This window comes from Armigeres subalbatus, chromosome 1, assembly GCF_024139115.2.
Source record: "Armigeres subalbatus isolate Guangzhou_Male chromosome 1, GZ_Asu_2, whole genome shotgun sequence".
In the NCBI taxonomy this organism is placed as follows: domain Eukaryota; kingdom Metazoa; phylum Arthropoda; class Insecta; order Diptera; family Culicidae; genus Armigeres; species Armigeres subalbatus.
Genome location: NC_085139.1, coordinates 300000111 through 300276664, shown reverse-complemented (window position 1 = coordinate 300276664; position 276554 = coordinate 300000111). Strand labels below are relative to the sequence as shown.

The window sequence follows — 276554 nt, the reverse complement described above, 5'->3', positions numbered from 1 at the left end:
GTGATGACAAATTCGCTATAAGCACTTTGTTCGCACTCCACAAAGGCACTTATTGTCCGGCACTAGTGTCCTTTCTTCCGCGTAGCGCGGTTGATCCGGCTCCAAGGACCAAATATGTTCACGCACAAAGAACGAACTGCCACTTAATCAACCCGGTCGAAGGTGCGCGGTGATATACACAATACGGAATACACTTGGTTTAGTCACAATCATCAAACTGCGCTTTATTACCGTACAAAAAAAAACTTTATTTGGGAGCAACGAGAACTATATATTTTGTAGGATTGTAACCGATCGCGACGGAGGTTTATTGCTAACTATCTATCAGCTGTTTGCTGTTCTGCTGCCTCTACGCAGTAGAGGTGGTGTCGAGCAAAGCAACAACTGATCGTGAGGCGATCGGCACATACCTAGCAATAGTGCGGTTAAGGCGACCGACGGAGGTAAACTGCGAGAGTGAGTGGCCACACGCTGGGGTGGTTCTCGCAACATAATTTCAAAATATAATTTAATTTACTTTCGGCACAACCAGCAGAATTCTCCAGGCAAGTTTGAAAGAAGGTTCCTAATAAATTCAGAAGAGTTTCTTGGTTGAATTCTGAAAATTTCGCGTTGAAATTTCGAAACGGAAATTTAAAAGATTTTTCTAAAAATAAACGCTCAAATTTCCTTAGGAAATTCAAAAGAATTTTCTGAAAATTCAGGATTTGTTTTTTTCTGTTAGATTCAGAAGAATATTCCCGGAAAATTTGTTAGATGTTTTTGGCAAATAATCATACAATATTTGTTCTTGAAAAGTTGTAAAAAGTCTGAAAATCCCTGAGAATAAAAAACTTGCCAATTAACGCTGCCTTCGCTGACAATTTTCATACTTGCGCTTTTACTATTTCGTATATATCTTGGAACTAAAAAAAAAATCTGCTGCTATGGGCAGAAAATAAATTAATGTTCGTTACAAAGCGAAAATAAAAAAAGAAAAAAATCTGCTTCGATTAGTAGAAAGTAGATCATGACATCGATCAAACTGAACGCTACACCCGACATATCGCTTAGCAAAACCCCAAATTTCTTCTCCGTCCCGTATAGCATCCGTTACCTAATCTACATCCTAGCGATTTCTCGTGGAAGTGCAGATATTTTGTTGTCTGTCATCAAAGTGAGTATATACACCAGTAGGTAAATATCCATTGAGGATGATGTTAATAGTCAACTGCCACTGCACTTACAGCTGACCTGGCAATAAAGAAGCAGCAACCAAGGGCAGTCAACCATGCTCTGCTTATGCTCTAAGTCAGAACAAAAACGCCAGCAGGAACATCAAGGCCACAATGGAGTACACCCGATTCTGTTTTTACACGGATTTTTTTTACACGGCCGTGTAAAAAAAATCCCACACAAAATTTTTGCAAAGTTGCTCCATTTTGCATGATTCGTCGAGAAATCATAAAACTTTTTTTACACGGATTTTCAAATTTTGAACTGAAAACTTTTTTTACACGGAACGCATCCCCCGTGTAAAAAAAAGAATCGGGTGTACATACATTTATACCCCACGAAAATGCTAAAGAGCGACTATATATTGCGAAAGTCAGAATGAACAATAATACGTATGTACTGATAAGGGAGTAGAAATCGAAATTTATTTCAACTGAGAAACAGAAAAATTAATAAGTCAACTATCTGTTGATAAGCATTCTTCGTGAAAAATCCTTTGAACGGCTCAAATTGTGTAAGAAAGTTTACTTATTGCGCTAATACCTGATCCCTTTTAAATTAGAATCTATGATGCATTAATTATTAACACTTAAATTAGTTTACCGACCTCAGCAAAATTTTCGCCGAGATTTCAACAGCCGAGATCTCGGTAATTTTTTTTTATCAAAATCCGGCGATTTTTTTCCATCGGCTCACTTGCTCAATTATCTGAATAGTTAACGATGTATCACTGATTCAATAGGAACAAATATATTATAGTAATGCGTTTTTATTGATATTGTAATTAAAATGAACGAATGATTCATAATAATCTGCGAATTGTAGGACAAAATAAATGCATATGATTCGCATTATCTAATCTATTATCCGATTTCCTGTTTTATAAATGACACATTCTGACACGAATACCAAGCGTGTTAGATTATAGAAAGGTGATTGGATTTAAACCTATGCACATTGTATCAAACTAACAGGGTATGTTTGCACGCAACCGTTTTATTGCGTCCCGCTTACGATTCCATTAGCCGTGGTTGCATTATCTCGTCATTTTTCCATTTCCAGGCACAATGAATTGCATTATCCCGTTCCCGTCAATCTTCCATTTCTGCTTCTACTCCACCATGAAATCAAAAATCCTCCCTAGCAACGGGACCCTTTTCGCCAGAAGCTCCATCACGAACACCGAACCGGCCAGCCCCAGCAACACGGCCAGCGTTTCGTAGCACCCCATCAGGTGTCCATTGGTGAGCACCTCCGGTGTGTGCGGGTGCGTTTTCGTCCGCCGGAAGAACCGATACCCGATGTACTCGTGCAGCCAGTGGTCGATCAAGCCGGCGCGCTGAATGTTGCCGATTTCTTCATCGAACCGGCCCGCCAGGCAGGACTTTTTCGGATAGTAGAAACAGATCGGTGCCCGCATCAGGACGTCCCTGGCGGCGTGCACGATGCCCTGTTTGTAGAATTTCTCGTTGTAGGCCGCCAGATGGTCGAAGGCCGTCACCACGGCCACCTGCAGCTCGTTCCGACTTTGCTGTCGGAACACCTCGAAGCGGTTCTCGGTGTCGTCCGGCATCACTGTGGTTCTGTTGAATAATCGATAGCTTGTTAATAGTGTTGACGGTGGGTATTTGTTGCAAAGAGCGCTGATATAGTTTTGAGGTTGTGATATCGGGTAAACTAAAAACTAATAATACCAAAGAAAAAGGGCTAAGTGATTGTTTGGTCAGCAGAGTTGCCCTACACTTTTGGCAAAAAAAACATGTTTTTTTTATTTTCCACAATGCTTAACAATTGACGAATGAAGGGTGAAAAAGAAGAAGTCGAAGAATGAAGCATACGGGAAGTTTTTTAAAACTCTTCTATTTTATACTCTGCTCTTCTCGAGCAATTTAACAATTAGTAGTACGGAGTTGAGAAGAAGAAGAGTTTTAATTTTTTTTATGTGGTATGCTTCCCCGTGCAATTTTATTCAAATATCATCCTTCGACTTCTTCTTCATGCAACCTTAAATCGCCCATTAAATATATAATAAGATCCATTAATAATTAAGCGCATGTTAGAGGTCTTTATGGCTCATGAATTAAAATATTTTAACGATTATTAGGTCGATAGTTATTATTATATTAGATCGATAGTTTCCATCAGCCATGAATATTTTATAAAAGCACTTGATATTCATATTTTATTCATTGTAACTACTGAAATACTGAATGATTTTATTCTACCGTAAAAATTGTCTCAAATTCCGAACACTATGGTTCAAATTCCGAACATCACTGAAATGCAAAATTACAACGATATCTTTTTTTTGTTAATTATTTGTTTATTAAGGCTCAGACGTTTCTTAAAACTTTACGGTGCCGAATACAATTAAAATGTTTTTTATTAATCTTGCGTGAACTCTTCCTTGGCGGAGCACGCTCGGTGGATCCTGATGAAGCGGATTGAGCTCGACGCTGGCTTCCCAACAAACATTATAAGCCGATAAAGCGCTTATTCAACTTAAAATAGCCTTCTTCAGCTAAAAAACTAGCTTCTTCTTCTTCTTCTTATTGGCATTACGTCCCCACACTGGGACAGAGCCGCCTCGCAGCTTAGTGTTCATTAAGCACTTCCACAGTTATTAACTGCGAGGTTTCTAAGCCAGGTTACCATTTTTGCATTCGTATATCATGAGGCTAACACGATGATACTTTTATGCCAGGGAAGTCGAGACAATTTCCAATCCGAAAATTGCCTAGACCGGCACCGGGAATCGAACCCAGCCACCCTCAGCATGGTCTTGCTTTGTAGCCGCGCGTCTTACCACACGGCTAAGGAAGGCCCCTAGCTTATACAGCCTAAATTGTTTGTTCGGTTGCCTCTAGCTTCCGTGTCGTTCCTTTCATAACTACCTTGAAGTCGCTTACCAACTACGAACAGTTGGGAATTCCGAATGTCCTTTGGATGTGTTCATCATCGATATCCGGTGTCTGCTTTTCTGGCATCTCTTCTTCCTTCTGACTTTTTTCCTCTACTTGATGATCTCCAATAATTTCTTCCTCAAATTCCACGATTTCGTCTTCCGCCAAATCCACTTCCACAGTTTCTGACTTTTTTTCAGGTGCGATGCTCATTCCGTGTGCCGGGTTCCGGTTTTTCCTCAAAGGGCAGATGTTTTGACGATGTCCTGTCGCTTGGCATAAGAAGCACGTGTTCTTTAAACCGTCGTGGAAAACTTTTACGCTTCGGCAGTTAACTTCGATTGACGGAGGCACTTCCTTCTCCATTTCCATGTACACGTCTCTAACATCAGTGCAGACATGGTCCAATCCCAGGTTCGCGAATGGTACGATGCACTTTTCCGTACTGGTTGAGAACCGCTGATAGTGCGTTGTCTGATACCTCTGGTGGCAGATCAAACACTCGAAGGTAACGAGTATTACCTCCCGCTACCATCATACACACCTCCACAGTTCTACCACTAACGTATTTGAATTTCCGAGGCTCCGCATTTTTTCGAAGAGATTCTAACATCACAGCCTCCGAAGTAAACTTCATGCAAATGCTTCGGTTTACTGTCAGCTTGTACATAGCTTCCACATGCGACACATCACATTCCAATTGCTTTACGAACTCAGCAATCTCTACCCATGAGGGTCTAGGTGAATCGTTCGAGAAACGTGTGTGGTATGACCTTAACGTATGACGATGCTACATGGGCTTTCCCGATATTAGGTGTCGATATCGACTATCATAGCGCAGTCGATATAGCAACAGCGGCAACACTGCTGCACAAGAGACGATCAACCGAGACCTTTCGAGCACACTTGGTATCTACAACGCGGAAGAGGTAAGACGTGCGGTTCCATCTTTGTCGTGGCGGACTTTGGCTGATTTTTCTAATGGCGTTGGTCACCACAAAACGGAATTCGACCGTATTAATAAACACCTCACTCATGACGATTCGTTTTACTTTTGCTTGTGCACAGTAGAAAAGCAAACGACCCGACATTGCGCCTACTGACCAGGTGGGTGTCATCCAAATCTCGCCCAATGGGCTTGTTTTGCAGCCATCATTGCGCTACTGGTCCCTACTGACATTTCTGGATCCCAATGGGAATCAAATCAGATGTTGGTAAACAACACAAATACTACCATAAATTGATGTTGGCTGCAAAAACATGGCGTCGTACCCGGTGGCTGCTACTGACTGGTGCAAAACAAAGATATCAGGCAATCGCGTGCATCGTGTACATACGACCAATGCCGAGTAACTCGATCAACGATATCTTATTGATATCGCAAGTATGTCCTAACTATCATGTCCTTTATCTCTACGCCTGCCAAGAAAATACAATGTGGTGGAATTAAATGGAAAGTATTGCCCGTTGCATCAATTTTTAAACTCTGGCGCAACTTCATTTTGCTTCGAATTTTTAGCGTGCACACCAATACATTCAAACTATCTTCGTAATTGTTTTTTTTTTACTCAAATAAACAATAAACAGTGTCAATTCATTTGTGTGTGTGACACGGGAAAAATATTCACGCAAATAATTTTCGCGCAGGAGTCTAATAAGGCGGAATCTGCGCAATACTGAACTCGTTTTAGGGTGAAATCAGGAGTGATTCAGTTTCATTCTAAATTTTCGACCACTATTCTAGTTTGAATCTGGAGCAAAATAGAACAAACTCGCTGGTTTCCCCAGCAGTGTTCTATTCATGTTTTTCAAATTTTCAATTAATTGAAATCATTATGCTACTGCAAAGAAAGGCGCCGGAATTGCAAAGTGGATTGATCCGTAGATAAAATGACGTATCCATACACCAAAACAATTGAAAAATATTTGATTCAATCGTAGTTCAACTCTGCAGAAAATAGAACGGAGCGTTATACCAGTTTTATTTTTTGACAGTTGACCGGTATAAAAACTGAATCTAGACTTGCTGCTGGGAAAATTAATGTTTCAGATTCATATTCAAACTGACAGCCCCGAACGATTTGAATCACTGCTGATTTTACTCTTAGACAGTTCAAGACATTCCACTAAAAGAGCTTAAAAACAATCACAAAATTTCCAGGATGAATTCTTCAAGATATTATTGGGGGTTCCTGAAGTAATTTAACGGAAAATCCATAGAAGAGTTCTCCGGGTGATTTCTTGGTGAACTCTTGGGGATAGCAACGGAAAATTTGTTAGAGGAATTTCGGCACTAATTTCTGTAGAAGTTATATGGGAGTTGACGACTGAAGTTATACTTTTGAGATTGAAAACATTCGGCGAATGCAGTTTAATAAGTATCAAATACGTTTTTTGCTACGACATTTCAATTAGTTAGACGTAGGGGCGAAAACCGCTACTTATTATGAAGGCTGCTATCGCCAAATGAATTAAATCGTTTTCGGAGAAGTTCCCATGGAAATTCTCGGGAATATTTCTTTAAATAATTTGTAGTGAAGATTCCGGGTGGATTATCAAAGGATTTTTCCGGATATGTTCTCTGAGAAATTTTTCGGAAGAATCTTTGTAGCAATTTCTGAAGTAATTCTTTTAGGTATTTGCAGAAGAAATCCTGGAGGAACTTCTAAGAATTTCTAAACGAGTAGATTTTTTGGGGAAAATACCTGGAAGAATTTGCGGTGGAATTCTCATGAGGAATTTCTTCCAAATTTCATACGGAATTGACCTTTCCCGTCAAATATTGTATCTCGTTTTGATGTCTGAGTCGATTCATTGCCTTATTAAAGGTCAACTTTCCCGAAGAACCCATATTTTTTGAAGCCTCTAACTATTTTAAAAATCGAAATTAAAAACCGAAAAAGTGCTGCACGTGTGAACCGGTCTGAAAAATTCACCAGATGTTCATTACAAATCCGGCAAACTTCAGGCCAATCTTGAAAAGCAGCACTTTTTTGTTTTATTTTTTTTTAATACTTAAAGGCTTAAAAAGTAGGTTCCTTAGGAAAGTTTACCTTAAATTATATAAAAAATCGATTGAACGAATAAAAATTTTTGACAGAAAAGGTTTATTCAAAGGGAATTTTAGGAGAGTTCTCGAAGTAATTTGTATGTCATGTGAATTTCAGGAGTAGCTACTAGTGGAATTCCTGGTGAAGCTTCTGAAAGATTTCCCGGAGGAAATTCCGACGCAAACTTCTAAACGAACTCTCTAGGGAATTTGGGAATGACCCTTCGGGAAAGTTTTTAAACAAACTTTCGGTGGAAAACCTGGAGGAATTTCGGGGGGAATTCCTGAAGGAATTTCCGAAAAAAAACTCCTGGAGGAAATTCCGGAGGAATTCCTGGCGAAATTTCCAGAGAAATTCCTGGTGGAACTTACGAAGGAATATTAGGAGGTAACAAAATAATAAAGAAAAAAAGCCTGGAGGAACTTCCGGAGAAATTCCTGGAGGAACTTCCGGAGGAATTCTTGGTGGAACTGCTGGAGGTAATGCAAATAATGAAGAAAAAGAATCCTAGAGGAATTTCCGGAGGAATTCCTGGAGGAACTTCCGGAGGAATTCCTGGAGGAACTTCCGGAGGAGTTCCTGGAGGAATTCCTGGAGGAACTTCCGGAGGAATTCCTGGAGGAACTTCCGGAGGAATTCCTGGAGGAACCTCCGGAGGAATTCCTGGTGGAACTTCCGGAGGAATTCCTGGAGGAACTTCCGGAGGAATTCCTGGAGGAACTTCCGGAGGAATTCCTGGAGGAACTTCTGGAGGAACTTCTGGAGGAATTCCTGGAGAAACTTCCGGAGGAATTCCTGGAGGAACTTCCGGAGGAATTCCTGGAAGAAGTTCCGGAGGAATTCCTGGAGGAACTTCCGGAGGAATTCCTGGAGGAACCTCCGGAGGAATTCCTGGTGGAACTTCCGGAGGAATTCCTGGTGGAACTTCCGGAGGAATTCCTGGTGGAACTTCCGGAGGAATTCCTGGAGGAACTTCCGGAGGAATTCCTGGAGGAACTTCCGGAGGAATTCCTGGAGGAACTTCCGGAGGAATTCCTGGAGAAACTTCCGGAGCAATTCCTGGAGGAAGTTCCGGAGGAATTCCTGGAGGAACTTCCGGGGGACTTCCTGGAGGAACTTCCGGAGGAACTTCCGGAGGAACTTCCGGAGGAACTTCCGGAGGAACTTCCGGAGGAACTTCCGGAGGAATTCCTGGAGAAACTTCCGGAGCAATTCCTGGAGGAAGTTCCGGAGGAATTCCTGGAGGAACTTCCGGAGGAATTCCTGGAGGAACTTCCGGAGGACTTCCTGGAGGAACTTCCGGGGGACTTCCTGGAGGAACTTCCGGAGGAACTTCCGGAGGAACTTCCGGAGGAACTTCCGCCAGGAACTTCCGGAGGAACTTCCGCCAGGAACTTCCGGAGGAACTTCCGGAGGAACTTCCGGAGGAACTTCCGGAGGAACTTCCGGAGGAACTTCCGGAGGAACTTCCGGAGGAACTTCCGGAGGAACTTCCGGAGGAACTTCCGGAGGAATTCCTGGAGGAACTTCCGGAGGAATTCCTGGAGGAACTTCCGGAGGAATTCCTGGAGGAACTTCCGGGGGACTTCCTGGAGGAACTTCCGGAGGAACTTCCGGAGGAATTCCTGGAGGAACTTCCGGAGGAATTCCTGGAGGAACTTCCGGAGGAATTCCTGGAGGAACTTCCGGAGGAATTCCTGGAGGAACTTCCGGAGGAATTCCTGGAGGAACTTCCGGAGGAATTCCTGGAGGAACTGCGGAGGAATTCCTGGAGGAACTTCCGGAGGAATTCCTGGAGGAACTTCCGGAGGAATTCCTGGAGGAACTTCCGGAGGAATTCCTGGAGGAACTTCCGGAGGAATTCCTGGAGGAACTTCCGGAGGAATTCCTGGAGGAACTTCCGGAGGAATTCCTTAAGGAACTTCCGGAGGAATTCCTGGAGGAACTTCCGGAGGAATTCCTGGAGGAACTTCCGGAGGAATTCCTGGAGGAACTTCCGGAGGAATTCCTGGAGGAACTTCCGGAGGAATTCCTGGAGGAACTTCCGGAGGAATTCCTGGAGGAACTTCCGGAGGAATTTTTCTGGAGGAATTCCTGGAGGAACTTCCGAGGAATTCCTAGAGGAACTTCCGGAGGAATTTCTGGAGGAACTTCCGGAGGAATTCCTGGAGGAACTTCCGGAGGAATTCCTGGAGGAACTTCCGGAGGAATTCCTGGAGGAACTTCCGGAGGAATTCCTGGAGGAACTTCCGGAGGAATTCCTGAAGGAACTTCCGGAGGAATTCCTGAAGGAACTTCCGGAGGAATTCCTGAAGGAACTTCCGGAGGAATTCCTGAAGGAACTTCCGGAGGAATTCCTGGAGGAATTCCTGGAGGAACTTCCGGAGGAATTCCTGGAGGAACTTCCGGAGAAATTCCTGGAGGAACTTCCGGAGGAATTCCTGGATGAACTTCCGGAGGAATTCCTGGAGGAACTTCCGGAGGAATTCCTGGACGAACTTCCTGAAAAACTTCTCAAGAAATTTCTGTAGGAACTTCCTGAAAAATTCCTGGAGGAGCTTCCTAAGGAATTTTTGGGGAAACTGCCGAAGTAATTCGTGGATGATCTTTGGAAAAAAAAATCCTGGGGGACTTCCGGAGAAATTCCTGGAGGAACTACTGAAGGAACTTCCGAAGAAACTTCTGGAGGAAATTACGAAGTAATTCTAGGAGGAACTCCCGAAGGAATTCCAGGAGATCCATCCCGAGGAATTCCTGAAAGAACTTCTGAAGTAACTCTTGAGAAAACTTCCTAAAGACGAGATTCTGAAGAATTTCTTGGAGAAAATTAGTACTTGGACGAAAGCTTTCAAATATATCTATCAGCTGAGGGTAATAAAACGAATATTGGTGTTAAAATCACTCCACACGACTTGATCAAAGTAAAATTACCCTGCGGCCCGCGGGCCGCATTTTTGTTTTGCTTTGATCGTTTCGTACTGAGTGAATTTAACACCAATATCCGTTTTATTACCCTCAGCAGATAGATATATTTGAAAGCCTTCGACGAAGTACTAATTTGTATGGTTAAAGCCCATTTTTATTGTATGAGAAGTAAATAAAGGAATAAAACGTCCAAAGTGCTGAGCACCACTGCTCTAGAAGGTACTTTTGAAAGAATTCCAGAATGAACATCCAAAAGAAATTCCGAAGGTATTTTCGGATGAAATTCTGAAGGAATTGCTAGAGAAACTTGGAATTAAAGCGTAGGAGGAACTTCCGAACGCATTTCTAAATGGCCTGTCTACGGAATTCCTGTAAGTACTGCCGAAGGAACTCATGGAACTCAATTTTCCAACAGCGGAAGGTTTCCGAAATAATAACTCCGGGATAAAACGACCATTACTTGGGTTTTACAGTAAAAGGAGTTATTATTTTCCTGCAATTGTAGGGACTTGTTGTAGTGTACATAATTTGTTGTAATTTTTCCCATTATCAGTTTTTCCCATTACCAATTACTCATGTAGAAGATAAGATAACAAGTAATTGTGACTCACGTTGAGTCCCGTTTCTGTGTCCAGTCAATGTCAGTCCGTGAACCAGTCTAATGTATGTCGATTCGTATTCAAGTCTGCACTTCTAACGTACTATTTCTCCGTACAACTTAGTTCGTAGGATCCATATAGTATTTTAGGTTAAGGGTACGTAGATCTTTTGGTGCTTTTCTACCTGATAATCAGTTTAGATTAGGGGAATTCATATATCAAACAATTTACAATAATACCTTTAAAGTTTCACTTAATTAAATAGCTATAACGATAAATAATTCACTGATTATTTCAAAATTTCCTTGCTTCACGTTAGCATGCCTGCCGTAATAACAACGAGATATAACTTTTTTCTCTGCTCTACTCTAGTTTGCCTACATCCTCCATGCCAATACCTGACTCACAGCTGCGACAGTGTAGGTCCTGTCATCACAGTCCGGTCCTACCTGATTAACGTGAGGGGTACAGCTGCCGATCACATAAGGAGATCCAAAACGCAGAGGCTCGCCGGCGAGCGTTCGCCAACAGTCCCCCCAGGTACGATGGCCGCTATGCCAGCTTAATCCGTAACGCGCCATGTACGTCTAGCACGTCTAACTTAGCTACCGGTCGCTCGTAGATGCCGCAGGTTGTCCTCACCATCGCTGATCTAGGTTGGCCATCCCACCCAGAATGAATGCAGATCACACGGCCTTTTGGCCAACAGTTCCGGGGTAATCTAGAGGCGATAATTATCACCACATCGTCGTTTTCTATCGGCTTGGGATCGGTGAACAATTTCGTGAGGCGAGTTATTTCAGGCAAATAGTCGCTGACCCATCTCTGCCGAAACCGGTTTCCGCAGCACTTCATCCGTCAAGTTTCTTGTTTGGAGAATGGCCATCAAATTCTTTTTCACGCAGCCGATGAGGCGCTCCCAACTGCTACCCATATGCGGCGAGGAAGGAGGAAGAAAATGCCAACTGGTTTCTGCATCCACAAACTCCTTCATTATTTCTTCATGATCGACAGTACCCTCCGCTGTTTTGATTTCTCGGTTGGCCCCGACGAAATTTGTACCTCGATCGCTGTAGAAGGTTCTTGGCCTCCCTCTTCGCGAGATGAAGTTACGCAGTGACATAACGCATGAATCGGTGCTTAGTGAATGGACGACTTCAATATGAATTGCGCGGGTCGTAAGTCAAGTGGCCATCATACCCCAACACTTATCTGTTCGGCGACCGACGACAGTCTCGTATGGTCTGAAAAAATCCACGTCGACATGGGTGAAGGGGCGTGCGAAGGCATGTAGTCGAGCTGCTGGTAGATCTGCCACGATTGGCACTTTTGGATCGACTCGGTGGTTCTTACAGCGTTGGCAGTTAAATCGGACGTTGGTTAAGGCTGTGCGGAGCTTCGGAATACTGTATTTCTGTCGAATTTCGTTGATTACGGTCTCGTGGTTCTGATGGTGGAATATTTGGTGGAAATGTGCAATGATCAATTTGGTGGTTGGGTGGTCACGTGGAAGGATAATTGGATGTTTGGCGTCTTCGGTTGCGTAATCGCAGTTGGTGATGGTGTTTTAAGCGGCAGCGTCGGCTCATGCTGCGATCGTTGGAAAAGAGCCACTTAATCGGGATAACAGCTTATTATAGACTTCTTCAAGCGCTTCAATTTGCAATTATTGGAGAAACGTTGCACAAACGCAACGACTCGAACTAATCGACCCCAATTGGAGAAGTCGTTCACTTGTACGATGGGATCGTATGCGGTGAAGTGTGCACTAGGACGGAGTTCGAGGTCGGTGGTTCGTGAGCCTTTCGATGCGCGTGGCCAATGATCTTCTGCGAGATAGAGAAATTGTAGGCCGTTGAACCAGGCTTGAGGTTTCAGATTTGGAAGTCCTTTCCATTTTGTGCCATCATCCGCAACGTTCAAATCGGTGGGAACATACCACCATTCAGTCATATCCGTCAGCTCGAGAATTTCGCTAACCCGAAACGCTACCAATGGTGAGTAACGGCGGTGACCCGATCTGATCCAGCACAGGACATCTTGGGAGTCAGACCAGAAGACTCGATGGGTAATGTGGACCATGAGAGCTTCGGAGAGTGTTCGAGCCAGGCGAGATCCAATCAATGCCGCTTGAAGCTCCAGTCGGGCAATAGAGAGATATTTCAACGGCGCGACTTTGGTTTTTGCGGCAACTATATTGCATTCCACGACGTCCTCATGGTTGAACCGAAGGTAGCATGCGGCCGCTATACCGTTTTTACTAGCATCCACAAACGTGTGGAGCTGCACATCACCGTGGTGAATACTATTTCTGCTGACGTAGCACCGTGATATGCTTATCATTTCAATTGATGGAAGAACGTTGAGCCAGGTTTGCCATCTTTCGAAAATGGTTTCATCGACTTGATCATCCCAGCCGATGCCCGAACGCCAGACTTCTTGTAGCAGAATTTTCAGGTGCATTAAAAATTGGGCTCTAATCCCAAGCGGATCAAATACGGACATGAGTACACGCAGCATTTGTCGTTTTGTTGGGCGACGTTGGCCCTGCAGTAGCGCTCGCCCATATCGATCCCATCCAACCTTGTAGGTAAAGGTGTCTACGTTGGTGCACCACCACATACCGAGAACCTTCTCCGTTGCTAGTTCCGGTGAAAGGTCGAGGTTCTTTTCTTCGGTGTTTTTCTCTTCTAAAGCATCACCGACGCGTTTGGAGTTGCTGATCCAATTACGGATTTCAAAGCCGCCAGCAGCGTGTATCTCTTTTACTTGCTGTGCGTTGTTAGCATTGTTATCAACGTAGTGGCGTTTCTGGATCACTTCAACGGCCGCTGGGTAGTCCCCCTTGAAACGCTCGGCGTTTAGGTTTTTCACGAACTGGGCGCTGCTGCTAGGGGAGCAGACCGCCCCGAATGTCATCACCTGGAGAACGTATATTGAGAGGGTCCCATCTTCATCATATCAGAGGAATCTCTGGCATTGCTGGTCTTCCGAACGCATGAGCACTTATATATTTCAAATATTTCACGCACATCTCCAGTTATAGCGACCCGGCCTTCACGGAATTGTACCAGTATGGTAAACAGCTCCCTGAGTTGATCCTTTAAGTAGCGCGGAGTTTAGGGAGTTTTCCATGGGCTAATGCTGCGGCATCCCACACCATTCGGATCTTGTCTGGCTTATTAGCGTTCATTACCGGAAATATAGGTAGATACCACGTCCGAGGTAAATTATGGGAACGTTCTTCATCGGTGACCTTCCTCGCATAGCCCTTTTTGACGAAATCGATAATCTTCTTGTTGAGGGCGTCCGCTAGTTGGAAGTTTTTATCCATTCTCTTCTTGGGGCACTGCAGTCGCCGGAAGGGCCATGGGAAAACTGTCTGGCAGCCGAATATTGTCGTAGCGCCACAACAAGCCATTTTCGTAGCGATTCCCCTTCAGCATTGTGCGACTTTCGATCAGATTCTGCGCTCGTTCTTCTTCTGCCGAGACGAGATGATTCTTCGGCTAAACAACTCCCAGGCTGTCTACTGCGAAGTATTCCTTTAGCATTTTGTGTCGGTCTTCATGCACCAAATTAGCGGCGTTATCGTGATTCGCTCCACCACTAATTGTCCAGCGTAGCCGGGTTTTAACAGCGATCGCCTCGCGGCTCTTTTTTACAAGGCTAAGATGCTGATCCTTCATTCCGATGAGAATTCTTGGCCGGACGTCGTGGTAGGATGTGGCCGGAAGATGTTGATACAGCTCAGACAACTCTTTGACATTGGGAGACTAAGTTGGAAGAAGTTATTAAGCAACTGTGTATATACTCCTTGCATGGTGTACATCCCTGAGTCGTGTTTTGACCCCATCTCAAGCTTGACACTCTTTGAGTCGTCCTCTCGACGCTTTGCTCCTCCAGTCCAAAGCAAGCATAGCGGGGCCGCATCTGCTTGTCGAACAAGGTGAGCTCGGACCCGTCGTCTAGGAAGGCGAATGTTTCGATTGATTGATCTACAGGTAGGTAGCGGAACAACACTTGACTAGTGGTTATCCGATGAGCATGGCATCCGTGCTCGCCCGAGCTCGGAGCAGGTATAGAATCTTGACGCTGATTCGGTAATGATTTGCTTGTGTCAGTTGGAGAAGTATTCGATGGTAGCGGTAGGCTCTTCTGGTCGTTGTGCAGAAGTTCGTGGTGCTTCAACTCGCAGCCGTTCTTTCTACACAGTTTGGCTTGACAACCACCCTTATGCTGACAACCACCCTTACACCGTAGCCCAGCGAGAATCGCGAGAGAATTCCAGGAAACGTTTGCATTTGGTTATCAACTTGCAGCTTCTTTGCAAACTAGGCAGCTATCAGCTGCAGTTTTCGCGTTGGATGGCGCTGTAAAACGATGACCTTCTGTGGCTTCCTCGGTGTGAGCGTTGATGAAAGTGTTGCTCTTTTTGGCTGTACGTGAGTCGTTACGCATAGCTTTGAATTCGCATGTGGTGTTTGGGATACTAACAGCACTAGCAGCTTCTGCTAGAGTGTAGAGCCAGTTGCGTAGCCACGTGGGAGATTTTGGACATAGCCCCCCCCCTCAGAGTCAAATTTTTAGAAGAATTTTTTTCTAAAAAAAATGTTCAGAAACACAACCCGCCCCCCCCTCCGACCAATTTTCTGGCAACGTCACTGTGTAGAGCCACCTGCTGAAAAACGGTAATTTAACCGTGGGAAGCGATAGTCGATACTGCGCCCAATTCAACTTGATCGATGGTGCAAGCTTGTTGACGAGTTGTTGTAGGAAGATCATATTATAGAAGTATTCTTCCATTCCACATGCGTCTACGGTTCTAATTTGTCTTCTCTTAATGCTGGAAGGGAGTTAATTTTCGACATCATCGAATGAACGATCACCTCAGCATTTTGAGCGTTGGCATAACTCCGTTGACTTTTGATGGATGTAGCAGCCGGCTCTTGACTCCTTCATAAGCTCGACCCTTCAAGCTTCGCTGCAAGTGAACAATATTTTCCTCTTTGGTGAATCCGCACAGAGCAGTGGTGCTGTTGAAGGTGGATAGGAACAGAGGCCACTCTTCTTGCTTTCCATAGAAGGTTGGAAGATCTTTTGAAACTGCTGGGGGGAGATCAGGTATGGTTCGGGACATTCTTCTTGCTCTTGACCGTAGAATCGGTGGCCTCGCATCGTGGATGAATGGGGACGATTTTGCTGGTGAACCGAATGTCGGATCGAGTCTGAGACAAACTGTTGACACTCTGGAGTCGGTGGGTTACGTGAGAACCGATGCAACGGATCTACTTCCGAGCCGTGGATGACGACAGGTGCGGGTGAATGAGGCAACTGTGCCATGGAAACCCGTCGCAAAGGTTCAACCCTTGGGATCGGTTGATACTGTTCCTGTAACGGAGCTTGACTTGTTGTGCCGAGAGCTAACTGTTGCATTCCGGCACTTAAACCCGGTGGATCTACGTTGTAGCTCAGCATGGACTCCGGTGCTGGGAATGGATGGGGTTAGGCTCTGGTAGCGATGAGCGAGTGCTACCAATCCGTGCAACTGCTGGGTGCCACAGTTGCTTTTTACCTGCATGCATGGTCGATTCGACCTGGCTCTCAACATTAGAGGTGATGAGCCCACCACGGATCGCATTCGTAGATGCAATCCAGTTCTGCGTTCTGCTCATTGATCCATTCTTAGACGAGCCGTTTTCGCTCATAGCTTGCTCCAGCAGTTGATATTTCTGCTCCAGAAATGCCCTTTCCTTTTTTGCTTCCTCCGCTGCGATTGCTTGTTGCCGCTCTGCTTCACACCTCTCGACGTTCCGCAAATCCTCCAACATTTGAAGCTTTAGCCTAGCAAGAGCTTGCGAAGAACGACTCGAAGACAACGATGGCGCTTTTTATCCGTTTCGAGACGGATACACAATCCTTTGCAACGAAGTTGCGAACGGTGCCTGATCTGCTCCCTTGGATTGGTTTGACTCGTTCGCGGCCAGCGATAAACCTAGTTGATTAGCTGTTATCTCGGGTTGCTACGGCTGATGTTGTAGCTGTGGCTGCGGTCGGTACGATTTGGATGACTGTCTCGATGGACCACCTCTTGCTTGAAGCAAAGCCGCAGTAGAACTGGTTTCTTGGACACCTTTCGCAGACTCGCATTTTGGCACAACTCCATGGAAAATTCTCTATCTGCTGCGTGACTCCTACACACTGGAAGTAATGCCATTTGGAACACACGCCGCATTGCACCATTTCGGCTGAATCCAGTCCACGAAACACCTGGCATGTTCGTCCGGGATGAGACTCCTCCGGACCAGCAGTGGCACACCACCATTTGTACCGAGATTTTCACTTTTAGCCTCACCAACCACTCTTCCCGACCGTAATAAATTGTTGGAAATTGCCAACAGCGGAAGGTTTCCGAAATAATAACCCCAGAATAAAACGACCGTTACTTGGGTTTTACAGTAAAAGGAGTTATTATTTTCCTGCAATTGTAGGAATTCGTTGTAGTGTACACTGTACATAATTTGTTGTAATTTTTCCCATTACCAATTAAGACTCATGTAGAAGGTAAGATATTCAGTAATTGTAACTCACGTTTAGTCCCGTTTCTGTGTCTAGTCAATGTCAGTCCGTGAAATCTTAGACGACCTGTCGGAAGAAATCATGGAGAATCCTTCGGAGGAATCGGACAAATATTCCTGGACGAACTCGAGTGACGAACTAAACACCATCAAAACTCATATTTGAATGTACTCTGGAAGGATTTTTATCAGAAACTTCTGAACACTTACATAGGCCGTAACTGGTGATCTACCAAAAATTAACATCAATAAATCAGATCAAAAAAACCTGGAGGGACATCAAAGAGGATGATTTCTCGAAGCAATTCCTGTAGAATTTTGCAAAGAAAATTTTGGAAGAACTACCGAAGGTACTTCTGGAGAAACTTCTAGAAGAAATTTCTGAATGATGTTCCACTAAATTGCTTGGAGGTGCTTTCGAAAGCATTCCTTAAAATATTTCGAGGAACTATCAAAGATTACGAGGCCTTTCCGAAGCGAATTGCATACATATTCAACTTTATTCGGAATTGCTCATTCATCACAATTTCACAAACCTCATCAAATATTCCTTGCTTCAGAGTTATTGGAAGAGTTGTCTAGAGTGGAAACAGATTGTTGACATTGAAGCGACACTCGTGGTTTGATTTTAGTTAAATAGAAAATTTAGCAATGCTCTGAGTGAGGAGATTCAGAAATCAAAACATATGCAAATACTGAAATCAAAATATCGTACGTTTTGTAATATCATGTTAATATTACCTTTCGAGCATCCCAGGAATCTCCCTTATGAACAGCATGTTTCCCCGCGACGACCAGTACGGCATTTTCTCGGCTTCAATGCGCTTCACCGAATCCACGTGGCTGAAGTTCTTCGCCTGTTGCAGATACTCGAACAGCGACCCCTGATACAGCGAACGCATTACGAAGCAATGATACACCCACAAAAACAATAACGTTCGTGCGAAATTCCTCCCTGGAGTTCTACTCATTGCACCCCCGAACAACACATTCACCAGATTCATCAATGCCATTCCGGTACCGGGACCGAACACAAAACTGCGCACGTTCCACGGGTAAAACTTCAGCACTGAGATCACTCCGGCACCGACGGCCGTATACAGTATCACCATCATCCAAGTTCCCGCGCTGAAGGGTCGGAACAGTTTCTCGAACGCCGTGTAGGGTCTGCCCGGTGGAACAGCGACCATCACCTTGATCGTGTAGTAGCTGACGCTGGACTTCATCACCGACATGCGTTCGCCGCGCATCGAAAAACATCCGGACGTCATGTTGACTGCGCCGTCGACCACAAGCCCTATCGCCCCACTGAAGGACCCATTTTTGTAGATCTCTCCCCAAAGGTCGCCACCCGTCATCTCCACTACTTCGATGGTGAAGTTCAGCAGTGTCGAAATCATGGCCAGCATGTCACCTTCCATTCCGCGTAGTTGACGGCGACCGGCTACCGTTTCAATCATCGTGTACGGCGGATAGTTGATGGCCGCGATCCGAATTGGACACCCGTGGAAGTTGTCAAGCTTCGGTGAAAACAGATTTTCGGATGCTGCCAATTTCGTTGATGGGGTCAGGTGGTGCACTAGCACGGGATGCGCATGTTCGCAGTGATGTTCAACGTACGGGAAATATGTGAACAAGACGGTGTCTTGGGAGCTGCCTGTGCCTTCGATGTTGGCGGTAACGAGCACGACGTTGATTATGTTGAACGACCACAGGTCGAGGAATATCTGCTGAAGAGTTCTACCGTAGACGACACGCGGTGCCGTCAGGATCAGCAGATAGTATCCGGAGTAGTCGTACTTGTCCGGGTTCAGCTGCTGCAGAATGGTGCGGAATGCTAAATAGCTATCGAAGAGCAGCATGTTGAAGAATCGAGGTCGTCGGGGTCGGACCGGATTGCTGAAGATGTAGGCGATTTCATTCGATGTTCCAACCAGTATGCGATCGAGGATGTCCGACTGTAGCGATCCGGTATAGCTGTCAGTTTGGGACGATCGAGTGATCATCGTTGACGAATGGTTCGAAATAAAATGTCTTCTCAGGATGACAATAACGGCATCAGAAAAGTCGTCAAATGATGATTTTGTGGGTAACAGTAAGTGCAGCACTACGTGCGAAGTAAGGCTCAATGATAAAATTATGAGTAGGAGTGCCTTCATGGTGACAGTAACAAGTTGAAAACTGTGCACGACTCTCCGTATGGTAATACTTTTATTCAATACAGTTATCGAGTCATCGGAAATAATGCAGTCTGAGTCACATCGTTGATTGACACCTGTCAATCCACTTGGTAGCAATAGCCTCCAACAGAAACACAATGACACTTACAGCGAGTAGTACAACGTGGATTTCAAAGGCACCAATGAGATGTTCTATCGCAAGAGGTTTGATAAACTCCGTTTGTTCCATCATACGGTGGAAATTATAGTCGCCGTAGCGAGAAGCCCACAGTTCCAGCAATCCGCTTTGGCTTAGCTTTAGAACTTCCATATCGAACGCAAATTTCAGAAGAGAATTCTTCGGGTAGAATATTGTCATGTGGTAGCGAAACATCGTATCACGGATGATCTTAATGAACTGGTTTGCAGGATTAAACTTGTTGTAGTGGGCAACTCTGTCAACTGAGAGTAATATTGCAGCATTCACCAGTTTACGTTGCCCGAGCTGATCGACCATATGGCGAATCAACCGATCAGTGGTCAGAAATAGGATTTTATTGGATAGCTCTGGCGCTATTGTTATGTATTGCTTTGCAGAATCTCGCATGTACAGATCCAGATTTGCATCATAAATTCCATGTAACGTTGTTGGTGAAGTCACGTTCAACGTTGTCTGCAAGATCCTATACAACGAACCTTGATAAGCGGTTCGAAGAATCAGTGTGAACAAAATCCAAAACATCACCAAGGTTCGTGCGAAGTTTCTTCTTGGGCATCGGTTCACTCCGCCCACAAGCAATACACAAATCAAAGTCAACACCGGCGCACGGTTTCCCCTTCCATAAACGAAGTTCCGAACTGTCCAGTCCAGCTTATTCACGATGGCGATACACCCAACAGCACAAACCAGTGTTACACTTACTCCTATCCAAACGCACGACTGTAGTGGGAAAAATAGCTTTTCGAAAGCCGTGTACGGTCTTCCGTCTGACACGGCGAACGTGAAAGCTGAATCGAAGTGCATCACCCCCGGTACCATCAGCTGAAGCAATTCCGGGAACATCCCGAATGCTCCCAGGGCAAAATCTACTCTGTTTCCGTGCACCAGATCTACAATACCTTGCTTTATCCCAAATCTTAACAAGTCCTCACTCGGTGGTACAATGATCTTTGTAGTAAAATTCAGCTTTCTGGATATGATGCTCACCAAGTTCCCTTCGATGCCTTGCAGTTCGCCATGTTCTTCACCGATGCTCATAAACGGTGGATTGTCATACGTTCCAACCAATAGCGGACAGCCGTAGAAGTTATGCAGGCGGGAATCAATAAGCCCAACCCGTTTCCAGTCCAGTTCTGTAGCTCCATTTCCTTCACACCTACCGTTGGCATATGGATAATAGGAATACAGTCGAACGGCACCGTTGTCGACCACAAACACAAAGGCAAACATAATGTTTTCGAGCCACAACTGATACAAGGCTTCTTGAACCGTTTTCCGTTGACTTACATTGAACACGATCCAGAAACTTGCTGCCAACTCGTATCGCATTCTGATCTTGTCCAAGAAGGTTCCAAATGACTGCCAGCTATCTATGAACACCATATTGAATAGTCGATACTCTTTGGCGGACCGTAGCTCTGCCCGGAATGTGTTGACCATGACGGGTAGCTGATACCGGAAACGATGGAGAAATCGTTCCAACAAATCCCGCTGAAGGAGGTGGTTCGGGGCATTTTTGAAATACAAGTCAACGTGCAACGGAGATAAACCCCATTCTATGACGGATGGGACACAACCGGAAATGGCCGTTACTATGGCTGTTTCCAGCTCCGTAGTGTAGCTCGATGATGAACTGGTTTGACAGGAGATAGCGATAAGTAGAATCCGAACTAGTTTCATGTCTGGTTGAACGATGGAGTATCTTGATGACCGATTTATTACAAACCAGACATTTATAGTGCCGAGCAAAACTTTGAATGGGACGTGGAAACACGTGACAATCAATAATTCAAGACATGTGTAAGTAATAGCTTTTGCGAAAGGGGTTTTAATTAACGTATGGGTCAGAAGAATATGTAGTTTATGTTGTCTTCGTATGTGATATTCGAGTGTCAGACTGCTGTTTCCAAAACGAGAAAATAATTCTTTCCAATTTTGTTATCAACGTTTGGGACCATCATCTTAGTAAGATGCGCAGCTACAGAGCGAACAATATTTGGCTATCCGGTACAGGAGGGGTTTTCTCAACCTGGGGTACATGTACCCCTGGGGGAACCGTCGCTGGCGCTATGGGGTACCTTGGACAAAAATGCGTAATGGTGGATTTTTGAAAATTTCAATAAAACATTTTAAGTTTTGATAATTTTTGATTCTAAGACTTTGTATTTCGCATAATATGCATGACCCAAACAGTACAATGTATGAAGAGCAACAAAAGTGGGACAAAAGTTCTAAAGAACAAACATAAACAAATTTAAAAAATCTTCAACGTAATCTACCTGATCGAGACACAATGTTGAAAAATATGTTAAGAATATATTTTTAAGTTTAAATCAAGAATCTAACGACGAAAGCCTCAACTTGAGAGACATGAAGGCCTTTTTCTGGAAAGCCAAGAAGCCTCGTTGCAAGAGGTTTAGAAGCTTTTTTTCAAAAGACTTTGAAGCCTCCTTTCAAGGAGCTCGGGAGCCTCCTTTCAAGAGGCTCGGAAGCCTGCTTTCAAAAGGCTCGGAAGCCTCCTTTCAAGAGGCCCAGAATTCTTCTTTCAAGAGACTTGGAGACCTCTATGGACTTTTGGGGTTTTCGGATTTATATATTAACACACTGGTTAGACACTCAAAACTATACAGTACAACACGTCTATTCAAACCGCGTACCCAGACTCAACTGCCTTTTTCCACTTCCCATCATGTTTCCTATTCTCTGCCTTTACACTGATACAAATAATCGTTACCCAATCATAGGATACCACACTCCCCCTTACTTACTCGTCGACTCCACGTTAGTTATGTAATCTTGCAAATAGCCTGGTGCCTTCGGTTCTCTTCGCTCGCGTACCGTTGATTCGAACACTGTTGTTGGAGGATTCGGATGCTCCGTTGATTTCTCTTCAATTGACGTCCCGATTTCATGTGGTTCTGTTTCTTTACTAATTCGTTTGAGATGCGCCACATTTCTTTGATACGTCTTACCTGTTTCCATTGACTTGAGCTCCGCCTTTGTGCCAGTTCTTTTTGTTATTTCGAATTGTTCCCGGCCCAAGTTACTCGAGAGTTTGTTCTCTTTCAACATTTTCTTGGCCACTACAATATCCCCCTCGATTAACTCATTCGCTTTTGCTCGGCGTTTCTTGTCCTCTAATTCCGCGGCAACAACTTTTCTTTCCCAGTCACGATCCCTGATGTTAGTTTCTGTTAGTTTCTCTCTGGATTCTTGGACGCTCGGTAACTTATCACGTAGTACTCGCCCAAACATCAACGCCGATGGGGCTACTCCAGTGATCGAATGGGGCGTTGAGTTGTACATGAGCAGGAAGTTTCTTAAATCTTACTTCCAATCCGACGATCCCATTTCCTGGTTGATACTAAGTCGTTTGAGAATAGTGCTGTTCATCCTCTCGACCTCGCCATTGGCTTTAGGCCAGTAGGGCATGGTCTTTTGTTGCACAATGCCGTATTCCTTGCAGAAAGTTCTAAGAAATTCACTCGTGAATTGGGGACCGTTATCTGAACGCAGTACTTCTGGAATGCGACTGAATGTTTCTAACAAAGCTTGTATGGTGAGGTCTGCTGTGATCTGGTTCATGACTACTACTTCCGCGAAGCGACTGAAGTAGTCGGTCATTACTAGCAAGTTATGTCCACTTGGTAAGGGTCCTAGGAAATCTACTGCTACCTCCGACCACGCTCTAGTTGGCATCATTGATCGCTTCATGGACTCGAGAGGTCCTACTGTTGAAACTATTGTACAAGCATTGCAATTTTTTACACATTTTTCAACTTGTCCGTCGATTTTTGGCCACCCCACTTTTTGCCGAAGTCTTTTTTTTTCATCGCACTCATTCCAGGATGCCCATCGTGTGCACAGGTGACAGCTTGTTCCTGTAATCGTGCTGGAATTATAAGTCGATCGCCTCGCATAATAACACCATCTGAGACATGTAACTCGGCCTTGAACTGTTTGAACCCCTTAACTTCTTCGCCCCATATGTCCGTACTGAGTGCCTTGTGGAGTTTCTGTAGGATTGCATCTTCTCTTGCAGCCTCGATCACATCTGCCAACGTTACTGCCTCCGGCACAGAATGCACCAATAAATGATGAATGTAGGCGTCGCCGGATGAATCAAATGCTTGAGGCGTTCGCAGGGATAACCTGGAGAGGGCGTTCACAAGGTTATTAGCCCCTAGGTCATGTGTTATCTAATAGTCGAAAGATTACAAGCGAAGTACCCAACGTTCAATACGAGGACATGGTCGGGAACGGGAATTGAAAAGAAATTTCAACGCTTTACAGTCCGTTACAAGTTGGAAACGTCTACCGAGTAGGTACAAACTGAACTTTTCAACGTCCCACACTAACGCAAGCGCTTCACGTCCGGTTTGAAAATATTTTTCTTCGAGGACTGTGAGCGCTTTGCTTGCGAAAGCAATAATTCTAGTTTCTCCAACAGAATTCTCTTGCAACAAGACTGCCCCCAAGCCATCAGGACTGGAATCGGCGATCAACTTCGTTGTGTCTTTCTTGTAAAAGAACCCCAGATATCCAATATCAGAAATAGTTTATTTAACTCTCTGTGCGTTTCGAAGGGACTCGAGATTGCCCCTGAAACTCGAACTACGCACATCACCCGATCCATCGTCGCCTTGATCAACCGTATCAACCGTACTGTAGGGTCATGGGTTCGAGTCCCATCGAAGGGAAAGTGGTTACCTCCAATACATTTTCCAAATCAATATCTTCATTCCCAGTCCAACGCTCGAGCCAGTCGGATCGCTACATTTCTGCTCGCTCAACAAAGTGTTTTTCCCAGTGTTTTTCGCTAGAGTAATTAACGCCGGGTTTTTTCACCGCGTTCATTTGTGACCGGGAAGCACCGTGCCCTGGCCGAGCCCTTGGCACGGCTGTGAACAACCACTGTAGATTCATTGGCAGAATATACTAGTTGTCGGCGACGCCAATAAGCAGTCAACGAGTCAATCATCGACGACGCTTTGTTCGTTCCCACTCTGAACAGAAGGAAGCATACAAACAACAACGCTACTATTGAGTCGCGTGGAAGCTGCCGTGCCGGTGCGCACATACCTACATGCAGGAGGTAGTCGTCGGCAGTAATAGCAAGAATAGGTAGTATCGTTCAATTTTGTTTCTTTCTCTGCTGCTGTCTGTTGTATGGGCAATCCTACAGTGGGTCCGCAGTCTCATTGAACTCTTCATTTTTGTAAGCTTTTTTTTGCTTTGATTATACATTTGGCAAGTTTTTTTTTCGTACGATTATAAGTATCAAAGCTATTATTATCCCGTTTTCTGTAAATAATACATCGGAATCAATCCCCCTATAAGCATAAATTATATTTCCTTAACACTTTTTTTTTATTGTTATTGAAATTGATTTTATTATTATTATTATTATTATTGACTTTTTTGCCTTCTATTTTTTTTTCTTTCTATTCTCTTGAGTTTTTATTTCTCTCAACGTTCTACAAATTAGCATCTCTGATTTTCGATTTGTTGTCTGTACCATTAGCGGTGGATGACCCACCCAAGTAATGGATGCAATTGATTCAGGCGGGGAGAAAACGCAGTTTGTGATTTCCGATGACGATTCGATAGATTCACCATCGTTTGAACATTTGGTCGAGTCTCTCTTTACCTCACCGGAGACCAGTCAAAACAAACAAACATCTTCTTATTCGCCAAAAGTGAAACAAATCGATCATCCGACCCAATCTACATCACATGCAACTGGAACTCCTATTAGCACATTTCCAGAACTCATGGATACCAGCACTACTTTGATGGTGAATGAAACCAATTCCATTATCCCCCCCTCATCCGCTGGAAACATTTCCACAGCGTACCCCCGCCTGAAAACATACCCACCCGGATCGAAAGGACCCTTTCTGGTTTTCTTTCGGCCCAAAGGCAAACCGCTAAATAAATTGCAAATCGAAAAAGACCTGGCAAAGTCGTTTCGGGGCATTGAAGAAGTGAATGCACCGAGCCGTAACAAATTGCGAGTTACGGTTAGTGATCGGGAACAAGCAAATAAGATCGCTGCCTACGAGCTCTTTTTGAGGGAATAATCACGTATATATACCGAGTCGAGAAGTCGAAATTGCTGGAGTGGTCACCGAGCCGTATCTGTCATGCGCTGACATAAGAACTCTTGGCGCTGGTGGGTTCAAGAATAGAGCCATCCCAGCTGTCCAGGTGACCGATGTCAGGCAAATGAACCACGTGGCATCTGATGGCACGAAAAAACATTCAGACTCGTTTCGGGTGACCTTCTCCGGATCAGCTTTGCCGGACTATCTCGTGATCGGGAAGATTCGATTATCTGTTCGCCTCTATGTGCCGAGTGTAATGCATTGCCAGCAGATTGGACACACTGAAACTTACTGCTGCAACAAACCACGCTGCAGTAAGTGCGGTGACCAACATTCGGAGGGTCTCTGCAGCTCAGAACACAAATGTACTTGCTGTGGAGAAGCTCCACATGATCTGTCCGCATGCGGTCGATTCATAGAGCGGGGGAAACACCAGCTGCGATCAATTCAACAGCGATCACGGCGAACTTATGCAGAAATGCTAAAAAGTCGCCGCACCTGCTGTTCCATCGACCCGTCCCATTGTTAACAACAATCTCTACTCTTCCCTGCCCTCGATGACCAAGGTTCTGACTCTGGGGACGGTGAGGAATACGCTGTGATTGAAACAGGTACAAAGAGGAAACGAATAAGAACTAAGCCTCAAACCCAAAAGGCTACTCTTAAAGTCCCTGTCACTCAACAGGGTATCCGTCCTTCCCCTGCAAAATTAGTAAGTGTTGGAAAACCCCCAAAAGTTTCTTCATTGGGGTTCAAGTTTGTGGCTGGCGAATTTCCATCACTTCCAGGAACATCTAAAACCCCAGCTGTTCCAGTTTTTCGCCCAGAAATCTCAAAACAACAAAAAAGTCAGAGAACACCTCAACACAATCAAGTTGAGGTTTCAGACAAAATGACTCTTTCTGGGATTGTGGATTTCATCTTCAACACATTAGAAATCTCACCCGCAGTGAGAAACACTATCAATATGATAATCTCAATGGTGAAACCCTTATTGAAGCAACTGATTCCAAAATGGTGTGTTCTTGGTTCAATATTATCCCTGGATGGCTAATTTAATCAACGAGGTCGGGGATAAGATCGTAGTCCTGCAGTGGAACTGTAGAAGTATCTTGAAAAATTTAGCTGCGTTTGAATATTTAGTTTACACCTCGTGTTGTGACACATTTGCTCTCAGTGAAACATGGCTTACTTCAGATAAAAACCTTTCTTTCCATGATTTCAACATTATTCGTCTAGATCGTGGTGATGGATATGGAGGGGTGCTTTTGGGGATCAACAAACGCCACTCCTTCTACAGAATAGATCTTCCTTCGATGATAGGCACTGAAGTAGTTGCATGCCATGTCACCATACGAGGCAAAAGCTTAAGCATAGCCTCTGTGTATATACCGCCGAATGCCTCTGTTCGTTACAGAGATCTTACGGCTATCTGCTCAGTAATGCCTGAGCCCCGGTTGATTCTGGGAGATTTCAACTCACACGGTACAGCCTGGGGGGAACTGACCGATGACAACCGTTCATGCTTAATTTATGACATGTGTGACTACTTCAATTTGACATATTTGAATAACGGAGAAGCAACACGCGTGGCACCTTCAGGACTCGAAAGTAGAATTGACCTCTCGATCTGTTCGATTTCACTAACATTGGATTGTACGTGGAAAGTGATTCAGGATCCCCATGGTAGTGATCACCTGCCTATCGAAATCTCAATTACCAATGGATCGCGTCAAACTCATCGGATTGACAATGCATACGATCTCACAAAACACATTGACTGGGGAAAGTATGCTGAAGCGATCATCGATGGTGAGCAATCACTCGATGTACTTCCTCCGTTGGAAGAATACCGTTTTCTCGCCGGTTTGATTCACAACAGCGCGGTTCAGTCACAGCGTAGACCAATATCGGGATTGCAAGCGTGTCGACGTCCACCATCTCCCCTTTGGTGGGATGACGAGTGTACTAAAGTATACCGTGAAAAATCCGACGCGTTCAAGGATTATCGGAAGCGGGGTTCGCGGGTTAACTATGACCGGTATATCTCTTTTGAACGAAAATTCAAGAGCCTCGTAAATGCCAAGAAACGAAGTTACTGGCGCCATTTCGTTGATGGCCTATCGCGAGACACGTCGATGTCAACTCTGTGGGCCGTCGGAAGAAGAATGCGAAACGCGTCGTCGGTTAACGAAGACAGGGAAAACTCCTCTCGGTGGATCATTGCATTCGCTAAAAAGGTTTGCCCGGATTCCGTTCCAATACAAGGATTCGTGCGTGACGTAGCACCCGGTCGAAGTGAAATGGATAATCCCTTTCTGATGGTCGAGTTCTCGCTTGCCCTCCTTTCATGTAACAATTCTGCAGCAGGAATTGATGGAATTAAGTTTAACTTGCTTAAAAACCTCCCAGACGTCGCGAAGAGGCGCTTGTTAAACTTATTCAATCAATTCCTAGAAAGTAACATAGTTCCAGATGAATGGAGACAGGTGAGAGTAATCGCCATTAAAAAACCAGAGAAACCTGTGTCGGATCATAACTCGTATCGACCGATCGCGATGTTGTCGTGTATACGTAAGCTGTTTGAGAAGATGATCCTCAATCGGCTCGATAAATGGGTTGAATCGAACGGTTTTCTATCAGATACTCAATTTGGATTCCGCAGAGGCAAGGGAACGAACGACTGTCTTGCACTGCTTACTACAGAAATTCAACTGGCCTATTCTTTAAAAGAACAAATGGGTTCAGTTTTCTTGGACATTAAGGGGGCTTTTGACTCAGTTTGCGTTGGTGTCCTTTCAGACAAACTCCACGAGTGTGGGCTTTCACCAATATTAAACAACTACTTGTACAACTTGTTGTTTGAGAAACATATGAGCTTTTCTCATGGAAACTCAACATTTTCTCGAATTGGCTACATGGGTCTCCCCCAGGGCTCATGTTTAAGCCCTCTTCTTTATAATTTTTACGTTAGAGACATCGATCCATGTCTCATGGAAAATTGCATGCTTAGACAGCGGGCGGACGATCTGCAAGGACCATTGCAAGATACCTTAAACAATTTGTCTTCTTGGGCTATTCGGCTAGGTATCGAATTCTCTCCGGAGAGAACTGAGCTGATTGTATTTTCTAGGAAGCATAAGCCGGCAAAATTAAAGCTTCACCTTGAGGGGAAAGAAAATCGCTCAAGGCTTTTCACATAAATATTTGGGGGTCTGGTTCGACTCGAAAGGCACCTGGGGAATGCACATTAGACATCTGTATCAGAAATGCCAACAACGAATCAACTTCATGCGTACTATTACCGGAACATGGTGGGGAGCCCACCCGGAAGATCTGATAAAGCTTTATCGGACAACGATTCTGTCGGTCATCGAATACGGTAGTTTTTGTTTTCAATCCGCCGCGCAAACGCACATATTGAAGCTCCAACGTATCCAATATCGCTGTCTACGTATCGCGTTAGGCTCTATGAACTCGACTCATACAATGAGCTTGGAGGTACTTGCGGGAGTACTGCCTTTATCAGATCGTCTCGCGGAATTGTCGTCCAGGTTCCTCATTCGGTGTGAGGCTTTGAATCCATTGGTAATTAAAAATTTTGAGAAGCTAATCGAACGAAATTTCCAAACAAAATTTATGACACTGTACTACTGGTACATGAGCCTGGATGTTGGCCCTTCTTCGAATGTTCCCAATCGTGGTTGCTTCTTAAACTCCTCCAGTTCAACTGTAGTTTTTGATCTGACCATGAGACAAGAGATCCGTGGAATACCAGATTCGTACCGATCGGAGTGCATACCATCAATTTTTGCAAGCAAGTACAGCCATGTCAGTTGCGACAAAAGCTTTTTCACAGACGGGTAAAAACAAATGAATCCACTGGATTTGGTGTCTTCAATGAATTTCATAGCGCCGCTCATAAACTTCAGAATCCTTGCTCCGTATATGTTGCAGAGTTAGCGGCTATACACTATGCATTAGAGCGAATTGCCTCTCTTCCCTCTGATCAATACTTCATTTTTACGGATAGCCTCAGCTCCCTTGAGGCTATTCGTTCAATGAGGCCGGTACAGCACTCACCTTATTTCCTGAGTGAAATACGCACCATATTGAGTGCTCTATCGAATCGCTTTTACACTATCACCTTAGTATGGGTCCCCTCACATTGCTCGATTCCGGGTAATGAGAGAGCGGACTCTCTTGCCAAGGTGGGCGCTATGGAAGGCGATATTTATGAGCGCAAAATCGCCTTCAGTGAATTTTTCTCGATTGCTCGTCAACACGCCATGGCCAGTTGGCAACGAAAATGGGATGAAGGAGATTTGGGTAGATGGTTACATTCCATTCTCCCACAGGTATCGAGCAGCCATGATTCAAGGGTTTGAGCATTACCAGAGACTTTATTAAAGTAATGTGTAGGCTAATGTCCAATCACTACTCATTAAACGCGCATTCCTTCGGAATAAGGCTCGCCGACAGCAATCGATGCGGTTGCGGTGCAGGCTATCAAGACATCAATCACGTTGTCTGGGACTGTTCCGAATACGGTGTTGCCAGGTCCGATTTATGTGAATACCTCCGGGCCCGAGGAAAATCAGACAAGGAAAACATTCGAGATGTGCTGTGTAAGCTTGACCTAGAATACATATTTCTTATATCAAATTCTTGAAAAGGATCAATATTTTCGTTTAACCCTCTATCTGTTGTAAGTCATATCATCATCGTCTACGCACTCCACCACTCTCCGCTTGGAGAACAGTTTACAGTTATGTCCTGAATAATCTACGTCAAACAACAATAAGACCGCTACAGCGCTGCTCAGGTCAATGGAATACCCATTGGCCCTACTCCTTTTTTGTACACCCTAACCTTGACTAAGCCGCGAGTTTTTCGGCTCCCCAAAACTAACACTAAGAACTAAGGCCCACGTAGATTGTCAACAAAAATAAATAGCATAGCGGCTCCGTTATGCCTGATGGCAATTGAGCCTCTAAATAAAAACAAGTTAATAAAAAATCAATATCTTCCACATAACGTACATATTCACATATGAGTTTTCATAACATTGTAAATTAACGTCCAAGTCGGGTGGTTTAATCCCCGGAAATAGGCAATTACCTTTGATTGAACCCAACCGTATCAGTTTATCCGGAAATCCGTTTTCATGCATTAGCTGCCATATGGCGAACACCTGGTCTGAGGTAGAGCATTCACCCATAAATCATGCCTGGTACTGAACCACGAACTGTCTTGCAATTGATGTTAGTCAGCGGCATAAAATTTAGGAGAGTACCTTGTAGGCGGCGTTCAGCAATGTGATTGCGCGGTAGTTGCTACAATCCAGCTTATCGCCCTTTTTGTAGATGGGACACACAACACCTTCCATCAACTCCTGCGGCAGAACCTCATCCTCCCAAACCTTGGTAATTACCCAGTGCAGCACTCTAGCCAGTGCCTCACTACCGTGCTTAAACAGCTTTCCTGGTAGTTGGTCAACTACAGGGGCTTTGTTGTTTTTCAGCCGGCCGATCTCCTCCTGGATTTCCTGGAGATTCGGATCCGGAAGTCGCATGTCCTGCGCGTGTGCTCCTAGGTTCATTACCATATCGCCACCGTTGCCTGCCATATCGCCATTCAGGTGCTCATGATAGTGCTGCCGCCACCTTTGGTTAACCTCACGCTCGTTTGTAAGAAGGTTCCCGTTTATTTCCTTACACATATCGGGCTGTAGCACGTGGCCCTTACGTGAATTTGGATAAGAAATGCCTGAGATATTGTTAAGTCGAATCCGGGATATAACCCATATGTATGAGTTTTTTTACCAAGTTAACCTTAGTTAACCAAAATCATGCAACAAGGAATTCTACCACGGGCTTTACATCATAGAAAAAACAATTATAATTAAAAAGGCTATTTAAGTTAGCTGAATGAACAACCGTTCCCTATTTAAGTGGATATCAGTTACAATTGAACTCATATACCATTCCTTTGTCCCGAACTAAAAAGCGTAGATCTATTGTTCTACCAACCCATATTATAATTACAAGCCTTCACGATGATACGTATTCCGTATTCATACTAAAGCTTTGTTAAAGCTACTACTGAAGGTGTCCCTGAATTCTCTACAAAGTTGCATAATGATTGGCATCATATCCATTTTGACTTTATACATCGGATTGCTGTTGGGCAGCTTTGACGTAGCATCACAAAATTCGACGAATTCCGCAGCGACACTAATTGTGGAGATTATCGATGAGTATTACGTCTTACGTCAAACACCTCTCCTTATAGTAAGAGAACATGAAGTAACTCAGGCGGATCTAGTCGACCAAATCACAAGGGATCTCCGCCATCCAAGGCTTGTTCAACTGCACGCAACGATTCACGGCTACCAGTCCTGGTATTATGCACTATTTTTCTGTACGAATTATGGCTGCTTTCAACGTATCATCAGTCAACTGCGCTCCGAGAAGTTCGAAATTCTCGGCTATTACACGTTCGTCTTCAATGAGATCAGTGAGAAACAAATCTACGAAGCATTCAGCGCACTCTGGAGATTGAAGCTTCTCCGCTCGATACTAATTGTTGCAGACGAAGACCAATCACAGCTGTACAATTTTTCGCCGTATTCGAACAACACATGCGGAGAACTTACAGTGAACTCTATTGATGACCATTTATCGTCGGAGCTATTCCTGCACCGTCTGAACGATTTCTACGGCTGTTCGCTCAGACTTGGAACCTTCGAATCTCCACCGTTCGTGCATTTCCTCCCTGCCACTCAGAACCAAGAGTTCCCCATCAAAGGCTTCGAAGCCGAACTCGTCACCACACTTGCCGTCAAGTTGAACTTCCGGCTAGTCGTCATAACGCCACCGGACAATGCGCAGTCCGGAATGGCTCACCGACACGGTAGCACCGGCCTGGCAAAGATCCTACAGGATGAAGTCGTCCACTTCGGAATCGGCTGTTTGAACATCATGAGCCAATGGAATGAAATTCTGCTACCGGGCAGAGCTCACTACACTTCGCAGGTGTTGTTCGGGGTGCCGGATGGGCAGCTCTACAGTCCGATCGAGAAACTACTGCGACCTTACGATAGAACGGTTTGGATCATAATGGCCTGTTTATTGGGTTGTGTCGCTGTTGTGACGCTGATTTTGAAGTTTGCACCGGAAAAGGTCAAAAGCTTTGTCTACGGAAGAAGATATCATAGACCGTTTTTTAATTCACTAAGCGTTTTGTTCTCCGGGAGTGTGTACATTTTTCCAGATCGGAACTTTTCCCGGACGCTGCTAATATTGTGGATTGGGTATTGCTTTGTGATGCGAACGGTGTATCAAGGGTTGTTGTTCAGATACTTACAAGATGAGTCCAGCCGTAACCCCGTGGATACGATCGATGAAATCGAAAGGTCGGACTTACACTATTACATAACGTGGAACTCTGCAAGTTTCTTTGATTACAAGCCGGAACTGTTGGAGCGAGCTCGCTACATCGATCCGGGAAATGATAGCATCGGTGCAGCGCTGGACGCCGTATCGAGTCGGCGAGTTCAAGACGGAGTCGTTTTAGCCACCCTGGAGCACATCGCGTACCATAACAAACACCACTTGGATCAAGGATTCATCCAAAGCACCCGCGATAGCTTGCGGTCGTATCCCATGGTTATCTACTACCCGAAGAGGACGTTTCTGGTGCAGGTTTTCAATCGCCTAATCGGAGATATTGAAACTGCAGGACTGATGAACTACTGGGTACGGCTGTACGGAAACTACCACTTTTTCCCGAAGAAGATCATCATAGCACAGCCGACGCCCCTAACTTTGCATCACTTGGTAGGAAGCTTTGCAATTATTCTCGCACTGTGGATTTTGAGTTTTGTGACGTTTATTCTGGAAGTGCTATCGCTTAAAGTCAAACCACTTAGAAAGATATTAGAATTTCTCATTCATCGACATGCGTCAAAAAGCAAAACCTTATTTTTGGTAAATAAGCAACTACAAGATCGTATTCATTTGAAAGCATTGGAAGCAATCCAATCACAGTTAAGGTCAGATCTAGAATTGCCCACCAGAATACTTAGAACGAACGGTAAGAACACTTACACGATTATGTATGTAAACGCAGACGCATAGTTATCCAATGTTTTAATAGACTATTTTTAGTCTGTAGAAGCGGCACCCTTGCAGACATTACTTGATCTAGTCGAAGTGCAAATAAGCAAAATGAAAAAATCATTAAGAGATAAATAAAGCCTAACTTTGCTCACTCTTTGGATATCAACTCCTACTTGAAAATCGATCGAAAAGATCTGGAAAGCAACACGTTGTTCATTCACTTCCTTCATGTACCGTCTTCCATCTGCACCCCACCATAGTTGGAACGCAGCACTTTCTTTTCGAAAACTTCAAGAGCCTCTTGGATCTCCACATGCATTGTGCATGCCTCGTGTCTGAAGAGGACTACCGGTCTAAAGAACATTTTGTAGATAGTCATTTTGGTATGGTGAAGAACTACAGACTACACAGTGCATTGCCCCAGGCAGGAGCTCCATACCGCAGTATCGATGACGAGACACTAACTAGCAGACGCCTCGTGCTGCTTCTTGCCCCGCCAACGTTTGGCATGATCCTCGCTATTGCGTTCATTGCTTTCGCCGACTTTTCACAGGCGTAGTCAACGTGGCTGTTGAAATTTAGCCGATCGTCGATCATTACTCCCAGGTGCTTCAGTGATCGCTTCGAAGCAATCGCATGTCCGCCAACGACGATTTCCATCCGCTGGATCGCTTTGCAGTTGCTGACTAATAGCACCTCCGTTTTGTGGTGAGCTATTTGTAGCTTGACTCCATTCATCCAGCTCTCGATCGTGGCTGTCGCCTCTGTCACAGACGCCTCCACTTCTTCCCGTGTCTCGCCCATTACTGTTAATGACACGTCGTCTGCAAAACCCACGATTTTCACTTTCCTGGGCAGCCGCAATGTCAGGACTGTCAGGACTGTCGGACTCCATCATACATCCTGTTCCAGAGGGTTGGACCGAGTATAGAGCCCTGAGGAACACCCGCTGTACCACGCATCGACTTTTCCCTTCGTTCGTGTCGTACACCATGACTCTGCTCTCGAGGTAGCTCTTTAGGATGTGGCAAAGATATTCAGGAACCCGCATGCTGTACAGCACAGCGGCAATGGCTTCAAAGCTGGCACAAAGCTTTCACAGCCTGTTGGGGATGATCCTCTCCAGAAGTTTCCCAACTGTGTCTATCAGGCATATAGGCCTGTACGAAGCCGGATGTCCCGGCGGCTTCCCTGGCTTTGGCAGCTGTACGTTTCTAGAAAATTACCGTCGTCTAGGCACTTCTGGAGCACCGTTCTGAACTTTACGGATATGCCAAAATCGCAGCTTTCAGGGCCACGTTTGGTATTCCGTCTGGACCGGGTGCTTTCTTCATTTTCAGGCGCTTCGCAGCTTCTGCCAGCTCATCATTGGACACTTGGCGACCCTAGGAAATTGCATCTTCTTCTTCGCCGTACAGTATTGGTGGCCACGTAGTCAGATCGTGTTTCGGGAAGAGACCCTCCACGATTTCCTTCAGCATGACTGGGCATATTTCAGCTGGCGCCGACGGGCCTTGGGGTCCGTCGGGTATGCGTCACCCCAGGGATTGGCATCTGCTTCTCGGCATAGCTCTTTGTAGCAATCTGACTTGCTAATCTTGATTGCCTGTGTCAATGCGGTTCTAGCTTCCCGGAACGCCGCCTTGCGCTCCTCGCTCTCTCTCTCTGGTTCCGTCATCGCTCTCCGTGCCCGCCTCCTGGATCTGAGACAAGCAGCGCGTAGTGCACTGAGCCTTTCGTTTCACCAGTAGGCTGGACGCCGGTTGCTCCTAGGCTCCAGTTTTCGCGGCATTGCGACATCATAAGCCGCTACCATCCTTCTTATCAGTTCGGCCGCATCGTCATTCTCGAAACTGTTGTCCGGTAGAGTGCCTTAACAAAAAGGGTCTTGTCGAAGGCTTTCATCTTCCACTTCTGCTCAACGGTCACTTTTCTCCGTGTTGTTGCATGGTTTCGTTGCCCAATATAATAGCGAATCGCCTGGTGATTGCTATGGGTGTTATTTTCCCTAACTCTCCAGTTCATGTTCGCCATCAACGAAGGACTACAGAACATGACATCGTCTCTCCGAAATGTGCTTACGGAGCCTTCATGGCACAGTCGTACATCTAGCTTCGCCAGAGCTTCCTGGAGAATATACCCTCTCGTATTAGTGACTCTGCTGCCCCACTCCACAGCCCAGGCATTGAAGTCACCTCCCATAATTACCGGCCTTCATCCGATCAGGTTGTCGGCTAACCGCTCTAGCATCTGGCTAAACTGCTCCACTGTCCACATTGGAGGCACATAGCAACTGCATACGTAAACGCCGCTGATTTTGACGATCACGAATCCCTCACATGTGAACTCTCTACCACTTCTTGGATAGGAAAACTGCCCATAACTTGTACTGCAGCCATTCCCGTTCTATCAGCCACCCAATTTCCGCTATCAGAAGGAACTCAATATGGCTCTGTAATTATCGCTACGTCACACATCGTTTCTATTGTTAACTGCCATAACAGTTGCTGTGCGGTATCGCAATAATTCAGATTAATCTGGATTATTTCCACTACTGCTGGCCTGCGATCACCTTCTTATATGCAGAGCATTTGTAACCCCCCTTCTGATGGTCATTTCCGTCCTCTGGTGTGCAAAGCCTGCACTTGGGTCTTTGCGTGCAGTCTTTCGCAAAATGACTTGTTTCTCCGCATTTCCAACACTTGTTGGATCTGTTCGGACTTTTGCAAGCTCCTGCCCGGTGTCCATAGTTCAAACATTTGAAGCATCTCTCCATTTGTTTGTTCACTAGCGGGGCGGCTTTTAATGGGCATTTTGACCATCCAACAGTCAGTTAGCCTACCTCCAGAACTTTGTTAGCAGCGGTTACTGGCAGACAAATCATCGCTGTTTGTGTGCCTCCGTTTCCTACTTTGTATTTCCATCTATCTATCTTAGCTCTTTCTGTGTTTCACGTTCTACCAAAACGGTTCCTACTGTTATAACCACAATCCCAAAACCTCCTGTGGCACCTATGAGAGGTCGTACAGTTCTCTGCATCTTTCTTAAGTAGGTGTCCAAATAACCATCCTTCCCCTTCTTCAGCATTCGCAAGGACGTGGCCAGGACAGATCTCGACTATTGGAGACTATTGTATTGCTTTCATGTAAGAGGTAGTGATTAGTCCCAAATCATTATCTGAGGTAACGGATGACATTAATGCTACTCTCGTACAATAGTCTTGGCTTGTACCACCTACGAATATGTGCGAATTGCTCAATGCTAATGCTAATGCCAATACCAGCACCTTTCGGATCTTGTGAACCATGTCCTTAATCTCCTTATGGACGTTTTTCCTCCCATCCACGAAATTGTGGAGCTCTTCCTCCAATCTCTTTGCTGTCACTATTTTCGGCTTTTATGGGGGCTTGTCCAACTCGCTCTGCCCTGGCCGTTGCTCCTGCAGCTGCACTTGTTCCTGCTTCTTCTGCTCCTGCTTCTGCTGCTGTTGTTGCTGTAGCACTACTGCTACTGACGACGGTGATCTCACCAACCCACTACTGGCGAACGGGTTCGCCACTCCTGCGTCTGCTTCTGTGTGATTTGTTGAATTACTCATTCTATAGGGTCCCCCCTCCAAACCGTTATCTCCACCCATCGTACGTAGTCGCTAATGATCCATGGATTGTCTTTGCAAGCAGTGAGGTCTATGCGAGGGTTGACACGGAAGCACTTATATGGCCCTGTTCAGAGCCGATCGCGCAATCGGGAAAATCTCAACCGAGCCTAGTACTCAGCAAGAAAATTGTTGGACGTATATTGAACGTATTCGGAGGACTGCTAGTTTTTTACCGGGACGGAGGCGGCCGTACTGTTGGCCCACTCGCCATTTCAAGCCGGTGTCACCATTCATTACTCAGGGAGTAGAACAGCACGACCGTCAGCCCAAAATCTTCGTTTTCGATCCACTATCCAGATTCTGTCCGTTGTCATAAGCCGTGACCAGTATACCGTAATTAGGTCCTCACTGGTATCGATCCTAATGTACCGGTTGATAGGCTGAAGTGCTTTGGAAGCGGCACAAGTCTCTTGTACAGAGCTGCTTATAGACTTGGGGGTTTTTGTAGAGATTCAACATTGCTTACTGTCAAACCTCCGCCACGTTCCGTAGGCAGATTTCGGATTTCGGACCACGGGATGCTGCGACTGCTTGGGAGGGGGCTGTGCTCATGCACTTCTTCTAAAATTCCGGCCTCTAGCCAAGGCTAGTTCGCCGACTGGCTTGTTGAGATCCACTGATACGTTGTCTCGATCCCTCGGCGGCTGTGCCACAAACTTCCTCACTCGTATCCGCTGGATTACTTTGCAGTTGCTGACCAGCATCACTTCCATTTTGTGATGAGCCAGCTGCAGCTTGACTCCATTCATCCAAGTTTCTACTGCGTCAGTCGCTTCCGCCACCAGCATTTCCACCTCCTCCAGTGACTCACCGGTTATCGTTAGGACGACATCATCCGCGAATCCGTAAATCTTTACACCTATGGGCAACTTCAGCATCAGCACCCCGTTGTACATCACATTCCATAACGTCGGGCCTAGTATGGACCCTTGTGGAACGCCCGCCGTAACCCTGATCGATTTCTGCCCTGAGTTCATGTCGTAAACCAGAATCTGGTTCAGGAAGTAGCTCCTAAGGATCTTACACAGGAAGTCGGGGATTCGCATTCCATGCAGCGCTGCGGCGATGGCCTCCCAGCTGGCACTATTGAACGCGTTTTTGACGTCAATCGTCACTACCGCGCAGAACCGATTGCCGCTCCTCTTCTTCTTCCTCGTCTTATCTTCATCTTCAATGACTGTCCTGGTTGCATCCACAGTCGATCTGCCTTTACGGAATCCGAACTGTTTTTCCGATAAGCCAGTCTCACCCTCCGTGAACTGTGTAAGCCTATTAAGGATAATCCTTTCCAGAAGCTTCCCCAGTGTATCCAGCAGACATATGGGCCTATACGAAGCTGGATTTTCCGGCGGTTTTCCTGGTTTCGGCAGCAGCACCAAATTCTGGATCTCCCACGTATCCGGAAAATTACCATCTACTAAACACTTCTGCAGCACCATCCTGAACAGGTCCGGGAACGCCGGATTTCAGAGCCACAGGAGCTTTCTTCATCTTCAAACCTTTCGCCACTGATAATAGCTCGTCATTGGAGACTTGCATACCTACAGCGGTTACTCGGTCTTTATCTTCGTACGGCGTACGCGGCCACGTCGTAGAACCATGCTGCGGGAAAAGGCCGTCCACGATGATCTTCAGCTTGTCCGGACACATTTCGGCTGGCGTCGCAGGACCCCTGATCTTCTTTGTCACGACTCGATAAGCGTTACCCCAAGGATCAGCGTCAGCTTCCCGGCACAACTCATTGAAGCAGTTGGACTTGCTTTCGCTCCTCTCTGACCATTTCAGACCGTGCCCTCTGAAAGTGTCTCGCTTTGAGACAGGCAGCGCGAAGGTTGGCATGATTTTCATTCCACTAGTAACTTGGTTCGTTGGCTCCAGTTTCCTCGGCATCGTCGCATCGCAAGCCCTCGCTAGCGTTTCCGTCAGCTGGTCTGCGTCAAGGTTTGTAGCGTCGCTGTCCGCTCGAAGTGCTTCGATAAAAAGATCTTAATCGAAGTCCTTCGTCTTCCGTCTTCGCCAACTAGAGCTTATCTCCCGTCGTACCGTCGGCGTTCGTATTTCAACACTATATCGGATCGCATGGTGAGTGCTATGGGTATAGTCTTCACAAACTTTCCAGTTCATGTTCCTCGCCATCGACGGACTGCATAACGTGACGTCAATGATGAACTCCCTGCCACCTCTGCGAAATGTACTAACGGTACCTTCGTTGCCCAATCTTACTTCCAGCTTAGCCAGTGCCTCCAGCAAAATGTAACCTCTGACGTTAGTCAGTCTGCTTCCCCAATCCATTGAAATCGCCTCCGATGATCACCGGTTTTCGGCCGATCAGCTTCTCCGTGAGTGAGTCCAGCATCCGGTTATACTGCTCAGAAGTCCATCTTGGGGGTGCGTAGCAGCTACACACGAAGATCCCGTTGATTTTGGCGACAACAAAACCTACTCTAGGGCTTCTTGAATAGGGAATTTGCCCATGACTTGGATAGCCGCAATCCCCGATGAATCCGCTATCCAGTTGCCGTTGTCAGAAGGGATCCGATACGATTCAACAATAATTGGCACGCCACAAATTGCTTCTGATGTCGACTGCCACAACAGTTGCTGTGCAGTGTCGCAATGATTGAGGTTTAACTGGATAATCTCCATTAATACCGGCCCGCCATCGCCGTCTTGTATGCAGGGCGTTGGAAGCCACACGTCGTATGGTCGTTTCCATCCTCCGGTTTGCAGAGCAGGCATCTCGGTTACTTCGTACAGTCCCTAGCAACGTGTCGTTCTTCGCCACATTTTCTACATAGACCGGATCTGTCCAGGCCTTTGCAGTTTCGCGCCTGGTGGCCAAACGCCATGCATTTAAAGCATCGCTCCATCTGTTTGGTTACTCGTGGGGCGAATCTGAACGGGCACACCGACCATCCTACTTTCACCTTGCCCGCCTCCACCATTTTGTAGGCAGCCTCTGCGGGTAGTCGTATCGCTACTTGTGTGCCACCGTACGCTCTTCTCAGTCGAATCGTCATTTGCACTTCTCCCAGCTTGCATTTCGAGGCCAGTGCATCCCTCAGTTCGTCTTCCGTCGTGATCTCGTCCAGATCTCTGCACTCGGGCACTGCTTCCTGCGTTAGAGCTCTTACGTTACCGTCACTGCCCAATGAATTGGCAATGAGCTCCCGAAAGGCCGAGCTCTTGACCGTGGGATTCTTTTTCAGCTCGAACAGCAACTTCTGGGTACGCCTAGTTCTCACCACTTGCTCACCCAAGTCTTTCAGCTCCGGGTCCCTTCTCACCTTCTTCTGGATCGCTGCGTACGACGTTTTATCGCTCGCTTCTACGACCAGGGCATTCCCTTTAACTCTCTCCCGAGGAGAACGACGGTTTTTTTCTTCTGCTCCTTCCTCTTTCCCACATTCTCCTTCTACTTCTTTCTCGTTCTCCCGCTGGCTTTCAACGGTCTGCCAGTCACCATCCGTGACGCGTTCCTTTAGCACGCTGGCAAAGTCTTGCACGTTCCGTTGCTTTTTCGTGACTTCCTACTCTCCAGGCGAGTCCCTTCCTCGCTTTTCCGTGCGAGTGATTCGGGGACTTTTAGGTGCCTGCTGTGTCTCAACTGCTGTATGCTCCGCAGCTTCTTTCAGCACCTTTTCAGCTGCTTCGGCTCTCTTTTTCAGCGCGATCTGTTCGTGTTCGGCTAATTTTTAGGGCGGACTTGATGCTCGTCACTATGAGCTTAATCTTCGTGTGAACATTGTGCTTGTCCTTCACGAAGTCATAGAGCTCGTTGACTCGCTTCCGCACATCCATCAGGTTGGACCTCCCAAGTTGTAGCTCCTCCTGAGTAGCACTACTTTCCGATTTTTGGGTGAACACCCTATTCCCGGAACCTAGCTCTTGTTGGTCTGCCTGGTTCTCAGCAGTCTTGGCCGTACTACTGGTACTCGCTACTGCTGCCTGCGACATCACTGGAGATCGCTGCAGCTTCCCACTCTTTGCGAAAACATTCGCCCCGCCTGCTCCTTCGTTGTTTGTAGAATTTGTTTCCCTGTTAAAAGGCCCCCCCCCTCCGGGCCGTTATCTCTTGCTGTTTTATATAGTCGCCTCTTGTGATCCCATGGGTGCCTTTGTAAACAGTGAGGTCCATGCAAGGGTTGACTCCGGTGCCTTATAACACCGTGTTCAGAGCCGGATCGGCGTAAATCAGGAATGGTGCATCTGAACCTACTACCCACCGGTATAGGTGACATGTTTTTAGCGTTACTGGAGGCCGGCCAGGTTGTTTATCGGGACGGAGGCAGACGGACCATTAGCCTGCTTGCCATTTCAAAAAGATGTCACTCTTTTTTACCCAGGAAACAGAATAGCTCGACCATAGACAAACAAACATAACTCCTTGAACATTTTTCTGAAAAATCCATCGCTCAACTCCTCTACCACCATCTTCCGAGCATGTTACACGAAACGATGTTTCGTATGACATCGTCACCAGAGAGCGTTGGAGTGAAATGTCAAACCCGAAGGATTACGACACTAGCGCCTCTAGTTGTGAATTGCGTAATCAATCAAATTCAAATTGGTCGTTGAAGTCATGGTCGACGGTATTTTCTCTAGTGTTACGTCTGTTTTTCTGTAGCTCGACTGTCAGCCCATATACGCCTAGTCCTATTCATAAACCGAGAATCGTCCAATGTCGTTTGCCGTGACCAGTATACCATAATCAGGATCTTACTGGTGTGAATCGAACGATCACCTCTTCACCGCTAGCTGGATTATTCTGGTTTTTATGTATAAGTACTAAGCATTTTTGTCTGTTTGCAAAAGTTGTCCATCTCTTTCCGACCGTGAGAGCCACCATAAACTCAATTACAAAACAATACACCGTCCTCTAATTAATAAAGTGCTTTTGGAGTGACACTGATATTCAGAAACGTCGATAACGGCCTCTAGCATGGGTTGGAGTTATCTAATTCGTTTTTCCTTTTGTTCTTGAGCGCCATTTATGTCTACTGTTGCAACTATTAAGACTTGGTAATTAGCAGAAAGATGCACAACGGAATGAAGTATCCTATGCATGCGAAGGTTGAAATTAGTATCGAAAAGCATCACAGAAGGCATCATGTTCACTGCTATATTAGCTATCGCAATTTTGAGTTCTACAGCTTTTGTCGAAACTTCTATCGACAAAGCCAGCATTACCGCGGAACTCATTACGGACATAATTGATGAATACTACATCCTGCGCCAAATGCCTCTACTGATGGTGCGAGAGCATGACCAAGTTCAGACAGATCTCCTTAACCAAATAATCAAAAATCTAAAATTTTCGAGAGTTGTACAACTGCACCAAGCCGTCATCGGATACAAGACTTGGTTCTACGCCGTATTCTTCTGTAAAAATTTCACCAGTTTTCAACAAATCGTAGGGCTCTTTAGCTCAGAACGATTCGACATAGTCGGTTACTACACGTTCGTACTGGTCGAGGCTAGCGAACCAGAAGTCAACGAAGCATTCAACGCTATATGGGAACTCAATCTCCTTCGCAGCGTACTCGTCATTGTTAACGAAGATCGCCCGGAACTGTTCAACTACTCCCCGTACACCGAAAATACCTGCAGCGAGCCAACAATTCACCGAGTCCAGAACCACTCATCGACGCAACTGTTTATCACTTTCTTGAACAATTTCTACGGCTGTCCCGTGAAACTTGGGACGTTCGAAACTCCCCCGTTTATCCATTTTCACAATCCGGCGCAAATCCAAAACACTTCGATAAGTGGTTTCGAAGGAGACCTTGTCACTACACTCTCCGGTAAGCTCAACTTCCGGCTCGTTATACTGACTCCACCGGATGATGCACAGTGGGGAGTTCCGCTGGCCAACGGCAGTACCGGTTTGATGAAGATCCTTCAAGACGAAACCGTAGACTTCGGCATTGGTTGTCTGGGTATTATGGCGCAGCGTAATGCAATTCTACAACCCGGACGAGCACATTACACGTCACGAGTGCTGTTCGCCGTTCCGGAGGGGAGACCCTACAGCTCGTTGGAGAAACTGCTGCGGCCTTACGAACGTACCGTTTGGATGGTGGCTTGTGGTTTGCTGATTGGTGCCACGGTGTTGATACTGTTTATGAAGTTCGCTACAAGCGAGCTCCGGAAATTTATCTACGGAGAGAGGAATGAAACGCCACTGTTGAATTTGTTCATCGTTTTCTTTTCGGGGGGATTGCATATTTTCCCAAGGCGGAACTTTGCCAGGACTGTGCTGATGTTGTGGATTGTGCACTGCTTTGTGATGCGAACGGTGTATCAGGGACTGCTATTCAGATATTTGCAGGATGAGTCCACTCATAGGCCCGTGGATACGATAGATGGGATAGAGCGCTCGAATCTGCACTACCACATCAATAAGAACTCGGATCGATTCTTTGAGCACAATCCGGACTTGCTGAAGCGGGCTCGTTACATTGCTCCGGGGAACGATAGCATGGGAGCTGCACTGGACGCCGTTTCGAGTAGAAGACTTCGCGACGGAGTCGTGCTGGTCACGCTGGAGCACATCGCGTACCACAACAAGCATCGGCTGGAGAAGGGATTCCTCCGCAGTACGCGCGATAGTTTGAGCGGGTACCCCATGGTCATCTACTATCCGAAGAGGACATTTCTGGTGCGGGTGCTGAATCGGGTGATCGGAAATATTGAAACGGCGGGGCTGATGAACTACTGGGTGCGGCGATACGGGAACTACAACTTCTACCCGCGCAAGACGAACAAGGGTTCGCCGAAACCGTTGGAAGTGCATCATCTGATGGGGTGCTTCGGATTTATCTGCGCTCAATGGATAGTAAGTTCCGTGGTGTTTGGACTGGAGTTGCTGTCAATGAGGGTGGGGTTGTTGCAGAGGTTCTTGGAATTTATCGTTCATAGGTAAATGATGATAGCCTGCAGATGGCATTTCAATTTCAATTTGTAGCATATTTGAGTAATTATTGTTTATTGCACAGTCTTTGAAATGACATTATACCGATACGATACCAGCGTAGTAATTACTGTTAATTGAATATGACATTGAGACGATTGTTTTCATAAGTGAAAGATGCTTGAATGATTTAATTTATAGGTATTAGAAAAGTATTTGCTGAATAAGAATTTGTATCAGTCGGAATAGAGATCGAAAAGCAGATAGAACAATGTTACTCCTATCGTTAACCATTTCTGTATTAGGCATCAGTTCGCCAGTCTGCTGTCAAGGCTCTGTAGTCACATCGAACTTACTAGCTGAGGTAATCGATGAATGCTTCGTTTTTCGTCAAGTACCCCTTCTCATCATTTGCGACGAAGAGGACTCAGTTCATTTTGATCTGGTTGATCAGATCATCGGCAATCTACGATATTCCAGAGCAGTGCAGCTAGATCCCACAAACAGTGAGTACAAAACGTGGTTCTATTCCATGTTTCTCTTCGTAAGCTACGAAGACTTCGCCACGTTTATCTACCTAATGGATTGGGATCAGTACGATCTTTACGGGTACTACTTGTTCATTTTAAACGAAGCCACCAATCTGCAAGTCCTCAATGCTTTCGATATTATTTGGCAACTCAAACTGCTTCGTGTCCTTATTATCGTGTTTAACGGAGATCAACCAGAATTGTTTAACTACTCTCCTTACACGGCTCACACATGCGGAAAGCCCATGGTTCACCGTTTTGACCCGTACAATTCGTCGCAGTTATTCGTTGCTCGATTGGAAGATTTTTCCGGCTGTCAAATAATACTGGGAACCTTCGAAACTCCGCCGTTTATTCACTTTCAAGAAGACAATTCTATAAATGGATTCGAAGGTGACCTCGTTAATACGTTAGCGGAAAAGCTTAATTTCCGATTGGTTATCGTAACCCCTCCGGATGACGCCCAATGGGGTGATCCTCGGCCCAACGGTAGCACTGGACTGATGAAGCTTCTCCAGGATGAAACCGTGCACTTCGGCATCGGTTGTCTTGGCATTATGACCCAGAGAAACGAGATCCTGCAGCCTGGGAGGCCGCACTATAACTCACGAGTTCTGTTCGCCGTACCCGAAGGACGGCCTCTCAACTCTTTTGAAAAGCTGTTCCAACCTTTCGATCGAACTGTTTGGATGACGGAAGGAATGCTCATTGGTATCACCATCTCAGTCGTATTGATGCTGAAGTTCGCTCCAGACTCCGTCAGAGACTTCATCTACGGGGCGAACAACCGAACCCCGTTTCTGAATGCGATCAACATCTTCTACACTGGGGGTCTGTGTCGCACCCCGAAACGTAACTTTGCCCGAACTTTGTTGATCCTTTGGGTACTACATTGCTTCGTTATGCGAACCGTATATCAAGGTCTGTTGTTCAAATACTTGCAAGTGGCATCCAACCACAGACCGATCGATACAATTGACAACATCGAGCGATCGGCTCTGTTCTACCACATCAACAAGAATGCCGAGCGCTTCTTCACACACAACCCCAGTCTGTTCAAACGCATCCGCTACATTACACCGGGCAACGACAGCGTCAGTGTTGCTCTGGACGACGTATCAAGTCGCCGGGTCCGTGACGAAGTTGTCGTTTGCACTCTCGAACACATTGCGTACCACAACAAGAGACGCCTGCAGCAGGGGTTCCTTCGCAGTTCCCGCGACAGCATCAGCTCGTATCCCATGGCGATTTACTATCCGAAGCGCACGTTCCTGGTACGCATCCTGGATCGCATGATCGGCCGCATCGAAACCGCCGGGCTGGTGAACTTCTGGGTACGACGGTACGGAAATTATAACTTTTTCCCGAGGAAGATTGACCACACGCAGCCGACTGCAATCCGCATCGAACAGCTGCTGGGGTGCTTCGAGTGCATTTGTGTCCAGTGGATGATTAGCTTCGGAGTGTTTGTATTGGAATTGCTGTCGCTGAGGTTCCCCTGCATCCGAAGGATTTTGGAGTTTCTTACAAACAGATAGATCGTGAAATAAAGTCTTATATTAGTGTAGTGCCAAGCTTATATACCACTGTTCGGTAAAATAGTTTCGTTGAGGTTCTCTGAACATATATATGTTTGAATAAACAGTTGCTAGTAGATTGACCACGAATTCGGACTTTTTTGTAATAAATTTAAAGAAGACTCTTTCGATGGTCATGCGCGCGAAAATGCTCCACTTCGGACGCTCTACTTTACAGACGTTGAAGACCGTCCTTACATTCATTTCATTTATTTAGTTAACATCTAAACAGATAACACTGAATCAACAATTTGACGCCACAATGCACGGTTCGAGGCCGCATCTCTCCATCCTCGGATACGCCCCACGCTCGCCAAGTCGTTCTGCACCTGGTCTGCCCATCTCGCTCGCTGCGCTCCACGCCGTCTCGTACCTGCCGGATCGGAAGCGAACACCATCTTTGCAGGGTTGCTGTCCGGCATTCTTGCAACATGTCCTGCCCATCGTACCCTTCCGGCTTTAGCTACCTTCTGGATACTGGGTTCGCCGTAGAGTTGGGCGAGCTCATGGTTCATTCTTCGCCGCCACACACCGTCTTCTTGCACACCGCCAAAGATGGTCCTAAGCACCCGTCTCTCGAATACTCCGAGTGCTTGCAAGTCCTCCTCGAGCATTGTCCATGTTTCATGTCCGTAGAGGACTACCGGTCTTATTAACGTCTTGTACATGACACATTTGGTGCGGTGGCGAATCTTTTCGACCGCAGTTTCTTCTGGAGCCCGTAGTAGGCCCGACTTCCACAGATGATGCGCCTTCGTATTTCACGACTAACGTTGTTGTCAGCCGTTAGCAAGGATCCGAGGTAGACGAATTCCTCGACCACCTCGAAGGTATCCCCGTCTATCGTAACACTGCTTCCCAGGCGGGCCCTGTCGCGCTCGGTTCCGCCCACAAGCATGTACTTTGTCTTTGACGCATTCACCACCAGTCCAACTTTTGTTGCTTCACGTTTCAGGCGGGTGTACAGTTCTGCCACCTTTGCAAATGTTCGGCCGACAATGTCCATGTCATCCGCGAAACAAATAAATTGACTGGATCTGTTGAAAATCGTACCTCGGCTGTTACACCCGGCTCTCCGCATGACACCTTCTAGCGAGGGGCGGATCACTTTGAAATTTGACTGAATTGAAAATACGTATAGAGAAAAATGCACCAAAAATGTGCGAATTAAACCAATGCGTTAAAAAGTGCATAAAATAGCAAATGCGCTGAAAAATGCAAATAAAGGCTTAGTGCGTTCAAAAATGCGCTTAAATACTAAGTGCGTTGAAGAATGATCGCTGGTATAAAATACATATTGCATTACAAATGCATCAATTCGTTATAAAATGCGTTTTTGTACAAAGCGCGTATAACAGATTTGACAGATATAGACGCCATATTTTGAGAATGTTATTTTGACGAAGCGGTAGTCAACATTGACTTTTGCAACTAATTTCAGGAAAATAGCTTTTAGTGGGTATACTACTGATGGTGTTTCCAGTCATTTTGCATAAGGCGCTAAACTTTACCTCGGTGATAGCTGGCAGGGAGCATTCCAATTTAATGAGGAGATTGCGGAAGTATCCCGGAATATAGGTTCGTTGTCTTTGTTGCCCACCTTTAAAACAGTTTTGAAACCTGCGATGTGACGTGTCAAACTTCATGTTTTAGCAAAATGGCACGTATTCTAAGGGTATTTGATACATATGAACATATTCTGTAACATCCAAGTATATGAATGGCTTACCGATCGAAGTGGATACTTTTTAATCAAACCTAAAACCTGGCATATACAATCTGTAGCAGACCTTCTACAAGTTCCCGGTGATGATGAAATTGTGGGATAAGTCCAAGGATAAGTCAATATTTACATATGTCTATCCGACTTTTGATCTTTTTGTCTATCAATTGTCAATGTCTATCCATCATCAAAAAACCGCTATCTAAACTTTGCCATTCAGACAGCTAGAACGGAATGCAATGCAGCGGAACGGCAACGAAAATGGCAAAATTTGTTAGTCCATATATTTTCTGTCAAATTTGCTGTTTCCATCGCCGTTCTGCTGGCATTGCGTTGGGGGCTTGAGTGCGGGTGACTCTTGGGGCAATTTGTGAGATTTTTTCAATTACAGCAGATATTTGTATTTCAAGAAAAGAAAAATCATGTTTTCTATATGGGAAATAACCAAAGTTCCATCCGAAAGCACAACATTTATACGTCAAAACTGAAATATTTGATTATTAATGCATTGTAAAATATTCAAATGCGTACACCAGTGCATCAATGCACTGTAAAATGCACCAATGCGTGATCCATTGCATCAATACTCAAATGCATTAAAAAATGCTTAAAAATACGCAAATGTGTTCATCAATACTAGGGTGGTTTAACCGGTGGTAGTACCGAAACCGGTAATACCGGTATTACCGGCCAATTTTGGGTACCGAAAATACCGGTATTAGAAACGGAAAATACCGGTATTTTCGGTATTCTGAATTTTGTTGTCAGTATGATAAATCTCGAATAGTTTTCACCCAATGAGAATAGATAGAAGGTGAGGAAGAAGACCAAATGCAAGTGTATTAGTGGATGATAGAAAATGTAAACAGCAAATGGTGACGTACATATTTGCACGGCTTCTTATGGGAGCTCGTTCGAATGTAGTAGTGAAAGGTTTTTCGCCATACACGAAAGGCACACACACAGTATATGGATTTCCATACCTTAGTATTTATTTTCATTGGTTTTCACATACATTTATGAGCTAAACTGCATATAATTGCATATCTGCCCCATATAAATAGGAAATCCAGCATAGATGGGACAAATATTCGGTTGCAAGCAGTAAAGCATCGTGCAAAAAAACAACAATTAAATGCGCGCATTAGTAACTTTGCCCAAGTACGCATCATTGACGACGTTCACGATACAACCAAAATCGATCATCATTATCATTAATCATACGTGTCAAACTGCAAATGATTTTTTCTCAATGAGCATTGTTGACATCGTCGAAAATTTTCCCGTAATATATGAAATTGTGAATAAGGTACACAGAGAAAAAAAAAGTTGTGATTTCAACGTTTTCTAATTTTATTTTAAAAGTTTGGGAAAAGTTGTATTCTTGAGTGCTAAAATATTCAATTTAAAAGCAAAATGTTTGATTTGATTGTTTTTTTCTCAGTGTAAAATTGTTATTTTTACAGCGGGACTACTCAGAACAAAAGTTAAAAAACAGTCGAACCAATTTTAATATTTCGTACTTCTGGCAACACATGCAACAAAAAATAATGTAGCTGGCAGCCCCTGATGAGCTGTCATTATTAAAACTTGGAGAAAAATAAGAAAAAAGTCCTTGTCTACCATGTAAGTTTTATTTTCGGACTGATTTTAAAATAATATTTTAATGGAAATTTATGATTTTTCAGATCATCATTCAACAGGTATTTGCTGGGCATAAACCGTTAAAACGTATCCATAGAGTCGTCCGTACGAAAAAAAACCCTGGAATGCGACGAAAAAGTGCTATAGTGTATGTTCCTATCCAGCCACCGAAGCAGGTAAAACATCGCAATACTGACGAAGCGGAAAATCCAGAAGCACAACAACGATGACGGAATGATTAACTCCATGAAGAGCGACGCATAATATTTACACTGCTCCGATGCGATCGTTGGTATACGCGAAATGGTGGGTTTTGGAAAGAATTTACTGTGATTCAGACACCCTTGCGAACCGGCTGCCCACTAAGTGACGCGGATTTGGCCGGTCGGAGACACCTTCGGAGGCTCAAGAGCACACGACACGGCGACTGCTCCAGGAGGGCTTTACAAAGATCGACCCCTACATACGCTGCTAGATGGTTGGCCAAATCGTTGGAGCAGGTCGGAATCTACCTGTGCTGTTCGGTACATGTTGCGTTCGCCATCCGGTTCACCGAGACGCTTCCGATTCTGTCACTTCGGAAAATAGTTTAAAAGAACAAAATGATGAAAAACAAACAAGGCTATGGTCATTTTGTTTACGGTTGTAAATTGTTGGTAAGTTTTAATTGATAACTATGTTTAACAAATGATATTCATATTTCATATTACTATATTAATTTCAGCAACACACCGAAATTCACGGCGGAATGGAGGGTATACATTCGGTAGAGATTATAGGAGGCGAGATAGGAGGTAGCAGCCGTATTTTGAGCATCAACTGTTTCGTCCGGCACATTTTTAACAAGACGGCACGAATAGGTACTGACCGTCCAACTACGAGGACCATTGACTATAAGAATCGAATTTCGTTTTCATTCCGGATCCGGTCATCAAGATGTTATGTAAAGTAAAATTGATCAAAATGATGGAAAATAAAAACGAAATATTGCTTTTTAAAAACTAAACAAATCAATGCGACAATTGTATTTAAAAAATAATAACTTGAAATGAAAGTTTTAACATCCTGTTGTTTTGAAAGTATCTTGTTGATTTGAAAAGAAAAACACATTTTATTTTAAGACGAAAACTCTTGTTTTGACAATAAATTGGCTCTTGCCGAAGCACAGTTTTTGCATTGGTAAATTCAACAGTCCTATACTTTCTACTGAAAATCACTAACGAATTTTCTTAATTTTACCAACGATTCTTTTATTTCTACTAACGATTTTTTTTTGTGTACGTGCCGTAGTAGTTCTTTTCCGTAGATCATCTGTGAAAAACAATTTATTGCAAAAATATGTACGTTCTGAGTTCGGAAAAGAATTTGAATTAGTGACTGATGCCAAGGCACGCTCGAATAGCGTGTTATCTATGCTCAAACGGATTCATGAGCTGCAGCTTTAATCCAAATTCAACTTCAGTGATGATTGTTTGGCGGTTGGTGAAATAATTCAAGCCTTCGAGCCTGTTCAAACTCTGCTGTGAAAACTGCACTCTATATGAAGCTGACGTGGCGCTCTAATTTATGTTGGAACAATTATCAAATTGAGCTAAAGAAATTTCCGCCACTTATTCTATGCTTTGAAGGAATAAATCCAAGAGAGCCGATCAGAATACCCCAATTTTTTTGCTTTTTTGAATAATTCTGCCGTGAAGAAATTGATCATAAACGATTTTGTCATTTTCTTCAAGACATCCAGAGCTACTTTGATTAAACAAGCGGACGCGATCTTGAAGCGTCTAATCATTTCTGATGCGATCGTAGAAACTGAGACAACGACCATACCGTACGATCGGTACGAAGAAGATGCCCTTATGGATATTTTTTCTGGTCCATCGATTAAAGAACAACTTGTGAAGAGACTGTAGCAGAGGCAAATACGTTGACGCCAGGATCCTTGCATACAATCCGTAAGGAATTTTCCATCTATGAATCTGGAGGGAAGGGAAGTACTTGACACTGATTTTCGACGGTCTTGGCACCATTCGTCCAACTTCGGTTGAACCAGAGAGGGAATTTTCAGTGCCAACAAAATCCAATGCGGATTGGGAGATGAGTCGCTCAGTATGTTATGTCTACTTCAGTTTCGTTTTGTCAAGCTCAACAAGCAATGATTTTAACATTTGAAGTTTGTCAACAAATGTTGTTTTTCATCCAAAAGTCCAAATCAAAAGTCTTTCATTTAATACCTGAAATTTTCACAAAAACCGGTATTCTACCGGTATTCCGGTATTGACTCTATCAAATACCGAATACCGGTATTTGTTAAAAATGGCCAATACCGACCACCCTAATCAATACGTATGACTGCTTCGAAAATGCGTGAGTGATCCGCCCCTCGCCTTCTAGCGCAATGTTGAACAACAGGCACGAAAGTCCATCACCTTGTCTTAGTCCCCGGCGCGATTCGAACGAACTGGAGTGTTCGCCCGAAATCTTCACACAGTTTTGCACACCATCCACCGTTGCTTTGATCAGTCTGGTAAGCTTCCCAGGGAAGCTGTTCTCGTCCATAATTTTCCATAGCTCTACGCGGTCTATACTGTCGTATGCCGCCTTGAAATCAACGAACAGATGGTGCGTTGGGACCTGGTATTCACGGCATTTTTGAAGGATTTGCCATACAGTAAAGATCTGGTCCGTTGTCGAGCGGCCGTCAACGAAGCCGGCTTGATAACTTCCCACGAACTCGTTCACTAATGGTCACAGACGACGGAAGATGATCTGGGATATCACTTTGTAGGCGGCATTAAGGATGGTGATCGCTCGAAAGTTCTCACACTCCAGTTTGTCGCCTTTCTTGTAGATGGGGCATATAACCCCTTCCTTCCACTCCTCCGGTAGCTGTTCGGTTTCCCAGATTCTGACTATCAGTTTGTGCAGGCAAGTGGCCAGCTTTTCCGGGCCCATCTTGATGAGGTCAGCTCCAATACCATCCTTACCAGCTGCTTTATTGGTCTTTAGCTGTTGAATGGCATCCTTAACTTCCCTCAAGGTGGGGGCTGGTTGGCTTCCATCGTCCGCTGAACTGACGTAGTCATCTCCTCCGCTGCCTTGACTTTCACTGCCTGTACTCTCAGCGCCATTCAGATGTTCCTCGTAGTGCTGCTTCCACCTTTCGATCACCACACGTTCGTCCGTCAAGATGCTCCCATCCTTATCCCGGCACATTTCGGCTCGCGGCACGAAGCCTTTGCGGGATGCGTTGAGCTTCTGATAGAACTTGCGTGTATCTTGAGAACGGCACAGCTGTTCCATCTCCTCGCACTCCGCTTCTTCCAGGCGGCGTTTCTTCTCCTGAAAAAGGCGGGTCTGCTGTCTCCGCTTCCGTCTATAACGTTCCACGTTCTGCCGGGTACCTTGCTGCAGCGCGACCGCCCGCGAATCCAGAATCTGTCTGCACTCTTCGTCGAACAATCGTCCCGTCGACTTCGACCCATATACCCGACGTTGTTCTCCGCTGCGTCGTTAATGGCTGCTTTAACTGTACTCCAGCAGTCCTCAAGAAGGTCCCCATTGAGCTTACCCTCTTCCGGCAACGCTGCCTCGAGATGCTGCACGTATGCAGTGGCTACATCAGGTTGCTTCAGTCGCTCTAGGTCGTACCGCGGCGGTCGTCGGTACCGAACATTGTTGATGACGGATAGTTTTGGGCGCAGTTTAACCATCACCAGATAGTGGTCAGAGTCGATGTTAGCGCCACAATATGTCCTGACGTCGATAATGTGAAAGAAGTACCGCCCATCAATCAAAACGTGGTTGATTTGTGATTCTGTCTGCAGTAATGATCACCAGGTGCACCGATACGAATGGCCATATTCTTGGAAGCGGCAAAATAAATTAGTCGTAGGACGTTTTCGTTCGTCAGCCAGTTATTGCTGAACTTTCCAATAGTCGGTCTAAACTTCTCCTTTTGGCCAACCTAAGCGTTTAAATCTCCTATGATGATTTTGACGTCATGGCTTGGGCAGCTGCCGTACTCACGTTCTAGCTGCGCGTAGAATGCGTCCTCATCATCATCAGTGCTTCCGGAGTGTGGGCTATGGACGTTGATTATCCTGAAATTGAAAAACCGGCCTTTGATCCTCAACCTGCACATTCTCTCATTGATTGGCCATCACCCTATCACGAGCCTCTGCATATCGCCCATCACTATGAAAGCTGTTCCCAGCTCGTGTGTGTTGCCGCAGCTCTGGTAGATGGTATGATTACCTTTAAACGTTCGCACCATTGATGCCTTCCAACAAACCTCCTGCAGCGCTACGATGCCGAATCCACGGTCCTTGAGCACATCGGCGAGTATGCGTGTGCTCCCGATGAAGTTGAGAGATTTGCAGTTCCACGAGCCTAGTTTCCAATCGCTAGTCCCTTTTCGTCGCAGTGGTCTTCGCCGATGGTTCCGGTCCATACTCTCTTGTTGATTGTTTGCTGCGTATGTTTTTTTAAAGGCAGGCTTGCAGGGCCTGACCCAAAACCCCCTAAATTTCCCGAGAACCATTCCTCCTTATTCCCGGTGGACCATGGTGCATAGTTTCATTTAGAGTCCCTCGCTGGCACTCGGACGATCATCAGTTGCCCCTAACGTGGAGAACAGACACTGTTGTGAGCCGATCCTGACATGGAGAACAGACGCTCAGTAAGATTTACACCTCCAGAGAGGAGCAAACCCTCCTTCCCTGTCAGCATACGACCATAGGTCCCACCGGGGTTGGTTACCCGATCTTCCCTAACGTTGCTCGAATCCCGGCCAGCACCACGAGGAGGTAGGGATAGGAGTTGCTGGGTAAGAGGCTAAGGACCGCAAGATGGGTCTATTTTATTCCTTCAGGTACGCTTAGCACCAATGGTACGCTTTACCCAACATTTGCCGTGCCATGCGTGCAGAAACTAGACCTGTGCGCCGCCGCCGCCGCCGCCGACGATTTTGGGTCGGCGCGCCGCCGATCATAATTTTGCCACGCCGATGACTAATCGCAATAAAAAAAATCAATTAACTTAAGTCGAGTCGAGCCAACACGAGACACTGAAAACGGCCTAAAAATTGAGGTCGAAATACGTATCTGTGAAGAAATACAGCGTGGTGGAGTTAATTGGAATAGTACTAAACTAGTCTTATGACAGTTCATAAATGTTGTTAAGATGGCTCTCGTCATAATTCAATGTCAAATCTTAAATTAATTGGTTGGTTGATTAGTTTGAGAGTTTGAATTAGGCTTTATCTAGTATAGCTAATAATACATAAATTGTTTAATTGATCTTTGGAATGTGTTAAGCCAAGGCCTCATTCAGTCGGGCACCTAAACTTGCAGGTGACTCGCAAAATGGGTTTGTTGTGGTTCTTAAGCTTTTGTGGGGCCTTGATACATGCCCAAGACGTTCTCATTCTTAAAGGATCTGCCATTGGTGCAGGTAAATTATTGCAGTTTAGAAATTTTAAGTTAAGTTGCACATTAGTAATTTTGACAATATTTATTTTTTTATTTACTTAAATCAGTTTTCTTTGTTTTTAGATTTGTGCTATATCCTAATAGCTTATAAGGTTGGCTTATAAGGTAAACTGATTTAGCAAAATATTTAAATCCCAACTGTAAATGCTTTACCGATTTTTTTTTGTTCCGACCTCCGAGTAAGTAATTTATATTTTGAAATCAATTTCTGAATATTACAAAACCACTTGCTGAGCATCAGCAAAGCAAATATTGCTGTGCAAATATTACGAGCATCAGTTAAAAGCGGTTCTTTTTTCTTTATTCACAGCTATTGTAACCCAGAACTGGGGCGTTATCGCCTCGCTGCATAGTATTTAGTCGAATTATTTTGTTAAAACGTCAGGTATTTTCAAACATTACAAAAATTTAATTTTATTTTATTGTCTTGAAATTATATAATACTGTTTTGTAAAAGCCTTATTGTAAAATTCCTGAAATTTCTGAGAATATCGTTTAAACATTCATTTATGAATTCCTTCGAAAAATACTCCAGAAATTAGTTCGGAAAAAATCAAGAATTTTTTTTGATAATTCCTCCGAAAAGTTTCTTTTAAAAAACCTCATAAGATTATTTAGAAATTAGGAATTTGGGTATTCCTTTGAAGATTCCTTACAAAATTTCTCCGAAAATTCCTTAAGAATTTTCATTATGGATTTCTTCAGAAAATCCTTTACGCATTTCTTTCGGAAATTGCTAAAGGAATGCTTTCGGATTTTGTTCCACGAATTCCTACATTCTCCTTCGGAGACTCCTTGAAGAATTCCTTTGGAAGCTTCTTTAGCAATTCTTGCGGAAATTTCTTAAGGAATTCCTTAAAAAATTCCATTCGTTTTCTTTTTTGTTTTTGAGAATTTCTGCAGACATTTTTTGAGGATTTTTTCGGAAATTTTTCGTTTTGAAATTGTTTCGGCAATTAGGCCGATACAAATATTTAAAATCTATTTTGTCTCCCTCCTCCTCGGATTTTTTTTGCCAAAAAATAATATAACAAAATAAAATTCGGATAATTTTGAGGATTTTCAAAACTTTCTTTAACAAATCCGAGGAGTTTTTTGATTTTTTTCATTTTAATATTTATTTTTTAATATCCCCCCTTGACCTTTCGGAGACCAGTAGGACAAAATGTCAATTAAATATTTGTAACGGCCTTATTTCATGAATCGCTAGAAAAAAATCTTCTAGATTTCCATACGAAATTCATTCAAAATTTGCCTAAGGAATTTCTTCAGAACATCTTCCAGCAATTCCTTTAAAACATTCTCCGGGAATTCTTCCGGAACTTCCTGCAGGAATTTCTTCGAAAATACCTTCATCTTTCCGAAAGTCTTTTAGTGTTTGTTGTTTATTTTTAGATTTTTTTTCGATAATTCAATAAGTAACATCGCAAACAACTTTATTTTCAATAAATTTCAAAAGTTTTCCTGGGAGATCTACCGAAAAAAATCTGGAGAAATCTCCGAAGGAAATTTCGAAGGTTTTTCGAATAATCTTTGAAAGAAGTCCCTGGAGGAATATCCGGAAGTATTCTGAGCGGTATTTTTTTGATTATTTAAGAAATAAAATTCTGGAGGAGTTCCCAAAAAAATTTTTGGAGGCTATTTTGAAGAAATTTGTTTAGGGTTTAGTGCAGGAATTTCCAAATAAATTGTTGAAGGCATTCCCAAAAGAGAACCTGAATGGTTTTTCGTAAATTAATCCTAAAGGAACATAAAAAGAGTTTTTGAAGGTAAAATACTTCCCTAAAGAATTCCTGAAGGAATTTCCAGATAAATCCGCAAAGGTATTTTTGAAGGATTTTATGATGGAATTTCCGAAGGAATTCTTGAAAGAAATAACGAAGAAATTCCCATTAGAATCTCAGAGAAAATGCCTACTGGTATTTCTGATGTGATTCCTAGATTTCCTCAAGAATTCCTTTGGAATTTTTCCCAGTAATTTATTCGCAATTTCCTCCAGAGATTCCTTTGAAGATTCGTCCAGGAATTCCCTAGGAAATTGCCTCAAAAAGATCTACAAAAACACCTCCGGAAACGAATTCCAGAAAGTTCTTCGGAAATTCTTTCGGATATTCCTTAAAATTTACATCAGGAATTACGTCAGAATTTCCTACACGTATTCCTGTGTTTAAGAAAACCATAGGAAATTTGCTAAGGTTCGTTCTTTTGGAAATTCCTTTAAAAATGTCGTAGGAAATTGCTTTAGGAATTTCTTCATAAAATTATTTAGAAATTCTTTCGTAACTCCCTTAGAAATTCTTTCGGATGTATCTTCCGAAAATCATTCGCAAATCGCTTTTTTTCTTTTCTTTTTTTTCAAATTTCTCTAAAAATCTTTGAAAGTTTGCTTAGGAATTTCTTCGGAAATTAATATGGAGGATTATTTTAGGAATTCCTCCGGATAATTTATAAAAAAAACATTGGAAATTTTTAAGAAATTCCTCTATGGGTTCCTTAGCAAGTTCTTTGGCATATTTTCCTGAAATTCCCATAGGAATTCTTTCAGAACTACCTTAAGCAATTCCTTGGGAATTTCTACGGGTAATTCTTTGAAAATTCTTCGGTAACTTGAGGAAGAAGTTCTTGGTCATTTCCCTCAGTAATTCTGTCTCAAACCTAGTCACATTTTGTTTTAATGCAGGTTTTATAACACTCTTGAAGAGTACATTATCTTCAAGAGCGTTGTCAAACTTAAAATGTTACTTGGGGACATTCTCCATTTCTTTTGATTTTTTTTCGGGAATCTCTTCAGAAATTCATTCAAAGAAATTTCTTTGGAAATTGGTTTTGGGAACCATTCGGAAATTCTTCTAGGAATTTCCTAGAACATTTTTCCGAAATTTACTGAAAAGCTTATTTATTATTTTTCTGTGGGAATCCTTCGGTTCTCTAATGTGAACTATTTTTGAAGTCGGTGCTTCCGGGCAGTTATAAGATACCTATACATATAATAAGCAAGGCCTGCGTACCCAAACCTTTGTCCCTTATGACGAAAAACGAGTTTACTTTTAGCAAGGAAACAAGCTAGTTCGGTTTTGTATTTCCTTGGTGTGATTTGTGGGAAGTCCGTCGTGGGATCAATAGTGAAGTTCAGACGAAGTATTTTTACGTATTTACGTATTTTTAAGTTCTTTTGAAAATTACTTCAAAAATTTTGCCAGAAATGTCTTTATTCCCTCGGAGAGTCCTTTTTGAACCCCTTCGAAGATTTTTTCAGCAATTTCTTCGGAAATTGTTTTAGGATTTTTTTCGGAAACTATTTCATTCCTTAATAAATTTCCAAATGAAATCCTGAAAGAATATTCTATGGTTTTACCTGTGGTTTTACTAAAGAAATTTCCCAACGAGAGCCTTCATGGTTTTTGAAAAAATGCCTATATGAGTTTCCGCAGAATTTCTTATAAGGTTTTACAAAGGAACAACGTCAACAAAAATCGTACTTTCCTCGGAAAATCTCTTCAGGAACCCACCAAGAACTTTTTTTGTCATATTTAACCATCTTTTAAGGAAAATATTCATATTGGTAGGTCATCGTGCCCCAGTCTTACTCAGCGAGAGCTCATTTTAGTTATGTTGATCATCTATTGAGATTTGTGCATACAAGAACGCGAGGTGGGGAGTAAACTGTCCATTGTGGTTGTCATTAGTGGATTCCATCGTGAATGTCCTTCCGGGATCCAAGGGTCACAGCAGGTGAACGAACTGCAAATTCCCTAAATATACTAGATATGCAGCCGCTCAGACATTGCCCAATTGTATATGTAACTCAAATAATAGTAGTTAGAATTTTTCTGAAATTTAGAAATATTGAGAAGTAAATCGACTGGACTTTATCAAAATCCTGATTTAGGAAAGCTTTTGGAAAAAAATATTAACAAATTAGTCCTATGACACCGAAGTCTAATTCTCAATATTGCTCAAGGGTTACGAATAGTGTTCTGCTTCACTTCGTTGTTAAATTTTGATTAATCAAAATCAAAGAATAATAAAATAGTTTCAATTTAAATAACATTTTGAGGAACTTATTAGTGTCGCTGGTAATTTACTATGAAATGTGCTGTTTGATGATGATCAAATATTACAATTTAAATCCACTGAAGTCGATTTTTATACGTGCGATTCATACCGTGTGAATCAAAACCGCGTGAATTAAAAAAATCCGCGTTAAAATTTATTTTTTTAGCCATTGATTTTTCATCCACGCCGGTTCACGCCGCCGCCGATAAAAGCCAACGGCCCGCCGCCGGGGCAAAAGTGACCACTACGCCGCCGCCGCCGATTATACGACCGGCGCACAGGTCTAGCAGAAACTACCGAATCAGTGCTCGGGATGAAATGGATCACAGCCGAAGACGACGAAACGCGAACTCCTGAAAGTGGTCATGAGCCTTTTTAATCCCTTGGAATTACTGTTCTTTTTCCTAGTCCACGGCAAGGTATTGATGCAAGACATTTGGGCGTCTGGAATCGGTTGGGATGATCGAATCAGCGATCAGCTCTACACCCGTTGGCGTCTATGGACCAACTGCTATCCGCAATTGGACACTGTGCGGTTTCCTCGCTGCTATTTTTGTGCTCCATTTCCCAATAACTTTGACAGTACAGAGCTCCATGTTTTCGTCAACGCTAGTGATTCCGCTTATGCTTGCGTTGCATATTACCGTCTTGAAACAGAGAACGGAATTCATGTAACACTGATCTGCTCGAAAAACAAGGTAGCGCCACTCAAGGTACTATCAGTCTCTCGCTTGGAATTGAAAGCAGCTGTCAGCCGAACTCCCAGATGCTGGAATCAGTGCACAGTTATCATACTTACCCTATTCGTCGAAGGTTCCTCTGGAGCGATTCAAGTACCGTGCTGGCATGGTTTGGTCTGAACATCGTCGATACAATAAATTCGTCGCCGTCCGGATTGGCGAGATCCTTACCGCAACAGATGTCAGTGAATGGAGATGGGTTCCGGGTTAAATACAGCAGACCTCGCTACTAAGTGGAAGAATGGGCCAGATTTTTCGCCGGACACTCCTTGGTTCGACGGACCGTCGTTGCTTCACCAGCCGGAAGACTTCTGGCCACAACAAATGTAAACAACAACCATCAGCGAAGGACTGAAGACTATTCACACCCATTCTACGGCTGCTTCGTTAACCGACCCATCACGTTCCAGCAAGTGGTTCCGCCTGCAACGAACGATGGCGTTTGTACTCCGGTTCAACCTAAAATGTAGACGAAGTGGTTTTACACCACAACTTGGCATTATCTGCCAAGACGAGCTGAAACGTGCTGAGGAAGAACTCTGGAAGGTAGCCTTTCCGGAAGAAATGTCCATCCTCTAGGAAAGTCAAGGTTCACCTGATGCGCGTCACTGACGCGTAGCTAAATCCAGCCCGATTTATAAGAAATGGCAATTTATAGACGAACGTGGAGTACTACGTCTTCGTGGCCGAATTGGTGCCATAACATTCGCATCAACTGAAGCTAAGTACTCTGCGATTCTTCCCCGACAACACATAATCACCCTCCTAATTACAGACTGGTACCATCGTCGTTTCCGCCACGCCAATCGCGAAACCGTCGTCAACGAGATGAGACAACGCTTCGAAATCTCCAAGCTGCGCGCCTTGGTCGAAAATGTCTCGAAAAACTGCATGATATGCCGAATGAAGAAAGCCGCGCCACGTCCTCCCGCAATGGCTCCATTTCCAGCGACTCGTTTGCCACCATTCGTTCGGCCATTTAGCTTCGTTGGGGTGGACTATTTCGGGCAGGTATTGGTCAAAGTGGGAAGGAGCCAGGTGAAGCGGTGGAGGTAGTACACAGCCTGTCCTCTGAATCCTGCATCATGGCGGTACGACGCTTCGACGTTCGTCACGGGTACCCGGCCGAGTTCTATTCGGATAACGGAACATGCTTCCAAGGCACGAGTAAGGAATTGCAGAAGGAAGAGATAACGATACGGAATAACGCATTGGCCACTACGTTTACAACCACTCAAACTCGATGGTGCTTTATACCTCCTGCCGCCCCTCATATGGGAGGCGCATGGGAGCGCCTCGTTCGCTCTGTAAAGGAAGCTATTAGAACCATAGCACAGGCCCAGCGTACACCGGACGATGAAGTTCTCGAGACGGTGCTGATCGAAGTTGTGGCTCTCGTCAACTCAACAAATGCGACAAATGTCCAGCATATGATTCTGTGAGTAGCCCGGCCGTATTACGAAGCAGCTGGAGACTTTCTCAAGCCATAGCCCAACGTTTCTGGGCAAGATGGATCAAAGGGTACCTGCCAGTAATTACATACGGGTCAAGGTGGTTCGAAGAGGTTCGGGACATTCAACCGGGAGATTTGGTGTTGGTTGTTGGTGTAACGGCGAAAGACTCGACAGCAGTACTCGACCTTATAGATAGGAGTGAACCAATCGCATGTCTCGCAGAGCAACAGGAACGTGACTAGGGTTCGCGGGAGGGAGGTGTCACATCACCCTCTGCCAATCATCCACTGTGGCGAGTTTGTTCTGCGGTCATCATCATTCACTCAATCGTTGACCAATATAGCGATACACTGACCACCAGCGCAAAGAAAGATGGAATAGATGATGAACTATAACAAAAATAAATTGTTCCTCGTAAAGTTTCATGCTGCATTAAAAACTGTTACAATAAGTTAATTTCTATCTTAAACGTATACTTGAAACTATTGTGCTACTTATACCCCTAAGACTAAACTGCCGTAATCTGAAAAAGTGGCGTATGCGCCATTTTACAACATACATGTTTTCCATTTTTCTGTTAAAGAGTACGATGAGAACTACTCGTTAACACCATTTTTGGAAAATGGCGTATACGTCACTTTGCCAGATTACGACAGTAAAGTGCCAATAACTGGATACAGGTAACGAACGAAACAAATAATTATGTATAAAACATGCAATTATGATATATTAAAATTAACCTAAATTGATTGCAGACCTATGTAGATTCTACACCCGATCAGTGGCGACGGGAGTGGGTGGGACAAGTAGGACTTGTCCTACGCATGAACACACCTGGGTAGGACAGTCGAAGCATTGTCCTATCCATGATTATGGTAAGAACATTCATTTTTCATTTATTCAGACTAAGGCCGAAGTGGCCGGTGCTGTATATAAGAGTCTTCTCCATTCGGCTCGGTCCATGGCTACACGTCACCAACCACGCAGTCTACGGAGGGTCCGCAAGTCATCTTCCACCTGCTCGATCCACCTTGCCCGCTGCGCACCTCGCCTTCTTGTGCCCGTCGGATCGTTGTCGAGAACCATTTTCACCGGGTTATTGTCCGACATTCTGGCTACGTGCCCGGTCCACCGCAGTCGTCCGATTTTCGCGGTGTGAACGATGGATGGTTCTCCCAACAGCTGATGCAACTCGTGGTTTATTCGCCTCCTCCACGTACCGTCCGCCATCTGCACCCCACATAGATGGTACGCAGCACTTTCCTTCCGAAAACTTCAAGTGCGCGTTGGTCCTCCACGAGCATCGTCCAGGTCTCGTGTCCGTAGAGGACTACCGGTCTAATGAGCGTTTTGTAGATAGTCAGTTTGGTTCGGCGGCGAACTCTATTCGATCGGAGCGTCTTGCGGAGTCCAAAGTATGTACGATTTCCAGCCACTATGCGTCTCCGAATTTCTCTGCTGGTATCATTTTTGGCAGTGACCAGTGACCCCAAGTACACACATTCTTCAACCACCTCGATTTCGTCACCACCGATGCCAACTCGCGGTGGGTGGCTCACATTGTCTTCTCTTGAACCTTTTCCTATCATGTACTTCGTCTTCGACGTGTTGATGACTAGTCCCATCCGCTTGGCTTCCCTCTTCAGTCTGATGTAGGCTTCCTCCATCTTCTCAAAGTTACGTGCCATGATATGTAATGTCGTCGACGAAGCCAAATAGCTGGACTTATTGAAAATTGTACCACTCGTGTTAATCCCTGCTCTTCGTATTACCCCTTCCAAAGCGATGTTGAATAGCAGACACGACACGACACCTTGCCGTAACCCTCTGCGGGTTTCGAAGGGACTCGAGAATGTCCCTGAAACTCGAACTACGTACATCACCCGATCCATCGTCGCTTTGATCAATCGTGTCAGTTTATCCGGAAAACCGCGTTCGTGCATTAGCTGCCATAGCTGGTCCCGATCGATTGTATCATATGCGGCTTTGAAGTCGATGAATAGATGATGTGTGGGCACGTTGTATTCGCGGCATTTCTGCAGTACTTGGCGAATGGCGAACACCTGGTCCGTGGTGGAGTGTTCGCCCAAAATAACATGCCATATGGATAAGTATAAGATCTAGTACTGTTTCAATTTCTTGATCTAAAAACCCCAGATTAATCCACCTAGCGGTGATGGAGCCTTTCTCGTGTGTTATTAAAATAGTATTTTGGCCATAACTTCTGAGCCCATAGTCCGATCAGGTCAATTTTCAATAGGAAATAATGGGACAGGAGTGACACATTCGCCACATTTTTTTTGGGTGGGTGCGCACAGACACACACAAACATCACCTTAATTCGTCGATCGGTATATAACACTATGGGTCTCCGGGCCTTCTATAAAAAGTTTATTTTTGGAGCGATCATATAGCCTTTACGTTCACACTTAAACTAAATCGCAGATTTCAGTTAAACTTCATCGAAATCTCAACAGCAGAACTGCTCGGTAAATAATTTTACAGATTGTTGGTGGCTTTGACAGTTTGACAATCACAGAAAATTGGTGAAATAATTACCGAACAGTTCTGCTGATGAGATTTCTGTGAATTGAAGCAAAATTCACCGAAATCTGTGAAATGATTTAAGTGTGTAGGTACTTAGTGTACGAGAAAGGCAAAAATATTGTTTAAACGTTTCAAAGTCTCTCAGAGGGTTGAAAGTTTATCAGAGATTAAACTGACAATCGTGGAGGTTTCCGGGATTGTAAAAGACAAAACTATTCTGAGATTTTCCAAGAAGCCTTGAAGTTTCTTATATTTTTTGCTCTTCCATTAAATGGGAAGGTACAAACTCGTCTTATGACAAGTGGAGACATTCCACTAAAAAGCTCAAAATAATTTTCTTAACACTTGGTACAACTTGAGATTCATTCACTCGTCTGCGCCAATCTTAGATTTCTCTGAAAATTCCTTTGGACATTCCGTCAAGATTTGGTTCAGAAATTCGGATATACCTTCTGAACATCCTTCACAAATTCCTTTAGAAATATCTAAGGAATATGTTTTGAGAATTCATTCGAAAATTGTTTCAGAATTCCTCAAAAATTATCTAAAAACTTTTCAGAAATTCATTTACGGTCATATAGGAATGGAAGGATTGTAAGTCCGACTCTCGTTGCTACTAGAGACCGAGTATACCTCCTTCCCTTCATATATGACCGTAAGGACGTGACCGGCGCCGATATTCACTTAAATATTTGAGCTTGAGAATGGGTAGCTAATTCCAAGCCCCATTTATCGTGTTCTCTGTACAATTCCGCAAGTTTCAGTCAGTCTCGGAGTAGCAATTGCGAATTGTGCGGTCATAATGCTCATGCTCAATATTGAGCGCAGCCTTTCCGCTCAAACAGAGCTAGTTTTGTCGGTATCTGTAGGTAGCTTAGGAAAATTTGTCAAGAAACTTGCCAAGGAACCGTAAATGCATTTCTGAAGGAGTTTTTGAAAATTTTTGGAGGAATTCTGAAACAATTTTCGAAGGAACTTCTTAAACATTTTCCGTACACTCAGCGAACTGGACTATCGAAATTCATAACTGGCGCCTTATGAATCTTCGACAGATTATTCCACCATCAGTGCTTCTTATACGCTGTTACCTTCCCGAGTATTCAAGCGTCGATGGGCGTGTGGTCTACATATCGGCCTTTCGACCCCGACGTCCATGGTTCGAACCCAGTCTGCCGCAATCAACTTTTTTTAAATGAAAATCATCGTTCATAATGCAAAATATTGAAATTCATACCGATTCCTTGTGGCAAATTTTCATAAGGCGTTTGATTGAAAATCATACGTCCATTTTCCTCAGTGTAGATATTCCAAAAGTAATTTGCGAAGGATTTTCAGAAGGTATTTCAGAATTTCTGAACGAAGTCTTGACGGAATGTCCAGAGGAATTTTCGGAGAAATCTATGATTGCCGGAAATTCCTTCAGAAGTTACTTTGAAAAATAATTCAGGAATTTCTTCGGGTATTCCTTCAGGAACTTTTTGAAGAATTCTTAAGGTCACTCCTGACGGAATCCAAGTTTAAAAGTGCTCGCGTTTTCGGGGGCACACCACTCGATACGGAATCAACGCACAACTGTCATTTTTATTTTTCACGCATGCGGCGATGCAGCAAAACTAAATCAACAAAAATGACAGTTGTGCGTTGCTTCCGTATCGAGTGGTGCGCCCCCGAAAACGCGAGCACTTTGAAACTTGGATTCCGTCAGGAGTGACCTTAAGGAAATTTCGTGCTAGAGCTTTGCAAGAAATTCCTGAAGAAGAAGAATTTCTGAAGGAATTTTCGGAAGAATAGCTTAACGATTTGCCCAAAATTTTCCTAAACAAACTTCTGAATCCAGCCCAGGGCTAATAAAGACAAAAAAAAACTTATGAAGGAATGCATGGAGGAAATTCCGAACTAATTCCTTGGGGAAATTCCGAGGAATACCCGAAAGAATTTCCGAAAGACATTCTGGAATTCATTTCCGCAGGAGTTTTTGTAGAACTCCTTGATGAAATTATCAATTCCGGGAGATCGAAGTAGACAGCGCGTGTGGATGGCAGTTTTTCAATTTAGCTGCCAATTTTTTTTTGTGGGTTACTGTTCAAGAATTCATCAATTTCATCGCCTCAATCTGTTGGAACTTAAATAAAATCAAGACCTATAAGAAGTTCTATGAAGGATGTTCTTCGCTTGTAGCAGATGATGAAGGACAATAGATATTTCAACCTCCATTACCTCCAGTTTGAAGAAGAAATTCTTTCATAACCCAAATTCGGTGAGCCCTTTCCGATTTATACTTCTGTTCCACTCTGTTAGCTCTCGTCATATCTTTATCCCAATTTGATTTTCTTAAATTTATTAGTAGCATTCCCACGGAGTTGTGAAACTTGTACAACATTTGAACAAGACAATTTTTTAAAGCTTTTTAGTGGAATGTCTGCAATTGGCATAGGACAGGTTGGGTACTGTCTTATTTTGTTCCGCCACTTGATTGTAGTTTTGCGGATGCGTATTTCGGCCTCAGCGGTGGGGCCGTTTTCGAAGTCTCGCACTTGACTCAATTCTAGTGCGAGACAGTGGAGGCGGCCTTGCTGAGGTCAAAGTGCGTGTATGTAGAGTCGGAAGGTGGAATTGTGTTTTTTTTTGTGTTTTATTTAGCAGATAGATACCCACCCAACAATAGCAATATACAAAAGAGTTTGTTTGATTTGGTTTATTTTTGGCTTTTGATTTTTTCGCATGTCTTGTCTGGATCTTGGGTTATTTTTTCCCAAAAACAAAAAAAAAATAATCCGAAATTTATTGTAGACAATCTCATGAATGTAGGGTAAAATGCCCAATAGTGGACCCCCTAGTAGCGAAATTTTGCTCTTCCTGGCATAATGAGTGGAAATTTTCAAAATATTAATTTTGCGTGATATCTAATATCAAGCTCTGCATCTCCTCTTCACGATACATACATAAAACACTCAAATACTCGACGTTATACTTTGAAATTAACATTGTAAAGTCGGACTGAATTTGCCCTATAGTAGACCCCCTGGGGGTCCATAATAGGAAATTGCTTCCCTATAGTCGACACTTCATTTGATTTTCATGTTTCGTTTCGGGACGTTCTTCCCTATTATGGACCCCCCAAAATATTCCTATAATGGACACTCTCGTGTTTATTTTTTATAGAATTGTAAAAAATCATCTAATTTTACTTTCCATAGCATTTTCAATGTATGTAATCAAATCGTAGGATTGTAAGGTAGGTTCTCCCGATGGAATTTCATAGCAAAATGTTTCCATTGTGCTGTAATAATGAAAAAATGCCTGGAGGGTCCACTATTGGTTGAGGGTCCACTATTGGGCATTTTACCCTAAATATTTCAATATCCATCAAATACTTATGATAAATACATACACCTTAAGCTACATTTTAAGATAGCAAACTGTGTCGCTGTCCTGAAAAAAATGATAGAATTACTGTTCAAAACAAAAATATACTGAATTAGATGAAGCTTAACATCCTGATATGATTCGATATGTTTCATTTTCCCCAAATCTATTTCATTTCCCTCACGTTTTCGTAATATTACGATTAATAACATTACTTTATATTTACATACCTTTGCACACATCACCATACATTTTTAAATATTCCAAATACAGTCTGATTGATTTCTCCATACTGTATATCAAATATCCCTTCCTCTCTTTAACCCTCTCTTTCCCACAAAGATTTCAATAGGAAGGAATCACCTATGAAAAAGATGCTAGAACAAGAGTTATTTGGCATAGCTAAAATTAGTGGAAAACAAAAAAAAAAGTTTTTGATTGTAAATCAATTGTTACTTGATTGTTTTCAATATTTATTATATTTCAACTATTTTTACACTAAATTAATTATATTAGCAGTCTAATGCTACCATAAAGTTTTGCCAAATAATGCTTTTTGTTGTTGAAACAATTCGATAAATGTTGGAAGGTGCAAAATTTGATGGAGCTCTACACTGCTGTTATAGGCATAACTGTCCCATGCACATAGGAAATCCCAGCAAACATGGGAAGGAAAGGGTTAATGTTTCCATATATTTACAAATACAGATATTTACTTTTACTTCAATGTTTTCATATATTTACAAACCTTCAGGTTTTTACAGTTTTGAAAATATTTTCACTAATTTCTGTATATTCTTAAACATATTAATGTGTTTTAATTTTTTATAAAAGACAAATCTGAATATTACCAGCGGGTGACCTGAGATACATTCCGCTGTCTATACTATTGATATAAAAACAATAATTCAAGTTTATATTTCGAGTTAACAGATTAGTGCGCGTCGATTCGGTCTTTGTTTTCTCTTCGTCGCAGAATCATGAAGGTAAAGAGTGCAAGTTTATTCGTGTTTTGTGTTGGACGCAGTACGTCGCGCGGTTATCAAAATATCTGATTCTGCTGTGTGGGCGAGTAAATTGGAAAGTGAAACAATCAGTTCAGTGCAGATTTGATCGTGTTTTGTATTGAACGTGAAATTATCGGAGATCGCGTCCAAACGTGTTTTCTTCAGTAAGCAGAACAATCGGCTGGTCATCAAAATTTTGTTGTGCTTTGTGCGGTAAGCAGAACGATCGGCCGGTAACCGAAATTTTGTTCTGCTTTGTAAATTTTAAAAAAATTAGTTTTGTTTTCATCGATCAAACTACACGCTATACACGGCATACCGTTTACCAAAACGAACCCTGCCACACTCCCTACCCCATATATCCAACATCCCAGTGATTTCTCGTGGAAGTGCAGATGACTCGTCGGCTTCCATCAAAGCGAGTATCACGTCAACATTCTCCTACCCATTCCTTAATTGACCTGCATTCGGACACGGCCGGCGCTGGTATTGCTTATTTTTTGGGTCACCAGTTTTGACGTAGGACTTACGTCTCTCTTTACTATACCGGGTGTCATTTCAATTTTTTTTAAATCGACCGCGTTACGCTGTGTTGAAAGATTTCAAACGTTAATAGCTTTTGCCCTATTGAACAGTTTTCTGCGATTAACCACTCAATCAACAGCTTTCAAGTATGCCTTTCATATTCATGCTTGATAATATCCGAAAACTTGTTTCAATAGGCCCAAAACTGTTTTCAAAGCAAAATATTGAATTCACGAGAACCTATAAATATGAGTACCGCATCATTCTTGCATCATTCCATTGCCACGCTCTGATTGGTGCAGACGTCAGCGAATGAGCTCTCGCTAGGTCAGGAAGGCATAAAAAAGCGCAGCACGATTTTTTTCCTCTCAATCTGACCCTGAGATCTGACAAGAACAGGCAAAGCAACCACAGCATCGCCAGAACTTTTGAAGTGTTGCTCCATCGTCTCAGCCACGCTATCGCAAACTTAAGTTTTCTCAAGAGCAAGGCAGAATCGTCAGCATCATCGGCATTTTCGGTCTGGCATTGTCGACGTCGAGGCCACCGCACAAAGGAGAAGCCTACCGGACAGTAAGCGCGGCTCGGCGGTGTGACGATAGACTGTCAATGACAACACTGGTCAAGTCAAGCCAAAATTTTCAAAACGACTTATCTGCTTTTGTAAATATAGATTCAAACGACGATTTGACGAATCTGATAGCTCTCCCACGCAAACCAACACCATAAATAGGTAGGTGAAGGTTTCCGCTACCTATTGATGATGTTGGTTTGCGTGGGAGAGCTATCAGATTCGTCAAATTGTCGTTTGAATCTTTGTTTACAAAAGCAGATAAGTCGTTTTAAAAATTTTGGCTTGAAGTGATATGAATGAATTATTGACAGTGGCTGATTTTCTACCCGCCACTTCCACAGCCAGGCACTATCGTATATGCGCAAATAGGTGGCATGTGTTAACCTCCAGAAATGTATATGGCGAAAGACATCTAACGCGGGTTTTCTCAAAATTAGGAACTTTTCATGAAAAACTATATGGTACCGGTTATGATGGATGGTGTTCGCTAGTACGCCTACCAAATATTTTTTTCGATTAAGGTGCTTAAATTTGAAAAATCGAACCTTAGATGCCTTTCGCCACACTGATTTCAGAAAGTTAACTTCTAGTGTGCCCCTGTACGTTCAAAGTGGACGATTCATTGATCAAGTTTTCTCGGCCGATGGCGTTTGGTATTCCCGCAAACATCGATTCATAATGATATTTTTGAACAATCATAAACTCCCAGTTGAACATCTCAAATAGAAATTTACATCTTACATTGTTAATGGATCTACTAAAGAGTTTTGACGTAGGACTTACGTCTCTCTTTACTATACCGGGTGTCATTCCAAAATATTCAAATCGACCGCGTTACGCTGTGTTGAAAGATTTTAAACGTTAATAGCGTTCGTCTCAATGGACGAATGCATGAAACTGTTTTCAATGAAAAACATTGAGATCAAGGGAACCTATAAATATGGGTACCGCATAATTCTTGCATCATTCCATTACCTATAAAGCCATAAAAAAGGGCAACGCGATTTTTTCCTTTCATTCTGACCGGGACAAGCGAAGCAACCGCATCATCGATTGAACAGCTCTCACTCTTTTAGCAGGGAATGAAGTCTGCATCGACCGCTTTTTCGGCTCGACACCATCGAAGCCACCATCATCAGCCAAAACCTAGACAGTACAGCAGCAGTCCACCCTACAGACCCGACAAAGCAGCAATGCTGAGCAGATACCGGCAGCAGCAACAGAGTCGAGCCGAGACCGGCCGGCATCGATGATGAGCCGAGACAGGCTGAAAAAAGCCACATGATGCAGCATGTATGTCCAAAAAACAAACGGTTCTTCAGAGAGCCAATAATAGAGATCAATATCAAAGCTTTCAATACCCTTCGGGATAGAAATTGTACTTAGGTGCCAAATCCAATATTCTAGTGATAAAATTTTATGCGTGATTTTCATAAATAGCGTCTTTTTTATACCACCACTAGGAATTCACGGTTATTTGAAAAGATCGTTTTCTTACTTTTTGGACTTAGCCGAAGCAAACATCCTTTTCAAGGCTCTAAGAGTTAAAATAATGTTCTCTTCAGTCGCTATCGCATGGATTAGGAGGCCCTACATCCCTGCTGGGCCAACTTGTGGCTTATTTCAGGCAGTCCTTCAGCGGGAAGGTTGCCACTGTCGAGGCTAATATTCCGTGACCGGACAGATACTTCCTGAATTGTTTTTGATGATTCTTGTTCGAGGTAGATTTGGTTTCTGTGTCGGTTTGATGAGAAGATTTTGCCAATGAATGGTATGCAACGCCGATTATTTATCGAAAATAGTTAATGTGAGAAATTTGAACATATTATGTATCTTAAAGGCATAGTCAAGTCAAGTCCTACGTCCACTTAGCGGTTATGTCACAGACATTACCCACTGTTCGTTTTTACACATTGAAGATGATGTTAGTCCCAAACTTCATCTGTTGGTTCTCTGTGTAATTACAGCTGACCTGGCAATAACGGAGGAGCAACCGTGGGCGGTCAATCATGCTCATGCTCATGCTCATGCTCAACTCCTTGATGAAATTATCAATTCCAATTCCAATTTTCTAATTTCAATTTCTGGCCGAAACTCCACAGGAATTTCTGGAAGAAATTGCACATCAATTACTGGGAAAACTCTAGGAATTACTTCAGAAACACGTTATCTCCGAAATTCTATTAAGCATTTCTTCATAAATTCAGGGGGCAGCAGGGACTATGTCCAAGGGCTTGACGATCCCTCCCCAGGCCATCTGCGAGTTGTGGCGCCTGCCTAGGATGTGGTGGGGTTTGACAGTGGGCCCTGTTAAACCTCTATAAAAAGCTGCATGAATCCGCAAGTAGGCTCCGCCAAAGCGACCGTGTGCCGCTCAAAGCGCTGGGAACCGGCTTCATAGTGCTGAGAAACATGCGCCAACGCGTGATTGGGTGGCATCCAATCAACGCAAGGATGTGCAAGCTGAGGATAAAAGACCGTTTCTTCAACTATAGCATCATCAACGTGCACTTCCCACACAAGGGAGATCCGACGATGAGAAAGAAGCGTTCTATGCGCAGCTGGAGCAGACATACGATGGATGCCCACTGCGGGACGTCAAAGTCGTCATCGGTGACATGAACGCACAGGTAGGAAGGGAGGAAATGTATAGACCGGTCATCGGACTGCATACCGTATCGAATGACAACGGCCAACGATGCATAAACTTTGCAGCCTCCCGCGGAATGGTAGTCCGAAGCACTTTCTTCCCCCGCAAGAACATCCACAAGGCCACATGGAAATCACCTAATCAAGTAACGGAAAACCAAATCGACCACGTTCTAATCGACGGTAAATTCTTCTCCGACATCACGAACGTACGCACTTACCGCAGTGCGAATGTTGAAATCGACCACTACCTCGTTGCAGTATGTCTGCGCTCAAAACTCTCGACGGTGATCAACACGCGTCGGAGTCGTCCACCGCGGCTAAACATTGGGCGGCTACAAGACGGTAGACTAGGCCAAGACTACGCGCAGCAGCTGGAAGTGGCACTCCCAACGGAAGAGCAGCTAGGCGCAGCATCTCTTGAAGATGGCTGGAGAGATATTCGATCCGCCATTGGGAGCACCGCAACCGCTGCACTAGGCACGATGGCTCCGGATCAGAGAAACGACTGGTATGACGGCGAATGTGAGCAGTTAGTTGAGGAGAATGCAGCATGGGCGAGATTGCTGCAACACCGTGAAGAGACGGAGGAACTGTACCGCGCTAATAACGCACGAAAGTTCTATCAGAAGTTGAACCGTTCACGTAAGTGTGTCCCATCTACAAAAAGGGCGATAAGCTGGATTGTAGCAACTACCGCGCAATCACATTGCTGAACGCCGCCTACAAGGTACTCTCCCAAATTTTATGCCGTCGACTTGCACCAATTGCAAGGGAGTTCGTGGAGCAGTACCAGGTGGGTGTTAAGGGCGAACGCTCCACCACGGACTAGGTGTACGCCATACGCCAAGTACTGGAGAAATGCCGCGAATACAACGTGCAGCCGCATATGATTCAATCGATCGGGACCAGCTATGGCAGCTAATGCACGAAAACTGATTTCCGGATAAACTGACAAGGTTGATCAAAGCGACGATGGATCGGGTGATGTGCGTAGTTCGAGTTTCAGGGGCAACGCGAGTCCCTTCGAAACGCGCAGAGGGTTACGGCAAGGTTACGCAAGGGTTACGGCAAGGTCTTTCGTGTCTGCTATTCAACATCGCTTTGGAAGGGGTAATACGAAGAGCAGGGATTAGCACGAGTGGCACAATTTTCAATAAGTCCGTTCAGCTATTTGGCTTCGCCGATGACATAGGTATTATGGCACGTAACTATGAGAAGATGGATGAAGCCTACATCAGATTGAAGAGGGAAGCTAAGCGGATCGGACTAGTCATCAACACGTCGAAGACGAAATACATGATAGGAAAAGGTTCAAGAGTAGACAATGTGAGCCACCCACCGCGAGTTTGCATCGATGATGACGAAATCGAGGTTGTAGAAGAATTCATGTACTTGGGCTCCCTGGTGATTGCCGAAAATGATACCAGCAGAGATATTCGGAGACGCATCGTGGCTGGAAACCGTACATACTTTGGACTCCGCAAGACGCTCCGATTGAATAGAGTTCGCCGCCGCACTAAACTGACTATCTACAAAACGCTCATTAGACAGGTAGTTTTCTATGGACACAAGACCTGGACGATGCTCGTGGAGGACCAACGCGCATTGGGAGTTTTCGAAAGGAAAGTGCTACGTACCATCTATGGTGGTGTGCAGATGGCGGACGGTACGTGGAGGAGGCGAATAAACCACGAGTTGCATGAGTTGCTGGGAGAACCTTCCATCGTTCACACTGCGAAAATCGGACGACTGCACTGGGCCGGGCACGTAGCCAGAATGTCGGACAGTATCCCGGTTAAAATGGTTTTCGACAACGATCCGACGGGCACAAGAAGACGAGGTGCGCAGCGGGCAAGGTGGATCGATCAGGTGGAAGATGACTTGCGGACCCTCCGTAGACTGCGTGGTTGGCGACGTGCAGCCATGGACCGAGCCGAATGGAGAAGACTCTTATATACCGCACAGGCCACTTCGGCCTTAGTCTGAATAAATAATAATAATTGTCATACACTGCCAGACAATAAACTTAGGAGAAAAGGAGTTTTAGTGGCAAGCGTAGATGTGGTTCTCTGAGCACAGATATGTTTGAATAAACAGTTGTTAGTCGATTGACCACGAACTCGGACGTCTAAATTTATTTGAAAGATAGTGACACACAATTTCCAAACAAAACACTACACAACTCCAGCCTAAAGCTATCGCCCACAGCTGAAAGGCTCCCAACAGTTGCTGAACGGTCAGTTGTTTTCGTTCGTCCACAGGTTCTGGAACCGTGGCGTACTTTTTGTTCACGTACCGGTTGACCCACGCCCGCACGAATCCATGTGGAATTATTTCCAGTAGGGTGTCGTCGAACGGCTTCGTGAGACAGGAGTTCGGCCGCAGTCCCACGCAAATGGCGTAGTTGTACAGCCGTTCCTTCAGCATCCGCAGGTAACGCCCGTCGGCAAATCTCGCGTTGTCGTACAGGACCTTCTCGTAGTTGGAGATTCGTGCTCCGCGCAGCTGTCCGCGGCGAATGGCGTCATCGTAGTTTTGAATCTCTGCGCTGGGGACGACCCTTATCTGGGGTTGGAACTCGGGCATGTTGTTGAAAACGTACGCTTCGCTAGATATCAGATAGATTGGGTACCGGCCGTCGATGAGCTGCTTTAGGGTTGAGATCGTGGAATGATTGGGGGAGAGCTGGAGAAAATTGAATAGGGCTTGTTGGTAGACTGTTCGCATAATCAACCCGTGGAGCACCCACAGAATCAGCAGAAAACGGGCGAAGTTTCGTGTGGGTAGTACGGAAAGGGATCCCCCCAAGAGGATGTTCAGGAGGTTCACGCCAGGCGTTCGAATGCGGGTTCCAAATACGAAATTGCGGACTGTTGTGCTCATCTGACCGATGGCAGCAATCGCCAGTGAAGCGGTGGCTAGACAACCGAGAAATACGTACCACAGTTTGTTGGTGAACGGCAGCAGAAGCATTTCAAATGCTTCGTACGCCTCACCAGCCGAAACCACCACGACCAGCTCGGTGAAGTGGTAGTTATGAGTCAGTGACATGTATCGCATACGTAGTTGATTATATCCGAAGAATCCCAAAGTAAAGTTAACCTCTCCGTCGATGACCATCTTCATAGCTCCGGTTGATGTTCCGTTCTCGAAAATAAGTCCGAACCGCAAACCGTTGGGTACCTCCCGTGGAACGATCGAGGCGTTTAACTTTTTTGACATGTACCGCAGCACAACGGCATCTACGCCATCCAGTCCGGCAATAGTTTCCCCAGGTCCGTGCTGCAAACGCATGAAAGCACTGTATGTGTAGACGGCAGCGGTCAAAGGACAACCGTGAAAATTGTACAACTTTGGCGGAAAGTGTGATCTTGGGAGAAGAAATCGCCCATCGCGAAACGTGTTCCACGTTTCCGATTTGACCTTCTCGCAAGATCCGGGATTGAACGGGAAATACGTGTACATGCGGACTTCTTGCGGACACCCAAAAAGCACATCGACGTTTACTACGTAGTACTGCCACATCAATTGAAGGATACGCTCTGCTACGGAAGCTTCTTTGGCTTCTCTGCCCTCGATCAGTACAATGATGACAAACTTCCCGGCAAAGTTGTACTGCGTGGATCGAATGGTGCCGTGCAGTTCTTCGAAAGATTTCAGTCCATCCACGAAGAACACGTTGGTCACCCGAGGACGACGCGTCTGGATCGATTTGTGGTGGATGAGCTGCAGTACGATTTGTTCGTTTTCCAACGATCGCAGCACGTGATCGATGAGCTCCGGAAGCTGGCCAGCTGGACGATTGGACGATTCCCAGGATGCGTAGACCGTGTAGGGGACTTCGTCGTCGAAGTCCGAGCTTATGAAGATTGCCGTAGTGGCCTGCACGAGTAGCTGCAGCGTGGGATGAACCACTGGCAGAGGAGCTAACGGGTATTCGACGACTGCGGACATCTGGAAAGGCGAATATGGTTTTAAAACTTTGGTAAAGTTCTGCGAAAATGTTTCCCCTACCTTCTTTTATAAATCAGGTTGCTTGCAGAATGAAACAAAGAGTCATTCGCAACAGAATAAACTGCACATTAATCAGCCATCCGATGACACTGAATTACAGAGTGTGAACTAGAGGCGTGACATAGAAAGTAATTACCACTTACCATGCTCAATAAATCTGCCACGGTACATCGATTCTCATTCAGTTCCGTCGTCATGTTATTCGTGTTGCCTTTAATTGTGCTGGCTCACTGCTGGGATTTAGTTCCACCAACGAACCCGTCATCGGACCTGTTAGTCCACGCAACAGCTGAAATTTTGCTTGACAGTTTTATTCGAAATGCTGACACCGTGTTTGTGACTACGCTTCTGGAGCGAGAAGATTTGAATCTAATTGATGGGATTGTGTCTCGGATCGATCAACTCATGCCCTTAGCCATCCAATCAATTCCACAGCAAACTACGTTGACTTTTAAACAACGATACAACCTTCTGCTCTTGGACTCATGGCAGTCGATCGAACGCCTGCATGCGTTTCTCAGGTCAAAACAGTTTGATTTCACTGGATGCTATCTAATGGTCGTAACACAATCGGAGTCAGACTGCGCCGGTTTAGCGAATGCGCTCCTGGAGTTGACGAGCGACCTTCTAATCTACGACGCAAATGTTTTATGTTCGCAAAATGGGACAATCAACTTGAGAACGTACTTCCCTTATGGACATCCTAATCATCCTAAGCCGCACATCGAAAAGTGGAATACGTACTCTTCGGGGGGTTTCATCCGAGCTAGACCGCATTACCCAAGGAAATTGGAGAACTTTTTCGGACTACCATTACGGGTCGCTCTTTTCGACATGGCTCCGTTCATGATGTTGATCCGGAATTCAAACAGAAAAATCGTCGACTATGACGGAATCGAGGGACAATTACTCAAGGAGTTATCCAGAAGTCTGAACATGACCATAGAGCCCGCGGAACCCTTTTGGAACTCTGGAGAACGTTGGGGAACGTTGGCTCCGAATGGATCTGCCAGTGGGGCCGTATCCTTAGTGCTTAACGGAACAGTAGACATGGCCATCAGCTTCTTCGGCAATGATCCTTTGCGGCAAAAGTTCATGTTGTTTTCCAAGAGTTATTTTCAAAGCGCTCTGGTCCTGATCGTTTCCCCTGGCACTGAATATGGGACCTTCGAAAAGCTGCTTCTTCCATTCCAGTTCACACTTTGGATCGGATTCGTTATTGTTTTCTTCAACGGTTTGCTCACCATCTTAGTGCTGCAGCACTTCCCACTGCCCGTCCAGCAGTTTGTTTATGGCCGTGAGAACAGAGATCCGTTAATGAATTTCTACAAAGTAACCTTGGGCTATTCTGTAGATCCCTTACCAAGCCGCAACTTCGGTCGTTTTCTGGTTACACTTTGGATCATCGCCACCTTCATTCTACGTACGGCCTATCAGGAGCAAATGTTTATCTATCTGCACCGTCAAATGAATCACTCCACTGTCCGCGGATGGGATCAGTTCGTTTCGGATGGCTACCGCATCTTCATTAATCCGTCAGTTAAATACGCATTTGAAGACGCCAGCAAGCACGTCAAAGAATCGATCAAATTCATCCCACATTCGGAGTACAGCGCCATACTGCAAGAGATTCGTCACGCCCGAGTTCGAGGAGCTCGTCTCAGCTACCTTGAACTTGTCGAATATTTGAACCAAGAAGCCCTGATCGACGGAGGACCATTCTACGAACAGTTCAACGAGCGCCTCTACAGCTATTCAATCCACGTATTCTTTCCCAAGAACTCCCCATTAGTGGATTGTTTCGACAGTCACATTCAGCCCTTGGTTACGCATGGATTCATCCAACATTGGACCCATTCCGTACTGAAACGAAATCTACTTCAAAGTGTTCAAGCTCGCGCTCGCCAAGCCCTACTCGCCCGACCTTTAATGTTAAAAATGTTGACCGGAGTTTTTGGACTCTATGGCGCCGGAATCATTAGCGCAGGGCTAACTTTTGTTGCTGAAAACACGTTCGCTTATTGCAGGCAACATCGCATGCCGGAATAGGCTTTCACTTAATTACACCTTTTGCAACCTATTACAAATCCATTAACAGACAATGTATTCATCATCAATTATCGTGTGACCCGTATAAAAGCATCTGCACTGATTGATGGATGTGCTCATTTGTGTAACTATGCTTGTTAGATTGCTAATGATATGTGCGGCATTCCGCACGGCACAACCAGACCAGTCATCACCAATTCAATCCATGGCTTCCGCATTGCTGCGGTACTACCAACATCCCTTCGCGTCATCCATGATTGTGCGGGCGGCCACTAGTGCGGAAAGCAACCAACTATTCCTGGACGTTCTGGATCAAGTCATTCTTCGACTGAACGGAACGATAACTCTGCGGCTTGAAATGCCACCCGAAAACCAGATCCGGAGACCTTGCACTCGCACTGTGATGCTCATCGACAGCTACGAGGCATTTCGGCAGCTGTACGCAAATCTAACTGTGGAACGGTTCGACTTCTCCGGCCGATATCTGATTTTCTGCAGTGAAAGCGTCGACGAGAAGTTCGCTCGCAAGCTCTTTACGGCCTTGTGGAACTTGCAGATCATCAATGTCGTACTGATTGGCTATGGAAACAACGAAACCCACCTATGGTCGTACGTTCCGTACCTGGCTGGTCATTGCGCGAAGGTCAACCTTGTTTCGTTGGGTCCCTCCGATGATTACTATCCGGATAAAACATTGTCGTACCACGGTTGTCCGTTCAAGGTAGGTTCATTCGAAACCCGCCCCTTCACGATCATGGATCGCCCCACGACAGGTGAACTAAGAATGAGTGGCTTCGAAGGAGACCTGCTGGACGTCTTAAAGGAAAAGTTCAACTTCACCGCGCGCATCTACGAACCGAAAAACGGCCAACAATGGGGCTACGCACTTAAGCAGAATAGCACCGGAATGATGGGAATGATCCAGACAGGGGAGGTCGACTTCGGTATTTCGTGTTTAGGAATTTCCGTAGCCAGAAGCGCAATACTGAAGGCCGGAATAGCACACTACACCACCTCTCTGGTGCTAGCAGTGCCGAAAGGTCGTCCATACACCGCCTTCGAGAAGCTCGTTCGCCCATTCCAAGCTAACGTATGGTGGATCACTGTTACTATGGTCATAGGTGCGGCCTTGATCATCGGCAGCGTTGAACTCCGCAGTCGAACAATCAGAAACTTTGTCTACGGCCAACAAACACGCACTCCATATCTCAACCTGATCCAAATATTCTTCGGCATCGGAATGCACCACATGCCGAGAAGAAACTTCGCTCGGACGATTCTATTCTTCTGGATCTATTTCTGCTTCGTCATGAGATCCCTCTACCAGAGTGCACTGTTTCGTCACCTTCAGCAAGATTCGACATTTCCCCCTTCACGATCCTTTGCCGAAATCGACAAAACGGACGCTCTTTACTACGTCGTTGAAAGTGGCGAACGATACTACGAAGCGTTCCCCGACCGTCTCCGAAGGTATCACCTCTGTAGCCCTATCCTCTTCTACACCTCCTCACAAATACCCCCCCTTCACATTCCAGAGTTCGCCACCTGCCGCAGGAGAAGAACAACATCATCAACCGGCTGGAGTGGATGACCCTGCATCCCGGTTCGCCGGACGTGGTTCAGGGCTGCCTGGACCACATGGCCCACCACAATTGGCTGTTCGGTCGCAAGGGCGGCCGAGTCGACATCTGTCCGGAGTTCATTTCCACCTTCACGGTGGCGATTTACTACCCGAAGAAGTCGATGCTGACGCGACAGTTCGACCAGCAGATCCAGCGCATTCAGGCGTCGGGACTGATGAGCTACTGGATTAACCTGTACGGGGATTACGATTTCCGTCGGGTCGAGTCGAACGTTGGGCCCGAGCCGAGGCAGTTGAGCAACGGGCACCTGTCGGTGCTGTATGACATGTGCGTTGTATTGTTGGGATGCAGTTTGGTGGTTTTTGGGTTGGAGGTTGCTTCCCAGAGGTCTGATTGGTTGAAGATCGTGCTGGATCGGCTGAGTGGTATGGGGGACAGTAGAGAGTGAAGTTCGATGTCACCTTGGTCATGTAGAAGAGTATTAGAATAAAAGCACTGATTGCTGTAGTTTTGTGTAGTTGTGAAATCTTTGAAATATTATATAATTCTACATTAGTATTTTATTTTCCTATTTGAGACTTAATAACAGTCTACTTCAGCATTTCTGAGTCTCTAATGCACATGACCTAACATCTTAGCCGAATAGTTTAAAAAGAAACTTACCTCTGATTAGGAGTAGTGAAGAGTGTGGAATGTGCGGAATTAGAGATACATAAAAAATAAGAAGTGCGAAGTCAAATGCGATTATTGCAGATGGGAAGCGAGATGTGAGAATTGAAATTGAATAGTGGGAAGTAAAGTAAGAAGTGAGAATGAGAAATGAGAAATAAGTGAGAAGTGCAAAGTGAGTAGTGATCAATCAGAAGTAAGAAGTGAGAAGTGAGTAGTAAAAGTCAGAAGAGAAAAGTAAAAAGTGGAAACTGAGAACCGAGAACTGAGTATTGAGCTGAGTACTGAAAACTGAGAACTAAGAACTCAGAACGGAGAAATAAAGTTGAGAATTGAAAACTGAGATCTTAGAACTGAGAACTGATAACCGATAACTGAAACTAAGAACTGAGAACTGAGAAATCAAAAATAAGGATGTAGGATGTAAAATAAGAGCAGCGTGAAATGTGAAATGCAATTTTATTTCTTCTTCTTTCTTCCTGTCCTTATTTGAGACTTAGTAACAATCTATTTCAGCATTTCTGAGCCTCTTAAATGGGTGACCTAACATCTTCAACGGGCAGCAGGGACTATGTTCAAGGGGCTTGACGACCCCTCCCTAGGCCATCTGCGAGTTGTGGGGCTTGCCTAGGACGTGGCGGGGTTCGATAGTGGGTCCTGTTAAATTCCTATAAAAAAAAGCTGCATGTATCCGCAAGTAGGCCCAACCACAGCGACCGTGTGCTGCTCAAAGCGCACAAGGCCTGGTTCTGGTGTCAGGTGGAACGCAAAACAGACCTGACACGGCGGCCCTCTGACGAGACAGGAGGTTTGCGCAGGCCCAATAAGCCACCTAGAAAACCAATAATTGATGATGATGATGATGATGATGATACTACCATCTATTGTAGCAAGGCACCTGCCGATAGCACTGGCCATATCCGACAAACGATTTGATCATGATTATACTATTGTTTGTACTTCATCAAACTCCTGTATGAAGGGCCAAAAATGGGTGGGGTGGTTCCATAAGCAGAAACACTTATGCGTACTTATACTAGAAAACCAATAATTAGGAACAAAATAAGAGATAATACGACTCGATATAATCGGCAAAGACCTAGGCGACGAATAAAGGATTACGATTGGAAGCTTGGAGCATGGAACTGCAAGTCGCTAGGTTTCGCAGGTTGCGACAGGATGATCTACGATGAATTACATTCCCGCAACTTCGACGTCGTGGCTCTCCAGGATATTTGCTGGACAGGACAGAAAGTGTGGAAACGCGAGCATCGAACGGCTACCTTCTACCAAAGCTGTGGCACTATAGTATCATCAATGCGCACTTCCCACACGAACGGAGACCCGACGACGAGAAAGAAGCGTTCTACGCCCAGCTGGAGCAGACATACGATGGATGCCCACTGCGGGGCATCAATCGGCGACATGAATGCACAGGTAGGAAGGAAGGAAATGTATAGACCGATCATCGGACCGGATAGTCTGCACACCGTATCGAATGACAACGGCCAACGATGCATAAACTTCGCAGCCTCCTGCGGAATGGTAGTCCGAAGCACTTTCTTTCACCTGCAAATATATCCACAAGGCCACATGGAGATCACCTAACCAAGAAGCGGAAAACTAAATCGACCGCGTTCTAATCGACGGTATATGTTCTTCTCCGTTATCACGAACGTCCCCACTTCTCGCAGTGCGAATATTGAATCCGACCATTACCTCGTTGCAGTATGCCTGCGTTCAGAACTCTCGACGGTGTACATCACGCGTTGAAGTCGGACGCCGCGGTTTAACATTGGGCGGCTACAAGCCCAAGGATACGCGCAGCAGATGGAAGTGGTACTCACAACGGAAGAGCAGCTAGGCGCATCGTCTCTTGAAGATGGCTGGAGAGATTTTCGATCCACTACACTTGGCACGGTGCCCCAGTATCAGAGAAACGACTGGTATGACGGCGAATGTAAGCAGTTAGTGAAAGAGAAGAATGCAGCATGGGCGAGATTGCTGCAACACCGCACGAGGGCGAACGAGGCACGATATAAACGGACGCGAAACAGACAAAACTCTGGAAAATTTCAGTTGTTTTATCCTTCCATCCGAAGAACTGTGATTGGACCATATTCATTATTACGATCGTAAAAGGACGGGAATGTTCTGCCTGTGTAGTAGAGATGGGCGCTCCGCTCAGGAGCTGTTCGGAAGATTCGATTCCTTATATTGAGCTGATGAACCATGGATCTTTTTCAAAGAACTCCAGCTCAGCAGCTCACTTTAAATTAATGAAATCATTGTCAAACACGCGCCTACAAAAACTCCCTCGAGCGTACGCACTCGAGTACACGCGCTGTTGTATTTTGTACAACACATACGAAAATATGACGCTCGCGGTACCCAACACAAGCGTGCTTGTATGAGCATTCCAGGCCAGTAACGCGCACGTGCTGATCGTTTATTATTTGCACCTCAAACACCATCAAGCCAGACGACGCACCATCTAGTCAAGCAACAGAAATCATTTCTGCTGCAGGAAGGAATAAAAAACACACAAACCAAAATAATCCAACTAGCTTGCCGTCTATTTCTAAACACATATACACATATACCCATATACACGGCGCTTCGAACGGACACACAAAAGAAACCTAGTAGTGCGGTAGCGAACGTAGCGAAAGAACCGTACCAAACAAAAGATCCGAAGACCCGAACAACTCTCAGCTCAGTTCATGTCGTCCAGCTCGAAACTGCTGTGACACAGAAGCGAGAGCTGCGCTACTAGCTCAGATTCGTGCGACACGGATCTCGATTCGAATCAGTCGCGACCGATCCTAGCGAACCGTGTGGCTCAAACGAACCGAACTGGGAGCTGTGTATTGCACGGAGCAGATCTTTTGCTTGTGATGGGTTTTCCCGCTAGCATACTGATACAAGGGGCACGACACAAGACAATTCTTAAAAAAATTTCCATACTTTTGATGGGATTTTTTGAAATATTTTTTCCGAACATTACTTTCAGTGTCTTAGATAAAAATAGCTTAAATTAACTCAAATTAGGGCCGTTTTCTTCACCTCCGCTTAACTCTTAAGCGGTGCTTACCCATAGACCAATGCAAGATCTTGATCTAACCTCACTTATTTGACAGTTCACAGAGCTTGTTTACAAGGTGTTAGAAGAAAAATCGATGAGGAGAAAATTAAAATTCATATTTTTAGTTTACAATTGCTGCGATCCGAATATTTCAATGATATTCTTTGCACTCAGCATGAAATCAATCGCAAAGGACATCTACATGCGAATAAAATGACGAAACAATTTTATCGGAAGCTTCGCCAGAGGCTAAGTCCCGGTGAAAAAGCTCTGTGAACTGTCAACCTACGTCATCATGCACTGGTCTATACGTTTAAACCGGGTTTAAGCAGCCCCCTGAAACGACTGTCATCTGCATACAATGTGATTGAAGCAGATATGCCAGATTTGAAGACATGTCTTCAATTTGAAGACATTTGAATCTCTGTGAAGACATTTATTTCGTGAAGACATTTTGAAGACTTTTCAAAATATTTGAAGACTTATCTACTTATTTGAAGACACTTGAAGACAATCAATAAGCCAGCGAATGGAAAATACAATTTCATTACTTACTTATAAGCTTATAAATTCTGCGACCTCTATGTAAACTAGGTATATAAATATTACAATAGTTATAATAGTCTTTGTCTCGAGCTTAGAATCTCAAACATAAAATACTTTCACTCTAGCCGGTTGATAACTGCAACGCATTTTAGACCTCATACACACTTAAATTTGAGCTGTGCGCTGGTGAAAAAATGGTAACATTCGTTTGAATTTTTCTTGTATTTATTTATCATCAGACTAAGGCCGGAGTGGCCTGTGCTGCACATAAAAGACTTCTCCATTCAGCTCGGTTCATGGCTACACTTCGCCAACCACGCAGTCTGCGGATGGTCCGCAAGTCGTCCTCCACCTGATCGGTACACCTTGCCCGCTGTGCACCTCGCCTTCTTGTTCCCGTCGGATCGTTGTCGAGAACCATTTTCACCGGATTACTGTCCGACATTCTGGCTACGTGCCCGGCCCACCGCAGTCTTCCGAATTTTTCTTGGCGGCGTCTTTAAAAAGGTATTTCGATCATTTCGGAACGCAATGACCTATCTAATTTGCGGCAAACATAGACTAAATTCTTCTATGACTAGATTTAATCTATTCAACCGTTGAGCTAGAACCAGTTTTTTTTTTTTCTAAATTCATTCTGAATGGCATATGCATACCATCATTCCACGTTCCTCTAAATATCCGCCGGGAAACTCTTTAAATTTCCTGTGGATTTTTAAAAGACTTCATAGTGAAAATTTAAAAGAATTTTTCGTGAATTTTATAAGGAGAATTTCCGATGAGGAATTTCTTTTCTAAATTCAATTCTCTAAATTGAAAATTCAGGTAAAATTATCGTGATTTCCGTTAAGAAGAAATAATGGAGTATTAAATATTTAGCGGAAAATCCCTTTTGATTTTCACAAGAAATTTGCCTCAATTAATTCCCATAGAAAATTCTTACGAATGTCGACAAGAAATTGAAATTGTTTTGGTGTTAAATAGATATTTCTCAGATCTTCCATGGTAAATTACTACAGGAAAATGTTCTTAAAAGAAATCCGGAGGAATCTTATTACACACCTTCGCTAAATTCTTCTTTGAATTCCTTTGGAAATTCTTCAAGAAATATCTTTGGACATTGTTCCAGTATTTTATCTGAGAATTCCTTTATGAATTTCTCCAAAAAAATCGTTCTAGTATTATTTCTGAAATTCCTCCCAAATTTCCTACACGAATTTGTCCGGAAGTTTCAGGAATTTCTCCGAAAAATCCTCCAGGAATACCTTTGGAATTTCTTGTAGGAGCTACTCCGTAAGGTCGTCGTCGTCGAGAATTCTAGCGAAAGAACATCCAAGAATTCCTTCGGAAGATCCTCCTTTACTACTCCGGTAGTTCCTTCACGAATTCCTCCAGCAGTTCTTTCAGGAATTCCTCCGGAAGTTCTTCCAGAAATTCTTCCGAAAGTTCCCCCAGAATTTTCAAAAATTCCCGCTCAAGCTCCTCCAGTGATCCCTCCGGAAGTTTCCCCAGAAATTCCTTTGGAAGATTCTCCAGGAATTCGTCTGGAAGATTCTCCAAGAGTGTTGCCGTAAGATTCTCCGATAATGCCTCCAGAAGTATACTACGGAATTTCTCTGGTATTTCCTCCAGAGTTTCTTTCTCAAGAAGTTCCTCCAGGATTCATCCAGAATTACTTCCAAGAATTCCTCCGGAAGTTTCTCTAGAAATTCCTTCAGGAATTCCACCGGATATAATATCCACCGGAACATCGTTCAGAAATTTCTCCAGAAAATCCCTCCGGAATTCATCCCGAAGTTTCTATAGGAATTCCTTCTTAAGTCTCTCCAAGAATTCCTTCTGAAAATCCTCCAGCAATTCCTCCGGAAGTTCCTTCAGAAATTTCTCCATAAGTTTCTTCAGTAAATCCTCTGGGTGTTCCAACAGGAATTCTTCGGGAAATTTCGTCTGGATGTTTTTCAAGTATTTCACGGTAAATTTTGAAACCTTACAGGGTATTCTTTAACAATAAATTTGGAAGAATTCCACATGGAAATTCAGTTAAAAATCCGGTTGAATTTTAACCATACTCAGTATAAAACCCAAGGGAAACTCGTTATACACTATCTCGTGAAAATTTTATAGAATATTCTCTTGAATTCTATCAATTTGAATGTTTAAAAAAAATAAGCATTATTCCACATCTATAAAACAAGGACATGATTGAATTTACAAACCTATTGGATTTTGAAATTTCTCGCTAATAGTCATAATTTTTATATTGAAGACATTTGAAGACATATTTAAACGACTGTGAAGACATTTGAAAATATTCTCTGGCATCCCTGTATTGAAGCCAAAAACTTGGTGCTAAACTTGGTGCTAGCTGTCAAGCGTTGGCTTTAAGCACGGGACACAGTGACGCATGCGACAATATCGCTCGAGGGCAGATTTAATTCGAATAAAAAAAAACGGCATTTTTTTTTATTTTAGGCTCGATTTTAAGCTGTTGTTAAAAGAAAAAGGTGCGCTAAAATATGTTTTAAAACTTTATTGCTATTATGCCTATAGCTGATTCGTTCATTTCAGATACATATGTTTCGCTATAGCGCAAAAGTTATCAGCACTGTCTTTGTCACAATAACAAATATCAAATTAATTACAATAACAAATTTGTCAAGTCTGCCTGATCTCAACAGTTTGATAGATGTCTGAAATAATTTGACAAATATTTGGCATTGTGATAAAGAGTGGACCTTTAATTCCTAATGCATCTTTCTGTTTGAAAACCAATTTTGTGCAAGCAGAAAAAATAAGACTGCAAACCAATTAGCTGATTGATCAGCAGTGATTCATTTTTTCTAATTTTAGAATACTTTTCTCGTTGGAATCTGAAGCAAAATAATGTTTAAATTTTGTTTGAATAAATGAAAATTATCTTACTGCTCAGAAACATCGGGTAAAGTGCATTGATCCGAATTCCGTAGTTAAAATAACGCGTTCAATCGTCAAACATAAAAGAAATATTTGTACCTCGTGATTCAATCTGCAGAAAATAGAACAAAGCTGTGCAACAGTTTTTAGCTTTTCAATCTGAACTTAAACAAATCTAGGGCAGCTACTGGGAGATGCATGTCTTAGATTCAGACTTAAAATCAAATGCACCAATTTGAATCACTACTAAACTGATTTAATTCTTAGGTTACTTAGGATTCTTAAGATTAACTCATAATCGGCACATTTGCGACATGGGCAGTATAGTTAGGTTTCTTGTCATCCAAAAATTTTTTCCGGTGCATGATAGTTATTATTTTTAATCTCCAGATGTTTACGCTAAGTCCATTATGCTTCCAGAAACTATTATTCTAACATCACACAAATAGTCCAGAGTAAAGCAAAATTTTATCCACAATGCGACATCCACTTCCAGTTGGATCAGATCAAATGTAAAGGAAGAGCTGTCTCATATCTCATAGTGGCAGTTCGATAATTCGGCATCAACATTTCAAAAGGGCGAAACTGCTTTTGTAAACAAGAGCTTCTCACGTCGCTGATGGGTTAATCTGAGCCCACCCACGCGATCCAACACCACTGATGGAAGCAGCGAATCCTCTTCTTTCGTTACATGGCGATGGATTGCGCGGTTGGCCTCAAATTAGCCCACCAGCGACGTGAGAAGCTCTTGTTTACAAAAGCAGTTTCGCCCTTTTGAAATGTTGGTGCCGAATTATCAAATAACCCTGCTCGCAGAGCAAGATTACTTTTGATAGATTTATGTTTTAATGGTTTTGGAGGGTGCTCCAGCCTTTTTTAAGACTGGGTATTTATTAAATCTTTGAACTGGCACTTTCAATTTTTATTCGGTAAATGAGACGGATCTTAATGTGTGTTTTCATTCGGATTCTTATTATGCATCCCAAGATAAACATTCAGATCATGATCTACCCAATCAGCCTCCGTTGAATTGCGCTGGAGCGCGCCCATTTACTTTACACACGGCGGCTATTCAACTATGGCAGCCCCATTCGGCGGCTTATTAAATTAAACAGCACAGACTCACACCCTGTGTAAAAGCTTATGGGCGCGCTGCTGCGCAATCTTTGCTTGCGCGTTATCACCGCGAAGAGTTGAGCGTTTAAGAAGAGCGCGACAATATAAACTTATTTTACAGAGAACAGACGTGGATGCTCGAACAAAATTTCGTGGAAATCGTGTGTAAAGATTTGAATCGCGCCTCAGCGCCGCGAACACAGGCTGCCCGACATGAAAGCTCAATCTCACTAAGCGATGGTGTTGGAATACACAACATAAACAGTGTGGTGCTACCACCTAGGGGCAATTTGGAATTAACACTAGCGCTAAACAGTAAAACACGGCAAATTTGAACCATATTTATCAGCACACTAGCACTGCGCAACGGAGATATAACGACATAGTTCAAAATGACGAGTACAAACTTTTACACAACCACGCGATTGAAGATGACGTCTGTTCTCTGTACTTATTTCTCGGAGGACCTTAGCCGGCCCGGGGTCTCCAGTAGCCTTGCGAGCAAAGGCGTAGGATTGCCAATCCGGAGATGGCGAGTTCGATTCTCGGTCCGGTCTAGGATGTTTTCGGGTTGGAAACTTTCTCGACACCCTGGGCATAGTGTATCCATTGTACTTGCCACATAAGATACATACTCATGCATTGGCGGGCATAGAAAAGCTTTCAATTAATAACTGAGGAAGCAGGTTAAGTTCCAGTTGGAATGTAGAGCCATTGAAGAAGAAGAAGAAGAAGAAGAAGACCTAAACCAGTCCTGTACTGCCGCTAACCGCAAGTCGAGCACATCTGTATATGGGCCTCCATATGATGTGCTCGACTTGCGGTTAGTGGCAGTGTAAACATACTGTGAAAAATATTAAATCTCCGGTTCAGGCATCCCTAAATTGTCAAAATCGGATGATTGTTAACAGAGTTACAATATATTTATTTAATTTCTCTCAAAATTTGCTTATCCCAGTTAATTTGGTCATGTACAGCATTTTACGAGCGCTAATGGCCGCCTCAATTGAACTCAGTTTTAGGTAGAGTAGAGACAGTTTGAAGTTTGACTTGTGTGGTTTGACACAAAAACGACAAGTTTCCATCATCATGGACTAAACCGCGATGACGTCATGCGCCGATTTTCAGTAAAAAGAAAACATCCGCTGCGGGTAATGTTTACAAAATGTTTACAAAAAATGAACCTGAATACGATGAAAATGAACCTAAATACGATGAATCCTTAATTACCACAACTTATTGCCCTAGCTAGAAAAATGGATTAGGTTAGGGCTCTGTTTGGTAGATCTTACACCGCAACACACTACGTCAAAGTGATCTACCGTGTTACGGGAACGCTCGTGGTTAGGCGATTAAAAGTTGCAAGAAGAAGAAGAAGCCGAAGGATGATATTTGAAAAAAAATCACCGGGAGGCACACGGGAAATTTTTTAAAACTCTTCTTAAAAATTCTAGAAGTATACGAAAATTATTTGAAGCTCTTTTGGTGGAATGTCTAAAAGTAATTTGAAAACGGAAAGTAGTACGGGGTTGGACTTTTCTTATACTGTGTATCAAGTATGATATCACAAAATTAATTTTGAAATCGAAAAATTGCGTTTATTATGTAGTAGAAGGAAAGTACAGCTCCGTACTGCCAACCGTTTCTAATTAAATTGCTCCTAAAATTTTTGTGAAGAGTTTTAATAAACTTCCCGTATGCTTCCCCGTGCAATTTTTTTCAAATATAATCCTTCGACTTTTTCTTTTTCTTCATGCAACCTTTATTCGTCAATAATGATAAATTCATGAGGATTATGATGATCGCTGCGATGTCAAACGACTCAAGACAATCGTCAAATAGATTGCGTGCTTACCAGAACATGTTAAATGGTGGCGTCCTGAGAGTGGCGGCTATCGAAATTAATTTATTGGCTTTTTTCGGTGATAATTTTGGCTGATTTCGATGATAATTATATTGTGGCGGCTATTACCGCACGTAAAATGCTGGATAAATAACGAAAACAGAACAATATAACTTAAGTGAATGAAATTTAAATTTTCGCAATCGAAAATCATTTTGCGATCATTAAATACCCGCGCGAAATTTAATCAGTGCAATATGAACGGAGCTTTAAATTTCAAGAACAGCACTAGCGCCACACCAACAAACGGTGGCTTCAAGAACTAGTGCTTGTTTCACGGGGTTGGGTTTAAGCACTAAGCGGAGGTGAAGAAATCGGCCCTTACCCAGGAAACAATTTGTGAGATGTTAGGGTTTTGTTAGGGTGTTAGATATGTTGCTGATCGAAACATATCCATTTTTATGCTTTTATGTTGTTGAAAAATTATTCTTGTTTATTTTCAATTTTGACAGTTTGTTTCTTGATTAGTTTTTGTTGATTGACGCACGAAGTGCAAAACTAAAAGAAAGTTGACTCAATTTGGAAATTGGGAAAAGTGAACTCTGATCAAGTTTGCGGATCCCGTCAAGTAGTCCGGATGGGCTGCTGCTGACGGTCACGAAAATTTTAATTTAAAGACCGCCGTTTATAAGTTGCCCCCGGAATGCATAGGAGAAATAAGAACGGAAAAATGGCAAACTCCTTTGATGAGGGATGCTGACGATTTGCTGGATAATAGGTTCCAATAAGCTACCCGGATATACGGCTGTTGACGAATTCTATCGGGTGAGTTTTTGTTGTTATAAGTTCATGAAAATTTTAATTTACAACGAAATTGAATTTGCCTTACACAGAGGCCGTGCTGCTGGTGTCACCAAGTTGCCTCCGGAAAACATAACCCGATGCGGAAAGCGAAACGGTACCGACAATTTATGGAATGAATCCTGAATTTCAACAAAACGAGCGGATGGTCTGCTGCTGAACTGACGTTGTTTACTGGTGAGTTTTGCGTTGCTCTTTAAATTCATGAAAATTTTATATCATATACCATTCACAGCGATTGTGGGGATCCCGGTATTAGGCATCCGGAAGGCATGGGCTGCAGGAAAGAAAACTGTCCTTTGAGTAAGGAGATTGCCGACAATTTGCAAACGAATTCAATTTTCAAGATACCTTCCGGATGTACAGCAGTCGAGGATGTTTACCGGTGAGTTTTGTGTTTCTGTTTATGTTCATACAGATGTTAATAAACGTGAATTACCAATTATCAGATTTCGTATGGATGCCGATATGAAGCTGTCTGCGGAACGCATATACAGCTGAAAGTAAAAAGGCACCAGTCGAACAGAACTTCAACTTTGATGCCGTTAATGTTTGGCACCAGTCGAACAGAACTTCGACTTTGATGCCGGTAATGTTTTGTGAGTTTTGTGTTGATGTTCGTTAAGTTTATTCCAATTGATAAAGATTTTTCCATTCACAGACATTATGGCCAAGCTGACTCCGGAATCATCCGAAAGCATCGTAAATGTTAAAATTTGAGCCTTTCAAATAATGATTTTCTATTTTCGATTGTGGATCAATTTGATTTTGATGCATGATTTTTTCCAGCCGGATTTGATTGCGGGTTCATGTTGGGAAATTTCTTGACTTCCCTGACCTTAGTATTGTCGGGCCGCCACCAAACCGGACCGCGCGATTGAGCACTCGCGCTGCGACGCGAGTCGCGACAATTTGAAATATTTCATTAGTAGTGGATGTACTATCATGCGCACTAATCAGAAATGAGTTGCGACGTCTGATAACTGCAGATATTTCATTTTATTGAAAACAAATTTTCGATTTTCTACTACCGTGGACCCCCGATAATTTGAACGGTACCTCATTCAAATTAACGGGGTTCATTTTTAATTTGAACTTCTGGTTACTCTATTTGCATCAGAAAAACTGGTTTCTGGCCGCTCTCTTTGCTGGTTTGTTTTGATTCTGCGTTCCGTTTCACGATGCTTCATTTTTCTTCTCTCGATTCCACGTGCTAACTGACGTTTGAACCATTTTTAATTTGAACGATGTTCAAACCAACGGGGTTCAAATTAAAAAGTGTTCAGATTAAAAGATTCAGATTCAGATTAAAATCCTCCAGGAATTTCTCCGGAAGTTCCGCCAGGAATTCCTCCGGAAGTTCCTCCAGGAATTCCTTCAGAAGTTCCTTCAAATATTCCTCCAGGAATTGTCACGGAAGTTTCTCCAGCAATTGCTCTGGAAGTTCCTCTGAGAGTGTCTTAAAGAATTCATCCGGAAGTTCCACCAGGAATTCCTCCGGAAGTTCTTCCGGAAGTTCCTCCAGGAATTCCTCCAGGAATTCCTCCGGAAATTCCTCCAGGAGTTCCTCCAGAAGTTCCACCAGGAATTCCTCCGGAAGTTCTTCCGGAAGTTCCTCCAGGAATTCCTCCAGGAATTCCTTCAGAAGTTCCTTCAAATATTCCTCCAGGAATTGTCACGGAAGTTTCTCCAGCAATTGCTCTGGAAGTTCCTCTGAGAGTGTCTTAAAGAATTCATCCGGAAGTTCCTCCAGGAATTCCTCCGGAAGTTCCTCCAGGAATTCCTCCGGAAGTTCCTCCAGGAATTCCTCCGGAAGTTCCTCCAGGAATTCCTCCAGAAGTTCCTCCAGGAATTCCTCCGGAAGTTCCTCCAGGAATTCCTCCGGAAGTTCTTCCAGGAATTCCTCCGGAAGTTCCTCCAGGAATTCCTCCGGAAGTTCATCCAGGAATGCCTCCGAAAGTTCCTTCAGGAATGCCTCCGGAATTTCCTCCAGGAATGCCTCCGGAAGTTCCTCCAGGAATTCCTCCGGAAGTTTCTCCAGGAATTCCTCCGGAAGTTTCTCCAGGAATTCCTCCGGAAGTTCCTCCAGGAATTTCTCCGGAAGTTCCTCCAGGAATTCCTCCGGAAGTTCCGCCAGGAATTCCTCCGGAAGTTCCGCCAGGAATTCCTCCGGAAGTTCCTCCAGGAATTCCTCCGGAAGTTCCTCCAGGAATTCCTCCGGAAGTTCCTCCAGGAATTCCTCCGGAAGTTCCTTCAGGAATTCCTCCGGAAGTTCCTTCAGGAATTCTTCCGGAAGTTCCTTCAGGAATTCCTCCGGAAGTTCCTTCAGGAATTCCTCCGGAAGTTCCTCCAGGAATTCCTCCGGAAGCTCCTGCAGGAATTCCTCCGGAAGTTCCGCCAGGAATTTCTCCGGAAGTTCCGCCAGGAATTCCTCCGGAAGTTCCGCCAGGAATTCCTCCGGAAGTTCCTCCAGGAATTTGCAGAAGAACTCATGGAGGACTTTCCGCAGATACTTCCTGAGGAATTCCCAGAAGAATTTTCAGAGAAACTCTTGAACCAATTCCCAGAGAAACTCCGGAAGGAATTCATAGAGCAATACCTAAAGCAGTACCAAGAGAAACTTCCAGAAGAATTCCTGGTTTATTTTTTAGAGTAACTCCTGGAGGAGTATCCATAGAAACTGTTGGAGGAACTTACAGATGAACTTTCGAAAGATTTCTCAAAAGAATATCAGGGGGAGGAACTCCTGAAGTTATTCCCCATGGGAATTATAGAGGAATTCCCTGAATAACTTTTAGAGGAAAATGTAGAGGAACTTATGAAGGAATTTCCGGATAAACTTCTGAAGAAAGTCTCAGAGGAACATCTGGAAGAATTCCAGAGGCTTTCATCGAGGAACTTCTGGAAGAATTTCCAGGAGAACTCCTGGAGAATTTTCCAGAAATACTTCCTAAGGTATTCCTGTAAGAACTTCCAGAGTAACTCCTGAATGAACTCCTTTAGAAACTCCTGGTGGAATTTCGAGAAAAACTCCTGGAGGAATTTTCTGGGCAGCTTTGGGAGGAACTCATTCCCAATGGAACTCTTCCAGGATTCCCTAGAGGAACTCCTGTAGTAATTCTCAGAAGGACTCATGGAGGAATTTTCTGACCAATTTTGGAAAATTTTTTTTAGAAGAACTCATAAAGGGATTCCCAGAATAATTTCCAGAGGAACTCCTAGTGGAATTCCGAAATAACTTCTTGGCGGAATTACAAAAGCAACTCCTCAGAGGAACGCTTGGAGCGATTCCCAGAAAAACAGAAAAAAATCCAGAATTAATATCTCGATAAAAGTTGTGTGAAAGCTGCCGGATGAATTACCAATACACTTTGCAGGGGAATTATTGAAAAATATTGACGATGAATTTTGCAGAAATTTTCGAAGGGAATAATGTAGAATCTGTGCATGCATAATTTCTCAGATTCTAGGAGAAATTGCTAGTATTCTAAAATATAAGCACAGACAAACAGACATAACACATTGAACATTTACCCATCAAATTCATCGTCGTTCAAACACTAACGACATCTGTTGATTTCAGTTAGTTGGGCAAATCACGAACCAGATGGCGGTAGTGAGCAAACGTCAAACTCGAGCAAAAACGATACGCGCGCCACAAGTGATCGATTAGCCAACTAATGATTATTTTAATTGACCAGTAAATCAGTGAACGATGGAAATTTGACGAGTGTTATGTCTGTTTGTCTGTGATATAAGTTTCATTTTATTGCCTTAAAATCAGTTACATTTCATTTTTGCAATATATCCTTACTCCTGGCCATCAAGGCCACACAACGCAAAGACAATTCAGGACCGAAAAAACAGTGCGGCATCGGCATAAGTAGCGGATACATTCTGAAAATTTCCTGGTCTTCTAAACTTCGGACGATGAGGTACGTTCTGGACCGGAAGACCTTACTGAAAATCCAGAAATTCTCGTTCTGCAGTGCCACTTGGAGGATTCCACCCATCGCTGTTTTGCTTTATACCTTCACCGGATGTGTCAGAAGCAAACCGAAAAGTGCCACTTCGGAAAGGGCGACAAATGCAGCCTGGAATAATGGAATACGTTTTCAGTTAATGTTCTCGCGCGAAGAAAATACGGCTCCGGATCGACAACAGCAGCATCGGAGCAGGGAGCAAAACAACATGACAAATAAGTTTCAATTTACTTACCCAAATATGATTCGATGTAAATGTAGTCCAGATAATTAAATATTTAATGATTATTCTGCAGAAAATACACCTGCAGGGTACAGATTTTTTTTTTTTTTTTTTTTTCTTCTGGTATATGGCACAGACCTGTTTGGTCCATATTTGCCAAGTGTCAAATTGGATAAAGTTATGAAACATTTGAAATTACCGTTTCGCGATTAAAACTTTTTGATTGCTTTCTTAATGAATGGTGCGTATCTCGTCTGCAACAGTAGAATCGGATATTGAAGTAATTGCATTGAATCTCGTTCAAACATTGATCTTTGCTTCACTAATAAATCCTGCCAGTTGAATATAATCATTTAAGTTTTTATTCTTTAAGAGCTGTTTCAAATCAATTTTATTCACGAGAACGGGAAATTTAGCCCTTAAAGTTGTGAGTTTGACGCAGTCATAGAGAATATGGTGAAGATTATCTTGAGTATTACAGTATGTACAAAGGTCTGATCTAATTAGTTTCCATTTAGCTAATCTGTCTTTAGTCGCGGTATGAAATGTCCTTATTCTATTGATTATGATAGTATCTGTAGTAGACATGGGAATATTCTTAAACCAAGGTGTTAGTTCTATTGAGTTCATAATTTGGTAATGTTGTTTGCCTTTCTCCAATGATAAAGTGTTATATTCTTGATTCCATTCGGAAAAAAAGATCCGATTTGAATTTTAACAAGCAGTCGCCTAAAGTGAGCGCATAGTTTTCAGGAGTATGTCTATTGATGCCTAATTTAGCAGCTGTATCTGCTCTATCATTTCCTGTTAAATTAATGTGACCTGGAATCCATTGAATGACTATTTCATTAAAGTTGTTGTAATGTGTCAAAGTTAAAAGTTTATCTATTAAGTAATTGTCTGAGTTTGAATTTGTTAATTTAATTCAACTACTCTGTGAATCTGTTAAAATGACTATTTTGTTTGATCTATACTTATTGCATATTCTATTGCTTCTATGATAGCTACTAATTCTGCATTCATTATTGAGAAAGCTGAGTGAAGTTTAAAGCTATATGAAGTTTTGTTTTCCTCATCATAGAAACCAAAACCTACACCTTGACTTGTTTTAGAACCATCTGTGAAAATTTTAAAATGAGAAAGATAGTTATCTTGTATCAACTTTTGAACTAGAAACTTTTGCATTGAAATTGGGGTGTTAGTTTTGTTTAAATTGGAAATTGAAGTTTTTATTTTTATTTTATTATGTTCCATTGTGTCTGTTGTATGAATTGAGGAGTATTTACATTGGAGAATATGAAAATTGTTTATTGAAGCTATTTTTTCAATGTATGATGTAAATTTTGGTTCCTCATCTGAGGTTATTAGATCTAAAAGCTTGTTTGAAATCGGACTATTTTTATGATACAACGTTTTAAGAATTTCTTTGAAGGCCAAGTATTGTGCTCTGTACTTTAGTGGAAGTTCACCAGCTTCTGCATAAATGACATGGATGGGTGTTGATTGTAGGTATCTTAAACTGGTCCTGATTGATAGGTTTTGTACTTTTTCTATTCTATTAAAATCTGTTTTGCAAGCTGAAGCGTAAATGGAAATACCATAATCTAGAACTGATCTTACTATGGAATTGTTGATTTTTTGTAAAGTTGTAGGATGGCACCCTCCTTTCTTTCTACTCAACATTTTGAGAATATTGATTTTTCTTTTGGCTTTGTTTATGGTTTCAGTTATGTGTGTTTTGAAATTGAGTTTATGGTCGATCCAAATACCTAAATATTGATGAACATTTTTGATTTCTATAGGGTTGTTATTAATGTGTATAAATAAGTTATCCGGAGGGTTGTTAGCAAAGCAAATTGTACCTGATTTATTTGAATTTATTCTCATTCCTAGTAATTCAAATTCATTGTTTATTATGTTTAAAGATAAATTCATTTTATTACTAGCTATACAAAAATCGTCACCTTCTATTACTAACCCGAAGTCATCAGCAAATTGTATTAGGAAACCTTCTATGGCAACTGCATGAAGTTTAGAAGTATAAATATTGAACAAAATTGGAGACAAAGGACATCCCTGAGGAAGTCCTTTATTAGTCTGTCTTTCCAATATCGTTCCATCATTAAGAGTTAAGGTAATTTTTCTTTGTTTTAAGTACATATAAAGCCAGTTTATTATTTCAGGAGGAAAATTGTAATCTTTAAGTATATTTAGAAGTTTGGAAATATCTACATTATCGAAAGCTTTAGATAGGTCTAGAAATGTAACCATAACTATTTTTTTATTACTTTTTGCGCTATTTACAGAAGATATTAAATTATTTACACAATTTACAGAGGAAGTTTTTGTCTTAAAACCAAATGAAAATTCTGGAATAATTCTATTAGTATGAGTAAATTTCGTTAATTCTTTTTTTACTTTAAAATTTAATGCTTTAAGTAAAGTTGAAATAAGACAAATTGGCCTATATGAATTAGGGTCATTTTCTGGTTTACCGGGCTTTAGTATAGGTACACACTTTATTTTCAACCATTCCGTTGGAATTATTGAAGATGATAAGACATTGTTACAAATTTTCGCTATTTTTTGCAACAGTTCTGGAGTAAGATTTTGAGAATTAAAAAGAAATTTGATCTGGTCCTGGGGCAGAGCTATTTTTTTTAGAATGAATAAAATTTAAAATATCAGAAAAGTTTATTGAAAGTTTATTTACAGTTGGCTGAATAGAATATTGGATGTCGTTCGAGATGTTAGGAAAATTTGTATCCATAAAACATGATGATAAATTTACATCATTCAGTAAAATTACACTATTTGGTTTAGAGAAACCACCACTTAATAGTTTAACAGTTGACCAAAGCTGTTTAATATTTAAGTCTGGGGTTAATAAATCGGTCATTTGATGGAAACATTTTCTTTTTTCTTTTCTAATTTTAGATTTTAAAATGCATCTTGCTTTTTTAAAATCTAAAAAATTTTCAAGTGTTAGATTGTTACAATAAATAGCGAGTCATTTCTTGAGTCCACCATTTCTTTGGTTGAAATTTTGTGTTTGGTTTATATCTAGCCTCTGATATTTTTTGTTCAAAAATTTTAACAAGTTCATCAGGTGTATTAATGGTATTTGGATCAATCATATTCAAGTTATCTATTGCTTTCTTATTATTCGTAAGTTCTTTATGGTATGTATATTGTATGGTAGCATTTATAATTTGAAAATTTATTATTTTATGATCTCCACAGATTTCTTCGTTCAAGACTTTCCAACTGGTATTTGGAGCAATATTGGATGAAACAAAAGTTAAATCAATTGCAGATGGCGTTGTGTTAGGAGGCTTTAACATAGTTGGTGATCCATCATTGATTGAAACAAGATCTCTATTTTCTATCATCTCAGCAATAAGTTCTCCTCTTAAACAAATTCTATTTGTACTGTTCCAAGCACCATTCCAAATTGCATGTTGTGCATTAAAGTCCCCAGCTAATATTGTACTAATATTCAGTCTGTCTATAAAATCAAATAATAATTTCAATGGGGATTTTATTTGATTATTGTTTATTGGATAAGGCGGGATATAAATTGAGATAAGTAAATATGGAATGGGAGTATTAAGGGTTTTTATGGCAATTGCTTCTATTGGATGCAGATCTGGTAGTTTCAGGATTTGAAAGCTTATTTCGTTTTTGATTAAGAATCCTACTCCCCCGTAACCTTTGTCACGAGTTTTCTTAGGAAATTTGTAACCAGGAAATTTGAAATCTTCTGTTGGTTTCAACCATATTTCTGATAGGAAAGCTATATCTATTTTATGTAATTGAAGAAAGTTTATTAGTAAAGTCCGGTTTGCAGTGGGACGAATGCTATTTATATTGTTTTGGAGAATGTTTAAGTTTCTGAATTGGGCCATTTGTGTATTAACGTTCGGGAGGTTTTGAATTACGTAAAATTTCCGGATTGATGATATCATTCAGTTGCTGGCTGATAGTGATAAGTAAATTGTGATTATTAGTTTGATTGTTTTCTTCGTTTGACTTTGTAATATTTTTGAACTATTGATTCTTGGATTTCTTTTATTTTGGTTATGAGTTTGGTGACATTTAGTTGTTTAACTATTTCTACCTTTAAGTTTGTTGACAATTTGGTCTAGTTCTGATTTTGTTATGTAATCCGTAGGCATCATGTTGTTTCTATTTTCTGTGTAGGAATTTTTCTGGGAGTTATTAATTGGTTGGTTTTGGGTGTTTTGATTATGATTTGAACTAAATTTCAACATTTCCGGAGTTTGGGTATTAACAGATTGAATTTCAGGTTGGGTAAGGGATGGAAATTCGGAATTATCCTGAATTCTGTATTGTACTCGGGACTGAATCGGATAAAGTTTAGCAGCTTCTACAAAGGTTAGCTTATTGTACGCCATTGCTTTCCTGATATTGTCTTGTCGGTTTCTTTCTCTACAGCTGATGTCAAAAGCTTTGTGTCCTTCCTTACAATGCCAACAATTAACATTTAGGGATTTGCAATCTTGACCTTCATGACCCTCATTAGAGCAGTTGTAGCATCTTACTTTAGGTGACTTACATGCTTTGAAAGAATGACCATACCTAACACATTTAACACAACATTTCATTGGAAAAACGTAGCAATCAACATCATATGGTAGATCATAGATTCGCACCTGACGAGGAAGCTTCTCCCCCTCAGCGTAAATCTTGATAGCATATGTTGGTACCAAGTCCTTCTTTTGTAGTTTTTTGATTCTTTCCACTTTTGTTATTTTAATTCTTTCTGATTCAAGATTAGCTAGAATTTCTGATTCAGGGATGGATGGAGGCACATTTCTGATAACTCCGATGGTCTCCTTGAACATAGTAGGCACAAATATTTTGTATTTGAAGTCGTCGATCAAAACTTGGGAATTAATTAGCTGTTCTGCATGTCGGGGATTAGCAAAGGTAATTTTGAATCTGTTTTTTCCTGCTTTGACTAGTTCTTGGTAGGTTATCTTGATATTACGAAGGAGCCTGGCTATTTCCATTACGTGTATCGGTTCTGATGTTTCGTCTTAGGGTTCTATCATGAATGTTTAAAAAACTCGCTTCTTCTGCCAACCATCTCCGAAGAGACCATTGCCATTATTCCCATTTTTGGCTTTATCTTTATTCTTGTCTTTTTCCTTATTCTTTTCCTTGTTCCTTTTTTCAGTTTTGTTTGTTCCGTGTTCAATTTTGAGTTTTTTGGGAGCTTTGATCCCATCCGTGTTCAATTCTTCCATTTTTCTGCGCAAATTACTTTCAGTAGCCGACTCATAACCTGTCAATGATTCACTATCTTCTAGGGGACTAGCAAATCCCCCGTTCTCGTCATCACTATCTCTCATCCAACGAGGATCTTTCGATCGCTCGCGGAAACCAAAACAATGTAAAACTGCCCTTTATCAATCAAGCAAAAAGTATATGGAACAGATCAACAATCACTTCAAACTTCACAAATCACCGCATACAAACGAAAACACTACCCGCACTCTTGACCGCAGTCAAAAAGTGAAAAAGTGTGATTTTATCACCAATAAATTAAACGTCGCGATAACTTAACACTTGGGAATATTTTCCAACGTCCGTTCAGCACCAGATTTGGAGAGTGAAATGGTACAGATTTTTATTAATACTTTATTTACATCTGACTGTCATTCAAGGCAGTTATGTTTTATGTACTTTCACGGTACATAATAATTCTGCCTCGGATGACAGCTGAATGTAAATAAATCAGGATGAAAGCCCTTTCAAAACAACCCTCACAACTCCCTAACCGCTCACTGCAAAACATTGCTAACGTTATACTAAAGTGAGGCTAACAGGTTAGATAAAATGATGCAACTTACATAAACATATCTAACAAAAGTGTTGCAGATCTGTCTAATTTTAGTCTCATTTTACCCTAACGTTAGTGAGAAAATTAGAGTAACTTTCTAACAGGTTACACTCATGTTAGGGTCAAGTTAGAGTAACCTTGTTTGCTGGGTAAGCAGACCCCACACGACGGAAAAAGTTTGACAAACTCTTGATTATTGAAGAAAAAGATTGATGGTGTGAGGGCGAACCCAAAATATTGAAGTAAATATTGAGGGAAATCAGAAAAGTTTGATATTCTTTTCAATATTTCCCCTCATCTCCCCCCGCAGTTTGTCCACAGGAGTCGATGATGGTTGAGTGTGTGCGTGTTTTGTGCGTTATACCGCTATTTGATTCGTATTAGTTCAAGAAAAAATTGAGTTTTTCTTCAGCTACGGCCATGCCGGCTAATCAGTGAAAATATTGAAGAAAAGTTTGATGAAAAGTTTGACGAAAAAAGTATTGTCAATATATGCCTCGTGTAGGGTCTGCTTTAGACTAAATATTGTCGGCGTAGCACCAAGTTAGAATTCGGAAGTCGGGACTTCCGAACCGAACTTTCTTCCGAAGTTTTAATTGTCAAACTAATTGATGCGTTGTTTAGCGCATCTTTAGGCGAATCCAGCGCACTACTTCCGAAGTTGGGAAAGTTGCCTGTATCTGGAGAAAAATCCAACTTCGGTATAAAAAGCGGTATAAATTTATTCCGGATAGACAATATCTTTTCTGAGATTAAAATTACACGGTAAACAGATTATACTCTTTTAGCACTATAAAATACGCATAATCTTGGAAAAGTGGAACCAGGAACTAATAACCGGGACCCGACACTCGGAATTTTTCGGTGTTGCGCTTAATTCTAAATCGGTGTGTAGGAGTCCTAGGTATACAATTAGGTTCTGCAGCGTCAGTATCTAACCTCAAACTGATGACTGATTAGTAGTACTTCGCGTTGGACTCGGGGGCAGCCAACCAATCACGAACTCGATCCTTGTCGGAGTCAGTGGAAAGTACTACTGAACTGTCAAAAAAGTTCATTCGACGAGGACCGAATTCATTCGTGACGTCATGCTGCAGAACCTAATTGAAAAGACACTAAAGGCGCTGTCAGTTATCAGCTTTCCCCATATGTTTTCTCACCGTGCATTATTTACTGACAGCATTGATGTTTTTGTTTTCGCTTGTCATTCTCGTTTCTCATAATAATTGAGATTCTCACGTCTGAATGTGTGAGTGGCGATAAAAGGAAAACAAGCACTCCTAGATGGTGCTACTCAGCAAAGTTTGGGTAAAAATGAGTATATTTCCATATATTTTTTGACTCTTTCGCAACCATTGTGATGACTTGATCAATTTTGAGGTTATGAGCAGAAGGAAAACAAACATGTATTTACACATGCCGAATTGCACATCAGTGTGCGAGCGTTAAACGTCACTCATCTCTATATCATCTGCTGCCGATCAGTCCGAGGCGGAAAGTGTCGAGTTACAGCTGGACCCGCAGAAACTAGCCCAAATCGTCGAAGCCAATGAAATTCCCCTGCCGGGTGAACCGAGTACATCCAAAATATGGCTGTCCCCGAAGATCACGCAGGCCCACGGTCGCGTCGACGTCGTTGTAGGGATTGAGACGGAGGAGACGGCCCGAACACGACAGTCGTCAGCCCTCCCGGAGTTGGAAACGGACGATGAAAACCCACAGCGGAACGAAATGTTGATCAATAAATTTGTCGCCGGTGAGATCAGCTATGCGGAATATCAAGCCCGTATGCAGCAGGGCGGAGAAATGGACTTGGAAGAAGAAAAATGGGCGACACGGCGAAAGTTGACCAAGAAGTCTTCCTGATTCGAAAAGATTTTAAAGCTGATTGATGCGTTGAGGGGAAATTTGCAAGGTGAAGGTTGACGGCAAAACTCCGATGAAACGATACCGAAGGTTTTTGCCACCGGCTTTGCAAGGATCGATGGGACAAGCCATTTTTTGCTACTCCCGTGGACACGCCGAGGTGGCTAAAAAAGTTATGTTTGGAGATTGTGCGACAAACGCCGTTAGTGCCGTTCGTCACGTTAGCTTAAATATATGAAACGAAAGATCCGAAAAATTTCCTACAGTTTTCGCTAATCGCGGCCATTGCAACCTTCAACATCCAACAGTGGGTTCGCATTACGGAGATATCCGAGAATCTAGGTAATCTTAGCCGGGCGTTGATGTGCTACGCCCGGACCATCAAATAGGATCCGAAAAATTTTGATTTACGAATGAAACGTGTTCAGTTGTTGGAAAAGAAGGGTGAAGAGAAGCAAGCTTTCAAATGCTTTTTGCTATGCTGCCGTCCATTTCGAAGGAGCGAAGGGGAGAGTTTTGGGTGGAAACGGCCAAGAAGTTTCACGAAGAGCTATGGACGCCATGGATTGCGCTTATGGAACATTAGACGTTCTAATGGCGCACACCAACGTAGAGGTTCATGAGATGGTCAACGAGGTAGAAGAGAATGATTCCAATGCCAACAAAGCGATTTATTCTGTGATCATTCCGAATAACATGGTACTGGACTTCCGTACACAATTGACCGTGGTTCTGGTTCACATGAATTGCGAACATCTGTACGATATGATTGTGGAGAACATTTTATTAACATCAATGTGGAAGAGGCTGGGGATTGTTATCTGGATGTTGCGAAATCGATGATGAAAGATCTGCGCGTTGAAGCTTCTAATTCGGTTGATTTAAAGTAAACGTTTTTCGCTGGCAGCCATTTGCGTTATGCTGATTGTTTGCATGCGCTCGGGAACTATGACAGCACTATGACAGTAATCAAGGCTAGCTCCCACTCCCACACTAGAACGTCCGCCAACTTGTAGGCGGCAATGTACTTGGGCAGCCGGGTCAAAGTGAATAGGAACACTGTATGCCGCCACACTGCCGTAATCTGTAAAAGTGAAGTATGCGCCAAATTACAACATACATGATTTCTATTTTTCTTGTTAAAAAGCTCGTATTACTCGTTAACACTTTGTCAGATTATGGCAGCACAGCAGCAGAGTGCCAACCCGAGCAATACAATTGTCACAAACAAGTGTCCTTGACTTCTACTGGATAAGATAAGGTCATGTAGAAGTTGATGCAACCTATTCTGTCAGAATTGTGCTGCTAGGGAAATCGTTCGTTCTGCCATGTCGAATGAATGCGTCAGGTGATGTTCGAGGTTTTTCACGGTGAAAACTGTTTTTTTTAAAGCGATAGTTCCTGCTGTTCTGCAGGAAAAGCTGGGAAAATTAATTTACACAATGAAGTTGAAGAGCAGCCTGAGATGTGAAAGTGGATCAAATTGAGATAAAAAAAAATGATTCCACGTTCGATGAATAAGTCTGATTAAACACATCCGGACTTCAAGACACCGTATGGATTCCTGTTTACTTGTGGTATGTAAAATAGATTTGAAGAAAGGCAGTGCTGCAGTTGCGAACGTATACCTAACTAATCACCAAAAGCTGATTATAGCCGTTGCTGCTGGTTGAGATTGAAGGGTTCTCATAGTAGTATTCAGCGACGAAGACTGCCAGTCCCATAAATACAGCGCACTACAATCTGGTGTAGATGTAACTTTGCTGACCGCTCACAAATCAACTATTTTGACAGCCTTACCAACTGGGAGTGTTAATTCAGAGCGATTTCCCAGGTGGAGGAGAAATATGTTTCCGAGTTGAAGTACGTCGAAAGGACCATATTGGCCACACTAATAGAACATGACCTACTGATACGGCTCCGACCTGTCGTGTTTGGCATGGTGTCTCTTGTTCTGCGGCGTTCTGGGAGGAGAAGCGTCTGTTGAAACAGATACTTTACGGGTTGGAGGCTGTGGCACAACTGATACTTTTACGCTGAAGATGTCTTTTCTCGCTAGGGATGTCCGCTTTGCCGCCCTGGAAGGTGATGCCTTTTGAGCGATGGAAACTTTTCCGGCAGGTCGTGGAGACCAGGGACTGTATGTCTGCTCCAGCTGTGCGTAGAACGCTTCTTTCTCGTCGTCGGGTCTCCCTTCGTGTGTGCAGTGCACGTTGATGATGCTATACTGCCGTGAATCGCATATCTGTCCCATCTTTGCTGGGTTTCCTATTCATATGGGACAAATATGCGATTCACGGCAGTATAGTTGAAACGGCCTTTAATCCTCAGCTTGCATATCCTTGCGTTGATTGGCTGCCACACAATCACACGATGGCGCATCTTACCCAGCACTATGAAGTCGGTTCCCAGCTCGTTGGTGGTGCCACAGCTTTGGTAGAAGGTAGCCGCTCGATGCCCGCTTTTCCACACTTTCTGTCCTGTCCAGCAAATCTCCTGCAGCGCCTCAACGTCGAAGTTGCGGGGATGTAATTCATCGTAGATCATCCTGTCGCAACCTGCGAAACCTAGCGACTTGCAGTTCCATGTTCCAAGCTTCCAATCGTGATCCTTTATTCGTCGCCTAGGTCTTTGCCGATTATATCGAGTCGCTTTATCTCTTACATTGTTCGTAATTATTGGTTTTCCAGGCGGGTTATTGGGCCTGCGCAAACCTCCTGTCTCGTCGGAGGGCCGTCGTGTCATGGCTGTTTAGCGTCCCACAAAACACCAGGACTTGGGCTTGTGCGCTTTGAGCGGCACACGGTCACTTTGGTGGGGCCTACTTGCGGATACACGCAGCTTTTTATAGGAATTTAACAGGACCCACTGTCAAACCCAACTACATCCTAGGCAAGCCCCACATCTCGCAGATGGCCTGGGGAGGGATCGTCAAGCCCTTAGACATAGTCACTGCTGCCTGAATCCACCATTGAACCAACTTACAAATCAAGCAACCAACCACCCAATTATTCACCCATTCAAGCAAGCTACCAATCAACTAATCGGCCAATCAAGCAACCTACCAATCCACAAGCCTATCAACCAACCAATGAAGCAACAAACTAATCAAACAACATACCAATCAAGCAACTAACATTTAACCATGCTACCAATCAAACAATAAACCAATCAAGCAACCAACCAATCAATCAAGCAATCCAATCAACCTTTCAAGCAACCAACAAAAAAACCATTCAAGCAAGCTACCAATAAAGTAAAATGGGCAACCATCCTATTAAACAACCATCCTATCAAGCAACAATCAACCAAATCAATCAAACAACCAACCAACCATTCAACCATTCAAGCAAGCTACCAATCAACCAATAAATCAAGCAACCAATAAATAATAATAATAAAGATCTAAAAAAAAGCAACCAATTAACCAATCAAGCAACTAACCAACCAATAAACCAATTAGGCAACTAACCTATCAAGCAACTAACCAATCAAGCAAACAATCATTCAAGCCCACTTCCAATCAATCAAGCAACCAATTAAGCATCCAATTAATCAATAGAGCCACAAACCAATCAATCAACCAATCAAGAAATCAAACATTTAAGCAAGATACCAATAAACTAACCAACCAATAAACCAATTAGGGAACCAACCTATCAAGCAACTAACCAATCAAGTAATCAACCATTCAAGCAAGGAACCAGCCAATAATTCAACCATTCAAGTAAGCTACCAACCATCCAACCAATCTATCAAGTAACCAATTATCCAATCAAGCAACTAATCAACCAAACAACAAACGAATCAAGTAACCAACTAAAAAATCATTCTAACCCACTTCCAATCAATGAAGCAACCATTAACCAATTTACCAATCAAGCAACTAACCAATCATCCAACCAACCATTCAAGCAAGCTACCAATCAACTTATCAACCAAGCAAGTAATTAACCATTGAACCAACTAACAAATCAACTAATCAATCAATCAATCAACCAACCAACTAATCAATCAATAATTCCTGGTGGAACTACGCCTAAAAGGAGTATATTTCGTTTACTCATTTATGAGTATATAGCTCATACGTCAAAATAAGCATACTTTTTACTCCTCTTATACAAGTAAAAAATGCGTCATTTTTACTCCGAAAATAGAAGGATAATGTGTACTTTTTACCCCTACAGTATTTTGCATGGATTTGATTTCAAAAATTGGAATTTTCTCAAATTAGATCATTTTTATTAGAAAACAAAGGACAGTCATAAATTAAAATGCATATTTTATTTCCGAAAATACATAATTACTTCGTTGTTACTTAACCTTTGATCCGGCACCTAAACCTCTATCCTGCTTTCTTGGGATCCCACGGCTGCTTCCAGTATAGCAGTGGCATCTTGGTTTTTCTCCGTAGGGGTGGGCCGGTTATCCTCGCGGTTATCAGTTCTAGTGTACGATGTTTTTGAGCTTCTTCGGGTTGCGGTGCGGCGGCGTTCAAGCGTTACCTTAACGGTGGCCTTCGCTGGTTTCGGCTTGACTCTTGTATGCGCCCTGGATGCTCTTGACGGTTGGAACATCGGCTGAAATTATCCCTGGGACTTTAAATAAACCTGAGGACAACAATGATCATTTAATGATTTTAAGAAACGTTGGAAAAGTATTACATACCTGCCATACTGCCCGTATTATTTTATTTTTTTTAAGAACTATGACTGATTGCAACTATGGAGATGCGCGCGTGAAAATTTTCTTTACTTATCATAGGCTTCTTTTTTACGCATATTTCGATTTCATCCAAATACTAGGAAAAGCGTAAAAAGTACTCCCTGAAAGTACGCACAATTTGACGTATAGGCAATATTCTCAAAAGTGATTAAAAAGTACTCCTAAAATGAGTATTCCGATATTACAGATATATCCTTATTGTTCTGTCAGTCCGGTCAGAATCTGTCAAAAATCAAGGTAAACAAAATCGTCAGCTGATCACAGCTGTCTTATGCAAGATGAATACACAGCTAGGTGTTGCAGTCTGCCCAATTTATGGACGAGAAGAGGGCGGGGGTGAAAAATTCATTTTCGGTGCAAAACATAAACAAACCGGCTGGCTCTCCCATACTAAAATCCAAGATGGCTGAATCGTGAATTTGGCAGATTGGAACACCTAGTGGTGTATTCATCTTGGTCTTATGGATTGCCTTATTGCTTAGAAACCAGGGGGAGAAGGCGGAGCACACCCTACCCCAACATGGGCGACATCTGGATTTGGTTCTAAACTGTAAACAACAGTGTTAATTCTCTACCACCTTTTTGCTATGGCGAGGCAATTTTTATGCACACTTTTGTTTTCAATATTTTATCAAAATTAAACACACAATCATGCAGCAATATAACGATGTGGTATGCTTGAGATACCTGCTTGATTATAGGGACTCGAAAAAGATTTTTTTTGCAGTAATTAACCGAATATAAAAATGTTCGCATTAACGATTGCGCCCTAACACCGGTTCTAAGCTTCGATGCAGAGTACACGAACACGAGCTTTGTTCGCCAGTGACAGGCGTATGAGGCCCTTGTTAGAAACTAATGAGTTGCTGCTTAATAAAAGCACGTCTACTTCGTAGCTAGTGTAGGAACAAACTAATTTATTTCATTTATTAATTCCATAGGTTACTATAATCTAACATCCCCTCCTTAACCGGGAATTTATTTTAAACCTAATAACTTCACCGCTTCACAAAATTTAGGAGCTGGAACAGGTTTCGTGAGAACATCCGCCTTCTGTTGTTTTGATCCAACGTGATTGATTTCAATTTTCTTCATTTGGAGTTGTTCCCTTACGAAATGGTGTCTCAAATCGATATGTTTGCTTCTGGGTGAGTAGCCAATCTCATTTTCTGCCAAACAAATTGCGCTGCGATTATCGCAAAACATTGGGACCGGTTGCTCTATTCCAAAAAGCTCATCGCGGAATCCTCGCCACCACAACGCTTCCTGTGTTGCAGCAGAAAGTGCCATGTATTCTGCTTCTGTTGTAGAAAGCGCAACGGTCGGTTGCCTTCTGCAGCTCCATGACACCGAACCACCAGCGTATTGGAAAACATAGCCAGTAATTGATCGTCGAGACTCGGGATCGTTACCCCAATCTGCATCAGTAAACCCCTCGAACAGCACTTCATTTTGCTTCCGGTATACTAACTTCACCGATTTCGTTCCTTTCAGATAACGCAATATTCTTTTTGCCGCTATCCAGTGTGTTTTTCCGGGGTTGTTGTTATAGCTGCTTACGACATTAACGGCATAAGCGATGTCTGGACGAGTGCATTGTGCTAAGAACTGCAATGATCCAACTAATTCTCGGAAAGGAATGTCCCGCATTTCTTGCTTTTCTTGCTCATTCTTCGGACTCATTGATTTGTCCAAACGTTGACTTGCATCAGCTGGGGTTGTCGCCGGATTACAATCAACCATGTTAAAACGATGAAGCAGCTCTTCGATATAACTCTGCTGGTCCAGTTCAACAGTTTCATTTCCTTTTGAGATCCTAATACCAAGAGCATGGTTTGCTTCGCCGAGATCTTTCATGTGAAATTTATCCATAAGCTGATGCTTGACAATTTCCACCCACTTTAGTTGATTTGAAAAAACCATCCACATAAACGGCGATTATGATAACGCTACCACCACAAACTTTGTAGTAAACGCACGGATCGTAACCGGAACACTTGAGGCTAATTCGCTTCAACACTACATCTAACTTTACGTTCCACACGCGACTAGCTTGTTAAAGTCCGTAGAGTGCTTTCCGAAGTTGACATACCTTCCGTGGAGCTTTGCTGTCAACGAACCCATCTGGTTATACCATATAAATCTCCTTCTCGGCAAGGTCACCCTGGAGAAATGCTGCCACAGCATCCATCTGAAACACTTTAAGATCCATTTGCGCTGCCAGTGCGAAGAAATAGCGAATGCTGGCATATCTGACTACAGGGTGCTACAGGTGAATACGTTTCGGTGTAATCCAGACCTTTCACTTGAGAGAAACCTTTGATGACGAGCCGGGCCTTGTACCTCTCCACCGATCCATCAGACTTGGTCTTGATTTTGTATACCCACTTATTCTTCAACGCTTTACGACCTGCTGGTAAATTTGTCAGTTCCCATGTCCGGTTTGCATCCAATGCATGGAACTCTTTCTTCATTGCATTTTGCCACAGCTGACGATCCTCGCATTCCATTGCCTCCTGGAACGTCTGCGGCTCGCACGCCGACTGGCGCTTGAATGTTTCCTGTGGACATGAACTATTTTTGGGAACGATACTGCACGTCATATCATAATTCAAATACTTGCCTGGGGGACGGCGCTCCCTCTCGCTATGCCGTACCACAAGTTGTGGGTCCTCAAATTGCAAGGGGAGCGCAGAAGTTTCCGCTGGAGATGCTTCGATGGTTTCATCGGCACTGTCGTAGTCAGTTTCGCTATCGGAGAATCCTCTAAAATCACCACTGGCATTGGGTGTCGATGGTTCTTCATCCGCAACTACTTGATCACTACTGCTTTCGTAATTAGCATCAACAGTAACTTCAATTGCGTCGTTTTTACAGCCTAGTTCAGTTTCACCTTGCTGCATGGAAACTTCAATGGCCTCGCTCATAAAGACAACATCGCGACATACTTCCACCCTTTGCGTACTGGGAATATACACTCGGAAGGCCTTGGATTGTGCTGCATACCCCACAAAAATGCCGGGAACTGATTTCGGATCCCATTTTTGCCGTTTGACCTTAGGAACATGACACATTCACCCATATTCTTGTTTACGTACGAACGCGCTTTCGATCGAAAGTTGAAGCGCATTCTCGTTTACGCCAGCAAAATCAAATGGAGAAACGGTTCGAACGAATCGCATTCGTTCGAAAGTATCATTCGTCCGTAAACAAGAATAAGGGTGAATACCTTGGCTACGAAGACTCGCAATGCTGACAAATCCGGCTTCTTTCCACTGAACTGTTGCTCTGGTGTGACATTCAAACCTTTTGTCGGCGAACGGTTTATCAAGAAAGCTGCCGTCGCTACCGCCTCTGCCCAAAATCGCTTTGGCAGTCCACCATCGAAGAGTAAACACCGCGCCTTTTCCACCACAGTTCGGTTCATTCGCTCAGCAAGCCCGTTTTGTTCTGGGTTGTGTTACGGTTTTTTCGTGGTGAATTCCAGAATCGCGCAGAAACTTTTCCATTTCATGGTTGACATATTCTCGACCATTGTCAGTTCTAAGCCTCTTGATGCTCCTACCACTTTGATTTTCAGTGTACGCCTTGAAATCCTTGAAACATTCTAGTACTTTGGTTTTTGACTTCAGAAAATAAATGAACACTTTCCTGCTGAAGTCATCGATGAAAGTAAGAAAGAATCTACTTCCACCAATTGAAGCATTTTCCATCGGTCCACACAGGTCGGAATGTATCAGTTCCAACAATCCACTTGCTCGTGATCCCTTCCTCTTGAAAGGCTGACGATGGTGTTTTCCCTGGAGGCACACGGCACACACAGGAATCTTCACATCGTTGAAATTGATGCCTGTTGCCATCGTGCGCAATTGCTTCAAACTGTGTTGGTTCAGATGACCCATCCGACGATGCCACAGGATCAAATCATCGTTCTTCTTCGCTGCGCAGGATGACTGCTGGTTCAATAATGCTAACTTGTATAAACCAGTAGTTTCTTTGCGGACAGCTACCACTTCGCCAGATTGTTTCCGAACCTCGCATGTGTTCTTAAGGAACATAACATGAAACCCATAACTGCAGATTTTGCTCACGGACAGCAGATTGTGCGCTAGTTCTGGAACACATAACACATCAGAGACGGTTACTTTGCACGAATTACCTTCAACTTCTGCGTTTAGTTCCACGATTCCAGTGGCGACCACCGATGCTTCGGCATTATTCGCAACGTTGATGTGCTGCCAAACTTCGTTTGCATTATCGAGTACAACCCCACTGCGGCACAGGTGCGAGGTAGCTCCAGAATCGAATATCAAATCATGGTTGAGATTGCTAGACGTCTGTGGAACGCTGTGAATGCTGAACGCTGCATGCTGATCGGTCTTCTTTTCCTTTTTTCCTCTCACTCTTCTGACACTCCGAAGCAAAATGCCCCAGACGCCCACATTTGAAACACTTGACGTTAACTGTGTCCTTTTTCTTTATATTCTTCTTCTTCTGCTGACTATAATATGCCAACTGAACGTGGAGTACTGCTCATCTTCACATCTCGTAGAATTTTGGCTTTGACAGCATCTGCCGTCATACGCGTTCCGGATGCTTCCATACCCATGATCATGGGCTCGTACATTTCAGGTAGACCCATCAGCAAAAGACTTGCAAGCCATGTGTCATCGACTTGAAAGCCAACTTCCGACAACTTGTGACTCGTTGACATCAGCTCACTCACGTATTCCTCGACAGAGGAACATTCGGAAAGACGTATGCTGGTGAGTTTTCGCAACAATCCTATTCGCCTGGTCATTCCGTCGTCCTGGAAAGCATTTTTTAATTTCGTCCAAGCTTCTTTTGCAGTTTTAGCACTCTGAACCAGACTATAATTGACAGGTTCTATACTTAGGCAGATCGTTGCAAGAGCTTTCAGCGAATGGCCATCGGCTAAATCCGCCCCTTCGCGTTCTACAGCGTCCCAAGTACCTTCACGTATCAGGATCATCTTGGTTGCAAACGCCCACGAAGTATAATTCTCGCGCCCACGCAATCGCTCTATCATCGGCAGTGATACGCTTCGTCCATTACTTCCGGCTTGAATTACGCTGCTGCTACCGATTCCATTTTCGCTTCCGTTCTGCGCCATTTGACTTGAAATTTTTTGCACTTGTTATATTGTTGCTATGGAAACTCTGTGGCCCATAAGCTAATGAGTTGCTGCCTAATAAAAGCACGTCTATTTCGTAGCTAGTGTAGGAACAAACTAATTTATTTCATTTATTAGGTCACTCTGACGGAATCAATTTTCAAAGTACTCGCGTTTTCAAGGGCACACCATTCGATACGGAAGCAACGCACAACTGTCATTTTTATTTCTTCACGCATGCTGCGACGCAGCAAAGCTGAAAAATAAAAATGACAGTTGTGCGTTGCTTTCGTATCGAATGGTGTGCCCTTGAAAACGCGAGTACTTTGAAAATTGGATTCCGTCAGGAGTGACCTTAATTCCATAGGTTACTATAATCTGACAGAAACGGATATTTTAGGATTTTTCCGTGTGACATACTGTCAAGATGCTGTCATAATGACGAACAAAAAGGAAATAATCCTCAACTTTGTTTTGATATTCTTCTATTCAATAGCCTCTTCAGATTTTTGTCAGACTGCATCACAGGCATCAACAGCGATGCCAGATCTACGGAAATTTCCGTAGATCTACGGATTTGAATGCTTTCTACGGATCTACGGATCCGTAGATAAAAACTACGGGAATTTGAAAATTTCTGCGGAAATCTACGGATTTTTTTACTAGCACACTTTTAGTATCAATTGGTGTGGTTTCAAATTTAATTTAAGTTGAGTGAACAATATGTGTATGTTCCTGATATATGGGTTTCTATTAAGAGGAAAAGACCGTTACAAATATTTATTGAAAGTTATGTCCTATTGGTCTCCGAAAGGTCAATGGGAGATAACGAACTTCTGGCAAGCTTCCATTTGAAGAGAAAGGGAAGAGTATCAGCGTTGAAAAGAGTTCATTTTTCATGCTGATACTCTTCCCTCCCTCCCCTTTCCATTATGAAAGCAATCTTGAAATTTTATTTCTGGTCGACCCTTGACCGAGATTAACACTGCCTAAAGTCCAGTAAAGAATCACATTGAAAATAATTCTTGTGTATGATCCATGAACCATGTTGCAAATAACCAATTCATACAGTGAAGTCTAACATCCTATTTAAATTCTTGAATAACACTCTTATTATTGTTCTCCAATCCTGAAGCACAACCGCACCGTGTGTGCAATAGGGTGGTTCAAAACATCGATTTTGCTCCACAGTGCTCATCTGATTCTTTACTATGTTCTGAGTGTCCTCTGAAAATTTAAGCTCATTTGGATCAAAACTGATTTAGCACAAGCCGTTTCAAGTTTGCATGCAAATTAGTATGGGGAAATTTATTTTTTCATTAAACTGTTAATGAAGTTTCCCACTTAAGCGCAGGTTAAAGAAAACCTACATAGCTAAAAGGAATACTCGACAGCTTTCACCCAACGAAAACCGCATGTTGATTAATCGTCCCAATAATTAGTAATCGATTTTAAGACAGGTTGCGAATCTTCAGTCATGATCGTTAAACTTCTTTGAGGGCATCACTGAAATATGCAGTGCAACATAGTAGCCTGAATTTGTGTGTGCTATCTTTCGCGCAACGAGCAGCAATGTTGCCTGTTGATGAGTTATGCAATTAGCTCCAGAAAACCACGGTATAGGTAGATTAAATTCGATTACTAATTATTGGAACGATTAATTGAGATGCGGTTTTCACTGAGTGAAAACTGTTGAGTATTCCTTTTAGCTATGTATGTTTTCTTTTAACATGTGCTTGATGGGGAAGCGTCATTACCAGTATAATGAAAAAATAAACTTCCCCATACTAATTTGCATGCAAACTTGAAACGGCTTGTGCTAAAACAGTTTTAATCAAAATGGTCTCAAATTTTCAGAGAACACTCAGAACATGGTAAAGAATCAGATGAGCACTGTGGAGCAAAATCGATTTTTTGAACCACCCTAGTGTGCAATCTTTGTGGAATTTAGCGTTCACCCTCCATCAGGTGTAAACGAAGGATGCCATACCCGTAATTAATTTCAACGCTTAAGAAAACCCAGTCGTCTGGATTCTTGACTGCTCAATTCATAACACAGCTCAAACATTTTATTACATATACATTTCGCCAATTTTCATAAATTCTAGAGACAATCTTAAAATAATTCCCTGGGAAGTCTAGGGTTTTTTTAGGACATTCCATTTGACATTTCAATGTAAATTCCTTCGAAAAAATTCTTCAGGGATTAATCCGGAAGTTCCTTAAGGAATTCTTTTAAAAAATCCTTCGGAAATTCCTTAGCAATTCTCTCAGAAATTATTTTACGAATACTTGTTAAAAATCCACTCAAGTTCTCCTTCGAAAAATCCTTCAATAATTCATTTGTAAATTCCTCCAAAAACACTTTCGGGTGCTCCTCGAGGAGTTCCAAATGATTTTCAAAGAAATCCGCCAGTAATTCCATTGCACATTCTTCCAGGAATACCTTCGGAAAAGTCCTTGTAAATTTCTCCAGTAGTCTCTTCGAAAGTTTCTACGGGAAATCCTCTGAAAATTCTTCTTAAGACTTTTGAATAACGAACATTCCTTAACAAAACTTTGGAAATTCCTTTTGCAATTCGTTCGGATACTCCTAGAGCTTCGTCCTAGAATTTTCTACAGGAAGTTCCAATAAAATAATTTCTGAATTAATTCCTGTAAAAAATCCTGAAAATATTTCTAAAGGATTTTTTGGAGGAATTCCCTTAAAAATCCTCATAAGAATTTCTGATCAAATTTCCGGAAGAATTCTTTACGGAACTTACTAAGGTTGTCCTATAGAAATTGCCGAAGGAATTTGTGGAAAGTTCTGAAATTCTGAAAGAACTTTAGGAGGTTTCGAAGAAGTTTCTGAATTCATTTGCGAAGGATTTTTCAAAGGATGTCCTGCTGGAATTTTGAATTCCTGGAATAGTTTTTGATGGAATATCTAGAGAAATTCTGAAGGAATTCAAAAAAAAATGAAGGTGTGCCTGGATAATGTTCTGGATGACTTAACAAATTAATTCCTGGAGGTTTTTCCCATAGAATTTATAGAAAAATGTCTAGAAGACTTTCCAAAGAATTTCTGGATAAATTTATGAAATAACACCAAGATGATTAGTTCAAGATTTTTTTTCGAGGAATTTCTGGAGGTACTTCTGGATTAAATAGAAGTTTGGTAATGGATGGATTGTAATCTCGATATTTTGAGTGTTTTTTTCGTTTGCAATCTTAATTTCAGTGTAAAAATAGGGTTGTGTTTTACTTATGTACTGGATTAGTTCTGACCTTATAGATCTTACTGCTGACGCCAATATATTTCCTCAAAATTATTGGGGAGCCAACATTACCACAACTATAGCATCGCCATCGCTACAGCTCAATAATTTGAAATGTTTTGAATAAAAAGAAAGTCCATAATATTAATTATGTTGAAATTTCTATTAGAGATCAATACTCAAAATGTGAAACGGTAGTGTCAGCGTTGGAAACAGTTACTATCAAAAAGATGTATAGCAACTGCCATTACGGCGAGTGTGGAAGTGTGTGTATATGGCACTATGCCCTATTTATTTTTAGTTTTTCATGAAATTTAGGATATAACAAAACCAGTAACTATAAATTTTGACGGTTAGTGGTTTCGTTGTTATCTTATTTCTATGCATTGAGAAAAGTTAGAGATCAGTCGTGTAATATTGTGTATACTAGGATTGTAGAGGAGCGCCGAAATAAGGCCATCCACAATTTTTGAGCGATTCTACGGAATTGGTGTTGAAGCAATCTGGCATCGCTGGGCATCAATGTTCTCACTTCTGATAATTGCTGTATCAGTTGGTGCAACCGCGGAACAGAAACGAAATACCTAGTTTGTAGCATGCAAGACATGGAAGAATGATCTGATATCAGGTGTTCCTGTCCCGGTTCCTGTGTTGTTGGTTGGCGAAAGAATCCTGTTTGCTCGCGACTCAAACTTGAGCGACACCGGGCAACCTGTCTAATAGGATGTGCCGGCATGAGGATATGCAAATATAAAGGCCCTTGCGATTCATCCGCGGTGGTTGTTGGCGGGGTGCTCTTCCCCACCGTGAGACCATTTGGTCACCACCACGGATTTGCGATCAACGGGTAGAGAAGTCGCCACCTGGAAGTCGATGTTGTGTGTTTTACATGCCTTTTGTATTATTACCGTATTGTTCAATTGCGGGACGGGAGATACGGATTGGTGAATGGTCCCAGGTGAATGGGTTTGGTTTTAGTGGGTTGGATGAGAACCACAATGACTCCCATCCCCACACCACCTGAGAACATCATCAGGTGTCCATTTACCATTTCTCAAAATAAAAAAAAAAATCTTGTTTATTTTTGTGTATTCCTTTTATATCCTTTTCATCACATCGTTTTCCCTTGTCACATCTGAGTTGACTTGCCAAATTTTGACATATGCTTGAAAGGAATTCGCGAAGTCGAAGCAAAATTCTTCACACAAACAATGACAGTTCTTTATGGGTTTTTACAGTAGAGCAACAGATAGGAGGAGATGGCGGCCATGTTTCACTCAAACTCTGACAGATAGCAATGGGATTTCCCATAGGAGGGAAGAGCAGAATTTGCTTCGACTTCGCGAATATCCAAAAATATAAAGGGTTAGAAACAGATATTAAAGGACAGACGAAGAAAGTACACACTTATTTGATAGGATATTCAAAAAGGGTTTAATTTGATAGGGTTTTTTGGTAATTTTTTTCAAAAAAGCAGAAGTGTCGTGCCCCATGGTTAGCCCTGTGATAGCGTTATAGTCGCACGTACTGCTTATTTTAATGCTTACGGTTACTTGGGTATTGCGTTTGGGGCTTAACGAGTCGTCGGATTAGCGAGATCCGGATAAGCGGGGGGATACTGTAATCTAACGAGCCTGGAAAAACAAAGAGACGCAATACTCCTACCTTTAACAACCTTGTGCTCGATTGGAACAACTGATTTGACAGCAAATGCGCTGTTCCAATTTTGACACTTCGTCTCTTTGTTATGAGTGCAGCCTCTTTACTGTAATCAAATCAGGACTGTAAAAAGATATTTTAGTTACTAGATAAAGATTGTCGCTTCGGTTCCCTTTGTTCTGCTGTCCGAAACATGTGTGGTACATACCTGTCAAATCGTATGGATTTTCCTTCTTTGACATTTAGCTCCCCTATCCTCGCCAGCAAAAGATGTTCCGGACAGCGACGACAGCCACAATCTTTATCTAGTAACTAAAATATCTTTTGATTGTAAGGTAAGCTCTTCCGATGGAATTTCATAGCAAAATGTTTCAATTGTGCTGTAATAATGCAAAAATGACTGGAGGGTCCACTATTGGTTGGGGGTTCACTATTTGGCACTTTACCCTATTTTTTAGCAGAGTAGATCATTTTCGAATGTTCCGCGAGAAGTAAGTTATTCTGACTTAATTTTGAGTAGATTCGATTGAGCGTATAAGTGCTACCGCGCCTGAATTATGTGTTTGCGGTGTGATGCGGATATTCGGAATCAAAACAAAAACGAAAATCATATGGTTTTCCTCGTGCACGCACGTTACCGTTGTTCCGTAGTCTAGTCAGTCTAGTAGTGTCTAATTTAATTCTGTTTAAAAGGATAAGCTATAGTTTTGTTGTCCAAATTACGAGTGAGAACTAGTAATAATTATTAGATGTTATCAAAATTGTGCTGAAATTCAAACATGTCAGTGATATCTTCACCGAGCGAAACGCAGAAGGAATCCCAAGAAAAGCTCGTCACCTTTTGTCAACTGTTGGCGCAAACCTACCGCCAACTGCGCGCCCTCACCAGCACCGAGCGATCCAACGTGGACAAAACGCTGGCCAAAGCTTCGCGCTACGAACTAATCCGTAGGGTCAACTACTCAGCAACGAGCTCTTGCTACTCGGAACGGCAAATTGAGCAAACCCAAACCGAGTGCCTCCACGAGATCAACAACCGATTGATCGCCACCGGTGAGCTGATGTAAGTAATCAAATATTTATATTTTTATGAAAGATTTCCGAGAAATATGTTAATGTTTACCCTGAACACGATTCCTGTCACCTGCAGACACGAAACGACCAACGAGTTCTACAAGCTGCTCCGCAGCTACCAAGACCTTCAGCAAACCGCCCAGAAATTGGACTGGTCCACGACCAGCAAGTGTGCTCTAATTAACGGAGGAGTAAAGCAAAAACCTCTCGAATATTATATCCAGGAAGGCCACCGGATAGTGTACCAACTGAGTGCGGTGACTACCCGTATCAAGCTGGTTTTTGGCGCGGTGGATTTTCAACGCGCCGATACGATACAAAAACTGCGCGACTGTCTGAAGCTTTCGGAAGAATTAGATTTATATTTGCGGGAGTTTATGGTTTATAGTTCGTTCATTGTAAAATAAATATGATTTTACATTAGTAATACGGAAAAACTAAAAGGGCTTTTCTCTACCGCTGTAATGTAAGCCCGTAGTCCACTCTTTGACATCTTTAAATTTGCATCAACTAACACACGATTGTTTTGTAAATGAATGCTAACCAACCTACATGGGAATAAAGTCTGCCTGATATCCATGTTGATATTTAATCAGTTTGACAGATGAAACTGATTAAATATCAACATGGATATCAGGCAGACTTTATTCCCATGTAGGTTGGTTAGCATTCATTTACAAAACAATCGTGTGTTAGTTGATGCAAATTTATTTAAATCGGAGTGGTTCACAAGAGTGAGTGTAACTGCTGGAGACCCCCCAAGATCCGCTCTTGAAATTTGGGACTGTCATCTACGACCATCTAATTGAAAGAAAGACCATTTCTTTTCACTATTTAACAATACATGGATACATATCTCCAAAAAAGTATATTGCATCATTCACATCCGCTCGACATTCGTTTAAGCTAATAACTATATTGTTTTGTCTTACCTAGAGCACTTTTTTCATTTGATTGACCCTCTCTCACGCTATGTTAGTACATACTCTCTAACACCATTTTGTTTTGTTCGTTTCTCTTTGTCTGTGTTTGTGATTGCTGGCTTAAATCTTTATCGCCTAAACATTCAACATGATTGCTTAAGCGGGATCACGTTTAGTCCTTCACAAACATACAAAAAAAATAATTAGAAATAACTAACCTACAATTACAAATTGTGTTAAACTTTATCACTGTCGATCGAAAAGAAATTAGTTTAACGAAAATGTGTAAGGAAACCTCTAAAAGTCCCACGCAATTCTTCTACTGTGGTGGTAGTAGCGGTGCTATGTGAGTGAGTCTCTAGCCATCGAATTTAAAAAAAAATTAAATTTAAAAAAAATTGAAGAATAAAGAAAACACGACAACATGACAGGAATGCCATAAATAAAATAGCTAAAATAACAAGTAGCACTGTTTGTACCACGTCGGGGGGGACATCACTATCAAGGACAGGACAGAACCGGTGCCGTAGATTTGGGTGTGGGTGCGAAGCCTTTAACCTGAGTTTTTTTCACTATTGGGAAGAAAAATAAATGGAAGCAAAAATAAATGGGAAGGGAGGGAGGAGAAGGCGGCAGGTGGTTGTAGGAAGGGGGTAGAACAGGATTAACTCCACACGTCGGCCGAGTATCGCTTCTGGGCTTCCATCTTCTTGATGTACTGAGTGGCCTCACTCTCGCTCATGTTGCCCTTGGTTTGCAGCACCTTGAGCAGAATGTTCCGCACGTCGGTGGCCATATTCTTGGCATCACTGTTTGTTGTAGAATAAATTAATGTAAAACAAAATTCACAGAATCGATGTACGGCAATTAAATGGCAAAATGTGAAGGAACTCACCCGCAAATGTAGAAATGACCCTTGTTCTCGCCTATCACATTCCACAGCAGATCCATGTCCTCTTCCAGCAGGTGCGTAACGTAAACCTTTTGCGCTTGATCCCGGGAGAATGCTATCCGCAGTTTAATTACGCCGCGTTGAACGTAGTCCTCCAATTCCTGTAAGATACGGGTATCATCGTTATCACTAGACATTCAAAAATGTAAAGCAACGGGTCACACCTCCTCGTAGATGTAATCCTCGGACCGTTTCCGGCAACCAAAGTACATTATCGTTTGCCCAACTTCCTTTCCTTCCTTCTTGGTGAAATCCCGCTCCTGGATGAATCCACGGAACGGCGCCAGACCCGTGCCGGGCCCAACCATAATGACCGGCGTGTCAGTCTTGGCCGGCAACCGGAACTGGCTCTTGCGGATGAAGATCGGCACCCGCGGCAATGGCTCGCCGTCCAGTGGGTGCTTCTGCGATAGGAATGTCGTGGCGACACCGTGGTTGATGCGACCGGTTTTCGTTTCATATTTAACCAACACGGCCGTCACGTGGACCGTGGTCGGGTGCAACTTTGACGATGAGGAAATCGAGTAGAACCGGGGCTGCAGACGCGGCAGCAATTCACAGATGTGGTCCAGCGGTGGCCGACACGAGGGTAAGTCCTCCAGCACGTGAACGATATTACGACTGCTGTCCTGGATCCACTCCTGATACTTAGCCTTACCATCCGGATTCGTCGAGCACATGAACCGCAGGAACTCCTTATCCTTTTCTTCGCTGCAATATTCGGCTAATTCTTTGAGGATGTGCGTTCTTGGCAAAGCAGTAATTTCCAGATAGTGTGTCAACGCGGTCCTGTAAGTCGTCGGACAAGGGAACGGATGCTTCTTGCTGCTGTCCGTATCGGTGTTGATCAACGAGAAGATCGTGTCCAGCTCCGCATTGCAAAGCTTTCCTAGCCTTAGCACCAGATCCGTATCGTTGACCGGATACATGGCCAAGTGGTCACCGGCTTCATAGCGCATCTTGGAACCTTCGATGTCGAACTCAATGTGCATGCAAGAACGCCCGCCAGCTTTATGCAGCTCTCGGTTGATCTTGATCGGGGCCAGGAAAGGATTTTTCGCATCGAACGGTGGTCGTTGTGTTTGCAGCGAATGCAGGCGAGCCACTTCGCCGGTGTACAACCGTTCCGCTGGAGTCTCTGGCTGTTCCAACAAGCGGTACTGCCGCATCAACACCTCTTCACCGGAGCTCTCAATTCCGAAGTGGTCGCAAACAGCTGGCCAAAACTTGTCCTTCCAGGTGATGAAGTCATCTTCAATGCTGTAAGTTAAAATGATGCAATCAGAACGCAAATCCTTAATGAATCGTAGCTGAACAATCTTACTTTGCATCATCGTCTCCGAGTCCCAGCTCGAACACGCGATTAGCGCCCAGTTCCTCCAGTCGCTTGTCCACGTAGATTCCGACCTTGTTGTAATGCTCGTAGGTTTTGTTGCCGAGTCCAAAGACCTGAAACGAGAAACACAAACACACGAACGCTCAATTAACACACAGTTACATAATCTTACAGTCGGTCGTGTGCCCTTTGTCCCCGCCTTCGAGCACCTTAATCAAACTTGATTTCCGTCGAAACCGTCCACTGGCCTTCGGATTGTGGCATATCCGTTGCAACAACCACCGCCGCCAGTCCCATCTGGCAGGACCGGCTGGTAGACAACGAAGATCCTGACGCAAACTAATATCCTTGTGAGTCAGGGAAAAAGTGCTACCACATCGCGTCAAAAATTGTCGGGTTAATCCCGCAGTGCTGCACCAGCGGGTCACCATCGATCCGCCTTGCAACGATCCGGAAAGTCGCAAATTACTAACAAAATCACCTCATTTTTCGAAGAAAAAGATTGAAATTGATCTGATTGAAAACAAAACTTCACAACATGAACACGCTGCTAACTGTGCGGAGTACGGAGGAAGACTGATAAGATGATGACAGAGCGAAACGTCAGCGCAAAGCAAATCACGAGAAAGTGAGAACCTGTGGCTGTGAGAACACGCGAGAAGTGAATGTGTGTGAGTGAGTTTCCGCAGATTTTCTTGCATGCAAGTTCAGCTACGCCACCGAATGCACAGTTGACCACAGGTTGGAAAAGATGACATAAATTGCGATGGCAATTAAATTTCTCGCCTTGAGAAAGCTTTCATTTATTATATGTGCAGCTCAAAACCGAATTTTTGAACTCACGACAATCAATTTTTCTTCTATTAGTCGCAAGTTTCATCACTGCGCATCTGGTGCGCTGTATAGCGCATCTGGTTGCGAATAATATTGTGCTTCCAGTTGAAAACCGAAGTGAGCTCTCGCGACGATAGAGTTTTTCCTTATTTCCTGATGTCGCAACTGCAACGCGACTAGTGCGCGTCTATGCCACCGCCGTGCGCCATGATGCGCACTAGTCGCGATGTAGTTGCGACAAAAGGAAACGGGAGAAAACTCGATTGTCGCGAGGGCTCACTTCGGTTTTCAACTGGAAGTACAATAATATTCATCAGTTGCGCAATGATGCGCTATAAGTTGAACGCGAATAAAATCGGATTTTGCGACTTCGAAATTCGATTTTCAACTGGAATCATAATACCTTCTTAAAAATCTGTTAAATTGAAGCAAATTAAAATGATATCAACGTGATTTTGCGAGAAAATAATAAGGGGGTTAAATATATAATTAATATATATAAGACTCTCATTGAGGACATTTTTTAAGTCCAATGAATCTTCTGCTAGTCCTCCGGAAGATCCGGAACCAACGGAACACCGATGAAAATAGTCAATTTTCTCAATAAATGGCGCGCTGTTTCTTATAACAATTCTAAAAACCATGGCGCAGTGAAAAAAAAATCTAAATCCATTTTTAATCCCATGTGGCCCTATGAGCACAGAGAACAGACGTTCATCTTCATTCGCGTGCTTGTGTAAAAATTTGTACTGGTCATTTTGAAGTATGACGTTATGCTCCCTTTGCGCGGTGCTAGTGTGCTGATAAATATAGTTAAAATTTGCCGTGTTTCACCTTTTAGCGCTATTGTTCATTCCGAATCGCTCCAGGCTCGCTCCTAGGTGGCAGCACTACATTGTTTATGTAGTGTATGCCAACGCCATCACTTAGTGAGATTGAGTTTTTATGTCGGGCAGCCTGCGTTGGCGGCGCACAGAAGGACCAATCTTCAAAAAGACGGTCAAAAACCATTTTTTCAAAATGATTTAAATTGATAACTTGAGTCATGGGTTGTTAGTAGAATACTTGACGATGATCTAAACATAGTTTTGAGTCATTTTATTCGGGCGGATCTTACCTTTAGGGGTGATTCAAATATGACGTCCACTACTTTTTGGGATTTCTAGACCCCCCCTCCCCCCTCTGTCACGCATTTTTGTATACCTAGTACATGTACTGTCACAAAATCTTAGACCCCCTCCCCCCCTAAAACCTGTGACATCATTTTTGAACGACCCCTTACAGTCAATACAAGTTGAGCATGTTGTCGATTTTTAATTCTGTTAAATGTTGTAACATTTATCTTACTGCTTCACTATGTTGGCCACAACGTATACATCGCCCAAACTTATTATATTTGGCACCATTACAAAGCGTAGCCATAAAACTAATAAAGCCACGCTAAATTATTTTTGATGGCGCAGAAAGTACTCGGTTTTTATTATGTATAAAATTATTATTGTATTGATAAACTATCAAGTCATGTTATGTCTAGTCGCAATGGATAATTTCAGGAGAGGATTTTATTTTATCCCTTACTTCTAATTTTCCAAACTTACTCTGTAAAAATATCGTGAGTTTTTCACATGATCCGGAATATCAAGTAATTGCGCCTCTACAGCTTTACTTCGGTTAAGGACGAAACAAAACCTATTCCATATGTTTACTATTTCTAACAATAAAATAAATTTTTCCTTAGCACTGCGGTGAGGCGGCTGAAATCGGTAATTAAATACCTGTGGAAATGCTCATAGAAAGAGAACTCTACATTGGCGGCGCCAGCCATTGATATTTGATGGACACCACTTGGTGCAAGCACGTTGTCTTAGAGAACTATAGCGTGCTTGCGACGACTGGTGCCCCACCTCTCGCTGCGATAGTTGGACTTTAGCTTACGGATCGTTGATGCCGAGAAGAGGAACCATCTATTCAACGAAAAATCACAATATGTGGCCTGCTAGACCATTTTATTCACTTCTAACATTTATGACCGTCTTTTTTGGGATTGGTCCCACTGTACGGCGATGCCTCAATAAAGAAATAAAAGAAGTCGACCGAAATCTAACCTGGCAACAGATTAAAACGATAGCTGGGCAACGCTCAGGATGGAGATCTTTCAAGTCGGCCCTTTGCACCACCGGAGGTGTACAGGATTCATAACTAAACCCTTCTGAACTCGGCGTACAAAAATCTTTTGCGTATCCCGTTTAACAGACTGAGACCGCTGGAGGAATCCTTCGTCGGCGAATACCAGGCAGGATTTCGTGAGGGTCGATCAACGACGGATCAGATGTTTAGCCCGCAGGATGATCCTTAATGAATTCCGAGAGTACAACTTGCAGACTCACCACCAGTTCATTGATTTCAAAACAGCGTTCGATTCAATGACAAGAAATGAGCTGCGGCAGATAATGTCTGAACATGGTTTTCCGGTGAAACTGAGTAGGCTGATACGTGCAACGCTCGAACGGCTCGGACCGACATCAAGTACTCGGCTTGCAGACGAAGTGTCAACCTCGTTTGTGACCTTAGACGGATTGAAGTAGGGTGATGCACTTTCGAATTTATTGTTCAACATTGCACTCGAAGGCGCTATTAGGAGATCTGGCGTGCAGAGGAACGGCACTATCGAAACACGGTCGCATACCCGATCAGCAATGCATAACAAAATTTTAACTCAATTCCATCAATGGTTATTATGGATTGAATCCTAAAGAGAAAGAACAAGTCTCTCACTTATCATCTTTGCATACATATACGATATGTAGCATACCGCGAGAGACTTTTTTCGCAAGCTGTCATGATAGAGAACTGATTCGGGTGGCTATACCCCATGATAAATTTCTTTTAGAAAGCTCCAAATGTCGGGAGCACTGGCTCTGATGATGCATTCCAACTTGTTCTACACAGCTGTGCAGCAACCAACACGAAATGAGCGAAAACAAAGCGAGAATCACCATTTTTCTGTGGGGGCGTCCTATCAGATTCTGGGTAAGTCGAGTCAAGTACAAGACACTGAAGACGACCACACAGTTGTGGTCGAAATACGTATCTGCAAAGATATCGAAAATAATTGGTGGAATTAAATGGAGAGTACTTAATTCGTCGTAGACGGTTGAGTCCCATTTGACTTTTCATCACTTTTGAGTTAACCCAATTTCTAAAGCCCCAAATGCAATATAACGAAACGGCAAATTTGACAGAAAATATATAGGCTAACTGTCAAATTTTCCGTTTCCGTCACCGTTACGTTGTATTGCGTTGCGTTTGGGGCTTAACGTACTTCTATAAATCATAATAAAAATTGCAATTTTGTTTATCCATAAGTGAAAAAATACCAAGTCATTTGCGTCCCATATTGCAAGTGCCCGCATAACAGTCCCATTAAGAATTCACATGACCTGATTGCACATGACGAAACAATTAAATCCTTTTGCGGAAATCTATTGAATGTTGAATAACTCGGCAAAATGATAATTAGATGTTTAAATGTTCGCATTTGCCCTGTATAAGGCAAAATGTTCGCATTTGCCCGGTATAAAGCAAAATATTATGTTTTGCTTTCTTCAAATGTTTGCATTTTCCCGGTAGAATGTGAAGTCTGTTGTTTTGCCCTCTTTAAATGTTCGCATTTGCCCGGTATAAGGCGAAGTGTGTTGTTTCGCCTTCTTTACATAGTCGCATTTGCAAATATGTTTTGCTTCAATTTTTTTTGTTGGAATTTGAATTTATACAAGTCTGGTGTGAACTCAATGATTATTTGCTCTACATAATAATTAGGTGAATTTTGAGGCTTTATAAATCTAAAGAACACATTATTGAACTACTTGTAACATTAGTAAAATTATACCTGCGAATTGGTATCGACCGCAAAAAAAGTTCACCGCGAAATAGTACTAACCGCGGAATGGTATACCGCCAAATAATATAAACCGCGAAATGTTATACCGCGATATGATACTGAACGCGAAGTGGTAGACCGCGAACTGGTACACCGCGAAATGGTTAACCGCGGAATGTTTTACCGCGAAATGTCGTACAATCTGTTATTTAAAACAACGTGTGTTATAATTAGATAATTCGATAAAAATGTGTCTTCGGCCAGTTTTATCTCATATCAAAATTATAACAACATTAGTTATGTATATTTACACAAAATAATTGCCTACATTTTTTGTAGATATTGGAAAAAGCGGAGGTAATCACGTCCAGTATAACTCGAATATATGTTCGATTTTGATAGGCAGTACAAAGTTAATTGCCTACAATATGGATGGAAATTCGTCGTTGTAGCGTAACAGATTTTCATACGTGATGTAGGCAATAACCTTGAAAGTAGATTTTTTTGACAGGATAATCATAACAACGTTTGTTATAATTTTTTTTTTAATCTTTATTAACGTGATTGTTTGTTATAATGTTGATATGAAGGTATCAACCTCTGATTTAATTGCGTTACGGCTACAGGGATTTTTGATATAATTTTTGTTATTTTAACAACGACCCGTAATGCTGGGTAGACACCTTTGCGTGGTGTGTTACGGGGTAAGATCTACTACGGTTACATTGCTAGCTACAGGCAAATCCTGACCCAACGATTACCTTCCTTATTATCCAACTCCGTGGTACTTATGAGGGTGTCGCTAAGTCGGTGGCCTCTCGTTAAGTAAGTACTACATCAACACTTCCTTCCTCTCCCTAGTTACGGTGAAGATGGGCGTGGCCAGGAGTAGTAATCCTCATGCTTTTGTTATTTTTGTTTAAGACTGGAATCAAGGACCACTCCCCTTCTTGATTTCTGATAGCATTCTAGATAAGGATCTCAAAAGTAAAACATGAGTATCACTAGTGTCCAATCTACGAATTACACCGTAACAATGCTAATGCTAATGCTAAAATTTTTGTTATTTTAACAACTAAACAGCCAAATTTATAACACATTTTGTTACAATATTTTTCTGAAATAAATAACTCCCTTGTTATAATTTTGTTATGCATTATTGATCGGGTACGCTCCTGGGCTGTGCAGTGTGCAGACGACATCGACCTCATCGGAATCGATCGCAGAGCAGTAGTGGAGGCTTCTATTCCACCGAAGAAGGAGACGGCGAGGATTGGCGCTTTGATGTTGCATGAAGAAGAAGAAGAAGCAGAAAGATGATAATCGAAAAAATCTCCACGGGAAACCATACCAAAAAGTTTTTAAAACTCTTCTCAAAAATTCTAGAAGCAATTTAATTAAAAACGGTAAGCACTACGGGGTTGGACTTTTCTTCTACTATATAATAAACACAATATTCCTATTCGAAATTTTATTTTGTGATATTACACTTAATACACAGTAGAAGAAAAGTCCAACCCCGTACTGCTTACCGTTTTTAATTAAATTGCTTCTAGAATTTTTGAGAAGAGTTTTAAAAACTTTTTCGTATGGTTTTCCGTGGAGATTTTTTCGATTATCATCTTTCTGCTTCTTCTTCTTCATGCAACATCATAGCGCCAATAGGTTTAACCATTAACTCTACCGAGACAAAGTACATGGTGGCAGGTAGAGATAAAGGGAGACCTAGAGGTGTAAGTGCAGATGTAGTGCTTGATGGGGATGTATTTGAAGTTGTTGAAGAATTTGTTTACCTTGGAACGCTTGTGACAAATGACAATGACGTTTCCCGTAACGTGAAAAGACGTATTGCTGCTTCGAATAGGGCCTTCTACGGATTACGTAACCAGCTTAGGTCCCGCAACATGCAGACGGAAACAAAATTTGCTCTATATTGTCAGATTTTCTGGATATGATACACTGCGCGGCGTTTGTAGTGTTCCCAAATGGGTACTTGCACAAAACTTCACGCGGCGAATGACTGTCGAAAGGTACGGCCGCGCCTAACGATACACCGCAATGCTATTCACCCATAAGAATCAAGTAAACGGGGTGCAGAAAGCGCGGCGGTACCTTTCATGAAGGGTTCGCCGCGTGCAATTTTGAGACAATCAGGCAATACCATGGTTTCCCAAACTGTGGGTCCCGACCCCCAGGGGGGTCGCGAGTCGATTGTTGGTGGGTCGCGTAGAACAAATATCAATTGCAGCTCGGATACCGAACCTTTTTATCTTTTTTTTTTTTCAGGAAACCGCGATTTATTTTAAATAGTCGTCACCACGCTATTTTAGAAAACATTTATGCCTAAAAGATGTCCCTTCAATGAAGTAAAATAAATACGCTAACATTTTGACAAACAATATCATGTTCGTCATTTTTTGAATTTGTACATGTAAACTAATGTGAATAGTTTTCAGAAGGAAGAATCCGAAACAGATGACATTCTGATTCAATTAATGCTTATAATACTACTTGGTAAAATGCACTTTATCATAAGTGAGTCGCGAGACATAGAATTTTGCTAGGTGGGTCACATACCCAAAAGTTTGGGAAGCTCTGCTCTATACAAAACTCTGATTCTACCAGTGGCCACAGAGAACAGACGTTCATCTTCATTCGCGTACTTGTGTAAAAGTTTATACCGGTCATTTTGCAGTATGTCGTTATGCCCCCGTTGCGCGGTGCTAGTGTGCTGAAATTTGCCGTGTTTTACTTTTTAGCGCTAGTGTTCATTCCGAATTGCTCCTAGGCTCGCTCCTAGGTGGCAGCATTACTTTGTTTATGTAGTGTATGCCAACGCCATCACTCAGTGGAATTGATTTTTATGTCGGGCAGCCTGCGTTGGCGGCGCTGAAGTGCGATTTAAATCTTTACATCACTCAGAAATAAAATAAATCCGTGACGGATTTAAAACTAATCTTTCCAGTCATTATTCACTTTTATACCTTACAAAGTATAAACAGTATACTATCAAGAATTATAATTTATTCTAAGCCGGAATAACGTAAACATATTTTTGTTTGCATTCTATTATTTGCCAAATTCCATTAAATCGCGTGTGCAACAACGTTCGTTTGAGTATTTTCCGGTGGACTTTCCAGGAAAAAACTCGACCAAAAATACCAGTCGTTCCATCGCAAGTGTTCCGCGAACTTCTATTACAAATCCAGAGTATTTTACGGACCGCAATCTGACTAAAATGTCCTCAATTGGACTCTATTAGCGGTTGATCGGAGCCACACGACAAGGCAATTGACAGTGGAAGTGGATATTGCCGAGAACGCCATCCAATTCGAACTGCTACAAATGGAGCAACTAGTGCACGCGGTTTTCATCCGTTTGGTGGCCTGTTTGGGCAATTTTCAGAACAGAACTGCAGCCCTTTCTCAAGGACGACACCTCCTGCCTTTAACCCGTAAAAAGTTAGTACACCTGATCCCGGAACTACTCACACAGCGTCGGTGCAAGAAGACGCTCTAACACCTGCCAGCTACGACGAGGGAACAGCTACCCATGTTCCCAGCGGATTATTCAATAGGAAAAACTCGGCCTCTTATTTTGGTAAGACAGCGTCAGTTTTTGGAGGTTGTTTGTATTCAATTAATTATGTTTCTCAGATCGTCGAATTCAATGCGAATGAAAACAAGATTAGCTACACTTTCTACATGGACCTTGTAGAACCATGGAGAATGGAGGAGGATTACTGAGCCCCGGAAGACGAGCAACACTTATAATCTATGTTCAACGTGTCAACTATGTCCCGCTTCGTACCTTTAGGTGAACCCTCAATGATTCGGCCGGCTTATCATCAGAAGCATCAACGACCATCACGAATGTGACGGAATGCCGAATTATTTATAAATGGAGAATAAAACATGTATTTATCTTATTTTGCTATTTTTTTTTCAATATTATTAAAGGAGAACCCAGTGACAAGAAACAAACATAACCTAGAAACTATGACCAAATCCAAAATAAGCTAACCAATCATAGTGCTTACTTATACTATAGAACATTTTTTGAAATTTATACTATCCCGGTATTTTTAAATAGAATACGAATTTGGGGTCAACCAGGCGAATAGTCATTTAGAATGACTTTGAAACTATTTAGAATAAATTTATTTCAGAGTGCACACGTTTTTACCGAAATTTTGTTCGAACATCCATGTCTGTTCTCTGTGCAGTGGCCCTTAATGGACATGAAGCATGGACGTTAAAAGAGGCGGACCGGAGAGCTTTCGGGGGTTTCAAGCGAAAAGTGCTGCGTGCAATACTCAGAGGGAAACTAGAAAATGGTGTGTGGCGCAGACGCATGAATCATGAGCTGTATCAAGTATACAAAGAAGAAAATATTGTGAATCGTATAAAATACGGCAGACTTCAGTGAGCTTGTCATTTAGTGCGAATGTCGGAAGAAAGAATAGCGAAAACAATATTCAACAGAGAACCGGATAGAGGGCGGCGATTTCGTGCTTCGTGCTGGCTGCACGCGGTGGAATCAGACCTGGGGACCCTAAACGTTCGAGGAAACTGGAGGAACATTGCCCAAGACCGACGATTATGGAGCTCTACAATACCCCAGCCATAGATGTGTCGACGCTGTGGCCAACCAGGTATCCACGCAAGTACGTGTTTAATTGAATTTGAATTGGATTAAGATTGGACTGGATTTGGATAGAATCTGGATTGCATAAGTATTATAGATTTGTATAAGATTTGGAGTAAATATTGAATAGAATTGAATTTAGATTGAAATCTGATTGGATTTGGTTTGGATTGCATTTGGATTAGATTTTAATTGAATTTGGATTGGACTTGGATGGGAATTGTTTTGAATTTGGATTTGAACTTGATTTGCATTGCTTAATTTGGCTTAATTGAAGCTTAATCTGGAATTGGATTTGGTTAGATTTTAATTGGATTGAACTCGATTTGGATTGAATTTGGATTGGGATGAGATTTCGATTGGATGTAGATTTGAACTAGGATTTGGATAGGACTTGAATTGGATTTGGGGCCCTCCTTAGCCGTGCGGTAAGACGCGCGGCTACAAAGCAAGACCATGCTGAGGGTGGCTGGGTTCGATTCCCGGTCCCGGTCTTGGCAATTTTCGGCTTGGAAATTGTCTCGGCTTTCCTGGGCATAAAAGTATCATCGTGTTAGCCTCATGATATACGAATGCAAAAATGGTAACCTGGCTTAGAAACCTCGCAGTTAATAACTGTGGAAGTGCTTAGCGAACACTAAGCTGCGAGGCGGCTCTGTCCCAGTGTGGGATGTAATGCCAATAAGAAGAAGAAGAAGAAGTTGAATTGGATTTGATTGGAATTGGTTTGGATTGAGATTAGATTTCAATAAATATTTAATTGGATTTGGCGAGATTTAGATTGGATTTGGATTGGATTTGATTTGGATTTAGATTGGATTATGATTATGATTATTAGACCACGACACTTGTCTTCAAATAAATCATTTTCTTTCTCAATGCTTAAGGGATGCCAGTCTGGTGGAGTAGCATCAAAACACTTTAAATGCAGCTGCAACGCCTTCAGATTTTTTTCCTTCTCACGATTACAAACATCTTTTAGGGTATGCACCTTTCCGAGGTTCACCTTTTGACTGAAATAACAACCCATCAAGATTGCTTTCGTGTGCGGCGTAAAATAAGTTTAGGGTACCGTCGTCGGGGGTGACAATGGGTCAAATGGGTAAGAATGGGTCACTGTTTCAACCACTTAAAATGCTTGTAGATTGGATTGAATGCATCTGAGGGCAAGAAGACTAAAATATAAGAGACCTTTTTGAACGATTTTGCTCTACGACCTACAGACTGCCGGTGAAAGCGATGACCCATTCTCACCCCCAGATCCATTGTCACCCCCGATTGCGGTATGTTGCGAAAAATCCAGAGCACGAAATCAAACAAATTAATGACCCGATAGTTTACCCACATCGGACCGGGATTCCAATATCCAGCTCGTTCGTGTTGAAATCTGTCTCTCAGCTACGCGTCCTACAGCTGAGATGCGCAATGGTTTTCCTGAAGACGCTATTGGCCAAAAAGCAGCCGTTATTGTTGTGCATCAGACTAACAACTCGCAAAAGCCAGCACAGAATGTACTGCTCGCGGAAATGGTGAAGCGCTACACGCATGTGTTTGCGGTACCGCTGAAGGACCGTCCATTTAGATTGCTAGCGGTTCTTTTCCGTGTCATGTTTTTGTAATCCAATGAAGCGAACGCCATGAGAATGCAGACTGGCTGTATGATATACAAGTCCCAGAAATGGAGGACCATTTTGCAGACATACACCTGTGTTCAGAATAATAGCAGCGGAAGCCGTTTTTCATACAAAATGGTCAACTTTGACAAACTGTAACTTTGTACCCCGATGACCGATTGAGCTGAAATTTTGGCAGTGAACTACAAATATGTTGAAATTTACACATACTTAGTATCAATTTTTTCGAATGACGCGTTCAAAAATTACGCACTAGGTCAAATTGTTCAAAATAATAGCAGTTTTTGTTATGGAAATATTAGGAGAACAATTAATTGGAATGTTATCAATTAGAATTCAGGTGCTGCGCGCCACTAAGTTTATAATTTAAAAAATACAAATTGTGGAATTTGACATTTGAATTGGCCAATATATCAAAAATAAAAACTGCTATTTTTTTGAACAATTTGACCTAGTGCGTAATTTTTTAACGCGTCATTCGAAAAAATTGATACTTAGTATGTGTAAATTTCAACATATTTGTAGTTCACTGCCAAAATTTCAGCTCAATCGGTCATCGGGGTACAAAGTTACAGCTTGTCAAAGTTGACCATTTTGTATGAAAAACGGCTTCCGCTGCTATTATTCTGAACACAGGTGTATCTGCAGATTTTGATTTTGTCTCAACGATGAGTAACCCGAAGCTCAACTGCACGAGTCTTAAGGTCGTGGATTCGCTTCACTGTATGGCATATGAAATTTGAATACCGACCCTTTTTAACGGCCCAACCAAAAATAAGTCATGTATGAAACAACAAAACTACATACAGAGATTGTTGTTTAGTCGAAGTTGTAGCTGCTCGATAAAACTGAGAAACATTGAGGCTGCTTTTCAGTGCCTTGCTATCGCAGGGCTGGTAGCGATGAATGCCGTTCAAAATAGTGACTTTAGTGACCAACGAAAAACTGACCAAATAGTTACTTTCAATTGCAAAAAAAGTGACCAAATAGTGGCTTTTGTATGAAGTTTTAACCGGGGATAGAGCTACAAATTGCATTAGCATTGTTATGATATAATTCGTAGCTTGCAAACTTCTTCTTCTTCAATGGCTCTACATTCCAACTGGAACTTGGCCTGCTTTTCAACGTAGTATTTTATTAGCATTTCCTCAGTTATTAATTGAATGATTTTCTTTGCCCACCATTGCATGAGTATGTATCTTGTGTGTCAAGTAGGATAAATACACTATATGCCCAGGGAGTCGAGAATGTTTCCCACCCGAAAACATCCTATACTGGACCGAGATTCGAACTGACCATCTCCGGATTGGCAATCCTGCGTTTTTGCTCGTAAGGCTACTGGAGATCCCAAAATTGCAATTCCAAAATTAAAATCCCAATCTATAATGCTATCAGAAATCAAGAAAAGGCAAAAGCAACAAAAGCATGAATATTACTACTACTGGCCACGCCCATCTTCACCGTAAAGAGGGAGAGGATGGAAGCAAGAGGCCAGTGACTGCGACACTCTCATATGTACCACGGAGTTGGATATTGAGGATGGTATTCGTTGGATAAGCCAGAAGCAATGTGACTATGGTATTATATTGAGACATCATATTAAGTAACACACCACGAGAAGGTATCTACCCAGCGTCACGGGAACGGGTAGTGAATTACAAGTTGTTACACAAAATTATGTTAATAATTACAACATTTGTTGTTTAATATGGGCTCGAAGTATTCTGTAATCTTTGGTAGGACCATTTGTTTGAAAAAAATAAAGTAATTTAAATAATAAAGAAATGTTTAAAACACGATTTAACCTGTTATTGAACTATGAAGTAAAAACACATTTAAATGAAATTTTTGAGATTTTGAACTCGACATGGCATTCTGAAGAAAATTTTGAAAATCCTATAGAACCATGGTCCCTTATTAGAAATCCAGAAATTCTAATAAACTATAGATTCTAAATGACTTTAGTATTAAAGTTAATAAAAAAAAAACCTTTCTTTTTTAATGTGACATTTATAAAATAATTTCAATAAAAAAGTTTTGAATTACTTTTTCAGGGTGATTTTATTTGCAACCTTTTTTCAGACGAACATGTTCTTTGCTAATCTTACCGGAGTCAGGAGCACTCAATTATAGTAAAAATGAATACCCCCGTTTGCAAAAATGAGCAGCATCGTGTCATTTTGTTTTTCTTTTTAAAATCAAGCATTTTTCTATCACGACTTTCAACAAAACCTGTTTTCACGCACGGTCAAAACACCGTCTAGCCTGAGCTTGTGCCAGAATCTCAATAAACGTGGTTCTAGTTCCGTTGCTCCTCAATTTGGTACTCTATACTTGAGGTCAACTTTAAGCAACAAATTCCATTCGTGAAGAAAAAGATCATAGTCGACATGAATCGGAAATAACCTCACGATTCCACAACTCACGAATCTCACAACACGCTTGGAACATTTTAGAGCATATTCCCTAGCCCTACCCTTTCAGACTGACAGAAGGTCGGTCTGTATCAGAGAAGAAGAAGAAGGAGAGCATATTCCCCAATTTTTATATATTGCTACCAGACTCAAATTTGATTTGGTTGATGATAATAGTAGGTACGAATGATTTTTATTTTGATTTTTTTACAAGAGTTACTTTAGTGACCATTTTCCGAAAAATAGTGACTTTAGTGACTTTTGGATGCATATACCGTGACCTGCCTTAATTTCACGCATCGCCTAATACCGTGGTTTTCATAAAAAAAAAATCAGAACCTGGCTATTATGGACATCACATTATTTGGTGAAATGTTCAAACACATTTCACCAAATAATACGATGTCCATGATAGCCAGGTTCTGATTTTTGATGAAAACCACGGTATTAGGCGATGCGCGGAATTAGGGCAGGTCACGGTAGTGACTTTTTAATGACTAGACTCAAAATAGTGTTCCCCTGATGTATTGCTTAATTGTGGGCCAGGGGATACGGACTGGCGAAAGGGTTTTGGTCTTAGTGGGTCGGGTGATCCCATCCCTACACTACCTGTGTTAACCTCCTCAGGTGTCTGTTTGCAAATTTCAGTTTACCGCTTGATCAAGAAAAAAAAAGACTCAACATAGTGACCAAGTCACAACAAAGCAAGGGCCCCATACGCCTGTCACTGGCGAACAAAGCTCGTGTACTCTGCATCGAACGCATCGAAGCTTAGAAGCAGTGTTAGGGCGCAATCGTTAATGCGAACATTATTATATTCGGTTAGTTACTGCAAATAAATTCTTTTTATAGTCTCTTTAATCAAGCAGGTATCTCAAGCATACCACATCGTTATATTGCTGCATGATTGAGTATTTAATTTTGATAAAATATCGAAAACAAAAGTGTGCATAAAAAATGCCTCGCCATAACAAAAAGGTGGTACCGTGACCTGCCCTAATTCCGCGCATCGCCTAATACCGTGGTTTTCATAAAAAATTAGAACCTGGCTATCATGGACATCACATTATTTCGTGAAATGTTCAAACATTATATGTTTGAACATTTCACCCAGGGGCGTCTCGTGGACTTTTGGTACACCTGTTCTACCAGCCTGCTAAAAAAATATGCTGAGTGGTTTCGAATGAAAGTTGAGCATTTAATTTAATATTGCAACCTTGTACAACTGAGCCAAATAAAAAAGAAAACAAACAATTTAAATGGAAAGTATTTACAAAACAAAATTTTAAACGCTCGTAAGTCGTCCGAAATCTAACTTGGTAACAGTTGACGATAACTAGATATTGCTCATAATAGAGATCTTTCAAATCGACTCTTTTCACCATTCGGGTGCACAGGATCCATCGCTTCTAGCCAGAGCGTAAAATATTCATTTTCATGAAGCTACTTTAGTCCGATTTTTGACAAACATCGCATGATTATTCAAAACATAGAATGAAATAGTCAGACGACTACTCCACGAACTCATTCATTCGACATAATTAGCATTGTTTAAATTGATGTTTACCGTTGAAAGTGCCTCACGGATGCCAATCAGATTCAGTTCTATATGACAAATTACTTCACTCATTTAAAACGTGTTTAGATTTCAAAAAATTCATCAGTTTGTAGAATGTGCATAAATATTCAATGACTAATATTCATTCGAATATTGACAGTCCAGTGCTGACTATGAATGCGTCTGAAAGTGAGCTGACAAGTGAAGAAAGGTGGGCTTCACCAAAAAATTCAATTATTTTACACTCTGCTTCTAGCATTTAAAAACTCTCACATATTTTGTTGTTATGAAAGAAATGTAATTAACCATTATTAGTATCATCATTTGATGCGACCCCAGATTGAGTCCACATTTAGAAGCTGACATGAGTCACATTTAAAAGCTGAAATGTTTTCCAGTTATTTAATTTTTCAAATTTAGTGAAAACTATACCTTTTTCTCTATGTTGATTGATTTTGACTGATCTTTTGGAAACTCAAACATTAATTTATTATTGATCTTGATGCTGAATTGTTTATGTTAATGTGACCAGATAAATTTTGTGTGAGCGCGGGACAAAAAAAGTTCATTTTAATACGTTTTAGTAATACGCTTCAGTCAAATCTTTCAATTTTTGTTTGATAGCAAGGCTTAGTTTGCTAACTGTTTTATACTGGCCGTGCATGTGCTAAGACAAGGCTTAGTTTGCTAACTGTTTGATAAACGGCTACTCATTTTAGAAGTCAAAGCTTTCTTCAAACGTTGATTTTGCAGCTCAGTGTGGCTGCCATGGAGTTTCGTATAATTTTAAAGTTTAGCGGTTCCCTATCTGATAACTATAAAACTGTTGCAACTATCGAATTGCAGTTAAAAAGCGTTGCAATTAAATGACTTTCAGCTGTTGATCGTCTAGTGTACAGAATTTTGTTAGAATTTTTTTTGTAGCGATAGAAGCAATGATATCGAATCTCGAAAATTATTTCCTGAATAGCCTTTATAACTATTTCTAAAATATCTAACAAAAGTAGATACTGTCATAATGAATTAATTAGTTATTATTAGTTATTAGTTATTGTTCCATTTTATTTCCAAACGGGTGAGAATGAATAGATATCTGCTCAGAAAATCAAAAATTTCGTCCCATTTCAGATCACTTGCGATTCTGCAGGGAGAGCATCGTGCATAAGTTTTGAATGCAGAATCGCATCGTTCCGCTTAATCGCCAAAAAGGATTTCGCTTCAAAAAGATCCAAAACCCAATAGAAGCGTAGTAAAGTAAATTCGATTGATTCAACCGAGAATGATACGTAGGAATCAAGCAATGATTCAAACCACAAGTCGAATCATGAACGATTCTCTCTGCCATAAGTCGGGTGGTGTTTGACTCGCGCTTGATTTGAACTTTGGATGCGATCTAAGAATTTGAGTTTTTCCCAACACTGTTATCGATATCCAATATCCAATATCAACACAGTAAAGGCAATCTTCGAACTGGAGTAGATTTTCAACAATATTTTACTTCGCATGGCATTTAAATGGAGTGATATTTTGGATTTTCCGTGTCGAAATACAAGCAATTACGCAGCAGGAAATACATAGAGGCAAAATCTGCTCACAAGATTCCCATGGTAAAACAATCAATATAAATAATGTAGTCTGAGTCACAGAACATTTTATTCTTGATTTCTATGATCCATATGATTGTCTTATAAAACTTAGTATTACTCAAAATTATAAATTTTAAAAATCTAATAATTTCTTTTAAAATACTAAGCAATGACTAAAAATGTATTCTATTGTTCTGTATTTCGCCGGACATTATCTAGAAATAATTGAATGCGGGACGTTTCGCGGGACGCTTTTCAGCGCGGGACAAATAGTGAAAATGCGGGACTGTCCCGCGAAACGCGGGACGTATGGTCACATTAGTTATGATGCATATTCATCAAGAGAAAAAGAAAAACAAACCGTTCCCAATCTTCAAAGTTTCAACGAAAGCGTGCGCGGTGCGCCTTTCGGCAATGCACAGCCCGACACTCCGACCGAGTCTAACCGAAGGTACGTCGCGTCTTTGATTGTTCTAGCAGCGCGTCGAACGGGTTGGACTCCTGCGCAACATAGCAGAACTTGCATCGTGGAACGTGCCTGCTCCGCATGCGAAAGAGGACGTTGTGAGGAAACGAAGAATGCTGGCAACGCTCACGCTGGTTCTCCGCGCGCGGAGAACGAGTGAGCATACCAAGGAGGAAATTTTTCCAAAACATTTGCCATGGCGCAAAATTTTAAATTTGACTTCTGGCAACGCTGCTGTTGGTTCTTTATTATGAATCGTACGACTGGCAAAAGCTTTCTATATGATGTGATGCGGTGTGGTGTTCAGGGTGGCCAGACCTACCGATTTCTCGGTAGTCCTACCGAATTTTGACTCACCTACCGATTCACAGACGAAAGATCGAAAACTACAGATATTTCAAAATTCCTACCGATAATTATAGATTTTTACCCCGCCAAACCAAAGCACGGTCAACATAACAATCTTTCTAATTATTATTTTAGTTGATTCCCAGGCAATTTAATATCAGAACATTTGAATCCCCAGTATGTCGCATATACCTTAATTTTGTCTAATCTGTTAAGATAACATTTAGCATAAAATCGTTCAATCCACATAAGTAAGTTAAGGTCAGGACCAGAGTATTCAAAAATTATCTTGTCACTTGCGAAATTACATTACTGCAATTTTATAAATAAGATTTGAGGATCATCCGCATCTATTACTTTAAAATATCTTCAGCAGGTTTGCCCAATAGCTAACAGTAATGTCAGTAGCATTTTTCTACGAAATTTTCCACCGACTTTAAGTATTAGAAAATTTTTGGATCTAAGGAAGTTTTGCCTGAGAAGAGATTTCTCTGATTATTCTGCGGTGGTTCTAAATTGCATTTTTTCATGAGAAACGAATTTCATGTTATATTCATTTTTGCAAATACTCAGGATTATTAGGGCTGTGAGCCATTCCACCGATTCGTCTAACTTTTAGTTAAAATTTGACAGTTCGATGATTATTATCAAAAATAATCCTGCTCCGTAGCATGGCTAGATTTGACAGTTCGATAGTTAAACTTTTTTAGAGTGAAAATTGGAGCCAAACCCATTTTGTTCCAAATTACTACCAGTCTGCTAAATCTCAAATGGGTCGACTTAGGGGTAAAGTTTGAACCACGATGGGAAAATAACCATGGAACTGTCCAATTTTACTAAAAGTTAAACGAATCGGTGGAATGGTTCACAACCTATTAGAAGAGCTGGTGGCTTTCTTTCACCAAAAAGGCATATTCTAGTCTTTATATTTGGGATCACATTTGATAGGGGTCTCCTTTCGTCGGTAACGTACAATGCTACACGTAAAAAAATAACCTTATATGTTATGGCAAAAAACCATTCGAAAATACTTATACTCTTCATTATGCCACCCAATGAATGATCCCATATCAAAAAGCTAATAACATTCATAAGTTAATAAAAAGTATAAGTTTCCGAATGTATGTGACTAATGCGATGTATAAGTTTCTTCTTGTACATGTCATTAAGCGCCTGCTTTGGCAAAAAAGTATTAGAAATATTAATAATAAACAACATTAGTTTTTTTTACGTGTACCAAGCTAACCACTGGGTGAAAGCTGTTGAGTGTTCCTTTTAGCTATGTAGGTTTTCTTTTAACCTGCGCTTAATGGGGAAACGTCATTTACAGTATAATGAAAAAATAAATTTCCCCATACTAATTTGCATGCAAACTTGAAACGGCTTGTGCTAAATCAGTTTTAACCCAAATGAGCTCAAATTTTCAGAGGACACTCAGAACATGATAAAGAATCAGATAAGCACTGTGGAGCAAAATCGATTTTTTGAACCATCCTATTAACCAAGGATGTTAACAATCATTCAGTAATTTGCGTTCGATCATTTAGTAGTTTGTCAATAACACATTCCAGAAACTGAATTTCAAACTATCTTGTATGGTAGACTTCTAGTGCGAAGGTTTTACTACAACTCTGCCAATAGTTCGTTGTTTGAATTCCACTAGTTACGGAGTTATAGCTATAGTGGCAGTAACTTAGACTAAATGATAACAAAATTCCAATCATTTAGTTTGAGTTACTGCAACTAACGCTCTAACTCCGTTATTAGTTGAAATCTTATAACGAACCATTAGGCAAAGTTGTAGAAAAACCTTCGCACTAGAAGTCCACCATACAACATATTTTGAAATTCAGCTTCTGGAATGTGTTATTGACAAACTACTAAATGATCGAACGCAAATTACTGAATGATCGTTAACATCCTTGCTATTAACCATATTTCGCGGCTAGATTTGAATAACGGTCCGAACTGTTAATAACTTTCTAAATGCTTAGTGTATATCAGCACTGCCGTAATCTGGCAAAGTGACGTATACGCCATTTGCCAAAAATGGTGTTAACGAGTAGTACTCATCGTACTCTTTAACAGAAAAATGGAAAACATGTATGTTGTAAAATGGCGCATACGTCACTTCTACAGATTACGGCAGAGCAGTCATTGAGGATGTTCTGCGATATTGATTTTGAATCTGAGAAACATGTATTTTCAGCCATTTAGATTCATTATATATCCGTTGAGATACTTGAAGTACTTGAAGCTGTCATACCACTTAGTCCTATTTTCTGCGATTCATTTGGTGGTAAATTCTGGTGTTCAGGAAAGTTCCACATATGTGCTTTACAAATAGATTTAAAAAATAGATTTTAAACATAAAAAGAACACTGCAGGAAAAACCACGAACTTTGTTCTTTAATTTAGTTTTAAATTCAAACTAGAAAAGTGTTAGGAAATTTTATATTAATCAGAACTTAATAGATGCTGATTCTATTTCTGATAGTGAAAGTACATATAAACAATAAACTATGGTTCTCAAGGATGAACTTTTAAACTGTGAAGTTAACAAAGTCATATGACATTTTTCAACTTGAGGCTAAATGCTCCTCAAATTATACATTTTCATATGATTTGGTACTTCTTTCGGCCTACCGATAACTACCGATTTTTCTACAGTCAAGCTACCGATTTATCAAAATATAATCTGGCCACCCTGGGTGTTATTCGTCGAAAAAAAAACATATATTTAGCTGCAATTCGACTGTACGCCAAGCATGTGGCCTTGGATTGATTTGTCTACGCAATATTTTGATTCGTTAAATATTAAACCATCATTGGAAATATTACGTGGAACTTTGTTTAAAAATATTCACGGAGTAATTATTTGCCCTAACAATTAATTATAAAGCACAATAAGTTTCCTACTTCTGAACTAAAAATGGTTACCTGTTCCATGAACAGGTAGAACATATGGACGAGGCGCCTCTGATTTCACCAAATAATACGATGTCCATGATAGCCAGGTTCCGATTTTTTTATGAAAACCACGGTATTAGGCAATGCGCGGAATTAGGGCAGGTCACGGTAGAGAATTAACTTTGTTGTACATTTTAGAACCAGCACATGTCAGGGTACGGATTCAGTGCTCCACCTTCTCCCCCCGCTAAAAAGTAACTACCAGGCCTGCTATCGATGCGCAGTAACAGCACGAATTCTCAGAACGAGCTGTACGTAAGTTCATCGCTGAAAAATAATGCGGACGGATTGGGTAATCTGCCCTATCCGAAAGCGTCCATTGCCAATTATAGACGATATGAAGAATATGTATGACTGGCTACGCATTACATTTAAGGTCAAGCAAGCACAAAAAGTTACGCGAAGATACCGCAGGTGTTTATCGTGGACGTCATTACTTTGTTGCTCTCCCTGTTTGGTACCAGCGTAAATAAAACTCAAACCAGCGTGAGTGTCGCAGCACAAAGGATTTAGTGTCCATTCCGCTGGTTTCCATTCTACAAATTTAACATGGCGATGGCTTCGTGCTTATGACACTTATGGTTAACGAGGAAGAGAGCAAGAAAAACAATGTTGATATCGAAAGCGCACCTGCAATTCAGCAATTGGCAAACATTTATCCCGTTTTTGCTACGGAAATGATTTTTTTTCACTCCACTAAAATCTTTGATTTACGGACTTTTGAATTATAATGTATATTTAAGGCTCCTGATAAATAAATATTTGGAATTGAAGAAAATCCAATTTCGAAAAACAAAAAATCAAACTTTTTACTGAAAGTTTCATTAAATGAATCTACTATGTGAGATTGATGATTGATTATTCTTGTAGATTTTGGACTGCCTGTGAAAAAAAATTCTGGGGAAACGGCATACAATGTTTCTAAAAGGGTCCCACTCAAGAAAAAATTGAGACCCATTTCAAAAACCGCAACATAATTTTCTAGGAAGGCTAGACTAAAAATTATAAAAACTGTACAAATCATAGAATACTCACCGCATAATTCAGCCCCGAAAAATCCACATCATTATTCTGAATCCATTCGTAGAACTCCATGCAGTTATCAGTGGGATCACCCTCGCCGTACGTAGCTAAACAGAACACCGCCAGCGACTTATCGATGTCTTTCAGTGAAAGTAGTTCTTCCTGTAGGTCAAAAGCGAAGCATTTTATTCACCTCGTTGTAATGACCTCGACAACAATAAAAAAAACCTCACCATATCACATTCCTCCGGATCGGCCACCATGCCCTTCATCTGGTAGCGGAGGCCCTCCTTCGCCAGCCGGCCGGCGAACTCCTCGGCCGTACCGGTTTGCGACCCGTAGAACACCACTAACCGCCGCCCGGACGACCGCAGCTTTTTGATGAACGAATTCTCCGCCATGGTCATCGTGTTGACGGTGGTGGGCCTGTGCGTAAAATTGGTTGGTGAATGGGTTGGTTGGCGATTAATTGATTTAACACTCACTGTATCGAGTACGACTTGAACTGGCTAGTTTGTGTGTCCTTCTTTTTGCCCTTCAAAAAGTACCAAGCGGCGCCACCGATCAGCACCGCCAGCAGGATGATGTCCAGCGGGCCCAGGAATGGTTCTTCGCTGATCGGTGCCGGTGGCACCTCCGGTTCCGTCTGTGCGTCCATCGCGACTGATTACTGTCTGTGGAATGAAGAGGAGAGCAGAGTTGTTGGATTAGGCTCTAGCTAGAATCCAGGTCGCTGAACTACACGGACAGGTGCCGTGCAAAGAGTGAGAGGATTTCTAATCGTGAGGCACATCAGCGAAGCAAACGTAAAGTAGGTAATGTGGCCAGTTGCTGTGAACCGGTTTTACAATTGGATTCTATGTCAACAGGTACCCGAGTGCATGTGTATAGTGGCGACAGCTGATATGGCTGAAGGTGTAGTCGATACGGACCCTATACTTGTTTTATGGGGCTGATTGAAGTCGAGGTAGATTATCTGCTATCGATGTAGTCATAAAGAAAATGCGAGAACAAAACGAGAGCGAGAGTATATAGGGGTGATCGGGGCAATATGGGCCACCTAAGGAAATCGTTCCGAAAAGCGCTGAAAAGCTCAAAAAAATATCGTTCAAATGTAGTTGACTTATACTAGAGAATGTTACCTTTCATATAACGTCGATGAATGACGAAAAATGCGTTTGGAAATTGTTGGAATGCACTTTTGAAAATGTATTGATATCAAAGTGTGTTCCCGACTATACGGGGCAATATGAGCCACCATTTGGGGCAGTATGGGCCACCCATCCAAAACGTTTATTTAGGCGAAAAAAGTATCGTAATATGGAAGAATATGATATTCCTACAACAGTTGTGAGTATTCCATTCCAAATAAAATTAAAAAAAAACCGCACAACAGCGGACTGAACCGATTTGCCACTCTTCACCGTTTGAACAGCCACATTTCAATTGGTCAATGGTCATTTTTTCTGTTTCAATCGCAGTAATGCGCTGTTGTAATTTTTCCGTAATGAATCTTACATATATGATAATATTCTTGTATTTGACTACTGAAATTTGAACTTGTTTGTATTTTAAGGCCTGATATCTTGCTCTGTGCAGGTATGCCCATATTGCCCCATAGAGACTGGTTTTGGGAAAAAAAAGTTTTATGATAAATTCAGATTTGTATCAATACAAACATGTGTGTATAATACTCAATTTTAATATATCTTTTGATTGTGGTGTATTTTTGACCTGTATTTTAATCAATTTTGTGTCAAAACCTTATTTATAAACTTCAAATCTTATAATAATTTTGCCTATGCAGCGAAAATTTACATTTTCAAGTGTATTTTCATGTTTGAATTGAATTTTAATGCGGTTTTCACGTTGATGCATATGTGTAGCATCCTTTTAAAGATCATATAACTTTTACATGATAAAACTTGTCAATAAGCTCAAAATGAGGGTGGCTCATATTGCCCCGTATGTTCATATTGCCCCTACTACCCCTAGGCAACGAACGCGTGCGGCGGCAATCGAATATGCGCTGCTTGTAGTTATGGAAAGATCCATCCAGAATGGAGGAAGAAGATCGACATTTTTAGATGCGAGATGTTCGATAAGCGCAGGCACGAGAGTTAATTGGAGTACGTGCCGTTATGTTAGTTGAAACGTGTCTCGGTGAAAGGTTGCGTGTCTGCGTTTATTTTTACACTGAATAAATTTAATAAAATTTCCGTAGGAAAATTACTTATAGATGCATCAACAAGTAAATGTTTGATCTGAATTTATTCCCCACTTTTATTCACACAGAATCAAGATGTCTTGATGTCACACATATTTTCAATCCTTCAAATTCAGTAAGAAACTATGTCTCCTTAGAACTCTACTATTAACTATTTGTTATTTTATTATAAAGAATGAATCAATCTTTACAATCTGACCCATGTCTCATTTAACCAAACACGCTTAGCCTGATTCCATTTTCTCCTATCTCCGTGGAAGTATTCAAGGTGTTACATACTGTGCAATGTACACACGTTTCTGTAGACATTGTCAACGCCGGCTTCCACCGAGGTTGCGATTATTTAATAAAATTTATAACCATAATATAAATACGTCACACCCCATTTGTCTACCCTCACTCCCTATCTGTGGCCGTTGCTGGTTGAAAATCCTAGACCTTTGCCTCTGATCAATGATCAACAACGCGGCAGTCGGGCGGCGCTCGTGTCGATTCACACTCCTCCATGCCAAGGTTAGGAAAACAAACTGCACATTGATTGAATCATAAATTGATTGGAATTATGAGTTACTTGGAGAGCACATAAACAAGCGGGAATGGAAAAGTAACTCATATAAAGCTTCCTGGGGGCGTCTTCGTTTAATTCTGCTCTAAATTTACCAGACGATTTTTTTTTCAAAAAATTGCTTTAAATCTGATCTTCAGGAAAAAATATTTGCCAACTTATCAAAAACTACTAGGCTGATATTGCGACGCAGCGAGTATCAGAAAACCCGATAAGAGATATCCGATTCGTTCCACAAGCAGGGCGATTTGCTCTTCAGAGATCCCGAATTATTCTTAAATCTGGTGTGCAAATAAACAGAACTCTCATCAAGAACCATTTCAAGTTTTACAGGCTCCTTGTTTTACCCCGACGGGCATCTAAACCTTGTACCCAAGCATACATTTTTTTTCTTATATGGAAATTGAAGTAAAAGCTTCTTATCCTTAGTAGGGTGGAAAACTGACTCAACCCTAGAAAACTTGTGCTAGCACACTACAAGACGGTAGTTGTGATAGTACAAAATCATCGTGGTTTGCAGTAGGCTAAAATTAGGGTAGGGACTGGCACAGTTAAGTCCGTTAGGTCATTAAAGCATCCGGGCGTAATGATCAACTATAATCTCAATTCTGCGAGCCATGTCAATTATACATGCGAAAGGGCGTCGTCATCAGCATTCGTTGTAGTTCTGCAATCCAAATCTATCCTCATCATTCAGAAATTGCCTCCCATTCTCGTCGATGGTCCGTTCGTACGATGGATTTCTTTGTTTTATCATCCCCGGTGAAGAGTCGGGAACGTTTATACGTATGTTTTCTTCCTAGTTGGATAGTGAGTTATTCGCATAACCAATTTCCATGGTAGGCTCCACATGAGATGTTTGTGTCCGTTCGTTTCATATCCATTTATCATTTTTAGGCCTTGTTTTATTATATTTTTGAACTCAAATCTATTTAAAGCAGGTGTGGGACATTTTCATCTATTTCTTGCCCGAATTCTTTCTACTGAACAACACTTCGTCGCTCATAGAAATAAGGACACGATTTATACAAAATACTTCAGTTGTACGCTTCTCCATTTCTGATTTCACAAGTAGAGAACCTGCATGCTTTTTACGCGCGCATCTTACCATGATCATTGCTCAACCCATTTACAGTCGGCCTCTTGGGTGACCTGATCAGGCCCTTAGGAAAAAGATTCATCGTATCACTATCACCTACCTCATCATTATTAGATTCCAAGAAATATCATGTCAGAATTCTAAAGGGGAAATCCGGTCAAACTAGGTACCAACACAATTCCTTCCGAGGGAAACGCGGTCAGGATTCCGAGAGGAATCCGGTCAACATTCCGAAGCCAGTCCGATTCACATTCCAAGAGAAATCCGATCTACATTCCGCGGGGAAGCCGGTCAGAATTTCGGGAAGAAGACAGGGTTTCGGGCAGAATTCCGAGCAGAAGCCGGGCAGGATTCCGAGGGAAAGTCGATCAGGATTCCGAGCAAAATCCGATCAGGATTCCGACGGGAACCCGATCAAGATTCAACGAAAATCCGGTTAGAATTCCGACGAGAATCCGGTCAGAATTCCGATGAGAATCCGGTCGGGATTCCGAAGGGAATTCGGTCGGGATTCCGAAGGGAATTCGGTCGGGATTCCGAAGGAAATCCGGTAAGGATTCCGAAGAGAATCCGGTCAGGATTTCGAAGGAAATTCGGTTAGAATTCCGAAGGGAATTCGGTTAGAGTTCCGAAGGGAATTCGGTTAGAGTTCCGAAGGGAATTCGGTTAGAATTCCGAAGGGAAATCGGTTAGAATTCCGACGGAAATCCGGTCAGAATTCCGACGGAAATCCGGTCAGAATTCCGAAGGAAATCCGGTCAGAATTCCGACGGAAATCCGGTCAGAATTCCGAGGGTAATCCGGTCAGAATTCCGACGAGAATCCGGTCCGGATTGCGAGGGGAATCCGGTCAAGAATCCGAGGGGGATCCAGTCAGGACTCCGAGAAAATCCGGTCAGGATTCCGGAGATAATCCGGTCAGAATTCCGAAAGGAATCCGGTCGGGATTCCGAAAAGAATCCGGTCGGGATTCCGAAAGGAATCCGGTAGGGATTCCGAAGGGGGATTCCGAAGAGAATCCGGTCAGGATTCCGAAGGGAATCCGGTCAGGATTCCGAGGGGAATCAGGTCTGGATTCTGAAGAGAATCCGGTCACTATGCCGATTGGAATCCGGTTAAGATTACGAAGGGAATCCGGTGAGGATTCCGAAGGGAATCCGGTGAGGATTCCGAAGGGAATCCGGTGAGGATTCCGAAGGGAATCCGGTGAGGATTCCGAAGGGAATCCGGTGAGGATTCCGAAGGGAATCCGGTGAGGATTCCGAAGGGAATCCGGTGAGGATTCCGAAGGGAATCCGGTGAGGATTCCGAAGGGAATCCGGTGAGGATTCCGAAGGGCATCTGGTGAGGATTTTGAAGCGAATCCGGTAAGGATTCCGAAGGGAATCCGGTAAGGATTCCGAAGGGAATCCGGTAAAGGATTCCGAAGGGAATCCGGTCAGGATTCCAAAGAGAATCCGGTCAGGATTCCGAAGGGAATCCGGTGCGGATTCCGAAGCGAATCCGGTCGGGATTCCGAATGGAATCCGGTCGGGATTCCGAAGGGAATCCGGTCGGGATTCCGAATGGAATCCAGTTGGGATTCCGGATGGAATCCAGTTGGGATTCCGGAGGGAATCCAGTTGGGATTCCGAAGGGAATCCAGTTGCAATTCCGAAGGGAATCCAGTTGCAATTCCGAAGGGAATCCAGTTGCAATTCCGAAGGGAATCCAGTTGGGATTCCGGAGGGAATCCAGTTGGGATTCTGAAGGGAATTCAGTTAGGATTCCGAAGGGAATCCAGTGAGGATTACGAAAGGGAATCCGGTCGGGATTCCGAATGGAATGTGTCTTGTTGTCAAGTCGAGTCAAGTACAAGACACTGAAGACGACCACACAGTTGTGGTCGAAATACGTATCTGCAAAGATAACGAAAATTAACTGGTGGAATTAAATGGACAGTACTTAATTCGTCTTAGACGGCTGGTCAGGATTCCAAAAGAAATCCGGTCAGGATTCCAAAAGGAATTTGGTCAGAATTCCAAAAGGGATCCGATTAGGATTCCAAAAAGATTCCAGAGAGAATCCGATCAGAATTCCAAAGGGAATATGGTCAATTTTTCGAGGGGAATCCGGTCATGATTTCAAAGGGAATCCGGCTTAGGATTTCATTAGGAATCCGGTAAGTAGCCCAAGAAGATTTTGATCAGGAGTCCAAGAGAAATTCAATCAGGAGTCATATACCATCCGGTCAGGATTCCGAAGAGAATTCGATTAGGATTCCAAAAGGAATCCGAACAGGATTCCAAAAGGAATCTATTCGAAATTGGTCATGATTCCAAAGGAAATCCGGTAAGAATTCCGAAGCGATGGGGGCACGCAGCGAGGGTACGCAGGTGGCACTGATACCGATTAGTCATGACAATGACGCAGCCGGTAGAATACACAGAGTGAACAAGAGGAATCCAAGTTCGTTAAACTGTTGCTGGTATAATAGGACTCCAAAGTTTTGAAATTAAAATTGTTAAAGGAGCAAGAGGAAATTGAAATCGATGCCGAAACGAAAGTGCTCTATTACAAATCGAAAGCGCATGCCACCATTTGGCTTCGGGTGCCCCCAGTAGTGTACAAAAAAGTTTTCGTTAATTATATCGGTATACTAATGGAAATTGTGAAATAAAAATGATAGCTGACATAGTGTGGTTGTTATCCATTCACTTGATGTGCGAAAGCAGGTATGTCCATTAAAAAAAAAACTCATTTATTGGGCAAAAGGAAAAAACTCTAGCACAGCCTGCCTGCATAAGTCAACGAACCATGGCTGCTAAGAAACCGATTCAAAGTGATTTGTCACGCAAAAGAATTGCTTTTAATAGTTGAAGAAGTGTATAAATCTAGCGTAATGGTGCAGAAATATGTTTGATACACTTTTTTAAAGAAGCAGTGGTTAATATCTCCCTACAAATCGACGTATTATCGCAGAAATATTGATTAATTTGCGTAATTTGATAAGAAAATTATTTTGAGCTTTTTAGTGGAATGTTTTCACCTGTCATAAAACGAGTTTAAACAATCCCATTGAATTCCACCACTTAATTGTATCCTGACAGATACGTATTTCGACCTCAACAGTAAGGCCGTCTTCAGTGTCTTGTACTTGACTCGACTTTGCGTAATTTGCCAATGTTACATCCAGAGCCAACATTAACGCCGATTACCCCATTCCGTTTTATTCCACCACGTTGTATTCTTTACAGATGAGACTGATTGCTAGACTGGCCCAGCTTAGTATGGAGAGGAAAAAATGTTGTCGAATTCCACGGGGCCGGGAAATTGGTTCTGATTGCTCGATTGAGCTTAGAATTGCAAAACGGGCAGTTGGTATGTTACAGAACAATTTCACAGTAGATTGTACGATGATTAAATGAACTTTTACTTAGCTTTCGGCTGATTGGATTGGATTAGGCTCGAAAGGATTGAATTGAATTGAATTCAGGACAAGACTCCCGAAATTTAAAAATAAATTTACTCGCGTTTTCAAGGGCACTCTACTCAATATAGGGAAGCAACGCACAACTCCAATCCTTTTATTTCAGATTTGCTGCGTCGCAGCATGCGTGAAATAATAAAAATGACTATTATGCCTATTGAGTGGTGTGCCCTTTAAAACAGGAGTAGATTTAAATTTGGATTTCGGGAGGCCTGTCCATTTGAGATTTGCATCGGATTTACATTTATTTTGACTCACATTTGATTTGGATTGGTATTAGATTTGGGGAAAATATATAAAGCTCTTTTAGTGGAATGTATTCAACCGTCTAAGACGAATTAAGTACTCTCCGTACGAGACACTGAAGACGACCACACAGTTGTGGTCGAAATACGTATTTGCAAAGATATCGAAAATTAATTGGTGGAATTAAATGGAGAGTACTTAATTCGTCTTAGACGGTTGATTAGATTTTGGATTAGAGTTATATTCGAACTGTTTCCATCTAGGGTAATTCGCCAAATGTTGAACGGCTAATTTATTCGCCTATTGTTGAACGCACGTGCATTTCTTATGGGACTTCAACAATAGGCGACAAAATTAGCCGTTCAACATTTAGCGGTTTCCCCTATATGCTGTGCAACATAGGTACTAGGTATTTTGTAACGCAATCAAAAAAATTAACAAAATTTAAATGTTTTCGCCTTTTCGCAGCATGTGCTATTTAGAATTGTCTGATCTGTTTATTACTTGCAGAAACTGGTAGTAACCTAAGATTTTTTTGCAAGCAAAAAAGCATGGCTAGCTGTTTATTTTGTTTTATTTATATGTTTTATCAAAGCGTGACAATAAATTTGCCTATTGGCAATCAAATTACGTATCGATTTGTTCCCATATCCGGGCCTGTGATTGTGTGGGAAATCTTATCTTCGCTCATGGTAGTGCAGGGTCTGTCGTGGATTGTCTAGACCAGTATCTCAGCAACAAATAATAAATCGATAATGTCACTCATTTGATCATGTAAAAGAGAGTATAATCTGTGGGGAATAAAGTGAGTCTGAAAAAAGTATTTGCATTTGTTGGTTACATTGATGGATAAAGTGGAACGTATTTCTTATTTCATGATAAAAATAATGAAATAAACTAAAATATTTAAAAATGACATTAATAGAAAAAAAAATGATAACGAATTTGAAATTCAATCGTAGTAGGCATTTGAAATGCCAGCATACTAAGAAGCTAAAGACACTATATACAGTGTCTTTATAAGAAGCTAATGAGAAGAAATTTGAAATTCAAGCTCAGTAGGCTGACAGGAATTCTAGATTATTCGAACGGTGAAAATAAACGATCATCATTCAGTGTTCTGTTTTTGAGGCGTGAACATGCGAATTATCCTTCGGTGTTCTGCGCTTGTTTTCGTTGGTAAAAAGGCAAATCGGAAGACGGATTTGCTTGGACATAATCTACTGAGATAGATTGTCGCTGGGCCCCCCTTTGTTTTTCTCTGCATTTGATCACACTGGTTAATTAGTGCAGGGTTGTTACGACTACGCGGTTTTCGCGGATTTGGCGCTTAATTTACTTAACGATTTTAGGGTTTCGCGCGGATTTGGCGCGGATTTAGTTTTTGGTGAAAATTCAACAAATAAATTGCTGGATCTAAGGATGTTTATTTGAAAATTAGTGGTCTAAATAGATGGGCTTTATTACCGTTAGCATGTTCTATAAAAGTAACGTTTGAAGTCATTTACTCACATTATTTTTCGGATATTTACAAGCCCTTATTGAATGCCATGATTACAGTTTTGAGTATTCATTAAACAAATGTTATTAGGAGAAGGGCGCTACTTGTTGTCATTTTTAAGCTATTCTGAAACATGACGCGTCTTATTTCGTCGTAGTTCCGAGATATTTGTCAGTTCCTGGTTGATGTTTTACGATGAATCACATAGCATGATATCATATTTCGAAAGTTTTTTTTGTCAGGAATTCTCATATTGTTTTGAACATTTTATATTGCTTCCATAACATTCTTCTAAAAATTGAAAACACAAAAATGTGCCTTGATTTTATTTTAATAAGTTTTCCGCATAAATTCGTTGAATTATTAAAATGCAATTTTTAAAAAGTATTTCTGTTTTTAAAAGTATTTTTATAACTCCTTTGGTATTTTTGCAGGAATAATAAAAAAAATCGAAACCTTTCGAAGAATTTTCAGAAATATTCTATGTGGAATTCAATAAATAAATTTCGACAGCCTAAAGAGGATTTCTGCAGAATTCAAAATCCGAAAAATTATAAAGAAATATTTTGGAGGAAATTCCATTGGAATTTTTGGAGCGCTGACCACAGGAATGTTCCCGGAAGTTTATCCACAAGAATTCATCACAGAATGTCTGCAGAGATTTCCAAAACGATTTCCACGGGAATTGAAGGAGGAAATTTTCTACTGTTTTTCCGCAAGAGTTTTTGCAGAGATTTCCAGGAAAAATACTGTTAGAATTTATGTTGCGATTTTCTGATGACCACAAGAGTTTCTGTAAAAAATCCTCAAATATTGCACCTTGAACTAAACGAAAGATATTCCGGGAGTTTTTCCGCAGGATGTCACCAATCAATTTCTGCAAGAATTTCCAAAACGATTTTTGCAGGAATTAATTAAGGGATATCCACTTGTAGTCTCTCTAGTATATTTTACTTGAATTTATGACAAAATTTTTGAATGAATTTCCGCATAAATTCTCAGGGGAAATTTTACATAGGGTAAAATGCCTAATAGTGGACCCCCTAGTAGCCGAATTTCTCTCTTCCTATCGTAAAGCTTAAAATTTTTTAACATATTAAGTCTGCTTGATATTTAACAACAAGCTCTGCATCCCCTCTTCACGATACATACATAAAACACTCAAATACACGACGTTATTCGTTGAAATTAACATTTTAAAGTCTAACTGAATTCGTCCTATAGTAGACCCCCTGGCCCGAGTACCACACTTGTCACATAACAGCCACTGCGACTCATATGTGACCAAATCCAGTCACATTGGAGTTGCTGCAACCAAATTAATCTGAACTGTGCTACTAGGGGGGGGGGTCCGTAATAGGAAATTGCTTCCCTATAGTCAACACTTCATTTGATTTTCATGTCCCGTTTCGGGACGTTCTTCTTCCCTATTATGGACCCCCCAAAATATTCATATAATGGACACTCTCGTGTTTATTTTTTATAGAATTGTAAAAAATTATCTAATTTTACTTTCCATAGCACTTCCCATGCATGTAACATGCCTGGTAGCGGGTCACTTTTTAGTGACTTGGTCACTTTTTTCGAACAAGTCACTAAAAAGTCTCTTTTTTCGATCTCAAGTCACTAAAATCACTTTTTCTCGCAAAAAGTCACTATTTTCAACTATTTTGAAACTATTGAAATGATTTCTTTAATAAAGCTCTATGTATCCGTTGGATGATGCTTTGTTCATGGCGGAAATTAAATTACGGATCTTGGAAAAATGATCGCTCTGAAACTTCGCCAGCCATTTAAATTGCTGCTCTTATTGGCATTTCACCAGTAGCTAATTGAAGGTGTCACAATTTATAAATTGGTATACAGTCATACAAGCAGGAGACCTGCCGACTTCGATTTTATACAGTAAGGCAGTGGTTCTCAACCTGGGGTACATGTACCCCTGGGGGTACCTTTGCTAGCCTCGGGGGGTACCTCGGACAAAAATGCGTAATGGCGGCTTAGTACAATTCCAATCGAAAATATTGATAATCTTCTGATAATTGTGTATTTTTTTGTTTCAAAACTTTCTCTTGTACATAATATGCATAGTGAAGCCGATTGAATCCTGACCTCCACAACCAAGGGCTACGGTTACAAAAGCTTGAAAGAATGAACCAATTTAAAAAAATCTTCTATGCAGTTTACTTCCAAATCGAAACAAAATGTTGAAGAATATGTTAAGAATATGCTTCTTAACTGAAATCTAGAACATAAGTTCGGAAGCCTTCGTTTGAGGGGCATGGAGGTTTTTTTTTCGTTGCAAGAGGATTAGCAGCATCCTTCTAAGCTTCTGGAGGACTCTCTTCAAGAGGTCTGGAAGCATCGTTTTAAGAGGCCCGGAGGCCTCATTTCAAGATGCTCGCAAGGTTTCTTTCAAAAGGCTCGAACGGCTCCCTTTAGAGGCTCGTGAGCCTACTTCTAAGAGCCTCCTTTCAAGAGGCCCGGAAGCCTATTCTCAAGAGGCTTGAAAGCTTCCTTTTAAGAAGTCGGAAAGCCTCCTTTCAAGAGGCCCACTAGCCTCGTTTTAAGGGGTCCGGATGCTTCCTTTCAAGAAGCCCGAAAGCCTCCTTCCGAAAGGCCCGGAAGCTTCCTTCAAGAGGCTTGGAAGCCTCCTTTCAAGAGGATCGGAAGCCTTCTTCAAGTGGCCCGGAAGCCTCCTTTCAAGAAGCCCGGAGGTCTTCTTTCAACAGGCCTGGAAGCCTCCTTTCCCGAGGCCCGGAAGCCTTCTTTCAAAAGGCCCGGCAGCCCCGTTTTAAGTGTCCTGGCCGCCTTTTTTCAAGAGGCTTGGTCGGTTAGAGGTTGGTTTAAGAGGTCTTCTTGCAAAAAGCTCAAAAGGCTCTTTCCAAGAGGGCTGAAAGGTTCCTTTCAAGAGGCTCGGACACCTTCTTTTAAATGGATTTTTTTTAAACTATCATTTATTTGGAAGGCTCATTTGCCGTTAAGCGTTACGGAGCCGAATTCATGTTTTAGAGTACAGTTTTTCATGATTCTTATACAATAATGTTAGTTTTGGGGAACCGAAAGACTCGCGGTTTGGTCGAGGTTAGGGAATACAATTATACAATAGGAAAGGAAGGGAAAGACATACGGGAGGGATTAACGACAGATATTGAGATGATGTACAACAAGAGGAAGACATTCTTAAGGAATTACGACAGCAAAGGGATGGATGGACGACAATTATAATCTAACATCAGCAACTTTCAAAAATTGGTGGACAAGGGACATGTATTCGAGATCAAGACCCGCCAGCACTTCCCTAATAGGCTTTGGCTGCTTTCCTCGGACCCGAAGATGTTCAGTTAGCGCGGATCTAGGGCCACGATGCTCCTCGCACGCCCACACGACATGGTCAATATCCTGATAATCTGCGCCGCAAACACAGAGATTGCCTTCTGAGAGCCCCACTCGAAAAAAATGTGCATTTAAAGATTTTAAATGGATCGGAAGCCTCTTTTTAAGAGACTCGGAAGCCTCCCTTCCGTAGGAAGCTTGATAGTTAAACTTAATGTAAATCAGAAAGTTTCAAGGAATCATAAAAATTTCAGCCAACTTTATGGAGACCCATTAAGGATATATGCCGTGAGTTAACTATGGGATATATGCCGTTAGTTTTCAGGTCAATTTTCAGTTACGCTTATTTTCATTCAAACCAAAAATTGGGGGTACCTCAAACAATTCAAAAGTTCGAAGGGGTACCTCCCATGAAAAAGGTTGAGAACTGCTGCAGTAAGGGAATGTGGGGATACTTGATTCCTTAGGAGACTTGACCCCTTGTCATAGCAGCACAATTCAAATCTATTTGGTTGCGGCGACTCAAATGTGACTAAATTCGGTTGCATATGGGTCACATAAACTTTTGTGTAACATGTGTGCTGCTCGGGTGGGAGACTTGATTCTCCCCTGTTTTACCGAGAACTAGAGTAGTATTGTTATAGCGTATCTTTATAACAGATCCTCTACACAAATGATCGTTATGTGGCGAGTTATTTGACAACCTTATTTACTCTATTATTTACTGTGTTTTGTCTCTCCTAAAGATGTTTTAGTGGCCACGCAAAATTTCCCAATAATGACCAAATGATACCATTTTTTCACAGCACAAAGCCATACATATACTAAATGATCTTCACTGATAAAAATGCCAACATTCCACCACAATTTCAGGATATTTGGATTTTAAGTTGTTGCCTCAATATTGAGTAGATATCTTAGAAAGAAGATCAAGTCTCTCCAATTTTGGAGATTGCATGCGCTGTCGAATTCCATAGCAAAAATCGTTCATGAATTCATAGTGATCGTAATTTTCACTCATTCTCACGAGAAGAGAATGCTCATTCACGCAGATTTTCGCCGAGAAATCATTTTTCCGTGTTCCATTTTTTCCATAACCATGTTTCGCTCACTTCCAGTGGCGTAAAAATTTGTTTTGCTCGCAAGACTACTCATAGTTTTTAGTAGTCCTGCTTTTGACTGATATTGAGTAAAATTTTCGTGGGATTAAAAGAGAGGGCAATAATATTTTACTTAGTCTTTGAGTAGATAAAAGTTAGCGTGTACGATTTTCGTTTCTCTTCTGAGTTCGCTCTAAAAGAAAAGAGTGGTGATTGAAAGATGTTTTCCGCCACAAATTACGAAAAAAAGATTCTCCTTCATCCCAAAAACGCTTGGTTTTGTCTAATCGAACTTGCAACTGAAACTAAAAGTCACTATTTGGTCACTTTTTCGGCAACTGAAAGTCAGTTTTTGGTTCCTTTTTTCGTCAGCTTCGTCAGCTAAAGTCACTATTTTGAGCGACATCGGTCGCTACCAGCCCTGCAATGTAATCAAATCGTAGGACTGTAAGGTAGGTTCTCCAGATAGAATTTCATAGCAAAATGTTGACATTGTGCAATAATAATGCAAAAATGGCTGGAGGGTCCACTATTGGTTGGGGGTCCACTATTGGGCACTTTACCCTAAATATCCGGAAGAATTTCCACAGACGTTCTAGGGAAAATTACGGCGACAAGCAGTTCGATTTCTGCAAACATGTACAGGATAATTTCTGAATTACTGGGATGAACAATTTTGATATCAATTCTATTAAAAATCAACACAGGAGTTCCTGCCGGAAAAATTCGGATGAATTGGCGCTAAAAATGTCAATTTCTGAAATTTCCTGCATGAGCTTCTAGAGAAACTTGTCACAAAAATTGAAGGATGACTTTCGGCACAAATTCCGAACTATTTTTTGCGGGAGTCTACGCAAATTATTCCATAAAATTTACGAAGATATTTCTGCTGAAATATTCCTCTAAAATTTTTCGAAGTTCTTATTTCAAATTTGGTACAAACATGTGTGAAGTTGAAGTTTAAAATCAGTTAAAAATTAGTAATTTTATAAAAACGAACTCGAAGAGAAGACGTTCAGTAAATTGTGATTACTGAAATTGAGGAATAAGTTTCATGTCGCGCGGAAATGGCGCGGATTTGATTTTAATCGGCGCGGATTTGGCGCGGAAAATATTTCAGGATCTCCGTAACAACCCTGTTAGTGTAGTCGGTGCTGTGTTTGGTTTCTGCTCAAATTAAATGACAAAGCAGGGCTGAATACATTCGCTATATGAAGCCCTCAGTACTGCCAATCTAATGGATAAGCCAAGTATACGTATAACTTAACTTTAATCTACTCAATGATTGAGTGAAATTTTATATCTTGTTGTTCGCACATCCGGTAAGGGGGTGCTTAAGCATCACCACTCGGTCAATAGGATTGCGGCTGTCGAAGCTTTGGGTATATTGGTGCTGTACATTCAATCAAACACGTCAAAGTGCAAATGTGTTACGTGAGTAAATACATCATCTAAAATAATTATCACTTCTTCTTTTGGCTAGATAAATCAAAAACATTTAAAGAACGTAATTAAAACTGATATAAGTATGGATAGATATACTCTTTCGACAACCTCATCCGGATGGCTAGAGTTTAAGTTAGAAACACATAAATAACAGATGCTATAAAGTCAAGCATTACTCCCCATCTTAATTTCTGATAGCAATATGGATTATAGGATTTCAAAAGAAACATGAGTATCACTAGTGTTCAATATATAAAGTATAGTTAGTAAAGAAATTGTAGCGATTCTCACATTTCACACCTTATCTCTGTTGTTGTTGAATTTGTGCTGGTAACACAGCAAAAATTTTACCGAAAAATAAATTGCATAAAATAATTGAAACCAGAGTTTCATTTTGGCCAACTTTACCCAACAATGTTAACACAAAAGAGATATGAAAAATATTATGTATTGCACTTTAAAGCTGAATGTTCATTATTACAAATTGGGAAAATGAAAACACAGAACTAGTAAGCATCATATTGAAGCTGAAATAACAACGTCCTTAATAAAGGTTCAAGTTTAAATGTCCCTCAAACGCCTGGGGAAATATTTTTAAATATTGACAAGCCTATGCATTTTATATAATATCCGCCATTAATGTTTTATAAAAATCATCATATGAACTTTGTACGCTGTTCGCCTTGCGTATATGTTTGCACCAAGTAGGAATTCGAGAATAATATCAATGCGAGGAGATCCTTGACCGGTGAGAATCAAACTCGCCTTCATCGGATTGTTAATCTCAATCTTTTGGCTAGGCTACATAAACAGGCTATCACCGTGGCTTTGATTATTTTTCGGAGAACGGGGAAAATACATGAAAGAATAATCAGCATGAGAGAGCGAAAACCGAAAGTGATAACAACAAACAAAAATCCTAGAATATGTATTTAATTACCGGATTGATCGCCTTACGTAATAGAGCTAAGGTGAATAATCCCGAGACACTGATTCTGAACGAACCTATTGATGTTAGTGTTTATGCAAATCGCCGTATTCGCGTCACGCTACATTCGTCAATAAATAAACAATTTGACTCATAACCCCACCCAATTTGAATAGTTTTACAGAAATTATTCTACATCGAATAATCGTTCGTGGAATAAAACCGGATCGCACCGAACCACCTTTTCGCAGACTTTTGAGCTTCCGTTATCACTTCCTTATCAGGATCGTGTTGGCCCAAATAATCTTGTTCATTGTTCCACACACTAACACGATTGGCGCTTGCAAAACGGTAAAAAGATATCCAAAGTTGACTTAGACCCCGACCAAGACCTCCATTCGTTGCGGAAGGTTACGCAACCTCGATCGCGTAGTCTGTTCACGCGTGGCAGGCATTCCAGCTCATGATATCCGACAGATACGCAAACAAAGATGCACAAATTTATTACGTACTCGATTATAGACGGAAGTTTTCCAACGCAGCTATTCGCAGACGTAGAATTCAGCCTCCTCCGAACGGTGCACGCACGCTGATGGGGAAGGTCAAGTACGCGCAGCGCAAAAGCGGAAACCACCAGTCAGGGTAGGCGGCGGCAGTGCAGCGGAGCGGGTTCAAAGATTCGCCACAACGAGATCCACAAGCCGCACGAGCAGCTATATTTTGTTGCCTCGCAAAGCACCCAACAATAATAAAAACACACCACACTCTGAGCTGTTGGAGCTATTAGCGCTCCTACACTGTTGCGGTTCGATGAGGCAGCTGTTCCCCGGCGGATTCTATGCGATCTATTCACGACGAACACTGGAACTGTACTGACTGACCGACGAACGGAATACGGGCCGGTCTGCTCCGTGTTGACTGCTGCTGCTTGCTGCTACTGCTGGAACGCACACACGAGGCGGACAACCACAACGCAGACAGCGACGACGATTCGTTTTTATCGGTCACGATGTAGCTAAATGATGGCGTTTGAGCTGAGATGTTTTTGATGAGGTTGCAGAAAACGCGAATCGAATTCGAAGGTGGCTTGCGCGGTGTGCGCGGGACGATCTGAACAAGCACAACTCGGAGACGTTGGTCGAGTGCGTGATTTACGTGATTTACACGCCTGCACGGCTTTGATGGTGGACATCACAGAAGATATGGCGGTTCGGCTGCTACGATATACAGAAGAACAGGTTGCTGGAGCGATGAGTGAGCGGAATCCACATGGACTTTGAAAGAGAATCATCAGATTTCATTGTCTATACGAGGAGTTAACCATGGAACATTTTTAACCGAAGATATATCTCAAATGCGTATTCTATAGCTAAGGCCGCACGTCATACTTTGATCGAGAAAAGCATGAAACATTAAAAAGTGACGTAATATCCATCAGAACTTTATCAACAAAATATGTTATTTGCTTTATTTCTGATTCATATATTGTGAAAAGTGGTGTTAGCTTTTATAACTGAATTCCGCACATCTGGCATTGGAAAATAGTTACACAAGTCATCCATATTCTTACAAAACAACATCACCAAAGGGCCTTTTTCTAGAAACCTACAGCTTTCGTTTCGTACCAAAACATTCAAAATTGGTTTGACAAAAAAAACGTATTGCGTATCCGCATAACAATCATAGGATAACATGGTCCTCTTTCACATATCAAAGGCGACTGACTTCCAGAGCGTGGTTGAAGCCTCTATACATTCAAGAAGAAGAAGAAAGAAAGTCCTTATTCAACGGAAAAGATGCCGAAAAAACGGTTCCGAATGGAATCCGGTCAGGGTTCCAAAAGGGTATTAGGGGAGGATTCCTGAAGGGAAATCCGATCAGCAAGAGAAAAATGCAGTTGAGATTACGAGGGGAATCCGGTCAGGATTTTGAGGCGATAGCGGGCAGGATGGTACCAAATGGAATACAGATAGGACTTCGATCGGAGTCCGATCAATAATCCGAGGTGAATTCGGTCAGGATTTTGAGGCTAAACCGGAAAGGACTGCCGAATTCGGTGAAGATTCCGAGGGGAGTCCGGTAAAGGATTCCGAGGGGAATCCGATCATGTTTCCGAGTAGAATCCGGTCAAGTTTCCTAGGGGAATCCGGTCAGGATTCGAAGGGGAATCCGGACAGGATTACGAGGGGCATCCGGACAGTATTCCGAGGGGAATCCGGACAGGATTCCGAAGGCAATCCGGACAGGAATCCGAAGGGAATCCGGACAGGATTTCGAGGGGAATCCGGCCAGGATTCCGAGGGGAATCCGGTCAGGATTGCAAAAAAAAACGATCAGGATTCCGAAGGGAATTCAGTTAGGATTCCGAACGGAATCCAATCAGGAATCCGAACGGAATCCAATCTGGATTTCGAACGGAATCCAATCAGGATTCCGAACGGAAGAAATCCCAAAGGAAACCGGTTAGGATTCCGAAGGCTATCCGATCAGGATTCCGAAAGGGAATCCGGTCAGGATTCCGAAAGGGAATCCGGTCAGGATTCCGAAAGGGAATCCGGTCAGGATTCCGAAAGGGAATCCGGTCAGGATTCCGAAAGGGAATCCGGTCAGGATTCCGAAAGGGAATCCGGTCAGGATTCCGAAAGGGAAGCCTTTCAGGATTCCGAAAGGGAATCTGGTCAGGATTCCGAAAGGGAATCTGGTCAGAATTCCGAAAGGGAATCCGGTCAGAATTCCGAAAGGAGTTCGGTCAGGATTTTGAAGGGAATCCGGTAAGGAATCCTAAGGTAATCCGCTCTGGATTCCGAAGGAAATTCCATAGGGAATCCCATAAGGATTCCGAAGGGAATCCGGAAAAGGATTCCGAAGGGAATCTGGTAAAGGATTCCGAAGGGAATCCAGTAAAGGATTTCGAAGGGAATCCGGTAAAGGATTCCGAAGGAAATCCTGTAAAAGATTCCGAAGGGAATCTGGTGAAGGATTCCGAAGGGAACCCCATTAAAGGATTCCGAAGGGAATCCGGTAAAGGATTTCGAAGGGAATCCGGTAAAGGATTTCGAAGGGAATTCGGTAAAGGATTCCAAAGGGAAATCTGGTAAAGGATTCCGAAGGGAATCCGGTAAAGGATTCCGAAGGGAATCCGGTAAAGGATTCCGAAGGGAATCCTGTAAAAGATTCCGAAGGGAATCTGGCGAAGGATTCCGAAGGGAACCCCATTAAAGGATTCCGAAGGGAATCCGGTAAAGGATTTCGAAGAAAATCCGGTAAAGGATTTCGAAGGGAATTCGGTAAAGGATTCCAAAGGGAAATCCGGTAAAGGATTCCGAAGGGAATCCGGTAAAGGATTCCGAAGGGAATCCGGTAAAGGATTCCGAAGGGAATCCGGTAAAGGATTCCGAAGGGAATCCGGTAAAGGATTCCGAAGGGAATCCCATAGGGATTCCGAAGGGAATCTAAAAAGGATTCCAAAGGGAATCCGGTAAAGGATTCTGTGGGAAATCCAGTAAAGGATTCCGTAGGAAATCCGCTAAAGGATTCCGAAGGGAATCCACTTAAGGATTCCGAAGGGAAATCCGAAAGGAATCCGCTGAAGGATTCGGAAAGAAATCCGGTAGAGGATTTCTAAAGGAATCCAGTAAAGGATTCCGAAGGGAATCTGATCTAGATTTCGAAGGGAATCCGGTCAGGATTTCGAAGAAAATCTGGACAGGATTCCGAAAGAAATCCGGTCAGGATTCCGAAGGAAATCCGATCAGGATTCCGAGGGGAATCCGGTCAGCATTCCGAGGGGAATCCGGTCTGGATTCCGAGGGGAATCCGGTCTGGATTCCGAGGGGAATCCGGTCAGGATTCCGAATGATCTCCGAACAAGATTCCCCGGAGAATGCGATCATGATTCCCAAGGGAATCCGACCAGGATTTCGAAGGGAATCCGACCAGGATTTCGAAGGGAATCCGACCAGGATTTCGAAAGGAATCCGATCAGGATTTCTAAGGGTATCCGGTCAGGATTTGGAAGGGAATCCGGTCAGGATTTCGAAGGGTATCCGATCAGGATTCCAAAGAGTATCCAAGCAAGATTCCGAAGGGGATCCGATCTGGATTTCAAAGGGAATCTAGTCAGGATTCCGAAGGGAATCCGGTAGAGGTTTCCCAAGGCAATCCGGTAGAGGATTTCGAAAGAGATCCGGTAGAGGATTTCGAAAGAGATCCGGTAGAGGATTTCGAAGGAGATCCGGTAGAGGATTCCGAAGGGAATCCGGTAGAGGATTCCGAAGGGAATCCGGTAGAGGATTCCGAAGGGAATCCGGTATAGGATTCCGAAGGGAATCCGGTAGAGGATTCCGAAGGGAATCCGGTATAGGATTCCGAAGGGAATCCGGTAGAGGATTCCGAAGGGAATCCGGTAGAGGATTTCAAAGGGAATCCGGTAAAGGTTTCCGAAGGGAATCCGGTAAAGGATTCCGAAAGGAACCCTAGTAACACACATCTGGTTACTGCAACTAATATTTGACTAAATTCAGTCACAATCAAGTTGCCGCAACCATTTTTGCCTGACTTGTGCTGCTCGGGAATCCGGTAAAGGATTCCGAAGGGAATCCGGTAAAGGATTCCGAAGGGAATCCGGTAAAGGATTCCGAAGGGAATCCGGTAAAGGATTCCGAAGGGAATCCGGTAAAGGATTCCGAAGGGAATCCGGTAAAGGATTCCGAAGGGAATCCGGTAAAGGATTCCGAAGGGAATCCGGTAAAGGATTCCGAAGGGAATCCGGTAAAGGATTCCGAAGGGAATCCGGTAAAGGATTCCGAAGGGAATCCGGTAAAGGATTCCGAAGGGAATCCGGTAAAGGATTCCGAGGAGAATACGGTAAGGATGTCGAGGGGAATCCGAGGGAATCCGGTACAGGATTCCGAAGGGAATCCGGTAAAGGATTCCGAAGGGAATCCGGTAAAGGATTCCGAAGGGAATCCGGTAAAGGATTCCGAAGGGAATCCGGTAAAGGATTCCGAAGGGAATCCGGTAAAGGATTCCGAAGGGAATTCGATAAAGGATTCCGAAGGGAATCCGGTAAAGGATTCCGAAGGGAATCCGGTAAAGGATTCCGAAGGGAATCCGGTAAAGGATTCTGAAGGGAATCCGGTAAAGGATTCCGAAGGGAATCCGGTAAAGGATTCCGAAGGGAATCCGGTAAAGGATTCCGAAGGGAATCCGGTAAAGGATTCCGAAGGAATTCGGTAAAGGATTCCGAAGGAATTCGGTAAAGGATTCGAAGGAATCCGGTAAAAGGATTCCGAAGGGAATCCGGTAAAGGATTCCGAAGGGAATCCGGTAAAGGATTCCGAAGGGAATCCGGTAAAGGATTCCGAAGGGAATCCGGTAAAGGATTCGGAAGGGAATCCGGTAAAGGATTCCGAAGGGAATCCGGTAAAGGATTCCGAAGGGAATCCGGTAAAGGATTGCGAAGGGAATCCGGTAAAGGATTCCGAAGGGAATCCGGTAAAGGATTCCGAAGGGAATCCGGTAAAGGATTCCGAAAGGAATTTGGTAAAGGATTCCGAAGGGAATCCGGTAAAGGATTTCGAAGGGAATCCGGTAAAGGATTCCGAAGGGAATCCGGTAAAGGATTCCGAAGGGAATCCGGTAAAGGATTCCGAAGGGAATCTGCAAAGGAGTCCGAAGGAATCCGGTAAAGGATTCCGAAGGGAATCCGGTAAAGGATTCCGAAGGGAATCCGGTAAAGGATTCCGAAGGGAATCCGGTAAAGGATTCCGAAGGGAATCCGGTAAAGGATTCCGAAGGGAATCCGGTAAAGGATTCCGAAGGGAATCCGGTAAAGGATTCCGAAGGGAATCCGGTAAAGGATTCCGAAGGGAATCCGGTAAAGGATTCCGAAGGGAATCCGGTAAAGGATTCCGAAGGCAGGGCTGGTAGCGACCATTGCCACTCAAAATAGTGACTTTAGTGACCAAAGCTGACGAGAAAAGGGACCAAATAGTGACTTTCAGTTGCAGAAAAAGAGACCAAATAGTGACTTTCAGTTTCAGTTGCAATCTCGATGAGACGAAATTAAGCGTTGCTGAGTCGAGGGAGAATTTTTTTCGTGGTTTGTGGCGGAAACGTGAAAATCGTGCACGCTAACTTTTGCCCTCTCTTTTTATCCCAAGGATATTTTACTTAATATCAGTCAAAAGAAGGACTACGCAAAACTATGAGTAGTCCTGCGAACAAACCAAACGTTTGCGACACTGGAAGTGTGCGAATCATGGTTATTTATCACTCATAAGACCTGTTTTTCTTCCCCGAAAAATGATTTCTAGGCAAACATCTGCGTGAATGAACATTCTGTTCTCGTGAGAATGATTTTTTTAAACGTTATTAATGCGTGAGAATGAGTGAAAATTACAATCACTGGATTAGCTGAACACCTACTTTAGAAAGATGCAGATTTGCTATAGGTTTAAGAAGTTTTTGGATTTTTTAGTGCGAAGGGAACATCAGTACGGATCGTTTTGATAGAAAACGAAACAGAAATTATGAAAATTCAGTTACAACGAACCTGGGATTGAACGAATTGAAGAATCTTTCACATTTGTGCTATTTCAAACGTATAAATTATCATCACAATATATTTTAATGTTGGGAGGGAAAAACGGCCTTTATTTTCTCATGTTCTTACAGCAAAATTACTTTGGGGATCCCACACGTATTTAAAGTATCGCCTTTCAATTCGAATGCAGTGCAATCATAGATGCAACTATCATTATTTCGATTTGAAAATAAATATTTTTATTTTACCATAATATCACGCGCTGGGAATCATAACTTAATAACTCAACAGTCTGGTGCAAGATACAATCATCATTTATCACACCAAACCATTAAATCTTCGGTAAATTACTGCAATTCGCTACAATGATAAAAAGAAAACATCGACAAAGAGCAAGTTTGACGAGGTTTGTGATAAAACAATTTTCTGTTATAAAAAAAACTGATAAGCATGTTGATTTTAGGTATGCAATAAATAACAAGCCTTTCATCAACTATTGGCTTTCCTGAAACACCAGGAAGAATATCTAAAATTGAAACCATTAATCTGAACCGCCAATAGTGCAATTGATAGGGGAGACTGGGCAGACTTGATCCACTTTTCTCATTTTCGATGTATCCCAGCGCATGCAATCTTCAAAATTTTGGGAAACTTTATTCCATTTATGTAATATCTATATCCTTTCCCGTCAAAAATTGCATCTCATTTTATTGTGTCAATCGATTCTTTGGCTTATTTAAGGTAAACTTTCTCTCTCTTTCAACTCTGTCTCAAGCCTCTAACTAGGCCTATTTTAAGGCCTAACAAGCCTATTTTAAAAATCCAGGATCGGTAAGGATTCTGAAGGGAATCCGGTAAGGATTCCGAAGGGAATCCGGTAAAGGATTCCGAAGGGAATCCGGTAAAGGATTCCGAAGGGAATCCGGTAAAGGATTCCGAAGGAAATCCGGTTAAGGATTCTAAAGGGAACCCGGTTAAGGATTCCGAAGGAAATCCTGTAAAGGATTCCGAAGGGAATCCGGTAAAGGATTCCGAAGGGAATCCGGTAAAGGATTCCGAAGGGAATCCGGTAAAGGATTCCGAAGGGAATCCGGTAAAGGATTCCGAAGGGAATCCGGTAAAGGATTCCGAAGGGAATCCGGTAAAGGATTCCGAAGGGAATCCGGTAAACGACTCCGAAGGGAATCCGGTAAACGATTTTGAAGGGAATCCGGTAAGGATTTCGAAGTGAATCCGGTAGAGGATTCGAAGGGAATCCGGTAAGGATTCCTAAGGGAACTCGGTAAGGATTCCGAATGGAATCCGGTAAGGATTCCGAAGGGAATCCGGTTAGGATTCTGAAGGGAATCCGGTTAGGATTCCTAACGGAATTCGGTAAGGATATCTAAGGGAATTCGGTAAGGATTCCAAACGGAATCCGGTTAAGCATTCCGAAGGGAATCCGGTTAAGGATTCTGAAGGGAATCCGGTAAAGGATTCCGAAGGGAATTCGGTAGCAGATTCTGAAGGGAATCCGGTAAAGGATTCCGAGGGGAATCCGGTAAAGGGTTCCGAAGGGAATCCGGTAAGGATTCCGAAGGAAAACTGGTAAGGATTCCGAAGGAAAACTGGTAAGGATTCCGAAGGAAAACTGGTAAGGATTCCAAAGGAAAACTGGTAAGGATTCCGAAGGAAATTTGGTAAGGATTCCGAATGATATCCGATGAATATTCCAAAGGGTATTCAGTCATGGTTTAAAAAAAATCCAATTCGAAGGAAATTAAGATTCCAAAGAAAAACTGATTAGGATATCAAAAACAATACGGACAAAATTCCTGGTCAGGATTCCGAAAGGAAATCAAAACTATTCCAAATGAAATCAGGTAACATGCCGATGAAAATTCCGGTCCAGATTCCAAAGAAAATTTACTCATGATTCAATCAGGATATCCTCCAGAATCGACAGGACTGAACTAGGAATGCGATAAGCAGGGTTGTAAATTTTCGGCAGCACTGGATGAAGGTTATGTTTTTTTATATCATGTTTTTATTTTCTTCCTGCTTTGAAATCAACCTCACATTCCTGGAGAGGCAGAAAAGTAAACAACAGAACTCACATCACCCACTGCGCCGCGAAGATGAAATTTACCACAGCAAAATGTACACATTCACCCAGCAAATTGAAAAAATCCACCACGCGTTTAAATGGGCCACTCACAGTCATACGGTAAGGCACGAACTGAGCAGCCTGTCAGAGCGACTTGTGAGTGGCTGAATGCGAAATTGAACTGTCGGTGTTGGAAATGATTTTTCGGCTGCACCCAGTCGCACTCACCACAGCGGCGATGAAGGCGACTGCAGATTATACTGAGATCCATTTCACTGCATTGACTGTGAAATATTTCTACCCTGGCGATAAGGGCATCAAAGGGAATCTAAAAAAGGTTTAGTGTAGAGAAATTTCATTTAAAATCCAGAAAAAATCATACTAGGATTCTGTGGAGAAGAGGTGAATATTGTAGCAACACCTTTTGAAATGTTAGCCTATATGGTAACAAAATGTAACGCATTCCAGATATTCTCCTGACTCGATGGGATATTTTGGAGAACAGGCAGACTCTGGAATGCGTTACATTGTGTTACCATATAGGCTAACACTTCAAAATGTGTTACTACACTATTCACCTCTTCTCCATAGATTCCAAAAGAAATTCATAAGAAATCCGATAATGATTTTAAGGGAAACCCTAATTGAATTAGATAGAAGACAAATCCGAATTGAACTGAACCATGGCACAAATGATTAAAATTAGAGTCTATTTTAAAAGGTACTGATAATTTTTAATCATCAGTAAATAAGCATAGCATGATTTGAGTTTTAAATTGCACCTCATAGTTCTGGTTTTAACCAATTATAGAGCTAGGTGGACTAGATCTGTCTTTATTTATTTCTCACCTTATAATTAATGTCATCACATCCACTCCCCTAATTCCTTGCGATAAACATGCTAAATTTAGTTTATTGATAACTGCACGAGAAAAAACAGGTCTTAACCATCCACTAAGTACAAAAATGTGCAGCTCAAGGTTCACCGGCAATCACAACAATCTAGTATGGATTAATTATGGAATTCATAGATTGCACTCTTCGTGCTGAGAAAGTTTTCATTAAGGTTTCATCATGCAATACGATTCATCGAATATGCCGATACGAATCTGTACTGACCTGTACCATCATCATTAGGATGTCACCATTCGAATGAAATTCTCATCATTATGAAGCACTACCTGAGTGATCAACACCTTCCGCTCGCCTATCTCAACTCGAGTGCCACCGGTTACTCATCCTCACGCAGCAAAACGCGATAAGTAATCTTCGAAGGCTTTTGTTTGACATATATGGGCATCGCATTATCAGAGGGAACCGGAGCTAACTAAGTGCATATGTTTCCGTCGCCGACGACGGTGTGCTGAAAGGTATTAGCATTAGCATTGAGCAATTCGCACAAATTCGTAGGTGGTACAAGCCTGGACTATTGTATGAGAATAGCATCATTTTCATCCGTTACCATAGATACTGATTTTGGACTAATCACCAATATTCGAGATCTGTTGGTCATGTCCTTAAAAATGCTGAGGAAGGATGGTTAGTTGGACACCTACTTAAGAAAGATGCAGAGAACTCTACAACCTCTCATAGGTGCCACGGGAGTTTTTGGGAATTGTTAATGTAGAATGTGAAGCACAGAAAGAACTAAGATAAAAATGCAAAGTAGGAAAATGACGAGCTTGGAATTGAACCCACGAACTCCTGCTTATAAGGCAGAAGCAGCGGCCCCTAGGCCTCGGAGCTCGTCTCTACAGTTTGAAACATAATTTATGTACTATGACGAAGAGATTATAAACATACCTAGTTGCTAAAAGATTGGGCAGAAAAAATAAAAATACGTTTTTAAACATATTTTTTTGCTATGACAAAGGGATTATAAACATAGTTGCTAAAATATTGAACAAAAAACAAAAATTAGACATATGCAATAATTTAGAATGTTATGAAAAAATCTTACAAATAGGAAACCAGTTTTAGGCCAGGAAAAATGAAGTACATAATTAGCGAATAATCACATTAGCTATGTTATCAGTTGTAGGCATTTGACAGACATTATTGTTTAAACTAACTTCCACAAAAGTATGTTTGTCTGCACTGCCGTGTCCTCCGGCAAATTCCTGCACAGCGCAATTCCAATCAGAATTGAGAGCACGTTATCTTATCAGGGGGCTTGATATGTGGTGGTGCGCCACGGAGCCAAAGTATGTTCCTCCATTCCGTCTGTAAATATTTACACACCTATCAAACCCACTGGCATTGAACTTTTTTTGGCAGTTACTAACCGATAGCGGCAATATTGATAAGCAGGGGGTGATCCCAACTGGATATCAAATAACGAAAAGCTCTGATAAGCAAAAGTGTAATCAGTGACTCTTCGTTGTTGTTGAACAGTTTGTGCTGAGTGCATCGACACGCATATACCACCTTGTCATGCATCGGTTGCAACTTTGGCACACTCATCGTACAACGGGGCAGGCAGGCAGTTTACACCCAGTGACGTCGTTTCCACAGCAACGGTTGTTTACAAATTAACTGAACAACAAAGCACTTCAAGTGCCTGGATAAAATGGATGCACGTGTCAATAAATAATGATTGATCACAATATCGTAAAGTGCCCTATGGCAGATAGTAATGCTGGCAGATAGCGTATCAAAACGAAATCGCATGCAAAATGGAAAAGCCGCCAATACAGAATTAAAATCAAACTATTTTCTACTTGATATAGAACTTAGCTTTTATAAATCAGTGCTGCCAAATGCCCTATCTAAGTATCCAACAGAAGATCTATTTCCCTTGCAAAACATTTGTCGGATATCGAGAAGCACGTGCTCTACACTCCTGCCGAGCATAAATTATGCAAACCTCCACGCGGAAAGCAGAGCAAAAATGTGCAGCAATCACGTGCGTGGCAGTGTGTGTTGCCGGTTTGGGCTAAAATAATTTCGATTTCAGAACCACAACGCGCGAGAAAAGCAGTGAAAACTGCAGCAAGTGCGAATTTCGCATTTCACAGCGGCGTATTAATGCTGCACCACGTCTTTTACATATCGTTCCCCTGTAGTAGGGAAGCAATCGCAAGAGCGGCCCCATCAGTGGCGTAATGCCCCACTGGCCGTATGAATTACCTGCCGCAGTTATATTTAAGCAGACAAGCTAACCGAGGCAATCGCTGTAGTAGCTACCGACCCAACAAAACCGGTCTTGCTCTCTCACTCTCGACGGCATGGCGAGCGTTCTTTTGCAACCAGCAGACCTGCAAACATCAACCGCGGACGGACGACGGCCTCCTAAGCCTTCTAGAGAGGCGATCAGCAAATCGCACGTAGCCGCTCCACTCAGATCGTAAAATTGGCAAAGATTAGACCCCAGCGTTGGCCAACCGACCGAATGGATTGTCAATGCGTAAGGAAAACAGCCCTGCTGCTGCCATACCTAACTGGACTGAAGGTTAACGCCAAAGCAGACTCGGTATGGATTTAGATTTCTTGGAGCTGTAATTAGGCATGTCTCATACATATTCTATCCCTTCGAGTGGGACTGAGAAGTGCTATCAACATTCTTAAGCAACTTGTCGTCCTTGAAGGTCATGAAAGCGACACCCACCGAAGAGACACCTCCCGGTTTATGATTTCTAGGATATACCGGTTAGAACAACTTTAATGCTGGCCCGACTGCCTATAGGTTATAAAATTATGTTTTCGAAATTTTGATTGCATTCCGAAGAAAATATGTCAGTTCTATATAACAAATGCGAACTGTGATTCAAGCTAGCCTGCTGGAGGAATCCAAACGGGATTTCAGGATGACACAGCCAAGAACCTACGGTACCTAGTTCAAACTAATCCCAGTCAAAATTTAAGACAAATTCGGAAACTATTTTGGGCAAATTTGAATTTCAGAATTCCGGACGAATCAGAACAACAATGCTGGTATAATCAATCTAAAGGAAATCCGAATAAAATTCAGTTGAAAAAGTCCGAGAAGGCGAAACAGGATTCCGAAAGGAATTAGAAAATAGGGCACTAGTGTTTAACAAATTCAAAGTAAAACCAAATATAATGCGGAGTTCAATGATCAACTAGATTTCGAAAATCGAAGGGAATTTAAACATAATTAAAAATATAAAAAAAACCTCAACGGAATTCTCAAAGAATTGCTACCGAGGATTCCTATAACATTCTGAAGAGAATTCCAACAAAGAATTTCGAAGGAAACTGCATTCTATTGGTGAAACAGTAATCACGGCAGGATTACGAAAAGAAGTCTGATTTCAAAGAGAATTCAGACAGAATTTTATCGAAATGTCTTTGAAAACCATCAAAATTACTGAACTCTGTTGGAATTTCCATCATATCGGCACTTTATATGGAACTCTGTCGAAATTTCCTTCCTGATTCGGTTCATATTTCCCTCCAGAATTCTGAAGCAATTCCTTTCGGAGTTCCGTCTGAAAGCCTAACGGAATACTACCGCAATTCCCGATGTATTCTTTTGGAATATCCGTTAAAAACCTGTCGAAATTCCCTCCAGAAGTCTTATCTTCGGATGTCTGGCGTAAGTCCTTAAAGATTTTTTTTTTGGACAGAAGTCTATCCCAATTTCCTTCAGCAGTAGAAATCTTTCGAAATTTTCTTTGCTATTCTGACTACCTTACCATAGGAAATCTGTCGTAATTCGCTTCGAAATTGTGAAAGAATTCCCTTCGGAATTTTGATGGACCTCCTTTTATAATTCTAAACAAAATCACATAAGGTTTATAAAGGAATTCTGAAGAAGGAAATTTGAAGGAACTTCCTTTGGAAATCTGTTGGAATTCCCTGCGAAATTATGTCACAATTCCCTCCGACATCCTATCAGCAATATTTCGAAATTTTCTTTGCAATGTCGGCCTTAAAGGAAAATCTGTCGTAAATTGTTTTGAAATTTTGATGGAATTCCCTTCGGTATCCTGAACGAACTCCCTTCACAGCTCTGAACGAATTCCCATAGGAATAATAAAGGAATTCCCTTAGAAGTTTTTTTTTAGAAATTCTCATCAGAATTATGAAGAAATTCGCTTCGGAATCCCAAAGGAATTTCCATCGGAATTCTGAAGAAATTCCCATCGGAAATCTGAAGGAGCTCCCATCGGAATAGGGGAAACTGGACACATATGATTCCCGGGGACACATGATCCCCCCCTGTTTTCTCGAATACTAATCACATTTTTATACCAGTGATATGTGCAAACGAATCCATTAGATAGATTATTAAATCTGAGTAACATTTGATATTATTTACTTAATGTATATGAGTTTTAGAGAGGTTTTATTATTTAAGCATTCTCAATCCTTTTTTTCTTCAAAGGAGAAAAGTTTAATAACTTTGAATATGTCCAACCAAAACATACCAAATTTTTACTGGACAAAGTTTTATTATTGTAGAATTGAATAAATTCATTCAAATAACTATTGCTTATTTTCCATTGAATAAAAAAACAAAACAAGATAAATACCCAACATGGACACACTTGATCCCCCACAGTTTGGACACACTTGATCCCGATATTAAGGCGTTTGTTGTATACCGTCGCATATTGTTGTATTGTATGTAACTATTTGATCTGTTAAAATTCTTTTCTAGTTAAAAAGTATAAATAAATTTTATTTCTCTTTAATTTTGTTAATCAGACAATACACGCACAATTTGAATTTTTCAATAGCCTTATTTCATTAACCACAACAAAGTGTAATTGAACATACTTAGTTTTGATTAGTTTTATTAAATACATTTTAACATTATTTTCAATGAAAAAGAGTGTAAATTAAGCTTTGAAAATTCTCAACAAATCACAGGGCTTAAAATCAGTATTGTTCGATCTGGTATTATTTTTTTTTTCCATTTGGACTAGGAGAAGTTTGCTTACAATCACCATTTATTTGTAAATCTTCTTATGGAATTTTTAATAATAGGATCATTCAACATCTTGTGGTTAGTCGTTTAAGAGAAATCGCATTTGTGTTATAATAACACGCCCTACAAAAATGATGATGCGTGATAGTACCATATTGATGTATGAAGTCATCATCCTGGTATGATCATGGTTGTGGTATTGGTAGTAGCCTGGCGATCACGATGTACCGTCGTGGGGGGAAGCAATGGGTCAAATAGGGGTGCGAATGTGTCACTGTTTCAGCTACTTAGAATGATTGTAGAATAGATTGAATGCATCTGAGGGCAAGAAGATCAAAATATAAGAGAGCTTTTTGAACAATTTAATAGAATAATTAGATCCTAAAATTACAAAGATATATTCATGTATCAATCAACCATTTTTGGTATCATAACTGTATCAATCACAAAGAGAGATCCTCTTGGGAACATCATGGTTGTCGTGATATGACCACTGTCTTTTAGTGGAGTGAATGGTTTGCAGATAAATCATCATCACCATGCCAATTTTGTTGCTATAGCACACATTCTATCTGTCACTATTACTCTATTCGAGAACTAAAATACTTGCCTTGCCTAATACCAACAATATATAATTTTCACACGACTGATATTACGGCAGACTATGAAGAATTATTAGGATTTGAGGCTAGACCGATTCAACCTTTCATTAGACTTGGAAGAACATAAACATGTTCAGCTCATAAAGGGATCGATTTCCCCCTATATGGGGATCAAGTCTCCCGCAAGTTTTGAAAATGCCAAAATTTCTATCTTTCGGCAAAATTGATTTTTTGGTAACTTTCATGAACAAATAATTGCTTCCAATGACGTTTTTGAATAGCTTATTAAATTCTTTATCAAGTCCATCAAGAAGCGTGCAAATCTATGCATGGTACATCGAGAAATATCCTAAACAAAAAGTGGGGATCATGTGTGTCCAGTTTCCCCTACAGTCGGAATTCTCTTCAAAATTCTGTCGCAATTCTCTTCGGAATTCTTTCGAAATTCTGTCAGAATTCCCATCGAAATACCGTCAAAATTCCCATCGGAATTCCGTCGAATTCCCTTGAAATTCCTTTCGGAATTCTGTCGAAATTCCCTTAAAAATCTGAAGGAATTCTTTCGGAATTCCACTTCTGTCAGCATTCCCTTCGATTTTTTTTTTAATTCTTTAAATTTTAAATTTTAAATTACCTTCAAAGTTGTGTCAGGATTTCCATTGGATTTCTGTTGAAATTCAGTCGGAATTCCATTCGGAATACTTTCTGAATTCTCTTCGAAATTCTGTCCAAAGTCCTATCGGAATTATGTCAGATTTCCTTTCGGAATACTATCGGAATCACCGGATTTTTTTTTTCGTTTCTGTCGGAATTCCCATCGGCATTATGTCAGCATTCCCTTTGGAACTCTGTTGGTATTGCCTTCGAAATTTTATCAAAATTCCCTTGTAAATTTTATCGGAATTTCATCTGAATACCCTTCGGAATTCTATGGAGTTACCTTCAGAATCCTGTTGGAATACCCTTCGGAATTCTGCTAGTATATCGTTCGGAATTCTGCAGGAATTCTCTTTGAAATTCTATCGAAATTCCCTTCGGAATTATGTCAGCATTCCCATCGTAATGCTGTCGGAATTGCTTTCAGAATTCTGTCGGAATTTATTCCAGTATCCTGTTAGTATAATATCGGTATTACATTCGAAATTCTTCCAAAATTCCCTTCGGAATTCTGTCAGGATTCCCATCGGATTTTTTTTTCTAGTTCCATTCGGAATACTGTCGAAGTAATGTCGGAAGTTTTATTCGAAGTAATGTTTTAATGTTAATTCTTTTCCAAATGATGCCTGAATTCCCTAAAGAATACATTCAGATTTCCCTGCGGAATAACTTTCGGAGTTCTGTCCGGATTCCTTTCGCAATTTTGTCAAAATTCACAGATTTCTGTCGGGTTTCCCTTCGGAATACTGTCGGAATTTCCACTGATTGTTTTTGGATTCTTTCGGAATTCCCATCGCCATTCTGTAAGTATTCCCTTTGTAGCTCTGTTGGTATTCCTTTCGATTTTTTAAATTCCCTTCTATTTTTTTCGGAATTCTGTCGGAATACCCTTCGGAATTTTGTCGAGTTACATTTAAAATCCAGTCGGAATTCCATTCGAAATAATGTCGAGAATCCTTTCGAATTCTGTCGAAATTGTCTTCGAAAATCTGTCGGAATTCCATTCGGAATACTGATGGAAAACTATTTCAAAAAGCTGTCGGAATTCTGCTAGAATATCGTTCGAAATTCTATCGAAATTCCTTTCGGGGGTATTTTGAAGGGGTTTCCGACTGTATTCAAAACGAAATTCGACAGAACACCGAGGGGAATTCTTATAAAATTTCGTAGGAAATTCCGACAAAATGCAGCGAATGCTGACAGAATTCCGAAACAAACATTTGAAGGGAATTCCGTCAACATTCCGAAGGTAATGCTAACATAATGCCAAAGGGAATCCCGACAGAACTCTAATAAACATACTGAAGGGACATCCTACAGAATTGTGAAAAAAAATGCAGGCAGCATCCAGGAGGAATGCCGAATGGAACTCCAACATTTTTTCGAAAGGAATTCGAATATAATTGCAAAGTGAATTCTGACATGATTCCGAACGGAATTCCGACAGACTTTCGAAGGCAATTTTGACAGGATTCCAATAGTACTTCGAAAGGAATTCCGACAGGATTCTGAAGGTAACTCAACAGAATTCTGCCAAAATTCCAAAGGGAATTCCGACAGAGTTTCGAAGGGAATGCTGACATAATGCCGAAGGGAATTCAGTCAGAATTCCGACAGAACTTTGAAAGGAATTTCGAAGGGAATTCTAACAAAATTCCGAGAGTAACTCGATCGAATTTCAAAGATAATTCCGACAGTATTCTGAAGGGTATTCTGACAGAATTCTGATCGGAATTCCAAGGAATTTATAAAGAAAAATTCTGATTTTTTTTTTTAGTATCTATTCCCCGGTGGGCCGGGCAGGTAGCCAGAATGTCGGACAGTAACCCGGTGAAAATGGTTCTCGACAACGATCCGACGGGCACAAGAAGGCGAGGTGCGCAGCGGGCAAGGTGGATCGATCAGGTGGAAGATGACTTGCGGACCCTCCGTAGACTGCGTGCTTGGCGACGTGTAGCCATGGACCGAGCCGAATGCCGCCTTAGTCTGAATAAATAAAAATAATAATACCTTTGGAAAATGAAGGAAATACTGACAGGATTATGAAGGAAACTCTACATAATGCCATAGGGAATTTCGACAGAACGCCGAAAGGAATTTTGAAGGGAATTTCCACAGAATTGTGAAAAGAATTCGGGCATTCTGTAGGGAATATTTTGAAGCTGAAGGGATTTTCAACAAAATTGCAAACCGAATTCATATGGGAAATTCCTACAGAATTTTGAAGGAATTCCGACAGATTTTTCTAAGGGAATTCCGACCGGATTCTGAAGGTAACTCGACAGAATTCCGAAGGGAATTCCGACAAGATTCCAAAGGGAGTTCCGACAGAGTTGCGAAGGGAATTCTGACATATTGCCAATGTCAGATTTTACACATAATGCCGAAGTCAGAATTCCGACAAAATTCTGAAAAGAATTCCGAAGGGACAATTTGACAGAATTTCGAAAACATTTCCGACAGAACTAAGACAGAATTACGAGGCGATTTCCGGCAGAGTTCCGTACACAGAACATAATTCGCAAATATTTATCGGCGAATTAATTTAAATTTTAAGAATTATATGTGCTTACATAACCATCCACTATACCAGGACGCACATATAACAAATTAGTGTAATTTATATTATGTGCAGCTGCGCATATATTTCATTAACGCAAATAGATTTTTATTAGCCGAACAAATGAATCACAAGTGCGTAGTTAGCTGATCACAATCTATTAGTGTAAACATACCCTACGTGCAGATTATTCTGAGTGTAGGAAATGATGACAGAATTCGTACATAATTTCGAAGAGAATAGCTACAAAATGCCGAAGGGATTTCCTTCCTAGGGAAATCAGACAGAATTTCAAAGAAAATTTCTTCATTACTTCGAATAAAATTCCGACAGTATTCCGAATGGAACTTGAAAAATAATCCGATGGGAATCCTGATAGAATTCCGAAGGGAATTCCGAATGGAATCCCGATATTTTACCAGAAAAACGCTAGAATGAATTTAGACTGAATTCTTAAAGGAATTCCGACATAATTATAATAATTATAATTGAAATTTTGACGGAATTCCCTTCGGAATTCTGTGGAATTATCCAGTCGGAATTCCCTTCGAAGTACAGCCGGAATTCTGTCAAAATTCCTTTCGGAAATTTGTAGAAATTCCCTTCGAAATTCTGTCGGTGTTCCTTCGAAATTCTGTCAGAATTTCCTTAGAAATTCTGTCGAAATTCCCTTCGGAGTTCTGTTAGCATTCCCCACGGAACACTGCCGTAATTCCCTTCGTAATTCTGTCGGAATACCTTCCGAAATTATGTCGGAATTGTCTACAAAATTCTGTCAAAATTCTATCCGAATTATTTTTACAATTCTGGAGGAATTCCCTTCGGAGTTCTGTCGGGATTCCCTTTGCCATTATGTCAGCATTACCTTCGGAATTTCATCGAAACACACTTCATTTTTTTTTCCGGATTTTCGTCAGCATTTCCTGCGGAATTCTGTTGCAATACCCTTCTGAATCGCATCGGAATTCTCTTCGGAATGTCCTTCAAAATACTGTCGTGATTACCTTGAAAAAATGTCGGAGTTCCCTTCGAAATTCTGTCAGCATTTTCTTCGTAATTCTTTTCACAATTCTGTTGCCCCTTCGGAATTCCTCTTGGAGTTCTGTCGTGAGTTCCTTTGGCATTATGTCAGCTAAATTTTGTCGTAATTCCCTTCGAAATATTGTCGAGATTCTCTTAAAACAATCAAAAATTCGGAAATCCCTTCGGAATTTTGTTGGAATTCCTTTTGGACAATTAACTGCATATTATTCGGCAACTCGGCCGCACCGAATTCTTTTTTTTTTGTTAAATATCTTGGCTGTGCATATACACAGCACATGTTTCGAAATGGACAAATTGATATGAAGTTTGCGAAAAAGAATCCACGTGTCTTGAAAGGAACTCGAACCCTCAACCTCCTACTCTCTAGATAGGCGTGATAATTCCTACACAACAAGACCACCTAAAGGTCCCGTTTGCGGGACCATCAGAATCCGAGTACCAACCTCCACTGCGGTTAGCTCTTTTTTTTGCAAATTGAATTTGTTTCAGACGCTTGATTTGTCCAATCTTCACATGTGCTTTACTGTTGTATATCCACAGTCAAGCGAGCTTGACGATACACTTATTGAAGCCCACACACAATCAGTCTTTTCAGTGATCGAAATGACAAATGCTTCGGACGACATTATCATTATTGGCGATTTCAATTTATCAGAAATTTCGTGGAGTTCCTCCTCCAACGGGTTTCTTCATTCTTTATTACATAGTCACGCTGTCAAACTCCTCGATTACTACAGCACAGTCACGTTACGTCAAATCAATCACGTCACCAACGAAAGTAATCGCAGCCTGTATCTGTGTTTTGTTAGCGATCAGGACTCTGCTCCACTCATTTTTCATGCTCCATCACCGATAGTTAGTTAACCATAATCCATCGTTGATACTCAAGCTGAACAACATCTGAGCTAATGTTGTTGAATCAATCAAGCCCGCAACCTACAATATCCATAACGCCGATCATCATAGCATCGTTGAGTTCTTTGCTACATTGGACTGGGATGGAATTCTTGAAGTTTGCGATGCAGATGATGCGGCATAGACTTTATCGCATGTTATTGGATACGCAATTGAAATTCACGTGCCAAAAAAAAATCATCGCTCCTCGTAGTTGTCCTTGGCAATTCCGTCAGCTTTGTAGAATGAAAACTGCCAAAAGAGCTGCTCTCAAGCGCTATTCCAAACAAGGTTCTTTCGCGTTGCGAGAGCACTACAAAAAATTAAACTCTGCTTATAGTATAGTCGCCTCTGTTTTCCGCAATATCAGCAAAATATACAGTTCCAAAACGTTCTGGAAGTAAGTAAATGAACAAAGGAAAGCAGCTGGGCTTCCTATAACAATTACTCTGGACTCTGTGTTACTCAACCGCTACTGTGCCGATATCTACTGTGGTATTCTGCTGTACAGAATCCACACAGAATCTATTTTTAGATTTTTCCATTACTCATTTATTGTTGTCGTTGCCAGTCCTTCTCACCGTGGGTCCATTATTGTGTCCGTTTGTCCATGCCATGTGTATCCAATGATCGTTGCATTGTTCGGTTGCCATTTATCCGGGTCACACGTTGAAGGAATGCCTCCGAGAAGAACAAGTTGTCAGTCGTCATCAGGCAGCCGTGACGATAAGGCGCGTACCCCAAAACGCCACCGTATGGGCTGCGGGATCTGGCGACTGACGAGGGTTTGGTAGAGGGGCTGGGAATCGAACCCATGACCATCCGCTAGTAAGGCGAACGTGTAGCCATCTACGCTACGGAACCCCCCTAAGAAAATGATCTGTATGGGACAAATCCTACAAGGGGGAAGGGGGATTGAAAAACCCAGAAAAATTGCTTACGTAATTAGTGCACAGCCCCTTGCTGGTTATCTTTTGCGCTGCTTCCATTAACATCTTACTGGACGGAAGCTGTCTGTTACGATGGGTGATTCCCAAACCACCGAGTTTTCGGCAACCTCAGGCATTTCTCAAGGTCCCTTAATATTCCTCTTGTATTTCAACGCGACTATCGTATGCGGATGATATGAAGCTCTATGCACTGGTCCGGTCAAACTCTGACGCAATGGATCTACAACAAGATATTAATTCATTTGCCGCTTGCTGCCAATTGAAGCGGATGGTTGTCAATCCTAGCAAATGCTCAGTGATCTCTTTCATCCGTTTAAGTCAGCAAATATTTACAACTACGAGCACAACGGAACTGTGATGCAACGTGTAGAATGCATAAAGGATCTAGACGTTATTCTGGATACGCAGCTAACATTCAAACATCATGTCTCTTATGTGATTGAGAAGGCCTTTAGAACATTGGGATTCATCTTTCGCATCGCCAACGGCTTCACCGATGTTTATTGCTTTAAGTCACTGTACTGTTCGCTGGTCCGATCTACGCTGGAATATTGTTCCGCTATCTGGCATCCTAGTTACTAGAACGGATCAGATAAAATAATCCGTCGCAATTTCCTCAGGAATTCTGTCGCGATCCCTTTTGCAATTTTGTTGAAATTCTCTTCAGCATCCTGTCGGAGTTCCCTTCGGAATTCTCTATGAATTGCCTTCGAGAATCTCTACGAATTCTCTCAGAATTCTGTCAGAATTCCCTTCGAAATTCTGTAGATTTCCCTTCGAAATCTTGTCAGAATTCCCTTCGAAATACTGTTGAGATTCTCTTTTAAAAAAAAATCAGAATTTCCTTCGGAATTTTGTCAGAATTCCGTCGGAATTCATTTCATTTATTCAGACTAAGGCCGAAGCCTGTGCGGTATATGAGAGTCTTCTCCATTCGGCTCGGTCCATGGCTACACGTCGCCAACCACGCAGTCTACGGAGGGTCCACAAGTCATCTTCCTCCTGATCGATCCACCTTGCCCGCTGCGCACCTCGCCTTCTTGTGCCCGTCGGATCGTTGTCGAGAACAATTTTCACCGGGTTACTGACCGACATTCTGGCTACGTGCCCGGCCCACCGCAGTCGTCCGATTTTCACGGTGTGAACTATGGATGGTTCTCCCAGCAGCTCATGCAACTCGTGGTTCATCTACCTCACCATAGATGGTACGCAGTACTTTCCTTTCGAAAACTCCCAGTGCGCGTTGGTCCTCCACGAGCATCGTCCAGGTCTCGTGTCCGTAGAGGACTACCGGTCTGATAAGCGTTTTGTAGATAGACAGTTTGGTACGGCGGCGAACTCTATTCGACCGGAGCGTCTTGAGAAGTCAATAGTATTTACGGTTTCCAGCCTCGATGCGTCACCAAATTTCTCTGCTGGTATCATTTTCGGCAGTCACCAGTGAGCCCAAGTACACAAATTCTTCTACCACCTCGATTTCGTCACCACCGATGCAAACTTTCGGTGGGTGGCTCACATTGTCTTCCCTTGAACCTCTTCCTATAATGTACTTCGTCTTCGACGTGTCGATGACTAGTCCGATCCGCTTGGCTTCCCTTTTCAGTCTGATGTAGGCTTCATCCATCTTCTCAAAGTTACGTGCCATAATATCTATGTCGTCGGCGAAGCCAAATAGCTAGACGAACTTATTGAAAATTGTACCACTCGTGTTAATCCCTGCTCTTCGTATTACTCCTCCAAAGCGATGTTGAATAGCAGACACGAAAGACCATCACCTTGCCGTAACCCTCTGCGCGTTTCGAACGGACTCGAGAATGCCCCTGAAACTCGAACTACGCACATCACCCGATCCATCGTCGCTTTGATCAACCGTGTCAGTTTATCCGCAAATCCGTGTTCGTGCATTAGCTGGCATAGCTGGTCCCGATCGATTGTATCATATGCGGCTTTGAAGGCGTTGAATAGATGATGTGTGGGCTCGTTGTATTCGCGGCATTTCTGCAGTACTCCCAAATCTTGGTAATGACCCAGTGCAGCGCTCTAGCCAGTGCCTCACCACCGTGTTTAAATAGCTCTCATGGTAGTTGGTCATCTGTCGGCACCGATAACATTTTGTTGGCCGGAGAAGGGAACCCCCTCACAAAGAATAACAACTAGAGTTCCCTCTCTACACCACGGCAGGCTACTGACTGATACTTCTGCCAGTAGCTGCAGTTCTCTTTATTCAACAATAGGTATCTACAATACATCCATAACAATATTCCAAGAGCAACTACAACCAACTGGCGCCTACCTCCTATCCATCTTCGATCTACAGCAAAGCGTCGCACACTACCTGATATTCCAACACTCCTCCTTAGTGTGCACGCCTTGCAATTCTCCTGGCTCCTTCCAACACCGAGCCTCCCGTCCAGAGCTCCTCCTCGCCGAACAATTCCTCTCCTGGTCCAATCCGTTGCCCGTACAAATGGCCTCTATCCGACGTTTGCACAGCACCCTCTGTTGACCAGCTCCTGAATGTTCCGACGCTCCTCCTGGAGTTCTGCTGACCAGCCAGCATCCTACCGAACGTTCCAACCTCCTGATGAATTCCGTCCGGCGCTACCCAAGACTTACGTGACCGATCCATGATCCCACTGCGCCACGCGACTTATGCGGCCGATCCATGATCCCACTGCGATAACGTCGACGGCAATAACATCCCACTAAGATGGAGAACGGGAATCGTTCCTGGGCCCATAACCTGTTGGCCGAAGAGCAAGGGGAACCCCCTCACAAAGAATAACAACTAGAGTTCCCTCTCTACACCACGGCAGGCTACTGACTGATACTTCTGCCAGTAGCTGCAGTTCTCTTTATTCAACAATAGGTATCTACAATACATCCATAACAATATTCCAAGAGCAACTACAACCAACTGGCGCCTACCTCCTATCCATCTTCGATCTACAGCAAAGCGTCGCACACTACCTGATATTCCAACACATTTTACCATTGATTTGTCCGGCTTCGAATTCACAGTTTTCTTCTTATTCTAACCACCACAAAATGCTCTCTCCGTTTCACATCCGGACGCTTCATGTGGCCATTTCACATCTTGAAATATCATGGTTTTGACCATATATGCCGTTAACTTACAGCCAGAAGCTTCAAGGCCCATTATCATGGGATCATACGTCTTCGGTAAACCCATTAGCAAGATACTGGACATCCAGCGATTGTTTACTTCAAATTAAACTGCAGTCAACTTGTGCCAGGTAGACATCAACAGATTTACATATTCTTCGACAGATGCACACTCCACAAGCTTCACTCCGGTTAACTGACGAAGCAATCCAAATTCACAGGTATAGCCACTATCTGGACAGGCCGCCTTTAAACTATTTCATGCTTCCCTCGTGGTCGTCTCGTGCTGCACCAAGCTGTAGTTTAGAGGATCAATGCCTAAACATATTGTCGCAAGAGGGCGTTCCGACAGTTCCTCCGGTGGATCGTTTGTGGTGATGGCTTTCCAGCTCCCTTCTAGAATAAGGACCATCTTAATAGCAAAGGCCCATGAGCTATAGTTTTCTTGACCACGTAATCGGTAACACACCGCCTCCATTTGCTGGTGATAACTTCGGGAACATTTCTCTCGATGTTTTAACCGTTCCGTGTTGAAGATTTTCTACTTCTTCTACTTACTACATCTGCTTCGATAGTTTGATCTGTCAAAATTGACTTCTTCGGAATTGTTCGAATTCCCTGCGAGAACTTGTCCGAATATGCTTCGAAATTCTGTCGGAATTCTTTTCGGAATTCTGTCAGAATTTCCTTCGGAGATCTGTTAGCAATCCCTATAGAACACTGCCGGAATTTCCTTCGTAATTTGGCGGAATACCCTTCAGAATTATGTCGGAATTGTGTTCAAAATTCTGTTAGAATTCCTTTCGGAATTCTGTCCGATTTTTTTTACAATCCTGTAGGAATTCCCTTCGGAGTTCCTATCCAAGTTCTGTCGGGATTCCCTTTGGCACTATGTCAGCACTACTTTCGGAGTTTTGTCGGAAATCCCTTCTATTTTTTCCGGAGTTCAGTCAGCATTGCCTTCGGAACTCTGTTGGAATACCCTTCACATTTTTGTCAGAATTTACTTCTAAATTCGGGCAAATTCCTCTCAGAATTGTGTCGGAGTTCTCTTCAAATTTTGTCGGAATACTCTTCGGAATTGTCGAGTTCCCTTCATAATCCTGTCGGAATTACATTCAAAATACTGTAGATATTCCCTTCGGAATTCTGTCGGAATTCCCTTCAAATCACTGTCGGAATATCCTTCGAAACTCTGCCAAAATTCCTTTCGGAAATTTGTAGAAATTCCCTTAGAAATTCTGTCGTAATACCCTTCGGAATTCAGTCGGAATTGTCTTACGACATTCTGTCAGCATTCCCTTCAGAACACTGTTGGAATTCCCTTCAGTATTTTGTCAGAATTCCCTTCACAATTCTGACGGAATTCTGTCACAATTCCCATCGGTATAATGTCGAAATTCCCTTTGCAATTCTGTCGGATTTTTTTTTCCAAATTTTGTCCGAATTCTGCCGGAAATGTCTTAGGAATTCTGATTAGATACCATTAGGATTTTCAGAATGTAATTCAAGCAGAACCTCAAAGAATTCTAGACGAACATGCTTGTGAAGGGAATTCGAGCTGCCTTCCGATGAGAACCTGCAGCATTTAATGTCAAAAGGAATCCGAATTCAAAATAAAAGCAAAATACAATTGCCGAAACGTCGGACAGTAGTAAAACCTAAAAATCTAAATCACAGGACAGATTCTAATGGAATCCAGGCAAGTTGTTCTCAAAGGTCAGGAAATTCCAAAGGGAATCTGAAAGTAATTACAAATGGAAAATTTGAAGGCATCGAACTGTAATGTAGATGGGATTCCAAGGCTGATTTAGACGGAGTTCCAAGGAAACCAAAAGGGGATTGCATCTTAACGTGATCAAAAAAAAAAAAGAATCATTTTGGGATTCATAAAAAAGTTGATGAAATATATATTCCGTGATAATTTGAATTTTAACGAAAATTAGTAAATTTCCCGAGATATTCGGATGAAATCAATCAATATTCCGATAGACAAAGGCAACATTATTTAAAAAAGCTAATTGCTCAGAATTCTCTAAAACTGTGTTTCAACTTTCAGTTCGTTTCATACAAACTAGAATACAGTCAAACCTCCATGAGTCGATATTGAAGGGACCATCGACTCATGGAAATATCGAGGAGTAGAATAAAACATCCTTGGAAAGCTGTTTGAAGGGACCATCACAGTAACCCAGAAATATTTTTTTAATATGGTATAATTTGCTTCCATGAGTCGATATCGAGTCATGGAACATCGACTCATGGAGGTTTGACTGTAGTACCCTGCGGTCTGGCCCCATTTATTACACAACTGGAAGTTCTGAGAAAGTGAGTTAAATTGCAAAGTAATAATAACGTTTCAACCTAAAAGACGGTACTTTTTGCTCCGATTGTGCCGGTAGCAAGTCAATTAACTATCGATGTGGTGTGCGATTCCCTTTTGCAGTTCCCGGCCAGTAGTGCCTGACATACTCTACACACCGGGAAACACTGACGTCATCCCTGGAACAAAACGGCAATAGCGAAACTATCGGTTCACGATATACAATTCCAATTAGCGTACCGGCAGACAACGTAGCGAGAGGTGAAAGATCAACACCGCACGAGTCGGGTCCGTTCCAGCAGTGCCAGGCACCGGCGAGAGAGCAACAAAAATGGATCACGTAGGCACCGAATTAAAGCACTTCAAATCGAGTCGCACCGCTGACACTGCGCTATCAACGTCATCGCAGAGAGCTCCGATTAAGCATCAGGTAGCTATGGTGACGTGGAAGTGGGTTCCCATAGAAGACGCTGCCGGTCGACACTATCCCGATGGGATTCTCTCCCCGAGTTGCTCAATATTGACAATAAACAAAAATTTTCAATAATGAAAACTCTAAAATTTTTCAATTTATTCTTTGAATTTCCCATATTCAAATAAATTTTGCTGTGGTAAATACAGAATGAGGATAAATAATTGATTTACAGTGTACTTAAGTTTGCTTTTTGCATTCCGTTAGTAGTCGTTTCCGACGACAAACTGGTTGGAATAATACTATCTGGTCTTGAACATGAAGTGAGTGGAATGATCGAGAATCTTCCATCATCATCGTCAAGGCTGCAATTTGAGGCACAACTAAGTTATCAAATATGTGACTATTAGCACGGGGGACATTGTTGTATCTCTCCGATTTAGAGCCAGAACCGAAAGGCTGTAATTTCACTTGAATTATGTATTTCGGCTTGAATAGTCAAGTTTCATCAAGATAAGTGTATGATACGTTCATATCGAATCTAACTCGATCATATACACATTTAGTTAAGTTAACAAATAGCACCTGATGAATTCAAGAAAGTCTAAATCCACCACCAGCTGGATTATTCATAGTGATTTGTCATATTTCTATCACGCGGCAACGATCAAGCGAACCCAATCTACGATGTACGTGCGGAAATGAATCACACGCGACGTTCGTTCAGGAACTTGTTCGCCGGAATTCTTCCTGAACTCCTCTGTGATCGTGGAAGATCCTTCAGCGCAGGTCGCCATCCTTGCTCTGGATTCGCGCTGCTTTGAGAACGAAACCCACCCGACTCGCTAGAATGCATAACGTGAAACGGCTGCTACACGACGCAGATGATCGATAACAAGACGCACCAGAAGTTCGAATTGAACTTCCCGCTGCGCTGTCCACACCGCGTGCCCACCGCGCTGTTTCAGACTGAGTTGTAGGTCCCGGCACTGCTGCTGATACACGCTACTGAATTTAAATTAGTAGAATGGAAATTGCACCTCAGTGAAGCCGGAATTGATTTGGTTGCTGTTTGCTGCCAGTTTATTTTCTACAAATAGCGCACGAGTAAACGAGCCCCTTGATTGTAGCACAAACAGGCAGGCCGACCGTCGATGAAATTTAATTATTTTTGTGCTTTTGAGTCGTGTGTTCGTGAGGAAATGATGTTACAACGGTCGCTTACAATTCTGTCGATTTCAGGGAATGGTTTACGATCATGAATTTTAATCAATCGAATTTACATACTGGGAGATGATTTGTTATTTGAGCGGCATTAACATGGCCACGATCCGTTTTCAAGTCAACACTTCTGGGTTGTTTTGAGATAAGAACATTGTTTTTCAATCCAGAGAGATAATATTAGATATTTTTGGTATTTCACATCTTTCTGGATTGCAAGAAAAATTCGGTGAAGTATTCGATGGAATCCAACCAGGTTTCCGAGGGAAATTCGGTTAGAATACAGAGAAGTCGAGATTCTTCTGATTAAGATTCGGACTAAATTTGAAGGCGCACCAAGTTAGAATTCCAGAAAAAATCTGGTTAGGACAGGATTCCAAGGGAAATTTGGACAGGATTTTGAAGCGATTCTGGACACTATTTCGAGGGGAATTCGGCTGAATTGCAAGGGAATCCGGACAGGATTCCGAGAGAAATCGGGCAGGATTCCGAAGAGAATCCAGAAAAGGTTATGGGGAGACTCAGGGCAGGATTCCGAAGGTAATCCGTAAAGGATTTCAAAAGGAAACCGGACAGGATTCTGAGGAGAATCCGGACAGGATTCTGACGGGAATCTGAATAAGATTCCGAGGCAAACACAGGACAGGATTCCGAGGGAAATCTGACTAGATTTCAAGGAAAACCGGACAAGATTTCGATTTCTAAGGAAATCCGGTCAAGATTTTGATTTCGAAGGAAATCCATACAGGATTCCGAAGGGAATCCGGACAGGATTCCGAAGGAATCCGGACAGGATTCCAAAGGTAATCCGGACAGGATTCCGAAGGCAATCCGGACAGGATTCCGAAGGGAATCCGGACAGGATTCGAAGGGAATCCGGACAGGATTCCAAAGGGAATCCGGACAGGATTCCGAAGGCAATCCGGACAGGATTCCGAAGGGAATCCGGACAGGATTCGAAAGGTAATCCGGACAGGATTCCGAAGGCAATCCGGACAGGATTCCGAAGGGAATCCGGACAGGATTCGAAGGGAATCCGACAAGGATTCGAAGGGAATCCGACAAGGATTCGAAGGGAATCCGACAAGGATTCGAAGGAATCCGACAAGGATTCGAAGAAATCCGACAAGGATTCCGAAGGAAATCCGACAAGGATTCCGAAGGAAATCCGACAAGGATTCCGAAGGAAATCCGACAAGGATTCCGAAGGAAATCCGACAAGGATTCCGAAGGGAATCCGACAAGGATTCCAAAGGGAATCCGATAAGGATTCCGAAGATAATCCGAAAACGATTTCGAAGGGAATCCGAAAACGATGTCGAAGGGAATCCGACAAGGACTCCGAAGGGAATCCGACAAGGATTCCGAAGGGAATCCGACAAGGATTCGAAGGAATCCGCCAAGGATTCGAAGGAAATCCGCCAAGGATTCGAAGGAATCCGCCAAGGATTCGAAGGAATCCGCCAAGGATTCGAAGGGAATCCGCCAAGGATTCGAAGGGAATCCGCCAAGATTCGAAGGAATCCGCCAAGGATTCGAAGGAATCCGCCAAGGATTCGAAGGGAATCCGCCAAGGATTCGAAGGAATCCGCCAAGGATTCGAAGGAATCCGCCAAGGATTCGAAGGAATCCGCCAAGGATTCGAAGGGAATCCGCCAAGGATTCGAAGGGAATCCGCCAAGGATTCGAAGGAATCCGCCAAGGATTCGAAGGGAATCCGCCAAGGATTCGAAGGAATCCGCCAAGGATTCGAAGGAATCCGCCAAGGATTCGAAGGAATCCGCCAAGGATTCGAAGGAATCCGCCAAGGATTCGAAGGAATCCGCCAAGGATTCGAAGGAATCCGCCAAGGATTCGAAGGAATCCGCCAAGGATTCGAAGGGAATCCGCCAAGGATTCGAAGGGAATCCGCCAAAGGATTCGAAGGAATCCGCCAAAGTTCGAAGGGAATCCGCCAAGGATTCGAAGGGAATCCGCCAAGGATTCGAAGGAATCCGCCAAGGATTCGAAGGAATCCGCCAAGGATTCGAAGGAATCCGCCAAGGATTCGAAGGAATCCGCCAAGGATTCGAAGGGAATCCGCCAAGGATTCGAAGGGAATCCGCCAAGGATTCGAAGGAATCCGCCAAGGATTCGAAGGAATCCGCCAAGGATTCGAAGGAATCCGCCAAGGATTCGAAGGGAATCCGCCAAGGATTCGAAGGAATCCGCCAAGGATTCGAAGGGAATCCGCCAAGGATTCGAAGGAATCCGCCAAGGATTCGAAGGAATCCGCCAAGGATTCGAAGGAATCCGCCAAGGATTCGAAGGAATCCGCCAAGGATTCGAAGGGAATCCGCCAAGGATTCGAAGGAATCCGCCAGGATTCGAAGGAATCCGCCAAGGATTCGAAGGAATCCGCCAAGGATTCGAAGGGAATCCGCCAGGATTCGAAGGAATCCGCCAAGGATTCGAAGGGAATCCGCCAAGGATTCGAAGGAATCACCAAGGATTCGAAGGGAATCCGCCAAGGATTCGAAGGAATCCGCCAAGGATTCGAAGGAATCCGCCAAGGATTCGAAGGAATCCGCCAAGGAATCGAAGGAATCCGCCAAGGATTCGAAGGGAATCCGCCAAGGATTCCGAAGGGAATCCGCCAAGGATTCCGAAGGGAATCCGCCAAGGATTCCGAAGGGAATCCGCCAAGGATTCCGAAGGGAATCCGCCAAGGATTCCGAAGGGAATCCGCCAAGGATTCCGAAGGGAATCCGCCAAGGATTCCGAAGGGAATCCGCCAAGGATTCGAAGGGAATCCGCCAAGGATTCGAAGGAATCCGCCAAGGATTCGAAGGAATCCGCCAAGGATTCGAAGGGAATCCGACAAGGATTCGAAGGGAATCCGACAAGGATTGCGAAGGGAATCCGACAAGGATTCCGAAGGGAATCCGACAAGGATTCCGAAGGAAATCCGACAAGGATTCCGAAGGAAATCCGACAAGGATTCCGAAGGAAATCCGACAAGGATTCCGAAGGAAATCCGACAAGGATTCCGAAGGAAATCCGACAAGGATTCCGAAGGAAATCCGACAAGGATTCCGAAGGAAATCCGACAAGGATTCCGAAGGAAATCCGACAAGGATTCCAAAGGGAATCCGACGAGGATTCCAAAGGGAATCCGACGAGGATTCCAAAGGGAATCCGACAAGGATTCCAAAGGGAATCCGACAAGGATTCCAAAGGGAATCCGACAAGGATTCCAAAGGGACTCCGACAAGGATTCCGAAGGGAATCCGACAAGGATTCCAAAGGGAATCCGACAAGGATTCCAAAAGGAATCCGACAAGGATTCCAAAGGGAATCCGACAAGGATTCCAAAGGGAATCCGACAAGGATTCCTATCCTTTTTCCTGAGGTGAATCAACCCAGGGCTGAAAACCTCAATAATAAAGAAAAGAAAAAGGATTCCAATGGGAATTCAAAAAGGATTCCAATTGAAATACGGACAAGATTCCGAGGGGAAACTGGACAGTAATTCAAGGGAAAGCCGGACAGGACTCCAAGCGAAAACGGTTGTAGTAGCTCCTGCAGTTTTATTACGGAGGAAGACTTTAATAAGTTTTGGGAGAATTCAAAGAAAGTTCTGAACGAGTTTCAATAAGAATACATAATCATGGTTCAACCGCTTGGACATATTTGTATAAAACGGCAACATCTTACGGACTGACTGATATTGTTCACACAACAGATTTTCCCTTATACACTGTGGAATCGCATTCTACGGGAAAGGACCGCTCCTCTGGAGACGACCAACACACGTCCTCACTCGATGCAATCACGACACGATGTGGCATTCAATAGTCCTGTCTAATGATGGTGAGGAAACGCTTACAGTGTTCCCAATCCGCTTTATAGTACGCTCGCGTAACACCAATAACACCACCTGGGACTGATGTTATTATATTGAACTTTCTGTATCCCACATACACAATCAATGCTGATAGACTACAAACATTAAATACTGAATTACATTAAGGATTTGTAGAATATCGTAGGAAATTCTGGTAATTCGCAAAAATTCAAGTAAATGCGCAGAACTCCTGAAAGATTTATCGTTCCAAAATTGGCTTCAATTAATGTAATAAGTTTTCTGGTGCCTTCATCCACCATTGGGATTTCTCACGGACTAAAGCCTGTCCACGTTAAATTTCGGACACCCATCATCCAATGCAATTTTTTTAAATTTTCACAAACCACTGACAGGTGAATCTCTCCGCTTTATGTTATTCTTTCAGTGGGTTTTCCTTCTTGTCCAAAGAGATAAAATTGTTCCTAATCAGTTGGACATTGTCTCAGTGTCCGAAATTTAACGTGGACAGGCTTTATCTGGAGTCGCAATAGAACTCTAAGAGTAAAGACGGACTTCTTGAAATCGTTGAAGTTTTCATTATCTTTCTGGATATTTGTGTGAAATCTTGTATCTTTTGACACAACTCTTGAACCCTTTCCAAACAATTATGGAAGCTTCTAGAAATCCTTCTAATGCTGTTAAAAAAATCTTACGGATAAGGTATTTTCGTGAACATCGAGAAACCTCCACGGCTCTCAAGTATACTTACGGAGTAAGAATTCTTATTTTTTCTGTGGAGTTTATGGACTTCTAAAATAGTTACGGACTGCTTGCTATCTTCCAGATAATCAAGAATCTATGCAGCACTTACAGTAAGCCCAGCAAAACATTCTAACCACTGCAATACTTTAAATAATTTGGCATTAAATTAAAAAAAAAGCTTTGGTCCCATGGGAAAATATCCAAAAAATAGGTCGTGTTTGTGAAAAAGTGACATAACTAGTCTCAAATGCTAAGGGGAGCAACACCTACTCCATTTATTTGATCGATTTTCAATTGTTTTTCAAAAATGGTATTGGAGTTCCATTATTGTTTTATTTATAGAAAGTTCAACTACTATCAACTAGATGTGAGACAACTGCAACAAGCAATGAAACTTAATAAGGAACATCTAATAGAGTTTTTTGAAGAACTCGTGGAAATATGTTTGAAGATTCCTTGGTATATTTTTTATATGAAACCCTTCACGAAGACATTCAATTTAAATTTGAGTAAATACCATACAATCTACCAAGTTTTAAGAGCGGAGCTTTTGAAAAAATCTACTGAACATCCATCGAGGATCTCCAGGATAAAACCTATCGAGACAGCTTTTTAAATCCTTTGGGATTTTTTTTATGTTTCAGTGAGAATTCTGAAGTAATTTATGGACAAAATTCTCAAAGATCAACCTGAATATTCCCTGATGAAATTGTTTTATAAGCATCTAAAGCAGCGAATGTAATACTGAAACATTACCATTGACAACAACATTATCCTCCTCTTGCGTCCGAGCATGATTATGGAGTATCGAGTAACGTTTAATTGAGACCATTGCCACCTACGTACATGAGGTAGACCATATGATGCTTTTATCCACTATCATTCTCTCTACATGACCACCTGGACGTGAGGATCAACTTTATAAGCCCATCATCAAATGGTTTAACCCTCTCCCGTCCATAGTGTCTGTGGAGCACAATGAAACTTTGCACCTTCTAACCTTCATCGAATTGTTTCAACAACAAAAGGTAATATTTGGCACACCTTTATGGTTTCATTAGACTGCAAATATAATCAATTTTGAGTACAAATAGTTGAAATATTGAAAACAATCAGTTGACTATTGATTTAACATTAAAAACTTTTTTCCACTAATTTAAGCTATGCCAAATAACTTTTGTTTTGTTTTTTTTTTTACATATATTGCTGGTTACTAGTAAGCAATTCAAATTTATCAAGATAGATCACATTAAATAAAATTGTCCAATATCAAAAGTACATCAACATAATTGTATAAGAAATGACTCTCGCGATTGATGATTAAGTGATTTGATCGAACTTTCAGAACTTCTTTTGTTAGATGGGAGCATGACTCAAACACTACTAAGGAAACTGCAAATAATTCAAAACGACTCCGACACAAAACCACTCAAACTAAATAATCTCAAATATTAAAGGGGACTTGAAAAAAACTATTTGGATCAGGTCTCAATCGCGACCATTTGAGCAGCGCGGTTTTGGAACCTCAGTTATTTCTTCGAGATTAATAAAAACAAACTCGATTACCACATGGGGAACATACAATGTACCCGGAGTAGACTTTTAGTCTAGACTGCCAACGGCCACACAAAAAATAGTGATAGTGGAAGTGGTGGTCGACTGTAGCTGCCTCGGAGTATTGTTTATCGCTGATCAAACAATCTGATGACCTCAATCAAAATTCCCTGACTTTCCCTAACTTTCCAGGATTTTCCATGTAGTCGACACCCTGTTTATATACTGACGCATGAAATATACAGATTGTGTTTTTTGAAGTTTAGTTTTACTCTATCATCATCGCTATTCTCGTCACGAGTTACTTAGCCACATCAGAGATGTGCGCAAAAAAGTGATGACGTATACTAGGGAGCCTACATTCTACATATACGTATAAGCACTTCCACTGCATCTTCAATCAAAAACAACATTGATGGATACTCCCATAGCTGCACAGATGATCATAGTTGGCCATTTTTAGTTTTTTGAAATTATACCTGGTAAAATCGTTTACTCATTAATGGGTACTTTTTCTCTTTCTCTCTGCTGGAAAAATTACTCATTTCGGTAGAATAAGTGGATTTACTCAATTAAATGAGTAGATCCACTTATTCTCTAAAAATGGGTGAATTTTTCTGCAGACAGAAAGAGATAGCAAAGAAAAAGTATCCATTAATGAGTAAACGTGTTTCTCCGTGTAGGTAAATGAACTTTATTTCAAATAGGCGTAATTGATATCGACCTTGAAATTTGTTCTACTGATTTTGATCTACTGATGTGACAAACGGGAGGAATAATATCTAGTATGTCTGCAAGTCTCGTCATACATAAGAAATTGATTGAATAAGAGCGTAATTGCCGTCCATAAAAATGTCTGACCTCCATGACCTACAAAACATGCGAGCCATCAGTCAAAAAATGTTTTCCTTAAAAATCTCCAACTACGACAGATTTCAAAGTTGATTTTAAATTTAATGAATATTTTTCAGATGTATTCCCATTTCAGTCAATTTGATCTCCCAAGTTTGAACTTGTATACAGTGAATCATAAAATCCCAATGAACGCTCCAACAAATTTATGTTAATCAATCTGATCCATCTTCAAGTCGGAATTGTCTCATCGTCGTGCCCTTCAATCTTGCATGTATGTTGTATAGCGAGAAACGCCGAGTCGCTATGTCATCGGGTTTGATACGTAGTACTAAACTGGCTACATACGAGACCAACCCAACATCTCTTCGATGCGCACATATTGAGACCAGAGAGCTGGAAATTGTCTTTAGGCATCATTGTTTCATCGCTCAAGACATACATATTATACCCAATTGGTACGCAAGACGCGATGTATTCCAATCAGTCAATGGACGTCTAAAGAAAACGGAAACCAGCGGGAAAAGAAGCACTCGAAAAAGTGAGATGTAGAGCTTCAAGGTCGCTCCAACTGGCCGCTCTCTCGGTCACGAACACAACAAACTGTTCCGTTCCGGTAGAGTTTGGTGTCCGATGAGTTTGCGTGTTCGACTTCCAGTTTTCAGCCAGTTCCATTTTATTAGTAGGCCTTTCGGAAGCTTTAGATCTTGATATTATTATGCACTTTTTATCGGTTGGAAGCATTAAATCAGAGCAATGCCACTGGCGCTGAGGTGTATTCAAGGCATTCGTGGTCGTCACATGTGTTTGAGTTTTGTGCATTGGATTTGGTTTCTGCTATATGACGTCTTTTTGGCGGCATTACATCCCCTACTAGAACACTGCCACCTCTGCGAGATTTCTAATCCAAGTTCCCACGCTTGCATTTATATGTCATGAAGCTAACACGATGTTACTTTTATGCCCAAGAAGGTGTCAAGAAAATGTTCAACCCACGAGAATGAACCGCGAACTAAGATCATGGGAAAACTTATAGAGCATATCTCTATGAAAAGGTATTAGGACAAGGATTTTATCAACTCTGAGATAAATATGACGCTAATAGCCCTTGAAATCTGACGCACTGTTTCAGAAAATTGTCCGTATAGTGATAAACAGATGTGGTTGGAAAGGCCAGCTCATAGTAAACGATAAGCGAAGCAATTTTAAAGTAGCAGTGAATTTGAAGAGAACAGCATCACAAAACCGTGAAATATTGCAACATTTCGGTTTAACGGTTTAATCCAATGGCTTTCCAACAAAATAGTCGTTTCTAAATTTATCATTGATGTGGAAAGTGATTGAAAACGATTTAAAAGTTTTAATAGAAGCCAAAATCTGTGATTTTCACTAGCTCTTGTATTTTTACATACATGGGGCAAGTAGAACATATTTGACAACATATTCGATAGAGTCATTTTCACTGTTTTAAGATTGTTGTCTAGTGAAAAATATCTTCAATACTCATATATCATATGGATCTGAATCAGATGGAGTTTGCTATCGTTGGTTACGTTGTTAAAAAGTATTGTACAGTTAATTACCAAATGTGTATTCTACATTCTGAAAATTATTCCCCGCGTGGAAAAAAGCAATGGTTATACATAACTATGCAATATTTTTCCGTTTACAGTGCAAATAATCTTTTTTATTCTACAATAGGTCATCTATGATCTGGAAATACTACGACTCAGAAATAGTATAAACATTATATCTACATTCTTCAAATTAGTTTCGTTCGACAGCATTAAGCTGAACAGGTCCCACTTGCCCTGTTTGAACTAACAATATTTTTTGTAATTGAATAAATGGTGTACAACACGTCGACACTTCAACAACGGAAGCATATAATGATATATCTGTGGTCAATGTCCTGAAATACCTAGCGTTTTTTTTTTTGGTCCCTCTTGCCCCGGGGTACCTTATTCGTAAATGTTGAAAGTCGACGGAGCTGGCAAGTAGAGACAATTTCGTAACGCTAATAACGCCTACTATGTAGAGTAAATAGAGCTGTCACTTCTCCTTGCGGAAAAATTTTCCTTCCCATATTCATTTCATTTATTTAGTTAACATCTAAACAGATAACACTGAATCAACAATTTGACGCCACAATGCACGGTTCGAGGCCGCATCTCTCCATCCTCGGATACGCCCCACGCTCGCCAAGTCGTTCTGCACCTGGTCTGCCCATCTCGCTCGCTGCGCTCCACGCCGTCTCGTACCTGCCGGATCGGAAGCGAACACCATCTTTGCAGGGTTGCTGTCCGGCATTCTTGCAACATGTCCTGCCCATCGTACCCTTCCGGCTTTAGCTACCTTCTGGATACTGGGTTCGCCGTAGAGTTGGGCGAGCTCATGGTTCATTCTTCGCCGCCACACACCGTCTTCTTGCACACCGCCAAAGATGGTCCTAAGCACCCGTCTCTCGAATACTCCGAGTGCTTGCAAGTCCTCCTCGAGCATTGTCCATGTTTCATGTCCGTAGAGGACAACCGGTCTTATTAACGTCTTGTACATGACACATTTGGTGCGGTGGCGAATCTTTTTCGACCGCAGTTTCTTCTGGAGCCCGTAGTAGGCCCGACTTCCACAGATGATGCGCCTTCGTATTTCACGACTAACGTTGTTGTCAGCCGTTAGCAAGGATCCGAGGTAGACGAATTCCTCGACCACCTCGAAGGTATCCCCGTCTATCGTGACACTGCTTCCCAGGCGGGCCCTGTCGCGCTCGGTTCCGCCCACAAGCATGTACTTCGTCTTTGACGCATTCACCACCAGTCCAACTTTTGTTGCTTCACGTTTCAGGCGGGTGTACAGTTCTGCCACCTTTGCAAATGTTCGGCCGACAATGTCCATGTCATCCGCGAAGCAAATAAATTGACTGGATCTGTTGAAAATCGTACCCCGGCTGTTAAACCCGGCTCTCCGCATGACACCTTCTAGCGCAATGTTGAGCAACAGGCACGAAAGTCCATCACCTTGTCTTAGTCCCCGGCGCGATTCGAACGAACTGGAGTGTTCGCCTGAAATCTTCACACAGTTTTGCACACCATTCACTGTTGCTTTGATCAGTCTGGTAAGCTTCCCAGGGAAGCTGTTCTCGTTCATAATTTTCCATAGCTCTACGCGGTCTATACTGTCGTATGCCGCCTTGAAATCAACGACAGATGGTGCGTTGGGACCTGGTATTCACGGCATTTTTGAAGGATTTGCCGTACAGTAAAGATCTGGTCCGTTGTCGAGCGGCCGTCAACGAAGCCGGCTTGATAACTTCCCACAAACTCGTTCACTAATGGTGACAGACGACGGAAGATGATCTGGGATATCACTTTGTAGGCGGCATTAAGGATGGTGATCGCTCGAAAGTTCTCACACTCCAGTTTGTCGCCTTTCTTGTAGATGGGGCATATAACCCCTTCCTTCCACTCCTCCGGTAGCTGTTCGGTTTCCCAGATTCTGACTATCAGTTTGTGCAGGCAAGTGGCCAGCTTTTCCGGGCCCATCATCATCCTTCCCATATGGGCGATACAAATATTGTCTATCGGGAACAAAGTTAGAACGCTTTTTATATCGAAGTTGAATTTTTCCCCAGATACTTTCCCAACTTCGAAAGAAGTGCGGTAGATTCGTCTAAAGATGCGCTAAACAACGCATCAATTAGTTTAACAGGTAAAGAAAGTTCGGTTCGAATTCTAAGTTGGTGCTACGCCGACAATGTAAGAGGGGCCTGTAGATTAGTTGTCTACACGTCTGACTCTGAATCAGATGGTCATGGGTTCGATTCCCACCCCCTCCACACCACCCTAGTACCAAATCTAAGGAATCTTAGTTACCATGATCGTTTTGCTTGCGTACCAACCTAGCAAGGACGTAGCCGTCGCCCCCCCTAAATGGTGGAATGATTGAACGGGTACTGAAATGAATTCGCTTAAACATGTGCACTTTACAATCCAATCATATTCAGAAATAGGTTTTTGAAATTCAAAAGATTCCCAAAAAACTTATAAGGGTATCCAGGATCCATACTATATGAAAGTTCAAAACAACTCGAAACATTTCGGGCTCAAGAATTCTCCTAGAAATCCTTCTAGAAGCTCCCCTGGGAACTTCTAAATTCCTCCGGAAAGTTATCCACAAATTCCTCTGAAAATCGTTTGAAAATCCTTCTCCTGTAATTGTAATTTCTCCTTATCTAGAAACCCCCAACTAATTTTTTTTTAGGAAATTCATGAGGAAGTTTCTTGAAGATTTCTTTTCTTCCCTTCAAGTTTTATTTCTAGACATTTCTTCGGCTATTCTTCCAGGAAAATCTCCGGCATTTCCTTCAGGAATGCATTCTAGAGTTCCTTCAAGAATACATACGGAATTTTCTCCCAAAATTCCACTAGAAGTTTTGACATTTCTTCGGAAATTCTTCTAGAAACTTCTTCGGGCATTCCTCCAGGAACTCTTCCTTAAATTCCTCCGGGATAATTTCCAGGAATTTTTCCGGGAATACCTCTATAAATTCAATAGCGAAATCTTGTAGAATTACATTCTGGAATTCTTTCCGCAATTATTTCAGAATATCCTTCAAAAATTCCTCTAGAAATTTCTTTAGGAATTTTTCCAGGAATTCGTCCAAGTATTTCCCCGGAAATTCTTTCCTTCCTTCAGGAATTTCTCCGGGATTTTTTCCGCGAAATTGTCCTAGAATTCTTTCCGGACTTCACTCGGAATTTATTCCAGAATTTCATTCGGAAATTAGTTTGGGAGTTCCTCCAGGATATCTTCCAAGAATTCTTCCATGAATTTCTTCAGAACAAACATAGAACAGCAATTCATCTGGGAATGCTTTCAGGATTTCATCTGGGAATTTCTGCATTAATTCCTCCTGGTATTTTTTCGGGAATTCCTTCAGATATTTCACCAGAAATTCCTTCATGAACTTCTCCAATAATTATTTCAGTACTACCTTGTGAGAATTCCTCTGGAAGTGCTTGTGGGAGTTCCTCCGGGAGCTGCCCCAGGAGTTTTCCAAAAGTTCCTCTAGTAATCCCTCCAGGAACTTCACAGGGGGGATTCTTTGAGGATATTTGGCAGGAATTTTAAGGGAAATGGGATTTCGTAAGTTCCTCTAGAAATTCAACCCCGGGTATTCCATCGGCTGTTCCTCAAATTTCTCCGGGAGTTCCACTAGTAATTCTTCCGGAAATTAATTCAGACTTTCTTTCAGGAATTCATTTAGGCTTTCTTTGGGAATTTATCTACAAATTCCTTCAGAAGTTCCTCGAAAAAAATCTCTGGGAGCTCCTCCGGGAGGTCATTTAAGAATTCTTCCAGGACTTTCTCCTGGAATTCTTACGGAAGTTCATCCAGAAGTTCTTACGAGAGTTCCTTCAGGATTTCCTCCGGAAATTCTTTCTGTAGTTCTTCAATAAATTCTTCTAGAAGTTCCTCCGGCAGTTCTTCCGAAAATTCCTCTGATAATTCCTCCGGGAATTCCTACAGAAATTCCTCTGGGAGTTCCTCCGGAAATTACTCCGGGAGTTCCTTCTCAAAGGAACACCCGGAGGAACTGCCGGTGAAACTCCCGGAGAAATGCTCATAAAAACTGCTGGTGGATCTCCCGGAGGAATTCACGTAGGAACTGCCGGAGGAGCTCCCGTAAGAACTCCCGGAGGAATTTCAGGAGAAACTCCTAGAAAAATTCCTAGAGGACCTCCCGGAGGAACTCCCAGAAAAACTATCGGAAGAACTTCGGGAGGAATTTCCAGCTAATTTTCTGAAGAAAGCCTAAATGATTTCCTGAAAAAAGCCTGAATGATCTCCTGGAAGAGCTACTGGTGGAACACCCGGAGGAATTTCTGAAGAAACTCCCGGGAGAATTTTTAAATGAACTCCCAGAGGAACTGCCAGTGAATCTACCAGAAGACTTCTCGGAAAAAATCTTGGAGAATTCATCTTATAGACAAATCTTGTCTAGCTGAAACTTTTGTAGGGGTATGTAGCAGGACCATCATCATCATCAGAGGACCTCCCGGAGAATTCCTTGAGGAGCTTTTGGATAATTCCCGGAGGAAATTCTGGAAAAATTCCCGGCAAAATTTTCAGAGAGCCCCCGTAGGAACTGCCGATAGAACTACCGGAATAATTCTTGGAGGTAATCCTAGAGGAATTCTTGGGGGATCTGCCGGTTGAACTCTGGAAGAATTCCCGAAGAAATTTTCGAAGAAACTTCTGAAGGATGTCCCGTGGAAATCTTGAAGTTTCCACCGGATTTTTTTTAGGATTTCTTTAGGAATTAATCTAGCAATTCCTCCAAAAATTCCATCGTTGATTTTATTTTCGGTATAATTTCTGTATAAATTTTCGGTGGAATTCCTGGAGAAATTCTTTGAAATTTTCACAAGAAATTATTCGAAACTTTCACGGAAAAAAATATGGAATTTACACAGGAAGTTCGAAGATTTTTCGCGAAATTCTCAGGAATGTTTATTGGCAATTCTGCGGAATTTCCACGGAATATTCTTAGGAATTCCAAGGTACAATTTTTCAGATTTTTTTATGAGAAACAGCACGAAAGAATTATCTGAAGGATTCCCTGCAGAACTTATAAAGGAATTCGTGGAGGATTTCTTGGAGTAAATAATGGTGGAATTTTTGGTCAATTCCCGGCGAAATTGATGGTGGAATTCCTGAAGACATTGCCGAAGAAATTGCTGGAGGCATTCCTGAAGAATCCGGGCGTGAATGCGTCACGTTTATTGGCATTACGTTTTAGTACAAAACGCTGACGCGCAACGCGCTCTTGTGATTCAGCCTTTACTGTTGGTTGTGGATTTGGTTTCAAAGTGTTTGGAGCTTAGAAGGAAAAAGTACCAAGCACTAATATTCATGTGTTTTTATAAAACTACGATTCAGAAGACCTAAAAAATTTGCCCCCCCCCCCTAATCCTGGCTACGTCCATGCTAGTGTACACAGAACTGTGTTCAGAGTTCAAAACTAAGAACACCAAGGCTCATGATCTGTTCACGATGCATCTCTGATTAAATTTATTTGATTGCACAAAGCGAAAAAAAACTGTAGAAGCATTCCTGCCGGATTTTGTTAAAAGATTCCTGTTGGAAAACTGGTGAGAATTTCTTCGAAAGTAAATTTTCAGGAGGAAGAAAATCCAGAAGGAATAACGGTGAAAATTTACTACGATGGGTCTCCAGCTAGCCTTGAGAGCAAAAGCGTAGAATTGCCCTCCGGAGATGGCGAGTTCTATTCCCGATTCGTTCAAGGATGTTTTCGAGTGGGATCCATAGTTGTCACACAAAATACATATTCATGCAATGGCGGACACAGAAAAAGTTTCAATTAATAACTAAGGAAATGCTAATAGAATACCAAGTAAGGCAGTTAGTCAAGTTCCAGTTTTCCGAAAAAAATTGTTGTTCTACAAAATTATTCGAAATAGTAAGGCCATCATCGAGTCTTTTCATCGGGCCATCATCGGGCTTTTCAAAACGCGTGTTTTGCTATAAGAATATCGACTGTATCTTCTTCCGTTGTCGAGTTATATCAATTTATTTGAAAAAACATTATTTTGGTGAAATTGATAAAACTTGAGATAAAAAAATAACATATCTCCAATTTTTTGACACTATTAAGAATATTATTTTCTCTTTCAAATGCCGTGTAAATATATTTTTTTGGTCTGCCCTAACCGGAGATATCAACTTATGAAAAAAATATAATTTTGACAGAAAAACGATTATAACTTATGATCGGAAGAAGATATTGAGCATATTTACCCATCAAAAGTTGCATTTGTTTGAGCTCTAAAAGTCACCTGAAGACGACTTTTTCGAGAAATCTAAAACAAAAAAAGTAGATAAAAAATATTGTTTTTTTGAGGTACACCCTAATCCAATTAGGTAAAATTGCTCTCAATCAGCCAACTTAAGAGCTACAGGAAAAGTTTTTTTAGCAAAATTGATTAGAATAAGCTACGCTACAACTTTGTAGAACATAACATGTCAATATTCCGAGAAATAAAAAAAATATTTCCTAATTTTTTTATATGATGGTCCACCCTATTTTTCGGTAGAACCATAACCATAACATAACCGCGAGTAGACGTAGGACTTGTGTAAAGGTAACGTATCTACATTGAACTCCTAACTTTTGGATCTATGGAGTTTGATTATAGGTATTGATATTGGAAACGACTACTTCCATGCTGTGTAGAATAATTAGCAATTTGGTTATTCAAAACTTCTGGAAATAAAACTAATAATTAAATACATAATTAGAATTTCTTTGTTTCTTACTATTAAGCCCTTATTTACTCAAGAAAATGTAGAGCATTTATAGATCTCTTATTGATGATAGTATTGATCATAGTATTTGAAGTTTAAAAATTCTATTTATAAAATTTTCAGACTTGGGCAAAATGTGCTATTTTAGGGGAACTGGCCCGTTTTCCAAACAAAGGAATACATGCGTGCTTACTGCTGAAAAAATTACAACAATAAGAAACAAGTAAAGGAGCAGTAACCCTACTAAAATAGAGTAGGTACTGCTAATACGTCAATGAAAAATTATTTAATGTTTTGATTCCAAACTCTGAGTCTACGTCAAGTTTAATCATACATTTTCTCAGAAAATGAAAAACAAATAATAAGATACAGTTTATTTAAATATTCTTATGGAAATTATTTTTTGCGGACTGTTTTAAAACATTTAAATACATGTAATACAGCGCAATTTTCTAATCTAAAATATATTAACACTATTGCTGATTGTGCATCTTTGCTTTGATTGCCTTCTGCAAATAAATAAATAATTATTTTAATCAAATTTTTATTTTCATCAGTGTAGTTTATTTGTTTTGCTGGGGAATCACAGCCATGTTTTAAAGTAAGTGTCGTTTAGTACCAAGCACTTAACATATGGTCAGTCATATGACATGACTCGTACCCATCCCGGGATCATGTGGATTATGAAACCAATCACCTGGATGAGCAGACCAAATCTCTCTAATTTTATTCTTCATCCACCACCGCTGCCCTCGCTGCCTCAGCCATCATCGGCCTCTAGCCGTGAACTCCGAGCGATGCGATGGGCGATTGCATCCATAGCAACCGACACCACTGCATCCGACCATCATCAAGAATGACAAAAAATGCGCCCACTTCTTTCTTGCATATTCGCAGACCCACCGGCAGTTCTACCGCTGGTGACTGTATGCCGTCGCTGTGTAGGTAAAAACAGCGAACGAACGAACGAAACGAAAAATGCGCGAGCAAAAAGCACGTCGGTACGCGCTGCTGTCACAAATTGTAATGACTTTCACACGGCAGGCACTGCTTCTTTTATACACGAAGAAAGGCCCGTGACATACCGCATTCTGATGTCCGTGTTAGGAATGCACGGGATTGGTTATATATGAAATTTTTACTGGCTTTGACAAGAATTGAAATTTTCAATAGCTTGTCGTTAATAATCTTAAGTTTCAATGAAATAGGCAGAATGGTGGAGAGTGTCCGAGTCGATTGATATATAAATCTTTAAAATCCATCGAAAGATAAAGGCGCTAGTAACGTTCAAAATCTTCCCTTTTAGCGTAACGCTCTCGATTTCCAAAAATCTAAATGACACCCAGTATAGATTTTATACATACATTCATATTATTTTCGGCACAAATATTCTATATCTTATCAGGTCACAAATATTAAGGGGAATCTTGTTTACAGATTTCCTCTGAGCTCCCCAGCTGTAAGGCCGTCAGAATTATAAATTTTAGACATCATCTGCGTTATATTTTCCTATACACAATATGAATTACGATAGAGCAGTACCACAGACAAACAGACGTAACACTAGAGAAAATAGAATTTGATTGATTGTGCTTCCATGTCGATCCTTTAATAATTTAGGATATATTTTAAATATTGGTTTCCGGATACTAAGTCACTTTGATATACGTCTGATCAGTTACAAAGTCCAAGACCAAAAAAAGCTAGCTCTCGATTTATTAGCAACATATTCCCTATCTTATGTCTACAATTATATTCATTCTTATACATGTATGTGTAAATTACTGAAAGGGTCTTAGCATATCATAGCATAGTTACGGTGTACTTTGTAGATTGGACACTAGTGGTACTCATGTTTTTCTTTTGAAATCCTTATTCAGATTGCTATCAGAAATCAAGGTGGATATGGTCCTTGATTTCAATCTAGGATAAAAATCCCAAAAGCATGGGGATTACTACTCCTGGCCACGCCCATCTTCACCGTAACTTGGGAGAGGAAGGAAGTGTTGATGTAGTACTTATTTAACGAGAGGCCCCCGACTCAGCGACACCCTCATAAGCACGACGGAGTTGGATATTGGGGAAGGTATTCGTTGGGTCAGGATTTGCCTGTAGCTGACAATGTGACCGTGGTAGATCTTACACCGTAACACACTACGCAAAGGTGTCTACCCAGCGTTACGGGGTGTAAATTACTGAAAGAGTTTTGACCTCTAACTCGAACATTAAAGATCCCAATTTGGCCATCTAATACCTCTCCCGATATTGAAATTCTCAGATCGTCCGGCTAATGCAAAGTTTGAGGGGCTGTTCCCGTTGACACTATACCAACTGGTTCTGCTCACGTCTAGATGTTCCACAACAAGAAACTGCCAAAGCAACACAAGGTATGGTACACAATCAATCGCACCTACTAAGATCTTATCGAATACGCTGAGAAGTAACAGTGGAGATGAAATGCGTCCTTACCTCACATCAGCCTCACCTCACATCATCAGAATAGGGTCAGACAAAGCTCTGACCCTATCTGAAAATCCTTTGCAGCTCTGGGCGCCAGATAGATTTTCGTGATACAGACAACAGAAATCCTTTCCGTAGCCAACGACACTTACAACTTGTTGATCTGCTCCAGAATTAGGCGGAGCGGGGCAAAATACTGCATAATAGTTGCAACAACATTCGCACAGACAGCATAGGGTCAGCCCTAAACATTCGTCATTGGTCAGGACGTCCTCCCATGCCCGCCTGCCCTGTCTACACTCCTCAATCTTCCGTCGGATTACATCTGTAATCAGGGATTGAATCCTAAAGAGAATGAGCAAGTCTTTTACTTATCATCTCTGTATACATATACGATATGTAGCATTCCGCGAGAGACTTTTTTGCAAGTTGTCATGATAGAGAACTGATTCGGGAGGCTATACCCCATCCCCATGATATATTTCTTTTAGAAAGCTCCAAATGCGGAAAGCACTGGTTCTGATGATGCATTTCAACTTGTTCTACACAGCTGTGCAGTAACCAACACGAAATGAGCGAAAACAAAGCGAGAATAACCGTTTTTCTGTGGGGGCTGCCCATCCGATTCTGTTTTTTCGCACTTGTAAACAAGTTTGATAAATTTGTTATCATGGCTTGTTATGATTCGGAACAGTTTTTGCCTCTCTTTTATCGTTGGTCGTTATCTATTGAGAGCGAGCTCACTTCTTTTCTATGCTGCCAGCTTCCAGAACATCCAGTACTCGAGTTCCAAGTTCTTCAACGAACGATCGCTTCACAGCTGGATCTTCTAGTCGGTCTATCTTGTCTATTGGCACATAACATATGTGTAACTCGGGTTCAAAAAGATGTACCCAAGTACAGATTCAGAGGTGGTATAGAGAACATCGTAATGTCAAAGTCATTATACCAGTTCACTTCCGAAACACGGAAAAAAATATAGTAAACACAATCAAGCCTTACACGGTTAGATGACTTACCTCATTAATGGGTACTGTTTTTATGTTGATGTTATTCCCACCGTGAAAAAGTCACCCTTTTGACATACCTACGTCTAAGGGAAATAATCGAAAACGGAAATTTCAAAATCGGGGACCGTCACGAAATTATGTAAGATTTGGAATGTTACTAAAGTATGTTATAGTTATAAATATTAGTTATAAAGTATGACTCTTTACGAATGTTAAGAAAAATGAACTAATGAAATTATTAGAAGCGTTCCCCAAAATTAAAAAGTAGTAGGTTGTATCAGAGAGACGACCGTAAAATCAACGTAGAATTACGTATTAGAGTGCAGCAACTCAGAACAGTAATTATAGGTTTCTTGCCTTTAACCATTTTTTGAATTTGATTTTTAACATTTATCAATTCACGCGCCAGATGACTAATAGCCTAAATGTAGGCAATTAACTGTGTTTAACAAGTTTTCAACAGTGCCTGACGAAATTCAATTTTTCAATAGTTCAGCGCCTATATTCAATTGTTTTTAATAGTTGTGCAAAATCTTAAAGAGTTTGTCGATCGATTGATACAAAAATCATCAAAATCGGTTAGAAGATGGCTGAGTTATTAGCCCATACTTCCTAACAACATTTCGTGACGGTCTTAAATTTGATTCTGCAGAATGACCCCCCTATGTTTTCCCGAAGGACGTATTCTACGTAAAAAAAATCGTCAAGTTTTGTTTCAGTATTTTTAGTGAGCAGATCTTTCAGCTCTAGGCTGGCTCGTCTCCGGAGGATTTCATCGAGTTTTAAAAATGTCAATTATTTGTAAAATTTGGGTCAAATACACCACGAGCAACACCGTAAAACAGCGTCAAAAGCCGCGTCAAATGGATCTCGTGAAATTAAATCAGCAGTGATTTAAATCGTTCGGGGCTGTCAGTTTGAATATGAATCTGAAACATTCATTTTCCCAGTAGCTGTTCTAGATTCATTTTTTATACCAGTCAAATGTCAAAAAAATAAAACTGGTATAACGCTCCGTTCTATTTTCTGCAGATTTTAACCACGATTGAGTTTCAAATATTTTCCAATTGTTTTGGTGTATGAATGCGTCATTTTATCTACGGATCAATCCACTTTGCAATTACGGCGCCTTTGTTGGCGCCAACAGGATGATTTCATTGAATTGAAAATTTGAAAAACATGAATAGAACACTGCTGGGGAGACCAGCGAGTTTGTTCTCTTTGGCTCCAGATTCAAACTAGAATAGTGGTCGAAAATTTGGAATGAAACTGAATCACTCATGATTTCACTCTATCATGTGCTTTTTGATTTCATCCTTACTAATTTTCCACTCGAAATATAATGTAACATTTGTTGCAATGAATACAAAACTCAAACTAATTTTTTTCCCAAATAATAACAATGCTTCTCAATATTTTATGCATCACGAGAAAATATAGAATACTGCGGCTTCCGGATGGTTGCTTCCCAGGTAATCGCAACAGTCACTAAACACTACAGGGTCAACGACAATCTTACATATCGTATGCACTTGTCATGATAAACACTCTCCATGTACTCAGTGACTCCGGTTTCCTCTCACTAATACCACAGACAAACAGACGTAACACTAGAGAAATTACCATCGACCATGGCTTTAACGATCAATTTGAATTTGATTGATTGCGCGTTTCACAACTAGAGGCGCTGGAGTCGTAATCCTTCGAGTTTGACACTTCACTCCAGCGCCTTCTGGTGAGAATGTCGTACGAAACATTGTTTCGCGTAACATGCTCGCAAGATGGTGGTAGATGAGTTGAGCGATAAATTTTTCAGAAAAATGTTAAAGTTTTTACGTCTGTTTGTCTGTGCTAATACAATCGAACATTGCTGTCATTTGACGAAAAACACGTTGTTATGTTATGTGAGTGAAATTTTTTCTTGCAAAAAATATATTTTGGCCATAACTCCGAAGCCCATAGGCCAATTTTCAATACGAAACATTGGGACAAGATTCCGCGGTGAATGTAACTTGTTGCGAAGTTATCGGTTAAGGATAAGTGCATTAAAAATGAGTGAGATTAATTGCGCACACACATACACACACACACGCACACACAGACATCACCTCAATTCGTCGAGCTGAGTCGATCGGTATATAACACTATGGGTCTCCGGGACTCCTACAAAAAGTATTTTTGGAGCGATCATATAGCCTTTACCGTATATTAGGTATACGAGAAAAGCAAAAAGATAAGCGCGACAATAAGATCTGAAACGAACATAACCACAATCTTCATTGTTTGGCTCCGGCACAATAGAAAGCTAAACACACAAATGACAACCAAATCGATTTTATTCGATACAAGATACAAGCAGCTTCGAGATTCAGTTATACGGTTTCCGTTTAGAATTACGAAATCTGTTTTGATACATCCAGCATTTATGTTGTTTTAAAATAATGCGTTTATTTCAAACTATTTAATGTTGATTGAAACTAAGGTTAAAAATAAACAATCAAATTTCCAGTTTATTCTATAATGGAAAATGTGTAAATTGTGCATTCATATGTACTGAATGCGGAAAAACAATGTGACAATATGAGAACACATGTGACGATTGGGTAAATCAACCATCCGAAAGATATTCAATTTATAAAAAAGAGCTAATAGTGGTCGAGGTTGGTAATGAGAAAGCTACTCATTTTAGAAAGGCGATTGAGCGTGTAAAGATAATTATTGCCTAATAATAGGCGACTGCACTAGTTGAGTGTCAAAAAATAGATTAAAACGTACTATACATACATCAAGATAAGATTGTATTTCTATCATCATGAACTAACTTAATCTGCCCTTGATCTGAATGAAACCCAAAAGCGTTCAACAACAGAATCGCCGAATAATATGCAATTAATTTGACTCAAATTTTGGGTGAATTAATTTGTCCGTGCAGGGCTTAACTTTTATACCACTTTTTAGTGCCGTGTCGCTTTTCTCAGATGACAGAACGATGTTCCCCATACCAGTTATACAACTTTAGCGAGAGGCAAAAGGGGGCCAACTTTTTGCTACAGTTTCTCTTCGAAGTTGGACTTATGTTATGTGCTATTGGTCTATCTTGTTCTACATTTTAGAACTTGTTTGGAAAGATGATTTATTTTTCATAAATCAAGTGAAACTGGAACTCTCAAAAAGCAAGCTTGTTTTCAGTGTATCGTGCCTTTACTTGGGGTAAGGTAATCGAAAATCTGCAACCAAACACCTGAGAAGATATCTCAGATCGTGTGGAGTTTGGGTGGTACCCAGGCAGCGAGCGCCATGCATGAGCCGAAATGACCTCCTTACGACTATACAGAAATCCCCGCAGCTCATCCACGCATGTTTCTTGCATGGGTGAGTTTAATCTCCATTGCATCCTCTCTACGGGTTTGTCCGAAGTCAGCTAAAAGCCCTCTAAGTTGCAATAACGTCTATGCTGGCTTGAGGTTTCCAGTCAGCCTTACGAACAATGGGGCAGAATCCAGAGATGGCGAGATCGATGTTTTCGGGTGGGAAACATTCTCGACATAATGTATCCATTGACTTTGCGAAACAAGATGCCAAAGATGCTAAGGCAGGCATAAAACCTTTCAATTAATAGCTAAAGAAATGCTAATAGATTGTTAAGTTGAAAAGTAGGTCAAGTTTCAGTTGAAATGTAGTGCTATGGAGGATGCTTGATGCACTTACGAGATTGACTGATTCGCCAGAACCGATTGCTAAACTGTTAGCAAGTTTTCAAAAGTAAATAATCATACATGTAAATATTGTAACACTGGAGTCGGTTTTCACGCGGAAGATATAAGCCGCGTAAATTAAAACAAAGTAAAAAACCGCGTAAATCCCAAAATCCAAGTAAAATCAAATCGCATAAAAAGCGTTTTAAAAAAAAAACGCGTAAAAAACGACTTCAGTGTACATCGGGTATGAAGCGTTGACTCTTCCTTGATCGAATGGTCCAAGAAAATTGAAAATCCATCGGAAATGGCTAAGGTATTAACGATCTATCATATTTTCATGACGTTTTTCGAGTTTTTACAATCGTAAAGTGTACCCCAATACAGAAAAGTCAGACGTAGCTATACGTCAAAAAAAAAATCATTGCGTTCTATGCAAGAGGTTTATTTTTCCCTTTTTTAATGAGAGAAGAAGGGAAATGTGGGGTTTGAGTAAGTCACCATCAACGTGCGATTATACATTTACACCTCAGTGTGCCGATCGCAAACAGCAAGCCATGACTCGGCCTCTTCTGGTCAGATCTCCGTGGCGTACACACGCACCCACGGAGAGCTGCTGTCATAACAGTTCGCTCCGGCCATTTGGGGCCACACACGTATCTGTGTGAAGATTTCGGGCTGTAGTATACCCGCCTGAAACGTGAAGCAACAAAAGATGAACGGATGGTGAATGCATTGAAGACAAAGTACATGCTAGTGGGCGGAACCGAGCGCGACAGCCCCCCCCCCTACTTACTTTACTTAATTTTTGTACCTCGCACACATGTACTAAAATTAAGTAATTCAGTTAGTAATAAACATTAACAAATTTTTGACAAAAATTTTTTTTTCCCGGTGATAAATATCTCTCTACAAAACGCTGAGTTATTTTACAATGTTCTGAAAACTCATATGTGAATATGTAAATTATAAATCTGTAAAAGATATTGTTTGACAAAATGTATTGGAGGTGACCGCATTCCCTTCGATGGGACTCAAACTCACGACCCTCAGTACTCTGGACTCGTGCTTTAACCAACTAAGCTACGAAGTTCGAGTCCCATCGAACTATCGAAAGGAAAGTGGTTACCTCCAATACATTTTACATCAGCGGTTCTCAACCTGGGGTACATGTACCCCTGGGGGTACCTTCGTTGGTCCCAGGCGGTACCTCGGACAATAATGCGTAATGGCGGCTGTATTACAATTCCAATCAAAACTTATTGATAAACTTTTGATAATTGTGTAGTTTTTTATTTCAAAACTATGTTTTGAACATACTACGCATGGCGATTAGTAAATCTGTGCGATAAAACATGAACAGGACAAAACGTTGAATGAGCAAATTTTAAAAAACTTTCGTGGAATCTATCTTATCGAAACAAAATATTGCATAATTTGTTAACATCATGTTTTTGCACTTAAACCTAACTAATGTCGAATTCGTTTTTAAAAAGTTCCAACCTAGGTTGGAACTAGTTCCAACCTAAGTGCTGTCAAAGTGTTTTTTTATTCGCTCAGGTTGGAACTAGGTTCGCACTAGTTCCAACCCCAAAGCTGTCGGGTTCGCACTGTGTTGTTTCACGGTTTCGCACCGGGTTCACCAATACAAATGCACTTCAACTGTCAAAACCACGTGGGTGGGTGGGACTGGGCGGAATAAACAAGCAGAAGGAAGAAACGAAACTGTCTGTTTATCAAAATAAAATGCGCATTGAAAATCTTTTTTTTTTGTTGGGGATTTTGTGATATTTGTAATTGTAGTTTTAAATGAAATTAATCCAGTACTGTTGTCTAGATTCAGTTTTAAAAATAATTGTTAGGGAAGTTATGTATTCATAAGTTCATTCAGGTTTTCCTCACATTTTGTGTCCTAAATTAGGTCGGTGGATGGAATTAGTTTGGGAATTCCCCTTGAAAGCCGTTCACAAAATCCACTAGGAATTGTCAGAAAAATATAATTGAGGAATACCGAATAGAATTATTTCTTATGAAATTCTTCCAAAAACTCTTTCGTGCTTTCTTCAGACATTCTTTCAGTAATTCTTTCTTGAATTTTCAGGCATTCCACCATATGTTTTCCAAGGGATCCTTTCGAGATGAATTCCTTTGGAAATTCTTCTATGTAGGAATATCTTTGAATACTGTTCCAGTATTTTCTCTTGAAGTTGCTTCAGGAATTAATTTGGAAATTCCTACAATAATTCCTTCAGGGAATCCTTCTGGAATACAGGAACTTACTCGAAGTTTCCTTCAGGAATTGCTCCGCAAGTTTCGTACATAAATTCCCCTGGAAGTACTTGAGCAATTCCTCCGGGAGATTCTTGAAAATCAAAATGCACGGGGCCCGAAATCCGGCGGAAAATTTTCCCGAGGTGTGAGGCTACCTTTATCAGGAGAGGTAGCTGGGTAAAAAAAATTTGCGAATCCTGGAGAATTTTAATTTCATGCTTTTGAGTGTTCTCCAAAAAAAAACTTTTGTAGAAACAGATGAATTATTGTAAAATATAAAATCTCTTTTACATGAATTCTATACGGAATTCTTGATATAAAAAAACGGGATTATTGAATATAATTAAATAGGGGAACTTTTCCGACCTCCATCTCACTGAAAATAAATATATTCATCTCATCGGGAAACAAAGAAATACAGCATCAATTTCGTCGCCTCTTTTTGTCAACATGCGTGCTCACAGCTGAAAAGGATCACAAAAATAATAATCAATCCAAATTCCTTTCCATTGCTTTGCTTTTGATGGGATGAATATCGGAGCCATGAGATGAATTCCAGGAGCAGTTCCACTATTTCTTCTTCTTCTTTTTATTGGCATTACATCCCCAGTTCCCCTATTTATATCCGCCCAAAAGTTAATTCCACTATCCGCAAAAATCAGTTCACGCACTTGAACATATTTATTTATTTATCATGATCTGATTAGTCAAGGCCAACGCACTGCCAGTGCACTGGATGTCCGCGGTCATCTGGATCATATGTTTCGAATCAAAACAAACACGATGCTACGCACACCAACATATCCAATGACAGATGGAACTGAAAATGTTTTTTTATTCAGGGTTCGGGTTGGCACTGACCCAGGTTTAAAAACGAATTCGACATAAAAGAGTCTGGAGGGACGGAAGCTTCCATTTGAGAGGCATCGAGACTTTTTTTTCTAAAATCTCAGTTGCTTCGTTTCGGGAGAATTGAAAGCATCCTTCTACACTTCTCGGAAGCTTCCATCCAAGCATCTCGAAGCCTCCTTTCAAAAGACTCGTACCTCCTTTCAAGAGGCTCGGAAGCCTCCTTTCAAGAGGCTCGGAAGCCTCCTTTCAAGAGGCTCGAAAGCCTCTATTCAAGGGGAACGGAAACTTGCTTTTAAGATGCTCGGCAGCCTAATATGAAGAGGCTCGGTATTCTTCCTTCAAGAGACTTGAAAGCCTATTTTGAAGAGGCTCATGTGCATCTATTCAAGGCTCGGAAACCTCTCTTCAAGATGCTCGGAAGCCTCCCATCAAGAATCTCGGAAAGCTGCTTTCAAGAGGCTCGGAAGCTTTCTTTCCTTTCAAGAAGCTCGGAATTCTTCTTTCAAGCTTGGAAGCGTACCTTGAAGCTTATTGTAGATGCTCAGGAGCCTCCTTTTAAGTAGTTCGAAAGCTGCCTTTCAAGAGGCTCTGAAGCCTCCATTCAAGATACTCGGAAGCCTCCATTCAAGATACTCGGAAGCCTTCCTTCAAAATACTTTAAGAGGCTTGGAAGCCTTCTTTCAAGGGTTCTTTGTAAAATTACGTAACGCTAAATTTGGTGATTTTAGACCGCCACTCACTCTCCCCCTCGTTACACTTTTTGTATGGAAGGTTTAATTTTTTTTGTATGGATCGTAACGCTCGGTTTGAGCCTCTCCCTCCCTCTTCAGCGTTACGTAATTTGTGAAAGGCCACAACCGAACCGTCTCCAAGAGGTTCTTAAGTCTCCTCTCAATAGGCTTGGAAGCATCCTTTCAAGAGGTTCAAAAGCTTTTTAAGAAGCTCAGAAGCCTCTTTTCAAGTGGCTTGAAAGCCGCCTTGCAAAAGGAGCATAAGCCTGCCATCCAGAGGCTCGAAAGAATCGATTCAAGAGGCTCGTAAACTTCCTTTTAAAAGGCTCGTAAGCCTCCTTTCAAGAAGCCCGGAAGCTTCCCTTCAAGAGGCACGAGATTCTTACACCGAGAGGCTTCGAAGCGTAATTTCAAGACGCTCAGAAGGCTTCCTTTAAGTGGCTCGTAAGCCACTTTCAAAGGGTTTTGAAGCCATCCTTCAAGAGGATGTGAAGGCTTCCTTCAATATGCTCGAAAGCCTCCCTTCAATATGTTCGGAAGCCTTTATTCAAGAGACTCGAAAACCGCCTTCCAAGAGGCACGAAAGCCTCCTTTCAAGTGGCTCATAAGCTTTTTTTCAAAAGGCACGAAATTCTTCTCCCAACAGGCATAGAAGCGTACTTTCGCCGCTTTCAAGAGGATCGGAAGCTTCCTATGAAGAGCCTCTGAAGTTCCCTTTCAAGGGCTCGAAAGCCGTCTTCCAAGAGGCCCAGATGCCTCCCTGCAACAGGCTTGGAAGCTTCCCTTCAGGAGGTACGGCAGCCTTTTTTCGAGAGGCCCGGAAGCTTCCCTTGGAGACTCGGAATTCTTTGTTCACTATCAGACACTATCAAAAATCTCAGAAGCCTTGATAGCACCTCTTCAAGATGCTCGGAAGCCTTCAATAGACAAAAAAAGTCCTGTAGGAAGCTTGATATATAAATTCACTTTGAATTGGAATTTTTGCACGGAATAATGAAACTTTTAGCCAACTTCCTGAAGAGTTAATTCCCGTTAGTTTTCAGGTCCGTTTTTCATATATCTAATCTACGTTTATTTTCATTTATAGTAAAAAAAATAGGGGGTACCTCAATTAATGCGAAAGTACGAAGGGGTACCTCTCAAGAAAAAGGTTGAGAACCGCTGTTTTACATAATGTACATATTCACATATGAGTTTTCAGAACATTGTAAGTTAATGTCCAAGTCGGGTGGTTTATTCCCGGAATATAGGCAATTAACTTTGATTGAGCTGAGTTATTGATAAATATAGGTATGTATGAGCCAACGAACGTTACATCCTAGGCTAACATTACCTCCCATGACCCTAACCCTTAAATCATCAGTCTTCCTCCCTCAATGTCAAGATCACTCCCTTATGTGTATCAAAACACATTTCATTACATGGTACGGAAGAACACGAAAACGTTATTTATTTTATCGTCTTATCTATATTAACTTTAGCAAGGAATTGAGTAGCAAAAGATAACGACGAGCCGAATATGGCCTGCAGTAAAGCAACAGGTTAGTGTTATCTTACCTACATGAAACTCAAGTAGCTAGAGCAACGAGGGCAACGTGATGGCTGGAGAATGGACAGACGGACAAAAAAATATAAACATCGGTGCAGACGTCATTATTTTATTATATGGGCGGCCTCTTGGAGTGTTTTCGTGGTTTCGTATATGCACCACCAAAACAAGGATGGCACGCATACAAACTCCACAGTCTTCTTTTCTTACTTCAATCGATGATGGGTCCATCGTACAGACAGGGCCACCCCAAAAAGCCACCGAAGCGAGGAGAGGCACGAAAGAAATGGAAATCTTTATTCATATCGAAATTGAAAGGTTTTGCTGCACGGCGTCGATCGAAGCTGGTACATTTAGAGAAGTCAGCGTAGATAAAAGAAGGTGAGAGGGATATCAAAGACGAATGGAGAAGCTATTCTGAAGAATTGCGCGCCACTTGATTTTACTTGAATGGTTGATATTTGTCGTTAGAAAAAAAAACTCAATCCTCAGATATGAAGAAATCTCGAGCAACATATGATTAGGGCCGGAAAACCAACAAAGCTGAACCGAGAAAAATGAGATTCAAATTTTCTATGACTAATTTAATTCATTTATTGAAGTAGAAACTCATTTCATTGCCAAAACCATGTCAATACTATACGTAAACGGTTATATTATAGCAGCAGATCAAGATTAATTGAAAAACCATTCGAAATCTACAAAATTTCAGCTAAAACAAAAATCGCGCCGTTTACTCGCATCACCGGCAACACGTCTGGTTTTTAAGCCGTTTGCTCAAAGCTACTAACACCATCGTTTTTGTTTAGATTTGTTAGCCAGAGCAGTTCTGCTATGCGATATATCGAAAACCTAGTAAGAAAATACATTTTAAAATAACTTGAAGCTAGTTTTTCTAAATAAACAATATAAAGTGAACGACCTAAAAACCAAAGCAAACATTCCGCATGGTAGTTAAGGGCGCCAACAAAGGACTTAAAAACCACAACAACCAAATGGTTCATGAGACGTTCACTCAAAATAGCAATAATGTGTTTCTTAAGAGATATCAAGTACGGAGTTTTAACTAGCATGAAGAATAATTTACAAAGCAATCGTTCATGCCAGGAAATGAAAAATCATGGTTTTGGTTTATAAGCCGTAATCATATGTTACGCGAGAAATGCATTGAAATTTCTTTGCAAAATAATGCAGGTGAAAGACATGCCAGAATCAGCGTATGTGTGAAGGATTTAACGCCTGAATGTTTCCTATATTTATCACATAACGCCTCTGCACTAACAATTTTTAAAATTCGAATAAAATACTAAAACTAAGTGTTGACAGAAAAACAAACCGGTCTAACGAGTTGGTCTGATATTGGTCAACATTGACCAGCTCGTTATGTTTGTTTTCAGTTACCAACAGTTGGAGACATCGAATTGAAATTGACGGAAATTTGATTAAATTTGTTGCAAAGGCAAGACGTTTAATAAATGATTAATAAACGTTCCGTTCTCACTTTTAAACATTTTTAGAGTTGTGGTTTAAACAGCTCACTACTATCAAAGAAACTATCGACCACAAAATATCAAATTACCGCACACTCCTACTCCACCAGCACCAAAGATGAACAATAATTGAGGTAGGTACTTACCGAAATTGATCGATGTACGGAAGGAGATTGTTGCGGAAACGTCTTATTGCGTCTTGACCGGTGATATGCCCCGCCGATGATGTCCTTTTTCTAGCCAAAAAAAAGTAACAGATAAGGATGATTGTTAACACTTTAACCACTGAGTTTCTTTCTGATTCACGGATTTCAGTATATATACATAAATGTCGTAACTTAAGATTAGCACAGAAAACGCGAGTTCTATGTCTAGACTTTGAACCTGAACGGAACACATTCGACGTGCTAATCGCACATGGGCCAATTAAATCGGACGATTCGCATCGCTGCCATTCAAACAAAATATTTATCACCTGGGAGTACATTAGCAATAAAGTCGTAAAAATGCAGATTGTTTTCTAATGTGGGAAACTCAGAAGGGTTTTCCGAGCAAATCCTTAAGTTTCCTGAAAAAGTCCAACAAAGTTTTTCGTGGACATGTTGAGGATTTCCACAAGAAACTACTGGAAGGATCTCAGATTCAAGATAAGGAAATAGGAACGAATCCGAATGTGGGTTTTTGAAAGATTATTCAGGAAGCGCTGAAGTGATTCCTCGTAAAGATTATAGACATGCATCTACATTTACTACAAAAACAAAACTCTATTCGTTTTAATAGATCGTTGGATTAGCTATTTAGTTTAGTTTAATTTAGTTTATTGAGAATAATCACGTGAACTATTTACATAAAATGCTTAGGTGAGGTCAAGGAAGCAATTATTATTAATATATCCTATTGGAGAAATTTCTTTAAAAATCGTTTGTCTAGTGAAGAATGAATTCCAAAACAGAAATCTTGTAACTCTATAAGAGAGCCTCAAATAAACTATTAATCTAACTACCTATTTTCACCCGGATTTTGTTAATCTAAAAAACGTTTAAATTCAAAAAAATTGAACCGTGAATAGGAAGTGAAATGGAAAAAAAATAAAAATGCATCTCAAATGAAAAGCAAAATTGAAACAAAACAGTAAAAATGGTATGAACAAGTTAAACTGACGAAACGAGTTAAACGTGTTAAACGAGTTCAAATTGAGAGGTAAAAACCAAAAATGTATACATATATTGGGGTTGATTGAGAAAATAAAATAAATGATAATTCTTTTTAGTGTGGAAGAGGAGAAAAGGACATCAGAGCATGAACCCAATCCTCTGTAGCTAACGATTTTTTAAAAACCATTCAATCAGTGGGATTGGAGGGCATTGCGCATCTGATCCGATCACCGACCAGACCATGTAAACAGTCATGCAAAAATGCTGATATGTCGCGATGCGCAATCTGTATGCAAAATTTCAATGTAGTTAACATTTACAGCTGAAAATGGGAGCCATAGAATTTTGTCCAATGCTACGATTTTATGTGAATTATTTATGACCAGGAATCGCAAACAACGATAAAAGAGAGGCAGGCGAGATGGACCGTGAGCGGTCTTAGCCGTCACAAGTGACAAAACAAAAAAAAAAAAAAAGAGAGGCAAAAACTGTTCCGAATCATAAGCCTTGATAACAAATTTATCAAACTTGTATACAAGTGCGACAAAACAGAATCAGATAGGCAGCCCCCACAGAAAAATGATGATTCTCGCTTTGTTTTCGCTCATTTCGTGTTGGTTACTGCACAGCTGTGTACAACAAGTTGAAATGCGTCATCAGAGCCAGTGCCTCCCGCATTTGGAGCTTTCTGAAAGAAATTTATCATGGGGTATTAGCCTTCCGAATCAGTTCTCTATCATGCGAAAAAAAAGTCCCTCGCGGGATGCTACATATCGTATATGTATACAGAGATGATAAGTGAGAGACTTATTCATTCTCTTTAGAATTCAATCCCTGTTTGTGACATAATTCCATATTTGAATTTGTATATCCATTAAATATTCAATCAAACAATTTTAAAAAGTTTGGCCTTTCCATTTTGACGCATCCTGTACAAGTGAGAATGACTTCGTCATCGGTCTCCACACGACGACGAAAGCAATCTCTTCGTTCAAGCAAATTAGTTTCTTCGAATGTACTGCTTGCTGGCCGCGACTGACTACTGGTTGCTGCCGCGTAGCTGTCCGTACGCGTAGCCTAATCAAAACTCTTGGCCGTGTCCGTGGTCTAGTTGATTCGGTTGATTGGTGGGTTGAAAGGTAGCAGACTTTGCGATATTTAATTTTCATTCGCGGGATCGGATTCTCATAAATCTATCATAGGTAGTTGCAACAGGTTCCTATAAATGATCTACGTGCAAAAATGAAAAGAACGCAATTTTTTCCCGTAAGTCGTAAATAACAACAATGTCATGCCACATCATTGTAATAGAACTCCCACCCGCCATATGATGATTTATAAAACCAATCCACGAATTACTGTTAGGTGCCCTTATTAATAATTACATAGCAATCGCGACGGCCAAAGTAAAAGTCAAGAAACACACGAAAGGGAGATTTTCTCCAATCCAACACTCAGCCACTCACTTTGGGAAACAGAAAAGCACCAACGCACGGTACCGAGTCACTCAACTACTTCACTGAAGAAAAGCGCAGAAAACACGACCAATCTGAACCGAAACCAAAACTTGAATGGATCGCGAACGACGACTACCGATGAAACGAAGTCAACCTCACCTCACTGCCGTGCTGGAAGTTGTAAACTCGAATCGCGCACTCCACTCGCGACCGCGGCTTTCCACCCACCGCGAACCGTCACCTTTGTACACTACTTTGCCTGAAAAACAAAACTATGCTGTCGAGCAGTTTATGTGCGCATCAGATCTGTCATCAATAAATATAATCATTAGCTGATCATCGCGCGGTCATCAGTAAGCTGCTCGAATGTGATGTAACTTTTGGAAAGAACGTGTTCATATTGAATGTTTTTTTGCCTTCATCAGAGGAACAGAATCAAGGGGTCACGTGAGTCGCTGATGAGCACAATTCAATTTGAATTCATTTTGACGTAGAACTACGTCTGTCTTTTCTATATTGGGGTACACTTTACGATTGCAAAAAAATCGAAAAACGTCACGAAAAATATGATAGACTTTAACTGTTAATATCTCAGCCGTTTTTCGGTGGATTTTCAATTTTCTTGGACCATTCGATTAAGGAAGAGTCAACGCTTCATACCCAATGTACACTGAAGTCGCTTTTTACGTGGTTATTTTTACTTGAATCGCTTTTTATACGATTTTTTTCACTCGAATCTTGGGATTTCCGGTTTATTCAGACATATTTTGGAATTTTCGCGGTTTTTCACGTTGTTTTAATTTACGCAGTCCATATCCCCGCGTAAAAACCGACTTTAGTGTGTTAAGGCTCCGTCAGACGTTGCAAGCAAATCACTCGTGCGAGCGAATGATTTCTGAGAGCACTCGCAATTGCAGTCACACGTAGCATTTTTTTACTTTAAGCAAATGACAGATTTACTCTCATGCAAATATAAACAAAAACGAAAAACTTGTTTTTCGGCCACAAAATCTAATTTCATTCCTATTTTTGCAGTGCAATACTGCCACCTGAAAACGTTTTCACTTTTGCGAGCGAAAAATTTGCTAGTGCTGCACTAGCAAGCGCAATTTCGTTTCTGCGAGTTGAAAATTTTTAACGCTTAGCAGTCACACATTGCAAGCGAGCGTTTGCTTACGAGTTGTCATTTGTTTGCATGCAATCACTTTCAGTGTAGTCAGACAGGAAATTTTTTGACAGTTGTCACTTTCTGCGAGCAAAATGCTCGTTGAGAGTGATTTGCTTGCAACGTCTGACGGCACCTTTACAATATTTATGTATGATAATATTTACTATTGAAAACTTGCTAACAGTTTAGCATTCGGTTTCGTTGAATCAGTGAATCTCGTACGTGCATCGGAATTCGCAGGCTTTTTCTCCCATAGCACTACATTCCAACTGAAACTTGGCCTGCTTTTCAACTTAGTTATCTATTAGCATTTCTTTAGTTATGAATAAGGTACCTGTCAAAACAATTAATGCAAGAGATGGCGTTTTTTCAATGGTAGTAAAATCAAAATTTTATCACTATTAGGCTACTAATTAGTGCAAACTAAATGCAGGAAATAATCTTTTCACCTCATACTTCATTCCTTATCACTATTTTCTTCTAAAACACCACCGTCTTCCATAAATTTGCAAAATACTTGATTTTCCCATACATTTAATCGATTTCCAACTACCATTCTTCCATGAGTTCAAGGTGAAAATTTTGAAAATCTCAGAACATAGAGTAGCAGGCTTAACAACACAGATAGAAACGCCGGTATCGCCACTCAGTGACGAGTACCGTAAACATGGTGCACGGAAGGTTCCCTAGCAGCACAATTCACGTTGATTTGGTTGCAATAACTCATATATGACCAAATTTGGTCATATATGAGTATCATCAACTGATTTACAACATGTGTGTTGCTCGGGTTGTTGTCTACACTTTTTACGGCTGCTGCACCCTGGAAGTAAATGTCATCGAAGTAAACAGTCGGTCCCTCATTGAAAGCTTTGCATGAGTATGTGACAAAGTCAAAGGAAACACTATGCCCAGAGTGTCGAGAATGTTTCCCACTCGAAAACATCCTAGATCAAACCAAGAATCTATCTCGCAATCTCTGGATTCTGCGCCTTTGTTCGCAAGGCTAACAGGAAACTTCAAGCCAGCATAGACATCAAATTAATGCAACTTCCAAGGTTTTTAGCTGGTGCAGTTCGTTTCTGCTACGCGCGTTTTCTCTCGAAAGCTTGGGAGCGTTTGACGGCAACTTCTCGCTTACGTCTATTGATGCCAGTAGAGGGGCTCGGAATCTTTTTCGCTGCTGCAGTGGATGCGTTCTGTGAAACTTCGGCTCGTTTTGACGTAAACTACGTCTAAGGGGAAGACTCTGATACAGGGTGTAAAACGGAAATTTCCAAATTCGAGACCGTCACGAAATTAGGATAGATTTCAAACGCTACACACAAAAAACAAATATTATTTTTATAAATATTTTGAACTTTATGTTTGAAAAGTGCTTTATTTTCTTTAAAATGAAAGTATTTTTTTTACTGTGAAAGTTATCTTTTAATTTTAAAAGTGTTTTTATTCGGATCAAACTGTAAATTTAAAACGCGTTACTTTCAGTGTAGCAATTATTGAAATTGTCAAATCCGCAAAGACAACTCGTGGCTGTTACGGCATTGATCGCAGGTGTTGATATCAGTTTTTTTTTCTTTTTGCTGGTCGCAAAATTAGTTGAATTAAATAAATTTCCTGCGCTTCCCTTTGTTCCTGACATCGCTATTATTGGAAGGTGGAAGGTACGTTTAGTTTTACAAAACTTTTAGCTGAGGCTCCCAAAAAAAAGCACAAATGAGTATGTAAACCCAGGCAATAATAATAACGTTTTTCTGTTTACCTTTTCGCTTTCTGATTAGATCGCATTTCACCGAGCGACGTGATGGCGTCTTAACGAAGCTTATTCCCGTTGCTACGTTGCAAAGTCAAACCTTCCGGAGACGAGAGACGACCAATCGATGAAAAGGTGACTCAAAATATCCATGACAAGGTAAGTCGAAGACTAAATACTTGATCCAAGCAGTGAAAAGGCAAAATGTAATATACGAACACTGCTTGTTTTTATTTTTACAGAGCGGAACGATCAATGATGTATGAGAAGCGAAAGTCAGTTGGTCAGCAGTGTGCCGAACAAAATCATGAAAGGCGCACTGACTGATAAGCCTAAAAACTCATGGTAGGTACCGAATATTTCAAAGCCAATTTTGACTATGAGCACTAGTGCTTCTATTTATTTATTCCTTTATGCCTTGGACAGATGAAATGGACGAAAAAAGAAGAATGCCTGATGCCTGGATCAGTAGAGGCCAACAGCGTCACCGGTTCCAACGATGAAACGACCTCGGCATCGATGTATTTTTATTTAACAGTGTAATAAATAAGTGAAATAATTTCGATAACAAATAAAAAATGGTTTAAAAAAGAGTTGATTTGATTAAATAGAATAAAAAATTTGAAAATGAAATAAATTGTCTAATTTTATTTTCAGGAGGGAAAACAACTTTTATTTTTAACAGTGTAACAATTTCGGTTTGACAGTTCCACAGTTTCGATTCTAAAAGTTTAAACTTTTGATTTTGGAACGGTTTGGAATGGATGATAAACTTTGAAAACAAAAGTTGGCCAACTTTTGCACTGAACATATGAGACTCCCCGCATAATTACAAACTGTACATGGATATTTTCCCGTGCGGTCGACAACAGTTTCCTTTACTGTTGACAACTGTAAATGAACAATCTCATATAAAGTTTTAACAGTTTGTGGTACGGTTATTTGACAAATAACAATATGTTGAATGGTTGTTAAGTTATGTCACCATAAAATCATCTGTTTTCGCGTGCAAAATTTTCGCTCAACTGTATGATAAAATGTTGACATATAATGCAGGAAATAAAGAACATTTTAGAGACAGCATGTTATATGTTGACATTTAGTGATGATCTCGAGCAGTTATGGTTGAATCGATCGAAAAGTATTCGATAACCGCAACGTAAACTGTGAAGCTATATCTTACAGCGTAATAATGATTCTGACCATATAACATGTTGTTTTTTATTATGCGGGTCTCTACGAAAAAGAACCAACGCAACTTTTCAAATTTACCAATGGTTTTTTCAATTTTATTAGTGTTTTTTCTTTCTGTTTTCTGGCTTTTCACGAGCAACCGGACTTCGTCATTTTTCAGAAATTTTCACGATGACCTCAATTTTGAGTTTTCCACTTATTTATATGTATTTGAATAACAGTCACTCAAATTCACAAGTCTCGATTACTCAGCGTTTGACGTCTCGAAGGAAGATATTAATTTGAGTTATATCGACCCAAAATTGAGTTTAGCCGGACGAGCGTGAAGAGCACACTCTGAGAAAAATCTATACTAAATAGATTAAAAGTCATTCTAATCGGCTATTCGCCTGGTTGACCCCAGCTTCGTTTAAGTGCCAGTTATACTTGGTTAGTATAACTTTCATGTATATGGAAATAGTATAAAGCGAAAATATTGAAAATAGTATTAGTTGAGTTTATATAATGTTGATTAGAATTATTCAGTGTTTACAAACGAAAGCAGGAAAATATTTTTGTCAAACTTTTTATTTTATTCATTTCATTTAATTTAGACATAATGTAACAAACGATACTGAGCATTGAGCAGTACTGCCGATGTCTTTGTCTGGTTGCTCTGGTATGTCAATGTCTAAAGTTGCCCCGCGGACGTGGGACATTGTTTGCGGGTAGGCTACCCGCTTTGCCGAATTCTTCCAACTGATTGGAAAGCGCATCCATCAAGGCATCCATACTTTGTTGCCGGCTCTATCTGACGGTCGTCATTTACGCACAACAGAGCTGTTATAGCTTGACCTAATTATCCGACTATACAGATCACGTGATGCAGCTGCCGTACCCAAACTGAGCTGTTGAGCGATTAAAGTTTGATTCTGGATCACGATACTTGGAATATGCTTACAATCTAATTTGCTTTTATCAGACTTCGTGAGACAACAGCTTGTGCTGCTATTCGATCCGAACACATTTCCTTTATTTTGGCGTCAGAAAAACTATTTCAAATCTCGCCGATACCTTTTTTGCTAAAGCGGGATGATTGCCGGCTTTCCATCTTTGAAATTTTCATTTTTCTTTATCATAAGAGCCACCGGAATTGTATCGGTACTAAAATCAAAACCACATAATCATTATTTTAATCGGAAAATTAATTCGAAAACCTACCATCAAACTTTCGTTTCCTACTTCACTGTATATTCTTAAATAATTCTGCATATTCTTAAAGATTCCGTAGTTGCCGTAGCGTCGAAAAGACAGAGATCTGAGATCACCTATTTAAAAACGTTTAAAAAAGCACAGTGCACAAAAAACGTAACCGCCAGCAAATTTCAGAGCCGCAATTATACTTTTGGAATATATTTTCGCAAAATTCTATAATAGATTAAATGGTAATCTTGCATAGAATACTTCTTAAACTAGGCTAAGTATAAGTTTCGTTTATATATAAAAAGATTTGATTCTAAACTAACAATGGTTTGTTCTATTTCTGAGTGCAGCTCAACACAATTTGGTGTGGTAGAGTTTCTAACCCCTTGAACGCTGTATTACCCCAGCAAACAAGGTGACTCTAACTTGAGCCTAACATGAGTGTAACCTGTTAGAAAGTTACACTAACATTCTCACTAACTTTAGGGTAAAATGAGACTAAAATTAGACAGATCTGCAACACTTTTGTTAGGTATGTTTATGATTTATGCATATTTTAATCTAACCCGTTACCCTCACATTAGATGAACGTTAGCTATGTTTCGCTTTAGGCGGTTAGGCAGTGGTTAGGGTATTTTCGGGTGGGATTTCATGCTGGTTTATTTACATCCAGCTGTCATGCGAGCAAAAAGTGCATGTATTCCCAGCAAGGAAGGTTACTCTAACTTGAGCATAATGTGCTTCTAACCTGTGAGATAGTTACACTAACATTCTCTCTAACGGTTAGGGTAAAGTGAGGCTAAAGTTACGCTAGAATGACACACTTTTGTTAGGTATGTTTATGTTTGCGGTGCATAATTTCATCTAACCTGTTACTCTCACGTTAGGGGAACGTTAGATATGTTTCGCTTTGGGTGGTTAGGCAGCGGTTAGGGTTCTCAAAAGGGATTTTCACGATTTTCATGCTGGTTTATTTACATCCAGCTGTCATTCGAGGCAGAATGTAAAGTACATATACTATAGTGAAAGTATATTATTTTATTACATAACTGCCTCGAATAACAGTTAAATGCAAATAAATCGAGATAAATATTCAATCAACTGGATTTCGTAAGTAAATTCTATATATAATTATGAATTAATATACATTCAATTGCGTTCAATTGGATTTTTACAGAATATCGATGCCGATGCGGATTTCACCTGTATCCGTTCCGGGTCTGGCTTGCGTGAGAAAAATAACGAGCTGCGGCTAGAGTTGGGGGTTTCCTTCATGAGCATGGCACCAGGGCGGCTATAACAAAGGGGTTTTCCTGCTGGAGGTTCCCGTGATCGGAACGAAAACTACCAGATTGTTGCTCCGCTGTTGATAACTGGATTTGATGTTGAGTGACGGCGGATTTGGGAGGTTGTGATTGCACTCGCTGGTGACGCTGGCTGTTGCAGTTCAGTATAACTCTGGCGGCGTCCAGCTGGTCTTCGACCTTCGGGAGACGGGAACTATTCGTCGAATGAGAACTCGTAAATATGCCCAGTGCAGGGCTTAGTACTTGCCTAAAATTGGAGAAAAAATGTTGGTAAAGATTAGTTGTCGGATGTTTGATTTAATTTTTTTAAATGTCCCACTGAAAGCACGCCCATTATTACCTAATAAAAATTGAATCGTCTGCTGTAAAAGCAAAATAATAAAATGAACGTACCATGCAAAATAAAATCCCCGGATTCGAAAAATTGTATGTGAACCCAAGAGCTCCATTTTAGGTTACCGCCATCGGGGGTGACAATGGGTCTGGGGGTTGAGAATGGGTCATCGCTCTCACCGGCAGTCCGGAGGTCGTAGAGCGAAATTGTACAAAAAGGTCTCTTATATTTTAGTCTTCTTGCCCTCAGATACATTTAATCTATTCTACAAGCACTCTAAGTAGTTGAAACAGTGACCCATTCTCACCCCCATTTGACCCATTGTCACCCCCGATGACGGTATTGTCTATCCGAATAAATTTATACCGCTTTTTATACCGAAGTTGGATTTTTCTCCAGATACAGGCAACTTTCCCAACTTCGGAAGTAGTGCGCTGGATTCGCATAAAGATGCGCTAAACAACGCATCAATTAGTTTGACAAATAAAACTTCGGAAGAAAGTTCGGTTCGGAAGTCCCGACTTCCGAATTCTAACTTGGTGCTACGCCGACAATATTGAGCATTTTGCAAACAGTCCTAAATCGCGTGACTGATTACATTGATCATTGGTCACGGACAACTCCCGGAATTTCCTATAAATTCTTATTCACAGATCAACAAATATTTGAGAGAAATTAACTAAGAGATGAAAGACTTAACACATGGGTATATCCCAAATTTGGGTTCACATACCTTCGATCACTGCTGTTCAAATTCACTGTTGCCCTCCAAAATTACAGACTTCACCGTATCCAACCCTTCCTTCTCCGGAATTTCATCTTCGACATTTCGACATTTCCTCTTCCGGTTGATCCTTTGCTTGGCCTTCATTAAAGTGTATTTTGCGTGGCTCATGTTAAACTCTTATATGGATAGATACTCCTTTATTTTGGACTTAGCTAATCACTGCTTTAGCGGACTCGGACTTGACTAAACTTGTCGATTCTGCCACTCTGCGGCACTCTTGCTGCGACGGGAGTTGCTGAAGGAATTTCCTCTGGGAATTCCTCCAGGAATGCATCCGAGAATCCCTCCAAGAATTTCTCCGGGAATTATGCCTGCAATTCCTCTGGATATTCTTCCAGCGATTCCTTTGGGAATTCCTTCAGCAATTTCTCTGGGATTTCTTCCAGAAATTCCTCCAAAAATTCCTTCAAGAATTCCTCCTGGAAATGCTGGAAGAATCCACGGAGAAATTGCTGGATGAATACCCGGTAGAATTGCTGGAGAAATTTCTTGAGGAATTCCGGAAAAATTCCCGTATTCCTGGTGGAATTCCCGGAAGAATTCTTGGTGGAATTCCTAGTGCAGTTCCCTGAGGAATTTCTAGTGGAATTACCGGAGGAATTCCTTAAAGAATTTCCGGGGGCATTCCTGGAGGAATTCCTGGTGTAATTCCCGAAGGAATTCCTGGTGGAATTCTCGGAGGAATTCCTGGTGGAATTCCCGGAGGAATTCCTGGTGGAATTCCCGGAGGAATTCATGGTGGAATTCCTGGTTGAACTCCCGGAGGAATTCCTGGTTGAACTCCCGGAGGAATTCCTGGTTGAACTCCTGGAGGAATTCCTGGTGGAATTCCCGGAGAAAATCCTGGTGAACTTCCCGGAAGAATTCCTGGTGGACGAATTCCCGGTAGAATTCCCGGTGCAAATCCCGGAGGAATTCCCGGTGGAAATCCCGGAGGAATTCTCGGTGGAATTCCGGGTGGAATTCCCGGAGGACTTCGCGGAGGAACTCCAGGTGAAATTCCCGAAGGTATTCCTGGTGCAATTCTCGGAGGAATTCATGGTGGACTTCCCGGAGGAATTCCTGGTGGACTTCCCGGAGGAATTCCTGGGTGACTTCCCGGAAGAATTCCTGGTGGACTTCCCGGAAGAATTCCTGGTGGACTTCCTGGAGGAATTCCTTGGTGACTTCCCGGAAGAATTCCTGGTGGACTTCCCGGAAAAATTCCTGGTGGACTTCCCGGAGGAATTCCTTCGGGAATTCCACCAGGAATTCATCCGGGGATTCCACCAGGAATTCCATCAAGAATGTCTCCACGAATTTCTCCGGGAACTACACCAGGAATTCCTCCGGGAATTCTACCAAGAATTCTTCCAGGAAGTCCTCCAGGAATTCTTCCGGGAAGTCACCCAGGAATTCCACCAGGATTTCCTACGAGAATTCCACCAGAAATTCTTCCGGAAATTTCACCAGGAATCCGGAATTCACGGAGGAATCTTGGTGAAATTCCCGGAGGAATTCCTGTTGGACTTCACAGAAGAATTCCTGGTGAACTTCCTGGAGGAATTCCTGGTGGAATTCTCAGAGGAAATCCTGGTCGAATTCCCGGAGAAAATCCTGGTGGACTTCCCGGAAGAATTCCTGGAGGACGAATTCCCGGAGGAATTCCCGGTGGAATTCCCGGAGAAATTCCCGATGGAATTCCCGGAGGACTTCGCGGAGGAACTCCAGGTGAAATTCCCGAATGTATTCCTGGTGCAATTCTCGGAGGAATTCATGGTGTACTTCCCGGAAGAATTCCTGGTGGACTTCCCGGAGGAATTCCTGGGTGACTTCCCGGAGGAATTCCTGGTGGACTTCCCGGAAGAATTCCTGGTGGACTTCCCGGAAGAATTCCTGGTGGACTTCCAGGAGGAATTCCTTCGGGAATTCCACCAGGAATTCATCCGGGGATTCCACCAGGAATTCCATCAAGAATGTCTCCACGAATTTCTCCGGGAACTACACCAGGAAATCCTCCGGGAATTCTACCAAGAATTCTTCCGGGAAGTCCTCCAGGAATTCTTCCGGGAAGTCACCCAGGAATTCCACCAGGAATTGCTCTGCAAAGTCCTCCGGGAATCCACCAGGAGTTTTTGGTGGAATTCCTAGTGGAATTCCCGGAGGAACTCCTGGTGGACTTCCCGGAAGAATTCCTGGTGGAATTCCCAAAGGAAATCCTGGTCGAATTCCCGGAGAAAATCCTGGTGGACTTCCCGGAAGAATTTCCGGTGGAAATCCCGGAGGAATTCCCGGTGGAATTCCCGGAGAAATTCCCGGTGGAATTCCCGGAGGACTTCGCGGAGGAACTCCAGGTGAAATTCCCGAAGGTATTCCTGGTGCAATTCTCGGAGGAATTCATGGTGGACTGCCCGGAGGAATTCCTGGGTGACTTCCCGGAAGAATTCCTGGTGGACTTCCCGGAAGAATTCCTGGTGGACTTCCCGGAGGAATTCCTTGGTGACTTCCCGGAAGAATTCCTGGTGGACTTCCAGGAGGAATTCCTTCGGGAATTCCACCAGGAATTCCATCAAGAATGTCTCCACGAATTTCTCCGGGAACTACACCAGGAAATCCTCCGGGAATTCTACCAAGAATTTTTCCGGGATGTCCTCCAGGAATTCTTCCGGGAAGTCCTCCAGGAATTCTTCCGGGAAGTCACCCAGGAATTCCACCAGGAATTGCTCTGCAAAGTCCTCCGGGAATTCCACCAGGATTTCCTACGAGAATTCCACCAGGAATTCCTCCGAGAATTCCACCAGAAATTCTTCCGGAAATTTCACCTGGAATCCGGAATTCACGGAGGAATCTTGGTGAAATTCCCGAAGGAATTCCTGTTGGACTTCCCAGAGAAGTTTTTGGTGGAATTCCTAGTGGAATTGGGTTGTTTAGCAGAAAAAAATATGAGGTTTCTTATAGTTTAACATAAAGAGCATGCTTTTCTGATCTCCAACATATTTTTATTTTGTTTGTAAACCTTTTATTTTCATTTTTGTATAGCAAACAAAAACCTATTTTAATCGATAGAATGACACTAACATTCATAGAATGACAGTTGGCCCATGCAGCATAAGAACAAATTTTTAGTCCCATATAAATTAAAAATGCAAATTAAAAATAGTTCCGGGGCTCCAAAAATTCTGAAAAATTGGGGTTAGGCTTAGTTTTTTATGCAGATTCAGAATATGTAAAAACATGTATACCCCTAAACAACCCAATTCCCGCAGGAACTCCTGGTGGACTTCTCGGAAGAATTCCTGGTGAACTTCCTGGAGGAATTCCTGGTGGAATTCCCGGAGGAAATCCTGGTCGAATTCCCGGAGAAAATCCTGGTGGACTTCCCGGAAGAATTCCTGGTGAACGAATTCCCGGAGGAAATCCTGGTCGAATTTCCGGAGAAATTCCTGGTGGAATTCCCGGAGGAATACCTGGTGGGATTCTCGGAAGCATTCTTGGAGAAAATTCCAGAGGAATTTGTGGAGGAATTTCTGGTGAAGGAGCGGTTTCCAGTCACTTCCTCCATGAACAGTTGAGATCAGCCTGATAATGAAGTGATTCCGGGGAGCATCTTGGAGACAGTACTACCGCTTTAAACAACTTACGTTTTTAACACAAATTTTCACTCCCGTCCCGTTTGCTCTCTTTAGAGACTGATCCACGCCATCTATTCTATTTTCCATCACTTTTTCGCCTTTAACGGGGCCTGGCGCCTGTGAGGTTTTCCAGATTTTTACACAATGCATATTCCGCCGTGTAGCCTCGTGGAGATGAACGCCGTTTCCAATCACGTCCTGTCGATAAAAAAGAAACGGCCGATTATGTATTATGAAGGTAGAAAAGTATTATAATGTTAGATTTATCCGATTCAACAATTTGCAAAGTCGCAACCAAAGGCACAACATTTGAAACAAACAAAAACATATTTCAGTCTCAGTGAACGTACCTTTATCCGACGTAATAATGTTCTGATGGCTCTCCGTTTGGCAATGGCATGTAGCTCCGACCAGTTCGAGAAGGAAACGATCCGAAGAAAACGTTTTTTTAATTCCGTTACTTTTTCTCAATTGCAATCGATGCCGGCCGGCATCAACACCGGTGTCGAACGAGGAGAACTGTCAGAATGGAAAAAAAATCAACGCCAGCATAAAAGCTCACATAAAACATGGAAATGGGTATGTTTTCGATGGTTAGCATATCTAACCAATGCCTAACAGTCCCTAACTTCTAACAGTTTGTTGCTCTGGGTTGGCGCGAAATATATTATTAACCAACACAAGCACACTTTTGCACCGAATGACAGCTAGATGCAAACAAAACTGAATTAAATGAAGAATAGTTCGTTTATTTTTGTGAAATTCCTCCAATAGTTATTCTAGTTTATTTGGGAATACCTTCAGGAGTTCTTTTTGTAATTATTCCAGAAGTTACTTCGGGAGTTCATCTGGGAGTTCCTAACTAATGTAATTCTGTCAGAAGATCCTCCAAGAGTTGCTCTGCGAAATCTTCTAGTAGTATCTCTGCGAATTCCGGTATTTCCTCCAAGAGTTCCTCTGGAGTTCTTCTGAGAATATTTCCAGGGGTTCTTTTGAGAATTCTTCCAAGCGTTCCTCTGAAAACTCCTCCAGAACTCTAGTTTCTCTGGAAATTACTCCAGGAGTTCTACGAGGAATAACGCCAGAAGTTCTTCTGGGAATACCTCCAGGAGTTCCTCTACAAATTCCTCCTGGAGTTCCTCTGGTGTTTACGCCAGAATTTTCTTGTGTAATTCTCCTGGAGTTTTTCCTGGAGCATTCCGGATGTAGGCATCCACACGGCCTTGATGACTTGAAATTCCCATCATAAATATAGGTACTCGTGAAGGTGGGAGAGCTTCTCTCGGAGATTGGCCAGTAGGTCCATGTAGTGCTACAAGAGGTATGTCCGAATGAAAAACTTTGGGAAAACCACTCGTAAAGTATCTACCTACCATCACAAACAGTAGCACAGCATTAATGACCATCGTCGGTAACTCGATCAGCAGCCTCAGCCGGTTCAGCAGCTGGTTTATTCGAATCCTATTTTTAAAGTTGATAAATTTACCGCATCCGCCATCGATGGATTTTACTTCCGTTCTGCCACCAGATTGATGCCGGCATCCACACGATCTCTGTAAATATAAAAATATTTGCAATTCATTTTTTTATAAACAAACAACACAAAACTTACCTGGCGCGGCATTGGAAGAAGTGGATCCCAACCGCGCGGACCAAACGATTTGATTGCTCGGAAACTTGGACATTTTTTTCCATCATTGTTTTTTTTCAGCACCTCAGCAGTGCGGCTTGGTGCGGCTGCATACAAAAGCAAAACAGTCACAATTGAAATATACACGTACGAATACTATTGCAACAGCATAAAATCATAAAAATGGTTATGTATTTGCACTGCAACATAACTAACATCCCCTAACTAGTGTCTAACGTCGAACTGATTGTTTGCTGGGACTGTCACATAAACAAAGTTGGGGTCAACCAGGCGAATAGAGATTTAGCGTAACTTTGAAACTATTTAGTATAGATTTTTTCCAGAGTGTAGCCTCACTCCTCGGGAATTTTGTTCGCGGAATTTTTCCCCATGCATTTTTTCATATGCGATGTTTTCGGGATTTGGGCACGGAAAATCAAAATCCCGGCCCCATTTAAAATGCACGGGGTTCAAAATCCGGCGGAAAATTTTCCCGAGGTGTAAGGTAGCCTTAATTTGCCGCAAAACTTCTACCGTCAAACCTATCTGTCACGCCAAATGTCATCCGACTACCAGCTGTTGTCAGTCTGTCATTTTCCTTTCTCTTCCAATATGAATCGAGTTATCAATCCACATAAAGACATCAAACGTGCAATATTTAAAGTATTACAAATATAAAAGTTTGATTTTGATTTGTATGAAGCTCATCGCCAGGGGACTGAAGAGAAGGCTAATACGCCTACCCAGCATTCATTCAATATGGCGTGCAATGTTTTTGTTTTAATTTAGTTTGATTCATGTTAACAAAACTTCGGAAGTATCGACGAGCTACTTTTCGACATAAAGAAGCCATACAAACACAAAAAGGCTCGATGTACCTCAGCCAATTGCAAGTTTTCGCCAGGAGAAGTTAAATGCCGATAATTAGCACTAACTGCGTACGAACCAATCACCCGAAATGAGCGCTGAATTCGTGTATACTACCCAGAAACTGGGTACCAAAAACAGAAGTACCAAAAGCGATGTTGGGTAGAGTGTTATGGTCCAATGCACCGAATGAACACAATGACGTTTGAGACGGGCGCTGTTTACTAAAAATGAACACTTGCATGAACTCGATGAATGAAAAAGTATTCATTCTTAGTAAACAGCGCACCGCTCAAACGTCAATGATGAACTCGGTGCATTGGACCATTGTACTGCGGATGACAGGCGTTTCACCCTCCTGCTCATCGCCCCCGAACAAGAATCAATGGGTAGTGCTATTGAAAACATGTCATGAGCTTTAACATACCTATATGATGGCAGACTAGAGAAAATAACTTAGTTTAGTAGGATAAAGTGCCCAATAGTGGACCCCTAACCAAAAGTGGACCCTCCAGCCATTTTTGCATTATTACAGCACAATGTAAACATTTTGCTATGAAATTCCATCGGGAAAACCTACCTTACAGCCCTTGATTTGATTACATGCATTGGAAATTCTATGGAAAGTAAAATTAAACGATTTTTTACAATTCTATAAAAAATAAAAACGAGAGTGTCCATTATAGGAATATTTTGGGGGTCCATAATAGGGAAGAAGAACGTCCCGAAACGGAACATAAAAATCAAATGAAGTGTCGACTATAGGGAAGCCGAATTCAGTCAGGTTTAAAATGTTAATTTCAACGAATAACGTCGTGTATTTGAGTGTTTTATGTATGTATCGTGAAGAGGAGATGCACAACTTGGTATTAGATGTCAAGCATAATTAATATGTTGAAAATTTCTACACCTTATGACAAAAAGAGCAAAATTTTGATACTAGGGGGTCCACTATTGGACATTTTACCCATTATCCCAAAATAAGTTCCAGTGATGCTATTTAGTAGAGGGTAGAAAGATTAATCACTGTCGATTTAGAAGTCACCCATTACCTCTAAAATGAAAAGTTTAAACTTTCGAAATTAATTGTAGACCTGTGAAATTGAAATCGGGCCACACAATCCGATTGATCAAAAACACGTTTTCAATACAGAGAGGCAGAAATTTGGCATTGCTTTACTTAATCCCAATATATTTTCTACATTCATAAATAATAAATATTGTTACGATTTCATAATGTTCTTTATTCTTTATTTCCAACTTAAATTTATTACATCATTCGGCGAGATTAATCTTGAATCATAGTGGATCCAGGCATTTAATTGTTTTTGTCTTGAATCGATCATCTTTTGCGTTTGGGGTACGATTTTTTAATTAGTTCCATTTATCGGCTAAATAGGGACGAATCATTTTGTTCCGGAATAAAAAGTCATTAAACATTTTCGTCAGATACTCCAGCCGCTCCTATAGTATACAGCCCAGCGTGGCGTACTTTCGAGCAGAATTTAAAAAGCACTTCGAAGTGGCATTAGTTGCGGGCAAGTGGCGCCACTCAAAGTTCTATCCATTCCACGAATGGAACTAATGGCGGCTGTAATCGGGGTACGGCTTATGAACACAATCATTGATGGGCACACTTTGCGAATCGACGAGTGCACCTGATCACCGTAAAATAAATACCGTCAATTTGTCGCCTGTCGCGTAGGCGAGATACTAACAAAAACGAAGCAGTATCAATGGCGGTGGATACCGTCGAAAGATAATGTGGCGGACGATGCTACTGAATGGGGGAAAACCCCTTGCTTGTCGTCTGATACACGGTGGTTCAAAGCTCCGGGGTTTCTTCATCTTCACGAGGACCAATGGCCCACAGAAGCAAAAATTAAAGTGAATCAGACAACCGAAGAGCTTCAATCTTGTTTGGTACACCAAGAAGTGATAGCAAAGCACCAAGTGAAATGGGATCGCTTCTCGCAATGGAGCAGACTGTGGCATGCATCAGCGTATATCTATCGTTACGTAACGAATCTACGACGTAGAGCGAGAAAGGAGAATACACTAGGGGGACCGTTGAGACAAGAGGAACTTGCTGCTGGCGAGAATATTATCTGGCGGTGGATTCAAAGCGACGTGTTTCCCGATGAAGTGGCGACTCTTTCCGAAGCACGAGGAAATCTACCAAAACGGCAGGCGAAACTGGAAAAAACTAGTAAACTTCGTAAACTTTCTGCTTACATGGATGCTGCTGGAGTGGTGCGCAAGGAGAGTCGGATAGCAGCGGCCACCTTTGCGTCATTCGACACACGGTTCCCAATTATTTTGCCAAAGGGTCACATAGGAACGAGACTGATGATAGGCTGGTACCATCGACCAATACATAGACGGAATGGTGATCAGTTTTCCGGGCACCACTTTGTACCCCTGGGGAGTGAAATATTACAATGATTACAACCACTCGTCCGTTGAGAAGCCCCTCAGCTCGAATCGCGTCAGTTTGAGGTTTGACAACAGTTGTCAGTTACTCATTTTTGTTTACTTCTGGTGCTTCTGATTTTTGACTCAGCTCAGTTGAAGAGTTGAATCAGTTTGGTTGGGAGTCAAAATTATAAATTAATAATCAATTTTGCGTTTAATGCTTGATTTGAGCATCATAAATAGTTAGAGCAATAACTAAGTTTAGTTCGTGTTCGTGGAAATTTAAATAGGTTTGTGCGAGTTGTGAACGATGTTGAAGCCACAAGTACTACGTACTACAGTAGTCCGGTATAGAGAAAGTGAAGCAATAAGACATCGAAGCAAACCAGTTATTCAGGCATTCCGGCAAGATTGAACAGAAAATTCTCTAAAGGAAGAAACGACAGATAGCGTGTAAACCATTCTATGGCAAAGTGATTCCAGCTGCATTCGCCTTGGTCTTCAACGAAAATCCATTCCAATTGCAACCCCGTTCGGCATGCGTTTATCTGACAGCTAGGAAAGTCAGGAAGTAAGTAATAATCTCTGGTATTTATTGCTGTTTATTTATTCCTCCATTTGAACTACATTTTGCAGAAGCTGAAAACATGTTAGTCCCGGAAAATAACGCCACAAGTTCTCAAGGATGGTGCGGGCAGGAAGTTGGAGACACTGGTTGAAAAACGGGACTTCATCTTATTCAGATGGCAGGTGATATATTTTCGAAGCATGCCCGAAATTTGTGCATACGAATTGCATCAAAGTTGGATGGTGGGCAAATACGTTGCTCATGGCAGAAACTGGCTGAGGAATGACATACACTTTGTCCCCATAAGGGAACAGCATCTCAGGCGGTAATTGGAATGTTTTTGCAAGAAGCTTGTATGGTCTCAATCCGAGCGGAAATAAAGTTAGTTTAGTAAGAAGAACACGCCGCCTTGGCTAACTAATGTAAATGCTAATTTCAAGTTATTAATCTAACGAGTAATTCAGCGAATTAAATCAAGTATGAGGCAATAAAGCAGGTTCAATGGACAACGCAAATTTTGTTTAAATATTTTCTTGTATCGCGATCAAATCGAGGATTTGGTTTAGTGGTTGATTGGAGGTTTATTGGTTGATTGTTGGTTTAATGGTTGATTGATTGATTGGTGCTTTATTGTTTGAATGCGTATTGGCGGTTTATTGGTTGATTGATTATTATTATTTATTATAATCTTTATTAACGAGATATTCGGCTGTTGACCGATTCATCTCATAGGTGATTGATTGATTGATTTATTGATTTACATCGCGCTGAAGGGGCAGACTCGATGGCCACACGATGCATAGTGTACACAATTTCGCTTATGGTCCCTCGATAGCACACAGACGATGATCAAGCGACCCTTACATGGCCAGCAGATGCTGTTTTGAGTCGCTCCTAACATGGAGAACAGACGCTTGATCAGAGTTGCATCTCCGATAAGGTTCAACGCTCCTTCCTTCCGTCTGCATACGACCATATAGTTCCCAGCGAGGTTAGTTACCCGATCTTTCTTTAGGTTGCTCGTACAACGGCAGGTATCACGGGGAGGTAAGGATAGAAGTTGCTGGGTAAGAGGCTAAGGAGGGTAGCGAAATGGTGTCTATTTTATTCCTTCGGGTATTCGTAGTATGGGAAGATCCATAAAGTACGTCACGCAAAAATTGGCGATTTTCAACACCCCCCTCCCCCCATCGTCACGTTTTTTTATAACAAAACCCCTAAAATTTTTGTATGGATCGTCACGCTGCTCAGAACCCCCGCTCCCCCCCTGGAGGCGTGACTTACTTTGTGGACGGCCCCTACTAAGTGCATTTTGACAGCCCCCAGCTGCTGGCGAAAAGTAATCCTGAGATGTAGGAATTTGCAGCCGATGTAGGATGATCTGCAGAACGGCAAAACGACCTGCACCATTTATGAGCATGAGCCATGCTAAGAAAACGGTGGCGATGATCTCAAACCATATGAGTCACTGCGCGTTAAAATTCTATATTGCAAGTGTGACTGCTTCAAACACGTTTGGGATGAGAAATATAAATATGTATGAACAAAAAAGATTATATGTATTTATAAATAGTATGTGCTAATCGAGGTATTAATATACTTATATGATTTTTTCGGTTTCTTTTCCTAGGTAAATTGCGAGTGTCGGCATCTATGACGAACAGGAAATCAATAGCGCAATGCTTACGGATCTCTATGATGATGCGCAGCAAATCATCAATGAACATAAAGAAATAAAAGCATGAATAAATAAATAAAACGAATAAATTTAATTTGTAAAGAAGAGTTGAGTGGTGGGTTTACGGGTGGGAGGTTTTTCGGGACGAATAAAATGATTTTTTATTGAGAATAATTCGCTTTCTTATTTAACAGTGTAGCCATTTTGGTTTGACATTTCTACAATTTGTTTTGAATGCTTGAACTTTTAATTCCAGGGTGGTATGCGGCTTTAAAAAATGTGGTTATTTTTAAAGTTGGCGTACTTTTAATTTGAACATTCGCAACTCTCTACGAAAAAGAACCAATGCAACTTTTCATTTTAACCAATGTTTTTCTTAATTTTAATAATGATTTTTCTTTCTGTGTATAATGTTTAAATATTATTACATAATTCGAAATATATAATAATCCTTTTGATTCTACTCTTGGATATACTATTTTTGGGTTGTTTTTATACTCAATCAAGTTGATAACCGAAAAGGAGAGCTAGCGGTGCTAAATTTCTTTTCGCAATCCGTACATTAAAGCTAATTTTACTCGTGGTGCGCTACACTCAAAATAATCAACCCGTTAACGTTACGTGAAAATGCACGTAACCTTTATGCTTCACTCACACCACTCATTTTACCTGATACCCGTAAAACGTAAGAGATGTGACATAATTATTAAATCAATTTCAGTAAAATTCACCTAATTAAAGTATAAAATTTACATGAATTTCTCGTCACTGGATCATAAGCAGAGAACTCACTCAGATTGTTTTGTTTGTTCTGTCAAAAATATTCATCACAACCTTAGTCAGAAATTCAATGCTGGACATTAATATTTTTCTCAAATCCTCTGATTTCCCAAGGCACACAGGATTTTTATAAGGTATGTACTATTTATTTACGAGAACTGTACATGCTGAAATAGTGCTTTTAAAATTGTTTGCAGCGAGATTTCGCCGGATAATTGAGAGAAACTTTCCTACTCCGGAACCTCAACTGCTCATCCCGTATTATTTTGACACGGTAAAGATGATTTCCTTCGGCATTTTGATCCGGCTCCAGGCTTACCATCGAACCCTGAGACAATTTCTCCAACGAAATTGTTTATCAAAACCTCATACATGTATATTTATATTTAAATTCTCAATAGACCTTTCCCGTCCGACCAAACACCTATGTTTTCTATTTTTCCCTGAAACGTCTTTGGGTTTAGATTACATTGGGCATAAAATAAGCTGTTTATATGAAACGGTTATTTTCTTACAAATTTATCAAAAAATTAACATCGTCTGTTTTATGTGGTGAATATTGCTGTCAGACGATGGTGATCCTATGAGATTTAGCATATTTGGCAACACTTAACAGTGGTGAGAACATTGTAAAATTACTTTTTCTGGCAACTCTGTGTCATGTTTATTTACAATTGAAATGTCAAATGTCATCGACAAGCATATACCCATTTGCGCAGTTCGGATCTCGGTTCGGATGGAATGTGTTCGTTTTGGTGGAACCAAAAAAAGCAAGCTGGAGCAGCAACAGAAGTTGAGGACGCGATGAAAACTTATAGGTGCTTCCGAAGGTGCTACTGCTGGCGCATACGAAGCATTACGTACTCCAGAAGTTGATGGTATGATGTTCCTGCCACCGCCGTCGGTCCAGGGGGTTAAACGGTGCAAAACCTGCGTAGAGTGGCTCATCTATGAAATCGCTGTGCAGTATCGGGGTTCAGTTTGTGCTGCTCACAATATTCCTGCTGCAGGTTTTCTCATTCCGATTGGTGGTCTCTTTATCGACCTAGATGTGGCTTTTGCCGTTAATCAGTGCAGTCATTGTGCACGGCATATGCTGGCTAAAACATACTTGTCCGGAATCCAGTACTGTCCATCGCGGCTCCAGCAGATTTATTGATCGATTATCACACAATATGTCATGTGGGTGATCAACTGCGGGGCTGGTTTTTTAACGGCTTGATTCTATACAAGTATTATACGGGACGATTATAGCGTATTATTCCTGCCAAACAAAAACGGAATCTTAATTTTGAACGAAAAGTACCTGTTTCTTCTGTTGGGCGGAACATTTGCGGGAGTTTACGTTTTTGTGCGCATATACACTGCATAGTCATAGTCTCAAGCATAATTGGCAAGCATATATGAAGACCTTCTCGCTGCCCTGGCGGTCATTAGAAGTATCCAACGATCCATTTAAATAATAGAATTATTACGGATTCTACATTCCTAAGGGAAAAAACGAACAGTGGGAAATGTCTGTGACATAACCGCTAAGTGGACGTAGGACTTGACTTGACCATGCCTTGAAGATACATATGTCCAAATTTTTCACATCAGCTATTTTTGATAAATAATCGGCGTTGCATACCATTCCTTGGCAAAATCTTCTCATCAAACCGACACAGAAATCAAATCTACCTCGAACAAGAATCATCAAAAACAATTCAGGAAGTATCTGTCCGGTCACGGAATATTAGCCTCGACAGTAGCAACCTTCCCACTGAAGGACTGCCTGAAATAAGCCACAAGTTGGCTCAGCAGGGGATGTAGGGCCTCCTAATCCAAAAGGCGATAGCGACTGAAGGAGAACATTATTTTTAACTCTTAGAGCCTTGAAAAAGGCTGTTTGCTTCGGCTAAGTCCAAAAAGTAAGATAACGATCTTTTCAAATAACCGCAAACTTCTAGTGGTGGTATAAAAAAGACTGAATGCTCTGCGAGCGAATGCACTTTTCTTTTATACCTCATTTTGAATCTTCTCTGCTTCCCAATTGGTGAGCCAATCAGCCAGTGTCTTGTATCCTGCTTCTTTGTCAGCCAAAGCGTCATCATCATCAACGCGTTCGAGAAGGACTTCTTCTTTTTTACGCTTGTTGCTCGCTGCTGGCGTCTATTTCTAACCGGGACTTTTCGCTTGATACAGGCCAATAAGCCGGGCAAGCGAGCTTAGAATTTCAGTTAAGGTGAGAAGTACGTGTTCTTTTCTGAGACAACATTGTTAGTAGTAGATGGAAGGAAACACCCTGACATGGGTTTTCGGGTGATAAGATTTAGAATTGGTAACATGGGACGATCATGCAGTCACGTTCGCTTTGAAAAAGTGCGGTCAGTATCAAATAATGGTTATCCAGATATTTCTTGATCAATGCCAAAAATCCAACATTTGATGAAAAATCGATTGATAGTTTATGAATGTTTGAGCTGTTATCGGTGTTTTTTTTAATCCAAATATCCAAATATTATGTGAGAGATTTGGACATCTTATGTTTTTTTTAGGCATGGTCAACCCAAGTAACACCAAGCATTACAATATTGCACATATATCAATCACAAATCGGCATGCTAAATGCTAGATGCATTAGATATGTTTTAACGATGTGTTGTTGCATTTATTTATCAACTGTCAGACAACGATACTCTAAATCAGCAGTACGAATGCAGCGATGCATTACTGGTACTTTATTTCAACATGCCAAAGTAATGAACCATTAATTCGATCTTATAATTGCCCTTTTCCACTTTAAGTCAACTTTTAGTGCTGTGTTTTTTACATGCATATATAGCTTCATGGTTACTTGGGAAGCGAAGTCGCTATTTATGAAAATCACGCATAAAATTTTATCACTAGAATATTGAGTACAATTTCTATCCCGAAGGATATTGAAAGCTTTGATATTGATCTCTATTATTGGTTCTCTGAAGAACCGTTTGTTTTTTGGATACATGCTGCATCATGTGGCTTTTCTTCAGCCTGTCTCGGCTCATCACCGATGCCGGCCGTTCTCGGCTCGACTCTGCTGCTGCTGCCGGTATCTGCTCAGCATTGCTGTTCGGAGTTCTATTAAGTGTTGCTGACTGTAATGGGGCCCCCGTTTTGCTGATTTTGCCGGAGCAAGCACCACTCTGGAACTCGCACAGATGTGAATGCCGCAATTCAAGGCTCGTTCACAAGTGGCTGTGCCAAGGATCTACTTTTTTAAACGGCACAGCATCTCATTCAGTGCCAGCAGCTGCAATGGATCACTGTTATTTGCTCTCCTGGAGGAAATGATAAATCCAGTTCGTCTATCGTTGCAGCAGTAGCTGAAGGTATGGGCATCGGTGATACGGATGCAGCAGTCGTGCTTAGGTACGTCCAGCTGATCGATTCCCGAATATGAACATCCAAATCGTGAGAGAAAATTAAACTGTACAACAATATAAAAATTCATAACTTAGTATGTACTCTAATTAACAATTTTCAAAAGTACTCACTCATCGATTCCAGGAAGGCCAAAGCTTAGGTAAATTGACAACATGAAATTTTTATTCCCATCGCCTTTACTTCGCAGCGACCATAGCTTAAAGTATTGTCCTTCGGTATGGCGATAAAACTATTCTCATTTTCCAGCGACAGCACTGACTTGATTGAGTTTGTGTGTCGACCCTGGTGTTTGCTATACGTTTGAAACTTGATCTGTTTCACATTGAACCGATTGTCCTTGTCGAACGACCGATCTCGTGCTCCCTGCAAGCCAATCAATTCCTTTGCAAATTCCGAGCGTTGTTCACCTGATCCAAACGGTACGTCACCAGGTTCGAACAGTTGAGTGACTCCAGCTGGCTTTCTTTGTCTTCTCAATCAACGTCCGATTTCAACTTACCGTGGTCTTCTCTCGAATAATCCGGCTTCTCGTAATCGTGACTGAGGTTCAGCTGGGCACCTGTTTTCATAAGTTTTCAATTGTTCGCAACATTTCCAGCTGACCGAGTTCGTTTAGAAACCGCAGGAATGAGCGATGAGGACCGATCGAGCGAGGAAATCACTCGGCATAACACATTTTGTTGACGTCAGCAGACGAATAATCGGATGGACGACTGAACGGAGAAGGAAGTACTGAAGTTGGTGCATCACAGTGTTGTCATTCAGCTACGGAACCAGACATTGGACATAGCTGCGGTTAGCTATATAAGCCCTAGGATATCAAGCATCCTTTTCTTACGGCAAAATGTGGTCAGTTCACTGCGGACCGATATAGATGAACACTCGATAACAATAACTATAAATGCAAGAATATTCCAAGGATAATTTTGCCGTAAAAGGCAGTTGTTTTTCCGGTACAACTTGTTTTGCGAGAAAGGCAAAAACCAAAACAAAAACAAATTTATATTCACCACACAAAATGACAGAATGAAAAAGGGTAGACCTGGGTTCAATGGGTTTTGTGGAGAAAAAAATAAAAGAGGAAACAGGGGCGAAAAAATCCAAAAATAGTTTTTGATTGTTTTTCAATAGTTCCAGGCGTCCAAAAATACTGGTTTCTTTGGAAAAGTGTCTCAGAAAAATAAAAACCCAGATTCATCCACCTAGCGGTGATGGCGCCTTTCTCGCGCAAAAAGGTAATAAATGTAGCCTTTACGCTTACACCTCGATGATGTATTGCGATTCTTTTCTAAAATTAGCATACTGGCTCACCAGTTACGCGCCGGGTCCCATGCGCCGAGTTGTGCGCCATGCTAAAAGTAAATAAACCAATGTCAAATAGATGTGAGCTTTCGGTAAGCTTTTCCACATTCGCTTGTAAGGTATGTAGCATATTGTCGTCCCTTTACGAAAAGATATTTTTAAGTGAAATTGTTCGAGGTTTAGTAGTTTTTTGCTTTTCTTTCGCCTGTGTTGCGTTCGGGATATTGTTTAAGTGGATATTAGTAGTGCAATTATGTTTAATTTGTGATGTAATAATCTACACTTAAATTGAGTAAAGTACCATAATATGACACAATACCTTAGCGGCGCACAACTAAGCGAGGCAGAGGTGAATGAGCAAAATGCTATAATATCTCGAGAATCACAATACAAGAAAGGCAAAACAGTTACACCGTCTAATGTTATGATAGAAAATTTACACTAGTAGACGACAGATGGCGCTGCCAAAAGTTTATCGAATTTCCTATGTTCGAATTTTAACTTTCGGACAACTTCATAGTACTATGAAACTGAACGAAGAGCATACCTACGCCTAAACGCGTGCAACACGAGCATCTTTATAGTACGATGAAACTCTTAATGGGAGAAATATTCATAGATGCAAGGCATTTTTCATAACACATTATTGTTCTATGTGACTATGTCTCATCACTATTTTAATATTATCTATTTTTTGCAATTTTCAATTATTATGAAATTCAATAGTGATCAACAGCGTTTTAGTCTCTGTCGGATGCAACTTGTTGCAAGAAAATCGGTTAAGAGTTTCTATGTGAAAATTTGGCTAATGTTTTTATGGCATTTTGTGCACACACACACGCACACACATACACACACACACGCACACACGGACAGACAGACATTTGTTCAGCTCATCGAGCTGAGTCGAATGGTATATAACACTATGGGTCTCCGGGACTTCTATCAAAAGTTCGAATTTGGAGTGAAATGATAGCCTTTCGGTACAACTTAGTTGTACGAGAAAGGCAAAAAGAACCGATTAAGCAAATAATATTTTTTCACGGGAAAGGTCTATTCTTAAATAAAAATTCGAAATCGAGGCGATCGTTGTAGTCGTCAATATCGTGTTATATCTTTCATTTTCGCTTTTCATTTATATAGCAGAAGAAAAAAAAATTAGAAGTATTCATGAAAGCTATGAAACAGTCACGTAGTCTTTATATGACACGCTAGTGACAGCCGATCGAGTGAATCTGAGTGCCTTCACCGTTGAATCACTTATTTGTTACGTGAAAAGTGCTGTGGAAAAAAACCACGTCCTTTTTCACGTAAATGTGATGGGAAGATTATTTTGGGTGTACACTGCCAAAAATATCTATATAAGATATATGTGTCGCCGTTATAAATTTTTGCAATAGCTCCACCCTAATATAATCGGTATATAACCACACATAAATTAAATAATTGCTAATTCGAGACCACACATAAAGTTTATTTGAACATATATTTTATTAGTAGTTCGCGTGGAGAATGGTTAAGTGTGCGCTGATATACACACTTAACTCATTTTACCGTATTCGGTAAATTTTACCGAAATCTCAACAGCAGAACTGTTCGGTGATTTATTTTACAGATTTTTTGTAATTTTTTCCATTGCTCAACCGCCAAAATCACCGAAAATCAGTTAAATTATTTACCGAAGAGTTCTGCTGTTGAGATTTCGGTAAAATTTTACCGAATTCGGCGATTTATTTTAAGTGTGTACATCATAAGTTAAATCTATGGATTTTTGCCAATAAATATGTGTGGATTTTTAGTAGTGTAGGTTAGTTTTAACTGGGTTTAACATACGGATTTAGAAAAATCGAACATCGATATTCCCTCATTCCAGCTAACAAATTGATTGAGTATACAAATTGTACACGAGCAAAGAATCGAACATTGTTAAGATTTGTGCATTGTTATGTTACTCCAGTTACTACACTGAGATGAAATCACCATTATATTTTATGTGCGGGAATCATATAAAAAAGATTTGATTGGAGCTACCACGACTTTATGTGCAGCATTTGAAATCCTTTTACCAACAAGGATATTTAATAACCTACTACATACAATATAAAGGTGATCTATTTATATGCCATTAGAATTGCCAATGAATTTTATGTGCAATGGTTGATAGTTGATAACTATCAATACTTGCACATAAAACTCAATAGCAAACTATAATAGATATTTTTCTGGTCAACTGTTGATGGCTGGATGAAATTTTTCTCTGGCGGCAAAATGTAAGCGAAATAAACTGAATATTTACATTGTTTACTAATAAATTTTCACTTTTCAGTGTTATTCCGATTCCTGTCGTGCGTGTACCGTGGATTTACAGTTTCACCTGCATCAGTGTCGCTTATCGAGTTCAGGTTCCGAAATTATAAAATGCCAAACTGGTATCGCGAGAAAAATGGCTTCCGGAATACGCCTTCTATCGGGGATGGAATCGACGCCGCTTCCAAAAAGAGGATTCTCGTTGCATCATGCAAACCGGGACACCTTTGGATTCCTTGTTTCTGGCCGGTTTCTGGAGGATATTTGTCATTAGCTGCTGGATCTGTACGCCGAGTCAATTCCAGACAATCTGCCCAGCGAATCATCGCCACCGCCACATTCCATTGATATCGGGAAAAGACGAATATCAATAATAATTCCCCACCGAATACACATCATCACGGATACATTCTCTCACGATGGAAATTACGGCACCAACCCCGCTATTAACGCAACTGCCGTCCTACAATTCTACGGCATCACCTCCTTTGGGGCCAATTCCCTCCCTCAGCCCTGGCAGCCTTCCCCACATTCGCACTCACATTATCCACCGTCCGGACCTTGTAGATGCCTTGTAAACTATCGAGTTTTTTTTCTTTTTGTTGGTGGTGTAAATTAAGGGAAATTGTCTTGGAAATTGTACTGCGATCAATCTTCTTGTAGAAAATAAAAAAACTGTTATTAAATTAAATTGTGTTTTTATATTGTTTTATAATTGAGAATTAACTAAACAGAATACATTTGGTTTATGCAGCAGGCCACATGAATAATATTTGCAGCTGCATTTATAATATATTGGAAACGCCAATTAAATTATATTAGATGTGTATTTATTTTATGTGTGCATTGCACATAAAATCTAAGAACCACAAAATTGTCTAGTTTTATGTGCACGATTAATAAAAAATATTTGCAAAGCTTGATTGCAAAAATCTATGTGCGCTGCACATAAAATTTAGATGGTAATTAAGCTCAGTGTACTACTTCGTAGTTAATTCACAATGAATTTCAAACTAAAATAAAGAATACGAATATCAATACATTTATTAGGAAAATGAAAGCAAATAATATTAAATTATCACTCAGTTGTTCGCAACCAATTCTCGGAATCGACGGAGTTTTCGTAGTTGCTTTGCCATAACTCCATTCGTTTCTTTGGTTAAAGGTTGTAACGATAGATGATTCTTATGTCTATGGTTCCATCGGTGCTTGCGTTACCAGAACCGTTTAAGAGAAAGGACTAAGTTTGGGACACCGTTAGAATACGTTTACTGAGTGACCGGATGAATATTTTTCTAGTTTTTCCATGTTTTATAATAGTTTGATCACGGTTTGAAGCTTGATGAGTCCGGAATAGGGAATCCTAAAAAAGTTCCAAAGATTTATAGTAATGATACTGTTCGTTTAGAATATAGTGTCACATACCGGCAGGAATTGTGATGATCGATACCGTCTTTATAAAGTGATATTCGCCACACGCTTTCCAGTTACTACTTTGCGTTGATGTGTGCGCACATGTTGAACACGACCAGTGTGTCATGGGTCTTCGACTGTAAATAAACACGTTTTAACTTTTTATTTTTTTTAACTATGCTTGGAAAAACTTACCGGTTTGTGTTGCAGTCAATAACAGAAATCTTTTCGTTTGAATGATGCTTTTTCCATCATGGATCAGAAGGTGTTGATGCAAATATCTTTTTGGTAGATCAGTTTTTCTTCTTCTTATTGGCATTACATCTCCACAATGGGACAGAGCTGCCTCGCAGCTTAGTGTTTACCAAGCATTTCCACAGTTATTAATTCCGAGGTTTCTAGGCCAAGTTACCAATTTTGTTGTTATCGGCTTGCTGCAATCCAAGTCAAAATCAGAACAGTTTTGATATGCATGTCAGTTTTACTTACACTGCGCGGTACAGCAAGCAGACAGGCAGTGTTGAATGCCACCCGGTAGCATTCCTAAAAAGTAACCCATTTCATCTGCAGATAAAACTGGTATCTCGTATTCTCTCTTCACAGTCGACCAGAACTGTAAAACTTCACTCTAAAAGTCAACGCCTGTAATCCGTGAGGTGAACCACATTTGATTCCGGAATGGTTTGTACGGCACAACCCGGATAAAAATTTACAGTAACTTGTATGACATAACCCATTGAAATACAATAGATTGTGTGGCAAACAATACAAACTATTGTATGCTTATTGTAAAATTTTCACGGTTGTAAAAGATCTTTATTGTACGTACATTAAAATAACAATATATTTAAATGTTTCCGATATATTCTATTATATTTTTATTGTTCGCTTATGTTTAGTATTGCTCATCCAAAAACTAAACAATTTTGAAAAGTATTCGGTTTGGATGATCTGGAAATCCGTCTAATGTTATTGAATTAATATAATTTTGGAATATTTCATGGATTTATTATATTGATGAAATAACAATTGAAAACAATAAAATTACAATAGCTTTGTTTGTTAAATAAATAAAAATGTTATACCGGTTCTCAAGTATATATTTTCATATTGCAGGTCTAGAAATGTTTTGCAATAAAAATTTGATTTCAAAAAAAATGAAAGGGAACAAAAACTTTTGCTTATAATTTTACTCGGAGAATGGCTGGATTCATTTGAGCGTGTACAGTTTTGTTTATAATTTAGTGAAGAGATGAAAATAATGAAACTATATGGTGCAGGAAGTGTTCTTTTCATTGCAGTTTCTGCTGCTGGGAAAGCGGTAGATCACTATGGCTTCTGTACCGTGGTGAGTATCTAAAGTGTTGAAGCGCGTTAGAGCATCATTACTGGGCGCGAGTATTTTGATCACTCTCACTGTATGTACTGTCATTTTAGATTAGTCACTAATTTTCGCATCGGTCACTATTTTCGGTATTTTCGGTTATCATTTCGGTGGCTGCATTCTGTATCGGTGACGTTCGACGTTTGTAGACGGAGTGGTGGCCATTTTTTCGGGCACCACTATATACCCCTGGGGAGTGACGGATTACAATTATTACAATCACTCGACCATTGAGAAGCCCCTCAATTCAAATCACGTCAGTTTGACAACAGTTGTCATTTCCATTTTTGTTTACCTCCTGTTTCTGATTCAAAAATCAATGAATCGAGACGAGTTTGTTTATGTTTGTTTGGAAGCAATTGGATTAACGGAGGAGGAGGATGTCTGCGATTGTGTCGTTAGACGTTGATGGGACCGACACGGACGACGCGCCGGAGGGTAAGAGCAGCAGCTGCTGAATGATGAGCAAGAGTTAATCTGCTTGAGTTGTCGGACCTCAAGGACCACATTGTGGACGCACGACGGATTGAAGAGCAGATCAAAGATATGGCATGTGAATATTGTAACAGAATATTTTCGGATATTAAGACCCTGGGCCTGGACCGACACATCGGTAAAATACACTTCACAGGATCACCTCAATGGACACACTGGGGATCGTGTTTACCAATGCGGTGAATGCAAAGATCAGCGTATGCCTTCCGGATGGGAAGGCATGTGAAGCTGAACGGCGTATACGTGTGCCCCGGGCTGTCGAGCGGCACAAGTACCGGCACAGCCGAGTACTGCATCAGTAGCAGCAACAGCACCAGCACCAGCTAGATCTAATAATGGGACACAGCGGAAGAAGAAATTCCGTCAACGCCGGTAAGACATCTTATTTTTTTAAGGAAAATGAGCGAAACAAATTTCTCAATGTTTTTGAAAGCTTCTCCAAAAACCGAAACGTGGATCAGTCGCTTTCGTCTGTACCACGAAACAGGAAGAAATTTTAATATTAATTTACGGTAAGCCATTGACATTTCTTTTACAATTATAGTTTTTTCAAAAGCTCCAGAAACAAGTGAATGTTGCTTCGATTGATTATGTCATATTGATTTTACTTTTGAACACATAGGCTTTGGTCCGATTCGCGAATTAAAATCAAATTAAACTTAAAAATGACAGTTCAATAATTTTCAAATAACCCTACTCGCAGAGCAAGATTACTTTGACCGATGTTGAATCGTTTTTGATAGATTTCCGAACTGTCACTTTTAAGTTTAATTTGATTTTAATTCGCGAATCGGACCAAAGCCTTAAAAAACAATACAAAGTACGAAAAAAGTCCTCTTGAAAGAAATTTATATAAAAAATGAGAATTATATTTCGGTAATTCCTATTTCAAAAAATGGGATTTGGTTCGTTATTTAGAGGGCAGGCCATAGTAATTTATGTATTCAATATGAATGTAATGTTTTTAAACATATCAGGCATAATTTTTCATAAGGACGTATGTAACAAAAGTAAACAAAACGAAATTTTGAATACAACATGACAATCACACGCGACTTTATATAATACTCATCAATTTTACTGATTTTAGATCTTAAAATTATTTAATACAATCTTTTTACGAATCGACGTATGTAGAATTTTCTATTTTTGAAGTCTCACTGTTACATACGTCGCTTTAACATATGGGAACTAAGAGCGACCATGTGAATATCATGTTGTATTATAATCCTCGTTTTGTTTACTTTTATTACATACGTCCTTATGAAAAATTATGCTTGAATTTGAATTTAATTAATTATTTATTTATTCATTATTAATGAAAACTATTTTCCAGGTCAACAGGTCAACAGCTTCGTCTTGATGGACGATCGCATAGTTGATGTAATTTCCTTGGAAAAAACTTATTCATCGAGGACAGTCAAATGCCTAAGCAAGCTGATTTGTTTATGCTGGATCTCTGACACTGAGCTGGCGGGTGGATTGGACGACGGTCATCTGATGATGTTCAACGTGGACGACGGTGACGAAGAGACTATGAATCACGAGTTAAAGCAAAATTTGCACAATAAACATCCGGTGCCTGCCGACTTGCATGTTGATTACGGAGGCGGATGAATTGGGTTTGCACAAGTACCCTCAGCAGTCAGAGCACAATTGTTATTAATAAAGGTGGAGTTTGGAAGCATTTGATCGGTATGGTCACAGTGGAAACGGAAGACCCCATTCGAGAAGCAAGCAAACAACTGCGCCCTGAAAAATAGAAGAAAAACAAGCGATACGTTCTGGTGAACAAAACCAATAACAATATGAGCACTCCCTTGCCAAATAAACAGAAGGATGATTCACAATTAAAGCCAGAGGGAATCAAAACGCCATTAACTCAGAAAATAAGAAAATGGTAAATAATTTGAAATTAATGATTTATTGGTTTATTATTAATAAAAACTGTTTTCAGGTCAAGGAAGGAATTGTGGCCGTACGTGAAAACAGCTGGACAGGCGGTCTCCAGGCGCGCACGTTCCTTATCCACATGAGTTGCACGTGGCCCATTTCCTCCGGAACTTGAACTTTCTTGTGCCTCAACACGGAACCAAAACCAAAGTCACTACCGAAAAGTTGTTGCACTCAGGATGTTGCACTCACTCATAACCTGCCAATCCAGCTAGTTGACGTAGATGTGGATCAGTAATCCCAGTTGAGTAACCGCGAATCGAATCCGAAATCTGCTGCGTGATCTGGTCAAGCTTCTCAAGATCATCGGGTCCGATCCAAGATACTACCAACAAGGACGACTATCACCGTAATTCAAGCCCAATCAGGAATCGCAGCACTCGAGAACACGGTTGGAGATCAAGAGATGCGATTAATGCTATGGAGCAGCTACATTAACGTCCGCTGGCAATGCTGTCTTTAGGGCAAACGCCAGCGTTGAAGCCTCGTCATCACCAGCAATTATTGACCTGGAATATAGGATATCGTCAGTAGAAGATTATTACCCAGAATAATATTTAATTCTCGATTTAATTAATAATAAACATGACAGTTTAGTATAGCGTACTTCACTTGGTTCGAATATGTAATGCATTTTACACACATTTAAATATGAAAGAAAACCATCATTTTGAGAAATTCAGTACACATTTAGTTTTGAGAGTAAAATGTTATTTTGAAAGGGTAAATACACATTTAATTTTTAGAGGAAATCGTTATTTTGAAAAGTCGGCTCTTGTCAAAGTTCATTTTGAAGTGACATATTTAGAATTGTAAATTCAACAATCTTATACTTTCTACTGAAAATCACTAACTGATTTTCTTAATTTTACCAACGTTTCTTTCAATTTCACCAACGATTTTTTATTTGTGTGAAGTTAAAGTAATTTTTCATTTGACTTTGATATTATCCCAAATGAATTAAAATAACAAAAACCTCATTTTTATTTTAAATGCGTCGAATTGTACAACTAAATACTGAATTGTTATTAAGATAACTAGAAAGCATAGTAATTTTTACTGCCAATAGTAAAATTAACGCATTTTGTGTTCGTTATAAACACGGTTCGTAGTCTGCACAAATTTAGTGGCGTGTTTTCAATTTAACCCTACAATATACTAATTTTAACTGTAAAGCTACTCTCAGTGTTGAATGAAATCCTGTCGGACAAGCCGATGGATGAGCGGATAGAGAACATTCACACACAGTTGGAAAAAGTTAAAAACGAGACAAAATTGTATTGAAAGTGTGACCATCTCCAACACCGGCTTGCACAATGAACAATATATTTTATAGGGTTACAGCGGTGCGGATTTAAGGATGAATATAAAATAAATGACCAGTTAATTCCGTCTAAATATATAATAAATCGTTATAGTTGTTCACTAGTCTGCAAGATAGATATAAAGATAAATGCGATACTGACTGATATGATGTAATAAATAGGGAACTGCACCTCTCATGGCTCTGATGTTCATCTCATCAAAAACAAACAAATTAATGGTTGAATGGTTGGTTGCTTGAGTGGTTGACGGGTTGGTTTACTGGTTGATTGATTGGTTGTGGTTATTTAGTTGATTAGTTGGTCGGCTGGTTAGGTAGTTGATAAGTTGTTTTGCTGATTGCTTGGTTAATTAGTTGGTTGGTTGCTTGATTGGTTGATTAGTTGGTTGGTTGCTTGATTGCTTGGTAGATTGGTAGCTTGTTTGACTGGTTGGTTACTTGATTGGTTGGTTGATTATTTGGTTGGCTGCTGCTTGATTTGTTAGTTGGTAGTATGGTATGATTGATTGGTTGGCTGCTTGACAGGTTAATTGATTGGTTAGTCGGCTGGTTAGTTGATTATTTGTTTTGTTGGTTGCTTGGTTGTAGCTTGCTTGAATGGTTGGTTGCTTGATTCGTTGGTTATTTGGTTGGTTGGTTGCAGCTTGATTTGTTAGTTGGAAGAATGGTTGATTGGTTGGTTGCTTAATTGTTGGTTGGTTGCCAATCCAACAAACCAATCAGTTTATATGATTGATTGGTTGCTTGACTGGTTGATTGCTTGGTTGGTCGGCTGGTTAGTTGATACTGTTTTGTTCAAGGCGTCTAAGACGAGGTTAGGACTCTCCATTTAATTCCACCAATTATTTTGATATCTTTTCAGATACGTATTTCGACCACAACTGTGTGGTCGTATTCAGTGTCTCGTACTCGACTGTTTTGTTGCTTGCTTGATTAGTTCGTTGGTTGAATAATTGATTGGTTGATTGGTAGATTGCTTGATTGGTTGGTTGATTGATTGGTTGGTTGTTTGGTTGATCGGTTGATTGGTTGCTGCTTGATTTGTTAGGTGGTAGAATGGTTGGTTGGTTGGTTGGTTGGTTGCTTGATTGTTGATTGGTTCTCAATCATACCAACTAATAAGGTTATTTGGTTGATTGGTTGCTTGACTGGTTGATTGATTAGTTGCTTGATTGGTTGGTCGGCTGGTTAGTTCATATGTTGTTTTGTTGGTTGCTTCAATGGTTGCTTGGTTGATTATTAGTTGGTTGGTTGCTTGATTGTTTGGTTGTTTGGTAGCTTGCCTGAATGGCTGATTGCTGGATTAGTTGATTGTTTGCTTTACTGGTTGATTGAATGGTTGGTCGGCTGGCTAGTTGAGTAGTTGTTTTGTTGGTTGCTTGAATGGTTGATTGGTTGGTTGCTTATTTGATTGATTATCTTGTTGGTTGATTGGTTGATTATTTAGTTGTTTGATTGGTAGCTTGCTTGATTGATTGGTTGCTGGATTAGTTGATTGATTGATGGTTGGTTACTTATTTGGTTGATTGGTTGCTTTACTTGATTGCTTGGTTGTGGTTATTTAGTTGATTGGTTGCTTGATTGGTTGGTCATCTCGTTAATTGACAAGTTGATTAGTTGATTGGTTGCTTGATTGGTTGGTTGGTTGCTTGATTGGTTGGTTGGTTGCTTGTTTAGTTGGTTGGTTGCTTGATTGCTTGGTTGATTATTTGGTTGATTGCTGCTTGATTTGTTAGTTGGTAGTATGGTTGATTGGTTTGTTGCTTGACAGGTTGATTGATTGGTTAGTAGGCTGGTTAGTTGATTAGTTGTTTTGTTGGCTGCTTGGTTGATTGGATAATAAGTTGATTGCTGGATTGGTTGGTTATTTAGTTGATTGGTTGTTTGATTGGTTATTGGTTGGTTGCTTGATTGGATGATTAGCTGGTTGGTTGTTTGATTGCTTGCTTGAATTGTTGGTTGCTTGAATGTTGGTTGGTTGCTTGACTGGTTGATGGGTTGGTTGCTTGATTGGTTAGTCGGCTGATTAGTTGTTTAGTTGTTTTGTTGGTTGCTTGGTTAATTGGTTAATAAGTTGATTGGTAGCTTGCTTGAATGGTTGGTTGTTTGATTGGTTAGTTGATTGATTCGTTGGTTATTTGGTTAGTTGGTTGCTGCATGATTTGTTAGTTGGAAGAATGGTTGATTGGTTGGTTGCTTTTTTTATTGATTCCTTGATTGGTTGGTAATTTGTTTGATTGGTTGCTTGACTGGTTGATTGATTGGTTGGTCGGCTCGTTAGTTCATATGTTGTTTTGTTGGTTGCTTGACTGGTTGATTAGTTGGTTGGTTGAATGATTGCTTGGTTGATTGGTAGCTTGCTTTAAAGGTTGGTTATTTGATTGATTGATGCTTGATTTGTTAGTTGGTAGAATGGTTGATTGGTTGGTTGATTGCTTGATTGGTTGGTAATTTGATTGATTGGTTGCTTTACTGGTTGATTGGCTGGTCGGCTGGTTAGTTGATATGTTGTTTTGTTGGTTGCTTCAATGGTTGCTTGGTTGGTTAATTAGTTGATTTGTTGCCTGATTGATTGGTAGCTTGCTTGAATGGCTGATAGCTGGATTAGTTGGTTGGTAGCTTAATTGGTTGATGGGTTGCTTTCAGAGCATAAAATATTCACTTTCATGAAGCACATTCACTCCGACTTTTGACATTCGTGTTTTGATTATTCAAAACATAGAATGACTCACTCAGTTTACTTCTTCATAAATTCATTCAATTGATTACCACTGAGTATGGTAATTGCGCGCGAAAAAACAAAATTAGCCTTTAATTATATTGACATTTGACGCTAAAATGCCCCTCAATTGAACGTCGGGATTAGATCTATGCGTGTAGTTAAATATTTAAATCATCAAAAATGTGTTCAGTTTTACGATTATTTAATAATTTGTGATATTCAAATAAATACTCACTGACCCATATTCATCATGAAAATTGACGGTGCAGAGCCGAATATGAATATGTTTAGAAGTGAAGTGACAAAAAAGGCCGATGGGCTTCATAAAAAATAATCGAATATTTACAGCTCTGGTTGCTTTACCGTTTGATTGAATTGTTGGTCGGCTGATTGGTTGATTAGTTGTTTTTTTTTGGTTTCTTGATTGGTTGATTAGTTGATTGATTGATTGATTGGTTGGTTGCTGCTTGATTTGTTAGTTGGAATAATGGTTGATTGGCTGGTTTCTTTTTTGTTTATTGATTACTTGATTGGTTCATAATTTGGTTGATTGGTTGCTTGAATGGTTGATTAGTTGGTTGGTTGAATGATTGCTTGGTTGATTGGTAGCTTGCTTGAATGGTGGGTTGCTTGATTGATTGGTAGTTTGCTTGAATGGTTGATTATTTGATTGATTGCTGCTTGATTTGTTAGATAGTAGAATAATTGATTGGTTGGTTGATTGCTTGCTTGATTGGTTGGTCGGCTGGTTAGTTGACATGTTGTTTTGTTGGTTGCTTGGTTGGTTGATTAGTTGATTCGTTGCTTGATTGATTGGTGGCTTACTTGAATGGCTGATTGCTGGATTAGTTGGTTGGTTATTTGGTTGATGGGTTGCTTTACCGTTTGATTGAATGGTTGGTCGGCTGGTTGGTTGATTAGTTGTTTTGTTGGTTTCTTGATTGGTTGATTAGTTGATTGATTGGTTTGTTATGCTTGATTAGTTAGTTGGTAGAACTGTTGATTAGTTGATTCCTTGATAGTTGGCTGGTTGCTTAATTGGTTGGTTGGTTGCTTCATTGTTTATTGGTTGCTTGGTTGGTTATTTAATTGATTGGTTGCTTGATTGGCTAATCCAGCAATCAGCCATTCAAGCAAGCTACCAATCAATCAAGCATCGAATCAACTAATCAACCAACCAAGCAACCATTGAAGCAACGAACAAATCAACTAATCAACTAACCAGCCGACCAGCCAATCAAGCAACCAAACAATCAACCAGTCAAGCAACCAATCAACCAAATTATCAACCAATAAATCAATCAACGAGCAATGAAGCAACCATCCAATCACCCATTCTACCAACTAACAAATCAAGCAGCAATCAACCAAACCCATCAACCAAACAACTAACCAATCAAGAAACCTAGCAAACAACATATTAACCAATCAACCAAGAAACCAACAAAACAACTAATCAACTAACCAGCCGACCAACAATCAATCAACCAGTTAAGCAACCAACCAACAATGAAGCAACCAACCAACTATAAACCATTCAACAGTTCTACCAACTAACAAATCAAGCAGCAACCAACCAATCAATCATTCTACCAACTAACAAATCAAGCAACCAACCAATAATCAGGCAACCAACCAACTAATCTACCAATCAAGTAATCAACAAAACAACTAATCAACCCATCAAGCAACCGACCAACAATCAACCAACCAACTAATCAACCAATCAACTAATCAATCAACGAATCAGGCAACCAATCAACTGAATAATTAACTAGTCAACGATTCCAGCAACCAACCAATCAAGCAATCAACTAATCAGCCATTCAAGCAACCAACAAAACAACTAATCAACTAACCAGCCGACCAACCAATCAATTAACCAGTCAAACAACCAATCAACCAAATAACCTCTCCCTCTCCCCCACGGACAACTTAGGCATTGCCTTGCGCCATTCGTGCACATGAGGAAACTTGCCTCTGTCTATCGAACACTCTTCGAGCACATTCAACACATCCACGTCCTGCTTGCTTGGTTCCTGCCCCTCAATAAATAATTTGTAACGTTTCTTTGTGCCATCACTGCTATCGCTCCCACTGCCACTACTTCTAAAATCATCCCCACGTTATTCCACATCAAGGAACTGGTCTTCGTCCGCACTCAGCATCGCTTTGTCCTCACCTGAACGTAACAATGTGGTTAAATCGAATTCGTTTGATTTGTTCGAGAAAACAAAGGACTCGATGGAGGTGTCTAATAAGCCACGTTTGGGTCATCCAAATTGGAATCGCTCTCTAGTTCGGAATCACTGCAACTAAAATACACGTCTTCTTCCTCGCCGGACAGCTCCCCGAACGCCGTGACGGTTGGATTCCGATACATATCGAAATTCCCCAACTGCGTCCCTATAGCAGCTCGACCCAGACTGGAAACCGTTTACTCAGAGCCGTGGCTGAACTGCTGCTGTTACTGATACCGCTCGATGCTGTACCGCCAACTTCCGTTGCTCGCGCCGTTTGGTTGAGCACTTGGCGTGAACCCCGTTGAACCGGTAGTTGCAACAGTGCACCAGCGGATCTTCACGCCACGGCCGACTGCTACATGCTTCTGTTTCTGTGAGAAACGGGAGACGATTCCTGTCTGGATCGGATGTGCCCGCTGTAGGGATCGTAAAGAATTATAAAATGAATAAGAAGTATAAATATATATATAGAAGAAAAATATAAAAATATTATGGAAGTATAAATAATAACCTGGCTGTTGGCGGCCATAAGTTCGTCCTTCTTGTGGATGTAGAAATCAAGGAAGTTTTGCAAACAAATCAGACTGTCGTGCAGACCAGCCGAATTCAACTCTCGACTTTTGTCCAGCAGAACTTTTAGACGATGGATCACACTCCGCGATGTCTCGCTGTTCCTCGATGTTGATCACCGCTACCTGGGCATAGCGCAAGTGCACCTTGCTGGAATCTATCGACCCGAACGCGGCATCCTTTCGGTAGTTGTCGGCCATGGTGACTTCCGAACGCATTCCACTACCGCCTGCTGGAAAAACCCACTTAAATCCAGCATAATGGTGCTGTTGCTGCTTTCGTCCAGGTTCTTGACGTTTTGGCAAACACCTGCAGCGAATTATGCGTAATTAACAGGTACGGATTGCTGATTTTTTAGCGGATGAGTTCCGGTGTTGACGACGTCTGATTACCTAAACGTTTCCGTTTCCTAAACGTTTTATCTGAAACAAACTTAACCAACCGATCGGACTCCACTGCTGGTCGATCGTTGATGTCCTTTCCGTTGGGAGCTGAGGAATTTCACCGTTTCGGTGGCACCGGTGGCACAGTCTGATTTCTTTTTGACAGATGATGCACGAGTACACTGAAACAAATTAGAGCGGGATTGAACAGGCGAGATTTGAAATGATTCAAAAAGATTCAGAAAAATTTACAAAAAAATACAAAAATGATAAAAAAAAATTAATCAAAAGATTCAAGTGTCTAACCCCCTGCTACAGTTCGTTATTCATCATCTTACCTTATGTGTTATCTGCGCCCTCATCCGCAACTCAGGCGATTCCTCCTCGGACCACCACGATTATCAGATGGTCTTCCTTCAGGTTTTGACATGTTCGTTTCAACAATTCTGTCGAAAAATCGCTTGGCGGGAATGAGTAGAGCACACCGGTTGCTTCCGTTTCCTTATTGAGTAAGGATATAACGCCGGCCGCTTCTTTCTGCTTCAAGTAGGACACGAGATTACGCAGTGGACGCGTCTGAACGCTGGCATCATCCGACGATGCTACCGATGACGTCGATCCCGGCAGGCCGAGGAAGATTGCGTGCGACGATGACGTCGATATGCGCTACTGCACATCTTCCAACTTGGGTTGATCGAGGCGTAGTCGCTGAGTAATACGAAGGTGGTGTTTACCTTCCTCGTCCTTCATCAGGCTGTCCACTATTTCGTTGTTTCCGTCCGTTAGGTGCAACTTGGTGGGGAATAGTGAACTCTTCAAAATCAGCGCCCCTTGCCAGAATGTGGTAGATTTCCGTGCGACTTCTGGTAACGTTCTTGCATTCGATAACATGCCATTCCTATGAGAAGACGAATCAGAATCCGAATCAGCCGGACTGCGTCACCTCGGTGAACGGGAGCGAGATCTATCGATTCCTGGTTCACGTGATCCAGAACGACGGCGTGAATCATATTCGCCATCGGCTCCTGATCGACGCCATTCATCATTGTCCCCGTGGTGCGGTGGGCCATCACTATGAAAACTGCCACGGAAACCACCACGCCCGCGGAATCCTCCTCTGCCGCGGAACGGTCTTCCACCATAGCCGTACAATGAATTTTCCTCGTATGATGCACCACCTTCCGGATATTCGTAGTCGGGGGCGCGACGATACTCACCGCCTTCCTCAAAACATCCACTGCGCTTTGAGAACGATGGTGTTGATCCGTTGTCAGCAAAATCGATACGAATACGACGATCTGGTGCCCCTAACGGGAATCCACGCATTTCCTTCACAGCAGCCGTAGCAGCATCAATAGAATCGTACAGAATGTAGGCCTGGGTGTCCCCTTTGTTATATTCGATCTTTTTGATGGCACCAAAACGGTCGAACTCACGCTTCAACTGCGAGTAACGAAACGAACAAACAACAAACGAACCGAAACGACGTCACAAGGTGAGGGAGAAAAACAAACAAACTGTCAAAACGTCAAGAGGGGTAAGTCAGCGCTCGTAAAATATTTATGTAATTCGTCACCCACGAGGGGTATTTTCTTCAAAATGAAGAAGAAGACATGGTGCCCGATTTTCTGATGGCTTTGTACCGGACATTTAGGTCTATGTATTCGTCAATGGTTTGATAGTTCATCAAATAGTAGCGCTGTTATTTGATCAATTTGGTCACCTGTCAGCTGCGCTACTGTTTTAGCAGCGCGTTTAGTAGCGACCGGTAAAGTGTCAAGTAATGATACTGCGCTGACAAACGGTTTATACTCACCACCGGTAATTGTAATCTTATACTACAAAAGTTCAATGTACATAATGAACGCAGTGGTTCATCCCGAAAAAAAATAAATGAAAATTTTATCATCATAATACCTGATGACATGCCTGCTAACATGTATCCTTGTTCCTTTACAGAAATGAAGCTTATGATAAATAAAATACTGCTGGTCACTGATTGAAGATCGTTCAGTGGCTACCATTGGCCAATCTCACCAACGGGATATAATAAGAACTGATGCAGGTAATTTTTTCTTTTCTTCTCGACGTATTTTTTCTAATAAAACTGACATTCTTTTATAATTTACATTTTTCACAGGTTTATATCTATATGTATTGTCTATTCGGAACAAAGTTAATACGCTTTTTAAACCGATGTTGGATTTTTCTCCAGATACAGGCAACCCACTTAACTTTGGAAATAGTGCGCTGGATTCGTCTAAAGATATGCTGAACAACCGGAGGAAAATAAAATAATTTGTAAAACAATTAATTGTATTGTATTTTTATTGTAATATTGGAGTATAATGTATTCTAAATCCTGTTGTATTTCTATTGTAAAACAATAGAAACAGTAATTGAAAACATTTAAAACACAAAGTTTTCTATTGTTTTGTCGCTCGAAATCATCCCATTGAAGAACCGTAAAATCAATTGTTTTGCTCTGAATTTTGTATGGAAAATTTTCGATTTTTTTATTGTAAAGATACATAACACCCCCCCTTTTTATTGTAAAAGTCCCATTTACCATTCATTTTATCGTGGAAACCCATTATTTCTCATGTGATTTTATTGTCAAAATTCCATTATATTCAATGGTAAAAATTATGTTTTAAATGGTGTTGTAACAATAAAATTTATGATATTTTAATGATATTTTTATCCGGGAAGCCATCGGATTGCGGCCGCTATGCTTCCATTTATTTTGTCCGTATACTAAGTATACGGTAAAGGCTATATGATCGCTCCAAAAACAAACTTTTTATAGAAGGCCCGGAGACCCATAGTGTTATATACCAATCGACTCAGTTCGACGAATCGAGGTGATGTCTGTGTGTGTGTGTGTGTGTGTGTGTGTGTGTATGTGTGTGTATGTGTGTGTGTGTGTGCGCAAAACTACTCAAAATGTCACTCATTTTTCGGGCACTTATCCTCAACCGATTTGTTTCGCAACAAGTTGCATTCGACGCAGAATCCTGTCCCATTGTTTCCTATTTGAAATTGGCCAGATCGGACTATGGGATCAGAAGTTATGGCTAAAATACAAATTCATACAAAAAAATCGCGTAAAAAATGTCACTCATTTTTCGGGAACTTATTCTCAACTGATTTGCTTCGGCAAACAAGTTGCATTCAATGCAGAATCCTGTCCCATTGTTTCCTATTTGAAATTGGCCAGATCGAACTATGGGATCAGAAGTTATGGCCAAAATACAAATTCATACGAAAAATCGCGTAAAAAATGTCACTCATTTTTCGGGAACTTATTCTCAACCGATTTGCTCGCAACAAATTGCATTCAATGCAGAATCCTGTCCAATTGTTTCCTATTTGAAATTGGCCAGATCGCACTATGGGATCAGAAGTTATGGCCAAAATACAAATTCATACGAAAAAATCGCGTAAAAAATGTCACTCATTTTTTGGGAACTTATTCTCAACCGATTTGCTCGCGACAAACTGCATTCAATGCAGAATCCTGTCCCATTATTTCCTATTTGAAATTGGCCAGATCGAACTATGGGATCAGAAGTTATGGCCAAAATACAAATTCATACGAAAAAATCGCGTAAAAAATTTCACTCATTTTCCGGGCACTTATCCTCAACCGATTTGCTCACAACAAGTTGCATTCGACGTAGAATCCTGTCCCGTTGTTTCCTATTTGAAATTGGTCAGATCGCACTATGGGATCAGAAGTTATGGCCAAAATACAAATTCATACGAAAAAATCGCGTAAAAAATTTCACTCATTTTTTGGGCACTTATCCTCAACCGATTTGCTCGCAACAAGTTGCATTCGACGCAGAACCCTGTTCCATTGCTTCCTATTTGAAATTGGTCAGATCGGACTATGGGATCAGAAGTTTGGCCAAAATACAAATTCATACGAAAAAATCGCGTAAAAAATTTCACTCATTTTTCGGGCACTTAAACTCAACCGATTTGCTCGCAACAAGTTGCATTCGACGCAGAACCCTGTTCCATTGCTTCCTATTTAAAATTGGCCAGATCGGACTATGGGATCAGAAGTTATGGTCAAAATACAAATTCATACGAAAAAATCGCGTAAAAAATGTCACTAATTTTTCGGGCACTTAGCCTCAACCGATTTGCTCGCAACAAATTGCATTCGACGCAGAATCCTGTCCCATTATTTCCTATTTGAAATTGGCCAGATCGGACTATGGGATCGAAAATTATATCATTTTTTTTTTTAAATCGCTAAAAAAATGTCACTCATTTTTCAGGCACTTTTCCTCAACCGATTTGCTCGCATTTGCATTCGACGCAGAATGTCTCATATTTTCTTATTGAAAATTAGCCAGATCGGACTATGGGCTTAGATGTTATGGTCAAATTACTATTTATTGTGAAAAAGAGTTCAAAAAAGTCTACACACTTAAATCGACAACTTCAGCTGGGTAATATTTTTTACCGATTTAACCCGGTAAACATTGATTTGAACCGAAAGGTCAGTGAATTTACCAAAGAATTACTGAAATTTGTAATAAATTGTACCGAACAATCAGACATGCAAACAAATTTACAGGATATCGGTGAAATAGATTACCGAGCTGCTCAGTTCAACAAATTCTGATTCAAGTTGTCAAAAAAAATACCGAGACCTCAGTGAAAAAAATATACGTTGCTGAGCTTACGGTAATACTTTTACCGAGTTCAGTTCGAACTCGACTCTCATAATCATGACGCTTGATGTGGCGCCATATTGAGTATTCTTTTTCTACGGAGTTCTGAACTGTGTATTAGTTTTGACTCGACTATTTGCGCGGGATTAAAGTTTCAATTAAATTAAATTATATTACGTATAAAAATGGCATTGAGGTAAGTGCAGAAGCGATCTATCTTCCTAACAGAAAAAAAGAAAACAATCTACCTACTTAAATTTTCAGAAAGTTAATTGCATCCGTTCGTTCGCGTACTTAGACAGTGGAAACCTGTATCAAAAGTATTCTCGTCCGAAGCTGCACGTCGCCAAGGTCCACAAATCAACTCCTTCATCTTGATCGTTGTGCACCGCAGTACTCGTCGGATATCTGAGGTAGCGTTACACCTCTGGGATCCAAAATTTCACCCCATTATAAATCCACAGGAACAAAAATTCAGCGGAAAAATCTCGCGAGCTGTAAGGCTACCTTTGGGAACAATCTTCACCGATCGGTTATGTTCGAAAACACTTCGAAAAAATAGTATTTTTAAAATAAATAAACATAATTCTATCAAAAATTTCCGTTTTTCAATTAATTACTTTGAATACAATATAATAATATACAATTTATTCGGTATTTTTATTACCGTAGTCCGTTCTATTTTTTGCAGATCAGTCGGTATTGCTTTACCGAGTGCTCAGTAATAATTGACATTTCACCAATTAGCACTCAAAACCGAGACCTCGGTAACGAGTTGAACTATTTTACCGAGGTGGGAACCGAGAGCTCAGCTGTTGAGAAATCGGTAATCTGGTAACCGAGCCCGGTAAATAAAATTAAGTGTGTAGCTCACTTTCTTAGCACTTATACTTCATCTATTCCCCAAGCAACACAATTTCAACAAATCTGGTTGCAGTAACCATATTGTGACTGAATCCGGTCATATATAAGTTACTGTGATTGATGTGCAATATGTGTACTTCTCAGGTCGCTCGCAACAGATTGCATTCGACGCAGAATCTTGTCCCATTGTTTCCTATAGAAACTTGGCCGGATCGTACATTTGGGTCAAAAGTTATGGCGAAAATACTAATTTTAAAACTACAAAATAAAATGCCATTTTTTGCTCTTATGCTCATCCGATTTATTTGCAACAAATTGCGTTTGGCGAGATTTTTTTTATGCATATAAACAAATATGAAAAATAAGACCAATCCACATATTGGTGTTATTTTAGATTTTTCCAAACCTTTTGAACTAACGAGAAAGGCACCATCACCGCTAGGTGGATTAATCTGGGTTTTATAATTTATTATTCAAATAAATTGCCGCTTCAACAGAATCACCAAAGCACCCGTCGGAGGCGCATATTGGGCACGTAGACACTGCGATGGTTATTTAGTCTTTTCAAAACCGCCGGAACATGCATATTATCTGAAAAAAAACGAGAATCCTATGAGTATACCACTATATGCTCTGATTTCACCAGCAAAACAATGCCTAACTTCGTTCTTGCTGTTTATTGAAATAGTTTTTCGATCCTTTTTGCCTTTCTCGTACACCAAGGTGGTATCGAAAAGGCTAGTATATTCACTCCAAAGACGATTTTTTTATAAACTTAACATACCTTCCAATTCCGTTGCCGACAGGACCTAAGCCGTGGCCTCGACCGTGGCATTCCCTGGCCTGAAAACCAGAATGGTATATTCACGTCAGCTCAGCTTCTCCATTCCTAGCAAGATTCCGACGCACCACTTATCCCGTTTTAAAATTAGACGCACCATCGGACAGCGGACGGACGAAGCCGCGGTTGAAAAAACTGATTCCTTTTTTGTCTTTTGTTTTTTGTTGATGAGAGTGACAGCTGCTTTGAAATGAGAGGCACTATGGGAATTATTTAAAAAATAAATGGACAAAACACAGTTTTAATGAATATTATGGAAAATATTTTATTTTAGGAGTCTGCCAGAGAAAACACGAAGAGCGATGCGATGTGACAAACCCATGCAAAGGAATTTCTTAAGAAATTCGCATGAGTCTGTCGCACATTGCTTTGTTTGTCGAATTGCAATATATAACGTATGGCGCCGTCACGTTTAGTATGGCTTTCTCATATGCGTGTAAACAAAGTTAATAACTCTCGAGATAATTCTAACGATCGATAACAAACCAATCATTTAGGTGATAATCCAAATAATTGTGTTTTTACCTCCAGATATTCCATAGTGCTTGTTCGTTTCATGTGAGAACGTTTTTTTCCTCTCTTTCATGCTCAAAGGTTCCTCGTGTTGATTGAATTAACAGTTCTACAATTTTCCGATTGAATGGGAGCACTTTTGATTTCACAATGAGAACTAGTAAAAAATAACTTTCAAATGAAAAAAATACTTTGACAACAACTAAAACCACTTTCATTTTTAAGAAAACTAAGCACTTTTCAAGTGGAAAGTGCAAAACTTTCTCTGAAACCATGTTTGTTTTTTGTGTGTAGGTATACTCGAAAGCATCCTTGACCGAATCGGGAATCTAACTCGCCATCTCCGGAGGGCAATTCTACGCTTTTGATCCCAAGGCTAGCTGAAGACCCGTCGTAGTAAATTTTTTCACCGTTATTCCTTCTAGAATTTCTTCCGGGGATTTATACTTGCAGTCGAAGAAATTCCTCATGAAATTGCCACCAGTTTTCCCACAAGAATCTCTTGACAAATTCCAGCAGGAATGCTTCCACAGTTTTTTTTTCTCTGAAGGATGTCTCGGAGAAAAAAAAATTGTAACAACATCCGAAATAATCCGGAGAGTTTTCAAATGAAACCACAAAAAATATATAGGGCTTTTCCAATAAATAAAATCCCGAGAAAATTTGGAAGAAATCCTAAAACTATTCTGGGAAGTTTCTTAAAAGAACACAAAGATTTCTGGAGAACTCCCGGAGGGATCCAAGATGATTTTCCAAAACAAATCATTTTTAAACGAACGACAAAAAAGATAAACTTGCAGGAGCTTTTCTGTAGGAAATACCTAAAGAACATACTGAACAATTACTAAAGGAACCTTCGGAAGCATTCCTGGAAGACCTTCCCTTGGAATAACTATAATAACAAAATAAAAACAGTGGAATTTTCTTTCGCGAGAAATCCATGAATATTTTGGGCTCTAGCGGTCGCCGGTGCGCATCGCTCCTCATTATAGCTGATCCATTACTGTAATCATTTCTTCGCGAAGTTGAACTGGGGCACTAGTTAAAAAAATGAATATTCTCCTTGTTTTTTAATTCACGTTGAAATTTTTCTGAAAAAAAAACAGATTTTCTGCAATTTTTTATCAATAACAAAGTGACGTTTCACAAAATAGCAGTACGGGGCGCTAAATTTGGAGACTCACGGCTAATTTTGAGTTGCGTTCTTATTTTACATTCCCGTTTAGATACCTCCGGTGTAAAAGTGGGTCCCTACCAGGGGCCCGGAAATAGCGATAGGGACCCAGATGGGGACTCCCGTGGAGGTGCTCTTAATGGCTCAACTCTTCGCGGTGATAACGCGCAAGCAAAGATTGCGCAGCAGCGCGCCCATAAGCTTTTACACAGGGTGTGAGTCTGTGCTGTTTAATTTAATAAGCCGCCGAATGGAGTTGCCATAGTTGAATTAGGTTCTGCAGCGTCTGTATCTAACCTCAAACTGATGACAGATTAGTAGTACTTCGCGTTGGACTCGGGGGCAGCCAACCAATCACGAACTCGAACTTTGTCGGAGTCCTCGTCGGAGTCAGTGGAAAGTACTACTGAACTGTCAAAAAAGTTCATTTGACGAGGACCGAATTCATTCGTGACGTCATGCTGCAGAACCTAATAGCCGCCGTGTGTAAAGTAAATGGGCGCGCTCCACACGGTTGGATCGCTTTACCCATTGATGGGTAAAAAAGTATACATTTTTTGGTAGCATAACGAACTGTCAAAAAAGGGGTAATTTTTTATACTGATCAATGGATGAAAAAATACCCATTTTAACAACCTGCATGGAGTAGGAAAAATGGGTGAAAAAGTAGTTGTAAATAATTTCAAAATTCTTGCAGGCAGGAACCATCACGATTTTCATTTAATATATCAAAACGTAACGTAAGTATTCGATTTATTTATATTGAATGCAAATTTTGGTAATCTACACTTATTTCGTATCAGGTTTTCGACTAGATGAAGATTCGAACGCTCTTCTTCATTATTTTCAATTCATGACGAAGCAAGATGGAGAAAAAGGTAGGTGTTTATTGTTTGATTTGCATTCAACAGTGGTTAATATTAATATTAACAATGTATTTACTTTCTTCAACAGGTGGAATAAAATATGAAATCAAAACCTTATAACCGAGCTTATAATCTGGAAATCCAGGACCCTCTGGGCTCCCGGACCGTCATCATCCGCAGCTGGTTCTCTGGTGCTTCTGGTGCTCACGCAAAAAAGGCTGATATTATATTTGTATTATTTTTATTATGTGTTTATAATATTTGTTTTGTATTTATATTATGAAGGAATAAAAAATGCATGTTTGCAAATTTTTAAACATTAACTTACACTATTTTAACTTCAACGAAAATGCTCCCAAATCTGTTCCTAAAAATGGGTTTTTATTCACCCATTTTTATCAAAAAATTGCTTCCTCCAATGGGTAAAATTATACCCATCTATTGACAGAAACACCTTTTACCCATTAATGGGTAAACTAGATTTACCCATTAAATGGGGAGAGACACTTCTAGCGGAAATGGGTGTTTTTTCACCCATTAATGGGTTTTTGCAAACAACCGTGCAGCGCAATTCAACGGAGGCTGATTCAGATGATAACGATCTGAGTGTTTATCTTGGGATGCATAATAGTTACCAGATAAACATATGATGAAATATTGTCGCTGTCGTCGCTGTCCGGAACATCTTTTGCTGGCGAGGATAGGGGATCTAAATGTCAATGAAGGAAAAATACATACGATATGACAGTTAGGTACCACACATGTTTCGGACAGCAGAACGAAGGGAACCGAAGCGACAATCTTTATCTTGTATTGCGCTTTTTGCACTTAAGAGTATTGCGAGATTTTTTTTCTCCCAGTCATCTTTTTCTCACACTCAATACACTCAAAAAAGTTTGATTTTCCGTGTATAATATTTGTGTGTGAGTGCTCAATCTGAAAACAAATAGACGTCAAATCATGGCGGGAATCGATTTAGTGTACACGCTTACATGTGACTAACGAGTAATGGGTTATAATTGGGTAAATTTCAGTAACAAAAATCGATCAACCCGAAATGAGAGTGAGTGTGAGAAAAAGAAGCGGGCAAATCACAATCTACACATTAACTCTTCAAATTGGTGAAATCGGCAATAACTAAAATATCTTTTGTGTTTTCCCCTTAATTCGTACTTCTCCGTGTATAGAGCTGCCCGTTATTTTGAGCTCCCAATGATGGTGATGATTAACAATGATGACAGCGAGGGGAAAAGATGCTGATGACAAAGGAGATATTCCATCGGTGAGGCGGCTGAGAAAAAAGGCAACAGAAAAGCATAAAACCGCTAGATACGTCGTTGGAAGAAGACGTGCTCTTCAAAATTAAAAGTCTTGATATTGAAAATTAGTTAAAATTTTAGGTTGAAAAGTTAACTACAAAAGTTCCTTGTGCAATATGTCTGTAAGTACCTATGAATATGTCTGAAGATTTTAATAAGGAAATAATGTCTTTCAAGAGTTGCTACATCGATATCTTTTTTATGACGTAGAGGTTATCTTTTAAAAGATGGAGTGAGATCATCTCCATGGTTGAGTAGCTTTTTTGTAACAACAACACGATAGTCTCGTGGCCTTTTCTCATACTTTGTGAATCAAAATGCTTTATAAACACTCGAATAGTTTGTTTGGCAATAGACGATTAGGCTATACTTTAATATATTTAAAGTTAAAATAATTTTTTTAAGTGTATGCAATAAAGTTACCCACTTTACAAAATTGATTTTATAAGATTTTTATGCCTGCGTCATATACATTATTCCAAGTTAAACCCAGATGTAAAATTTGGCATTGAAAGCTTGTAGTCGGAATGGACTATTAAGTACCTTACATAAAACCGCCATCTCCTGTAAATTAAATACCTAAATGAGTTTGTTTTTTTGTGCAAACACAGACCTTTGAACAAGCCGTCGAAGATGTGAAGAACTTGAAAGTCACACCGTCCGATGCCGATCTGCTGGAGGTTTACGGCCTGTACAAGCAGGCCACGGTCGGTGATTGCAACACCGACAAACCGGGCTTCCTGGACTTCAAGGGCAAATCCAAGTGGGAGGCGTGGAACGGCCGTAAGGGAATGTCCCAGGACGATGCCAAGCAGGCATACGTCGATAAGGTGGCCAAGCTGGTGGAGCAGCATGGCATGAAGTAGGAGCGCCGGACGGATGATAAACCTTCAAAGAGACGCACACCGATGCTATTCGGACGGGAAGGAGTGCTTTACTCATATATGGAATCTCATACCCAGGAACTCAGGGTACGGTTCATAGAATTAAGAATGATACTGATTTTCTTTTGCTAAAAGTCTGGTGATAGGGGTTTCGGACTATTGTTGCTTGATTAAGAATCAAAAAGAACAGTGAATTACTCATCAAGTTAAGGTATGTTTTTGAAATATTGATATCTTTTGTTGGATTTTTCTTAGCTATTTATAATAAGTTCAATAGCAATAAATTAACCGTACTTGCAGAAATTTCGATAATACATCAAAAAGCATTTAAGATGAAAAACATATTTCGTTAAGTTAATTTGCAAGAAAGCCTTAAAAACAATGTGAATGTAGGTATGTGGAACATGTATGGAACTCCGAATTTATTCGACGAGAATCGGTTACATTGTTAGCTTTATTTTATTATATGACTTTAGTCTACGAGTAGAGTAACGTGAGGTTGGGACAACAAACCTGGGACATACGGTCTTTGATATTTAGAAAGCCCAGTAAGATGATGACGTCTGCGAAAATAAACCAGCATTATCAAAAAGCAGGACCTGGATTTAGTGGCTTCTGTCTGGCGCAATATCTAAAACGTGCTAATCGAATAAACGTGGTGTAAAACGAAGAAAAGAATTTGGCACCTGGCACGTGTTATAAAAGGGAACTGCGACGGGACAAACGGATGTGTGCTTTATAATGAACTGCAACATTCGAACAAGTCATTTTTTCCGATAACGTAAAAAAAAACTGCCATGCTAATATGTGGCGAAGCAAAGCAAAAATCTTGTCCGGGATATGCTCCACAGCCATCGACGTTGAAGTGCTATTCCGCGGTATTTGGGCCTTTTGATGATGATATCATTGCTTCCGCGCTGATGAAGGATACACGATCCGTATGGTAAGTGTCTTCTGCAATTAACCATCATATAAATTTCCCTATTTTATGATGAATGAGATTTTTTTCATAAACTGAAACAAATCATGCAATTTAAACAAATTTTATTCAGTATCTGATTCAAAGCTGAAAGACTAATACTCTTCTCGACCCTTTTATTGCCCGCTTGCACCGGCCTCGGTGCGTCTCTGTCGCTCGTAGAACTCCTGCGTCAGCTCGCTCAAATTTCGCTCTAACGTTTCAACTTCCTCGAACCGCAGGGCCTCCCTCGCTTGCTTAATATATCCCTTAACAATATTTATCTGATCTATCAATGGATCGGTACTGCTCGAAACGGCCACTCCTGCCGCCTGGTAGCCGCTCCAGTTGTCCGATCCGGCCACCGTGGTGGCCCCGTAGAACCTTCCGTTCGTCATTTCCGCCGTGGAAGCCGTACTGGAACTTGAACTACCGTTGTAGTTCGCCGTCGTCTCCGATTGCAGTTCGTACCGCTCGTAAGCCTCCAGCGCCAGCCTTCTTTCCCTCTCAATCCTTCGGGCGGTCTCCTGCTTCTTTCGCAGTTGAATCTTCTTAATCTCGTCCTCAACCGGCAGTGGAGGAATCGACAACATACGCTCTTTGATAAACGAAACACACGATAGTCGAATCGCTTTCTTCAACGCTTCCTCTCGACTCCCCTGCACGAACGGAATGGACAAAACTGTTTTACTAATATTATCGATCCGTTCTGCTGCCCGCCCAATCTTCTCGCGCAAAGCACTGGCGTCTGAGAGCCGGTAAATGGCGTCGCCTTCATACAAACTGCCAATTATCTTGGAATACATTGGAATGTCTGGTTCGATGTCTTTCTTTTCCTGCAGCAGTCTATCATACAACTTTGTAATCAAAGGCCGATCCGATCTGGAGTCCTGCATCTCCTTCCGGTTCATCAGCAGATGCAAACAATGCTCACATACTCTGAAACCCGACGCTTCATGATCCTTGCCCTGATCTTCAACCGCAGAAACCGCTTTTGCCCCCTCCAGCCCCGGGCTAACCGGTTGCACAATCGCTCGGGCTTCCTCAAACGACAAATGAAACGAACATCCGTCGCACATGACCGATCCACAAACCCGACAATGGTGCTGCCTCCTCGTCAATCCAAAACTTTTCGCACAGCTCGGACACAACTTCACTAGCTTTCCATCGATCCACGGCACCTTGCTCTGCTCGTGCTTCTTCCGCGCATCCATATCACTCGGCAATCCATCCAGCAGCTTATCCAGTCGTATAATCAACTTGTTCGTCTCGGAAGCATACCTCTCCAGTCTAGGATTCCGTACCGCCTTGAAATAGCTCATATGGTCACAATCCGTACCCACCATCTGATCAATGGACATCAAAATCGGATTCACCACCGCAACGGCGCGCTCTTGCCTCCCACCACCAACCACCTGCAGGGAACTGTCTAAACTCCGCGCCAAATCTGTGGCCGTTTCGTCCAAGTTGAGAATTTTCTTTTTCGCAAAGCTGAACATTTCCTTCAATGACTTCAGCAGATCCTGCTCCTCCGAATGCTGTTGTTCGACGTGAACCGTTAGTCGTTCCGGTGTTTTTAAATCCGCTTTACAGATCGGGCATAGGAAGCCCTCCAGGATCTCCGTATCATCATGATCTAGCAGAAGGAATCCACTGTCACTCTTCCCACCGCCGTAGCCCGACGGCGGCTTTGATAGGTCATCCGGTTCTTCGAAAGGGTTGGACATATTCCTGGCAAATAAGACTTTTGTCGTCCTCAATTGCGAATGCTCAGTGCAAAATCAATTAAGCACTCTTACCTCACCAATCAGCAGGGCTGACGCCCCCTTTTCCGATACGCACTTCAGAAACAAAGGACGGGCAACTCGGGGCAACTCCTACGACGATATAAAATGTCCTACTCAGAACAGATCAGCACGCAGCTGAATATCTACCGATCAGAATTGAATTAAAGACAATTAAACAAACTATTGAATTGTTTCAAGCAGATGACGAATTACGATTTCGGTAGAAACTGCCACTGATAAAAAAAAATTGACGTTTTCTCCAGCTGCTTCGCACTCGTACTTTCACCATCTTTCTGAGATCCACCCATCCCACCACCCTCAGCATACCCAACGAACAACGGCCGCAGAGGAGGAATCAAAATAAAAGCATAAAATTAAAGCAGAAACGTCATAATCCGGGAAAATATCGAGCGAAACAGTTAAAAATATCCGATCCGAACCATTCCAGGTGAAATCAGGGGTGATTCAGTTTCATTCCAAATTTTCGACCACTATTCTAGTCTGAATCTGGAGTAAAATAGAACAAACTCTCTGGTTTCCCCAGCAGTGTTCCATTCATGTTTTCCAAATTTTTAATTAAATAAAATCATTATGTTGCTGCCAAGAAAGGCGCCGTAACTGCAAAGTGGATTGACCCAAGGGGTTAGAAACTTTGCCACAACGTGGCAACACCGACTTTTGCACCACGAAACACCTTTTAACACACTTCGGCACATTCAGTGATTCACTGAAAAGTATCTTGGCATCACTGCATATCATTTGACGTTTGTTTATTTTGTTTATTTTGTTGACCTCAGATTAATTACGGTGATTCCATGAGACGTGATTCCTGTGTTCTTGAAGCGCCGTGTTCTGGACAAGCTGCGTGTGGCTGACATCGCAAACCTAAGCATGGAACCGATTCAGCCCCGTTGTTTTGGTGGGACATGTCCGGCAATAGATGGTACCACAGAGAAGACTTCCGCCTCTTCAACGTCGCCGAACACATTTTCTCCAGCTGCAGCAAGCTTGTCCCTCATTGTGAGCTCGTCACAAAGATTTTAGTGAAACAAGGTGCTGACACTGGTGCCGATTGCTTCTGCAGTTCAACATTATTTTTGTTTTTCTCGTCAAACGAATGTCTCGCCTGTTCGAAATTGTAGCCCGCTTGGTTCTTGTGCAAGATTGGAACAAGCTCGTCAATGCTCTGCGGAATGTGATATTTTGACTTGATCATTGAGCTTTTCGAAAATTTCTAAATGCTTTCCTAAAAGGGAGTCGTACTTCTTCAGGACGTTCAAAAGTCGGTAAGCTTGAAATAGGACAGAAATTACGATGAATCCGGATGAATATAACAGAAAATGTGTTTCGGATTAATGCGATCAATATTAAAGTTCAAGTTTTTGTAATCTAAATAATTTGTAAATTGTTCAATTGGAAACTAAACCATTGAGATATTTGAAAAGAAATCCCACAGCTTTCGCTTACCTATCCTCTTTAATCTGTCAGATTTTACAACTCATACATCCCTGTGGCGGAGGTTTGGAGAGAAACATATATTCTACAGTCCCTGCTTGTCTTGTACTTTTGACTGTTCTCGAGATGGGATTCCAGACATACAAAAGTAGGGTATGCTGCTAGCTGTACTATAAAACAGGTTTGTATTGTTGTTTATTTTATTAATGTGAAATTTAGGGTAGGTGTTTCTTAGAAACCGGTGTTCGCTATTTGCTCGCTTCATGCTCATGAAGTGCGTTCGACGCCCTTCGTAGTAACTTCCGTAACCCCTCTACTGGCTGTAACTCCCGTAGCCAGATTGAGAATATTGCTGGTTTCGCGTGTTGTGGTCATACGATGAACTGTCTCCGTACTGTTGAGAGATTGTAGAGACGGTATTACCCTGTCCACTAGGCAGAAACTAGAATCAATGAATGAGGGTTAAATTTAAATGATTTATGTTTCGCCTGTGAAAGAAAAAGGAATTAAATATTTACTCACTTCTTCTTGGCCTCGTTCGTCTTGGTCATGATAGTCTGCAATGCCTTCTGGGTCTTCTGCAAGCCCTTGCAGTATTTTCAAGGTCCTCCAAAGGATCCACTTTGCGTTGAACAAGGGGAAACCGGTTCCAGTCCGTCGCGGCCCATGAAATGTTGCATAATTTTAGCACCTCCTTCTCGTCGATAGATCTGTCAACTGCAGGGCCACTATCGTGTTACAGAAATTTTTCTCCGGGAATGATTCTTCAATTCCAAATTGACCTGCTTGTGGTCCTTCTACATCTTGTTGATAAACCTGGCGTGCTTGATGACAACATTACCGGCGATTGTTTTATTCTTTGATTCTTCGCAGTCGTAAGATACGTCTGACACAGCTGGATGCACTTGTCCAAATCACCCCGACGTCGTTCACGATTTGTCCTCCGATAGACCACCTGCATCGTATTCAGACTAACCTTCTCTCCTAGTTCGCAAGTGTCGGGGACTTTGCGTTGTTCTGCGACTCTTCAAAGGCGGCCACATCAGGTGCAAGCTCGGTTTGTCCGCATGAGCCTAAAGACGTCGTACAATGCACAGCCGGTCAAGACGCTTGAAAAGGCTGGGATACGCTTTTCTTTGTCTTGTTCGATCTCGTTACCAAGATATTCTATCCAGTTCTTTCAGGTTTCGCATGGAAGTATGGATGCTTGATACCTTCTTCGTGGGTTGAGCGAGCGGTGACGGCGACAGCAGTTATGTGCCTTGATTTTACCGAGACTTTTCGAAAATGCCGTAACAACGACATCAGTTAACAATCCGCATTTTCCCGATGTTTTTAAAACTTTTACCGATGTAAATAGTTTGAAAAATTTAAAATAAAAACAAAAAATTCCGAGTCCGCGCGAGTGATTTTTTCAACTTCTGTCATTTTTTGGACAGTGTTGCCTTTTTTTGAAAAGTCATTCTGACAGCAATCGGTGAACGTTCAACACCGGAAAACACACTTTGACACACAGAAACACACGGAAGAGCAGCTCAACACAATTTGGTGTGGTAGAGTTTCTAACCCCTTGGATTATTCCTTCCAAGAGTTCCGCTGGGAATTCCCAGAGGAGTTCCTCTGGGAATTCTTTCGGAAGTTTCTCTGGGAACTCTCTAGGAATTCCCCCGAGAGTTCTTCTGGGAATTCTTCCAGAAGTATCTCTGATTATTCCTCCAGGAGTTCTGCTGGGAACTCTCACAAGAGTTCCTCTGGAAATTCTTTCGGAAGTTTTTCTGGGAATTCCCCAAGGAGCTTCTCTGATTATTCATCCAGAAGATCCGCTGAGAATTCCTCCAGGAGTTCCACTTAGGATTCCCCCAGGAGTTTCTCTGGGAATTCCACCAGCAGTTTCACTGAGAATCCTTTGAAGAGTTCCACTGGGAATTCGTCAAATTCCTCAAATTCCTTCGGAAGTTCCTCTAGGAATTCTTTCGGAAGATCATCTAGGAATTCCTTCGGAAGATCCTCTAGGAGTTCATTCGGAAGTTCGTCACGGAATTCCTTCGAAAGTTCCTCTAGGAATTCCTTCGGAAGTTCCTCTAGGAATTCCTTCGGAAGTTCCTCCTTCCTTCGGAAATTATATATTCTGCCTCCGATGACAGCTGGGTGTAAATAAATCAACATGAAAACCCTTTTGAAACAACCCTAACCGCTGCCTAACCGCCCAAAGCGAAACATATCTAACGTTGATGTAACGTGAGTGTAACAGGTTAGAGGAAATTATGCACCAAGCATAAACATATCTAACAAAAGTGTGTCATTCTAGCGTAACTTTAGCCTCACTTTACCCTAACCGTTAGTGAGAATGTTAGTGTAACTATCTAACAGGATAGATGCACATTATGCTCAAGTTAGAGTAACCTTCCTTGCTGGGTGAGTCCAACAAGAAGGACCGCGACCATATATCAATCAGATTTTAATTACAAGTTGTCTAGAATTTATTATACGCATTTTAAAATGATCTTTCTATGCTGTGCTGTAGCATCCGTCAAAGTTAACACCGTCGTGTGTCTTCTTCTTATTTTTACTTGGATTCGTCTATTCGGCAATGAACTACCGAACGAAACGGTAATTTTTGACAGATGGGTGGTTACTCACATTTCACGACCAATCGGTAATCTGAACTTTCACCGAGATTGTTACCGAGATATCAGCTGTTGGATTCTCGGTAATTTATTATGTCGGCCTCGGCGAAAAAAAATAAGTTTGTAATTGGTCATCAGATTGAGGTTGCATACAGACGCTGCAGAACCAAAGTATTCGGCAGAAACTAATAGATCTG

General features: G+C 41.5%; 12 protein-coding genes, 7 long non-coding RNA genes and 2 pseudogenes across 24 annotated transcripts; 12 read left to right on the top strand and 9 right to left on the bottom strand.

Moving 5' to 3' along the window:
- Positions 1-11875: 11875 nt before the first annotated feature.
- On the bottom strand, positions 11876-13611 carry LOC134207512 (uncharacterized). Its single transcript, XM_062683218.1, has 2 exons — positions 12397-13611; positions 11876-12139 (listed from the first exon to the last, which is right to left on the bottom strand). Exons 1-2 carry the CDS (start codon positions 13609-13611, stop codon positions 11876-11878), a joined length of 1479 nt encoding a protein of 492 aa, XP_062539202.1.
- Positions 13612-18007: 4396 nt separating this feature from the next.
- Positions 18008-19276, bottom strand: LOC134207511 (uncharacterized). Its single transcript, XM_062683217.1, has one exon. The coding sequence runs from the start codon at positions 19274-19276 to the stop codon at positions 18008-18010; it is 1269 nt and encodes a 422-aa protein (XP_062539201.1).
- A 250-nt stretch (positions 19277-19526) lies between these two features.
- LOC134207510 (uncharacterized) lies at positions 19527-21329 on the bottom strand. The gene has a single exon (XM_062683216.1). It carries the CDS (start codon positions 21327-21329, stop codon positions 19527-19529), a length of 1803 nt encoding a protein of 600 aa, XP_062539200.1.
- Positions 21330-42647: 21318 nt separating this feature from the next.
- LOC134207509 (uncharacterized) lies at positions 42648-44462 on the top strand. Its single transcript, XM_062683215.1, has one exon. It carries the CDS (start codon positions 42648-42650, stop codon positions 44460-44462), a length of 1815 nt encoding a protein of 604 aa, XP_062539199.1.
- A 259-nt stretch (positions 44463-44721) lies between these two features.
- Positions 44722-46518, top strand: LOC134207507 (uncharacterized). The gene has a single exon (XM_062683214.1). It carries the CDS (start codon positions 44722-44724, stop codon positions 46516-46518), a length of 1797 nt encoding a protein of 598 aa, XP_062539198.1.
- A 3163-nt stretch (positions 46519-49681) lies between these two features.
- Positions 49682-51071, top strand: LOC134216462 (uncharacterized). The gene is made up of 3 exons (XR_009980687.1): positions 49682-49906; positions 49969-50580; positions 50649-51071. It is a non-coding gene; the product is annotated as an uncharacterized LOC134216462 (long non-coding RNA).
- Positions 51072-64162: 13091 nt separating this feature from the next.
- LOC134207506 (uncharacterized) lies at positions 64163-76545 on the bottom strand. Its single transcript, XM_062683213.1, has 3 exons — positions 76492-76545; positions 74513-76288; positions 64163-64246 (listed from the first exon to the last, which is right to left on the bottom strand). The coding sequence occupies exons 1-3, from the start codon at positions 76543-76545 to the stop codon at positions 64163-64165; spliced, it is 1914 nt and encodes a 637-aa protein (XP_062539197.1).
- On the top strand, positions 76544-78397 carry LOC134207505 (uncharacterized). Its single transcript, XM_062683212.1, has one exon. The coding sequence runs from the start codon at positions 76544-76546 to the stop codon at positions 78395-78397; it is 1854 nt and encodes a 617-aa protein (XP_062539196.1).
- Positions 78398-78527: 130 nt separating this feature from the next.
- Positions 78528-80428, top strand: LOC134207504 (uncharacterized). The gene is made up of 2 exons (XM_062683211.1): positions 78528-79867; positions 79933-80428. The coding sequence occupies exons 1-2, from the start codon at positions 78528-78530 to the stop codon at positions 80426-80428; spliced, it is 1836 nt and encodes a 611-aa protein (XP_062539195.1).
- Positions 80429-90806: 10378 nt separating this feature from the next.
- LOC134216453 (uncharacterized) lies at positions 90807-91812 on the top strand. Its single transcript, XR_009980683.1, has 5 exons — positions 90807-90977; positions 91046-91190; positions 91249-91398; positions 91463-91612; positions 91675-91812. It is a non-coding gene; the product is annotated as an uncharacterized LOC134216453 (long non-coding RNA).
- A 10746-nt stretch (positions 91813-102558) lies between these two features.
- LOC134207503 (general transcription factor 3C polypeptide 3-like) lies at positions 102559-103970 on the top strand (annotated as a pseudogene).
- Positions 103971-118333: 14363 nt separating this feature from the next.
- Positions 118334-119249, top strand: LOC134216440 (uncharacterized). Its single transcript, XM_062695329.1, has 2 exons — positions 118334-118795; positions 118883-119249. The coding sequence occupies exons 1-2, from the start codon at positions 118512-118514 to the stop codon at positions 119211-119213; spliced, it is 615 nt and encodes a 204-aa protein (XP_062551313.1). The 5' UTR covers positions 118334-118511; the 3' UTR covers positions 119214-119249.
- A 377-nt stretch (positions 119250-119626) lies between these two features.
- On the bottom strand, positions 119627-219862 carry LOC134207809 (NADPH--cytochrome P450 reductase). 5 transcript variants are annotated; one of them, XM_062683738.1, is made up of 9 exons: positions 219613-219862; positions 217139-217228; positions 143863-144051; positions 143611-143803; positions 143390-143539; positions 122006-122130; positions 120846-121941; positions 120625-120782; positions 119627-120538 (listed from the first exon to the last, which is right to left on the bottom strand). In XM_062683738.1, exons 3-9 carry the CDS (start codon positions 144033-144035, stop codon positions 120394-120396), a joined length of 2040 nt encoding a protein of 679 aa, XP_062539722.1. In that variant the 5' UTR covers positions 144036-144051; positions 217139-217228; positions 219613-219862; the 3' UTR covers positions 119627-120393. The 5 variants fall into 5 exon arrangements, with proteins under 5 accessions (XP_062539722.1, XP_062539724.1, XP_062539725.1 ...); XM_062683740.1 differs by having other exon boundaries at positions 219763-219781; XM_062683741.1 differs by lacking the exons at positions 217139-217228; positions 219613-219862 and adding an exon at positions 160055-160185.
- A 2535-nt stretch (positions 219863-222397) lies between these two features.
- Positions 222398-223117, top strand: LOC134216425 (uncharacterized). Its single transcript, XR_009980663.1, has 4 exons — positions 222398-222435; positions 222553-222683; positions 222767-222869; positions 222951-223117. It is a non-coding gene; the product is annotated as an uncharacterized LOC134216425 (long non-coding RNA).
- Positions 223118-246875: 23758 nt separating this feature from the next.
- On the bottom strand, positions 246876-247732 carry LOC134216417 (uncharacterized). Its single transcript, XR_009980662.1, has 3 exons — positions 247500-247732; positions 247317-247441; positions 246876-247254 (listed from the first exon to the last, which is right to left on the bottom strand). It is a non-coding gene; the product is annotated as an uncharacterized LOC134216417 (long non-coding RNA).
- A 3356-nt stretch (positions 247733-251088) lies between these two features.
- On the bottom strand, positions 251089-259851 carry LOC134207501 (RNA-binding protein spenito-like; annotated as a pseudogene).
- Positions 259852-264209: 4358 nt separating this feature from the next.
- On the bottom strand, positions 264210-264924 carry LOC134216408 (uncharacterized). Its single transcript, XR_009980655.1, has 2 exons — positions 264718-264924; positions 264210-264524 (listed from the first exon to the last, which is right to left on the bottom strand). It is a non-coding gene; the product is annotated as an uncharacterized LOC134216408 (long non-coding RNA).
- A 2185-nt stretch (positions 264925-267109) lies between these two features.
- LOC134216400 (uncharacterized) lies at positions 267110-267543 on the top strand. The gene is made up of 3 exons (XR_009980650.1): positions 267110-267201; positions 267265-267339; positions 267416-267543. It is a non-coding gene; the product is annotated as an uncharacterized LOC134216400 (long non-coding RNA).
- A 1062-nt stretch (positions 267544-268605) lies between these two features.
- On the top strand, positions 268606-269870 carry LOC134207804 (acyl-CoA-binding protein). The gene is made up of 2 exons (XM_062683733.1): positions 268606-268768; positions 269258-269870. Exons 1-2 carry the CDS (start codon positions 268763-268765, stop codon positions 269510-269512), a joined length of 261 nt encoding a protein of 86 aa, XP_062539717.1. The 5' UTR covers positions 268606-268762; the 3' UTR covers positions 269513-269870.
- A 689-nt stretch (positions 269871-270559) lies between these two features.
- Positions 270560-272607, bottom strand: LOC134207803 (rabenosyn-5). Of its 2 annotated transcripts, XM_062683732.1 has the most exons (3): positions 272489-272607; positions 272288-272418; positions 270560-272232 (listed from the first exon to the last, which is right to left on the bottom strand). In XM_062683732.1, exon 3 carries the CDS (start codon positions 272213-272215, stop codon positions 270626-270628), a length of 1590 nt encoding a protein of 529 aa, XP_062539716.1. In that variant the 5' UTR covers positions 272216-272232; positions 272288-272418; positions 272489-272607; the 3' UTR covers positions 270560-270625. The 2 variants fall into 2 exon arrangements, with proteins under 2 accessions (XP_062539716.1, XP_062539715.1); XM_062683731.1 differs by having other exon boundaries at positions 270560-272219; positions 272288-272590.
- A 470-nt stretch (positions 272608-273077) lies between these two features.
- On the top strand, positions 273078-273672 carry LOC134216393 (uncharacterized). The gene is made up of 2 exons (XR_009980646.1): positions 273078-273328; positions 273418-273672. It is a non-coding gene; the product is annotated as an uncharacterized LOC134216393 (long non-coding RNA).
- The last annotated feature ends 2882 nt before the right edge of the window (positions 273673-276554 follow it).

Coding starts and splice junctions, on each gene's coding strand:
- LOC134207505 (XM_062683212.1), top strand. CDS start 76,544: ATGTTATTCGTGTTGCCTTTAATTGTGCTGGCTCACTGCTGGGATTTA.
- LOC134207506 (XM_062683213.1), bottom strand. CDS start 76,545: ATGACGACGGAACTGAATGAGAATCGATGTACCGTGGCAGATTTATTG. Junction 76,289..76,491: donor TGGCAGATTTATTGAGCATG/GTAAGTGGTAAT, acceptor TCGCCTTTCCAG/ATGTCCGCAGTCGTCGAATA. Junction 64,247..74,512: donor TAGCTTTAGGCTGGAGTTGT/GTAGTGTTTTGT, acceptor TTCAATTCACAG/AAATCTCATCAGCAGAACTG.
- LOC134207504 (XM_062683211.1), top strand. CDS start 78,528: ATGCTTGTTAGATTGCTAATGATATGTGCGGCATTCCGCACGGCACAA. Junction 79,868..79,932: donor TTCCCCGACCGTCTCCGAAG/GTATCACCTCTG, acceptor TTCACATTCCAG/AGTTCGCCACCTGCCGCAGG.
- LOC134216440 (XM_062695329.1), top strand. CDS start 118,512: ATGTCAGTGATATCTTCACCGAGCGAAACGCAGAAGGAATCCCAAGAA. Junction 118,796..118,882: donor ATCGCCACCGGTGAGCTGAT/GTAAGTAATCAA, acceptor TGTCACCTGCAG/ACACGAAACGACCAACGAGT.
- LOC134207507 (XM_062683214.1), top strand. CDS start 44,722: ATGTTACTCCTATCGTTAACCATTTCTGTATTAGGCATCAGTTCGCCA.
- LOC134207809 (XM_062683738.1), bottom strand. CDS start 144,035: ATGGACGCACAGACGGAACCGGAGGTGCCACCGGCACCGATCAGCGAA. Junction 122,131..143,389: donor TTTCGGGGCTGAATTATGCG/GTGAGTATTCTA, acceptor TTCTCGTTTCAG/GTCTTTGGACTCGGCAACAA. Junction 120,783..120,845: donor AGGATTACATCTACGAGGAG/GTGTGACCCGTT, acceptor CGTATCTTACAG/GAATTGGAGGACTACGTTCA.
- LOC134207510 (XM_062683216.1), bottom strand. CDS start 21,329: ATGAAACTAGTTCGGATTCTACTTATCGCTATCTCCTGTCAAACCAGT.
- LOC134207511 (XM_062683217.1), bottom strand. CDS start 19,276: ATGATCACTCGATCGTCCCAAACTGACAGCTATACCGGATCGCTACAG.
- LOC134207509 (XM_062683215.1), top strand. CDS start 42,648: ATGTTCACTGCTATATTAGCTATCGCAATTTTGAGTTCTACAGCTTTT.
- LOC134207803 (XM_062683732.1), bottom strand. CDS start 272,215: ATGTCCAACCCTTTCGAAGAACCGGATGACCTATCAAAGCCGCCGTCG.
- LOC134207512 (XM_062683218.1), bottom strand. CDS start 13,611: ATGACATTCGGGGCGGTCTGCTCCCCTAGCAGCAGCGCCCAGTTCGTG. Junction 12,140..12,396: donor TCTCCAATTGGGGTCGATTA/GTTCGAGTCGTT, acceptor TTCCACCATCAG/AACCACGAGACCGTAATCAA.